The sequence below is a fragment of the Myotis nattereri genome (assembly GCF_964212035.1).
Source record: "Myotis nattereri genome assembly, chromosome: 9".
NCBI classification, from domain to species: domain Eukaryota; kingdom Metazoa; phylum Chordata; class Mammalia; order Chiroptera; family Vespertilionidae; genus Myotis; species Myotis nattereri.
The window spans coordinates 30659127-30947484 of record NC_138084.1 but is presented as its reverse complement, the minus strand read 5'-3'; the positions used below and the strand labels follow the sequence as shown (position 1 = coordinate 30947484).

Sequence of the window (288358 nt, the reverse complement as noted above, 5' to 3'; positions counted from 1 at the left end):
ACTGAGTTTTACAACCGTCCTCTGGCCCAAGCTGGGGCAAAATCTCAAGCCTACCTCCAACCAGCTTTCATCCAACTCACAATCCCCCACCCCCCCAAATCCAAGCCCCACCCACAGCCCTCCATTTAAGCGGGGCCCTTCCATTCCCTTTCAACAGGAGTCTGCCCGGAAATAGGCCAGCACACAAAGAGCGCACCTGTGACACTTGGAGTCTTAGAATCCACCTCCTCCCAGCCAGGGGGGAGGGAAACTGAAACCATCTGAGCAGGAGCTGCGCTCGGCCTTGACCTCGTCCTTCCTCTCTGCTCAGACGGCGGCCCTGGGAGAGACAGGCCCGGGGACCACCGGGCAGATTCTTCTGCCTCTGCCCACAGTCTCACAAACCGGTGCCTTGAAAACACACGCGAGGCCACTTGTTGCGCAGGTGCGGAGGTTTCCAGGCACCAGGGCTGGGACGAGGCAGCACTTCTCAGACCGCCTGGAGCTGGCTGAGGACCCAGGCCTCACACACCCAACCTGGAAACTTTATCAAAAAACTGCCCCGGGGCAGGGGAGGGAGCGTGAAGGGTGGTTTCGAAAAGCAAAGGAGGAAAGCTAGAAACTGGTTAAAAGTAGATGAAAACGAAAGGCCCGCGCTCCCTTTCTGCCCTCTGAGGGAGACAGGGCAGTCCCACAGATGGGGGAAGGGGACCCCTTCCTTGACCAGAGTGCGGGTCTTGGGGAGGAGGGGGGTGCCAACATCCTTCTGAGGAAACAGGCTGCAATACCATGGGCTTATTGATTGTCAACAGAGAGAGAGAGAGAGAAACCTGCAACCCACCAATCTCATTTCCAGATTCCCTCTCTCCAGCCTAGAGACATGAATAATTAACTTGCCTACCCGAGAGCTCGCCGGAGTGGCCATAAAAGATGAGTAATGGCACGGAAGCCCCGGCCCCACGCCCGCCGGCTTCTGGGCTTCTGGGCTGGGGCTGGGGCTAGGACCGGCGCCGGGAACAAAGCCTCCGCATTCCTCCGGGAAGGTGTGCCTGAAACCAAACCTGTCACCGGCGAGAAGCTGGCCCCTTACCTCCCCCATAGCCGGCTCCCCGGCTGCAAGGAGGGGAAGAGGAGGGGCCGACGCCCGGGCGCGCGGGGTGGACCCGATGGCTAGGTCGCCTCTGCCCACACCCCCACCCCGGACCGAGCGGTGCCCCCAACCACAGCCGCTTTCGGGAAGCCGCGCAGTCTGCCGGGCGATAATCCTGTTACCATGAACGCCGGCTGTACTTGGAGAGCCAATTCTCAAAGCAACAAGGCAGCTCCCTCGGCGCCCTTCCCGGTGAGTAACCAAAGCCGGCCGCCGGCTCAATGAACACACTCGCTGAAACTCCAGTGGCGCGTTGCGGCTCCCAAGCCGACTGTCCGCCGGGGACAAACCGGCTCCCGACACACCAGCGCACAGGCACAAAGGCACCCCCGAATGCAGCCCGTGCACCCTGCGCCCCACCGATCCCACAGCCACCCGAAAGTTACCGCACGCGGACATACCTGCAGGCCCCCCGCGGCGGCCCCTGCCTGCCCCCAAGGGCGGAGGGGCATGCGTCCCGGGTCGGGCAGCTCCTCCACTCCATGCGCCCGCTCTGCGAGCCCGGGGCCGCCACTGGTCAGCGGCGCTGGGCGACGGAGCGCGCTCGGGCCTCAGCTCGCCCGCGGCGCATCGCGCGCCCTCCCCGTCCTCGCCTGGGCCTTCCCTAGGAGCCCACACCCACTTGACATCAGCACGAATCAAAGCACGTGGCGCAGCGCCAGGCGGCGGCCCCCAGCGGTCCAGAGCGCCTCAGGTGCAGCCGCTGCTCCAGGACAGCGCGTCCGAGAGCAACATGCCTCTTCTTGCAGAGGATGCGCAAGCGGGACTGGGGAGCGGGGAGAGATGGGGGTGGAAAGACGGGCGGAGGGGACAGGACCTGCAGCCTACCAGCAGCGCTGCTCTGGCGCCCAGCCAGCCACCAGCAGATCTTACAGCCGGTGCCGCAAGCGCCCATGGACCATGCAGACCAGGCGGCAGGTGACCCGGGTTGCTGTCCTCTCCCTGCCATGGAGAGCCCTGACCTTGAATTCTCTTGCCCGGAATGACTCAAGGAGGCTCTTCGCTAAGCACCCCTACTAAAGGCAGGGGCTCATGTTGCCCAGCCAGGAATGAATGCTTGGCTGGATGTGGTTGCTAACCTCATCCCCCAGGAGACTGCTATGGGGCACCCAGGAAAGCAGACCATACCTTCTGGCTTGTTTCTATAGAAGCAGCATCAGTCAGCAGGATCTCCTTTCCCTCTCTCTTCTCTCAATGCCCTTGGCAATAAGGGACAACTCTCCTGGTTCTACAGGCAATCAAAAACAGCACCACCCAGCAGCCCCCACACACTTCTAACTCACTCATTAGCATCCATCCAAATAGTCCGATGTTCAAGCATTTATTAAGGCTTCGCATGAGCCAGGAGGAACAGAAGATAAACAACATTCCTACACTCATAGAGTGTTTAGTCAGGGAGAGGGAGATAGTAAATACAAAGCCAGGTAATTATAATTATGACAAGGGTATTAGAGGTAAGCAGTGCTGTAAGAATGCACACTGGGACCCTAAACTACTTGGCAGTCAGGAAAGGCTTCTCTGAGGAAGTGACACTTGAACTGCTGAGGCGTGAAGAGAAGTTATCCAGGTGGAGGGAAAGTTCAGACAAAGACCCTGTTATTAAAGTGTAAGCTCACTCCATTCACAGATGGAGATGATGAAGCAGAAGGGAACCGCCATGCTGGAGACACCTGGGCCTTTGTCCAGGAGGGGCCATGGGGAGGCTGCCCGGCCCTGGGAGAGAGTCTGGACGTCTGTCCAAAGAGGCCTTTACACCCTTTACCTCCTTTCCCCTAAACCAGCCGTGGGCAAACTACGGCCCGCGGGCCGGATTCGGCCCGTTTGAAATGAATAAAACTAAAAAAAAAAAAAAAAAGACCGTACCCTTTTATGTAATGATGTTTACTTTGAATTTATATTAGTTCACACAAACACTCCATCCATGCTTTTGTTCCGGCCCTCCGGTCCAGTTTAAGAACCCATTGTGGCCCTCGAGTCAAAAAGTTTGCCCACCCCTGCTCTCTCCGACCTCCATGGAAGAGCTCTGAACAGGGAGTGGGGAGACTTCACTTCTCGCTCCAAGTCCATCACCAGTTTGCTGTGTGGCTCTACAGAAATCCCTTCCCCTCTCTGGTTTCAGTTTCTCTACCTAAAACGAGGGGTTGGGTTACAACAGTGTTTCTCCACTTGTTTTTTAAAATCCATACTCCCTTTTGGATAAATATACAAATGTCAATCCTATCCTACAGCATCTATGGCAAGCCATCAAATCATTTTTCAAATCAAAAACTATAATATTGAACAAGCTTTTAAAACTACATATGCCTTGCCGGCCGGCATAGCTCAGTGGTTGAGTGTTGACCTGTGAACCAGGAGGTCACGGATGGTTCGATTCCAGGCCCAGGTTGTGGGCTCCATCCCAAGTAGGGGGCATGCAGGAGGCAGCCAATCAATGATTCTCTCTCATCATTGATACATCTATCTCTCTCTTCTCTCTGAAATCAATAAAAATATATTTTAAAAAATAAAACTACATATGCCCTCTAAATATTAAGCAATATTCTGTCTTTAGATGTCTGATGAAAATAACTTGGAGACAAGGGTAAAAAACAAAACAAAAAAAACAATATAAATTAAAAAAAGGTTTCCAAGCTCATCCTTTTCCTGTTATTGGTCACTCTCCCTCCCCCATGAACCCCTGGCCACCAGCACTTATCTCTAGCCTCCTTTCTTTTATTCTTTACAGGATAAATTGGCCAGACAATGAACAGAAACCCTGGGTCATCATCATAAAAAAAAAAAAAAAAAAAAGACATGCTGTGGAAGATTCCTTTGAATGATAATGTCCAGTGTTGCTGGGAAACAGACAATTCGAAGGAAGCATACACAGTTCCTGGGGACAATTTAGCAATATGAATTAAAAGCCTCAAAAATGTTCATCTCCTTTGAACCACTGATTCCACATGGAGGAATTTACCCTCAAACATAGGTACGGATGAACACAAAGATTTATCCACAAGGATGTTCACGTCACCATTTTTATAACAGCAAGTAACTGAAAATAACCTGTTTCTCTACCTAAAATGAGGAGATTGGTTACAGTGGAATATATGCAAATTTAAAAATGATATATAGGATATTTACTATATTGAATAAAACAAAAACCAAGGTTACAAAACAAGTGATTCCAATTGTGTGTGCATGAGTGTATATGTGGGGGGACTGTTTAAGCACCTATGATGGAGTTGCAGTGTTCCTTTTTCTTACTGGTTGACTCAGAGCCTACCCCCTAGAGCAGTGGTCGGCAAACTGCGGCTCACGAGCCACATGCGGCTCTTTGGGCCCTTGAGTGTGGCTCTTCCACAAAATACCATGTGCGGGCGCACACGTACAGTGCGATTGAAACTTTGTGGCCCATGAGCTGAAGTCGGTATTTTGTGGAAGAGCCACACTCAAGGGTCCAAAGAGCCGCATTTGGCTCGCGAGCCGCAGTTTGCCAACCACTGCCCTAGAGCAAAACATGATGCCACTGTAAAATGTCATCCTCACAAATAAATCTATTAACCCATATTAAAGTTATAGAAGCTCAATATTAAAACAGAATGAAATAAACCTTACAGGCAGGCAGAAAAAGAGTTCAATTCTTTACCATCTACTCACCATTAATCTTACAGGTGGATTGGTTTTCCCCCAAGACTTTTCATTTCATATAGATTTTTCTGTTGTTCTTTCCTTGAGTCTAGTTCAATGGTTTCCAAACTTTAGAGTGCATAAAAATGACTGTCCGTGGTGGTTTGGGATAATTTTGACTTAATGAGATCCCCCCCCCCCGCCCCCCACATTCTGAATTTAGAACCTAATCACTGTATGAAAAAGTAAAAAAAAAAAAAAAAGAAAGAAAGAAAGAAAAGATTACCAGATGGATAGTTACCAAAATGTTAACAATGTTGGATTTTTATTTCCTCCCTTGGGATTTTCAAGTTGTCTGACAATAAACATATATGAGCTTAGTCATGAGAAAATAAATGCTGCCTAAAAATAAGTGGGTTAGCCTGGCCAGCGTGGCTCAGTGGTTGAGTGTCGACCTATGATCTAGGAGGTCATGGTCTGATTCCTGATGAGGGTACATGCCTGGGTTGTGGACTCGATCCCCAGTAGGGGGCGTGCAGGAGGCAGCCAATCAATGCTTCTGACTTATCATTGATGTTTCTATCTTTCCCTCTCTCTCTCTGAAATCAATAAAGAAATATATTTAAATATATATTTTAAAATAAGTGGGTTAAAAAAATCTCCAAAAAAATAAGAAGAAACTGTCTTGACTTTAAAAGGGGTGACTCTGACCATGCCCTTCATATCACTACCTTCTGCAAGCTCTGATACTGTCCCAGTTGGTGCCCCAACATCCAAGGACAGGCTGTACATCGTCGCTAGGAAACCATGCAGGAAAACTGGCAAGAAAATTATTTTTACATTTACCTCCTGGGCTGTGCTTATAATAATGCTTAGCAGCTTAGACTAAAGGGTCTGAAATGAAGCAGCCATGACCATCAGCTAATGGATCTGTCCCCTACCTCTGAAACTCTCTACCAAATATTCTTAATAAGCTGAGAACATGTAAGGCATATACCCTTGGTCCTAAAGAGGTTGAAAAAAACTGTCCAACCTGCTTTTCAAGACCTGGTAGTGCGACCAAGCACATTGGCAAGGACCACAAGGGCCAGCAGAAAAAGAATAGGCCATAAATCAAACTGGGCTCAGCCAGTAACTAGTTGGACAATCTGTGCCTCCATTTCCCTCTGAGGAAAATAGCCTTATTAATAAAGGCTCTACTTTTCTTTTAAGGGGGTAGATACAAAAGCACTAATATAACAATGGGAAACTGTAACCTACCCCACTATTCTTTTGACACTGTTTCTGTAAATGCTGACTCTGACAAATATGTAGCTTATAGATAAACAGCATGTTTGTCTAAGAATCCTAGGAACTAGTTTCAGAAGATATAGACTCCAACCTTCAGTCACCCCAGTTCTGGGAGATTTGCTGACCTTCAACCATAGAACCAGAATGACGTAGAACCAGGATGACAAAGACCAGGATGATGCACACCAAACCATCACTTAACCAGTTTTGAGATTATTAGAATGGACTATGCTCGCCTATGCTAGCCTACATGTAGAGAACTTTTTAGTTTATTTTTTTGTTTGTTTTTTTAATCCGCATCAAGGATATTTTTTCCATTGCTTTTCAGAGAAAGTGGAAAGGAGAAGGAGGGGGAGGGGAGGGGGAAGGAGAGGAGGAGGAGGGGAGGGGAAGAGGGAGAGATCAATATGAGAGAGACACATCAATTGATTGCCTCCTGCATGCATCCCGACCAAGGCCAGGGATTGAACCTGCAACCCAGGTACGTGCTCTTGACCAGGAATTGAACCCACGACCCCTTGGTGCTTGGACAGACACTCTAATTGTTGACCCATACCAGCCAGGGTGTAGAGAACTTTTCAACCCCCTCTCCTTGGTTTCTTTGTTCTGCTTTCCTTCTCCCTTCTTATAAAAACCTCTACCTGCACTGAGATGTTGAGATGGGCTTTGTGACAAGAGTCCCCCATCTTCTCAGGTGGCTGACACGTGAATAAACCTCTTTCCTTTTTCACAAGCACCTGTCTCACTAGTTTGGCTTTTGTGGCAGCAGGCAGCCAAACCTTGGTTTCGCTTCATTAAGACAAAGTGAATAGCATCATTTCTGGGTAGGGTGTTATTTAATGAAAATATATGCTGGGATTTGGAGGGTGAGGGTGTACTGGTTAGTTGTGGGTCCTTTGGCACAAGGCTGGTAAACAGCAATTTGCCTCATATCTCAAGCTTTACAAGAACTTAGAGTGTTCACAAACCAGGTGAGCGAGCTGAGGTGACAAAAAGAACTGTGCTGACTTTCTCTAGGGGCATAACTCAGGAACTCCTAAGTCAAGGACAGAAGGCAGGTGGGATTAAAACTCCAAGCTGGGGCCCTAACCGGTTTGGCTCAGTGGATGGAGCGTCGACCTGAGGACTGAAAGGTCCCGGGTTCGATTCCGGTCAAGGGCATGTACCTTGGTTGCGAGCACATCCCCAGTAGAAGGTGTGCAGGAGGCGGCTGATCGATGTTTCTCTCTCATCGATGTTTCTAACTCTCTATCCCTCTCCCTTCCTCTCTGTAAAAAATCAACAAAATATATTTAAACAAACAAACAAACAAAAAACTCCAAGCTGGGGATCCAGGTTCTCAAAACACAATGGGCAAAACCCACCAGGGCAGGATCAAAGGAAGAGGGATGCGGCCACTCTAATTCAATAATCACGTAATCCCCTACCAGACATCGCAACTTCCCAAATTCTCCGCTCAAAATAAAACACATGACTTCCAGGCGAGCCAGAGCTGCCATTAGGTGACAATTTAAATCCACCTAGAGTCTAATAAAGCTAATTTTACTGTTACGGTGTCTATTAAAACATGGGGCCTTTGTTTAGAGTGAACAGAAGGGAGGAAAGCACAGACTTCAAGGGCTAGGAATTTTGATGAACCCAGAATTATTTCTGGGAAGGAAGTCGCAAGAACAAACATGATTTTTAAAAATAACAGGCCACATGCATCCGAAGGTCCACTCTTGTGCAACTACCCAGCCCCCCTGAGAGCAGGCCAGCCCTCCACAGCCAGGCAACAGCTTGGGGACAGATACGAGGTACCTGCTTCACATCAATGGGAAATACAAACACACTGACCAAGGAAACCAACTTGGGCCTGGGACTTGGAACTTCAGGATCAAGATGGGAAAAAAGCCTATTTGCTCCATAGTCGGAGACCAAAAGCCACCCAAATGAAAGCTTTGAGAAAATGAATAATAAGTAAATATACAGGGTAGGCAAAAGTAGGTCAATAATAATAAATAACACAATAATTAATAAATAATAACACAAGAATAAACTCTGTGTTTCATGTACTCACAACTGTAAATCTACTTTTTGCCCACCTCTGTATTGAGTTACAGAATTTTTTTTAAGAACAAAACACCCAATTAGCTAGAGCACACGTCTATGAACAGTGATCTTCAGACATCCTAAAATTTCTAATTAAAATATTAGAAAAACTTCAGATGATTGTTTAAAAAGCAGAGCCCAGGGGGCCATCCCCAGAGACTCTCACGACAGAAGCCTAGGGTGAGCCCAGGAACCTGCATTTAGCAAGCACCCAGGTGTTTCAGCGGCTTGTGTCTGGAGCCCACACTGTGAGATATTCAAAGCTACAGGGCCAGGAGGACCTAAAACTCCTGTCTTCCCTTACCTTCTAGCAGGCCTCACCCAAATAGGCTTAAATCATTTCATAATTGTAGCAGAGTGAATTCATTTGATACCTCCTGTGAAACCGCAACAAAATGAAATCTCAACAAAATTACAACAAAACCAGGGTGTAAAGAATGCCAGAAAAGGGAAAATACAAGTAAAGGCACCACTTAGCACACAGGAAGTCCTCTAAAACTAGAACCTTTTTTTTAAACCCTCACCTGAGAATATGTTTTTATTGACCTTAGAGAGAAAGGAAGGGAGAAAAAGAAAGAGAGACATTGATGGGGGCCTCCCATTAGCACTCTGACTGAGGATTGAACCCACAACCTACATATGTACCCCAACCACAACCTTTTGGTGTATGGGACAGCACTCCAACCGAGTCACCCAGCCAGGGCAAACTGGTCTCTTTTAAAAGGGTTAGAATGGTATACTTTTTTAAAATTATTTTTATTGATTTCAGAGAGGAAGGGAGAGGGAGAGAGATAGAAACTCAATGATGAGAGAGAATCATTGATTGGCTGCCTCTTGCATGCCTCCTACTGGGGATCAAGCCTGCAACCCAGGCATGTGCCCTTGACTGGAATCGAACCCAGGACCCTTCAGTCCGCAGGCTGATGCTCTATCCACTGAGCCAAACCAGCTAGGGCAAGAATGATATGCTTTTGATACCTGTCTAGTCTCGCCTTATACAGATATAAACTAAAAACTTCATGGACTCCACCAGACCTGGGCTTACCCACTTATCAGCTGGGTGGCCTTGGATACATTTTCTCTTCCCTGAGCCACTGCTTCCTCAATTCTAAAATGGGATTAAAAACATCTACCCACAGTATGATGAAGATGAAGTGTATGAGGCATCGCAGGTACTAAACAAATGGTGGCTCTCATTCATTCAATGAATCAACATTTATTAGGGCCTTCTACAAGTCAAGCATCGTAGGCATAAGACATACAGTAGAAGCAAAAGAGACATGGACAAAAATACAGACAGTAAACACACAATTTTAGCGATTGATGTGTGTTCTGAAGAAAATAAAGCAGGCATATAGCATGATATGGGGTTTCAGGGTATTTATAGAAGCCGCCTTAGATTTTAAACTAATGTATTTAAACTGAGACCTAGGGGAAGAACATATTAGGCACAAGAATAGGTAGGAACAAACAAAGTACACTCCTGCAAAGGAAGGACAGTGAGGCTGGAACTCAGTGGCCATTGGAGAGGACAGTAAAAGGTGAAGCCGGGGAGTGAGATAGCGAATATTAAGTAGAGCCGTGTAATACCTAGTGAGAATTTAGATTCCCTTCCAAATGCCATAGGAAGCCATGGAAGGTTTTAAAAGACTGCGATGGAAGAGCCATGATCTGATATGCTTTTAAAAAAGACTTCTGTGGCTACTCTAAGGGGGGGGGGGGGGGGGGGGCGAAGGGGGCTGAGGATTAGGGCCAAGAAATAAAAACCTAATATTTCTTTAGTGCCTAACTATGTGCTCTTAACTATCCTGAGAACTGGATATGTATGACTTCCTTTAACCGTCATGGAAACTTTTGATATGAGTACTATTACCATCCGATTTTAGAGATGCCAAAACCCAGGCATAGAAGTAACTTGCCCGTCACAGTAAGTGGAGGACCCAATATGCCAACCCAGATGGTCTGACTGCAAGGCCTTTAGAAAGAAGTGGGGAGATTAGGTAAAGAGACCGCTGCAGGAGAAGAGGCCAGAGAGGGTGGTGGCTGGCGAGGCGGCAACAGTGACGATGCTGATGGGGATTCAGCTGTGCAAAATGTCTTGACGGCGGAGCCAACAGGATTTCCTGATGGGATTTATTTATGACTGGGGTAAAGGGAAGAGAAAAAAAGCAAAGATGACTCCCAAGTTTTCGGTGTGAGCAACAGAGTGGGTGCCCGTGCAATTTCCTGAAATGATTAAGCCTGCGGAAAGAACAAATCAAGGGGAAGGGAGGCATTAAAATGAGCCAAGAACTCTGTTTTGGCCCTGGCTGGTGTGGTTCAGTTGGTTGAGCTTCATCCCATACACGGCAAGGTCACAGATTCGATTCAGGTCAGGGCACATGCATGGGTGGTGGGCCCAATCCCCAGTAGGGGGCGTGCAGAAGGCAGCTGATCAATGTTGATGCATCGATGTTTCTCCCTCTCCCTTCTACCCTTTCTTTAAAAATTCAATGAAAACATAGTTATTTTTTAAAAGAACTCTGTTTTAGACACCTTAGGTTTGAAGTGTCTATTAGACGTCCAATGGAGAGGTCCCGAAGGCAGTGAGCTGTGGCAGTCTCCACTCAGGGGAGAGGTCAGGGCTGGAGATGTAATCAGTGGTAGCTCACCATCGCGTGATCCTATGTAGTGATCCTTACTTAGTGTAGGTGTGGTAGGGGTTGGGAAAGAAGATGCCCTCTGGTTACCAGCTATAACCAGCAAGAACAGAACCGCATCTCAACACGGGATTACAACTTGCCCTGAGGCTAAGCACCCTGCCCAGCCCACCCTCTGTGGTCCAGAAAAGTCCGCGTCCCAGCCCATCCTCTAAGCCAGCTTCCTGGGAGCCCCTGGGAGCAGCGTTCTTTCAAGATGACCTCCAGCATGCCAGGTCTCCAGGAGGCAACGCAGAGGCTGGAGGGCCTGGAGGAGAGGCTCGAAATAGCAACCACAGAAGGGAGGTTATCGGACATCCTGCCGGCTTGTGAGAAGGGGACTTCTGCCCAGCTCTTCCACTCAACACTCCTTTTCTCAGTCCCCCTATCATCGGAACCTCTCTGGTGTGAGTCCCTGGAACCGCTCACAGAGCAATGATAATGAAAGGGTTTCCAAAATAAGCCTCCCACATTCAGGCTCCCCAAATGCTCGGCTGGCGTCCAGGCTGCAACCTTTCCCGAAAAATAGCAACCTCGCTGGATAAAATACTTTTGGTATTGACACCTCCTTGGCTCTGAGGAAAAGGGTGTGTGCTGGAGGTCAGGTAGAGGTTTGGGGGGGTTGGGGGGAGGGGAGAAGAGGCAATTTTTATTTAAAGTTTAGCTGAAATGTCAGGAACATGAAGCAGCCGTGTTTACACAAAGCTTTCCAAACCCGAGAACAGCTTCCAAGGGGCTTTAAAAAAATGGCTACATCAACTTGTCCAATGAAACGGCTTTTCAGCGTAACAGAAATAGTACCAGGCTGTTCTCATTCTCCTTGTCTCCTTAGGCTTCATCTCCTAACATAATGTATCCTCTTGCTGGTGCTGATTGTTTTATTTCTTTTTTTATTTTTTATCCCTATCCCATAAGCTACCTCGAATCCATTGTGGACTAGGATAAAACACAGTCTTGGCATTCCTGTATATGAAACTTCCAGATCCATCTAATCAATAAAGGTTTTTTATTATGGATATTAATTGGAAGAAATACCCTAAATAATAGTGTAAAACACTTTAAATTTTTGATCTCCTATATATTTTTTAAAAAAGAAAGAGTATAGTAATAACTAGCACCTTCATTTTTCATATTTTTCTGTCCCAAATTGCCTAAGTAATAATTTATAGGGAAAGTGGGTAAAAACTTATCTCCTACTGCGTGTGGATGATTTTGAGGTTCTTACTGTACAAACCAGGAACGACAGGATGCCAGTTCAATAACTGTGCTACTTCATCTTCCAAATCAGACTTGTCAAAGCCACGGAAGGAAATCGGAATATGACCCAATGGAAATCTATCCGCAAACAAAGCTGGGGTCTGCCAGCCCTTTCCTAGGGTGGGGAGGTCCAGGTGTGCCAGAGCCCACTGCTCTTCGCAGGTGTCCTTCGACATGCAGAGGCAAGCTTAGAATATGAAATGGCCAGCAGTTCGGGAATACAATTTTAGAGACATAAAATGACTAGGTTTTCTAAATCAATGACAGGAGCCAAAATCCTTACTGAGACTCGTGGGCCAAAGATAGAACCAAAGCCTTATCACATTTACAAATAGCCCCTTAAGTGCCTTCTTCCGGAACACTCTAACATAAACCTGAATGCAGCAATTATTCAGCTCCCCGTGTGTAGGCAGCAAATGCTTTTGAGAGGCTCATTCTCAAGGGAGCAAAGGAAAAGTGGTATTTCTGACTAGCATTTTCCATCACCAGAAGTCACTGGAACCAATATCTTGGCGCTCTGGAGCAAGCAGTGATGACAGATGCTTATGATGCTCACCCTGAGGACTTGCAACCTTCCGGAAGAACAGACAGATCAAATTATGCCTGGCTGCAGTTTGAAACGTGTTTCGTTGCCTTCTTATCCTTTGAAGACTGACACTCCAGGCAGTACCCGGTAGGTGGCAACACTGAGCCATGGGACTATCCCATTTGCCGGTCTTGCTGAATAGAGAAAGTTTAATATAATAATAAATCCCATTCTAAATATTAGGTCTCTATTAAAATAATGACAGCAGGCACAAAGTAATTAAAAATACATGCCTGACAAATTCGGAATCAAATGCACCATCAAAGTACTTCCTGGCATGTTGCCACGACTCCCCCCCCTACTCCCCCAGTCACTGGGCAAATCCAATTATTCCTGGAGACGACAGAATTGGGTCTCTTATCCCTTTCTCCCTAGTGACTTTTATGAAAATGATATTCAACTTTCATACGCCTGCACGTCAGGATACAGTGGGACAAGAGCAATAAACACATTCTCTGTGTGCAAAACACAGAGGAAATGAGTTCTGAGACTGCCTGGGCCAACCCCAGGTGTGGGCTTTCTTCCCTCGGAATGTAACAGCTGTCAGAAAGCAGCCACGGCCGGTGCCAGGAATACCCTTGCTGCGCGGCTCTAATTGCCAAGAGATAAGAAGTCATAATTCACACAGACACTTGTGGCTCAGGTTCAGACACCGCAGGCACCAAGGAAAGAGCATGCGCTCCGGAGTCAGGCAGACCTGCGTTCCGACTCTCACCAGCTACGTGACCTTGACCTTGAGCAAGCCGTTTCCCTCGCCCAGCCTCAGCTCCCTCATTCGGAAGGACCAGCAGCTACTCGTACCAAGGGCCGACTGCAGGATTGGACTTAGAGCAGGTGCACAGACACTGGAGTTGTTATGATTATTATTAACAACTTCTGAAGGGTACAGTGGAGTAAAATGAACTTGGAGATATCCCAAGAACCATGGGGTTCAAGGTGGACAAGACCCAGTTTTTACCCTTGAAGGACCTCATTGTCTGTGAGAGTGCTACAAGAATCACATAAAATCCCCGGCTGCTTCTACCTTATTTATTTGTTCAAATGACCCTGCCCTCCTGAGACTTATAATCTAGTGGAGAAGACGAGCTTTCAAAATGATCTCCTGAGTAGATGCACATGCACATCTGTGATAAGTCCTACAAAGGAGACATGCGTGGCCATCTGCAATATGCCACCTAAAATGAGGAAATTGGCCCAGTCTGAGGAGATGCAGGATGATGAGGGCTTCATAGGACAAAGAAAGCTGAAGAGGACTTTGTTCTCCACACCTACAGGGGGCGCTATATAAGAAATTTAATTTAAAGGACCAAACTGGAAAGCACTTTAGCTTCCTCTTAATGACTAGAACAGTGATGGTGAGCCTATGACACACGTGTCAGAGGTGACATGCGAACTCATTTTTTTGGTTGATTTTTCTTTGTTAAATGGCATTTAAATATATAAAATAAATATCAAAAATATAAGTCTTTGTTTTACTATGGTTGCAAATATCAAAAAATTTCTATATGTGACATGGCACCAGAGTTAAGTTAGGGTTTTTCAAAATGCTGACACGCCGAGCTCAAAAGGTTCGCCATCACTGGACTAGAATGTTTTTCTTCTCTAACAGTAAAATCCAGAAAACCTACTCTGTTCTCTTTTTGATTTTGCTGCCAGGAAGCTCCAAGTCAAATGGGAAGCTCAGCAATAGTGCATGTATATATCTACTAGAGGCCCAGTGCACAAATTTGTGCACAGATGGGGTCCCTCGGCCTGGCCGGTGATCAGGGCCAATCAGGGCCGTCTCCCCCAGTCTGGGGGGAGGGACTGTGGGAGGTTGGCCAGCCAGCGGGAGGGACCATTGGAGGTTGGCTGTGGGAATGCACTGACCACCAGGGGGCAGCTCCTGCACTGAGCATATGCCCCCTGGTGGTCAATGTGCATCATAGTGACTGGTCGTATGGTCACTTAGGCTTTTATATATAGAGATTCTCCCCATTCCCCTGGGTTTGTCTCCTTCCTCTTTTCCTTTCCCTAGTCCTGATTTCAATCCCTCGTTCTATCTTATCATTGCATCTAGGGTTCATGAAGCTTTGGTGGAAAGAAGCAGGATACAAATAGAGACTTATTAATACTCTTTCTAAGGCTAAGGGGCTGAGCTGGAAAGAATTAACAGAGTGCCCTGTGTGTCCCTGCCCAGTGTGCTACCCCAAAAGCAGAGAAAGACACATGGCTGCTCCAATTTTATCCAAGCAGAACATTCCATGTGATTTGTGTGATCTACAGTCCTGCTTTCCCACCAGAGCCACTTTATCATGTTATAGTTCTGCCCTAACAAGCAGTTCTCCTTTTGCTCATTTTTCTCTGAAACATTCACTGACCTATATTTATAGTGAACCTACATTCTGGATATTCCTGGACAGGTGTTCCCCCCACTTCCACCGCCTTTCCCCCCCAATTGTCTCTGTTTAGCAGGCAACTCATTAAATATATAACTGGCATTCTCCTTTTGTACCTCTGAAAGGGACAACACATACATACAAATCCTTCATCAGACCATACAACACAATTTCTGGATCAGAAAAGTTGCTCTCCTCTTATGATGAATTAAACGTCCACATGAAGGTTAAAGCAGAATAGAGATGAGGAGATGTGGGAGAGGCCATTGACTTTTCCCCCACTTCAATTTGCAATTTATCTGCACCTCATTTTATAAAAATGTTCTATGAGTAAAAAGTCCATATGTGGTAGAAAACTCCATCCCTCTTCCCAGGAAGATGAAATCTTCGTAAATAATTATTAGACATAATTCCAAGAACTGCAAATTGTGGCTCTTCTTTTTTAGCCCTGGCCCCCTTTATAGGATGAAAACTATCTCCCCAAGGAAAAAAAAAAACAAATACATAAACACAATACTGGACATTTTTAGGGGATTCGAGGACTTCCTGCAAGTCCATTCATGAACTTCACAGGCAGACCCTCCCTAAGAATGGAGCAGATACCTGAGGGTGCCCAAGATGGCAGTGTGGCAAGAACACTTGAAAAAGATAAATGCCATAAATAATAGTTATCTATAATGTAGATAAGAGCTATGCAGGTTAGTAAAAATGAATATAAAAATCTTTTTTTAAATCACCTTAGTGGGGTTTTTTTAAGTGAGTCAAGTTAAAGAAAAATACCACATGGCTCCTGAAAAAATGCAGAGGTGGAAGGAATGCCTAAAGTTTAGGGAACACTGCAGAGCATAGAAGAGTCACAAAATCTAGGTTGAAAACCCTGCAAAACCATCTAAAAGTCATTATATATGTGTCCAAATGGGGGAGGTTGTGTCTAAGTGGGGGTAGGTTATGTGGGAAATCTCCTCACCTTCTGCTCAGTTTTGATGTGGACTTAAAACTGCTCTAAAAAACTGGAATTTTTTTTTAAAGTCCCTCTCAGAAAGCAGCTCATTCAAGGCCACTGTTTACCCCTTTTTTCTTCCCTCCTGCTCCAGCTTGGCAACACCTAGGCCTTCACTCTTATCCCTCTGGGCCTGCCTTCCGTCACGAGCCAAAGGATTCCTGGTTTGCTGCGAAGATTATGAACGGGGAAAGGCTGCCCTGGCACAGAGACGTGTGTGGGGTGAAAGGGCTGGGGATTTCCCTGAGCTGCTGGGCAGAGATTCATCGACCAGGACAAGGTGACAAAGACCAGTTACATGTCCCTGACATCCAGGATCTGATGAGACCCAGACAGCCCACAGGAAGCGAGCCAGAAACCCAGGAGACCCGACAATGGTGCCGGGTTTGCCAAACCAAAGCCATGGCCACTGGGGGCTGGGCAAGAAGGGTCGGGAAGGACCACCATGCAGTCTGTGTGGGTCTGTCTCCCCTTCACAACCAATCAGGACCCTAAAGTCACTTACTCAGCATGCGTCTTCCCATCTGGGCTAAAGCTTCTAGGACAGCGGTTCTCAACCTGTGGGTCACGACCCCTTTGGTGGTCGAACAACCCTTTCACAGGGGTAGCCTAAGACCATCCTGCATATCAGGTATTTACATTACGATTCATAACAGTAGCAACATTACAGTGATGAAGTAGCAAGGAAAATAATTTTATGGTTGGGTCACAACATGAGGAACTGTATTTAAAGGGCCAAAAGGTTGAGAACCACTGTTCTAGGAGGAGAAGGACCACTGTGTCTTATTCTCAGCCCTGTATCTCCAGGCCCTCACACAGTGTCTGGCACATAGTAGGCACTTTAAGGGAATGGAAGAACTGAGCTATTCTGGGGAAAGGGTAAGCAACATCTCATCTCTTCTGCCCTCTGGTGGCCAGCAGGTGCTCCAGGCTAGTAAATGCTCAGGAAATAGTTCTTTTAAAAGCAACTAAATTCCCTGACAAAACCAGGATGTTGTTTGTTTTTCTTAAGATAATTATCATTTTTTTTAAAAAAAAGAGCAAATAAATCTAGCAAACACAGTGCCTTTGCTTTTTCACGTTCCGCAGGCAAGTCCAGGTGGCAAATGAAGCTGGAGGAGTGAGTGGGACCATAATTAATAGCTGGCCGTGGCTGCAGGCTCCTCCACCAGTCACCTCCCTCTGGAGTCATTTCAGTCCACTCCACCCCCGAGAAGGGGTGTAAGGATGAGTGTGGCACCAGCACCCAAGTGCCCTGACTCTGGATAAACAATGTGATGAAGGAGTGACATGCCTCTCTCTAACTCAAGCCTAGCGCCCGCCTCCAAGAAATAACTACACTGGGGAGAAGGAGCGTTTTAGAGGCAATGTCAAAGTGAGTGCCCCACCCACCCAGCAAGCCCCTGAGGTCACCAGCTGCGCTTTACACATGGGTGCCCCATGGTGGGGGGTTGTTAGGGTGCCATTCCCTAGGGTCTCCTTGCCCAGTTCAATCAAATGCTGATGACCAAACAGAGGCTCCAGAATCTCACAGCTAAAAGCAATCCTCACCACCACAAGCCCAGGCCCTTCCCTTTACAACACCTCTGCAGGCCACTTGGACACCCTCAATGCTGAGGGACGCACTACCTCGCAAGGAAAATGACTCCATCTCTGGGCAGCTCTATTGAAAGTCCGGCTCTCCGTTGTTTTTCTCTAAAAAAGAAGATGGTTTCCAAGGCACTCATCAACAGTCTAGCCCACGGAGAGGTGCACAACAGGAGAAATGATTCCGTTTCCCCTTCCACCAGGCTGGGGAGCTTTTAACTTAAAAGCACTGATGTAGAGAATCTGTACAACTGGAAGCGACGGCAGTAAAAGCTAACGTTTACAAAACACTTACTAGGAGTCAAGCATATCTAAGAGCTTTACAGACATTCTCTCATTTAACATAACGTTTATAGTCACACTCTCCTTTGAACGAGATATTATTTATGCACTTCTTTTTTTACCTGAGGAAATGAAGCTACGGAGAGTTAGTATCATTTGCCCAAAGTCACACGGTGAAGAGTCCGGTGGGCTAGGTTTTGTATTTGCTGTGTTTTGTTTAGCAGTAGAACCCTTTTCTAAAAATTAGAATCTCATCATCAAAACCCAATGGATAAAATAAAGCAGCACTGCGTAAAGACCCCTACGGTAGGGCACATACTCTGATGATTATCACTAACAAACACACCTTGAATTCCTCTATTAAAGGTGACTCTCTCCAAGGCAGTTTTGTTGCTTCGTTCACTGCTCTGCCAAGTGCTTAGAACAGCACCAGAAGGCAAGGAACAAATATTGCCGACTGAATAAATCCAACATTCACAAAGTTTTTACTATGTTCCAGGCACTGTTCTAAGGTATTCGAATGATTAACTTCACAACAGGTTCTATTCGAATGATTAACCTCTCACAACAGGTTCTATTAACCCCATTTAAAAGTCACTCTCATAAAGCAGCTCATTCAAGGCCACTGTTTATCCCTTTTTTCTTCCCTCTTGCTCCCCAGGCTAGCCAGCTTGGCAACACCTAGGCCTTCACTCTTATCCCTCTGGGCCTGCCTTCTATCACAAGCCAGAGGATAAGAAACTGAGGCACAGAGAGGTCAAATAGATTTCCCAAGATCACACAGCTAGTAAGTAGCAGAATTGGAATTCAAATTGGGGTCAGGCTCTGTGTCTTTTTTAACTATATAAAGACATTCCATTCCCTTAAATTATAACAGAAGAAAGATCTGAAGCCTCTACAAGGAGACTGCAACAGCAACAGTTAATGGTGGGGAACCTTGATCTTCAGCTGGGCTTTTACTATGGACTATTTCTGAACCGCTGACATCCATCCTGCCTTTTTGCTTCTCTTTATTTCTCATCCCACCATGAGGTAGACCTGAGACTTTGAGCACTGCCACTTTAGAGATGAAAAAACTGCTCTCGATTCCCAGGAATGCTGCCATTTTGGGAGAAATTCAGTGACCACGAGGCAGGCTAGTAAGCCAGGACAAGTGGAATAGGGTAAACCAATGATACTTAAGAGTAAATGGTTGCACTTCTCCTCCCCAACCAGAGGGTAAATAGCTTAAGTCATCCTACTCTGGGAGATAGATGGCAGAAATCCAACAATACCATTTGCCATCCACCCAAGAACAGATGAAGTTAAGATAATAAATCTCATTTTGGTATATCAGTGCAAAGCTGGTGAATTTTCTATTGAGATCCTTCCCTAAGACCTCCCCTAAATGCCCAGCCTTTAACATCCCTCAAAAGGAAAGTCCCAGCATGCTCTCCCTCCCAGGAGCACCCCCACACCTTCCCCCTTCCTCCTTCCCCCACAGGCATGCATCTCTCAAACACTATGGGACTCCATGAGGCTTGCAACCAGGGCAGCAATGGGCAGTGGTAGTTTGTCCCAGGCAAACCCCCTGAGCCTGACCCAAGGCCCCTTTTCCCTGACTTCAAAGAAGACCAGCCTGGGCTCATTTCCCCGGTCTTCCCTTGTTTCATTGTCCCCGGCTTTAATGAAGGCTTTAACCTTCACCTGGACCCATATTGTGAAATTTTTCCTACAAGAAGTCAGGAACCCATATACCACCAGCAGACCCCCTCAGAGCCAGGCCTCCTTTTCCATGAACAGCCAGTGCCCACTCCCACTTGCCTATTACTTGGGAGCTAAATCTGCCTTGCTCAACCTCGCCATGTGAGTGCCTGGCTGGACCTCACACACTGTAATCTCGAAACAACATCAGGGGAGAGAGAAGGCAGAGGGCGAAGGAGAGGCCAAAAATGATAAGGGGAAAAAAAATGTCAAGAAAAAAGGGTAAGCAGAGCTCTCATTACTATTTCATAGCAGTTTCATTTCCAGCCCACAGTTAGAAATGAATTGCAGTGTCCACTGTAAACTGGTGTCTTCTGGGCTTTGCAATAAAAATCCAATCGAAGCACAGCAATTTCTCCACTTAGGCTTTTTTCTTGCCCCTCCTAGAAGTGCTGGGAGACTCTCTTTTAAAACAGTAGATAAGCCCCAGATGCCCTTCAGAAAGAATTTCATGAAATTCCTGCTTTTAAAAAAAACACCATGATAATAAGCAGCACTGCAAACATTCAAGGTTGAGTTCAATGACGCAGAATAACTGTCCTGGATGTAAAACCCAGGCTTTGAATTTGCAAATGCAAAGTGTGCCCTTTTGCAAATGTAAAACCTACCCTTTGAATTTGCAAACAAGTAAACACTGTAAACTTTTGAACTGGCTTCCAAGACTGACTTAAAACCTAAAGCAGCACTGTGATGAAATATAACATAAGCCACATCTGCAATTGCACACTTTCCAGGAGTCACATGAAAAAGGGTAAAAGAAACCAGTGAAATTAATTTTAATAAGACACTTTAACTCGATATATCCAAAATATGATCATTTCAACATGGAATCAGTATAAAAGTTGCTATTGATACATTTTACATTCCGTTTTTAGTATTAAATCTTCTAAATCTGTTATTTCACATCTCAATCCAGACTAAGCGAATCCCAAGTGCTCAAAAGCCACACATGGCTAGTGACTACCACTTAGGGCAGCACAGACCTCAAGCTGTCAAACCGCAATCACACATGCCTGGCGCAGTCCCTGTCTCCACCCACGGCAGGAAAGTGTGTAGACAGACCACTGCTGGGAATCAAAGGCTTTTTAACAGCAAAGAATTTGCTGTCAGGCCAAAGCACAGGCTCTTGCTCCTTATTTTACAAAATTAAATCCTATCAGAATCAAACACACACACACACACACACACACACACCAGGCTTCAGAGATAAATGTTGGGAGGTGGTAACTCTGATTATATCACTGGGGGAAGGAGTGGGACTGGGAAGAAACGATTATTATGATGAAAAACTAGGGGGATAAATGGTGATGGAAGGAGACTGGACTCGGAGTGGTAAGCACACAACACAATATACAGATGATGTATTATAGAATTGTACACTTGAAACCTATATCATTTTATTAACCAATGTCACCCCAATAAATTCAATTTTTAAAAAAAGAAAGAAAAAATGGAAATGACCCATTTTTGGGTCATTTGGCTTCAGTCTTGGAAGCCAGTTCAAAAGTTTACAGTGTTTACTTGTTTGCAAATTCAAAGGGTAGGTTTTACATTTGCAAAACCTTACATCCACTTAGCACCCACACAAGTGCTCACACCCGTCACCTCCTCCAATAGCCATGCCTAATAACACTGGCACTCCGAGAGCCAAGTGACCAGGAGGCCACCCAGGTAGATGGAGGCAGCACCAGGAGAAACTAAGCCCAGGATTGGCCCCGCACCCTGAGCTCTGTCCTGGGTTCCCTAATTGAGCCACAAAGCAGAATTGCCTGGAAGTCCTTATTTCAACACAGACTTCCAGGCCTTGCTCAGATATACTGGAGCAGCTTGGGGGAGGGGAGAAAGGCAGAACCCCAGGATCTGCAAGTTTAAGACATTTCTCAGGTGATTCTGATGTTGCCTCTCTTTGGGAATGACCACACCAAACCACTTTGCAAGTAGTAAAATGCTTCTCCTTCAAAAGAAAAAAAAATCCAATGTGCAAAAACACACACTTGACAAGTCAGGGTGTAAGTCTCCATCCAGTCCATTTCTTCCGTTAAATTGAGCTGCTGGAGTTATTCCTTTCACGGAGGCCTGGTACAATAGACAGGTTTTTAAGGCTTGTCGAATTCACGCTGAGCAAATTGTTGAAAATGCTTTACTCTGCATCAGTGACTTCCATCCAAGGATCCTAGAGAAAATTCCTTGTCTGACTTTGATAATAATTACATAACCAATATTTACTGAACAGGTACTATGTTCCACAAATACACATCATGTCCTTTAATCCTTAACAAGAATCCTCTGAGGCCGGTGCTATTAGTATGCCTTACCCAATTTACAGATGAGGAAGGTGAGGCTCAGAAGAGTTAATATTTTTCATCAAACTTAATTTGAAGGTCTGTATAATGCAAACACTTCATTATTCTTCCTAAAACTAAAAATCACTACGTTTCTTTCCAGCACCTAGTGTGTTCTGACAAACACTGGGTGACCGTTCACGAACCTGGCCCACCTTTGCACAGGTGCTGCTCTGTCATCCCACAGCCCACCAGGCTTGCCCTGTCCTTGACTGTTGTCCGCCTTCCCCGACGGCCTGAGAGTATCTTGAAGATTGTACTTCTCTCTGCTGTATGTGTCTCTGTATCAGAAACTTCACAAAACCCTATGGTGCTTGGTAAGTGTTGGATGGATGAATGGACAGATGGATGGATGGACGGATGGGTTCAAACCTGATAGGAGGGGGGGGGGGAGATCTAGATCAGAGGAGTTTATCACCTAGATAAATGCAAGTTCCATAAGGTTTTTTAGCAGGGACAGAATAAAAACTTTGGGTCCAGGAGTACCTGGGACTGTTTGGGAGTGAGGGGCTGCAACGTGACATGGTGTGTGGGGGGGAGGAGGGGGGGAAGGGGTGTTAGAAGGCCCTACAGACAGCGAGCTGAAGGGAAGAAGGCGCAGCACCTGAGTGCAGCAAAGGCCAAATAAAAGAAGAAACAGAGATCTGGGCCGAGGGACAGGCTGGACTATGTGCCCAGCAGGCACCTGATCAGGAACAGAAGTCCTACAAAGTCTCCTGGTTTCAACTCTCTGGCCTCAGAGGCCATCACCCTTTGCTCTGCCATTAAGTCACTTGTGCTTTTGTTTTTGTTCTTAAAGGAAAAGAATATTCTCTCCCTCACAAACCCAGTCTGCTCATGACCAAGCCACAGACAGGAGCTCCCCAGACTCCCTCCACTGTGGCGTCATTTAGGGGAAGCCAGAGAGGCTGGCTCCATCCGGAAAGGTCCTGGCCTTCCCAAGTCCTCCTCACGGGGGCAGCAGAGACCGCCTGCGGCACCGCCCACACTTCCCCATCAGTCCTCCCAAGGACTGAAAAGTGGGCAGAGCCGGCTGGGGGAGTCAGTACCCCGAACCCTGTCAACCAGAGCTGAGGCCTCCGGGTTTCTCCCAACCACTTAGTTAGTCACTGGATAACCAGCACTAAAGAGGACTGGATACCCCCAGCTGCCAGAGCCCCCAACCCTCAGACACTCAGACACACACACACACACACACACACACACACACACACACACTGAAAGTGTGAACCCTCCTTCCTCATTCATATCACAAGGCAGGATTACATCAACTTTAAAGGGAGGGGAGTTGGAACTTTGAAATTGGATGTGAATATATTTAGGGCTTGGGAATCACTGAAATTTCTGTTTGTTGGTGTTGACTTCTTTTGATGTGTTCAAAGAATTTCACTTCAAGTGTCTCCCAAGAGGCTCGCAGATCAGGGATACACAGAGGGTGCCTCAAAGCTGCCCACAATGCCAACTTCAGTGCCTAATTAGAATAGCAAATCAGGGTATTTGAAGGCAAATCAGGTGTTGAAATGAAATTTCTGTAGCAAACAGCAAAGAGTATTCATTACTGACAGGCCCCAACTTGCTGTGGGTCTTAATGAGCATTCTGTTAGACTCGGCTGGCAACACTCACACACACCACAGAGGAGACCTGGGGGAACATTCCCTCAGCCTCCTCTCTGCTCTGTGAAGTATTTTCCTCTCTACTGATCAAAGAAGAGGAAGAAGGAGTCATTCTCAAGTTTAAATCCCTCAATCCAGCTGAGGAATTCCTGGGCCCCTAATCCCGCAGTGAAAGGGCAGAGTGATTGGGTCATCTGGGCTACCTTGGCATCTGCAAGCACACCCCCCCATCCTCCCCTCCCCCCTGCCCACCCTCCCCACCCCCCGCCCCAGCAGGGAAGCATTCCGTGCCTGGGCCCTGCAGCCTGTGAGCTGCAGCATCTGCAAGCCCCTGTGGCAACCACTGAAGAGGCTCCTCTTCTCAGCCTGGGGTTGTAAAAGCACATGGAAAGTATCAGAATGCCCTGCACTGCCTCACCCTCCATTTCCCTCACACCAGGAAGGTGACAATAGTCACAGCAACCAGAAAGGAAGGACAGGTAAGGCGGTACCTGCACAAATACGTATATTCACACACACACACACACACACACACACACACACACACACACCACACACATACATACAGATGACGGGGCGAGCTGTGAGGCAGGATGAAAGAGGGACGGACACACACACACACACACACACACACACACTGCACAGCAGCTGGAGAAGATTAGAGGAGGGTGGGGGGAAGCACAGGAACTTGAAAAGATACTTTCCCACATCAAATATGGATAAGAGTGTTTTAGGACTTAATCATGAGCTCCAGGATCCCCAACCCTCTCCACAAAGCCCTTCCCCTGCTCCCCAGGGACATCCTCACACACAGAGAGAACAGCAGACCCAGCAGGGACAGGGCCACACAGATGCCCAGCCTCCGGCCTCCTCAGCATCGTCCTCAGGGCAGGAAGCATGGCAGCCAAGCCCTGGTCACCGGAGTCTTTCTTCTGTTTCCCCGCATGCACTCCATCCAGATCCAGCCAACCCAGACCCGTGTCATCTCCTCACTCTGGCTTGTCGTGTCCTCATCTCCATGCCTTGCACATGTTGGTTCCTCTTCCCAGAAAGCCCCCCAACTCCCCCCCTCAGCCTCTCCCCATCTCTATTTAGCAAGCCTGTCTGTCCATCCATTTCCTGGTAACACCCCCACTTTGTGCTCTCTTCCCATTCACCATGGCACAAAAGCCACGCCTTCCCCCAAAGCCCCATCTTCCCTGCAAGAGGAGAGGGGTAGACAGGGGGCCTGCTCCCCGCCCAGGCCTCATCCAGAAGACTCTTGATGCTCAGCAGCGGAAATGCATTTACACGGAAGTGCATTTACACATTTACACGGTTGGCTCATTGTCCCTTAAACCAGGACTTCTCAGATTTTCATGTGAGTGAGATCACCCAGGTGGGGAGGAGAGCGCTTGCTAAAAATTCAGACTTCAGAGATTCTGGTTCAGCAGATCTGGATAGGGCCCTGACACACCTGCCTTGTTAATAAGCACCCCATCATATACACATCCATCCTATGAAGACAGTCTGTGGAAAACGCTGAGAAACATCACTAAGCAGATAACTTACCACAATCCCCAAATCCCAGATCATTCATTTATTCCAATGTCTGACTGACCACTGTATGCCTGTGCTAGGTAGTTGGGGGAATAAAGAGGAGAATTAAGAATCAGATCTTGCCTTGAGAGTCTAGCAAAGGAGTTAAAAAAGGATGAACAGAAATCACCAAAGTCAACCAAAGCACAAAAAGAAAGTAGCAAATGCCATCAGAGTACAGCAATCATGAGCCACAGGAATTCAGAGGAGGGAAAGAAACCAAACTGGAGATGGGAAGGTGAAGGGGAGGGGAAAGACCAGAACAGCAGCCAAGGTAAGTTTTTAAGAAAAAGACATTGGTTAATAAATGCTGCTCTCCAAGCAGGCGGCGGCGGCGGCGGGGTGTTCAGCTATGGCCAAAATTAAGGCTCGGGACCTTCGCGGCAAGAAGAAGGAGGAGCTGCTCAAACAGCTGGACGACTTGAAGGTGGAGCTATCCCAGCTGCACGTAGCCAAAGTGACAGGCGGCGCAGCTTCCAAGCTTTCTAAGATCCGAGTTGTTCGCAAGTCTATCGCCCGTGTTCTTACCGTCATTAACCAGACTCAGAAAGAGAACCTCAGGAAATTCTACAAGGGCAAGAAGTACAAGCCCCTGGATCTGCGGCCCAAGAAAACACGCGCCATGCGCCGCCGGCTCAACAAGCATGAAGAGAACCTGAAGACCAAGAAGCAGCAGCGGAAGGAGCGGCTATACCCCCTACGGAAGTATGCGGTCAAGGCCTGAGCATCGTAGCGTCAATAAAGCACAAACTGGCTGACTGTTAAAAAAAAAATAAAAAAAAAAAAATAAATAAATAAATGCTACAACTAAGGGCGGGAAAGGGGGAATCGGACCTGAATACCAAGTGAGGGAAAGATGTTGGGAAGAAGGTGTTCCATGCAGAGTAGCCCTGTGTGCATCGCCCTGGAAGTGTGAAAGGCTAGTTGAGGGACTGATCAGATGGTGTACGGCTAAGGATAGGGGTGTGTGAGGCTAAAACTGCCTGTGGGGCCACAACGGCAAATTCCCCTTGAGAATCTATAGCCCAAGGTTGGGGACCCACTGCCCTGAGCTACACAGGGAGGGTAGAGACAACTTCATAGAGGTTTGAGCCTGGAAGGCTAAGGATTAAGTTGTCAGACGCATAAGAGGGAACAAAGAAAGGGCACACTAGGCAGAGGGAATGGCAAATGTAGAGTCATGGATATGATATTACTAGATCCCATTGGATTATATGGTCTCACAGACCAGTTTTAGACTTTGGTTTTCTTCACAGAAATCAGCTAAATGCCTTGTATTGGTTGATTAAATGAATATAAGAATAAATGACTATGAAGAAACCAAAGGGAGATCGTACGTGAATGCCCAAGTGACTATAATCTACAAGAAGCCTTCAAATTCTTTTCTTTTATGAGAAGCCTTAAAGTTCTAAGGTTTTGTATTTTTTTTTTAAAAAAAGGACAAACAAGAACAATTATGTACACCACTTCAATCTAAAAATTAAATAAGCTACACCAAATGGAGAGGACCAGGGCTTTTCAGAATGGTAATAAACTAAGACCCTTGGTCACATGTTTGAAACACAAGATTTCCTTTTATACATGACATATTTTGTACTGAAACAGAAGAACCTACACTGACAAAGTTTACATGAAAACCCTTTATTTATTAACTTTTAATGTGTAACTAAATCATACTAGTAGTGTAATTTTTAGTATTTTTTTATTGATGTTAGAGAGAAGAGGAGAGAGGGAGAAAGAGATAGAAATATCAATAATGAGAGAGAATCTTGGATCAGCTGCCTCCTGCACCCCCCCCTACTGGGGATCAATCCCGCAACCCAGGCATGTGCACTGACTGGAATTGAACTGTGACCTCCTGGTTCATGGGTCAATGCTCAACCATTGAGCCACACCGGCCAGGTGATAGTATTGCATTTAAGGGCAGAACTTAACCTACCTACTAAAGGTAAATTTACCTGGTTGATTGGACAATGTTTTTCTAGTTTGTGTTTATTTTATTTTATTGTTCAAATAAATGAAAAGTCCACTATTTACTCTGCAGGAAAACACAAAGCGGACTTTGAGGGTGCTTATGTTTTTCTTTCCCTTCCCCCTCAAGAAACCCTGTACCAGGTTCATAAAAGAATAATTTGGCCTTTATCATGATTAGAAAGTTGACTCACCAAACAGAAACTTATATAAAGTTCAGAAATTAAGTCCTCAGACCCACAGGAACGAAACTGAATCAAGGAGTCAGAAAGGAAGTTCAGGGCATTATTAGCTAAGAAACAAACTTAAGATGAAGACGAGGAAACCCCACAAGTTTTAAGAGGGTATTGCAGGGCTTCTGGCTTTATATAATTTCTTAAACAATAAAAGAATCATGAAATAAAATAAAAACATCACCATAAATGTTCTCTTATCCAGCACTATCAGAGCACAGAATAAAACTAATAATATAGGATGCTGTAGTTATTTGAAAAGTCACAGAAATCATCCAAATACATTTCTTGAGAAGGGAACTAAATAAATACAGCTAATGAGAGTTAAATATTAACTACACACCTTACATTTGTTTCATGCTTTATTTTCATAAAAAGTTTCATTTGGAAGTCAGTTTCTACAAATGTCAGATGGATTTTTTTTTTAATCTACTCATATATTTCCCAAACAACTGTTGTATACAAAGCACTACGTTAGGCACCCTAGAGATTATAAAGCAGAAAATCTAAACTCCTAACAAACCATGGGGCCTAGACTACAGCAGGCTAAGAGGACAGATTTGCTGAATGAATGAATGAATGAATGAATGAATGAACTAATTTTCCCAGAATACTCTTCTGCTACCCATCCATATATCCATATGGCAACTTCCTACCCATCCTTTAAGACCCAGTTCAAATATTGCTTCCTATTGAGCTTATCCCATGGAATGGGTTGCCTCTCCTCCCCCAATCTGTGTTCCTATGGTATTCTAATCAACTTCAGTGTCCAGAAAAAAAGGGATTAGTTAGGTAAATTATGGTATACCCATAGAACACTTGTCACATTACAGTTGTTTATGTATTTAATTGTCCCCACTGGACTGGGACATCTTGAGGAACCATGATGGGCTCATCTTTGTTTCTCCTAGCATCTAGTATAGTGCCTGGCATGCAGAAGTTCATTTAGTGTTTTAATCAATTGAATGCGTCAGTTGCTTACAGAATAATAGAGGAGATAATATACACACTTAGGCTGAGGATCAATGAAGCTTAAAGAAATTTACTGATCTAGAGAGAGTTCTAAGGTTTTGTTTTCCTCCAGGCCAAGTCAAACATGAGCCAGCGGTCCATAATTTCCATAAAGAACAGTAAGGACTACCTCCAGAAAGCTGTAGAATGGGGGGGTGGGAGGGGGGTGGAGATGGGACTTTCAGGACCGATCCCAGTTATCAAAAATGAAGGCAGGCTTAGTGAGTCCACACAAGGGATCTAAAATGACTAGGGCATGGTTAGAGACCCAGTCGTCTAGAAAAAGGGAGATTTTAAAGACCATACACAGCCACTTAGAAAGCAGGGTGGGGGGAGGATCACACTCAGTGATCTAGCTTGAAAGAAAAGTGTTCTTTTTGGATACCTTCCATAGGGACCAAGCAAATGGGCAGATTCTATTGTCATAATAGAGCAGCTCATAGGAATATGTGTGGGTGTGCATGTGTGTGCCCACACATGTGCCTGTTGAACGCTCACTCTTGTCCCAGACACGTACTAGGTTTGGAGGGAAGAGTCATCAATGGTGCCCTAGCAAGTGCAGTTCTAAGGGAGGCACTAACCCTCAAGTACAGACAATCTGATTCCTGGAGGGAGAAGAGCCTTGCCCAAAGTCAAAGCAAAGATTAACTGCACTCCAGCGTTTCTGCCATCAGCCGGTCTGTGACAATCTCCACCTCTCCCAGAATCCGCTGACGATTTTAATGATCTCATGTACCATGCCCGCAGTAAGAGTCAAAGGTAGCTCATGTTTTAATAACCCCAAATCCAGATCTGTGACCGGGATAAAGAAATATCCTGCCAGCCTTGGATTTTGCAGGAAGCCTGTTCCTGGCTGTGCCCTAATCCACAATCTGTCTACACAGAGCAACTCACAGTCTTACCCTAGCACTTCCTGCACCTGTAGAGAGACAGGAAGCAGCAAATCACTCTACCTGGGGCCTCTGGCAGTTACAAGTTCCCAAAGCACCAGGGAGCCCTTTCAATTCCACCTAAAGCAGTTTACCAGCCTCTATAGAAGCTATGCTACCCTTGAAGAACAGAAAGATTAAGCAAAAATAGCCCAAATGATCCCAGCGGAAGTGGCAGGTTTAAGTGCTACCTTCTTAAATGCTAACTTGGTATAATGTGAGCTATTATCACCTTGAATGAGGCATTAGTCACCCTTGCTAAGGAAGTGCTTTTATGGGAAGAGATAAGGCTGTCAAAAAAGCCAGGAGGAGGCCAAAGGTTGAGGCAAGAGTGCCTCATTCAAAGAAAATAAGAGTGTTTACTTCACAACCACATTCAAACTAAATTAACAGGGATACATACAGATTGCCAACAAACATATGAAAGGATGCTCAATGTCAATAATCGTCAGAAAAACGCCAATAAAACCACAATAAGATATCACCTCACACCCTCACACCTGTCAGAATGGCTATCATCAATAAATCAATGTAGAGAAAAGGGAACCCACATGCACTGCTGGTGGGAATGCAGACTGGTGCAGCCACTGTGGAAAGCAGTACGGAGTTACCTCAAAAAATTAAAAATGGAACTGCCTTATGACCCAGCAGTTCCACTTCTGGGAATATATCCAAAGAAACCCAAAACAATCATTCAAAGAATATATGCACCCCTATGTTCACTGCAGTGTTATTTACAGTAGCCAAGATTTGGAAGCAGCCCAAGTGCCCATCAGTAGATGGGTGGATAAAAAAGCTGTGGTACATTTACACAATGGAATACTACTTGGCCATAAAAAAGGAAAATCTTACCTTTTGCAACAGCATGGATGGACATGGGGACAGTCAGAGGGACAAATACCATCTGATTTCACTTATATGTGGAATCTAGTGAACAAAATAAACTAACAAAATAGAAACAGACTCAGAGATACAAAGAACAGACTGACAGCTGTCAGAGTAGAGAGGGTTTGGGGTCTGGGTGAAAAAGGTGAAGAGATTAAGAAAAACAAAAAAAGAAAAAACTCATAGACACAGACAACAGTATGATGATTACTAGAGGGAAAGAAGGGTGGGAGGAGGTAGAAAAGGGTAAAGGGTGAATAAATGGTGACTGAAGGAGACTTGAATAGGGATAGCAAACACACAATACAAATGATATATTACAGAATTTTATAATATAAAATACTGAAACCTATATAATTTTATTAACCAATGTCACCCCAATAAACTCAATAAAAGAGAAAGAATACATGTCCTCACTAATCTGAAACACAAAAAATATGCACGAAGATGTGCAACACATTATTACTTATAAGGCATTAAAAAACTGGAAACAGCCCTGACCAGTTTGGCTCAGTGGCTAGAGCGTCAGCCTATGGACTGAAGAGTCCCAGGTTCAATTCCGGTCAAGGGCATGTACCTTGGTTGCAGGCACATCCCCAATAGGGGGCGTGCAGGAGGCAGCTGATTGATGTTTCTCTCTCATGGATGTTTCTAACTCTCTATCCCTCTCCCTTCCTCTCTGTAAAAAATCAATAAAATATTTTTAAAAAAACAACACCTGGAAACAACTTCAGTGTCCAGAAACAAGGGATTAGTTGGGTAAATTATGGTATACCCATATGACAGAATCCCAGCTCATTGATGGTGGGACCTTATGCTGAAGACCACCAGGGCCTGTTCTAATAGATCATCAAAGCATACCACACAGCTTTAAAAATATCTCATGTATGATTTCATTTACATGAAATATCCAGAATAGATAAATTCTGCCCCTATAAGACATAATGCAGATTGGTTGGTTGCCAGAGGCTGGGGAAAATGGGGGAAACTGCTTAATGGGTAAGGAGTTTAACTTTAAAAAAAATGTTCTTACTGATTTCAGAGAGGAAGGGAGAGTGAGAGGGAGAGAGATATAGAAACAAGGCAGGAGTTTAACTTGTGAGTGAGAAAATATTCTGGAACTAGACAGAGGTGCTGATTGCATAATATTATAAGTGTACTAAATGCCACAGAACTGTTCACTTCATTTATTTTTTTAATTGATTTCAAAGAGGAAGGGAGAGGGAGAGAGATAGAAACAGCAATGAGGAGAGAGAGTCATTGATCGGCTGCCTTCTGCATGCCCCATACTGGGGATCATGTGCCCTTACTGGGAATCGAACCATGACCTCCTGGTTCATAGGTCGATGCTCAACTACTGAGCCATGCCAGCGGGCCTAACTGTTCACTTTAAAATGGTAAATTTTATATTACTTAAGTTTCACGTAAATAAATTATTTTTTAAATCATGTCTCAAAAGAAAATTTTATGTTATGATACACATTTGTGGGATATTTTTAAGTAAAAAGTGGAAAGAAAGAATGCCTGCATATGCATGCTCCCAAATTGTGGTGAGAGATAATGCTATATGTTTGAGAAAAGAGAGATTGTCAGTGTGTACATACAAATAAACACTAAGAGTGGTTATCACCAAATGGAGAAACAATTGGTACTTTTCCTCTCTGTATTTTCCAAATTTTTGCAATATGCATTATATCTGTAATAAGAAAAAGAACTATTCAGCAAGCATCAATTATACAGTCTTAGAGAGTGTATAAGACCTCAATAATATTTTTTTAAATGCCTCCAAAAATCTAGAAGGAAATATGCTAAGATCTCAAGTATCTGTACCTTGGGGTGGTAGGATTATGGGTGACTTATTTTCTTCTTTGCTAATTCCTTAATTACATAGCAGAGGTAAGGACAGAAAAAAAAATATTGAAAAGACAAAGCATGAAGGCTCTCACCCAGAAGCACAAACAGTGCCATTGCAAGAATGGAAGTGTCAAGGTTGGGGGGCTCAAACCAAGAAGCACCCCATCTTTATACTTGATGACCGGCTGCCAGCCACAGGGCCCTAGCCTCGTTTCCTCCTGTCTTCCCAGTCACCACCGTCTGGTTTACTCCCAGTCTCTCTGCAAATGGTGGGAACTGACGGAATTATTAATAAACAGGACAAATGGAAAGGCCATGCTAAGCCCATCTTGTTTGTGCCGGATGACCTCAGGAAACTGAGAAAACACATTGGTAAATGTTTAATAAATTCACGGAGCCAAGAAACGTGTGTGCATGCGTGGGTTATCTTTTTCCAGGCTCAGCACCTACGAGGGTGATGCCTGAGGGAGATGCAGGCCAGTAGTGAAAGTGAGTTTGAAAAACTGGACCCAGGGGGACCATAAGTAATCACATCAGGGCTGAATACCCGGGTGGTAACAGAGCAACGTAATGAACCTGAATGGGCTCAGGGAAACCACAGTAGCATTGAGACTACCTTGATTAGAAAGGCTCCCGCAACAAAAGGCCCACTCCACTGAAATCTAATCTGTGTTAATTAACGCCCCCGAGAATGAAAACACTGCTCTATCAGTGCACAGCTCCTGGCTCCAGCTCTCCCATAAACGTGGCTCCTGGGTGGAGGGGACTGAGGGTTCCCCTCAGAAGCCATGGAGGCCCGCACCCCCATACCTGGCTCACCCCAAGCCAAACCCAGGAGGAGCCCAGGTGACAATGGTGAAACCTACTCTCCCCAAGGGACCCACTGATAACCAGAGGATGAGTAATGGCCAGGACTCCTAGGCACCCCACGACCCAGCCCTCCACTCTCCCACCCGGGCCGAGCGTGTGCACACCACCCTTCACACTCTCCCATGGCTCCACCAACCACAGCCTTTACGGTGAACTGACTTCTGGATCCACCGTGGGCCATGCCTCCTTTCAGTCCCTGTGGTCCCTTCACTCCTGGACCCTTTTGTCCCGAATGCACAGCCCCTGGCAGCCCCCTCCTCTCTCAGCCACAGAGCCCTGGAGAAGCAAGCACTGCCCCCAGGTGACTGGCACCCAGGCAGGAGGCCCGGGCATGCAGGGCCGGCGCTGGCCCAGGAAACAGGAATGAGACAAGAAGCCGCTAAAGACCTGGATTCCAAACCTCCCTGGATTGACTCAAATATGTCCCGAGGCCTGGGTGCCAGGGACAGTGAAGTGAGGATCAGGGGGGAGGGCAGGGGAGGGTGAGACAGGGGACATGCACACCAGCCCGGTAGAAACAAGCCCTGCAGGAGCCCACGCAAGGGGGGAGAGCTTCCCTAGGGGTCCCAGGAAGGCTCCCCATGTCTGTGACTGACCCAGGTGAAGTCCCTGGTGCAGCAGGTGCTAACTACAAACAGGCGATCGCAGGGCCCAGCAGAGAAAGGAACCCACACCCTAAGGTGACACTCCACCCCCAGCCCCTGCTCAGCCACAGGAGAAGCGCTTAAATAATACATAACAACAACTACTGTGTCACGGCTACACCCCGGGCCCAGACCTCCCAATGCCTCAGCAGGAACACCTGCCAAGAGGGACTTTCACCCCCAACCTACAGATGGGGGCACTGGCCCCGGGCAGGAAGGACCTCTCACTCCAGTTACCCATCAGCTCCTCAAACCTGTCCTCAAACTTCTGGCTTCCTCTCATCACCTCATCCCCACCCCTCGCCCGCGTCTCCAGTCTGTCCTTATGACCCAGCCAGCAGCACCCCCGTACCCCTCCAGAAAGCCCACTCATGGCGGTGCCCTTGGTCTCTGGCTGAAGCTTTTTCCTCCTCACTTTCTGGCTACAGCTTTTTCCAAACCTAGAACAAAAAGCCCTCAAGTTTTAGAAAAATCAGCTCATTCGGCAAGTTTCCTCAGTGAGGTTCCCAAGCCCCAGGCCAACTCCTCTGCCACTCACCAGGATGACCGAGGCGCCTGAAAGAGGTGGCAGAATCTCGGCTACTCAGCCAGGAAGGGCTGCGGTAAGTCCCCCAGCTCCCGGCGCTGATCCCAATGCCAGGCTCCACACAGCTCATCGAGGACAAGTCTCAGAGGGGAAAGAGCGCCTGCTTCTCACACCTGCCCTGGCCCCTCCAAGGCCTGACCCACCCCCGGCTTCCCTCGGCCAAGAGCTCCGGAGAGTTTACAGTTACGGGCGACAGGCAACCGGAGAAGTGGCCCAGAAAAGAGGCCCTCGGCCCTGCACCCGCCCCTGGCCACGCCCGAAGGGGCATCCTAGCTGTCAGTGTCCCCAGGGCAGGACTGAAGGACCCTCCTCACCCATCTCTGCCCCCAGCATCTTTCCCAGAAAGACACATGTTGTTTCAACCTTGGCCTTCACACCTACCCTGGCATCATCAAAGCTGAAGGTAGGGTTTTGGCAGAGCTAGGAGTAAAGAAGGTCATGGCTGCTCCACATACCCTTTTGGAAGAGGGTGGGTTTTTAAAAAAATATATTTTATTGATTTTTTACCGAGAGGAAGGGAGAGGGATAGAGAGTTGGAAACATCGATGAGAGAGAAACATCGATCAGCTGCCTCCTCCTGCACACCCCCCTCTGGGGATGTGCCCGCAACCAAGGTACATGCCCTTGACCGGAATCGAACCCGGGACCCTTCAGTCCGCAAGCCGATGCTCTATCCACTGAGCCAAACCAGTTAGGGCAAGGCCAAGGATTTTTGAGTCAGATGGTCCTAAGATCAAATTGAGGTTCTGCCACGAACTAGCTATTTAACTTGGCCATGTCGTTCACCTCTCTGAGCCTCCATTTTCTCACCCGTAAATTGGGAGCAGTGACACCCAACTCCTTGGCTGTTACGAGATCCTGGGAGTGAAGCACCAACTGAAGGGTTGCACAAAGTAGGTGCCTGATAAATACGTCCGTGGTGGACTTGACCGAAATGCACCGGACGGAAAACAGGAGCCTGTGTGCCAAAGTAGAGTGACACCGCCCGTGTCCAGAAGGAAAGTAAGTGGGGGGACAGTGGGGAAACCTTTATTCTGTCCTTTGTCCCAAAGCAGGAGGCAGGGGAAGGAGCAGCAGGGCCCTGAGTCCCGACACTGTGCCTCCGGTGAGCAGACAGCCACGTGGCCTTGGCAGAAATGGCTGCCTTGCATGGTCGCTAGCTGCACAGGCCCTGCACACAGACTTCTGGGCTCAAATCCCATTTTTGCCTCTTGCTGGCGGTGTGACCCTGGGCAAGGTACTTGCCCTAGGTTTTCTCACTCTAACAGGGCGTGACTACAATACCCACCCCACACTGTTGTTGTGAGACTGTCTGCATAAAAACCCTTGGAAACAGGCCCTGTGGTCTGATCGTCTCCAGGCAACACTTAGTCACTAAAACAACCGTCAGTCCCGTCTCCTGCAAGCTCAAGTTCGGCCACGGGAACAGGCACCTGGATGCGGCCCTTGGGCAGCCTCCCTTGAACCTGTGTTTCTGAGATTCTCTCTCATACACCCTGGTCTGCCCAGCACCCAGGAGCAACCAGAAAACCCACAGTGCCTGAGATACGGGGGTTGGCCACGGGAGCCTTGGGAACCAGGTAGCACTGAGCCGGATTCTGAGTTAAAGCCCCCTCCCCTGCAACATCAAGGTCTGAACAGACATTTAGGGAAACAGGGTGATGAGGAGCAGGGGCAGCCACTATGACCCCTCTTGGCTTCAGTCGCCACATCTGCAAAACAGGTGGCCTTCACTCCCCATCGCAGGGAGCGTGCATCATGAAAGACGGGCCTTTACACAGTCTCTGGGGGATGAGTGGCACCCGCCCAGTGCAGCTCCAGTACTGGGACAGGCGGTGGCGAAACAGGAAAGCAGAGAAGCAAACACGTGACCACGCAGCCATATTTGGTCTTTTCCAGATTTCAGCATCTTTTATTTTTAGAGGTACGTGTTCCAATTTGGTTGAAGTATCTTCGGGTTCTGTGTCCCTTGCTTTATTTTAGGACATTTTTCTTCTTTTTGGTGGTGGGGTAGGAGCTAGATACAGCTTCTCTTGTCCACCTCTGGATTCTAAGCCCTAAAAATAATTCCACAGAAACCTGCTTGCCCTACTTCATGACTCCAACTCTCAGAGAAAAACTATTCCCTGCTTCTGAAAACTAGAGAGTTCTGACAATGGAGCACCGGGAGGTGTGTCCTCGATCACAGGGGGCTGGGCTGCAGTACCAAAGCTGTCATCAGCTGACTGGGGAGAGGGGACAGGAAGGGGACAAATGGCCCTACTTCACGGCCTAAATCTTGATGACCATTCCCCTGGGGAGGCCTGGAGAGCTATTTGTACAGCCAGTCAGAATGGCCAGGGTGTGGCCACAGGTGCCCCATTCTAGCAGCCCTAATACCTGGCACAGGTGCCCAGGGATAGGGATAGTCTGGCATCTGATCGGCAACTGCACCACACTCAGACAAAAGAATTAACCTCCCTCCACCCCAGCCCCAGCCTCCTCCCCTTGTTTCCTCCTTTTTCTTAAAAAAAAAGGGGGGGGGAGGTCCTTTTTTTGTTGTATCCACAATGTTGTAATCTTCACCACTATCTATTTCTAAAACGTTTTCATTACCCCACAGAAACACTATGACCATTAGTTAGCAATGACTCTTCATTCCCTCCACCTCCCAGATCCTGGCAACTTCTACTCTTTCTGTTTCTTTATATGTGACTATTTCAGGTACCTAAAATAAGTGAAATCATACAATATTTGTCCTTTTCTGTCCGGCTTATTTCACTTAGTATAATGTCTTTGAGGTTCATCTATGTTGTAGCATGTATCAGAATCTCATTCTATTTCACAAGCGAACAATATCCCATTGTATGTACATGCCACATTTTACTTATCCATTCACCTGTTGATGGGCTCGTGAGTTAGTTCTACTCTTGAGTAATGCTGCAAGGACCATTGGTAGACAAGGATCTGCTCGAGTCCCTGCTCTCAAGTCCTTTGGCTCTACAGCTCGCACCTACTTCATAGGGCAGCTATGTGAGGCAATAGACACAACACGCTGGTGCAATGTCAGCCCGGCAAGGTCTTCTAATAAAACAGGGAGGAGCGAGGGCACACAAGAGGCCAGGGAAGGAGAACTCCAATGGAGCTGGGAGAGTGAGGACAGACTCAGGGGAAGGACCAGTGTGTGTGTGTGTGTGTGTGTGTGTGTGTGTGTGTGTGTGACCCCATATGCTCCACAACCATCCACTGAGCAACCACCAGTGTCAGGGACCTTGAGAGACATAGGTACAAGCCAGGCAGAGTCCACTCTCTGAGCTCATTTCCCGTTTCACTGCCACCAGGGCACCAGAGAGCTCGCGCCAGGCACGGGGACACCTGGAGTCACCAGCCAGAGTGTGAAAGTGAAATTGGGAGCCTCAGCTGCAGGAGGCCTGAGATCCAGGGCCTCTGACAAAAGGCCCCGATCTCCTGCAGTAACACACACCACTCGGAATCCAAGAGGAGCCTTTGTTTCGGTTTCCCTAAATTTTCCATTCAGAGATTTTTTTTTTTAAACCTCTCTTCTTTCCCAAAGCAAACTGCCAAAGGACTTTGTCATCTCAGATACTGAGGCAGAAGCCACACCCTGCTCTAATCCTGGGTCACCCACGCCCCTGATGGGCCATGTGGATTTTACAGCTGTCATGTGCCAGCAGCAGCTGCCTGTGTTCCCTTCTCTGCCTCGACCACTTTCACTGGGCCCTCCACGGTGGGAAGAGCAGCCCCGGCAATGTGGCTTCCGTGGCTTCCCAAAGCGGCTCATCTACAAATTGGCTGCTCAGTAACTACTTTTCAGGGACAGGGAGCCCAGCATCGGGGCCTCCTGGAAAGGACAGAATACAGGGCACCGAAGCCCCCCGTCAGCACAAAATCACTTATTCCAACAGGAACACTGAAATCATTTCAGGACACGCATGCTCCCAGTGTCCTATTTTTTAAATTCCGACCTTGTTTTTTAAACTGGCTGTTAAACTTCAGCTCAGCAACTCACCGGGTACATTATTAACTGGTGCACACTTCTATGGCTTTGCTAGTTAAACTTTAGAAAAGAACATTCCCATTAAAATATCATTTCTGCAGCAACCCCCAGAACAGCCCAGAGAGCATTTCATTAGGGCAAACCTCGACTAGCATTCCCCGCTCTCCTCCAGTCCCCACGTAAGGATTTTCCTACCCCGGACTCCATGCTCCTGGAGCAGAGATAGGGAAAACTGGGACAACTCACGTCCACGCCTGGCCTGTAGCTGAGGTCTGGGCAGAGCTGATCAAGGACGAGCACTCCAGGCGCACTCAACACAGGACTCCCCACCCGGCTGGGACGGGGGAGGGAGCTGCCCCTTACAAGCCACAGCATGGACACAAGTCCCCTCCTCTCAGGGAGTCCAGGACCCCACTGGACCCTGAATCCAGGAGAGAGCAGTCCGCCAGCTCTCTCACTCCTGCCTCACCACCTCCACTAGCTCCCCTTCTCCGAAGAGAAATGGTCTACAAACCCAGCTCCTCCGGTGTGAGAGGCCAGAAGCCCAGAACAGACCCAGCATTTGTCTTGTGCGCCCCAGTACTAGAGTGACTTGGGCACCCCCATTAGACACGCAGACTGGCCAGCTTGCTGCCTCAAACATCTGTCTCCTCAGCCGCCAACTGCAGCCTCGGAGTCTAGACCCTTCTTTGGACTACCGCCCCAAAAGAGGGGCTCATCCAAACATGAGAAAGTCACTCCCTGTCTAACCAAATACCTCCTTTCGGGTGGAATGGAGGCTCAGGGCATGCAGGAAAGGGGAAAGAAATGATGCAGACAAGGAAGGAGGGCGGGGGAGGGAGCAAGAGGACAAGCAGACAGAACTCCATTCTGCCCAAACCAAAACTGAAACTCCAACAGGGGCCTGTGCAGGCAGAGGGAACAGAGAGCTACCAGGCTCTACCGACAGGAAGTCGTCTGGATGTCAAAAGGGACAGGCTGTTGACATATTGAGCGCTTTGGCAAACCCACGTGGAGGTGAGGAGGCCCAGGCACACACCATGCTCATCAGCAGAGACCCACCTCCCTCTCTTCCCAGACAACCGCCAGGGAAACTGCAGCTGGACAGAAGACACACACACGGCACACACACAGCTTCATCAGACCCACGGGGCCGCAAGGAAAAGGCCACTCTCCAGCCTCCTTCCTGCCCAACTCACAGGCGAGCCAGTGCCTACACAGACCTCCCGCCATCGTCCGTGGACTCAGGGCCTTCCAGGGCAAGGCTCCCCCCACTGCCCTCTGTTCTCCAGGGGTCCTCCGGCTGCCGCTGTCCAACTCTGCCTCTGCCAGGCCATCTGGGGTGCTGTGCCCTGTGCTGCGTCAGATCAGTGCAACATACTGCCAGGACGGCTGCCCGCCCACCGGCCCCCTCTGAAGGGCTGCTTTGTGCTTCTTGCTTGCAAAGGAAGAAAACTGTTTTTGCAGCTGAACAACACAGTTTGGAGCCTTCAATCGCGCAATGGACGCCAAAAGCCACCAGCACTCGAATGCCACACCCCACTACCCAGAATGCCTGCCTGCAGAAGCTGGCAACACCGACCTGCCTCAACAAGGCTCACAGGGACGTTGGTCCCCTCTGGCCACCCTACACCACCACAGACTTCTCTGGGAGCTGCTGGTGCCTCACAGCCTCTGGAAATGGACCTACTGTTTTCTCTAGCATACCTTCCACACCCACACATGCCAAGAACTTCTTAGGGTCTAACCTGGATCCTTCCTGCTTCAACTTTGTCCAGCTGGGGCCTCCGTACACAAGCAGACTACTTGATGCCATTCCTGGTGGCCTCCGACATACCATGAACCCAGAAGGCTGGCTTCACAGGTCACGAAAAGAAAACTGTAGAGGTTTGGGGGGACAGGGGAGGTGGGAGAAGATTCAGACTTTTCTGATGCCGGTGATTACCTGGAGCTACCTCACTCCCTCTTCTCTCCCCGCATCACTAACTGTCAATCACATCTATCACCCGACTGCAGAGTGCACTGCTATGGGAAGGAGACAGATCAGAATGCCAGATGACAGAATGAGGGCTAAAGCATCTCAGGGCTGATTCTCTGGACTCAATACAGCCATACGAAATCTAACAGGAATAGGCTTAAGGACCTAAATTTGAGTCCAAAATCTCCCAGCAGAGGTAGCACAAGAGGGGAGAGAGGCTGAGCAGCAGCCTTTCATGTACTATGATAACCTGTTAATAAGGGACATATTTTGGTTGTAGGTTACATTAATAAAAGTATAATGTTGAGAAAAAGAGAAATGATGAGCTGTCTACACACCACCTGACACAGTGTCCAATGCTACACATCACAATACAATGGGCACACACAGTTGACACACATCCCTTCATTGAGAAAGCCATGCCTCCCCATAGGGTCATGTTGCAGCTGTCAGTGACCATGCCCCGCCCCCATGATCTGAGCAGGGCCAATCAGAATATTCTGTAAGAAATGATATGCAGATCCTGAGAGAATGAGCATCTCTCTTCCTGGCAAGAGGCTACTGGCCAAACGGGAAGAAGAGAGAGCAAAGCCCTCAAAATGCCTGGTGAGCACTGGGGCCCGACAGTACCAAGGCCTTGAAGTTCCCAGTGACTGGAGTCAACGTATTTCTTTCTCTGTTTAAGCTAGTTTCCATATCATTAGCTCACATTTAACAGCACCAGTTTATTTTAATTTTAAATACTTATGTTTTTATTGATTTCAGTAGGAGGAAAGGAGGGGTTCTCTGAACCATTTGGGATTCTGTAGGAATCAAAAGGCACCACACTGTGGTAGGCACGGCTCGGTGACTAAGGAAAACCCCAGTTCCTTGATGTGGGATTTGGATGGAACACTTTCGTTTTTGGTATTTGGATTTTTGGATATTGTTTGCTTTTCTTGTTGCCTTCATCTTGTAGGGTGTCTTAATAATTGTGTTCTTGATTTGAGATATTATTACTGGGAGACATGTGCATAGGAATCATAATGCTATATTGTTGCTTGCTTCTTCCTGTTTGTCTAGTTGTTATTTAGTGTTTAACCCTTGTACGGGACCTCAGCTTCAATACCCAGTGGCAACCCTCTGGGATTCATTCTGGCCAACTGGTCCACCTGTGTTATGAGTCAATGATCAAAAGATGCTATTTTATTGTAACATGGCTTGGCTGATACATATTTTGGGGTCAGAAGAGAGATGGCCCCTAGATGGCTCTTTGAACTACTATTCTATTTTGCAATTGAAGTTGTTTTGCCAAAGGTCTGGTAAAGGGGATAAGATCTCTTATGTGTAAGCTTTCATGTTGTAATCAAGGGCTAACTGCTATGATTAGAGCAAAACACAAGTGAGGCAGGGAGACTTTGAGAACCATGCTACTTTGTTTAGCACTTTACGTATAGCCCCACCGCGAGGCCTCTCTCACTGCCTGCCCCCCTGGACCTGGATGGCCCAGCCCTTGGGTTGGGGGTGGGAGAGCAGCGCTTAAGAAGGACCCCGATGCTGCCTGCTGCCACCGCCACACCAGGGGCTGTACGGCCAGAGCCCCGAGGCTCAAAGGAAAGCCTCTGGAATTTCTCAGGGTATTTGGCCTTCTGAAGTGAGTGACCTCTTGCTCCCTTCCACCTGGGCCTTCAGGAACAAGCCCTGGGAATGAGCTACTGAACCTCTGAACTTCTGATTTGGGGCCTCACTGGCCCACGGGGAAAGGGAGGATGCTCCTCTGTGGCTTGTCCTGTTGGAAAAGTTTTCCTTGTTCCATTTCTAATGTCCATCCTGTCCCCTGTTTCTCCTCCAGCCCTTTCTCTCACCCAAGAGCAGAAGTGAGGCTGGAAAGATTGGCTCAGAGAAGAGCCAGGTGTGGGGCAGGAGAGCTGAGAAGCGCAGAGACTTACAGGAATGTGCCTACAGCTCAAAGGAATTCCCCTAACCTCTGGGAGGCCCCATTGTTTAATTCTCCCCTTGTAAAGGGGGCTGCTAAAGCCCCACCCCACTAGGCAAGCTCTTCCCGGAGCTTCCACTATCAGATCCACCTCTGCAGGGAGAAGCAATGTTTTCATGCGAGTGGAAGAACCAGGTTATGGAGCAAATTGTTTTCGTAGAGAAGCTCAGCTGTTCTCCCTGTACCTCCCTCTCTTTTTTTCTCACATGGCATTTACTTTCAAAGCCAGTCCCAAGAAGGGGATCACGTCTGTTCTGCTCATGACCATATGCCTAGCTTAAGTGCCAAGGTAGATACTCAATAAATCATTGCTGATGAATGTACACATGCACACCCACCGTCAGTGTGTGGTCACACACCCAGAGCACACACAGCTATGGCTCTACTGTCAGAACCACCACACATCCATGTCAAAGACTGACATGTCCAGTCCACCTCAACCAGGGCACCCCTCCCTCTCCCCCCACCACTATTCTTGCAGATAGGTACACATTCTAGAGAAGGGAGGCATCTCCTCCTCTCCCTCCCAACCCCCATATATTACACCATGGCCAGAAGAAACACTCTAGAACTGTTCCCTATAAAAAAAAAAAAGAAGAAGAAGAAAAAAGAAAATGCACCCCTGCCATGTCAATTCTCTATTCAAAAGCTTTCAGGAACTCCCCATCACCTAGACAATTAGGTGCAACTCTTTGATCCAATGTACAGGGCCTCCCAACCCTGTACATTCCAACAAGCTCCCACTCCCTCCTCACTTCCAAAAAACCCCCCTTCATCCCAGACCCGCCATCTTTACACCATTGCTCACACCCCCCTTCTCTCCTCCCGCCTATCTCAGTCCCTCTGGCAGCCCCCTTTCTGACTTCCTCCACCTCCTATTTTCTGCGCCCCTATTTATCCCTCACAACCCCCTGCCTTCTCACTGCAGATAAGAAAGAATGGCTTCGACCAGATGGCAGACTCTACAGAAGAACAGTGCCATCCTAGCCTCTTCTCTGTGTCCCTCAGTGCCTGGCATTGTGCTGTATACACAGCACAGCACATCTATAATAATAAAAGCGTAATATGCAAATCAACTGAATGACCAAATAGCAGAACCACCATCTGAATGACATTCTGGTCCGCTATTACATGCACTGGCGCCAGGCCAGCCAAGGCAGGTGCGATGTGATTGGTCAGGGGGCGCCGCCATCGCCCCAAGATCGCCCTGCAGAGGGAGGCCCAGGCCACCCTCTGCAGGGTGATCGATGGGGGGGCTCCACAATTGATCGCCCGAAAGAGGGAGGCCCAGGCCAGCCAAGTGATCTCACCCCACGCCTGTCGCCTACAGAGGGAGGCACCCGGTGGCAGGGGAGCAGGGGGCAGCACCATACAGATAGCAAGCAGGGGCAGCAGCAGGGGCAAGGCCAGCTGCTGGTAGCTGGGGGTTGGGGGGGAAGGAAAGCCCCAATAGGCCTTGATCGCCGGCCAAGCCTAGGGAACCTACCTAAGGGGTCCCAGATTGCAGGCCGGGCTGAGGGACGCCCATCCCCCTGTGCACAAATTTCGTGCACCTGGCCTCTAGTGTGAAATAAATACCTGGCTGGTTAACACTCATCCCAACTCCATGTCCCACCCCTGACTCACTACCCAATGCCAAACCGACAAGGCAGCAACAGTGCCTACCTGCCCAGACCATGGCCCAGTCCCTGCTCTTGGATCATTGGTGGTTAAGGCAAAACACACGAGCTCAAGGACGGACAAACCTCTGGCCAAATCCTGGCTCTACCAATTCCTCACTGGGCAACCTAAGCCAGTTAGTCAACCTCTCTGAGCCTTGGTATCCTTGTCTGAAAAATGAGGTAGAATTTCCTTCGTCTTTAGGCTGCTGGGAGGAGGAAACAAGATAACATAAGATGCTAGCAGATGTAAGCCAAAGCTCCCCCCTTGCCAGCCCAATAAAAACACACTGGATCAGATGTGCATGAAAACCGGTCGGACAGCAGGCACACCTCATCGCCCCTCACCTCCAGTTGGCTCCCGAAGACAGAGGAAACAAAGCCTGAATTTACTCTCGCTCCCCTCAAGCAGGGAGGTCTCTGGAAGAGGTCTTTGTTAACACAACTTTCGTTTAAAAGCTTCTTTATGGGCCAGACACACTGTTTCTGTTTGTAAGAGGGAGGGAGAATCAGCCTACAGCTTAATATCACTGGGTGCTGATAACAAGGCCTTTTGTTCACGTCCCTCAATTAAGCTCTACAGTAATTAGTGGCCACCTACTCCTGTTGCTTAAGGGAAACAAGGGAGCAAGAACGAGGCTTGGTCCTTTTTCATACAGACCCAGACACCAAACTGTTGTCAGTAACCTAAGACAGGAAGTCACACACCAGGGGAAAAGAGCAAACCCAACCTTGGTGGGCTTTCAGATCACGGAAAATAAGGGCAAAGGAATGGCAGCTAAATGGTGCACATACGTTCTTCCCTTCTTCCATTGAATAGATGCAGCTCTCTCGTTGTGTGCAGACAAGTAGACGTGCAGCATCACTTAATGGTTGCATGCTCCATACTTCAGTTAACTGATTCCTAACTGATGGACAGTTAGGTTGTTTTCAGTTTCTTAGTATCATAAACAAGGCTGCAATGAACATCCCTGTAACCTGCCTACTTACCAACCTGGAAGGATGGAGTCGGCAACCGAACTGCTGGAGTCTGTACTTTTCAATTATCTCAATAAACAACGGAACTGTCCAACATGCATATAGAGAATTTTATCCTTTCCCAGAACAGGTACATAGGGATGTGCAGACACACGTACACACAATGTGCCTCGCGACTTTCTCCATGCCCACGTCCCTGCCTCAGTTCAGGCCTGAACTATATCTTACTTAGATTATCACAGGAGCCCTCTAGCAGTCATCCCTGTCATTGGTCAGGTCTCCCGACACACAGCCACCAGTGAGATTTGTAAAATACCAACCTGGTACAGAACCAGGATAAAGTCCCAGCTCTCCTGACTACTGAGCCCAATAATCAGTGAACCCACGTGTCATGAACCATACAGCACCACCGCTCCCTGAAATTAGGTCTTCCACTCTTTTTCCCTGACTCTAAGGGGAAAATGGCCTTTCACCTTTTTTTTTTTTTTAAATCCTCACCCAAGGATATGTCTCATTGATTTGAGAGAGAGGGAGAGGAAGGGGGTGGGGGGAGAAACATCCATCAGTTGATTCCCCGTACGCGCCCTGACCAGGAATTGAACCCACAACCTTTTTGGTGTATGGAACAATGCTCCAACCAACTGAGCCACCAAGCCGGGCTCACTGTTTTTGTTTTCAATGAGAAGCGTCCAGTACTTAGCACACAGTAGGGCTTCAACAAACAAAAGTTCCTCCCTCCTTATGCAGAGAGGTCACGGGGACTCTAAGGAGTGACAAGATAGAATCTGCATTTTATAAAGACTGTTGCTCTATTCCTCTTATAGTTTTAGATGAAGCCCTTCAAGGGTGAATGTAATACTGATGATGATCAGGACATAGTAAAATGATATAATATAATGATGAATGTTTTTAATGGATGTTTTCTGTATGTCCAGTATTATCTTAGCACTTTATATGTTAAGTTCATTTAGTTCTCACCACCAATCCTATGAGTTATGACACTATTCTTATCCCCATTTTGCAGATAAGGAAACTGAGGCCCAGAGAAGTTAAGATGGGACATGTTACCACTGAGATTCCAACCCAATTGGTCTGACTTCAGAGCCAACACTCTAAAGCCCAGGCGAGCTTCCTGAAGCACCCAGCCCCGCGATGACACTCCAGGCCAGGGACAGGTGCACTCCCAGCCACCCCCCACCCCCACACTCCTCTCCCTCACCTGTTGCCAAGTCAGTCAAATGCAAACTACACCCAGGCGTGAGACACCATCCCCGCCCCCACTCCCCCCTCACCCCCCCTCCCCCGCCCCCGCCCCCCCAGGCTGCTGGTATTAAAGGGAAAAGGGAGCTGCAATAACTTGGCTCTTGAGTTGCAAAGAGAACATGAAGGAATGAGGAGGAGTGGGCCACCAGAGCCCCACAGGTTTCAGGGTGGAAAGTGCGCAATTAAAATACATTTCTGCTGGGGTTCCGCAGCAGCATTTCAACAGAGCCACCATTGTCTCCGTCTACACTGCTGCTGCCCACAGCCCAGCAAGCGGCAACCAAACAGGCTGTCGTCATGGAACCGGAATGCGGGGTCCGGCCCTACCGACGCACCAGAAACGCCGCTCTGTTTACCCACACTGCCCCTATTTAAAAACAAAACAAAAAGCCCCACTCCACCCTCGGCCCTTCAGCATCCAAGACACCGGGGAAGGACAGACGGTGGTGGGAGGACACTCCACATGCCGGCCCGTGAAGCAGATCTGACAGAATACTCCCAATGAGCCAGGCAGGCCGGGAGAGACAGGCCTCCCCAGGATGCTGGGAAATACTTTGGGAATATATAAAAATCAGATACAGAGGGCGAGCATGTGGGGCATAAACGGAAAATGTCAGGCCCTGGAAGGGCCCCAAGCCCCTTTAGAAAACCTTTATACCCAAAGAATCTGGAATGTTTGGCCAAGGGCTCGGAGTCCAGGCGCTGGTCGTGCAGACTCCCTGCATAAATGAGAAACCCTGCAGGGCAGAGACAGGCCTGCATGTCCAGCCAACTCTGAGACAGAGGTGAGGCCGGCCTGTCAGCCATGGCTACCGTATCCCGGGCTCCAACCACAACCCAGGGAGGCTGCTCCCAGAGGCAGGGCCTAGAGCCGGACTCGCCCAGTGCACTGAGCTCAGAAACAGGAGGTCCAGGATGACTGGCGTGGTCCAGGTGCTGACTCGCCCCTGCTCCACTCCACAGAAGTCCCAAGGACAGGTTTAATTAGTAACCTCAGACCAGAGCACGAAGGAGAGTTAGATATGCTCAGAAACCCACTCATGAGTTCTAGGAGGATGTGAAACCCATGGTGCCTGGGTCCCCCACAAACCCATTTTAAGCCTCATTCTCCTAGGCAGCCCTCTGACCTCAGGCCCATGGGCCTCAGCAGGTCACAGGTGGCCCTTCATGTTCTGATTCAGCCTCTACCTCCCCTCCCTCTCAGGACTCACCACACACACACACACACACACACACACACACATACACACACACACACACACACACACACACGCTCCCTGTGACTGCAGTGACACTGAGCACCTAGCCCCGTGGTCAGCAAACTGTGGCTCATGAGCCATATGCGGCTCTTTGGCCCCTTGAGTGTGGCCCTTCCTAAGCCTTAGGCGTACCCTAATTAAGTGAATAACAATGTACCTACCTATATAGTTTAAGTTTAAAAAATTTGGCTCTCAAAAGAAATTTCAATCGTTGTGCTGTTGATATTTGGCTCTGTTGACTAATGAGTTTGCCGACCACTGACCTAGACTTCCTGGACTCTACATACCATTTGAAGACACTGCCTTACCTTGTGCCTCAAAGGCTTTTCTTCCCCTCCTGATCGGGTGAATTCCTCACCCTGAGGACCCCTTCCAGCATCATGTAGTCCACAAAGCTCTCCTTGACCTCCCCAACCCATCGGTCACTCTGAGTAACTGCAGAGCCTCTTGGGCCACTAGCAAGCTTTTCCCTTATTGGGGAGAAGACGGTTGGAGATAGAAGGGGGCCAGAGATTCCACAACTGACCCCCTTTCCCATATTCCAGAGCTAAAAGCAATGGAGGGGAGTCAGAGAAGAGATTTCTTTTTTTTTTTTTTTTTTTTTTTTTCAGAGAAGAGATTTCAACTCAACCTCAAATGGAACATCCTAACAAGGAGGATGCGATAATGCCAGGAGGGGCTGCCTCGCCAGGTAGTGAGCTCTTCCTGCTATGCAAAGGAATCAAGCAGGGGCAGTCTGACCAGCGCTGCTGCCACAGGTATCAGGGACCCAAGACCTTCCGATAAAGGCCTGGGATTCCGGGGGTGAGGGCAGGGAGGAGAGACGCTCCTGGTGAAATCCTGGGAGGAGGGGAGCAGTTCTGTGGATAAAGCCTCTCCTGGGAACCCCAGACAACCAGAGGAAGGGAGGAGCAGAGATGGAGAAGAGACACATTTCAGGGGGCAGCCAGTGTGGCGTACCCAGGAGGGGGCTCTGTGACCACCTGGCAGCTCCTGATCGCCAGGTCAGTTCTGGTTGGTGAAGGCTAAGACTTTCCTCCTGCACCACTGCCATCACCATGCCTCCCCATGACTACCACACAGAAGATGGAGCAAAGATTCTGACACCTTCTCCCTCCTCATCCCTAAGCCCAGGACCCATCACTGGGCTCCTCGGGGAGAAAGCATCCTGGGTGCCTCAGCTCCTGCAAGGGCAGAAGGTGGATGGGACGAGGGCCCAGGCCTGAGATCAGCAGGCATTCAGGTTAATCTTTAATAATATTGTCACCAAGGTCAGAACTACTATTGAATGAAGCCTTCCTCCGTGCCAGACGCTGTGCTAAGCGGGCCATACACATTGTCTCTGATCAGTCCTTTCTCTGCACAAAAACCAGAGTTATCCTTTTTCCAAATCAAAAGGCAGATCATGTCAACTCTGCTTAAAACCCTCCAAGTGAGAATTGCCACCTCCCTCCGGGTGAGAGCCAAAGTCCCTTCAAAGGCCTGCAAACCACGCTCCCCACGCAATCCCCCTGACCTCAGCTCCTCCTCCCTTAGCTCCAGCCACACTACCCGCCTTGCCATTCCTCCAACAACACACCCACACTCCAGCCTCAGGGCTTCTGCATTTGCTGTTCCCTCTTCACAAAATGTTCTTCCCCCAGATGTCTACACGCCTGATCAGATCTCTACTCAAATGTCCTCCACAGAGAGGCTTCCTCTGACCATTCACTCCCCAGCCCAACCCAGTCCTCCAGCTCTCCGAGCCTCTTTCCCGGCCTATTTCCCTCCATAGCACGTACAGCCCTCGGCACCACGTATTTTAGCCATTTTGCTTTCTGCCTTTCTCTTCCATTAAGATGTACGTCCCATGAGGACGGAGACCTTTGTCGATTTTGTTCACATCCCCAGCCTCTAGAACAGTGGTTCTCAACCTTGGCTGCACATTAGAATCACCTGGGAATCTTTTAAAAATCCTGATTTCTGGGCCTCATCCTGTGGAAATTCTGTTTCTTTGTTATGGGATGGGGACACAACATTAGTAATAAAGAAACAGGATTTCCGGAGGATGAGGCCCAGAAATCAGGATTTTAAAAAGATTCCCAGGTGGTTATAATGTGCAGCCAAGGTTGAGAACTGCTGCTCTAGAACAAAGTCTAGATCATTCAATCAATCAATCAATGAACAACAAGTTGTTCTTACTAGCTTCTTATCACAGATGTGAGAACTGAAGCTCAGAAAAGCTGTCTCAGTTCTCCAAGGTCACACAGCTAGCAAGGGACAGAGATGGGATTAAAATCCAGGCCTGTCTGATACCCTCCTTAACTCTGTGGTGCCATGTTCTTTAACCAAAAGTAAGGGTCTGGGCATCCTACACCACAAGTATCTTGGGTACCAGGGGACTGGGCCCCTCCTCACCCTGTCTGCGTGTTCCTCCACCCGGGCTCCTAGAGGCAGATGCCTCTGTCTCATTCATCTTAAAATGCCCAGCACCTGGCCCAGAGCTGACACACAACAGGTGCCCACCAGACATTCATGATGAAATCGACCCACCTCAAGGCACTCAGTCTGTCCTTATATACTTATTTATTTACACACACTTCACATACTGCTCTTCATTTTACTGAATATGAGGAAAGGCAGGAGTTCCAAGTGCACGGAACTGAACTAGAAGTAAACCCTGCCTTGCAGAAATTCACACCAGGTGAGAGAAAGAGAAGATATAGACACCAAAAGGTGTAATCCGAAGCAGGACAGTCATGTGAGCAGCACATACAGAGCCAGGAGTGCAACAGGGAAGACAGCTGCGTGGGGGCTGGAGGGGGGGGGAAGTGGGGGGGCGGGGGGGGGGGTCAGAGGGCATTCACACCATAGAGGTAGATTAGAATGGAGAGGAAGGTGGCCTGTTCATTCATTCAATCAGCATTAACTTTTAAGGTTTTCTTTGCCAGACACTGCGCTGAGTGCTGGGGATAAAAAGATGAATGAATAATGCATGAGGAGAACCCACAGGCTAACAGAGAGACAGAGAAACATGAGTATAAACTAAGGTAATATGTGGCAAAATAGGATGCTGGATGCAAGCTCCATGGGCACAGACGTTCCACTCACCGCTTACTCCCCAGCGCTTACAACACTGTCAGGCTGACAAAGGCTTCTCATTACAAATTTGTTGAATACACGAATAAAAGCGCCAATGAAGGGATGTCACAGGCCTCGGTGGAGGGTAGTGAGCGAAGGCTTCCTGAGATAATGTGAGTCCTAAGGATGCTAGGAGTTGTCTGGAAAGGGAGCATTCCTGCAAAAGCGAAGGCACAGGCAGCAGAGCGTGCTACGGGCAATCTGATGTTGCTGGGGTGTGTTCAGGACAAGGCGAACCGTGCGATCTGACAACACGGACCGCAAGCCCCCCGGTCAGGAACTTGTGGGGAGGCCGTGGTTAGGAAGCACATTAGATGGGGTCTTTGGGTCCCTGCGAGAGAACAGAACTTGAGGCAGGACAAGCAGCCAGGACCAGCTGCCCAGTCTAGGTGAGAGCTGGTGAGGGCAGGGCCTTGGCAGGCACCAGAGAAAGGCACTGTGCCAGAGCCCTTTATCAGTCACAGGTGCCAGCCCCCACTGAGAAGGGAGGCAGCCAAGATGAGCCCCGTCATGCCTGTGAGCCCGCAGGAGTGCAGCCCCACCAGAGCTCCCAGAGGAATGCTGCAGAACTGCCTGGGGAGGGGAGGCGGGAGAAGCATGTCACACCTGTACACCATCACCAGGGCAGGGACCCAGGGGACTGGCTGGGGGCAAGGAGGAAGCCAGGGGAGAAACCAGAAAAAGTGCTCACTATTTATTTCACTTTCACTTTGAGCAAGTTGGTCCTGGGGAGAAGACACCCTGGCCCAGGAGTGCAGCAAGCTGGCTGGAGTCCCAGCTATCACCCTTGGGCAGGTTACCTCACCACCACCACCACCCCCCCGGCCCGCCCCCAACAGCTTCCTCATCTATAAACGGGAGCTGCCACCAGGAGTCCCGCCCCATCTCACCCCTTCATCCTAGAAAGATGCCAATCAGATAAGTACCAGCTCTGCATGACTCCCTAAAAGCACCTACTGAGTGCTCTTCCCTGTATCAGAGGGGAGGCAGGAAAAGGACATGCCCAGCTCCGGCCCCCAGGGAAGGAGCCCAAGCAGGCAGTATGAGATTCCAGGAAGGGCATTCTCTCAGGCATATTCTTGGCCAGTCTGATTGCCCAGCCCAATCCAGGGACGGGAGAGGGAGTGGTGAGCCGTTTTACAATCCATCAAATTAATTGCCCCAAATGGGAAATTTACAGGCTTTCTACAGCCTCCTGTGTGTCCCATAATCTCCCAGGGTCCTAATCTCCTGAGAAAGAATGCGTGGGCTGTCCACTGTTCTCAGGGGCAATGCCTTGGATAAACCTCATTTCCTACCAGGGGTCACCCCAACCACAAGCCCCCCAGCTGGTGACCAGCCAGGGCCTGACTGTACCCACCCCCACCCACCAGGAGCCAGCCCAGCCACCCCTGGCCTAGACTCTGGCCTCAGAGAGACCTGTCCAACCAGCCCCTTTGGTAAATACAACTTTTGCTCTCACCTCCGTTTCCTCAAGAAGAACAGCCTGCCAGGAGGCAGAACCAGGAAAAATGGCTTCTGGGCAGAAGCTCATCCATGGGCACGGCAAAAACAGCTCCCAGCGAGGTGTCGGCACTGGTTCTACCCTCGGCTCACCCTTCGCCTGCTGGGAAACCCTATTCCCATCTGGGCCTCACCTTCATCTGAGAAATCAGGGGAATGTAAACAGCATCCTAGGACGCCTTGCCCGCCTCTTTCTGACCCAGGTTCCCCATAAACTGCAGTAAACCTAGATCCCATCGACATCAAGAGCTGCAAGCGCTGCGTCCCTCTGAGTCCAAAAGGGAAGAGGCTTCCAGCTGGAGGGCTACCCCCCACCCCCAGCAAGGAGACTCCCACCCACTCCAGCATCTGATTCTCTCGCTCCACGTCATTTGTTTCCCCACACACCCTGCCTCCTCCAGGCTTTTGCCCTTTCCCTGCATAAAGAAGTCTTTGTAGCCCTGGCTGGTCTGGCTCAGTGGATGGAGTGTCGGCTGCAGACTGAAGGGTCCCAGGTTCGAGTCCAGTTAAGGGCATGTATCTCAGTTTCAGGCTCGATCCCCAGCCCTGGTTAATCAGGGCCCATGTGGAGGCAACCAATAGATGTGTCTCTCTCACATCGATGTTTTTCTCTCTTTGTCACTTCTCCTCCCTTCCACTCTCTCTAAAAGTCAACAGAGCCCTAGCTGGTTTGGCTCAGTGAATAGAGCATCAGCCTGCAGACTGAAGGGTCCCAGGTTTGATTCCAGCCAAGGGCACATGCCCAGGTTGCAGGCTTGATCCCCAGTGGGGGGCGTGTGCAGGAGGCAGCCAATCAGTGATTCTCTCTCATCATTGATGTTTCTATCTCTCCCTTTCCCATCCTCTCTGAAATCAATAAAAATATATGTTTTTTAAAAATCAATGGAAAAATATCCTCGGGTAAGGATTAACAAAATAAATAAATACATACATAAAATAAAAACATCTTCTCCTTGCTCCCAGGTAATTAATAATAAGCAAAAGAAAAGCACACCGTTCATATTCAACAGGCCATCTCAGAACTATCTGAGCCTTCCCTGACAGAGCACTCCTGTCTCACCACAGTGCTTAATGCCACACTGGCCCTGTGACTCAAGTCCTAGGTCCTTCACAGCTTGGTTATGAGTTCCCCTCTACAGCCTTTCCCAGTTATTCCTAAGGCTTTGCAGTCCATCACTTCTGAACCTTCATTCCCCATCCCATCAAATGAGCACACAATGATAAGATGGTTAAGTGAGATAACTATATAAACATGGTGGCCATGTACTACCACAACAGATGTTCATTCAACCGTGGTTTCTTTCCTTCTGGTCGAGGACATCCCAGAGCCTGAATCACTGTTGTCCTGGGCGCAGCACAGCTCCAATTCTGCAGGGAGAACCTCAGGCACATGGCTGGCATCTACTCTGGCAAGAATTTGTATGACTTTGAGAACTAAATGGACATTCAGATGCTCCTGATGGTCAGCTGGTAAGCCAACCCATTTTAATCTGCTATGGCCATTCTGGATAGGTTTGGTAGAAAGTGTCTATTTTCAGATAATTCCCAAGAAGGGGTGACTGGAAGCCAACAGGGAGATAAATAAGGATGCTGTCTGATCTCCAGACTGGAGAGGAGTCTTTGGGGACACTGGAGCCAGAGTACCCAAAGCCAGGCCCTCCGTCGCTGGGACTCAGTCCACAGATCTCTCGGACACAGGGGCACCTCTCACTGGCTGGCTGGCTTCTGGGGCAGAGTCCCAAGAAGAGAATATCACAGAGTTCACCAAATCATAATTCATTCAATGATTATTTTTTCTCACCACCAAAAAAAAAAAAAAAGGCCCCCATGATGTAAGGTGATGGATGTTAATGATCTTGACTACGATGATCACTTCACAATGTATATGTGTATCAAAGCATCTCAGATACTTACAATTTGGATTTGTCACTCATACCTCAATCCCAGAATAAAATAAATTCTTTTCTGAGCACATACTTGTCCCAACTACGATTCTAGGCACTAAGAGTACAACCTTGAACAAAACAGGCACTGTTGCTTATCTTCATAAACATTATATTCTAGTAGACGAAACCAAAAAACAACAACAAGTTAAAACATAATATGTCTGGGTCAGGTTGAGAACTCTAAAGAACACAGGGTTAAGGGAATGGAGAGAGCTGGGGGAGAGGAGTCAAGAAAAGCCGTGCTGCCCTAGCCCATTTGGCTCAGTGGATTGAGCATCGGCCTGGGGACTGAAGGGTTCGATTCGGGTCAAGGGCATATGCCTGGGTTGTGGGCTTGATCCCCAGTAGGGGGCATGCAGGAGGCAGCAGATCAATGATTCTCTCTCATCACTGATGTTTCTATCTCTCTCTCCCTCTCCCTTCCTCTCTGAAATCAATTTAAAAAAAAAAAAATAAGAAAAGCCGTGCTGAATAGGTGACATCTGAGCAGAGACCTGAAGAAAGGAGGGAACAGTAGGCCATGGGCTTGTCTGAAGGGAAACATTCCAGACAGAGGGAACAGTCAGTGCAAAGGGCCTCAGCCTGGCTGTGCCTCACGTGTTGGAGGAACAGTAAGGAGGCCACGGTGGCTAGCGCGGAGCAGGGGGAGAGCAGGAAGAAATGAGGTTGGGCAGGTAATTGAGGATGGCGGGGTGGGGACAGGGGTGGGGCAGATGTCAGGGCCTCATGGGCCACTGTAAGGACTTTGAACTCTGCTGTGTGTGAGATGAGACCTTGGGTGGTTTAAGCTGAGGAGTGACATAATCCAACTCCCACTGTAGAACCACCTCTGGCTGCTGCACTGGGGGAGGGGTGAGAAGCTCAGGGACTAGTTAGGAGGGAACTGCAACAGTCCAGGCAGCAGACAGCAGGGTGGCAGCATGGTCTGATTTTGGATACATTTCAGAGTAGAACCTGTAGGATTTTTAAAGATCCCTGGAAATGTGCCTGATGCCAGGTAGTCCCGGACATCCCAGCTGCTCGTACTGGCTAGTCCGAAAGACAAACTGAATTTGGTCCCCTGAGCCCAGCCTGGCATACCAGCGCAGAAGCCACATCACTGCAGAGATGCAGGCAGGAAGCCATGTGAAGGCAGGTGGGGAAGCTCTCACCTGGAGGGCCCTCCTCCCCACAGCTCTGAAGAGCTGGGTGGCTCCTGTCACCAGGAAGCCCCGTGAGGCAGTTTGATGATCTGGACCCAAGCCCTGGCTCTACTATTTCCTGCTGTGAGTCTCTGGGTAAGTCATTGAGTATGGGTCTCCCTGATCTATAAAGTGGTGGGAATAACACCTTTTGGGCTATTGCGAGGATGAAAGCAAACGATCTGTGAAAAGTGTTGGTCACAGAAAATTACCTCGATGGCTGTGAAGGCCTCTGGGCCTCTAGGTGATGCTCAACCTGATCCTATTGCCTCCTCCACGCCATCACCTCTGCCTGCCAGCTCTGTCCACCTTCCCCACCTGCCCAGCCTGGGAGGGAACTAAGGCTCCAGGAAGACCCTTGGCTCACACCATTCCCTCCTCTCGGCTCCGAATCAGCGGGCCACTTCTGCAGGCCCAGCGCAAGTTCCTGGCAGTTTTAAAGGTGGCCCCAGGCGCCAGTCCACCAGACACAGCCAGCACCTGTGGGTCATCCGTGCAGACTGCTGCTCTCTGAGTTCCAGGGGCTCTCCCTGCTGGTGGCACTGACCTCACAGCCTGTGGAAAGAGCCAGTGAGCGCACAGTAGGTGCTGAATAAGCGGTGTTACAGGAACAAGCCCGGGGCACCCTCCCGAGGCTGGACTGCAGACCAGAAATACCACTAGCAGGTGCAATGCTGGTACCCAGCTCCACGTCACAGGCCTGCAAGCGTCCTTTTCAGTTTCTGTCAGACCCACAGCCTCAGTTAAAGTTTAAAAGCCCTGGCAAGGGCATTTAGCAGATTCCGCATATAAATGATTAGCCACAGAAGTAAGTCCCGAAGGCCTTGGAGAAATCAGGACAGACCGAAGGAGGAGACGGCAGTGGGCCTAAGAGAAAAGTCTAAGTCTTCTCCATTTTTCCTGTCTCCTACTATCTCTGGGTGGTATTTAAGGATACCACCTTAAGGAATAAGGAGTGTAAGAGTATTATACTATCTGTCAGATAATTAAATCTGTGAGGAATTATGATACACTGGGGGTGGGGGGGTGCTAAACATGGGAGTGTTTCCTCAGTATTCTTCTTCTTAAAAAAAAAATATATATATATAATATATATATATATTATATATATATATATATATATATATATATATATATATATATTGATTTCAGAGACAAAAGGAGAGGGAGAGAGAGAGAGAAACATCAGTGATGAGAGAGAATCATTTATCAGCTGCCTCCTGCACGCCCCTCACTGAGGATTGAGCCCGCAACCTGGGCATGTGCCCTTGACCAGAATCGAACCTGGGGCCCTTTAGTCCGCAGGCCGATGCTCTGCCCACTGAGCCACACCGGCTAGGGCTCCTCAGTCTTCTTCGGTTGGACTTACCAACACATAGGTTCCATCAACGTAAATCCAGCATCTTCCCCTTCTCTTCCCTTCCTTTCCCCACCCCCACCCTCCCCTAGAAGCACTGAGCACACAGGCCTGGGGACAGACTCGGGGTTGGGGGAAGGTCAGAGGCCACCAGCAACAGGACGTCTGCCCATCACCAGAGCTGAGGCAGGAGAGTGAGGCCGCCTCGGCAGTGGCCCCTTGGAAGGCCTGGTGTTCACACGAGGGAGAGGGTGGCTCTTGCCCTCACCTCCAAGGGGGTCAGGTTTTAAGTAGGTCACCCCTCGGACACCTACACCACCCCCTCTTTATCTCTGTCTCTTCTATTTTAAGGCAGGAGTGCTGCCAGGCGGTGGTGTGGGTTACCCAGCTTCTCCTCCTTCGGAAGCCAAACCCCTCACCTGCTGGGGGTCGGGGGGGGGGGGGGGCGGTCGGGGGAGCCTCTCCCAGGCTGGAGTCTGGGAGAACGACGGCTACCGCACACACACCCCCACCCCATACACCCCACTTTCCTCCCCCAACCATGGTGGGGCCCTAGTCACCCCTGCTCAAGCCCTCGGTCCACATCGCCCTCGGGACAAAGCCCCACCGTCTCCGCACAGCCCTTCTGCAGTCTCCTTCTTCTCTCCATGTCCTTGAACAGGTCACCCTCTCACACAGCTCTGTCCGCGCTGCTTCCTCTCTCTCTTTTTAAAAAAATATGTTTTTATTGATTTTTTTTTGAGAGAGAGAGAGGAAGGGAAAGGGATAAAGAGATAGAAATATTGCTACCAGAGAAACATCATCTCTATCGACTGCCTCCTGCACGCCCCCTACTGGGGAGTGAGCCCGAATCTCAGGCATGTGCCTTGACCTAGAATCAAACCCGTGACCTCTTGGTTCCTGGGTCAATCAGTGCTCAGCTGTTGAGCCCCACCTGCAGGGCTACTTCCTCTTTCTTGAACATCCAAACTCCTTCCTCCAGTAAGTCCCTGCTTAGTTTTCAAGGTCCAGCACGGGCTCCCCTCCTGCTCACCCAGAGCCTTCCCTGGGCACCCCTCCTCCGCACCTCTCCAGTCCCCGGCTTCTCTTATCAAATCATGTCCACAGTATCCTTGAGTTGTTGACATGTCTGTGTCCGCACCACACAGCACAGGATCTTTGAGGACACCAGTGACCCTTCGATTCATTAACTGAATGCCAACGATGTACCAGACACCTCTGGGAGCCAGCGATGCAGCAGTGAACACAACAGACAAGATGGAGCTAATATTCTAATGGTAATAATAGCCAACACACAACAGTACTTTCTATATTCAAGACTGTACTGAGTACTTTATATTAACTCATTTAGTTCCCACCACAATTATTATCATCCCCATTTTACAGATGAGGAAACTGAGACTTCAGATTACACAACTTGCTCAGGATCCACAAGCTAGTAGGTGGCAGGGCTGGGACAATCCTGGACTAGACCATGCCCCCAACCACTGGCCCATCCTGCCTTTTAAAGCTGTTTTCTCTACTCTGCTTTACTCATTTTGATATCCACAGTGCCCCAGCCAGTGCTTGGCACACACCGAGTGCCCAGTAAAAGTCTGTTAAGTGAAGGGACCCTTGAATTTGAATGCTGGTCCCCTGCCTGAGGCACCCACTCTTCCTCTTGCCCCACCCAATCCCGTCCAGCTCACAGATCCTCCAAGTCTTCCCCTGACTCACCCAGCCCCAGAACTGTCTCCTCCTGGACGTTCCTCTCCATGCTGCACCTTCACCACTTATCCCGACACCTACTCACACACCACCCGACCATCCTAGCGCCTGAGGTTGTGTGGACATCTTGCTTCGCCAGCTCCCTGATATCCCCCAGAGTATAACCAATATGGTGCCAAGTACACGGCAAAAATGGGTACAGAAATACTGAATTGGGTTCCCCTCTCCATTTTCCATTCTCACCGGAGCCACTTTTCCTCTTGCCCAGGGGAAGCCAGGGCTCAGGTGAGACATGACCTCTGCTGCAACTATATCCACGCTGCTGACACCTGTAAGCGGTACCAGCCAAGGTCATAATGCGGGGACAGCTGCAGTTAAACACAGCAAGCAGAGCTGGATGTTTTTGTTGTTGTTTTTTATATTTTATTGATTTTTTTCAGAGAGTAAGGGAGAGGGATAGAGAGTTAGAAACATCAGTGAGAGAGAAACATCGATCAGCTGCCTCCTGCACGCCCCCTACTGGGGATGTGCCCGCAACCAAGGTACACGCCCTTGACCGGAATCAAACCTGGGACCTTTCAGTCCGCAGGCCGACGCTCTATCCACTGAGCCAAACCGGTTTCGGCGAGCTGGATGTTTTTAACCCTTCCCGATGGTCAATGCCCTCCGTTAGAAAATGCCCGTAACAGAACCCAGCTGGCTGGATGTAGGACAAGGAATTTGCCACATATATTTGGACCAGCAGGGCCATTACAGAGAAAAGACTAAATACCTGGTACTAAGAAAAACACTTGTTAAAATTTATTGAACTATACTACATTCTGGGAACTGAGTATTTTACATGTTTTATTCTCATTTTAATCACCGCAAAGACCCATAAGGGCAGGTAACAGCACTTGCCCCATTTTATTCAGAGGTTAAATAACTCAGCGGGGTCCCCCAGCCACCAAGTCGGGCCGTGCTCAGTCTGGATCCCACAGCTGCCCTATCTAAAGCCTGGAGTGGGGCCCGGCCAGTGTGGCTCAGTGGTTGAGCATCGACCTATGAACAAGGAGGTCACAGTTCAATTCCTGGTCAGCGTACATGCCCGGGTTGCTGGCTCGATCCCCAGTGTGGGGCATGTAGGAGGCAGCCGATCAATGATTCTCCCTCATCATTGATGTTTCTGTCTCTCACTCCCTCTCCCTTCCTCTCTGAAATCAATAAAAGAAATAAATGAAGTCCTGTTGGGACCGGCTGAAGTGTGAGTGAGGCTGAGTCTAGGCAGAGGTGCTCAGCACAGAGTGGTGGTCCCTCCTCCCATCCCACTGATAACACACACCATCCCGCAGAGCTTTCCAGGAAGGTTTCCAGTGGGCAGGATGGGAGAGCCAGGGGGGTGTTATCAACCTGTAGGAAGTAAGTCAAGAACTTAAGGTCTTTCTAACCATAAGGTTGGTCACTGGTCATCAATGCATCCTTCAGGTTCATTTATGACCAAAAGGGGGAACTGTGGATGAAAAAGGGGCTCTATGGAAAGTAACCTCACAGTGATCTGATCATTCAGTTCTAACTGGGCAGGCCATGGTGGGTAGTCACACCCCAGGCATGTAACTTCTATAAATTTTTACAAAGAACTTATGGTCCTCAGCAAGGACAAAGTACCCTGGGCCACAGAATGCTTAGCGTAAGTTAAAAGCTCACCTCTGGGCTCTGTGCCAGTAGGTGCCAGGCCCCAGCTCCCAGGGCCTCCCCGGCCTCAGCAGGTGGTGGGTCTGTCAGGACCCACCGCCCAAGGCTCTGCTTCTGAGCCAAGGACATTGGTACTCCCTCCCAGGTGGCCATTGCTCCCACCACCACACCCCTCACAATACCCCAAGGCACCTTGGGGGACAGAAGGGACCAGCCACCTTCTCCTGCTTGATCTCACAGACTACCTCCCTGTCCTCCACCAGGAAGACAGGAACAAGGACACAGGGCAATAACCAGAGGCCGCAGGAAAGCATTAGAGCGAGGCTTCCCTGCTAACTCTCCTCAAAAGGCCAAATCTTCTCACTATGAAAAGTTATTTTCAAAATCTCCTTTCCACTTTGGGCGGGACTGCCTCAGTTGTCTCTGAGCTCAGGATGTGGCCGTCTGGGAGGAGGCTGGGAAAGCCACCTCCAGGCGCATCCATTCCACAACCTCCCCCGCCCAGCGCTAATCGGATGTGTGTGCCTTGAAGGCAGGGGGTGACAATTCCTGCCAACCAGCCAGGGCTCTGTCCAGGAGCTGACTCCACAGAAGGCCTCACTCACGGGGTTTGCTCCCAGTGAGTCCTAGGCCAACAGTCCAGGCTGTGCCCTTCCCTCCCTCTCTGTGGCCACAGTCCCTGAAGTGACGTGTAAACTGTGAGCATTTCCCTGAAACAAACCAGGGCCAGCCTTCGCAGCACAGCCCACCAGAGCGCAGGGTGGGGACAGGCCTAGCAGGGCACAAAGAGACTGTGGGGACCCCAACTAAGGACCCACTGGGGTTGATCCTGCCCGGCCACCTAAAACCTGTTCTGCAAGTTCCGTAACCTCTTCTTCCTTGTCTGTACAATGAGGATCACAGGGGGACCCACCTTACAGGGTTGATATTAGGATTAAACCAGCCCAGGCCTATTAAACGCTCCGGACGGTGCACTTGGTGAGCACCCCTCACACCCTTAGCAGCAAACAAATCAATAAGAACTCACAGAAGCAACTGGCCTCTCAGTACGACAGTCCCTCTGCGCAGACACTCAGCTTTCTGCGCCCCAACACCAAGCGAAATCCAACGCAGACTCAGAAATAAAAATTCTTAAGCCTTCCCACGGACTCGAGGAGGCGGTCAACACCAACAGGCCCTCCCTGTCAAAAGGCCCGGCAAGACCACTGCACACAGTTAACTACACCTTAACTCATTGCTCCTCAGACACACGGAGAGTTTGAAATAAAGAGTGTGTGCTTTGGAGTCTAATTTAAATATCTATCTATACACAGAACAGGAAGCCAATGACTTTCCTCTTCCCCAAAGAGTTAATACCCCTTCTGAGTTTTAAAAACCACCTGGTGCCAAACACCACAAACATGTCCACGCATTTGCAGGTGAGGAGGGCTGGGAAAAAGTCGAAGCAGAGGCCGGCTGAGCTCTCTCCAGCTCCCACCCACACACCAAGGCTAAAAGCACCACGTATTACGCCCAGGCCTTTCTTCGCTCTCAGGTGTGCATCTTTACTCTTCTCTCCTAAAATCTAAGGGTCCCCACGACACTTGCAACCAGGGGAGCAACAGGCAGGGGCAGCCTGTCCCAGGCTAACCCCCTGAAGCTGTCTCCAAGGCCCCTTTTCTCTGACTTCTCAGTGAGCTAACAGCAGCCCGGCCGTGGCTCACTTCTTTCCTCTAATGTTTCTAGGGAGACAGAGCAGCCCCGCCTCGGCTCTCTCCTGTTGTTTCTTCTGTCCTAGACCATTCAGGGAGCTGACAGCAGCCCCGCCTTGGCTCACTTCTGTCACTGTGACTCTCACTTGTCAGTGAGTCCACAGTCCAGCATGGCCCACTTCCTATAACGTTTCTAGAGAGCCAAGCCCCGCCTAGCTGTCTCCTGTTGCTTCCTCTACCCTAAACCCTTCCTTTGCTCACGTTTTAATAAACCCACTTTCAAAATCACCTGGAGTGGAGCTGTGAAATTTTTCCTGCTCAAAGTCACATGGCCCTGCTGACGTGGCTCAGTGGTTGAGCATCAACTATGAACCAGGAGGTCACGGTTCGATTCCTGGTCAGGGCACATGCCCGGGTTGTGGGTTCAATCCCCAGTAGGGGGTGTGCAGGGGGCAGCTGGTTGATGGTTCTCTCTCATCATTGATGTTTCTATCTCTCCCTCCCGCTTCCTCTCTCTGAAACCAATAATTTTTTTTTTTTAAAAAGCCCACACATGGCTGAGACAGACCAGCTCCCTTTCCAGTGACACAGAGAGCCCAGGCTTAGCCTGCAATGTGCACAGGAGCCAGTTGGGGTTCTTGTTAAAAAGACAGATCCATGCCGAAACCGGTTTGGCTCAGTGGATAGAGCGTCGGCCTGCGGACTGAAAGGTCCCGGGTTCGATTCCGGTCAAGGGCATGTACCTGGGTTGCGGGCACATCCCCAATAGGAGATGTGCAGGAGGCGGCTGATCGATGTTTCTCTCTCATCAATGTTTCTAACTCTCTCTATCTCCCTCCCTTCCTCTCTGTAAAAAATCAATAAAATATATTAAAAAAAAAAAAAAGACAGATCCAGCTCAGGCCTGGGGTGGGGTCTGAGAGTCAGCAGTTCTAATCAACTCCCAGATGACATGATGCTCATGATTCCCGGACCACTCTTTGAGAATACTGTTTCCAAATAAAAGTGTGATCCTGTCTGGCCTCCACTGAAAGCCCTCCACTGATTTCCCAGCACGCTCGGGGGAAAGACCTCACCCTGTCCTTTAGGCCCCGTGGGACCTAGTTCTCACCTCTTTTTCTAGCCCCTTTTCCTTCCACTCTCCTGCCCTCTCTTTTCTCCTTATTTATTATCAATTTATTTATAATATAATGAAATGAAATGAAACGGCCATCTCACCCAAGCACGGGGAGGAGGGAGACCTATTTTCAAAGCCTTGGTAAATGCATGTAATTTCAGTTAGTATCAATTCCATTTAGAAATGCATTAATGGGTACAGCGATTACAGATACTTAGCTTCACAGCATTCATCTGTCTGTTTCTTTGAATCCCCAGGTCAAAATGTGTTGAGAAAAAGAAAATCTTTCCAAACGCTTTCATGGGCAGGGAAGCATACCATTTTTCCTCCCTGGAACCCTGACCACTGACTTTGTACCTCATCATCCCTTTAGCTTACAAGCCCCAATTAACCCCTAACTCCAATCAACCCTCTCTTCTTGTATGCCTGCCAGTGCTGAGGGTCGTCCCAAATGTCAAATCAACTAACCTACATCGGTTTGGTTGAGCACGGATTCTGCACCTGACTCAGCACCTGACGTGGGTCCTGGCACTGAGTCCCAATCCTACCCCTGCCCCATCTCCCCCAGGACCAGCTCAGGGAGGACTGCAACGCCTGGCACCTCTGCAGCTTATCACCCCACTGTCTGCTGGGACACAGGTATTCCCGCACACAGAGGAAGAATTCCCATTTCTCAATTAACTGCAGCAGCTTACCTGCTCTGACCATCAATGTCAATCATTCAGAACCCACCCCCGCCCCAGCCTCTCCTCTGCCCTCAGGAGGACCTCGGAGTGGTCACAGGGTTCTGAGATGTGGAACAGCCGCCCACCCCCCAGGAAGGCACAGTCCCCAGTCAGTGGTCACCTACAAGACCAGCCCCACTACCAACCTGTGCAACTAACAGCAACATCTGGGCGGAAGAGAGGGCGGAGCATTCCCAAACTCTATGAAGGAAACCAGAGGCCCATCGGGGAGCCTGGCTCTCCGGGATCTGCCCTGGGTAATGGGGTGGGTGGGTATTAGACAGCTGTACCCTACGGACACTGTCTCCAGGCCTTCCCGCAGCCCCATCCGTCAAGTCTGACAAATGTCCTCCTGTAAATGGAAGGGCTCACAATGCCTGAGCACCTACTATGTGCCAAATGGCATGCCAGGAGCTGCAGCTGGGCCATCACATTTAATGCTCAAATAGTGCTGTCATTATTGCAGTTAGGGAAGCTGAAGCTCCGAGACGGTTTCACTTTCAGTGCCTGTGGTCACCCATGGCGTTTGTAATCATGATCATTCCCAGTCCTACCCTCTAGACCAGTGGTTCTCAACCTGTGGGTCACGACTCCTTTGGGGGTCGAACAACCCTTTCACAGGGGTCGCCTAAGACCATTGGAAAACACATATATAATTACATATTGTTTTTGTGATTAATCACTATGCTTTAATTATGTTCAATTTGTAACAATGAAATTGGGGGTCACCACAACATGAGGAGCTGTATTAAAGGGTCGCGGCATTAGGAAGGTTGAGAACCACTGGTCTAGAGGTTCCGACTGAGCATTCCAGAACACTGCTTCTACCTCAGGTCTACCCTCACCAGCTGCTCTAATACAGACACACTGAGTATTGCAAAAAAAAAAAAAAAAAAGAGCTAGGTTTCCTGCCAGGCAGTGCAAACCCTAATACCAATACCTAGAAACCCTCCCACTGGAGGAGGGGATGGGAGAGGGTCAGGGAGTGAATCAAAACTGCCCCTTGGAAAATAAGTCTATCATCCGCATGGGAAGCCTCTGCATTTCTCTCTGGTTGGGCACAGCCACACGGGGCTTTGCAGGTGAGGACTCATCGCTTTGATATCTAGCGCCAACCATGTCAAAGTGGCCGGCTTCCTTTTAAAGGCAAGTCTCAGCACGAAAGCCCAGTTCCCCCTCCGCCTGCCTGACCTCAGGTTTCCCCAGAGAAGCACACAGCTCCTCTGGGGGGGCGGGGGGTGCCTCACGTCACCACAGGAAGGGCTCTGGTTCTAGGAGGAGTCATGGTAATACTTCATGCTTACATGGCATGTATGGTACGGCAGGCACGCGACGGTCCAGTCATCGTCCCCGTTGTACAGATGAAGAAACATGCAAAGACCCGGTTTAAGTGACCTGCCCAAACCAGCACAGAGCCAAGAGTTCAACCCAGACACTTGGACTCCAGGATTCATGTTTCATAACCCCATGTGGCACCACCCCTCAGACACAGGAGTTGGAAAAACCCCTCGGGCAATATTCCCAACTATGCCACCTTCCTGAAGCCCAGCTATCCAGCACCAGACCCCTCCTCAGCTTAGCCTGAGCCTCCTCCAGGCACAGACGGGCACACACTCACTCTCCACGCACTCCCCTGGCCCCTCCTGCCTTGGGCTGGCCTTGGGCTGCCCACCCTCTGCTCCACCGCTGCCTGGCCTTCCTCACTCACCCTCAGAAGCTCCCTAGGGTTCCCTGCTCAGGCCCCCAGCCCCAGTCACCCATCTGACACTGTCCAGCGTCCCTCCCTTCTGGTCTGGGCACTGCTGGAGGGTGGAGACTTCTATTTCTCCACATCACCCAGTGTGGAGACTGGCATACAGTGTTAGATGCTTCATCAGAGTCTGGTGATTGAATGGATCAATCCTGAAACAAAGGCCTCTGAGTAAACTGTTCCTCCTCTAAAGGGCTCATCTCTCCTTAAGGTGATACACTGATGCCATCTGTGGACGTGCACTGACAACTGAGTTTGCAAGTGAAGATTACTGCAGAGGTTACTGCATTAATCTAATACACTCGTCCTGGCAAGGAGTGGTCTCATCTGCTCCTTGTGGGGGGAGGGGGTAATACAGGAGGCTGTGCAGCCAGGGGCTGGGTACCGGGATGAAATGGGCCCACTGCTGCCTCCCTCTCCCGAGCACACTGCCTGCCCTCCCTGCACTGCCCTGGTCCAGGGACGCACAGGAGGCTCCAGAAGAGCTGCACGCTAACTCCAAGCTCTCAGACCTCGAGAGGGTGAAGGCTCTGCCTCGGCAGGAAAGGCCCAAGGAGCCCTGAGAACGCTGGCCATGACGCTGGGAGCGCAGACGGGCACGCACTCACTCTCCACGCACTCACCGTGAAAGAGACAGTCTGGCTCTAAGAAGGCTTAAGAGGCTCATCAGCCCCTTAGCTGTGGTCAGCTGACATCCAGGGGCAGGATGGGGGTTCCACTTCCCCAGAGCTCCAGGACCCTACCCATTGGCCCCCTCGGGGGGGCCATCCACTCACCCATCACCCTTCTATCCTTGGGGGACTTTCTGAGGAAGGTGCTCCGGTGTCATCAGGAAAGATTCAGAAAACCAGGTTTGCAGAATACAGGCTATAAGAGGATTCAGGACAGAGGGGGTCCTGGCCATGGGAACCAGAGAATACCTCGTACCACATCACACAAACTCGTGTTCAAGTCACAGCTCCCTCGTGATGGTCTCTCTGGCCGTGGGGAGATCAACTGCTTGATCTGTAAAATGAGGACAATAAAAATACCTGCCTCTAGCCTGGCTGGCGTGGCTCAGTGGTTGAGTGGCGACCTAAAAACCTGGAGGTCACAGTTCGATTCCCAGTCAGGGCACATGCCCAGGTTGCGGGCTCGATCCCCAGTGCGGGGCGTGCAGGAGGCAGCCAATCAATGCTTCTCTCTCATCAATGATGTTTCTATCTCTCTCTCCCTCTCCCTTTCTCACTGAAATCAATAAAAATATATTTTAAAAAAGAAAAAAAAACCTGCCTCTAAAAGGAATATATGTGTTTTCAACTAGTCTACAGCGCCATGATGATTATCACTGCTGACATCTGTGGCCCAGGCAACACCAGACAGTAAGCCTGTCCTTCAGCGGTCAGAGCCGATAGCCAGGTGGCCACCCGGATTAAGGAGCGGACATCTGTGCAGCCCTCTAAATGCCCAGGAAAGAGGCAAACCGGGAGCCGCTTTCACACCTCACTACCCAGGGCTCTTTGTCCCCAGGTCCCTGCAGCACGGATAAGGTGCCCGCGGCCTCGGGACGGTATGTCCTTGACGGACAAGGGTAAATAGTGTTATTTTTAAATTAACTTTTTATTTGGAAATCATTTCAAATTTACAAAAAAGTTACAAGAACAGCTCAGAGAACTTCCATGCACCCTCTCATGCAGACGGACCCACTGGTAATGTTTTGCCCCATCTGCTCCCCTGTACACACGCACGCGCACACACACAGAGGTTTTTTTCCTCAACCACTTAAGAGCAAGTACTTCAAGGACAGCTTTTTAATAACCATAATAGTTATGCATTTTTATGGATCCAAACCAAACCCTGAGTAGTTCTACAGTGTGCATGCTCCCGGTTCAAGGGCACCAGACTCGCCCTGCAGCAGCTGAATGAGACAAGGGTCCGGAATTCACGTCTCCACCCCACCTCCTAGTTGTGTGCATGTATAAAAGAGCAGCTCCTGCCCTGACCAGTTTGGCTCAGTGGATAGAGCATCGGCCTGTGGACTCAAGGGTCCCGGGTTCGATTCCAGTCAAGGGCATGTACCTTAGTTGCAGGCACATCCCCAGTGGGGAGTGTGCAGGAGGCGGCTGATCGATGTTTCTCTCTCATCGATGTTTCTAACTCTCTATTCCTCTCCCTTCCTCTCTGTAAAAAAATCAATAAAATATATTTTTTTAAAAAAAGAGCAGCTCACATTTATTGGGCATTTACTATGTGCTAGGTACTTGCTAAGCCCTTTTTCATCAGTTAATTAATGGACTTCTCACATTTATCCCCATCTTACTGGCGAGGAAGTGAGGCTTAAAGGGAGTGGGTAACCCACCAAGGTCAGGGAGCAGTACGCAGTGGAGCTGGAATTAGAATCCAGGAATCCAGAGACCATGCGCCTACCTCTGCCTCCTTATGTGCGCTACCGCCACATACACAACCCTGTGCATTTTGGTGCATGATGAAGTGGCCTGGCTGTGCTTTCGGCTTCCAGAGAAACCAACCGTGCAGCCAGGCCGGCATCCGGGAGACTGAGTACGCTGCAGGCCAGAACGAGAGGTGGCCTGCACAACTCAGTCCAGGCCACGGGCGAGGTCAGCACTGCTGCAGATGTTGTCTCCTCTAGGCCTGTACATCGGCCTTTGGATGCGCAGGGCCCAGGGAGGCTGGAAAGCCAATGAGCAGCCTCCCCACACTTCCCTGTCACTTATAACGGAACAGGGCAGTCTGAGGTGGCTTGGCTCTGTGGTTAGAGCATCAGCCTACAGACTAAAGGGTCTTGGGTTCAATTCCTGTCAAGGGCACATACCTTAGCTGCAGGCTTTATCCTTGGCCCCAGTCAGGACGGTGAGGGAGGCAACCAATCGATTTGTCTCTCTTACATCAATGTTTCTCTCTCTGTCTCCCCTCCTCTCTTCCACTCTCTAAAAATCAATGGAAAATATCCTCAGGTAAGGATTAATAGCAACAACAACAAAAGACTGGAGAGCTCTCAGTCAGTTGGCCCGGGAGACGGTTCTGGAAGTGACATCGCCATGGCCGCCCAAGGAGAACCCCAAGTGCAGTTCAAGCTGGTGCTGGTCGGGGACGGCGGCACCGGGAAGACCACCTTCATGAAGCGCCACCTGACGGGCGAGTTCGAGAAGTACGTGGCCACCCGGGGCGTGGAGGGGCACCCCCTCGTGTTCCACACCAACCGCGGGCCCATCAAGTTCAAAGTGTGGGACACGGCCGGCCAGGAGAAGTTCGGGGGGCTGTGCGACGGCTACTACATCCAAGCCCAGTGTGCCATTATAATGTTTGCTGTAACTTCGAGAGGTACTTACAAGAACGTGCCTAACTGGCATCGAGATCTGGTGCGCGTGTGTGAGAACATCCCCATCGTCTTGTGTGGCAACAAAGTGGACATCAAGGACAGGAAAGTGAAGGCGAAATCCATTGTCTTCCACCGAAAGAAGAACCTTCAGTACTACATTTCTGCCAAAAGTAACTACAACTTTGAAAAGCCCTTCCTCTGGCTTGCTAGAAAACTCATCGGAGACCCTAACTTGGAGTTCGTCGCCTGCTCTCGCCCCTCCAGAGGTGGTCATGGACCCCGCGCTGGCAGCACAGCATGAGCACGATCCAGAGGTTGCTCAGACCACCGCGCTCCCAGGCGAGGATGACGACCTGTGAGAGGGAAGCTGGAGCCCAGCGTCAGAAGTCTAGTTTTATAGGCAACTGTCCTGTGATGTCAGTGGTGCCGCGTGTTTGCCACTTTATTATATAGCTAAGCAAAGAGAACCTGTGCTTGATCCTGGGATGCTGAAAGATGAATGGGCTTCGAGTGAATGTGGCAGTTAAAATAGCTTCACTTTTTGGACCTGCATATTTAGCTGTTTTGGAATGCAGTTGTTTCCTTATTGAGTTTCCTATAAGAAAGCTGCAGTCGCATCACAATACTCAGTGGTGAAACCTTGTTTGTTACTGTCATTCCCATTCCTTTTCGTTTAGAATCAGAATAAAGTTGTATTTCAAATATCTAAAAAAAAAAAGAAAAAGACTGGATAGGACAACTGGTGCCCCTAAGGGCACATGTTTCTGTTTAGGAAAACACAAGGCCATACAACAAACATGATACATCCCTGCCCAAGGACTGATCTTACTGGGCATGTGGAAGGGAGTTTGTAAGTTAAATTGAGGATAGCGCTCACATGAATTTTGGGGCATTTTGAGGATGTTTTCCACCATCCAGTTTGCCAGGTGAGTGGAGCTTCACCCTCTTCTGTCATTAGGGCTGTGGCCAAACAGTCTGAGAAGCTCTGATCTGAGACACCACACGCCCACCCCTTCTCTGAAGCCTAAAAAAGCTGAGCGAATGTGGCCTGGGCTTTAGGAAGTCACTTCATCACTCTGAGCCCACATGTCTGCACTAACTGTCAGCCTCCAACCAGATAATGTTCATGAAGCACGCTGTAAACAATAAAACATTCATCCAAAACACTTCTTGTTCCAAAAAACCTAAATAAAAATGTTTTGACAGCCATTGAAAAACAACAGGCAAATAAAACCATATTCCTCCATGCTTTTCCCTCTGCCAATATTTACTTAGGACACCATGCCAGTCTACTGAGACGCTGCTGCCTCATGCTGAACAAAAAGATGCAAACCAGGCTCTCTTCTGAAGAGGCAGAAAACTGGAGCAGGCTCCTCATTAAATCTCCAAACAGTCCACACAATGAGGTGCTTTCTCAATAAGCTCCTTTCTTTGTGGTGCATAACAAAGTGGAATAATACTCGGCCATAAAAAGGATGAAATCTTACCATTTGCAACAACATGCTAAGTGAAATAAATCAGACAGAGAAAGACGCATACCATATGCTTTCACTTATATGTGGAAGCTAATAAACAAAATGAACAAATAAAACAGAAACAAACTCATAGGTATAGAGAATAAGCTGATGGTGGCCAGATGGGAGGGAGGTTGGGGGACTGGGTGAAAAAGGTGAAGGGATTAAGAAGCACAATTGGCCCGGACAGCATGGCTCAGTGGTTGAACATCAACCTATGAACCAGGAGGTCACGGTTCGATTCCTGGTCAGGGCACATGCCCTGGTTGCCGGTTTGATCCCCAGTGTGGGGTGTGCAGGAGGCAGCCGATCAATGATTCTCTCCCATCATTGATGTTTCTATTTCTCCCTCTCCCTTTCTCTCTGAAATGAATAAAAATATATGTAAAAAAGAAGAAGAAGAAGAAGAAGAAGAAGAAGAAGAAGAAGAAGAAGCACAATTGGCAGTTACATAACAGTCATGGGGATATAAATTACAGAATAGAAAATATAGTCAACAATATTGTAATAGCTATGTATGGTGTTAGGTCGGTGCAAGCCTTACCAGGAGGATCACTTTGTAAATCATATAAATGTCTAACCACTATGCAGTATACCTGAAATGAATACAATATCTTTTTTTTCAAAATGTATAAGTAGTTAATTTGTTATAGAGATTGTAAATTGTTTTTCCAAAAAGTTTGCATAAATTCACATCCTAATCAATAGTGTACAAATTGCTCATTTCCCAATATCTTCATCAACACTAGATTTCATCCAACATTTAATTTTTGCCGTCCTGATATGAAACTAATACAATCTTGAATGTCAACAGTAATTGAAATAAACTCCTTTTTCCAAAATCTTTCATTTAAGAAGCCTAAAATTCTCTGTAAGTAAGAGAATGGAAAGATGGCCATCAGTGCACAAGAAACCTACAGCCACCCTCTTCACACACACACAGCACTGCGAACAGGAGCTGACACCTCTTCCCCCAACCCACCTCCTGTCTGGCTCTGAAAAAAGAAAAAAGAAAAAAAAGGACCTTCAAAAGCAACTGGCAACCCGTTTCTTAAAGAGGTTTCCCAGATCTTTTCCAGGAGGGTTTTAAGACCTGGTACAAATCATGGCCCTTAATCCTTCCTCTGGCTTTCTGCACAACGCCGCTCTTGTTCCTTCCGCACAGAACCTAACTAACATTTCAAGCCATGAGTCAGTTTTCACCCTTGATAAAACAACCAGGAAACGAAAGGCAAAGTGGGATTCCGCCAAAACTTGCCAAGCTGGGAGAACCTTCTGAACTTGCAACAAGAGGGTTCGGAATTTCCCTTTTAAATGCATGTAAGCTGCGAGCTCCCCAGAAATTCTTTGTGGAATGGTTGCTCTCTGGTTTGAAATAGAGCTTCTGGGACTGCTGTTCCCAGAAGCACTTCAGTGAGAAACATGACAACTAAATGAACCAACAGGTTGGCACTCTGCAAGACAAATTTCACTAACATAAAGTTCAACGTTTGCCTGGGGAGGAAAATGTGGCAGTCAGGACGGACTTCTTCCTGGGGTGGCCCGAGAGACCGTCCCTTGGCTGACTGCACAATTAAACCTAAAGCGCTGGCTTCCCAGGCCGCCCAGTGTTCACAGGCTTTCCTGAAGGCCTTCTACGCTTACGTGGTGTCTACACCAGGTGGGGTCCCGACCTGGACATTCTACACCCCTGGCTCAACCTTCACTCCCCAACTCTTCCTCCCTCCCTCTAAGGTCAGACTCAGAAATGGGTTTGCAGAATGCAAAAACACACTCTTGATATTTAGCATTATCTCTGGAAGGGTAACCCTTCTGAAGGAGGCGTGACGCCTTGGCTCACGCCAGTCCCCACTCCCTGCCTCCCTGGGACAGGTTCTTAACTGCCCACTCCCAGCCTCCTGGAGCCCCACGGCCCACCCGGCCTCCCCGCTCCTCACTCTCGTCTCAGGGGCCTGAGCACCGTACTCTTGCCCTGTGGGGGCTCAGAGTGGTGCCTGGCATTTTTGGTGGTGATTCAGCCTATGAAGGCAATGCCCTGATAGTTGGTTTAAAATTTTATAGTCCACAATACAGAGATGAATCACAAGATTTATGCTAATAATTAAAAACCGCTTTTTACTCTGAAAGACATTAAATAGCAAATAAAAACACCATGACAAGCAGAGGGAAAGACTGAAGGAGAAAGGGAACGCTTTCTATTTTAATGCCCTTATTTTTCTGGCTTTTTGAACAAGTGGCCCTGCACTTTCATTTTGCACTGGGCCATGCAAATTCTGGAGCCAGTCCTGCCCTCAGGACCTGCTGTAGGGAAAAGGGCTGGGGAGGGAGTGGGAAAGCGGCCTTACTCCAGCCCTCAGAAATGCCTTCTTAAGTGCCTCACTGGCCTCATTTGGGGATGTGCACCCACAGGGGACCGACACCTACAATGGTGGCCCCGCAGGCTCCAAAGCTGAAACTAAGGAATATGAAGCCAAGTCACAGAGGACCAAGACCTGGCAACCAGGGAGGGAGGGCAGCCAGGTCCAGTGGCCAAAAGACGCCCCAGATACAGAGCATGAGTCGTGAGGTTATGAAGCCAGAGGCCAGGTTCCTGCTTTGTGTGCTGTTCTTGACAGCCAGAAACTGCATACAAGAAGCCTGGGCTCCAGGCACCAGCCTTGACAGGCGCGTTCCTGGCTGCTTTGCTTCTTTGACCTTGCCTGGTCTCCCCACCACCACCACCCCCATCCTGATCTCCTCCCTACCCCCAATAAGTTTTCCAAGACCTGGAATACCTGCTGAACTCCCTGGGTCCCTTAAACACTGCTGCTTCAATAAATACCAATTGCCTACTTAGTGCCCGGTGCTGGGATGGATGCCAATCTCAGAGGTGGAGAACTGGGTTCTGCCTTCAAGAAGCAACCTTGGCACAGGCAGGATAGCAAAACCCCCTCCTCTCTGCCATTCCTTCTCCTTTTTGATGCAGGATCTATTCAAAACTGCTGTAGGGAGAACCCAACCCATGGGGTTCCACGAAACCCCCGAAGCCAGTCCAGCATAGCACTCTAGTTCCTGGGGCCTCTTTAAGAATTTCTCCCTCGGGGGTCTCCTGTTGAAAAGGCTGTGTCTGCCAGACTGTCTTTACTAGGTAATAATTAATGTCTTCCATTTTTTACTTATCAGAGACATGCACCATCACCAATCACCAGAGGAGACCAAGGGCCCTGCCTTCCCAGGGCACCTCAGTCCCCAGCAGAAACAAAGCTGGGGAGTGGCCCCTGAGCCTCAGGCAGCCTGAGTCGGAGCAGCAGTACATGGCAAGGAGCTCCTTCAGGTATCGACGCTGGCTCTCACCTGTGACCTGGGGTAGAAGCACCATGACTACCATGGTTACCATCCCAGAGACTGAAGACCACGGTTCTGGTCCCAGCTCTGACATTTTGGGAAAATCACTGATCCTTCATGGACCTGAATTTCATCATCTGAAGAACAGGACAAACCCCAGCTCTGCAGCTTCTAGGGGCTGTTATAAGGATCGAGTAGGACAAGGTACCAGAAAAAGCCAACTGCCTTTGCTGTTGGAATGACTGGGGTTATTACAGGTTTCCACATAGGAAAAAATGGAACTAGTTAACAGTTCCTACTTCATCAAGCTGTTGCAAGAATTAAATCAGGTAACAGTTAAAAACAGCTCCTGGCATTTTTCAAGGACTCCAAAATGTGATGCTATTACATAATCGCTACCACAATTATTGCTGCTGCTGTTAATGGCACAATTGCTATCATATCCTGCTCCTTGGCTAAGGGGCTCATGGGAAAGTAGAGAAGTCTTGACGTACAAGTCAGCATCACCGAGTCTAGAACTGGGAGAACCAGGAGTAGATTCCTAATAACATTTTGTCCCTAATTAATCCACAGTTGAATGCAAAGTGCAGAAACAAAAACTAAAATCCACCTGCCTTAGCTCCGGTGTTCTCCTTCAAGAAATGGATTCTGGAGAGTATTCCAATATCTGTTAACTATCAGGAGCTACTGATGCATCCCGAACCCCTCGCACAACTTCCAGGCAAGGATCCACCGGCGAAAATAAAATCAGGGGTGCGGACGCTTTGTCCCTCTCACTGAGCCATATTAGAGAACTCCCCACACCAAAAAAATAAAAAATTTAGAAATGCTCATGGTAAATCCAAGAAAGCACCCTTGAAGCAAAATATTTTTATGGGGGGGGGGGAGAATAATTACTCCCCAAATCTTTAAGTCTTCAAGAACTCGCCACAGAATGAGGCAAAAAACAAGTCAGCTGCCATGGGTCCCAGGGGCACCGTCACACTGCTTTCGCCTTTGCTTGGAAGGGCCTGGCCAAGGCCCTGTAGGTAGAGGCAGGGCTTGCCGAAGGATAACTATGAGGGACTCCACAGAGTCGCCACGGAAGAGACAACAAAAGGGATGAAGGGCAAGCGGCCGTGAAACTGACCTTGGGTCCTACACACCCCTCCGATCCCTCAGCTCAAGATTTTGCCTAGAACTTCATGGAAGAGTCAGAAACAGTGACTAGGAAAGGTGGGCCCAGGCGGCGTGGCTCGGTGGTTGAGCCTCACACCATTTACTCCCTCCTGTCTGTAAGGGCTTCCCCTGCCTCCGTCGCCCTCGTTCACCACCTTCCAGCCACACTGGCCTTTCTGCGCCTTGAATTTGAAGCTCTTTGTTGCCTTAAAGCCCTTGCACTGGCTGTTCCCTCCTCAACATAACAATGGGTCTTTTTGTTATTCATTTTACCTTAAAAGTCATCTACTCAGAAACACCACACCTAACCTCCCATCCAACCCAGTCACTTTATATCACCTTATTTTAACTTTCTGCATAGTTACTGCTCACTATCTGGTATTGTTTGTTTATTTACTTACTAGAGGCCTGATAAACAAAATTCACACACTGGAGGGGGGAGGGGAGGTTGAAGGGGGATCCTTAGCTCAGCCTGGGCCCTCTCGCAGTCTGGGAGTCCTTGGGAGATGTCCGACTGCCCTGGAGCGGGGAGAGGCTCCCCCACCGCTGCTGTTGCTGCTGCTGCTGCTGCTGCTGCCAGCCTTGAACCCGGCTCAGGGCTTCTGGCTGAGTGATGCTCCCCCTGTGGGAGCACACTGACCACCAGGGGGCAGCTCCTGCATTAAGCATCTGCCCCCTGGTGGTCAGTGCCTGTCATAACAACTGGTCATCCGATGTTCGGTGGATTTGCATATTAGCCTTTTTTTTTTAAAATATATTTCTTTATTGATTTCAGAGAGAAAGGGAGAAGAAGAGAGAGATAGAAACATCAATGATGAGAGAGAATCATTGATCGGCTGTCTCCTGCACACCCCCCACTGGGGATCGAGCCCGCAACCCAGGCATGTGCCCTTGGCTGGAATCAAACCTGGGACCCTTCGGTCCGCAGGCTGACGCTCTATCCACTGAGCCAAGCTGGCCAGGGCTATTAGCCTTTTATTAAATAGGATTTTCTACTCCCTCCTTTCCCCAGTACATTGTAAGCTCCATGTCTGCATCATTCACTTCCTTTTTTATTAAATTTTTTAAAATCCTCACCTTAGGATGTGTGTTTGGTTTTTCTAAATTGATTTTAGAGAGTGAGGAAGGGAGAGGGAGAGAGAAGCATGGATGTGATGAAGTATGGTAGCAACCATCTCAGGTAGAAATTATAGTTTAACTTTAACCCTGCTGTTCGGCTTATGTACCTATTTGTTTTGTTTAAGAATGGACAGGTTATTTTGATTTTCTGAATTATATAAATCATCCCATTCGATTAAATGCCTTATTGATTGTAATGTAAATATACCATGGGTTGTGGTCATACTGGTCTTAGAAAGCACATTTTCCTTTACCTGGGAAGGACGCACAGTTATCCCAAGGTCAGAGGGCTCTAGACCCCAAACTGTAATTTAGATAACATGCCTAAGTTTAATCCAGGTTACCCAAGGGCCCTAGATAACATGCTGTTTCTGTTTCTGTAAACTGCTTTTCTGCAAACCAGATTCCTCATTCCAAACCCTAGGATGTAATCAATGCCTTGTGATTTTTTGCCTATATAACCCTGGAGCTGCGACCATCTTGTTACTATGAGATTTGGGAAAGCAAAATGGCCCCTCATAGTCCCGGATTGCAATAAATGTGACTCTTTAATTCGACTTCTTGAGGCGTCCTTCTGTGATTCGCGGGGTACATTACAACAGTGAGAGAAAAAGAAATATCAATGGGCTGTCTCCTGCATGTACCCTGAGCATGCACCCTGAGCAGTGATCAAACTCACAACCCGGGCATGTGCCCTAACAGGACATTGAACCTGAGACCCTTTGGGTGCACAGTGTCGACAACGCTCCAACCAACTAAGCCACACCAGCCAGGGCTGCCTCATTCATTTCTGTAGTTCCAATGCCTAGAACAATATGTGGTACACAGGAGATAGCTAATAAATCCCAGCAGATGCAGTTATGAGCCAGAGAGGACCACTAATAAAAGGTCCTAATGATCCCAACCAGCTCCCCAACACACACACACTCTCTCTCTCTCTTACACACACACACACACACACACACACACACACACACACGACATCCAACCATATCCACAGTCCTAGTGCTCACTTCTATTCATCTCATTCATCAGGATTTCAACCTTCCCGCAGGAGCCCAAGCAAGCCCAGAGGGAGAGGGGCCCCAGGACTTTATGGGACCATCTGAGCTTCCAAAATGCTGGCCCGCTGCCGACTAGCAGTTTTCAAGTCGGTGAAAGAAAGGATTTCCGACTCACAGTCCCCAAAACTACACTAAATATTAGTCAGACCACCGTCCGTCCAGACAGACCTGAAGCTAGCTCACTCATTCGGTGAACAAACATCTACCGAGCGCCTACTCCGTACCAGGCACTGGGGCAAAGGATCAAAAGCGGTGTCTGACCTCGTGGGGCGCGGTGGCGAGCCGGCAGGGGCAGATGCGCTGCAACACGGGGATAGCCCGCGGCGGGAAAGTAAAAACTCTACCGGTGTTAGCGTCTGAACGGCGCCTCGGTTTCATCTCTACAGACCCAGGTCGGGCATAACTTGGCTTGTGCGGCAAGGCTCTGGGTTTTTGAGGAAAAGCTACTGCTTAACGAAGCGGAGGCCGTAGGACGGTCCTCTTTTGAGATGCGGCTCAGGAGACGCACAGCGTTCGAGTAACATCATTGGCTCATCGGCTCCCCTCCCCGCCCCCATCTCTGCCCCGCGGGTCGGCGCAGGAGGGTCGGGGTGGGATGCGGCTGCAACTCTCCACTACCATCGCCGAGAACGGGGCTGCAGAGAAAGCCCACGCACCCCAAACAGAGTCCCTTCGTCTCTGTCCCCCCCGCCCCCTCCTCACCGCCCACTCCATCCCCGGCTCCCGGAGCCCGGACGGGACCCTTGTTCCACTCCTCACCCCTGCTCATCCCCGACCCAGCCCGGTGCCACGGGAGACCCCCAAAGGGAGGCGTATCCGACCCCTCCCGCCAGTGCCCGAAGCCAACCCAAATGCCAGGTCCAGGGCGCAGTTTGCAGGCCGGGCCCCCGTCGCGGGCCGGATCCCGGACCCCCGCCCCGGAGCCCTCGCGGAGGTGGGTACCGCACCCGCCTCCCTCCAGCCGCCGCCTCACCACCCGGGCAAACAAAACCCCACGCGTCGGCGGCTGCGGCGCTGTGCGCGCCAACTCGCCCGGGGCCCGCGCGGGAGGAGGGGGCGCGGCCGCGCGGCGGGAACGCACGGGACCCCCCGGCCCGGGGGCGAGCGCGGCGGAGGCGCGGTCACTCACTCGATGAAGTAGCTGGCGCCCTCCTCCGTGAAGCCCTCCTCCCAGCCGCGGGGCAGGTCTGCGGAGACGCGAGAAAAGTTCAGGTCAAACTTGGCCGCCCAGGCGCGCGCCCCCCCACCCCCCGGGCGCCCCATCCCGCCGGCCCCGCGCCCACCTGAGCGGATCATGTGGCCGGAGTTGACGGGCTCCCCGGTGCGCGGGTGCAGCCAGGTCGTGCGGCGGAGCTGGTCACTGCGGGAGAGGTGCACCTGTTAGCGCGCTGCCCCCCGGGGGGCGCCCGCCCGGCCCCGCGCCCCGCCCGCCCCGCGCCCCCGCGTGCCCGCGCCGCACTTGATGAAGAAGACGCGGCCGTCCCGGCACACGCCGTAGGACCAGTGCTCAGGTAGAGTGTCCCGCCCGACCGCCGCCGCCGCCGCCATGTTCGCCGAGCTCGGAGCCGCCGCGGGGCGGGCGGGAGGGAGCGGGGGCGGGGGAGGGGGCGGTGCGGGCGGCGGGCCGGCGGGCTCGGCCGGCGCGGGCTCGGGCGGCCCCCCGGGGCGCTCCATCGCCGTGCGGACTCCCCCGGCGCGGGCGCGTGGCCAGGTCCCGGCGTCCGCAGGTCCCGACGGCCGCAGCAGTTCGCCGCCGCCCGGCCCGCCCGACGCGGTGGCCGCGGCCTTTGTCCCCGGACTTCCCCGCCCCCAGCCCGCCGTGCGCCCCTTGGCCCCAGAGACTCGGGCGGGGCGGGGGCCGCTGTCGGGGCCCCAGGGGCAAACTCCGGAAACGGGGTGCACCCCGAATGTTCCTGCAAACCCCACCCTCTCTGGGACCTGTACTTCTGTCTGTACCATGGAAACCTAGACAGGTTCCTTCCATATTCCGAGCCTGGGTTTCTTCCTCTGTAAAATAAAGTTAATAATAAATACTACACGGGATTGGAGTGCAGATTAAATGAAGTAACAGTGGTGTAAAGTGCTTAACTGGACCCTGGCAAGTAGAAGGTCCTCTATTAATGCCAGGTCAAGCATGGTTTCATTTACCCAAGTTTGCAGCTGGAATATGAAAAGGGGGTGCAGGCCCTCTCCCCACACGCCACATGCACAGCCCTAAAGTGGCAGGGATCACAGGCTCTGCCTGCAAGTTTCATCAAGTGGCTGAGGGCTGGGCTGTATCTCCTCCGTCTGAAGCAGATCCTCCAGGCGGGACCTCTAGTGGGGGCTCTGGAAGGTTCTTTCCAGGGCTGGAGCCTTCTCATAGTCAGTCTGTGCTCTCATCTCAGCTCCTGGGGATCCCTCTCCTGACCCCTCTGTCCAGAGGAGACTTCCCCTCCGCCCTTCGCTATCAGTTCCATTACTGTGTACACTGAATTGGTGTTCTTACTTGTGTTTCTGTATTGCCTTGCTTGTTGTTATTAACCCCCCGCCCTCACTAAAATGTCAGCTGGAGGAGAGGAGGGGCCTCGGTCTGTCATGCAGCGCCATATCCATGGCGCCTGGAACAGTGCCTGATGCATGCATGTAGTCAAAAGCTGAATGAGTGCCTCAAACGCTCCACACTGACACCCCTGCACACTGAGCAGGGGCAGAGGCAGCTGCACTCGGGGAGATATCAGGCCCAGACTTTGGGGGACAGAGGCTGTGGTTGATGAGATGAGACCCATATAGAAGTGAGACTAGGCAGTGTGTGGGCATTAGTTATTCAGAAAGCCATCCCAAACAGGTGGAATTCGGCTCACCTGAAGGACTGGTCACATTTGACTGGGAAGGGGAGGAGGGGAGAGCAAACACGGGGTTGTGGGAGGGTTATGGGATGTTAAGGAGGCCATACCCACGCCCTTCCTTGAGAACAGACAGGTTCTGAGAGGGTCTCCTGCCTTTGAGGAGATACTTGAGCAAATGACAATGGGAAAATAATGCTTTTATTGTTAAACACTAATTTGAAACAATACATTAAGTGGGCAAAGGTCAGGAACACACAGTTCACAAAAAAAAAGCAATACAAGTGGCTTTTAAACAAATGGAAAGACACTCAACCACCTCATAATAGGAGAAAGGCAGATTAAAATTAAAGTGAGGTACATTTTTTAGGTATCAAATTGCCAAAAGTGGGCATTGCAGAGAAAGACGTTCTTGTTTATTGTTGGTGGGACTAGAAAATGGTTGTCTCTTTGAGGATAGTTTGTTCAAAGTTATTAGAGTTTAAATGCATATGCCTTTTGACCTAGCAATTCCACTACTAGAAATTTATCCTACATTAATACTCACACGGGCACCAAGGCCTGAGTACTAGAGTATTCACTGCAGCATTGTCAATAGTTATGAAAGACTGGAAACAATCTAAATGTCTATCAAAAAAGAACAGGTTTGTATGGTGATGAATGTTAACTAGACTTATTGTGGTGACATTTCATAATATATGCTAGTACAAATATCTAATCATTATATATTTGAAACTAATACAATGTTATATGTCAATTATACCTCAATTTTTTTAAAAATATATTTTATTGATTTTTTACAGAGAGGAAGAGAGAGAGATAGAGAGTCAGAAACATCGATGAGAGAGAAACATCGACCAGCCGCCTCCTGCACATCCCCCACTGGGGATGTGCCCGCAACCCAGGTACATGCCCTTGACCAGAATCGAACCTGGGACCTTTCAGTCCGCAGGCCGACGCTCTACCCACTGAGCCAAACCGGTTTCGGCAATTATACCTCAATTTTAAAAAACAGGTAAATTAAATTATGACATATTCCTACAATAGGATGCAGCTGTTACAAAAAATGAGCTAGATCTCTAGGTACTGCTATAGAATGGTCTCTAAGATATTAAGTGAAATGCAAGATGCAGAAGTATGATATGGTATGCTACTATTATATATAGGGAGCATCATGATTAAGATTTCCCTTGTTTGTGTCTCCTCCTCAACAATAAAATTTGGGATCCATCCACGGACAAAAGTATTATGTGGGAGCTGTGGGGACCAGTACCATATGCCAAGAAACTCAGGAAAAGTTTTACCCACATATGCATCGGGCAGTAGGCACACAGACCTTGATCCTGGCTGTGGACACTGCTGTGGCCCATGAACTGACTCTAGTCCAGGGGTGGGCAAACTTTTTGACTCGAGGGCCACAGTGGGTTCTTAAACTGGACCGGAGGGCCGGAACAAAAGCATGGATGGAGTGTTTGTGTGAACTAATATAAATTCAAAGTAAACATCATTACATAAAAGGGTAGGGTCCTTTTTTTCAATAGTTTTATTCATTTCAAACGGGCTGGATCCGGCCCGCGGGCCGTAGTTTGCCCACGGCTGCTCTAGTCCCTCTCAGCTGCAGTCAAGGAGTCCCTGAAAATCATTGTCCTAGACCAGAGGTGGGCAACCCCTGGCACGCGTGCCAAACATGGCATGCCAGTAACTTTTGCTGGCACGCGAAACCCTCTCTTATAATCTTTCATTTACAATTGTGAATCTTTGTTCTTAGTGATGAATTTTGTTAAGTCTCGTAATAGGAGTAGCCTGACGGATGAAAGTAGTAGCTCGTGCATATCTCTGATGGTCACGAAATATAAACCTGATGTAAAATCTCTGTCATCAGTGATGCAGCAGCAGAAGTCCCACTGATAACATCAAACGGAGTCATAAAGTTTTCTGTCGGACTATCAGTGTACATGTATACATTAAAAAATAAATGTATTTTTCATCATAATATACTGTGTTTTTGTCACTCGAATGAATTTTATTATTTCTTCAAGGTTCTTCACATACATATACCTTAAGAGATATCAAGTAGGCATAACATGTTCTCAAAAAATTAGGGTTGGAACGCAGAAGAATTTTGAGTCAGGTTTTGCTGGTTTTGGCACGCACTCACAAAAAGGTTGCCCACCCCTGTCCTAGACAATCCCCCAGAGGTGAGGGGGTCTTTGTGGAAGTCCAAGTTTCCAGTGGAGAAGTTCCAGCATACCACTAGAGCAAAAAATACAAGTTTGGGTGCATTGAAGAGGGTAGTTAGTAAAGACTAGAGGAGGTAACTGCTCTTTCCAATGTGAACACAGCAACACAAAGGAACATGAAAAATCAACAAAACATGACACCACCAATGGATCACAATAATCTTCTAGTAAGCCATCCTAAAGGCATGGAGATCTGCAATTTACCTGATAAATAATTCAAAATAACTATTTTAGGTAAACTTAATGAGCTACAAGAAAATACAGAAAGACAATTCACTGAAATCAGGAAAACAATACATGAACGAAATGAGAACTTTAAGAAAGAGATAACAGCCCAGTCAGTTGGCTCTGGTTGAGCATCGACCTATAAACCAGGTCACAGTTTGATTCCCATTCAGGGCACATGCCAGGGTTGTGGGCTTGATCCCCAATAGGGGGTGTGTAGGAGGCAGCCAATCAATGATTCTCTCTCAATGATGTTTCTCTCCCTCTCCCTTCTTCTCTGAAATCAATAAAAATATATATTTTTAAAAGAACACCCATTTTAAAAAAGGAAAGAAAGAGATAGCAATCATAAAAAAAAGCCAAACAAATTCTGAAGCTGAAAAATACAATGAATTAAATGAAAAATGCAATGGAAAACATCAATGAATTAAGCAAAAGAAAAAATCTGTGAGTTAGAAGACAAGAACTTTGAAATTACCTAGTCAGAGGAGAACAAAGAATGAAAAAGAGTAAAGAAAGCCTACATGAACTATGGGGTATCATCAAAAGAAATAACTTATGAGTTATTGGAGTTCCAGAGGGAAAGGGGGGCAGAAAGTTTATTTAAAGAAAATGATGGCTGAGAACTTCCCAAATCTGGGGAAAGATTTAGATATCCAAGTACATAAAACTCATAAGTCACCAAATAAACTCAAAGAGGTCCTCTCCAGGACTGTCGAAAAGAATAAGACTGCCAAAAATCAAAGACAAAGAGGGAATCTTAAAAGCAGGGAGAGCCGAAACCGGTTTGGCTCAGTGGATAGAGCGTCGGCCTGCGGACTGAAGGGTCCCGGGTTCGATTCCGGTCAAGGGCATGTACCTGGGTTGCGGGCACATCCCCAGTGGGAGATGTGCAGGAGGCAGCTGATCGATGTTTCTCCCTCATCGATGTTTCTAACTCTCTATTTCTCTCCCTTCCTCTCTGTAAAAAAATCAATAAAATATATTTAAAAAAAAAAAAAGCAGGGAGAGAAATGAAGCATGTAACTTATTAGGAACTTCTAAAGTTGTCAGCAGATTTCTCAGCAAAACCCTTACAGGCTAGGAGAGAATGGGATGATGTATTAAAAATGGTCAAAGAAAAAAAATGCCAAACAGGAATGCTCTGTCTGGCAAAATTATCCTTTAGAAATGAAGGTAAGATAAGGAATTCCCCAGAAAAACAAAAGCTAAGGGGATTCATCACCACTAGACCTGCCTTACAAGAAATGCTGACAGTTCTTCAAGTTGAAATGGAAAGATGCTAATTAGTAACATGAAAGCATACAATATGCTGGTAAAGGTAAGTATATATACAAATTCAGCATACTCTAATAATGTAATATGATGGTGTGTAAACCACTTTAATATAAAGGATAAAGGACAAGAGTATTAAAAATAACTAACTATAATAATTTATTAATACACAGTATAAAAAGAGGTTAATTGTGACATCAAAAACAAAAAAGATAAAAAGGTAGAGTTTTTATATGTGACCAAAGTTAAATTATTATCAGGATAAAACATGCTATTATATCTGTAAGATGTTATATGTAAGCCTCATGGTAACCATAAAGCAAAAACCTATAGTAGATTCACAAAAGATAAAGAGAAGGAAATCAAAGCATAATAGAAAATCATCGATTTACAAAGAAAGGCAGCAAGAGAGGAAGAAAGGAACAAATGAACTCTAAAGTAGCCAAAAACAATAAGATGCATTAGTGAGTACTTACCTATCAATAATTACTCTAAATGCAAATGGCTAAATTCTCCAATCAAAAGCCATAGAATAGCTTGATAAATAAAAAAATAAGACCCAACTATATGCCTCCTACAAGATTCATTTCAGCTGTAAGGACACACATAGGCTCAAAGTGAAGGAATGGAGAAAGATACTCCATGCAAGTGGAAACAAAAGAGAACAGGGATAGCTATACTTATATCAGACAAATAGACTTTAATCCTAAAATGCTAACAAGAGACAAAGACGGTCATTGTGTAATGATAAAAGGCCCATTCATCAAGAAGATAAAACAGTCATAAATATACATGCACCCGACATCAGAACATCTAACTATATTAAGCAAATACGAACAAATCTGAAGGGAGAAATAGACTACGATCATATTAAAGGACTTCAATACCTCACTTTCAACAATAGATAGATTCTCCAGACAGAAAATAAATAAGGAAATAATAAACTTGAATGCCACATTAGACCAAATGAACCTAACAGACATTTCTAGAAATTCAATAGCAGTTCCATACACATTCTTCTCAAGCACATATGGAACATTCTCCAAGATAGATGATTATGGTATGTGACAAAACAAATCTTACCAAATTTAAGAAGATTGAAATCATACTAAGTATCTCTTCCAACCACAATGGTTTGAGACAAAAAAATCAATAACAGGAGGAAAGCTGGAAAATTCGCAAGTATGTGGAAGTTAAATAACATGCTTCTGAACAACTAATGGGTCAAAGACTAAATCAACTGGGAAATTTAAAAATATATTGAAGTCCTAGACAGTTTGGCTCAATGGCTAGAGTGTCGGCCTGTGGACTGAAGGGTCCTAGGTTCAATTCTGGTCAAGGGCACATGTCCGGGTTTCGGGCTCGATCCCCAGTAGGGGTCGTGCAGGGGGCAGCCGATCAATGATTCTCATCATTGATATTTCTCTCTCTCTGTTTCTCCTCCTTCCTCTCTGAAATCAATAAAAATATATTATATATATATTCAAAACAAAAACCCAATATACCAAAACCTATGGGGTGCAGCAAAAGCAATTGTAAGGAAAGTGTATAGAGATAATACACCTACATTAAGAAAAAGAAAGAGCTCATATAACCGAAACTTACCTGAAGGAACTAGTAAAAAAAAAAAAAAATTAAGTCCAGAGTTAGCAGGAGGAAGGAAATAACAAAGATCACTGCAGAAATAAATGAAATAGAGAACAGAAAAACAAAAGAAACGATCAATGAAACTAAGAGCTGGTATTGTGAAGATAACCAAAACTCACGAACCCTTAGCTAGACTAAGAAAAAAAGAGAAATACCTCAAATAAATAAATTCAGGAATGAAAGAGGAGACAGGACAACTATACCACAGAAATACAAAGTATCATAAGAAACTACTGTGAACAATCACATACTAAAAAATGGGTAACCTAGAAGAAATTGATAAATTCCTAAAAGCATACAACCCCCTAAGACTTAATCATGAAGAAATAGAAAATCTGAACAGACCAATAATGAATACTGAGACTGAATCAGTAATCAAGAATTCCCAACAAAGAAAAGCCCAGGATCCAGATGAATTCACCAGGATCCCTGGTGAATTCCACCAAACACTTAAAGAAGAATTAACAGCCCTAGCTGGTTTGGCTCGGTGGATAGACCGTCAGCCTCTGGACTGAAGGGTCCCAAGTTCAATTCCGGTCAAGGGCATGTACCTTGGTTGCGGGCACATCCCCAGTGGCGGGTGTGCAGGAGGCAGCTGATAGATGTTTCGCTCTCATCAATATTTCTAACTCTCTATCTCTCTCCCTTCCTCTCTGTAAAAAATCAGTAAAAGATATATTTTTTAAAAAAGAAGAAGAATTAACACCAATCCTTAAAATGTAACAGGAGGGAACACTTCTGAACTTAATTAATAAGGCCAGTCCTACCTGATACCAAAGCCAGATAAGGACACTACATGAAAAGAAAATGAGTGCTCTCTTCAGCAGCACATATACTAAAATTGGAACAATAAAGAGATTAGCAAGGCCCTGCACAAGCATGACACAGATTCATGAAGCATTCCACACACAAAAAAAGGAAAAGAAAAGAAAACTACAGGTCAGTATCCTGTATGCAGCAGGGAGCAGCAGGTGACCCTCAAGGGATATACATATGAAATTTCTAAAAAGATATGCAAAAAACTTTATTAGCCTCTGAGAAGGAGCTTGAGGGTCTGTTATGACAGTGAGACTTATTTTTAGATTTTTGCTTTGTTTCTTATTTTTAACCTTAAAACTAAAAAAACTAACTTGAAAACATCATCATGAATTTAAAGGGTTTATTAGCATATTAGAGGCCCAGTGCACGAATTCTTGTGTGGGTGGGGTCCCTCGGCCTGGCCAGCGATCAAGGCAGATCAGGGGGTGGGGGCTGCAGCTGGCTGGGGGGAGGGACCATGGGAGGTTGGCTGCGGGAGCACACTGACCATCAGGGGGCAGCTCCTGCATTGACCATGTGCCCCCTGCTGGTCAGTGCGCATCATAGCAACCTGTTGACTGGTCAACCAGTCGTTTGGTCGCTTAGGTTTTTATATATATAGATTGCCCCACAAATAGTAGGCTCAATAAGTAAAAATTCCTTTCTTTTTTTGTCTTCCACTAAAACATTTGCCACCCCTTTTCTTCCTTCCCTCCCCCCCCACCTAACAGGTTCTCCATTTGTGCATTTGATCAATAAAAGTTAATTTCATGCACATTGTGTGCTAGGCACTGCTCTAATAGTATAGCTGCTTGCATAAAACAGACACAGTCCCTCCCTGCCTGTCTGGAGCTTCTAGTTCCATTGGCACCTCTGGCAATTTTAATTTCTTAATTCTTGCCTTGCCAGCTTTATACAGGCATCCTCCCACACAAACCTAAAGTAGTTTTCCCATTTCCCTCCAGAACCTGACCTGAATTCTCCTTAGAGCCTCCCGACCCCCAGGCATATTCTGGGTGTTCCCAGCAGAGGGACTCAGGAGCCTTGGGCTAGCTTCCTGCGGCCCCTGCTGGGGCTCCCTCAGGATGGACGTCCCTTTCTCTAGGGCCTGCCTCTCCCCAGGTAGCATTTACTCCCCTTGGGTGGGCAGGTCCACCCAGTAAATTCAGCATCAAATAAATGCTAATAAAAACAAAACACCTTTGCAGAAACCGGCAGCCTGCAGACTGAGGGGTCCTGGGTTTGATTCCGGTCAAGGGCATGTACCTGGGCTGCAGGCACATCCCCAGTAGGAGGTGTGCAGGAAGCAGCTGATCGATGTTTCTCTCTCATCGATGTTTCTAGCTCTCTCTCTCTCTCTCTCTTCCTCTCTAAAAAATCAATAAAAAATATTAAAAGAAATAAAAACAAAAAAACAAAACAAAACAAAACACCTTTATCCCTGTTGCTCTAAACAAAAGTTACATTAAAAGGCCTACAAAGTCCTGTGGCTCTGGCCCCTGCCTCCCTTCCTCCTCCTCAGCCCACTCTCCTTCCCCAACACTCACCTCACTCCCTTCTGCCACAAGCCTATGTACAGGCTATTTGCTGTTCCTGGAATGCCCACACACACACACACACACACACACTTCATTTCCCCTCACTTCAAATAACAATTCAAGAGTCACTTCCTCCGGGCAGCCTTCTCTGCCCCCCATGGTGAGATTCCCCCACCCAGTCAGGGTTCGCTCTTGTAGCACCAGGTACATCTCCTTTGTCCTACGTCTCCAAGAGAGCAGAGACTATGTCTGGTTTTGTTTACTGTTGTATCCCAAAGCCTAAAACAGCACCTGACAAATATTCAATAAATACTTATTGACTGGATGGGTGGGTGGGAGGGAAGAGGGGAGCCAGGGCCATTGTAAGGGTTAGAGAAGTGGTTCTCAACCTTGGCTGCACATTAGAATCACCTGGGAATCTTTTTAAAATCCTGATTTTTGGGCCTAACAAAGAAACAGAATTTCTGGAGGATGAGGCCCAGAAATCAGGATTTTAAAAAGATTCCCAGGTGATTCTAATGTGCAGCCAAGGTTGAGAACCACTGGTTTAGAGAATGTTGCTGAAAGAAGAAATGAGCAGGTTGGGCCCAGCCCAGATGCCTCACATGTACACCTGATTTCCAATCTTTGAGCAGGACAAGGCCAGAAAGGAGTCTGTATGTAGGAAAAGTGACTCAAGCCAGGATTCTAAACACCCACCCTGCCTGCCCCAGGGTCCCTCTTCTGAAGGTGTTGGAGATTAGAATAGCTTCACCTTTTTTTTTTTTTTAATGAGAGAGGAAGGGAGCGGTACAGAGAGACAGAAACATTGATGAGAGAGAAACATCAATTGGCTGCCTCCTGCACGTGCCTCACTAGGGATGGAGCCAGCAATCTCGGGAATTGAACCTCTTGGTTCATGGGTGGACATTCAACCAACACTGGCCGGGCGCTTCACCTGCTTTCAGACTTAGCGTGGCAGGCCCAACAGGGGCTTGGAGCCTACTTGGCCCAACTCCTCCTCTTCTAGATAAGCACCCGCCAGGCAGTGAGACTAGTCAAGTTCACACAGCACCCCTGGGGGAAGTGCAGGATGGAGAAAACAGGGCAGAGGCACTGGCAGACCTGGGCTCTTCCCCCAGGTGAGGGACCTGAGTCTCATCACCTGAATAGCTAACTGAACACGCCCCCAATCCCAGTTCACCTTTCTCAGTGGCACTCCTGCCACGCATTCCAGGCCTCATCAAACACACACTCAGGCTGACCCGTCCTTCCTTTCCAGCCCCCACCCATTCATTCTTCATCTTGCTTTCAAAGGTCAGAGAACAGTCCTTCAGCGGGGTTGAGAGTGTCCCGCTCCAGGCTGCTTTGAGAAATTGGGAGGAAATAACACCCTTCTGTTTCTAAAATCTAGTGTCCAGCCACCGGTGGCCTTGCATTGGCCATTTGACCTTCGGCAAGGGACTTGACATCCATTTTTATAAGAGGAAACAGACAAAGAGGAGTTTAATAATTTCTGCATTCCAGCGTTGCTCCAATGTGGTTGTAGAGGCAAAGGAGTTTGTAACCCATAACCCCTATCCTGAGTTAGAGGCGGTTAGAGCTCAGGGGTGATTTGCATAAATAATAACACTTTAGTTAGCCTAGGGCTTTACGAGTTACAAAAACCAGTAATGATCTTTGAATCTTTGTGAATTTGTTCATAAGTAAGTATATTGGTGTAGGCCAGGGGTCCTCAAACTACGGCCCGCGGGCCACATGCGGCCTGCCGAAAACATTTATCCGGCCCGCTGGGTGTTTTTGCCGCCGCTGCCTGTCCTGCTTAGCAGCCGACTCGTCCCGGGCCCGCAGTGCGCATGTGTGGAATGTCTGAGGGCCAGTGAACTGGCCCCTGTTTAAAAAGTTTGAGGACCTCTGGTGTCGGCTCTCAAATCATGTGCTAGACCCTCTGATGATGGCATCTCCAGCACTGCAACCTGTTAGCTGGAGAAATACAGGAGGGGCTCTGTCCAAAGATCCTCAAAGACACCTCGTCAGTCTTCCTGGAGGACCAGCCTTGCCCCAATCTTTGAGCCCTGTTGGTGGGGCTTAGGGCCAATGCGGGGGGCCCATGCTGAGACCCCAGATCAGCCAAAGTGCCTTCCCCTGGACTAGAATAGATGCTAGGAGAGCAGGACCCCAGGGTGACGCAGGACCTTCCCACACCTCCAGCACGAATGGTCTCCCTGGCCCAAGCTCCCCACGAGGTAGGTGTTCCAGGCCCAGCACCATGGCCACCCCATATTAGCACAGAGGCAAACCAGGAGCTCCAACCTGCAGCCTGTTGGTCAAGGCCTGAGTGGAGAAGGGCACAGCCCAAAGCAGCCTTCCTCACAGGGACCCCAAGCCGGGCTCACCCTCAGGCACACTGACTGTCAGAACCAGAGGACAGGCCCCAGGCAGACAGCACACTTTATATTTTTCTGACTTATTTCTCTCCTGTCTCACCCCTCACCAAGGGCTCCAGTAGACCCATGAGGAACTAGTCCCCAGCAGAAAAAAAAAAAATTCCTGCCCTAACCGGTTTGGCTCAGTGGATAGAGCGTCAGTCTGTGGACTGAACGGTCCCAGGTTCGATTCCGGTCAAGGGCATGTACCTTGGTTGCGGGCACATCCCCTGTAGGGAGTGTGCAGGAGGCAGCTGAATCGATGTTTCTCTCTCATCGATGTTTCTAACTCTCTATCCCTCTCCCTTCCCCACTGTAAAAAATCAATAAAATATATTTTTTTAAAAATTAAAAAAAACACCAAACTCCTTCTCAGTGGTGACCCTCCCATCCCTGGAGAAGTTTAAGCAGAAACTGAAGAGCCACTTGCGCGTGGTGATTCCCACCCAAACCCTAACAGCTGGCAGGCCCTGTGGACTGCACCCCTGCTCCGTCTCTCCAGAGACCCAGGTCCTGCTTGTGCCCACCCAGGTTCTAGGAAGCAACCTGCCATTCCCCGCCCCACCGGCCCTCGCTAACAGCACACGGTTCTGGTCATGCGGCTGGAGCAGCTTGGCCTGGACTGAGCCCTCTGGGAGCTGACCTAACTCCTTTCCCAGACTTCTCTCACTACCCCCAAGTTCAGCAGCCAAACTAAATTACTCACTGGTCCTGCACACTGCACATTCTCCCACCGTCATACCTTGCTCACGCACAGGAAGCTCTGTTCTTGGGGTGCTCCCTCTCCCCGCTTGCCCAAAGCATCCTTCCAGATCCAGCGTCACTGCATCTCCTTGGGAAGCCTTCCCAAAACTTCCATGATTTTTTCTTAGCACTTTATCTGCACCTCTCTTCTGAGGCTAATTTCTACATTGTGGTTTGTACACTTAATGAATAATGCAATATGCCTGTTGATGTAAGAAATGTCCAAACCTGCAGAGAATTTTTATGAGTTTATCTGAGCCAAAACTGACAACATATGCCAGGGAGCAAGATCTCAAATGCTCAGAGAATAACAGTTTTGCAATTTCTTCTATGCATTTGAAATTAAGGAGGGGATGTGGGAAGATTACACAGAAGTGGGAGAAAGCAAGATGAGGATTGAATTACAAGCTAGTTAAGATGATGTGCACTCGCACTTTAGGAGGGGTCTGCAAGGGTGGTCATGCACTAGAGGGGTCTGAAAGAGGGCATTTCAAAAGTGTGTTAACCTAGATCAGGGGTGGGCAAACTTTTTGACTCGAGGGCCACAATGGGTTCTTAAACTGGACCGGAGGGCCGGAACAAAAGCATGGATGGAGTGTTTGTGTGAACTGATATAAATGCAAAGTAAACATCATTACATAAAAGGGTACGGTCTCTTTTGTTTTTAGTTTTATTCATTTCAAACGGGCGGATCCGGCCCGCGGGCCGTAGTTTGCCCACGGCTGACCTAGATGCACAGAGACGATGGACAGGGCTTGCTTAAGGCAAAGATAAGCTTTAGTAAAGAAGTTATGCCCTAGCTGGTTTGGCTCAGTGGATAGAGCATTGGCCTGCGGACTGAAGGGTCCTGGGTTCGATTCCGGTCAAGGGCACATGCCTGGGTAACGGGCTCAATCCCCAGTAGGGGGCAACCAATCAATGATTCTCTCTCATCATTGATGTTTCTATCTCTCCCTCTCCCTTCCTCTCTGAAATCAATAAAAATATATTTAAAAAAAAAAAAAAGAAGTTATATGCCTGGGGTGTGACTACCCACCATGACCTGCCTAGTTAGGAATTTATGATCAACCTTGAAGTTACTTTCCATAGAGCCACATTTCTTCGCCCACATGCCCCCATGTCTTTTAAGGTGCAGGATCAGGTATGAGTCATCTTATTAGCATCTGGCCTAGCACCTTGCCCATAAGAAGCAATTAGTGAGTGTGTTTTGAATTAATTAGCAATGAATAGATTGCTGTTCACCGCTGTATAGAATACATGTTACAAAAGTGCCATAAATAATTGCTGAGTGAACTGCTTTTTTACTATTCTAGACCTCATATTTTAAAAGAATGTTGGGCATACAAAAATACAGAATATAGCAAAAATTCCCCTGTACATATCACCTACCTTATGGGGGAAAAATACATTACAAACACAGTAGAAACTCTCTCTGTAGCCCAATCCTGCTCATCTTCCCTCTGGAGAGGACCACTCTCTTGATTTGGTGGTTGTCATTCCCAGGATCCTGCTGTATGTGTCACTGTGTTTGTAGCCACAGCAACAGGTGATAGTGTAAGCAGCAGTGTGGCTGCAGGTGAGGTTGGGATGCCATGAACAGCTTGTTACTGAAAGGCAACTCTAATCCTTAGCTTAAAAGAAATCTAATTTTTACTTATAGATAAGAAAATTAAAGAGAAACAATATAAAAGAGAACTTATACACAATATAAAACAATATAAACTTAGGCACTCCTAAGTTTACTGAGATTTTAAAATTTGATTCCTGTAATGGATATTTTCATACATTAGGGATTAGCCAAAATGTTTGTGTTAATTTTTACTTTTATTTTGAGTCCTAAGGAAGGACTTAGGGTAGTAGAAGCAACAGCAGGGATCCTGAGCGGGGCTGCTTTGACTCCCTAGAAATGTTACAGAAAAGAAGTGAGCCACGGCGGGACTGCTGTTAGCTCACCGAAAAGCCAGAGAACAGGGGGACTTGGAGACAGGGTCCGGGGGTTAGCCCAGGAGGAGCTGCCACTGCCCGCTGTTCCCCTGGTTGCTAGTTTAGTGGGGACCCTTAGAGTTTAGGAAAGAGAGAGCAAAAGTACATGCCCCAGAAAAGGAAGGGCACGGACATGCTCCAAGGAGAGCAAGGTATGTTTCTGTTAATTTTTAAGTTGACTTGTCTAGAAAAACATGGGTCATTATTATTTTCACTTTTCTTTAAAAAAAAAAAAAAAAAAAAAAGAGGCCTGGCTGGTGTGGCTCAGTTGGCTGGAGCATCTGGAAAGTCGGGGATTTGATTCCCAGTCAGGGCACACACCTAGGTTTTGGGTTCGATCCCCAGTTGGGTTGGGTATGGGAGGCAAATGATTGATGTATCTCTCTCACATCAATATTTCTCTCTCCTTTCCTCCCTCTCTAAAAGCAAAACAAAAATGACAGAAAAAAGCTCATAAGCAGCATTGAGATACAGTGATAGGAACACTAGGCATCCTAGTGACCTCAGTTTGAGTCTCAGAGATTACCTCTTTTGAGCTTCAATTTTCCCATCTTTAAAATGGAGGTAATTTTTTAAAAAATGAACTTATGCTGCCTGGCCAGTGTTGCTCAGTGGTTAAGGTCCAACCTATGAACCAGGAGGTCATGGTTCAATTCCTGGTCAGTGCAAATGCTTGGGTTGCAGGCTTGATCCCAATGAGGGGTGTGCAGGAGGCAGCAGATCGATGATTCTCTCTCATCGATGTTTCTGTCTCTTTCTCCCTCTTCCTTCCTCTCTGAAATTAATGTTTAAAAATATGTATTTTTTAGCAGAACCGGTTTGGCTCAGTGGATAAAGCGTCGGCCTGCGGACTGAAGGGTCCCAGGTTCGATTCCGGTCAAGGGCATGTACCTTGGTTGCGGGCACATCCCCAGTGGGGGGCATGCAGGAGGCAGCTGATCGATCTCTCTCATAGATGTTTCTGGCTCTCTGTGCCTCTCCCTTCTCTGTAAAAAAAATCAATGAAATATTTTAAAAAAATGTACTTTTTAAAATGAACTTATGCCAAGCCTCCTTCCAAAGAAATCTGGAGTTGGTTTTTTGAGAAGTTGTAAAAATCAAAGAAATATAAATAGGGAGGGGGAGGGAGGATGGAGGTTAATTGGGGGGGGAATGAGGACACATTTGTAATTCCTTAACTAATAAAGAATTTAAAGATTAAAAAAAAGAAATATAAATGTGAGAGTACTTTTAAATTAAAAGCTGCAGGTATATAATAGTGTTAACATTACCCGCAACAATAATATACGTCACCTAGTGGTGAAAAAGAGTAACTGCATCCAGATACAATTCAAATACTGTATGCACTTTATGGTGGGCATCACAATTCAGAACCTTACAAGGATTACTGGGCATTTGAGGAAAGACTAACATAAAAGACAAACAAAGCCCTAACCGGTTTGGCTCAGTGGACAGAGCGTCGGCCTGCGGACTCAAAGGTCCCAGGTTCGATTCTGGTCAAGGGCATGTACCTTGGTTGTGGGCACAACCCCAGTAGGGAGTGTGCAGAAAGCAGCTGATCGATGTTTCTAACTCTCTATCCCTCTCCCTTCCTCTCTGTAAAAAAAATCAATAAAATATATTAAAAAAAAAAAAAAAAAAGAGAATCATTGATCGGCTGACTTCTGCACGCCCCCTACCAGGGATCCAGCCTGCAACCTGGGCATGTGCCCTTGACCAGAATCAAACCTGGGACCCTTCAGTCCTCAGGCTGACGCTCTATCCACTGAGACAAACCAGCCAGGGCTACACCATTTTTCTATTATCCAAGGTCTTAAAGTCATTTACATTTATTGTTCCTGTATAGAGGAAATACCATATAATGGTCTACTACCAAGCATCTCTCCCAACTCCATTGTGACATCCTATTGGTAGCTTGAAATCTGCCATAGTGGGATTTTTTTTAATAAATATATTTTATTGATTTTGGAGAGGGAGAGGGGAAGGGAGGAGAGAGAGACAGAGAAACATCCATCGGCTGCCTCCTGCATGCCCCTCATGGGCATGTGCCCTCTCCGGGACCTGAACCAGCGACCTCTTGGTGCATGTGACAATGATCAACCTACTGAGCCACACCAGCCAGGGCTATAGTGAGAGTTTTTACATCGCAAAAATAAACATTGCAAATCAAAGTTGTCTTCTCCCCACCCCCACCGGAGACTTAAACATTTACCAACATACCAACATACATTTAACAACATAATAACACATAAGCATATATATATATGTGTGTGTGTATATATATATATATATATATATACACACACACACACACACACACATATACATTTACCAAAATGCCACTGGCTCTGGGAAATTAAGTATATGAAGGCAGAAATGAAAAAACTTAGTAAGACTGGAAGATAAAGTTGAAACCTCTCAGAAAGTAGGAAAAGAGATGGACAATGGTTGTTCAAAGATGAGAAAACATTAGAGGATCAGCCTAGAAAGTCTAAAGTGCAAATAATGAGCTCCAGAAAGAGAATACAGAAAATAGAGTGGAAGAAATATTAAAGGAATAGTTCAAGACAATTTCCAGAACTGCAAGACAATTCTGAAACTGAAATAGCTTAAGTACCTTGCAGAACAAATGAAAAAGATAAAACCAAAGTATTATTGCAACTCTCAAAACACCAAACAATAGACGACCCTAAAAACTTCATGTTAGGGGAAAAATCAGGTTAAAAACAAAAGGAGTGGAAATCAGAATGACATCTCACTTCTCAATAGTAGGTTGGTGTGTTTTTTTACGCTAGATACAATAAGCAGTGGTAACATTTTTAGGAAAAACTAGAGGCTTGGTGCATGGATTAGTGCACCGGTGGGGTCCCTCAGCCTGGCTTGCAGGGATCGGGCCAAAACCGGCTCCCTGACATCCCCCAAGGGGTCCGGATTGCGAGAGGGCAGTCCTTGGGTGACACACCCCAGAATCGGGCTCCCTCCTCTCTTCTCCCAATGTTATGTCACTTTCTCTCTGTATCTGTCTCGCTTCTTTCATCTCACTTTACCCTAAGTTTGGCGGTAACTGATGACTTACGGGCATTTAGCTGCAAAATGCAATCATTTAGCAAACAGGATTTACTTGGCCTGGAACCTAGTCGGCCTAGGGCAGGACCCTGCTCAATGTCAGGCTCCCGCCCAGGCCCTTCTGGCCAGGTGGAGTCCTGTGGCAGCAGGAACCTCCTTCTTCCCACCTGAGCTGCTCCTTCGCCTCCTTCCCTCCCTGAAGGTTGCCTGCTGGCGCTACTGTCCACCCTGTCCACCCGGAAGGAGGGAAGCCAAGGCTGATTTCCCAGCCAAGAGTCGTAGGGGGAAAATTCGCTGCCTCCACTGGAAATCAGTATGTATTAAGTGGATGGGCCGGTGCGGGTGCCAGATGTTGGGGCAACAGGCAGTAGGTCCTGCATGTCTCATTTAGCTAATCAAGTCGAAAAGTTTCTGTAAGGGCCAGACCCATGACCTCTGCAATGGGCTAGAGCAGTGGTCAGCAAACTCATTAGTCAACAGAGCCAAATATCAACAGTACAATGATTGAAATTTCTTTTGAGAGCCAAATTTTTTAAACTTAAACTACATAGGTAGGTACATTGCTATTAACTTAATTAGGGTACTCCTAAGGCTTAGGAAGAGCCACACTCAAGGGCCCAAAGAGCCGCATGTGGCTCTCGAGCCACGGTTTGCCGATCACTGGGTTAGAGGCCCAGTGGGGAGCCACACTCGAAGTGGGGAGCCAATGGGTTAGAGGCCTGGTGCACAGATTCATGCACCAGTGGGGTCCTTTGGCCTGGCCTGCAAGGATTGGGCCAAAACTGGCTCTCTGACATCTCCCGAGGGGTCCTGGATTGCGAGAGGGAAGTTCTTGGGTGATGCACCCTGGAATTGGGCTCCCTCCTCTCTGGTTCTAGGTGCGTCACCTGAGAAACGCAGCTGCCAAGTCACTGCTGCTCAGCAGCTCCTGCATTGAGCATCTGCCCCCTGGTGGTCAGTGTGCATCATAGCTACCAGTCAGATGGTCACTTAGGCATACACACACACACACACACACACACACACACACACACACACGGCCCAATGCACGTAATTCATGCACGGGGGAGAGGGGACTCTCAGCCCCACCTGTACCCTCTCCAATCTGGGACCCCTCAGGGACATCCCTCTCACAATCCGGGACTCCTGGCTCCTAACCGCTTGTCTGCCTGCCAGCCCGATTGATGCCTAACTGCTCCCCTGCCAGCCTGATCGCCCCCTAACTGCTCCCCTGCCAGCCTGATTGTCCCCAACTGCCCTCCTCTGCTGGCCTGATGGCCCCCAACTGTCCTCATCTGCCGGCCTTGTCACTGCCAACTGCCCTCCCCTGACGCGACCCGCCTCCTCCACTGGGTCCTGCCCCCTCTGTGCAAGGCCGCAGAGACGCTAGGACCAGCCTCCACTGTGCACGTGACGGCCATCTTGTGACATCACATGCGAGGGTCACTTAGGCTTTTATTTAGTATAGATTATTTCCAGCCTAGAAACTATTCCCAGTCCAATTCTCTTTCAACAGGGACAGTTGAAAAAAAACTTCCAAAATCTCAAATTTTCATCTTTTATATGCATTAATTTAACCACCTACTATGTGTCACACATTCTAAATATTAGGGATATAGTAGTGAACAAGATCCCTGTTCTAATGGGGTTTACTCATACCTTGAAAATATCGATATAATTTAGGTAGTACTCAGTACTCTGAAGAACGGCCGGATTGGAGAGATGGAGTGCTGGGTGGGAGGGTGCTTTTTAAAGGGCCTTTCTGGTGAGGTTAGAGACCTAAATGTAGGAGCAAACTTTATGGACATCTGGTGGAAGAGCCTCCCAGGCAGAGAAATTAACAAGGGTAATGGCCCTGGGAAGAGTGTGAAGCCAGGCTCACGTGACTGGCAAAGGTAGCTGGAGGTCAGATCACAGGGGCCCTTCAGACCCACTCTCCATTCTGCTCTGTTGCCTGGGAAGCTGATGTTATGGAACACTCATACCTTTTAGAATTCCTTTAAGACACTCCAAATCCCTCAATTTAAGTGTGATGTACATCTGTTTCCTGTAGGATCCGGACTGACCCTGCTTGGAGGGCAAAATGATTTTAGATTTTATTCTGAATGACATGGGAGCCACTGGAGGTGTTTGAGCATATGGAATACCACGTGACTTGCACTTTGAAAAATCATCTTAGATGCTGGATGTGGAAAAGACCTGGAGGGGATCACAGGTGGCAGAGAGGCTTTTACAGTAGTAATGGTAAGTGGTGACTCAGAATAGGGTGGTTGTAGTAGAGGTGATAAGGTAGAGCCAAGAGAATTTGGTGATCAAAAATCAAGAGTTCAGTTTGCAATAAATCCCAGGTGCTTATTAGATATCCAGGTAGGGATATTGAATAGGACGCATACCTAAGGCTAGAGTTCAGGGACGGTCTATGCTGAGGTATGAATTTTAGTGCAATAACCTCAAAAATATCTTTTAAAGCCACAAGACTAGATGGAATTACCTAGGAATTGGCATAAACAGAAAAAATGAGGTCCAAGGATTGAGCCTTTTCTTTGGAAGCTACTAGATTAAAAACCAAGAAATCATAGTACAAGGATATTATTTAGAGCAATTCTACTAAATATATATCCAAAATTGAAAACAGGGGCTCAAAACAAGTACATGTACATGAATGTTCATAGCACTGTTCAAGAGCAAAAAATTAGAAACAGCCAAATATCCAATTAACACATTATGGTATGTACCTACAGAATATTATTCAATCATAAAAATAAAGTACTGATACATGCTGCAACATGAACACCAAAAACATCATGCTAAGTGAAAGCCTGACATAAAAAGGCCACATATTATATGATTCCATTTACATGAAATATCCTATAGGTAAGCCCACAGGAACTAAGCAGGTGGGTGGTTTGCCAGGACCTGGGGGAGGGAAGAACAAGTAACTGCTTTATGACTATGGAGTTTTATTTTGGGGTGATGAAAATAATTTGCAACTAAATAGGAGTGATGGTTGTAGTATATTATAAATATACTGCCTTTGAATTATTCACTTTGAAAGGGTGAATTTTATGTGAATTTCACTTGTTCTTGGAAAACAAACAAACCCACAAAACGTTATTCAGAAATAAGGCATATATGTCAGAGAAATAGCTGAATTGTCATCACCCTAGACTTCAGGTTGCAAAAGGGAAGGGACTGTTTTCAATTAAGTCTTGTAAACTGTTATGACTTTTAAAGCCACATATATATGCATAGCTTCAATTTAAAATTCAATTTAACACCTGCCACTTGATTTTTAAATGGAGAGAACAGTTCTTAAAGGAAACCTTCAAATCCTATGTGCTCACATATACGTAATTTGAACAAATAAGAGCCATATCCTAGCCCTGACCAGTGTACTCGGAGTTTTGTCCTATACACCAACGGTGGTGGGTTTGATTCCCAGTCAGGGCATGTATGAGAATCAACGGATACAGATAGCTCTCTGTGTAACCACACAATTCTAATTCTGCTAAAATACTCCCATATCAAAAGATCAACATGTATGATCTCACTGGCACACAATTTTTTAAGGGAAAGAAATACAAATCACAATTCTAATTAAACAATGATTTTATTGCTCGAGTACAAAGATATTTTATGCAACCAGTGCAGAGGCTGTGGATGACTCGCTGAAAAGGAAAAAAGGGGGAAAGGAAAAGACCGGGTTAATACAGGCCCTCCATATTCATTCCTACAGTCTCCCAGCTAATGGAGTTATTTCCAAACAGCCTAAATAATCCCAAATGTATAAAAAAGTGCACCAAACTGCCGAGTTCTTGAGTCAGTTTATTGTGGCTCAAGCATAATGAATTAAAGATGCTCACTCAGACATCCAAGGAAGAGCTGGCCAACATAAGGTAAAGCCTTTCTGGTGGAAACTGCGAATGTTTGGAAATCAATCATCATAGTGAGCAACTGATGCAAAAATAAAGGCAACATAAACACCTGGGATCAGTGGCACGAACTGAAACTTTATCAACTGCTGGTGTGGCTCAGAAACCAAGAGGTTGCCGGCTCGATCCCAGATGGGGGCCCTATAGGGACGCAGCCGATTGATGATGTTTCTCTCATCGATATGTCTATCTCTCTATCCCTTTCCCTTCCTCTCTCTCAGGGGTTCAAACTCTGGCCCTTTGCTTGTCTTTGCAAATAAAGTTTCAATGGAAAACAGCCACATCCACTTGTTTATGTATCACCTATGGCTGTATTCCTGTTACAATGGCAGAGTTGAAAAAGCAGTTGAACATATAGCCATGAGCTAAAACATTACTACTCTGAGTCCTTTTAGTATATTTACAATCTGGCCAACTCTGGTTCTTGGAACAAATAAGACTGATACTTACTATTTCCAATTGGGGGGCAGGACTCGTTTGGTCTTATAATATCGAGCCAATCGGTGAATACGGCTCTCAATCAGAATCAGACGGAATTTAGCATCCTTATCCTAAAAATAAAAATGGACAGAATTCAAGAAAACCACTCAAAACATTTTAACATTAATTGAGAACATGCTTGTGTTCGTGTGGTACATTAAGTCCTTAAGGGAATTTAAGGCTTCCTTCCACAAGACTAAGCAGGAATGATTTGTAAAACTCAACGAACAGCTCAACATTTTCAACCAACTGAATATACTGTAACTAGGAGAGCCAAACCTCCTCCACCAGTCTCTTCTGGTAGAATTTTAATTCTAAACCACCTTATCTAATCCGAATCAGATGCATTACATTTTACCGAAGTACGTTAGCACAAGCAGTTCTATTCTCTTACCTTTCTGTTCCTCTCAAGATGCTTTCGAACTGCAACAGCTTTCTTAATTAAATGGTAGAGATCCTCAGGAAGGTCAGGAGCAAGCCCTTTAGACTTAAGAATTCTCAGGATCTTATTGCCCGTCACAAAACGTACTTGTGCAACGCCATGCGAGTCTCTCAGGATCACACCTGTAAAGGGAACAATCCTATACAATAAGCGTTTAATAGGCTGATTAGACCGGACCTCCTTCTGGACCTTACTGACAAAGCCCAGGCTGCGAGTGAAGCCCAGGTCCTGGGTGCTGGTGCCAGCAGCCAGGGGAAGGAAGGCCTACGCCTGCACGATTTCCGTGCATCAGGCCGCTAGTGTATCATAAATTCCCACACCAAACACACATCCTGGAGCATGTGATATCCGGGTCCTGAGCTCAAGTAGCTTTTCAAGCTTCCTGTCTGTAAAATGGGACTGACTTTTATATTTATAAATATTTCTCACAGAAACCAATGTGAGAATTCACACAAAGCTCACTCAGACATCCAAGGAAGGTTTACCCAACACTAAGGAAAACCCTTCTGGTGGAAACTGCGAATGTTGGAAGACCATCATCATAGTGAGCTTGCCAGATTAAAGGACATTAAAGCCATTAATAAGATTCCAACTATGTATGTATATTTGCTCAATTAAAACCAGCTAATAATGTTTATTAAGAACATCAGCTATTCTTCTAAAAATGTAATGTACCTTATTTTTTTTTAAAAAATCTCAAAATAGCAGTCTGACCACTCGAACAGTCTGCTCTGTATTTCCTATCGTGTGATGCCTCCACTATACTACCAGCTCCAGGAGGGCAATTACTGTGCCCCCTTTCTGACTCCTGCATGTACTCCCGGGGTCCAGGACCACACAGCAGACAAACATTGCTGCATGAAGCCACTTGCAAAGTCACACACGGCTGAGGGCCGAGCCACACCTAACTGAGAAAGTGTGACAAGCACTGGAGTAGCCAATAGCTGTGCGATTTGAGGCCAGTTACACAGCCACACTGTGCCTCCGTTTCCTCAGCTGTAAGATGGGGAAGGCTGCTCGTGTTTACCCCAAAGCGCTGCTGTCAGAAGTCACAGGTCAGGATATGTAACGTGCTCAGAACCATGCACTCTGCAGAGTAGCCCACCGTAAATACTCATTAAAATCTGGAGGGCGTTTTAATAACTTTACCGTCTACAGAGAACTTCAACAAGTGAAGATTAGGTCTGGGTCATCAAGAGTAAAGCCAGGAAAAAGGACACAGGTTTTCAGGCGCGTTTGGGACCCATTTACCACCACCACCACCACCCCTCCTTCCGGCAAGTTAACACGAGGGCAGGCGGAAGGGGCCACCTTCGGCAAAAACACGCACCGATTTGTGAGGGAGTCAGGCCCTTCTTGGCCAGTTTGTAGATCTGCTCCTTCACGTCGTCAGACGTCAATTTCAGCCACTGTTTGCAGAAAAGAAAGCGGCCTTAGGATGGCAAACCTGGGACGGTACCGAAGCAGGGCGGTCCCGCCACCCTGGAAGTCGCGCTCCTCGCGCACAGACGGCCCCCACCCCGCGCCACTTCCCCGGAGCGACGAAGGTGCACCCCTCCCCGGCCTCCCGGGTCCCTGCAAGCTACTCACGGTGGGGACGCTGCGGCGGTAGGGCAGAGCCGACTGGGACAGGCCCTTCCTGGGGAGAGAAGCAGTCTGGGGATGAAAGGGCGCTCTGTGCCACAGCAGCCAAGGCCATCATCCCCTCGACCCGCTGCCCACACTCGCTTCTTCCCACCCCCATCCCCGCGGCCGCGCCCTGCACCCGCTGGGAAACCCGAGCTCACCCGGGAGCGTGCATGCGACCCATGATGGCGGCGGACTGGCGGTGGAAAAGAGCGTGAATTGGAAACGCTGCAGGAAGCCACCCAGCACGCAGGAAGTGACCTCACACGTCCCCGCTTCCTCGCACGCGGGAGGCGGAGCCACACTGCGTAACCCTCGGCGTCCGCCTAACAACTACATATCCCGAAATGCACTTCAACGCGGTAGTGGAGTCCTGATCAACAGGACTACACATCCCGGCATGCATCCGTCTTTGAGGAGGCTCGAGGTCGGAGCCGGAAATTAAGTCCTCCTGCAGCCGAGACTGCGCTTCTGAAGGTGCTGCCGGCGTCAAGAGCATGCAGGTTCGAATCCCGGAGTGGGAGTGGGGTCTGGAGACTGCTGCAGTGGTTGGTGGACTTACCCTACACTAGGGAAGGCCTTTTTCCGCGCCCCCACGCCCAGCGAATTTGGGTCAGGTCGATTACGTACTTAATTACACGAGTTTCTTAAGTATTACTTGGAATGACGTGCCTGCCCTCAGCCCCTGACATCCCAGTTATGTCTCCTAGTGGAAATACTGAGGGATGTCTATGATGTAACCAGCCCCAGTGCTGGATTGTTTTGAGAATACCACTCTGCTTAAAAAAGAATACCACTCCGGTACAACTTTTCTAATAAGGATATAGGAATGTTGACTAAACTATTTATGGGGTAGAAACTGTAACAGGTATTTCAAGATTTCTTTTTTGTCATGTTTAAGCCCTCCACTAGTTTTTCACTGTGTCTGGCCATGTCTGTATCAATAATATCAAAGCAAAATACAGTAGGCCCTCGGGTTACGTGTAGATCCGTTCCTATGGCAGGACATACGCGTTTTCTCCCTAAGTCAGAACCCACCTATGTAAGCACCTACGCCACTCACATGGAGCACATACACAGCAGTAATGAAGTGAAACAGTAAAAAAATTAAAAGATAACAATTCCTGATCTTTACTTGTGGTAAAGAAGTAATAAAAAACATAAAGCACATATGTACATACGTTGAAATGATGGAACATTTTTTAATATAAATAAATGGGAGATGGCGACATAACCACGAAACGACGTTCGTGGAGTCCGACGTAACCCGAGGACTGCCTGTATGTAGCTAAATGTGTTGAACTTTAATCAAATGGCGTTTACCTTATAGTCATATCCCTATTGCCTTTACATGTGGCATGCTTCTTTTGAGAACTTCCATAAATTGGAACCTGTTTTTTTTTAAAGACAAAAGGGTAAAATTACTTTCTAAAAAATTGTCACTGTTAGCACAATTACTTATTAAAGATGCCATAATCAAATGGTTTTTAAAAATGGATCGTATAGCCTTTTTTAAAGTGAGTTAAAACTCACATACTATAAAATTTGCTATTTTAAAGTATATAATTCAGTGTCTTTTAGTACATTCACGAGTAATATTCCATTTTATGGATATATCACTTTATCTGTGCATTGGTTGATGGCAAGTTGGCTTATTTGTATTTTTTGGTCATTATGAATAATGCTGTGAACATGTGTGTGCAAGTATTTGAATACCCGTTTTCAATTCTCTTGGGATTTTATATGTATCTATGCATAGTATATAAATTGCTGGGTCATAGAGTAACTATGTTTCACTTTTTGAGAACTGCCAAACTGTTTTCCACAGCAGCTGCACTGTTTTGCAATCCCACCAGGAACACATGAGGCCTCCAACACCCTCAAACTTTTTAAAAAATATATTTTTATTGATTTCAGAGAGGAAGGGAGAGAGAGAGAACATCAATGATGAATCATTCACCGGCTGCCTCCTGCACACCCACTACCGGGGATCGAGCCCACAACCCGGGCATGTACCCTTGACCGGAATTGAACCCGGGACCGTTCAGTCCGCAGGCCGACGCTCTATCCACTGAGCCAAACCAGCTAGGGCCACCCTCAAACTTTTTTTTTTTTTTTTAATATATTTTATTGAATTTTTACAGAGAGAAAGGGGAAGGGATAGAGAGTTAGAAACATCGATGAGAGAGAAACATCGATCATCTGCCTCCTGCACACTCCCCACTGGGGATGGGCCCGCAACCAAGGTACATGCCCTTGACCGGAATCGAACCTGGGACCCTTGAGTCCGCAGGCCGACGCTCTATCCGCTGAGCCAAACCGGTTAGGGCACACCCTCAAACTTTTTATTCTAGCTATCCCAGTGGGTGTGAATTAGTAACCCACTATAATTTGTATTTCCCCAATGACTAATGAAGTTGAGCACCTTTTTTAAAAAATATATATATATTTTTACATATTTCAGAGAGAAGGGAGAGGGAGATAGAAACATCAATGATGAGAATCACTGATCAGCTGCCTCCTGCACACCCCATACTGGGGATCAAGCTCGCAACCCGGGCATGTGCCCTTGATCCGAGTTGAACCTGGCACCCTTCAGTCCACATGCTGATGCTCTATCCACTAAGCCAAACCGGCTAGCAGTGGTCAGCAAACTGCGGCTCGCGAGCCACATGCGGCTCTTTGGCCCCTTGAGTGGCTCTTCCACAAAATACTGGCTCTTCCACAAAATACCGACTTCTGCGCATGGGCCACGAAGTTTCAATCGCACTGTATGTGCGCACCCGCACGTGGTATTTTGTGGAAGAGCCACACTCAAGGGGCCAAAGAGCCGCATATGGCTCGCGAGCCGCGGTTTGCCGACCACGGGGCTAGGGTGTGTTGAGCATCTTTTCATGTGATTGATCGTTTTGGAGGAATGTGTATTCAGTCATTTGCCCATTTGTGTCATATCAGACATATGATTTGTGACTATTCTCTCCCATCCTGTGAGCTGTCTTTTCACTTTATTAATAGTGTCCTTTGATGCACAAAATATTAAAATTTTGATGCAGCCCAGTTTATCTGGTTTTCTTTTGTTGCTTCTGCCTTTTTTTTAGAGAGAGGGAGAGAAGAGAAACATTGATCAGTTGTGCCCTGACGAGGGATTGAACTTGCAACCTGGGCATGTACCCCAACCAGGAATTGAACCCACCACCCCTTGGTGTGTAGATAACGCTCCAACCAAGCCACACCGGCCAAGGCCCTTGTGCTTTTCGTGTCATGCTTAAGAAACCCTTGTCTAACCCAGTGTTACAAAGATGCACACTTGTTTTCTCCCAAGTTTTATAATTTTAGTTATGTTTAGGTCTTTGATCCATTTTGAACTAATTTTTGTATATGTTGTAAGAGTTCTACTTTATTCTTTTGCATGTGGTTATCTAATTGTCCTTTGTTGAAAAGATAATTCTTCCCCCATTGATCTTGTCAGTATTGTGAGTGTCTTTACTGGGTCATGATTCAAATAAAAAAAATATAACCAAGTAGTTATTCTAAAAATGAAAAATACAACAACCAATATTTAAAACTCAGTGGATGGGTTAAACAGTTGAATAGAATAGCTAATTGAAGAATCATACTAAATTATTCAGAACTCAAGTTACTGATCCATATATTTAAGAATTCTAAAATGGAAAAAAAAGATATCTACATCTAGGCACATCCTAGTTAATACATATCAAATAAGATTAGACCTAAGGTAGTAACTGTTGTAGGAATATGATGGAATCATTCATGGAATTCATTCTACTGTTGTCTAAGTTTGTATGTCTAAAATTTGTATGATAAAGTGTTTTCAAAGAGTAGGGGTGAAATACAATAGGTTTTCTTTTTTGACAGAAACTGAGTTATCACCCCCCCTACCCCCCCCCCCCCCGCCAAAAAAAAAAACCCAACCACTGGCTCTAATTGTTTAAGTTATTGCTTTTCCTGGTTTCTGGGTATTAGAAGAATCAACATTTTCCTGTTGTGTAGATATGTCTATAACATGGCTGTTACTACACTATTTAATATTTAAATAAACTACCAAAGGCTAGGGACCATACCCACAGAAGCATTTCAATTTGTGAAATGGTGATGGGGCTCTAGGCAAGTGGCAATCCAGACCTTCAAAGAACCACACTTAGAAATCAGACACACTATATTTGGACATCTTTAGGGGCAACTGAAAGGTCAGTTCTGAAATTCAGGATTATTTGAACCTAATAAACTCCTGGGTAAAATGCAAAGAACAGCAACAGTGAGCTCAAAGTTTGGAACCAAAAACAGTAATATGGTGACGAGGAAAGAAATGATAGCAGAGTTCTTTTATTCCAGAAATATTTTAATAAAATTATAGTACAGTTATGAAGTCACAACCAATCCACTGAATATATTCAAGGTATTAATAAAAAAATTATACATCTTTATTCACTACCTTAACATAATTAAAGTATTTGGTTCTTATAGATCAGACTAACTACCATATTCATTCATATTTGCACTGCTATTCAAACAGCATGTAAGTTAATCTATAAATTATAGTAGTGTGGCTTCAGTCCTTTTTGATCTGCAGTCTAAGTATCAAAATTGAATGTTTTCTTTTTTATATGCCATAGTAATGGAGTCCTAGAAAAGACCGATTAACCAATTTAAGGCAAGATATTGAAACTTTTATTCAACATTAATTTGAAAAGATAAAATACTTTACCAAAGACCATACATGCCTTAACATTTAGATACCAATTGATTCTTTTAACGGCAGTAATAAAAACATCAGTGCAAGTTCTACATTGGGTTCCTCAGTAGAGAAAACAGTAGGTTCTGGGAGTAAACCATTATTTTCAAATCCCAAAACACTCCAAGAGGAAAGAATTCTTCCGGTGCAGGACTTACGTATAGTGTAATTATTTTTACTTAATAAAGGTAGATATAAAATGTGATTATACATACAAATTAGTGTCTTGGCTAGCTTGTTTAAACTTTTGTTTGATTTACTTGAATGTAAGCTTTAAAAAATGATTAAAAAACCAACTGATTTAAAAATCTATTGATAGTAGTAGTGCAAAGAGGTGCCCCAGTCCCTTTTTTGGTAAGGGCTGCAGATGAGCATTTCACAAAGAAATAACTTATATTAGAATATATATAAAGTATGTGTGTGGTGTTTTAATGACCAAAGAAGGCACAGAATGAGTTAAATTAAGAGAAAACATCACCACTTGTTCTGAACTCTGGTTAACTGTACAATATTAATCATAATATACACTTTTAGATAAGAATCCAGATTTCTTGTAATTGAAAAGTGACATTTTCTAGGTCTATTATTTATACTAAGAGGCACTGCAGTAACAGACTGCAAATAGGCAGTATACATTGAGTCCAATTAACAATGACCTTTTACCAAAACAGTACTTTTACAGTGGCTAATGACAACTTGTGGAATGGAATTAGGTATCAAAAACTTAAGTGAAAATATCTACTACTTCTTTACATTTGCAAAGCTACTTACACATGCTATCTGGAAAAAGAAAATAAACAGTGATGCTTTGATGTGCATTTGATTATTGTATTAAATAGACGACACATTTTAACATTTAAAAAAAGACATTCATATACCATACTCATGGGGTTTCCTACAAATGGACCATTAGTGTTAGGCACCAAAAATTTCAAGTTTTTCTCTTTTTTTTTAGCCTGTCCCACTGATGCATCCTCGACTCATCTATTTCTGCTCTGCAGGTATCACCATGTACATTAAATATTTGCACAGTTCATAAAAATTCTGTTCTGGACAACTGAATTGCAGATGGTCCTTTCTGTGTTGGATTCTACATTGCATGTTTTGTCAGTTATCTTACAGCACCCAGATTGTTACAATCTATTATCATTTAAAAAGTGACTTTCTGTTTTAGCCATGAGGATATTATATATACATATTTACCCAAACTAAACACAAAACTGTGTGTGAAGTTGAACAACTAATAAAAATGAATCTTATTCTTAATGGTTACTGTAAATGATTTCAATCATGTCCCTTATGATTCTAAGTCACATTATATTAAGGAAAATAATTTTTTAATGTACAATGTTTACAAATGTGAGTAAGACACTTACAAAACCAACTCTACCATAAAAGTCTACATTTTAATTCCGTATGGACCCTAGAATTTTTGCCCTGGGCCCATTGTGAAGAGTCTGCCCTACTCATTGGAGTTCTTCTACCAAACAGGAATGGGTACATGGGTAAACAATTTTCACTTGTTTAATGAGGGAGTGGAGTATAGATACATGAAAGTGAAACTACCAAACTCACACTCCTGGGAATAAATGTAGGACTACTAGTATAATGGAATGATGGAATTTAGTTTACAGCTACACTGATGAATCTCATTCAATAACACAAACCTAAATTAAATGGCTGACTTTAACTAAGTCACATATCAGAAGTAGAGAAAGTGATCTTTCTGTGGGAAAAACACTAATAAGTGTAAATAACTTCTTGTCTTGAGTAAGCTGAAAGTGAGAGGAAACTACTTACTACTTATCAAGTCAGGAAAAATAATCAGAATGAAGTGCCAGGCAAGCATGAAGTTAAGGCACCATTATTTACAACTTCAATAACTTCACTTCATTCTGAAAAAGGCTTTAAAGACATGAAAAATAGAAAGCAATGTTATTTCCCCCTATGTCTATAAACTACTTAGTAGTTCTTAACATAACTATAATTTGTGCTTTGCTTTTCGGCCCTGTGAGTAGCAGCTGCATTTGACTGTAACATCTGCACCTTTCCTTTCCTTTGGTGTTTGCAAACATGCGCAGTGGTAAAGGCTATAGAAGGTGCAGAACAGCAAAAAAAACATACTGTGTCTATGTAAGAAACAATGAAAAAAAGACCAAACTAAAGCTATTACTCTGAATTACTCAAGAGGGGATTAAATTGTTCACTAAGTCTTTTGCAGACTTATTATATATTAAGTTTAGGGTTTACAGCATTCTACATAATGACTTTAAAACGGCAATGGCTTCAATAAACTCATGAAAGTTAGTTATGTGACTGTTGGTCCAACACGTGTGTTGAAATGCAGCAAGTACATTTACTTTATAATTTCTATCCAAATATAAAAATACTATATAAAGTTCTCAAGTGTGTGTGTGTGTGTGTGTGTGTGTGTGTGCGTGCTCGCGCACGCGCGTACGTACATGTTTATAACTGTTCTACTTCCAAAGCTCAGAAATTCACTAGCTTAGAAATAGGTTGCTGCAGTCAGCTGATACCACTTAACCGTCTCTTTGCTCAAGTTGAAATCTTTCAAAGGCAGGGTTATTCCACCCAAGAAAAAATTCTCCCGCAGAGATTCTGCACTGAGTACACTTAGTTGAAGTTCTCTCTGTCTTAGGGTTTCTTTGCTATATCCACTGTACACAAGCTACAGCAAAGGCAAAAAGAAAACAAAGTTACAAATTATTTCTTTGAATTCTTGGATTATTTTAAGTAAAAACGTAAGTGAGATCATTAGTCAAAGTGACTATAATTAATGACACTGATTATGACACATATGGTGGAATTTGTCTCACGCTTTAGATACACATTTTATATTTCAGGAGTCCTGAATTGTATTCTCAGTCCTCTGAGAGTCTGACATAGAAATGCACAAAGTAGAAAATTATTATGGCTTAAAACTAAAAACATGGTTTTTCTAAGATGGAGTTTGAGGAAAGGCAGCATGCACTAAGATTATCTAATGAGAATAGAAGGAAGCAAGTTGAGATAGCATAATTATAAGTATTTTACAAAAAACGAGGGATTAAAATTTTCTTTTGTTGTCTTTTTTCTGTTGGATTTTATATACCACAAAATGATAATTCCTAATTATCCATAATCCAATGCAAACTCATCAACTACAAATGTAATTCACAGAAAATCTGGAGTGTTGAAAAGCTACTCTCTTTCAAATAATACATTTAACACTTAGAATCTTTTTTATTTTTCCAAGAAAGCCTCACCATAACTTCTGAGAAACATTTCCCTAGTCTAGTCCTCACTGACTGTAAGTACTAAAAAACGGATGACATTTCATTTTCTTTAAAGCACAACACTAACTAGAAAAAAAGCCAATACTGCCTTTTGAGAATGATATGAATTGGTCTTCACCAAACATTTTATATGCTTTTAATGGGCTGAAAGGATAGTCTAAAGTTTTAATAAATTCATAAACTTGATGAAAATTCAGAACTATTTGCTTTCAAATCTCTATATAGATATTTTTGTGTAGATGTAATGTTAATGTGCACAAATAAAATGGTGTTTATCTAAAGAAGCAGTTAACTAAGAGTTAGTGGTTTTAACAGATAAGGAATTTTACAAGTTGACCATGAGTAGCTGAGCAGTCACAGTTCTGCTCCATACTGTTTAGCTGATGCCTGCTACAGCTTAAAGCACTCTATTTCAAGAGGGTTGCTGAAACTAGTTAGAAGGAAGATGATTTTTGAAACTACATCCTACCAAGCAAAGGTAAAGGCACTGAAGATATTTTAAAAGAATAAACTGAAAGGGCATTTAAACTTCAATTACATGAAGGGCTGCCATGTAGGAGGAAAAGAATAGTTCTGTGTGGTTCCAAGAGGTACAACTGAAACCCACAGGTGCAAACTCTAGGGAGGGAAGATTTCAGCTCAGTATAAAAAATAATCTGGGAGTTGGAGCTGTCCAAAACAAACTGGATGGCCCGGAAGTACTTCAGCACAGATTGAACATCCCCCCTTTTTGAAAATGTTGTAGAAGGGGTTCGAGCTGGAAGGTAGTTGAATAATGGCCCCTAAGATCTTCTTAAAAACCTAAGGTCTATGATTGAGGGTTCAGTTCTGCATCACTTTGTGTGGTTGTGTGTGTGTGTGTGTGTGTGTGTGTGTGTTTAAAATATATTTTTATTGATTTCAGAGAGGAAGAGGGAGGGAGAGAGAGATAGAAACATCAATGATGAGAGAGAATCATTGATTGCCTGCCTCCTGCACACCCCCTACTGGGGATCGAGTTGCAACCCAGGCATGTGCCCTTGATCGGAATCGAAACAGGGACCCTTCAGTCTGTAGGCCGAGTCTCTATCCACTGAGCCAAATCCTCTAGAGCTGCATCACTTTGTTAAATACCATTGAACTGCTACTGATTTACTTTACTAGTACAACAACCAATACCTAAAAATTTTAAATTTAAAATCTCAAAACAACAAATCAAGGACATTTTTAGAAATGATTTTAACTTACCATTTCATTGAATGTTGGGTTCCTAGTTTTTCGTGAAATTTTGGTTTTGCGTTTGGATGTTTTGTGGGGATCTGGAAGTAGGTATGTTTTGACATATGGATTTGGGTCAGCCCCATCTTCAGTAACCTACAAAGAAAAGCATTCCCTTAACAGTAATGCTTCCTACCAAGGAATGGGTTTCCTCTACAACCACCAGTATTTGTAATCACTCACAAGATCTTTGATGTGCATCACCATGATGAAAAGAGTACTATTTCGGTAAGAGACAGATAATTTCACGGATCCTCCTATTTGGCCTGGAGTAGGACTGAAGGGCCCTGCATCTGAAAATATAAACATGTTAATCTTAATTTTATCTTGCTTGCAGTGGTTCAAGCCACAACAAAAAACTTTTGCTTTAACTCCAGGACCATGTGAATGTGCAGTAACAAAGGGTAAAGACACTGGTAGGCCACAGGATATATATTTTTTAGTAATTACATTCTATTAGGAAAATTGTGTTTATCTAGAAATAGACTAGCTTAGAAAGAATACCTCCTCTCATCACACTGGACCACAGCTTGCAACCCCACTGTGATTCCACCACATCCACTGATTAGTTACAGACTTGAGGGCCATAGGGAAGCCATGACCCATCAATAAAGAGAAAAAAATATTCTCACCTGCAGACTTAGCTATTCCTTCAGCTTTCTCATCACGAAGAAGAGGGTGAAAAAAGGTACAAACAAGATCACACTAAGAAAGAAGAGGAAAAAGATCCATTAGTTTAAATATTACGTAGCACAAATATAGTATGTTATTTTTCAATTAGGACCATCACCTCTGCTACATCCGTTGAAGCACTCATCAAACTCTGTAAATAGCTGTTTAACTCAATTTTTCTTTTGGCTGCTACATCTTTTATGTGGGTTCTTCCTAGAACCATCCTATTAGGAAAGCTACAAAAGAAAAACAGTAACAAGAGGGATTTAAATTATTTCATCTGGAAGTATTTATAGAATCAAGTCTAATATTTACTTAGAAATACACTTTTTTATATACTTAAATACAAACTGGATTCTTAATCCACTATAAAGTAAATTTTGCAATTTCTCTTCAAAGTATTGGAGATGAAATAGTTCAAGTATCCATTATCCTTTTATGAACCCTGGTACAAAAGGTGTGTTGTTTTTCTAATTTGCTATATTTTAAAATTATTTTGCTATATTTTCTACTTATTTCTTCTCAGGATTAATCATTCAGAGATATTTTATGTAGATCTTAACCTCCAAAATAATCATTAACCAGCCATAGCAATTGTAGAGACCAGTAAAATTCACAAATGGCAGAAGCCCCAAATCAAGATAATCTTAACTGTGCTTATTTTGGTGGCAGTGGAAAAATGTCTGAATCTAGTATTGCACATGGAAATAAACTCAGCTAAATTAAAACTGAGGGTCTCCAAAAGGTATCGGATACAAAACTAAACACCAAGATTCTGACTAACAATCTCAATGCCTCAGCTCTTTTTCATCCACATGAGCTCAGTATGATCATAATAGATTATTTCTGCAGTTATTTAAAATCTGTTTTTTTAAAACCAAGATTCCAAATTATTATCTTGTGTTGCTTACTATGGTAGAGACAGCAAATTTAAAGCTTCCGCTATAATTAGCGAAAGCTGGAAAATCCCCAAATTTAAGATTTTTTTAAAAATATGTTTTTATTGATTTTTTTTAGAGAGAAAAAGGAAGAGGGAGAGAGAGAAACATCAATTGGCTGCCTCCTGCAGGGGATCCCACAACCTGAGCATGTGCCCTGATCAGAAATCGAACTGGCAACCTTTTGGTGCACAAGACAATGCCCAACCAATTGCCACACTGGCCAGGGCAATTTCAGATTTTAATCATTTATTAACTCATTAATCAAAAACTTACAGTTTCTTGTTTGAATCTAGTACTATATTAGGCCCTTGTGATATAAAAGAAAATAAGTCACATATGGTTCATAGTTATCTTACTAAGTATTAACACAAAACTTTTGACTTACACTTAATAATAAGTTATTTTCTATAAAAAAGGATTAATGTACATGAATGGAAACATACCCTGGTAACTTCCAAAGTGGAAAAATAATACTGAGCTTGTTGTGCAGTTCCTGAAATTCGTCAAATGTCCGGAACACAAATGATGGCTCAAGCTGTCCTTCCCTCAAAATTCGGACTACATAAATCTGAAGAAATCACACCCAAACACATTAGATTCATAATAAAACCTTTCCTGACACAAAGAAAATTTAGAGTTTGATCATTATATATAATCCAAGTGCTTTTAGCTTATAAATATATATGTCCCCAACAGAAAACAGCAAATATAAAACTCATTTATAGCACATCTACCAACATTCTAAGAATGATCTTACAGAAAAATGAACTGGAAAATGAAGTCATTTTATTTCCAGGATTAAATAAAATAAATTTATTTTCCAAATTTATAAATATAGTACATTTTCAATAAAAATATTAATAAGTTCATTTGAGAGTAAATAAGAAAAAAAGAGCAAATTTATGACAGCTGGGGTATGAGGGAAAACTTAACTTACTGGCTATTTAAACTATTATAATATCAGAGTACTTTAGAGAGCAAAATACTGGTGCAGAGCCAGATACAACTACAGAAGAAATTCAGAAATATGTATAAACTTAGTGAATTTAAAGGTGGCATAATAAATCATTGGGGGGCGGGGCGGGGAAAGGGAGGGTGGAAGGACTGCTCAATAAATGGTGTTAGGGTAAAATGACCGGTAAACATACAAAAATTTACTAATAAATAAAATAGGTGAAAATTAAAATAGTAAAGTTGCTTTCTAAAATTTATCAATATGTCAAATATTTAAAGACCGACAGTGCTACAAAGTATTATCCAACAAAAATATTAGCACAAGGGTGAACAAGACAGCAAAAATGATGATAATGCTATACTATTAGGGAGGAAGCACACTGAAGATCCTGTCTTTAAAAAACAAACTGTGTTTGTGTGTGTGTGTGTGTGTGTGATAACATTTCAGCATTCCTGAAGAGTAGGATAAGACCTTAGCCTTTTACTTTACATGCTTCTGTATTGGTTGAATTTGTTACAATGAGCAAGCTTTACCTTTGAAATTATAAACGAATTGTAGATAAGGAAGGAGAAAAAGCACTACCCTTTTAGTCTTGTCTCTGAAAAGAAGAATATCATTTGTCCCTCATGGTTTTGGAGCAAATCTACCAAGAAATAAATACCAAAAAACAATTAGGGAAGCTCCAAGTACATTTATTTATTTTTGGACCATCCGTGGAAGAAAGAAGTATGAAAAGAACAAATGCTTGAAACTTCAGCAGAGTCAATGAAAGAAGTGGGAAAGGACAATAATAATGCAGGCACCAGTCTCTACAAATCAAACCAAACTTACGTAATGTTTATCTGGGTTGTATTTCTTATGATAAGTGAAAACAGAGACTTCCTTGATTCGACCATCTTGTCTAAAGGAGTATGTTTTGGGTGAAAATGAAAGGATGGGTTCATCATTGGAAGGAAGACCAGAAAAACGCAGCTGAGCAAGGTTGTGAATGAAGAAGTTAAACTTTGTGGCAATGCTTCCCAAGCTGGATTCAATCAGCCTACAAAATAAGCAGAAAATGTGTTAATAGTAAATGTTCATGAGAACACATGCTCAATTCTTTTAACATAAGATGAAAAATATTTCCATTCCTTTTAAAATATTAAGCAGACTCTCACTCTGTCAAAGATCCCCTTTGTTCTATAAGCCAAAAACCCATTAAAATACATCTCACCCCAACAAAAATGTTAGCACAAGAGTCTCTATTCCATTCAATCCCATTGTCTCCAAGAAATGATGCTTTTATTTCTTGAGCTCTCGGGGGTCCAATACTAATGAAAAGCTTTTAGCGATAGAAGATGACTGGCATAATGCCAAAAGATGGTTTTATTATTTTAGTCCCTTGTAATAAATCAGGACAGTGACGACTTCCCTCAATTGGGAAAGGAAGTTTCGACAGAATGGGGAGTTTGGTGAGAATCAATTAGGAAGGCAGGCCTGGATAAAACACTGTAGGCAAGCAAAGGAAAAAGCAGTTTCAGAACCAGGATAAAGGAATCCAGAAAGAGAAAAAGGATTCAATAGGGAAGTGAAAAAACCTCACACAAAGATGTTTGCCTTGCTATGGACTAAACATTTGTGTCTCCCAAAATTCATGTGTTCAAGCCCCAATGGGTATGGCCTTTATGGAGTTAGAAATTAAGGTTAAAGGTAGAGCCCTGAAACAATAGGATTATTCTTCTCATAAAAGATAAGAAAGCACAGGCTTTCTTATCTTGCTCTATCTCCCTCTTCCATGAGAAAACAGTGATGATATAGTAGTTTGCAAGCTAGAGCCCTCACCATGAAGCAAATCAGCTGACACCTGGATCTTGGACTTCCTAGCCTCCAGAACTATGAGAAAATAAATTTCTGTTGTTTAAGCTACCTCACCTATGGTATTTTGCCATAGCAGATCAAGCAGACTAATATATGCCTGCTTTACAGCCTTACCCAGAGGAGCCTACGAATCTCTTTAAAAAACAAAACTCATCAATACCTAAATTACCAGGATTAGTTTGGAAGGCTATACAAAAGTCAGCTTCCTTCAATTCAATTCAGCCCAGACTCTTGAGACTAAGGAAGTCTAGTACAGTGTTTTCAACCTCTTCTTCAATGAGAGGAAGAAGGCAAGAGAACAAGGAGAGAAATGACCAACCTGGTCACCAGACATTTAGAACATATTTGTCTTTATAGCAATAATGACAAGTTCAAATGCAATCATTAGTATATATGTTTCAAGTGCTACATCATATCATAACAATTTACTACTGCAGTGTTGCAGAGGATGCTGTTTTAAGCACTTATGATATCCATAAAAATTGTTACGGCAGAATCCTCAAAAATAGATTAGAAAAAACACCTTGTATTTGGCATTGTAGAAAATATGCTTCACAGAAATAGTTCATAAATAGGATTTTTATAATTGAAATCATATACTAAATGAAACTTGAGATCATGCCTTGAGAGAAATAAGTTTATTTTTTAATGTTGCAAATCCTTTATGCTTATTCAGTAAATGAACTTGACAACCTACTATTTGCTAATACTGTGAATCAATTTTTCCTCTGTAAATCAGAATTTTGATATATAGCACTTGTTTATACTAAGGAAAACAAATCAAAGCTAAACTGTGTGCCTTCTCTAATATACTTAAGCATGAATTACCTAGTAAAGAAAATTGTAGCTTCTGCATCTGTAGTTTGGGGCTGAAGTGCATCTCTAACATATTTCAAATCTTGAATACTTGTAAGTTCTGGTAACCCTGAGGGAATCATCTATAGAAAGGGGAAAAAAAAGTCTGTGAGTTAATTTTTTTAAAAGTCTGTTCCCCATTCTTCCCTAAAAGCTATCCAGGTAATCAGAACTAAAGTAAACAAAAATGATCACAGTTTTGGGAGTTTATGTTTTAAAACTGAAGCGAGTCTCTTATTAATGAAAAAAATTGAGGAAAATGAAGTTAATTGTTGGAATTCACAAAGTCAGTTTATGGAGTATAAATTGTAAAATCCACACAATTTTATATAGTACTCTTTTTATATTAATTTCAGTCACAATAATCATAGTGGTATTTTTGGTTTGTTTTTACTTAACATATTTCCAGAAAAGTACAGAAACCTTAAATGTACATCTTAATGAATGTTCACAATCTGAACACCCCCAGATTAAGACACAATACATCTACCGGCATCCCAGATGACCTCACGGTCCCTTTCAGTTACTATTACTCCTCACTCGCAGGGTAACCTGTGACTTTTTAAAACATATTTTCTAAAAAATGGTGTCTGGCATATTTCACACTGTAGCAATTTTTGAATATGCTGGTAATAATATATCTGACATTTGAGACTATAGTAAATTTTACTCCAAAATCACAATATCCTTTTTGTAGTTACTGAAATACAGAAGCATTAATATAAAAGTAGTTAAATGCTTATAAAGAACAATTACCAGTGACAGGAGGTTAAGAAAGAGGTTTGTCTGCTTTCTTATCAAATTGTAGGCCTGACAGCAGAGGTCCACAAATAACTGGAAACGAATGGTGGGCTTTTCACCTCCATTAATGACATATGCCATATCAGAGGTCAGCACAAAAGGAGCCCGATCCCTATTTAAAAGGAAAGTACATACAAAGTGTTATTTACAGAAGATAGTCAAGTAGTGTTATTGCTATTACATGGTTACTGAACTAAGCTATCGGAGCCATAGCAATTTCCTACCTTGGTATAAGACCGTTTTGAATTTCCTTAATTCTTAAAAATTCTCATTTTCAGGAAAGTAAAAATCTAATCTCATCACTTAGATAGAAATTATATATGAAATCTTTCCCAAGGTGATATTTATAAATCCACACACTTAGAAATCAAACATAGTTATAGTTACAAAACATACAGAGAGAAAAACTGTACTCATTGACATGATACAAATGGGAACATTTCCAATTAGGTACCACTAGCTAGTCAAAATTAAATATACCTAATTCATTTCAGCAAAGGTTATACACTCACTCTTATGTCATCTCCTAGGGCTTTTTCAACCCCTGTTTTGCTCAAAAACAGCTACAAGACAAAGAATAGCAAAAAAAAGGGAAGGCTTGGGACATTAATTTGTGAAATTGGAAGTGCCTTTCTTTTTCTCAGCAATAACAATTACAGTATTAGTACCTTTTGAAGCTACCAAACATCTGTGCATGGCCCAAAAACTTCCCAAAATCAATGTGAAACATGTGTCCTGTGCTTCGAAGCATTATATTGTCATTGTGTCGATCACAGATTCCTAAAACATAGGTGGCTACACAGCATCCAGCACAAGAATAGATAAAATTCTCAGAAGCCTATAATAAAGATATAAAATTATTTTAGGAAAAAATTATTTTTAAAGGAAGCAAGGTTACAAAGATTAAAGATTAATGTAATTCATCCCTCTCTGAAATCACTGTTGTAATCCACATTCTAAACAGCCGATAAGTTGAATTATGGTTAAAAAAAAAAAAAAGGCCAATCTTTTCAAAATTCAAAAACAGAAACACCCTTCTAAAGGTGATTATTGCCCCTGCTCTCAAGCTCTGCCCTTTCACAAGCAGAGATGTCACCAGGACCTGAGGGATATGCACTGCCTTTGAACATCTTTTAAGCATCGTGTTTGTGGAACCCTGCTCCTCACAGGCTCTGCTGCTTTCCACAGGTGGCAACACTGAGACAAGGTTAATTCGAACAGAAGAATATGTTTCTGTTTTGATTTTCTTGAGGGGGGTGTTTCTAGGGAGGGCATGTGTAAAGAGAGTTAGCTTTTATCTTTAAACATCCAACAATATAATTAATGTATTTGGTTGCCCAGTTGGTGACTTTTAATGTGTCATCTGTTATATTCTTAAAGCTGGACACTAGTCCTGCCTGTTCTGGGTTTAAATTACTAACATAATATCATACAGGATACAGCAAGATGCATACAATGAATATTTTAATCTAAAGCATGTGCATTTAGTTTATTCTCACTCAACATTTCTGAATGAAGCAGTCATTTGGTTCTACATGTCCATGTGGCTAATTTTTTGTTGTTGTTAATCCTCACCCGAGGATATTTTTTCCACTGATTTTTAGAGGGGGAAGGGGGTGAAGGAAAGGAGGGAGGGAGGGAGGGAGGGAGGGAGGGAGGGAGAGACATTGATTGGTTGCCTCTCGCACATGCCCCAACCAGTGCTAGGGATCAAACCTGCAACCCAGGTACATGCCCTTGACCAGGAATTGAGCCAGAGACCCTCCAGTGCACAGGCCAGCACTCTAACCATTGAGCAATACAGGCCAGGGCCATGTGGTTAATTTTATTCCATAAACCCCCAGAAATCATTACTAATGGTGATGATAATAGCAAATGTTTACATAGCACTTATCACAAACCAGGTACTGCACTACTCTCTTTCTCCCCCCCACCACACTAACAGTATATGTGTGCGTATGTGTATGTATAGATGGATGGATGTGAACAGCAACTCATTTAAAACCTCATAACAAGCCAATAATGTAGGTACTTTTTTTAAAAAATATATATATATATTATTGATTTTTTTACAGAGAGGAAGGGAGAGGGATAGACAATTAGAAACATTGATCAGCTGCCTCCTGCACACTCCCTACTGAGGATGTGCCCAAAACCAAGGTACATGCCCTTGACTGGAATCAAACCTGGGATCCTTCAGTCCGCAGGCCGATGCTCTATCCACTGAGCCAAACCAGTTAGGGCCTATTATTGCCTTTTTACATATAAAACTGAAACACAGAGACGTTATTTACTCAAGGTCATATAATTGTTAAGTGGCAGAGCCAAGATTCAAACCCAGGCAATGTGACTCCACTATATTATATTCCCCAAATAAAAGAGCCAAATGCATAAAAGGCACTCAATATATGTTACTTGACCATTATTTTGTGTCAAACAACTTACCCAGAATCACACAAAAAACCAGCACTACTATAAACAAGTATTGGCATCTGCTGCACTGCTTTCCCCAAACCATAAAGAAAAGGAAGTGTTTTTAGACATTTTAAAAGACCAACCAAATTCCTCTACTTTATTTTCTTAGTCAACAGATAACATTTGTACATATCTATCTGCAAATGTGATATAGTAATTATTTGACATAAACTAGGCAGGCAAATGACATTAATTGGGATCTTCTTACACCACCATTGAAAGTATTATTGAGTCTTCCTTCAGCCAATTTAGGATCATTACAGGCCTTATGTCCTAAGAGATTTCCCTTTCCTCTTACATAAAACAAATGCATACTAAAAAAATTGATGCCTCCAATAATAGCTATATAGAATGTAGTCTATTAACACTTTATATATCTCAATTTATTTAGTTATCATAATAACCTATACTATTTTATTACAGCCACAATATATACTATAATACCATGAAAATATAATACTGTATCATACTGTAACATTGTATAGCTGATGTCACTGAGGCACAAACAGGTTAAATAATTTGCCCGAGGCTATATAGCTGGTGAGTGACATGGGACCTGAATTCAAGCCAGAAAGTCTGACCCATAATCTTGTTCTTAATGACCACATGATGCAGCCACTCTACTCATTTCCATAACTTTTCCCAAGACCTCTGTGAAATATAACATTTTGGATTATAAAAATAGCTGTTTTACTGCCCTCTAAGTACATGTTTGGAAAGTTTTTTGGGTAGTTTAGCATTGGTTTCACTCAGATTCCTGCCATTAAATGCATTCTGTTTTTATTTTCTTCTATTTACTTGGAGAAATATACTGTTTTCATAACTTAGACTAAATGGCTGACACCAGAGCTGAAAAAGAAAAGCATTGAAGACCCATGTAATACATTCTTAACAAAACTATTTAGAGTAAGGAGACAAGCTAATCACCTTTTCATATTCCTCTTCAGAGGGATTGTATTTCCTCAGCCACTCTGCAAGCGGTTTATCTTTAAAGGATCCAGTCACACCATATTCCACTTGGATTTTCCTGAGGGTATCTGAAGCAGGAACCAGCTCCACCATGCCTTAAACAACAAAACATTAAGCTATGTGAAAATATCTTCCAAAAGTAAGTCTTTAAAATATTTATAGTTTTCAGCTCTGGCTGGTGTGGCTCAGTTGGTTGGGCATCGTCCCATGCAGCGAAAGGTTGTCAGTTTGATTCCCAGTGAGGGCACATGCCCAGGTTGAAGGCTCAATCCCTGGGCATGCAGGAGACAGCTGACTGGTGATCCTCTTTCACGTCGATGCTCTTCTCTCTATCCCTCCCCACCTCCCTTCTCCCCTCTGTTTAAAATGAACACATGTATGTGTACACACACACACACACACACACACACACACACACACACCACACCACACATATATTTAAAAAGCTTAGCACAGAGCAGGACACAAAGTAAGCACTCAATCATTAGTTAGAAACAACATAAAAAATAAGAACAATCTGATTGTCTCCAAAGTTACATGGAATTCCATAAAAAGAAAGAGGTTCAACTACATGCAATAAGTGTGTGACAGAAAAACTAATAAGATGGTAGGCTATTGTTGAGGAATCTTACTTGATAAAACTTCTGTCTTACAAGGCATAGGAAAAACAAACAGCAAGAATTCTTAAATTGACTGGATTTCCTTTTTGACAAGATAAAATTTGTACATCCTAACCTGAAGGGGGAAAGTTACAAGGCTCTCATGTGGCCCTCATGGATAAAATGGCGAAATGTGGAGTGGTTGATACTACAATGAAATCGATGAGTAACCAAATAAAATATAATACCCACAGATTGAGCAATCACTTGAAGGGAGATCTCTAGTGACTCTGCCACAGGGTTGGTGCTTGGCCCTTTCTTGGTAAACATGTTTTTGAATGACTTAGCAAAAGCAACAAAGTATCTGTTCTTCAAATCCATTCATAACACAAGCTAAGAGGTTCAATGACAGATAACAAAACTCAGATTTTAAAAAGAACCAACAGGCTAAAAAGTAATAGATAAAATATAATAAAAAAGTTAATAGTGACTGTCCCATACTTGGGTCTAAGAATCAAAATGTACAAGTACAGAATAGCTAAGACATGGTTTAGCAGGAGCTGGCAGAATGGTTTTAATTAATAAGCTCCATTTATATGACAATTTGCCCTCCATTCAGCATTCTATAAAATCCAGGTGACATTCTTAGAGACTATAATTCAATCACTTGAGCCCTTTACAAAGAAAACAAGGTGATAAAGTACTTTAAAGTCACATATGACAAATCGCTGAAGAACTCGAAACTCAGGATCACAACAGGTCATCACCAAGGATCTGACATTACATGATAGCCAATGAATAGAACCAGGACTCAGTTCCTATTCTTCTGAATACAAGAAAGAACTTTACAGCTATGAGAGCTATCCACGACATAATGGACTAACTTGAAATACAGTGAATTCCCTTCACTATAGGCATTTAAGCATAAATTGAATGGCCAATATTAGAAAGATGATTAAATAAGATAATTGTTCAAGTGACTTCCTAGTGGCTATGATTAGAATCTGTAAAGCATTTTTCATTTCCACTAACCACAGGTGATCTTTCTCTCCTTTAAAACCCACAGCATTGCCTTTGTAATTATTCTTAGAGCTTTTAGCTTACTAAAGCATTTTCTAATTACTTGCATATGTCTTCAATTTCTTCCCTCTAAAATATAAGCACTACCTGCCATTAGCATTCTGCAGATGGTAGATCCACAACAAACATTTGTTGAATAAGAATAATGATAATAGCTGTGATTTATTGAGCATCTAATATGCATCAGATACTAGGGTATTTTACATTCATTATCTCACTCAATTATCACAATGTTTCTATGAGTGTAGTACAATTATTATTCACACTTAATATATGTGGAAAGGAAAAAAGTATTCAATAAATAATAAGATGAAGTTTGTTCTTAGTAGAAAAATACTTTGTAACCATTATTTCATTTTGCAGTAATGAAATCAAAGTTGGCTTATCTTAGAGATGGCCTTAATTATAGGTCAAAGCTAAAGACCATAAAGTTCTTGTTGGGTCAATGAATAAACATCTCTGGTTACTGCATAGCATTTATTAGGGCTACTCACTGAATTATTTAATCATGAGCAAATGAGTCAATAAAACAACACTGAATTAAAGTAAGAAATACTGAGATCATAGTGCACCAGCATCAGAATCCTTAGGGCAGGTACACTGAGCTAAGTTCAAGAAGAAAAAAAGAGAAAAAAACACAACACCAGGACATAGCTAACAAGTTTACCTCGATCTCTGCCTGTTGAGAGACATTTGAAAATCACCATCCTCAGATCTAGTCCTTCTTTAAGCCAGATTTTGTCCATAATCTTTATCATCTGTAAAGCTAACATATCCTGCCGAAGATCTTCACCAACCTTAAAAATCAAGAAAACAAAATGAAACTTGTACCTTTCCAAAAAACTCACATACTATAGAGGAGGAGAGGAGAATAGTGAAAAGAGAGAAGAATGAGATTAACATCAACCAAAAACCTTGTATGCATATATGCATAACCCATGGACACAGATGATAGGGTGGTGAAGGCCTGAGGTGAAGGTGGGGGAGGGTTCCAGGGCGGGGCTGGAGGGTATCAATGCGGGGGGGTGGGGGGTGGGGGACGGGGATGTGGGGACGGGGGGGGGGGGGGGTTTTGTGGGGTGGGGGGAGGGGACATACATAACACTTTCAATAATAAAGAATTATTTTTTTAAAAAGAATGAGATTAACATAACTGCCTTTTAATTTTTCTGTAGCATTCTAGAGACAGTTACTTAACTTCTTCATGTCTAAGTTTCCTAACTGTACACTTCAAAGGTTGGGTTTTATGGTTTGTGAATTATATTCAATTTTTAAAAAGAATAATATGGCCCTAGCTGGTTTGGCTCAGTGGATAGAGTGTCGGCCTATGGACTGAGGGGTCCCAGGTTCAATTCTGGCGAGGGGCACATGCCCGGCTGCTCATGGTGCTGCAGTTTCGCACTACACAACTTTAGGGGGTACCATTCACATAGTCTGTGTGAAAGGCACTGCCGGGAATTATGATGGGCTCAACCAGCATGGCAGCAGCTCTAGCCCACAGTTGCATTTATTCCCAAATCTGTTTGGGAACAGATTATGTCAGTGACAACCTTACACATACTTATTCAATTTAATTAAATAAACAAAATTACTTTTATAATTCTGGAAAAGGAATTAGATAAAAGAATTTTTAAATTACCATCTAAAAATAAAGGAATCTTATTTTGCTCACCTTAAACATGACATTAATTTCTTCCCCCATTGGATCAGTATTCACCATTGTGACCTTTAAGGGCACAGCATTAGAGCTGAAGAAGGAACACGACTACAAATACAACACATTATGTATTAGAAATATTAACACTGGAATAAAAATGGGTATAAGATTTATTTTTGCCCTAGGCATTTCTCCTTTCACGTGCTTCTCTGAATTATGGCAAATGAAGTAACACAGGAGACTTGCTTTTTAGATAATCTGGCAGATAAGAGGCATAAAAAATACTTTCTGAAACTTAAACATAGCATATATGAGTAAAAGATCATCTACTACTTTTTGGGCAGAGAAGCAAAATCTTAAAAACTTGAGACAGCCCTTGGCATGGAATCGGTTGGAACATCATCCCATATACCAAAAGGTTATAAGATCAATACCCAGCCAGGACACATACCTAGGTTGTGGGCCCGGGGTGCGTGTAGGAGGCAACCAATCCATGTTTCTCTCTCATCTCTCTCTCTCTCTCTCTCTCTCTCTCAACATATCCTCAGGTGAGGATTAAAAATAATAACTTAAGACAAAAACTTAAACTTATTAAAAGTTTGAGCTTTAAAAGTTTGAGGATTCTCTCTCATCATTGATGTTTCTATCTCTCTCTCCCTCTCCCTCTCTGAAATCAATCCTATATAATAAAAGCCTAATATGCTAAGTGTCAGACCATTCGTTTGACCGGTAGACCAGTTGCTATGATGCACACTGACCACCTGAGGGCAGACGCTCCAACCAGTAGGTTAGCTTGCTGCTTGAGTCCGGCCAATTGGGACTGGGTGAGATGGGCCAGACATCCCCTGGAGCCTTCCCATGGCCCCTCCCTGGCCGGCCAACCTCCCGTGGTCCCTCCCTAGCCCCAGTCATGCACCGGTGTGGTCCCCTGGTCAGGCTTGTGCTCTCTCGCAATCCGGGACCCCTTGAGGGACGTCGGAAAGCCAGTTTTGGCTATATCCCTGCAGGCCAGGCTGAGGAATCCCACCGGTGCACAAATCTGTGCACCTGGCCTCTAGTAAAAATATATCTTCTAAAAAAAAGACAGTGAGACTAACTTAAAGGTAAACAATAAAACAAAACCAAAGGGGAAAATATAATCATTCTGTCTCCAAATAACATAATATACAAGTCAGGCATCCACTGTTAAATTTCAATGAAGAGTAGCCATGTCAACTAAAACAAAAAAATTCAAATCTGAAACTTCATTAAGGATAGCTATACCCTGGCCTTTCAAAACCACAAACTCTAATGAATGAATTAATTGGTTGCTTTTGCTGAAGTCATGATAGAGAAAAACCCACTATTTGTATTACTATTAGCCCCATTCAAAATACAATTACTCAATTTTGACGACCACTGAACTTTACTTAATTTTTTTTAAAAAAATGTTATTCTTGATTTTAGAGAGAGGGAGAGAGAGAAACATCAATGGGCTGCCTTCTGAAGGCCCTCTACTGGGGATCGAACCTGCAACCTGGGCATGGGCCCTGACCAGGAATTGAATTGGCTACCTTTGGTACACGGAAGATGCTCAACCACCAACTGAACCACACTGACCTGGGCTTACTGAACTATTTTTTGATGGCTCTAAAAAGTGCTATAAAGCCCTTGCCTGTGTGGCTCAGTTGGTTGAGCACTATCTTGTGTACCGAGAGGTCTCTGGTTCGATTCCTGGTCAGGGCACATGCTTGGATTGCAGGCTTGATTCCTAGTAGGGGGCATGCAGGAGGCAACCCATTGATGTTTCTCTCTTTCCTCTCCCTCTCCCTCCCCGTCCCCACCCCCCCACCCCCGCTAAACATCAATAAAAACATACTTTAAAAAAATAAAATGGGTTTTTAAAATAATAAAGAGTGCTATAAATCCAGGAAGAGTTTATCTGGCTACTCACAAGGAAAGGAAAAAATTGCCTATCTGTGAGTGGGTAGTTTTATCATTGGAATTACAACATATGCCTCTCATGTAGCTATTATACAACTGTAAAAAAATAATGTAATTTGAGGTAGTAAATAATTTTACACTAATTTCTTTCAGGAATGATTAGTAAAAATGTACTGATATAAATATGGATCGTATATCACAGAAATCCACAAATACTTATAACGCAATCTATGCAGGTTTTATACTCATTTGCTTTAAGCATACCTGCCCATTTCTCTTCTTTCTATATAGTATTTTGAAATGTAATATGAACTTATAAGTATTTTATTTGTTACCTTAATATTTAATTCTTTTGCCACAAGACTTGGATTGAGAGGGAGACGACATTTATTTCTTAGAAAAAAGGACTGTACTCGTTCCATACTCCTGTGGAGGACAACCTAGGAAAAGAGATTGATACTGTAAGTACATAATGAAAATGAAGTCCTATTTTTAAGACAACAAAATTAAGAAGCAGACCTAATTTTTAAAATGCCCATTTGTCAAACATTGCTAAAGAGGGTTAATTTTTACTATAAAAATAAAATTAGAATGGGCAAAGGCTATAAACATAGGAGGGAAAGTGCATATGTTCATATTTAATATATTAGCTAAAACTCACTAATAGCCAAATGAACAGAAATTAAACAAAAGGGAGATATAATTTTCATAAGACAAAAATTTTAAGATAATATCCAGTGCTGGCAACAGGGTGGGAAACAGATACTTTCATAATATCATGGTGGGGGGGGGAGGTGTATACCAGCATATATATTTATATAAATTTTTGGTACAATAATCTAATAGGAATTATTATAACTTAAAATATACAAAGCTCTTAACTATAGTTATTTTACCTGTAGGAATATCCTATAAAGAAATACTAGCAAAGGGCAAAAACTTACACACTAAAGTGCATTGCAGGACTGTTTAAAAAAATAAAATATATAAACAATCTACAAAGAGGAATTAATGGTTCATAATTTATGCTACAGTTACCTTGTAATATGTACCCATTAAGAAACATGAAAAGTAACTATTTACGTACTGACATGAACTCTTAAACATAAAGTAAAAAAAGCAATTCACAAAAAAAGTATAATTGCTGAAAAAAATTAAAGATCTAAATAAATGGAAAGACATCCCATATTCATGAACTGAAATTAAGATTGCAGTATTTCCCAAATCAATCTACAGATTCAACACAATCTTTATCAAAATTCTGCTTTTTTGCGGAAATAGACAAATTGATCCTAAAGAATTGCTACAGACTTCCAAAGAGCTAAAACAATCGTGAAAAAGAACAAAGTTGGAGAACTCATATTTTCTGATTTCAAAACATATGACAAAGCTATAGTAATGAAAACAGTATGGCATAAGGACAGCCATATAGATCAATGGATCAAAATTGAGTTCAGAATTAAACCCATTTACCTACGGTCAGCTGATTTTCAAAAGTATGCTGAGCTCATTCAATGGAAAAAGAATAGTCTTTTTAACAAATGGTGCTAGGACAACTGGATAACCACATGTAAAAGAATGAAGTAGGACCCTTATCTCATGCCATATGAGGAATGAGTGGTCAGTGGGTACATGAAAATGTCCTGGAACCAGATTGTGTTGGTGATCGTACAACACTGAGAATGTACTAAAAGTCAATGAATCACACTTTAAAATGGTTAAATAGTGAATTTTATGTTATGCAAAATTCACCTCAACAACATATACACATATTTTTGTAAAAATGTTTTTAAACCCCCCCCAAATTTTATATATACTTAAGTGTATATATGTGTAAATAAAAAAAAAATGATCAAGAAGGAAACACAGCAAACTGAAAAATAGATAACTACAAGGAGAGAATAAATCTGAAAAAGTCTTAATTTTTTTATTCTATAAACTTCTTCATTATTTGGATTTTTTAAACATTGGCACCCAGTCATAGTTTCATTATTTTTACAGTTACAAAAGTTAAAAAGCAAAATAATTGGAAAAACTCAAGAGAACAATTTTAACCAGAAAGGAATTAATAACCATGGGAATTAAAAAGCACTGATTTTCTTATTTAGGTTGTGAAATCTTTTCCTAAAGATTTTAAACAACCTTTAAACTCATCTGCCCCGAAGAGTGTAGGTGAAGTTAAGAGTTCTACTGGATGTTTACTGACAAAGAATGACAACTTCACTTATCAGCATGGAAAGATCCTTTAATATCAGAATATTTATGTTCCCTCTTATGGGTACATACCTGTCTGGCTGATCCACTAGCCTGCTTTACTTTTTCTGCTACTCCTCCTAAAAGCTGTACAAGTTTTGTCTGCTTCAAGAGTTCTTCTCTGAGTCCTTTTCCTCCTACTGAGAGGAGAGCACCCAAAACATGTTCATATCGGGCGCCAAACTGTGCATCATGCAGGGCATCCTTGAGGAGCCTAACAGAGCAAACATTTGTCAGCCACTTCTGAAAACTGGATGAACATCTCTCAAAAATCAATTCAACAGGTTCAATTTTAGTTATCTAGAAATTTATTTTAAGCCATATAAGTAAAAATTCATTCATTATCATAGAGCTCTTACATGCCAAATATCTTTATAATAGAGAGTTTGGTTTTTGTTGTTTTATTTCTAAGAACATAAACATTTAGCTTATTTATAATAAGGCCTTTATAAAACATCTAGTATCCATAGTAAGTGATCTGGCCATACTATTTAGACCGGGGGTGGGCAAACTTTTTGACTCGAGGGCCACAATGGGTTCTTAAACTGGACCGGAGGGCCAGAACAAAAGCATGGATGGAGTGTTTGTGTGAACTAATATAAATTCAAAGTAAACATCATTACATAAAAGGGTACGGTCCTTTTTTTTTTTTTTAGTTTTATTCATTTCAAACGGGCCGGATCCGGCCCGCGGTCCGTAGTTTACCCACGGCTGATTTAGACTATCAGAGTATAAATACTAGGAGTGGAAATAAAGTACTAAAGAAAACGTAAATCTTACCAGTATAAATTATGTGCAATCTGTATATTTCCCAATGCTCTGGACAGAAGGAAGCGTACTAATGAACTGTTCAAATAAATTTCATATTTCAAAGCCTACACATAAAAAAAATAAGAATTACTAGTGGTCAAACCCATACTACACTGTTAGGATAAAATTATCAAAAAAGAAATTATATAAAGTTTATTCTTGTTGATGAAAGATGATACTGATAAAAATGAAACATAAATTAACTTAGGCTAAATTAATAAAGTCAAGCAGAAAAGTATAGACCTGGGAATTACTTTCATTAGCTATATTTAAATGGCCAGGAAAGAAAAAGAAAAGTTTAAGTCTAATTTGTTCTGAGAATCTAAAAAGTCAAACAATTAAAAATCCAGGTACAGCCAGGCCAGTGTGGTTCAGTGGACTGAAAACCATCTTATGCACGGGTTCAATTCCTGGTCAGGGAGCATGACCAGGTTGCAGGCTTGATTCCCAGTAGGGGGCATGCAGGAGGCAGCCAGTTGATGTTTCTTTCTCTCTTCCTTTCCTTAAAAATCAAAAACTTATTAAAAAAAATTTATATATATATATATATATATATATATATATATATATATATATATATATTTTTTTTTTTTTCCCTAGTGGGGCAGCTGACAATAGTAGAAACAAAATTCACACTAAATCCAAATGTAATGCACCTCAACATTCCCACTACAGAAGTACTTTTTATCCAAACAAAAAGGGGAATCCCTTAGCAAGCTCCCTACTCATAAAAACTGGGGGAAGAGTAGGGAGAGTAGGAAACGGAGTAAAAAACACACCTGTACAAACTGTGGAAGAAGATCTGTCAGCTCATCATCACTAATAGCCTCCATCCAGGTCACAGCTTGGGACCTCACTTCCTGATCAGCAAATCTATAAAAGTATCACTAAAATCAAAATTTGACCGTAACTTCTTTCTAATGAAGCTATATTTCCTGAAAACACAATCTCAATCTATTGACAATGAATGCTCCAACAGCTCTTTATTCAAAAGCAATGTGTTTCTTCTGTTTTTAGGAAGAAAATCTTACCATGCTATACAAATTTTATTAAGGGACTGGTTTAGAAACTTTAAGCTTATGAAAATTAACTTTGGCCCACATCATAAAAATGTAACGAATTATTCTAAATTTACCTTATTCTCAATTTACCTTATTCTCTCTTTAGGTTAGTTTTAAATATGACATGCCTTTTTAATAACCTCAATGAAAAGGTATGTTAGTAGAAATACACATTTACACATTTATATTATATTGAATTGCTTTCATGTTAAAACAAAGGGAAGTATTCCTGCAACATAATACTTTACTGAAAAAATTAACAATAAAAGAAAGCAAATAAATTCATTCATAGTTGACTTACTTCAAATCAAGAAGCTCCAATGCAGTCAGTGGGTCTAATGGAGGCCACTGCTGAAGCAATGAGTAAATTTTGGCAAGATTAACCCATTTCCAGGTTGGGGCACTTGCTAGTATTTTAGGAAGACAATTTGGATGTTTGAGGCAATAATAACGTTTCTCCCACAAAAAAGCTTTGTCTTCTTTAGAAAGTCTGCATACACAACAGAACTAAATTACTCCTCAATGATATCATAATAATAGTTATAGCTTCAATGATTTAAAATGCAAAGAAGAAATTTATTCATTTTAGGGCAGCCACTTCTTGGTGGAATCATTAATACTAATTTGGGACAGAAAAACACAATGTACAATAAACACCACTAATTTACCCTAATTTGGGGAATAGAAAGAAATCATTTTGACTTAATAAAAGAGTCTCAGTTACAAAACTAAAGGATAATTCAGTACAGTAAGTATTTATTAAGCTCTAATCAGATGCCATGCACTAGAAATCAGTTGATAAGCAAAATCCACCTTATGAGCAAGGATTTTATCCATTTTATACAAGTAAAATGAAATGCCATGTAACACACAAATGCTATTATAAAATTTTAGAAGTTGATTATATAGCTCAATTGAGGAATATTTAAAAAGAGAGAGATTTGTTTTGGAGATTCTAATTTAACCTTAATAACAAATGTTTATGTGAATGAATGATTTCACTATTTTACTACCCATCCATCTCCGCTTGTATATATAATACATGCACTGAAATGTATTCATCTCATGTGGAATACTGAAAAAATTTCAAATATTTCAAAAGTACACAGTAGGTCTCCCTTCTTCTAATTCCCCTACCAGTAGCAACTGCCTATGCTTGTATATTCTTCCAGAGTCAATTTGTATAGAAGCATATACATAGGTGTATGTAGATCTTTTTTCTTCAATGGTAACATACTATATACACTATTCTGTTCCTTGCTTTCTTCATTTAACATATCTGACACATTAGTACATAGCTATAACTTCATTTTTAATAGTTACATGGTACTCTGTTGGATAAATGTACCATAATTTGACCCCCATTGATGGACATTCCCTATCAGTTTTACAATAATTCAAATGCATACTGCAATGAGCATCCTTGTCTCCATAAGTAAATACAAAAAGGTTTCTTTCCTCTAAGATATATAACTAACTGGAAATGGAATTGGTAGGTCACAGACTATACACATTGTGACCTTAATACCGTGGTCGGCAAACTGCGGCTTGCAAGCCACATGCGGCTCTTTGGCCCCTTGAGTGTGGCTCTTCCACAAAATACCACAAAATACCACGTGCGGGCGGGCGCGCATGTACAGTGCGATTGAAACTTCGTGGCCCATGGGCAGAAGTCGGTATTTTGTGGAAGAGCCACACTCAAGGGGCCAAAGAGCCGCATGTGGGTCGCGAGCCACAGTTTGCCAAACCGCAGTTTGCTGACCACTGCTAGATTTTGCCAAATTGCTCCAAAAGCTTTTGAGAATTCTGCCAACAATATAATCCCTTTTCTGTATCTTCATCAACACTTTCTATGATAGGACATTTTAATTTTCAACAATTTGATGTATATGAAATGGTATCTTGTATTAATTTACATTTCCTTGATTAAATTTAAATTTACACCTCTCCACATACTGAGAGGTTGACATCTTTTTAGATGTTTAAAAAGACATTGTATTTCTTTTCTAAAGAATTACCTATTAATATTCTTTGTCTAATTTACTACTGAGTTGTTTGTTTTCTACTGGTATGAAAAGATTCTTTATACATTACGAAAATTAATCTAGCCCTGGCCAGTGTGGTTCAGTTGGTTGGGCATAGTTCTGCGCACCAAAAGATTGCCAGTTCGATTCCTGGTCAAGGGCACATGCCCAGGTTGTGGAGGCAGCGGATGGTTGTTACTCTCTCACATCGATGTTTCTCTCTCTAAAAAAACAATAAACTATTCTTTTACAAAAAAAGAAAATTAATCTATTGCTATTTACTGTAAAAAAAAGAAAATTAATCTATTGCTATTTACTGTAAATATAGGTCCCTATCTGTTGTTTATCTTTTGATCATGTAAAAAGTTTGACCTGTACAAATTTCTGAAGTTTGATGTAGTCATGTAATCTTTTTATATAATTAAAAACAGATATAGAAAACTTTCCACACCAAAAATATTGCTAAATCATGAACTAAATCGGAGCACTTTATAAACCATTAACTTGAGCTTTACATTGTAAGAGATAACCAGGCAAAACAGGATCAAAGGAGCATACCCAAGTGATGAGTCTTTGTGAAGAATATCAAGAAGTTTCCCTTTTGTATCATTTCCTAATGTTTCTAAGTTGTGTTCCTGTATAACATTTCGGTTGACTTGAGGAGTGGTATAAATGATATCAAATGTTGGAGAAGGAAAATCAACCTTAAAAATTTAATAGAAGTTGATCAAATTACAGCTGAATAGAACACATATTTACCACATTAACTTACATGTCTTTGAAAAAATTGTTTTTTCTTAGCCATCAGGGTGAATTTTAGATTGTATATTAAGTCAATGTCCTTTTGCTGAAAGTGATTACCATTGTTGGTAATCCTCAATAGCACATATATTGCTTGGGATGGGTACAAGGGTATATTTTACTATTTCTCAGAAATAAGAAGTGATTTATTGACACTTAAAGATAGATTAGGCTTCTCTAATAACAACCCGAACGATGGTATACATACACTTTTTATAAAGAAATTTAAATGTAAACCTCTCCACATATCAAGAAGTAGCATTATCCTCTCAAGTCAACAAACATACCTTCTGGTGAGGATTTAAAAAAAAAAAAGTACCATTACCTGTAACACTATTCTTTCCATCACATATCCTTTTTTGGGGATTGTTCCAGGAATAGGAGTTATATGTGATGAAGTCCAAAGATATAGAAGCTTAGTTCCACATGTTAAAAACCTACACAATGTAAATAGAAGAATACTGTGGTTTTCATTTTAAAAATTAATTCAAAACTCACAACACATAGCAATGAATTTGAAATGTTAGTATTCAAACATTTTTGAATCATCTTCTGTATAAAAACAATGTCCACTTTAAAAACATATCAGGAGGAATCACTTTCCATAGTGTACTAATCTTTAGGTAAATCAGTTAAAGTGCAGGGAATTAGAATCAAGGAAAAGAGAATGAACATATCTAAGGAGGAATTGAGGATAAAACAGAACACTGTCCCCAAAACAATTCTATAAATAGGAGGGTGAAGGACAGTCTTTGAAGATCATCTACAAAGGAAATTTGCATTACAGAGCTGCTCCCTGACTTTTATCATAAAGAACAAAAACATATGCCAAAAAACCAGTACCTACTTGTGACAGCACCAATCATTTGAGAAGTTTTATCGGTGCCCTGGACCAGGGGTCAGCAAACTTTACCTCTAAAGAGCCAGACAGTAAATACTCTGAGCTTTCTGGGCAATCTTTGTTGCAGAGATTCAACTCTGCAATTATAGTGCAAGGTAGCCATGAACGACATATAAATAAATATGTGCACTGTATTCTAACAATACTGTATTTATAAAAAGCAGGCAGGAGGCTGTAGTATGCTGACATTTGCCTGAGACAACCAGTTTATGGCAATGAAGATATTGATGTGTCTTTACACAGAAGAAATATCTGAAAGCTAACATGAGATATATATAAAAGCAGAAAACTACAAACTTCATTAAACTTTGTTCATTTTATTAAAATAGCAAATATCCTTTCCAAAGCTAGACTCTAGTCCTAATGTTTTCTCTTACAGGTTAACCTTTAAATCTTCAACACATTATATTCTGTCTCTTTTAGAACCACTCTCATCCCCAAGTAGGTTACTTTAAGGTAAATTGCTATCACATTATTTCATCTGTAGATACTTTTATATATATCTCAAAATGATAAACAGTTTTTTAAAAAAATAAGTATAATCTTTGGCTGGTGGGCACATGGTGCAATATACAGATCTTATAACATAGAAACTCACACCTGAAACCTGTATGTTCATGTTGACCAATGTCACCCCAATAAATTTATAAAATAAGTACAATACCATTACCATTCCTATAATAATTAACAATAACTACTTAAAATAATCAGCTATCTAGTATTGAAATTTCCCAATTGTCTCAAAGTTCTTTTTATAGTTGGTTTGTTCGAATAAGAATCCAAGCAAGGTCCAACACTTGCATGTGGTTGATATGTCTTTTTAAGTATCTTTTAATTCAAGGGTCAACAAAACTTCAGCCTATCACCTGGTTTCATGAATAAACTTCTATACTAATAAAAGGGTAATATGCTAATTAGACCAGACATCTTCCAGACATCCTTCTGGACAAAGCCATAGTGGCAGGGGCCGAGGCAGAGGTGGTTAGGGGCGATCAGGCCAGCAGGGGGGAGCAGTTAGGGGATGATCAGGCCGGCAGGGGGGAGCAGTTAGGGGGCAATCAGGCCGGCAGGGGGGAGCAGTTAGGGGGCAATCAGGCCGGCAGGGGGGAGCAGTTAGGGGGTGATCCGATCAGCAGGGGAGGGTAGTTAGGGGGCGATCAGACCAGCAGGGGAGGGCAGTTAGGGGTGATCAGGCTGGTAGGGGAGGGCAGTTAGGGGCAATCAGGCCAGCAGGGGAGGGCAGTTAGGGGCAATCAGGCCAGCAGGCAGAGGCTGTTAGGGGTGATCAGGTCGGCAGGCAGAGGTGGTTAGGGGCAATCAAGCAGGCAGGCAGGCGAGCAGTTAGGAGCCAGTAGTCCCAGATTGCGAGAGGGATGTCCGACTGGACATCCAACCGAGGGTTCCTGGATTGGAGAAGGTGCAGGCTGGGCTGAGGGAACCCCCTCCTCGCCCCGTGCACAAATTTCATGCACTGGGCTTCTAATTTATAACAAAGACACACATTCACTTACATACTGTCTATCACTGCTTTTGCCTTTGTGACAGAGACCACATGACCTGCAAAGCCTAAATTACTTCTATCTAGTCCCCTTTACATAAAGTTTGCCAATTCTTGTTTTAATCTATACATTCTTTCTATCTTTTCCCCTCCTGCTGTTTGTTAAAGAAACTAGGTCTTCTGTTCTGAGAATTTTCCTTATCCTGGATTTTACTAATTGCATTACTCTGGTCATTTACCATGTTCCTTTATTTCCTATATTTTCTGTAGTGAAGTAGTAGCCCTGGCCTTAGCTCAGTGGTTAGAGCACTGGCTCACAGACCAAAGGGTTGAGGGTTTGATTCTCGGCCTGGTTGGGGTGCGAGCAGGAGGCAACCAATCGAAGTGTCTCTCTCACATTCATGTTAGTAGTAGTTAGATCTAGAGAGGCGTGACCTGATTCATGTGTAGTTATCTGGCAAGAATACTTAATACTCTAGATGGTATTGTATACTACTTCCTATTGCCTCAAATATAGAGGCACACATGCTTGATTTATTTTTCTTTCTGTGGAGTTAATATAATCAGTTTATTTAGATGCTTTCAATCTAAATCATCCATTATAAAGTTCCAGAAAAGGTAATCACTTAATGGTTTTAAGCAGGCATTCATAATCACTACTTAAATCAATGGTTCTCAACCAAGAGTGATTTTTGTCCCCAGTATACATTTGGCAATGTCTGAAGACATTTTCAGTTGGCAAATGGGGTGCTACTGGCATCTAGTGGGCAGAAGCCAAGGATGCTGCCAAACATCCTACATACACAGGACAATCTCCCACAACAACAATGATCTGGCCCAAAATATCAATAATGCCGACACTGACCTAAATCTAACCCTGACCTAAATTATTTCAGTAAGAGTTGCAAAATTGTGATATTCTACCATTCCCTCTGCAATGATTAGCTGAAATGTTTCTATAAAGCATATTCTCACATCAATTATCTTATAACCCTGAGATATAACTGTAAAGAAAAGGCAAGTTAAATGTTTGATTCTGTTTATTTAAAATAGGAGTTAGGAACTCATTTGTTATTGAGGCTGACTGAAATGCCTCAAAGTCACTTGGCTTCCATGACTTCATCAGGTTGTATGCAAGTTGCACCTTAATATAAATTATTTAAAAATAATTTCAAGACCAGGATTTTTGATTACCATACTATAGCACATTAACTGAACTAAATAACTGACATTTTGTTTCGGTGTATGCATTAATGTAAAATCATCTTTCCTCTTAATTTCTGAGTCTTTTTTTAACATTAAGCACTAACATTACCCAGACTGATTACACTACTTGGCAAAGTCTCAAACTTAATGCCATCTGCTTACTGCTTTAATATGCTAACATGCATTATCGCTCTCCAAAATTTTACCATGTATTGTATGAAACATATCTCAAACTTCATTTAATTGATTTTTTTCATTTCGGAAGACTCTTGATGATCTCATGAAACATATTGTTACTTAAAACATAATTAAAATTGTCAGCTGAAAAGTCAGGTCGATTACACTATTCCTACTGACTGTTGGTAGACATAAAGCTTTAAAGGAATTCCTCTCCTCTAAGTTTTTGTACCCATGTAGAACCTTTAGTGATTAAAGGCCAGGGGCCCATAGCAGTAAGGATAGATCAGTCAGGCGGACAGGGAAAGAGATGGGAATAATGTTCAGTTGTAAACTCCCTGAAATTTGACAAGTATGGGATCGGGATGAGAAGAGGAAAGTGGAATTGTTTTAGTAATATCAAGGATATCTAAAAGACCATAAATATTATGTTAATATTAATAGTACAGTGTTTGCACAAAATGACAGTGAACTGACTGCTGATTTTCTCCTAAACAATGAGTGACAAACATTCCTTTGAATACCCATATAGATATGATCAAACCATAGAAGAATAACTTTGGTTTCCTCTGATCTGACATCCTTTTATCACATTGAAAAATTTGAGGCAGCTCATTATCTCATGTTTGTCATAATCCCCCACCCTGTTCTCTAGTCAATTTTGAAACTGCAGATGTGTCCACATAACTCACCATCACAACTCAGTAACACTTACCGTTTAAAATCAAAAAGTGGTAAAGAAACTTTGCCCAAAACTTCTGGCCCCTTTCTCTGCTTATTAGAATCAGGGGAACTTCCACTGCTCTGATTTAAAATTCCAAAAAGAGTAAGGTGAAGAAGTGATTCTAATGGCAATTGTGATATCTGGATGGGAAAAATAATTCTATGGGGAGGAAAAAAGTATTAATAGAAAAAACAAATTAGGTCAAACATGAAGATTAACTCTTTAATGAAAATGATAATTTTAGTTATTTTATTTGATGTATCAAATAATCTTTAATCCTGAGTCTCCTTTACTTAAGTAGCAAGCTTGGCTAACACGTACTATTAAAAAGCTTAAACAAATTTTATTAAAATTTCAAATATATAGCATTTATTTCTTCAAAAATTTGTTAGCACCTTTACTCAAGACTTGCAATGCTAATTTCTAGGCAAAATAATAGTCATTTTTATTTCCTTTAGGAAAAAGCAGATAAATATTTATGAGTATTTCTGATTCAGGATATATGTGTGCACCTATGTACACAAACAGACATATGTATATGTTTACCAATATTTTTGGTGTTTTTTTGTTTTGTTTTGTTTTGTTTTGTTTTGTTTTTGTCTAAAAGGACACATAAGGTCGGTTGTAGTCACCCTGAGGAGCCATGAGATGGTGAAGTGTTGAAAAGAAAGTGACACTTTTCACCTATATGCATTTTGTTTTATAGGATTAGTTTCACAGACATGTATTATTTTTATAATTAAAAAAATAAGAGAATAGGAAAACATTTAATAAATGCAGAATAAAAAATAAAAAGCTCTGCAATGGCCTATCTGCCTAAGTAATGAAAAGCATTTCCTTAAACAATATTTAAAAAATATTAACAATGCAAATATCATCTTGTACATGGACTCAAGATAATTTCATTTTATCTGTTAATCAAAAACAAGGCTTCATATACAGCGTTATAGAATAAATACCAAACTAAACAATGTTATAACATACCACCTTTCTAGAATTACTCATAAATTTATAGTACTTTTAACTTGACAAAGTCTAGGAAGAATGGCGTATTTCTGCAATTTAACGCCATGTAGATTTAAGAGTATTGCAGATTTTTTAAATCAGAATTTCAGTCTGTTCTATAGAATCACATCTAGAAGAGACTTTAAGATGTCAGTAAGCATTTTATAGATTTTAATGAAAATTGAAATAAAATAAAAACTAGGATGCATACATGGAAAAAAGTAAACAGGTTATACTAAAAAAAACATAAAAAGCCAGAAATTTCACTTACAGTTCATCCCATTTAATAAGATAGAAGAAATTCTTATAAGTGCCAACCTTCTTTGATTGAATAGGTTTAAAAAGGTCTTTTCCATTGTGAGACAGGGAACATACCAAGTAGTATTTTTCATAACTGAGGGGGAAAAAAAAGAGTTTAATTTCACTGTATTTGATAATACAGATTAGTTAACTAATACAAATATATATCATTAGCCATCCTTCCTAAAAATGACTATTGTCTAAAATAATTTGGTCATCATTCATTTGAACTTATAAAAAAATCTGAAATGTAACTACTACAAATTCTGTTAAATAGAGAGAGGCATAGCAAAGGGTATACAGAAGGGAACATGTATTCCTAGCTGCCAGTCTAAGGGGGCAAAATGATACCAGCTGGAGAATTTATCTAAATTTTGTGCTCAGTTATAAGCTTTAGATTTTAGTTGAATGACACTGAGCAATTCTTCATTTCTAGAATCTAGGAAGACAGAGTACAAACATGATCATCCCTAGGTGCCATTTTCCTTTGCTAAGGCACTGAAATAGAGTCAGTTAAGCATATGAATAGTGCATTGGCCTGATTTGCATTGAGTCAGTCTTTATTAGGAGGCTTCCATCAACGGGACAGATGCTGTTATATTCTCAAATTACATAGCAACAATTTAGCTCCTAATTGCCACAAGTAGCTGATTACATACAATCAGGCAATCTTGTGGAACAGAAGTCTTAGGCTCAATAAAACTACTGCACTAATATTCTAATTTACTGGTAGGCTTACACATTAACCATTTTGTTAATATACATAATATATTATAAATATAACATTTTAAAGATATGGTTTTATTGATTTTATAGAGAGAGGAAGAGAGAAACATCGATGAGAGAGAAACATTGATTGGCTACTTTCTGCATGTCCCCTACTGGGGATCGAGCTCACAACCCAGGCATGTGCCCTGACCAGGAATTCAACCAGTGACCTCTTGGTGCATGGGACAATGCTCAGTCAACTGAGCCAGACTGGTCAGGGCTATAAATATTTTTTTAAATTTAATCTCATTGGTTCACAAAACACCACTAGCTAATGATTTGATTGCTTTTTTAACCTCATACCACTTGTCCCTCTTTATTTCAGCATTTTATTAACTTTATTTCTATCTTAACTATCATTGTAGTTTTCTGTATTGTTTCTATTAATAGTGTCCCTAAATTTATTTGTGTGTGTATGGAAGCTATGGAGGGTATTATCCCTGTAACTAGTTAAAAGAATGAAATACCTTCAGACAGCAATAGTATCCATTTATTTATTTTTTAAGTATTTATTTTATTGATTGATTTTGATAGAGAGAGAAACATTGATTTACTGTTTCATTTATTTATGCATTCATTGGTTAATTCTTGTATATGCCCTGACTGGGGATCAAACCCGAAACCTTGGCATATAGGGACGATGCTCTAACCAACTGAGCTACCCAGCCATGCCAGTACCCGTTTAAATGCAAGTTCCAGGAGGGCAGATTTTTCCTGCCTTTTTACTGCTGCATCTCTAGTAGCATGAAGAACATTGCCCACAGATGGCGCTCAGTAAATATTTCTTTCTTTTTTTTTTAAATATATTTTATTGATTTTTTACAGAGAGGAAGGGAGAGAGAGAGTTAGAAACATCGATGAGAGAGAAACATCGATCAGCTGCCTCCTGCACATCTCCTACTGGGGATGTGCCCGCAACCCAGGTACATGCCCTTGACCGGAATCGAACCCAGGACCTTTCAGTCCGCAGGCCGACGCTCTATCCACTGAGCCAAACCGGTTCCGGCAATATTTCTTGAATGAATTAATATACCACATTCAACTTATTATGTTATTTTTTTACATTTCATTTTTAAATTTTATATAAAGCTCAATTTAAGCAGAATTTATGTTTGGTATCTCTTTACTAGGTTTTACCTTATTTTATAGCATTAAGCTATTATGAAACAATTTCATTTTAAATATTCAGTTCAGACTTTTCAGTTTATATTGGTCATTTGCAAATAAATTGAAGTTGGCAAACTTGATGGCATTGACAAAAAATCAGAAAGGGAAAACCTAAATTAAAAATTATAGAAGAGCCCTGGCCAGTGTGGCTCAATTAACTGGAGTATCATCCCACACACTGAAAGGTCTGGAGTCCCATTCCCGGTGAGGGCACACACCTAGGTTGCAGGCTCGATCTGCAGTTGGGGCATGTATGGGAGGCAACCCATTGATGTTTCTCTCTCACATCGATGTAGCCCCCCTCCCTCTCCCCTTTCCCTTCCTTCTAAAAATCAATGAGTATGTCCTCAAGTAAGATAAAAATAAAAAATTTGAAGAAATCTGCTCTTGCAGACATCAAAGTCTAGCAATCAATAAACTACTAAAAAGAATAAAAAGGGATAAAGTCTAGTCCCATTATACTGTTCCAAATTACCCTGGTTAAAGGCAAAAGAATACCAGTCATAAATTAGACCAATTTATTACTCAACATTTGCTCTAGTAAGTTTAAACATTTTCTTGCCTTTTTTGCATGAAGCGGGAGTGATATTTTTTTACTGGAACAGCTTCAAAAATTCCTGTAATTTTTATAAAATCCACAAAGGTATCTGGTGGTTCTTTTTTCATCCATGTAAATACCAAGATGACAGTGGATACTGACATTTTACGACTAGAATAATTTCTGGGTCTTTGTACATATATTCTTTTAAACAGTTACTTACTTTGATACCCAGTTACTTGAAATTCCATGTGCAGCAAAAATGGTAAACTGGAGCTGTTCTGTTGCGGTACATGCTTCCTTGATGTTCCTGTTACTTTGAGCACAGTCCAAAGAACTCCTACCAGAATTCCCATGTAGTCTCAGAAGATCATAAATTGCTGCAGTTAATTGATCCATGCTTACTTGAACAGGATTTTCAGGATTTAGTGAGCCTACATGTAAAGAAATTATTAATATAATTCTCTGAAAAAGCAACAATTATTGCTAAAATTTAAAGAACTTAAAGACATTCATACCCCTAGTTGAACTCTTGTTAGGGTCTCCCTTTCCAGAAGTCACCTGCATACACATAAAAAATTAGTAAAACAATTGCCTATGACATAACATAAAATGTTTACTTTTCACTTCAATACATTAATTACATGCTATATCAAAGAAACCTTTCCTAGGGGAAACCTCCCAAAAATGTCTGCAGAATTAATAAATCAAAAAAATAAAATCTCCCAACCAAATAACAGATAATTTTTGGTATCAAGAAAATCATAGTATAATTTTATTAACCAATGTCACCCCAATAAATTCAATAAAAAAGAAATTCCTAGAGTAACTGAAAATTACTGCAAAATATATAAACTCAACAGAATCTGCCTCATTAAACTAAATTAAGATTTGAAACCCAAAGTGATAAATATTCTAATACAGTATTTTATTTTCCATTAGTTGCTCTATTATTAGCATGATAAGAATAGCCTTAAAGAAACTAGAACTTGCTTGGCCAGCGTGGCTCAGTGGTTGAGCATCCAACCGATGAACAAGGAGGTCACAGTTTGATTCCCAGTCAGGGCACATGCCCAGGTTTCGGGCTCGATCCCCAGTGGGGGGCATGCAGGAGGCTGACAATCAGTGATTCTCTCTTATCATTGATGTTTCTATCTCTCTCCCTCTCCCTTCCTCTCTGAAATGAATAAAAGTATATATTTTAAAAATATAAAAAAGAAAAAAAAAGAAACTAGAACTCTATTACAATTTTGTGTCTCAAAATAGCTCTTATAATTATTTAAATTGAGCTCTCCTCATATTCTTTGCTCCTTTATTCATTAATAAACAGAAACCTCAAACATTAGGACCATGGTAGTTGATCACCTCCAAGTGATTTCATGTATATTTAAAAAAACTTTAAAACAAGCACAAATTTCTGAATACCATATGGACAGGCTCTCTGAGAATAAATGGATTGAGCTATCTCCCAGATATCTGTTAAGGGGCATACTATCAACATAACTTTTAACTATCAACATAACTTATTGTGTCTTGCAATCCACTTTCTCTCATCCTTCCAGTAAAAGCTATGAACATCCCTATGAACAAAAAGAGCCTGGGGAGAGCTTTTACTAAAAGCAAAGGTATCCTATCAAAAGAGGGCTCCTAACCTGGTTTCCACTGAGGCAGTAAGTCACTATTACTAAGGCATTTGGGTCTTCTCAACTCCAAAATAGGACTTCCCCTATTGGCAGTCATAAACACTCCATCCAAAGGGAGAAATGGTACCTACTATCATCTCAGTCCTTCATGCCAACCAAATCATTTATGCCAGAGTTCCTGCTCTACATAAAAAAGGTTCACAGTTTGGCATCCACCTATTCAATGTCAACTCTCACAAAACTTCCAAGGCAGCCCATCTCCTCTTAGGAATTCCCTACCTTACCAGGTAAGTCACCCACTCAACTCAAGTTTAAAGCAAAGCCCTGGCCAGTGTGCTCAGTGGTTAGAGTGTCGGCCTGTGCACCAAAGAGTCTCGGGTTCAAGTCCCAGTCAAGGACACATACCTGGGTTACGGGTTTGATCTCTGGCCACTGGCAGGGCGTGTGTGGGAGGCAACTGATCCGATGTGTCTCTCATATTTCTCTCTCTCTCTCTCTAAAAATAAATTCAATGGAAAAAATGAGGATTAACAACAAAAAACAAAACAAAACAAAAAACCCACAAAAAAGAGTAAAGCCAAAATTAAAATAACATTTTGTTCAGGAGAAGCAAAAAGCTGCCAGTATAAGCAATAGATGGTCACTTAAGTACTACATATCTGCATGCAATAAAATGCTAATTACTAAAAAATACTCACATCAGCACTTTTACTCCTTGGAAGATTAACTGCTCTCTTTAGCTTCTTTACTGATTCTGTAATGGCAGGAGTCTCTACACCATCTAAAGCACTACAGATTTTTCTTACGGCTCTAATTACTTGATCTACTGCTCGGTGCTGGTTCTTAAAAAAAAAAAAAGTAAAATAAACATAAGTATGTGGAATTTAAAGGATCAATTTCAGACATGAAGTCAGAAACTAGACATTTCTGATGTACCTAAGAACAGATATTCTTTACTCTTTTGTGGTGAAAAAGAAAAAAACACAGCATTTCAATATAGTTATGCTGTTTCACTATAGTTATTTCAATATAAGTTATAGTTCACTTTAAAGTAGAAAATACCAGGCTTGGTTAATTTTCACTTTGCCTAACAATTATTTATATGCAAATACCATTAGTTTCATATTAGAATCAGAAATAATAGCAATAAATTACTAACAAATTACTAAATCTCTAAAAATAAACAGTTATCTTTTTTAATTTTCATTGGGAATAATTTCAACATTAAAAAAAAATTAACCCTTCTCTCCATCTTACAAAAATTTGGTATAAAAAAAAACAAGTTCTTTACAGGTTAGTTACATATTAATAACATTGGACAACAGTTACTAGAAATTCGCCATTTTTTAAGCATCATTTGCATTTATACAACCATCATTTTAAAAATTCTGTTAGAAGAAAAAACTTCCTTGAGGACAATCCCTATGAACTATTCAAGTATAGTTTATTCACCATGATTCAAAAGTATATGTACAAATATGTAATAAAATCATTTACCTGATGTTAATGATTTAAAAATATGTCTCCATTCCATCATTGTTTTAAAGTACATTATCTCATTAAAAACATTCTTATGTAAGGTATTAATTCATCAAACATTTATGCCACACTTCCATGCCAAGTACTGTTAGAATGGGCTGAAACTCAGTACTGTACAATCCGTTAAAAATTTAAAATTTTCCACTCTTGAAGCTGGCTACCATAAACTGAATGTTCCCTTCACCTTCATGCTTAAATGAAGCCACCTCATTTTCTCAAATATTCAATTACCTGGCAGTCCGCAGGGGCTGAAGGTCTATTATCTAGCTCCCTATTTTTACTTACTTATATTTCTGCTGGCTTTTACTCCACCTTCATGCAAAACCTTTTCAGTTTTGAGGCTCATGCCATTTTCCTATACTATCCTTCATCATTTTTTATGTGCCAATGATCAAATTGTTATGTATCAGTTTCAAATCCATTCTTCTACGGTCTACTTTGTATAACTGGAGCTAGACCCTATATAAACATTTCTTTTGCCAACTGGAACAATGTTAGGATTTGTCAATAGAGGGCACCAAAAGGACACTCGAAGGCTAGCAGCATGAAGGTAACTCTCATCAGGGTTCCAGTCCTTTTTAAATTCAGGGTGGTAGCCTAGTGATCCTCAAAGACCAGGCACCCTCAGGCCATGCTCTCCCAATCTGACAACTCTGGCAAGTTTCTTTGCCATAGGCAACCTGTGTGTTCCTGTGACAGCCATAATTATAAGGTGGGGGAGAGGCTCTATCTTAAGTTCTTGGAGTTCTTTCACTACCCACTGTTCCTCAATCTAGAGGTAATAGCTGCTCTTTTTGCACCTATTACTTCTGGATCCCTTCAAGCAGGGTTCGCAAACATTTTTCTAAGGCCAGATAGTAAATGTTTTAGGCTTAGTGGACGACACAGTCTCTGTCACAATTCAATTCTGCTATTAGGCATTACAGTTGACATGGATAATTCATAAATGAATGAGAATGAATATTTTCCAATAAAACTTTATAAAAACATGTGACAGGCTAGATCTGGCATGCCAATGATATGCAAACTCCTGCCTTAAAGTCCTCTTTAACCCCCTGTAGTAATTAACTACCTTTTACTAAATTTCCCTGTTCAAATAATTATATAATTTCTGTCTCCTGACTTGGCCCCTGAGTGATCTGCCTTGCCACTGACATGTGGTCACTTCCCCCACTGCATGCCACATGTTTGCTCTAAATATTTATCTGACTTTCTATTCCACCCTATATCCTATAACCGTGGTCGGCAAACTGCGGCTCGCGAGCCACATGCAGCCCTTTGGCCCCTTGAGTGTGGCTCTTCCTAAGCCTTAGGAGTACCCTAATTAAGTTAATAACAATGTACCTACCTATATAGTTTAAGTTTAAAAAATTTGGCTCTCAAAAGAAATTTCAATCGTTGTACTGTTGATATTTGGCTCTGTTGACTAATGAGTTTGCAGACCACTGTCCTATAATAACCGTCAGTTACATAAATGTCTGTGTGGAAAACTCACAATATCTTCAACCCCAAAACTGCACCCTATCAAAATCTCACCTACAATGTCATACTCTGATCACAATCTCCTTTGCTTCTAGCCCTTGCACCCTCATTCTGACAAAGCATGTTATTTGAGCTCTGAAACTTCTCTGCTTCTTTTACCAGACAGCTTCTAAGAAAATCTCACCACTATACAGATTCAAGAGTCTCCAATTTTTGCCTGGCTGGTGTGACTCAGTGGTTGAGCGTCAACCTATGAACCAGGAGGTCACAGTTCGATTCCCAGTTAGGGCACATGCCTGGGTTGCAGGCTTGATCCCTAGGGTGGGGCATGCAGGAGGCAGCTGATCAATGATTCTTTCTCATCGTTGATGTTTCTATTTCTCTCTCCCTCTCCCTTCCTCTGGAAATCATTAAAAAAGATTTAAAAATTAGAATAAAAAAAGAAACAAACTATAGATACATCCTACAACTTTTATACTACAACATGGGTAGAGCTTAAAAATAGTATGGTATGAGAAATAAATCAGATATAAAAGATTACATAGTGTATGATTCCATTTACATGAAATCTCCATTAAAGGCAAATATATTGAAACAGAAACTAGAACAGTAGTTGTTTGGGGAAGGGAATGGGGAAGACTGCAAAGTAGCACATGGAAACCTTTTGGGAGTAATGAAAATGTTCTAAAACTGGATTGTGGTAATAATTATACAACTCTTTTCATTTACTAAAACAATCACTGAATTATACACATCCAATGGGTAAATTTTATGGTATATAAATTCTATCTCAATAAAGCTATAAAAAATATGGGAAGTAGCCCTGGCCAATGTTGCTCAATGATTAGCACATTGGCTTGCACACAGAAGGGTCTTGGGTTCGATTCCCATAAAGGGCACATACCCATAAAGGGTTGCAGGTTCAATCCCCCAGCCCTGGTTGGGGCATGTGTGGGAGGCAACCAATCCATGTACCTCTCTCACATCAATGTTCCTCTCTCTGCCCCCCTCCCTTATTCCCTTCCACACTCTCTAAAAATTAATGGGAAAATATCCTCAGGTGAGGATTAACCAAAAAAAAAAAGGGGGGGGGGGATAAGCACAAGGGGCCCAGTTGGGGAGAACACCTGCAGATCAACCAAAACAAAGGAGGAAAGGGGTAGGAGGCCAGATCAGAGAGGTAGTGGGTCAGAATGCATAGAAGCCACAATTAGGGCTTTGAATTCTACTGAGATAGCAAACAAATTTTTCAGCAAAAGAGTGGCACAATTTAACATTTTTAAAAGGTTTGTACATTGTATTAACCTTTTCAAATAACCATCTGTTAGCTTTTATTTTCTTTTATTTTACATTTGTTTCCTGTGCTTATTTTTAATTTTTAAAATAAATTTTTTTTAATATATTTTATTGATTTTTTACAGAGAGGAAGGGAGAGAGATAGAGAGTTAGAAACATCGATGAGAGAGAAACATCGATCAGCTGCCTCCTGCACAATCTCCTATTGGGGATGTGCCCGCAACCCAGGTACATGCCCTTGACCGGAATCGAACCTGGGACCTCTCAGTCTGCAGGCCGACGCTCTATCCACTGAGCCAAACCGGTTTCGGCATAAATTTTTAATTTTATAATAATTTTATATTTATAGAAAAGCTGCAAAAATTGTATAGCATTAAAGGAAGCTAGTTTAACATTTTATATATCCATGTTACATTTGTCAAAATTAAGACATTAACACTGGTTACATTATTATTAACTAAACTATAGACTTTATACAGATTTCGCCAGTTTTTTCACTGATTTCCTTTTCCTCTTCCAGGATACAATCCAAGATACCACACTGATCTAGTAACCTATATGTATTTATTTGTTTGTTTGTTTATTTATTGCTGTGACTGGGCATCAAATCCATGTCCTTCTGGTGCCCAGGACGATACTCCAACCAACTGAGCCACACCAGCCAGGGCATGACTTATTTTTTAAACTATCATTTTGGTTGCCTGTGGAAGACAGGCTATACAAAGGTAGAAGCTAAGAGAACAGTAAAGAAACTATTATAACTATCATAATTGACAAGGACTGTAGTTTTGATAGTGATAAAAAGTGGTTATTCTTAATATTTTCAAGGTAGAAAAGACAGGAATTAGATGCATGTGGGATGTGAAAGATCCTTTTCTTGAGAAATCAAATATGATTCCAAGATTTTGGTGTGAGCAAATAACAGGACAGAGTTGCCATTTATTAAGAAGGGGGATTGTGATAAATAAATATGAAGGATAACATAAAAAATTCAGTTTTCTAAATCTTAAATTTGAGATGTCAAGTAATAGATACTTGAATTTGGAGTTGAGGGAAGAGGTTAAGTCTGGAGATATAAATTTGAACCGTGAGCATGGAGGATATTTAAAGACATGAGATTAAGTGAGATCACCCAGGATGTGATACTGAGAGAAGAGAGGAGGAGCTAGACGAGCTCTGAGGCATTCTAATGTTTAGAGGTCAGGAAGATAAGGAGATCAGGAGGAAGCCACAGGTATGAGGCATTCTAATGTTTAGAGGTCAGGAAGATAAGGAGATCAGGAGGAAGCCACAGGTAAGAGTGCGAACAGAGCAGACATTGGAAGTAGGAGACCAAGAAAGTGATATCACAGAGGCCATGTGAGTATTTTAAGGAAGAAACAATAAACTCCATCAAACACTATAGAAAATTTGAGAAAAATAAAGACTAATAAGTGCAGTTTTGGGGAAGTGCTGAGATTGAAAGCTTCACTGGAGAGGGTTCATAAGAGAATGGGAAGAGAGGAAGTGAAAGCAGCAAAACAGACTAACTTTCAAGAGTGCTGTTATGAGGAGAATAGAGAAGTGGGGTGGCTGCTGCAGGGAAATGTGGACTTTTTATTCAAGATGGGAGAGGTATCCAGGACTCAGTCCTATATCTTTTTTTTAATTTATTTTTTCCCTCTACCTGCAATGATCATCTCATCCAGTCTTGTGGCTGAAAAAGACCACTTATAATCTGATGATTCCCAAGTTATCATCATCTCCAGCCTGGATCTCCTCCATTAAATTCCAGATTTATATCCTACTGTCTATTCAACATCAATATTTAGATGAATAATAGTCATATCAAACATAATGTCCAAAACTGAGTACCAGATCTTTTGCCCAAACCTGCTCTTCTTACAATTGTCAACATCTCACTAAAAGGCAATTCCAAAGTTCCAAATGCTCGCTCGTGAGTGCGCTCTCTCTTCTTTCAACCTCCCTTCCTTCCCCTCTTCCTCTCTCTCTTATGTTCGTCATCCAACTTATGGGTAAACCATCCTAGCATAAACTTCAAAATATATCACAGAATTCAACCCCTTCTTACCACTTCTACTATAATCACCCTGGTCCAAGCAATCATCATCTCTCCTGAGGCTAGCAAAACATTTTCTTAATTGATTTGTTTCCACTCTTGCCTTCCTCTCTCATTCTATTCCAGCTATAAAGACCTGATGGACCTTAAATATACCAAAAACACTCCTCTCCCAGATAACCAGTAATTTCTTTCTCCATTCTTTAAGATCTTTACTCAGATCATCTTCTCAATGAGGCCTTCTCTGATTACCGTATTTGAAATTGCAACATTACTCTCCTCCTTTATTTTTCTCTGTATCACTTACCACCTGATATCACATATACTTTGTTAGTATATTTTATTGTCTGTCTCCTCCAACTAGAATTAAAGGGCAGGGATTACAGTTTCTTTTGTTCACTCCCATATCCTTAGCACCTACAACAGTGCTTCGCAATGAGGAGATACTCAATAAACATTAATTGAATAAATGAAGATGTGTATCTATAATAATAAAAGCGTAATATGCTAATTAGACTGAATGTCCTTCCAGACGACCTTCCAGACAAAGCCAGGGCTGCAAGGGAAGCCCGGGTCCAGGTTGCCAGAGGGAAGCCAGTGCCGGCAGCCAGGGAAAGGAAGGCCTACTCTTGCATAAATTTCGTGCATCAGGCCTCTAATATACTAATAAGAATGTACCACTAGCTAGAAATATGGAAGTTAACCAACACTATTTCTTCTTCTTACATCTCATTACCTGTCAAAACCTTACCGCCCTAGCTGGTTTTTCTCAGTGGATAGAGCGTTGGCCTGCATACTGAAGGGTCTCAGATTCCATTCTGGTCAAGGTCACATGCCCAGGTTGCAGGCTCGAACCCCAGTGGGGGGCATGCAGGAGGCAGCTGATCAATGATTCTCTCTCATCATTGATATTTCTATCTCTCCCTCTCCCTTTAAATCAATAAAAATATATTTTTAAAAAAAGCTTACCAATTTTATCTCCTAAGTATTATGAATTAGTTCCCTCCTTTTCAACCTTCACCATAGTCATTATCTTTCATTTGGACTACAGGCAATCCTCGGGTTATGTTGGACTCAACGTACGTCGTTTCGTGGTTACATCGCCATCTCCCATTTATTTATTAAAAAAAAAAGTTCCATCATTTCAACATATGTCCATATGTGTTTTATGTTTTTTATTATTTATTTACCACAAGTAAAGGTCAGGAATTGTTACCTTTCTTTTAAATTTTTTTTACTGTTTCACTTCATTACTGCTGTGTATGTGCTCCATGTGAGTGATGTAGGTGCTTATATAGGTGGGTTCAAAAATCGCGTTACATCGCACCGCAGGAACGGATCTCCCGTAACCCGAGGACCTACTGTACTATACAAACAAAACCTTCCTAAGTAGCATTCCCATACTACTATACCAAGTTTGCCAACCCTAAATCTAATCTCCACAGTATGCATAGCCCAAGTGATTTCAGAGCTCAGGACTAACCATGTCACACACCACATCCCACCCCACCCCACTTCCTATTCTTAGCTAAAAATACCATAAATAGCTAGAGCAGGGATTAGCAAACTTTTTCTGTAAAATGGCAAAGTAGACAGTTTAGGCTTTGCAAGACATATAGACTCTGTCCTAACTACTCAACTCTAGTATTCAAGCACAGGTGAAAGCACAGAAAATTGTATAAACAAATGGCTATGGCTGTGTTCCAAAAAAAATTTTATTTACAAGAAGAGTAAGTGGACGAGATATGGCCCCCTGATCTAGAGGATAAAATAAAACTCTTTAGCATGCATTATAAGGTGGTAACTTATGTCTAGCTTTCTCCAATGTCAACTCTCAACCTTCACTTCACACTTACCCTTAAGTAGAGAGATGTGTCCTTCTCGGATCTCCCAAAGAACCCCAATGCATACCTCTATTTTACATTTAATATTACAATTTTGTTTACATCCCCCATCACTAGTTTCAAATCCCTGGTAGATGGGGACTAGGTCTTTCATTTTCCTAACTCCAATAATTAGCATATAGTAAGCACTCAATAAATGATTTGAATTGAACTGAAGGTTCCTCCTAGTAATAAAGCTGAAGTGAGAATAGACATGTTGACTCAACATTATTAACAACTTTCGTTAATAATATGGGTCAGAAAACAAGTCATCAAACATCAACATCAAGAGTATAGTTTAAGTAGCCCTTTATAAACATTTTATCCAAAGCCAACACTAGTATTTAAAAGAGGACAGAGACAAGAATCTTTAAGTCACCATGCCAAACTGTGAATTAAGACATACTTCAATTCGAAGAGCCAGCTCCACTTGATTGTGATAAGAATCTAAAAGTTCTTCAATAGGGTGTCTGAAATAAAGAACAGCTAGTTATTGCGGCTGAAGGAAACTATATACAAAAATGACTGTGTCATTTACCAAAAATCAATGTATTCACATCCAAAAGCAAAGTTTGAAAACCTGCAATTAATGCTTTAGATGCCACACCTTGTCATGACTTCTTTATAAGGTTTTTCTATTTGATGCAGATGTTTGTTTAAATCCACAGGTGTTTCATCATCTTCTGCCTAAACAAACATATATACACAAATGTTTACCAAAAAATCAAATCCATTCTTTGGTCTTTCTATTGCCAAATTAAGTATGGTTGAATGTACTGTTCTTGAAACTAAAGTGATTTTTCAGAACTGAGGCTAAAATATTATTTATAATTGACTCCAAAATAGTGAATCAATATCCTAAAACATTTTTTAAATGGATAAACATAAATTCTTTTAAGTCTACTGATTATCAAGTTTCCCTCCACCTTACCCCCAATAAATGAAATACTAGTCTCTCCTACCATAAATCCTTACTATGCAAATTTACTCAAGAATATCATCCTTAAGAAACTGAAAAGAAAAGTTACTAATGATTGCTAAAATGTACTGAATTTTGTGAAATAGTTTCCACCCAATTAATAAATTCTACCTAAAACAACAGTAGAATTTAAGAAAATAAAGAAGATAAAGTAGAAATGATTGATATTTTCCCACCCCAAATTCTACCAAATGAATAATTCTCCTTAGACATTAAAATTCATCAAGAGTATATACAGTAATAAAATGGCCTCATTTTCTGCATGCTATTTTGCTTAAAGCTCCAAAGAAGGTACTGTATTTTAAAACACAAAATTAGTTTTTATTTGGTGAAAAATAATGTATTTTTCTCAGTTTGCTGCAAAGGTCAATATGGATCTCTTTTTCCCCTCAAACCATATTTAGTATTCAAAATCTTTCCCTCTTCCTCATTTCTCCTTGGCTGGACCCTAATGTTTTCATTCTTGTGTAAAACAATTACAAATCAAATGTTTAATCTCTCTACTTTGATTTTCATATAGGTCCCCAGCTCTGAGTAGTATGCTACTACACCTCCATGATTAAAAATCTCACACATCTGCTGAAAAGACTATTGTTGAGATACAGAGTTCATCCTTTCCAGACAAACCCATAAATCTTGGAAAATATGCAAACTGCAAACTGGCTCATTAGCAGAATTATTAAGATTTAACTAAATGCAATGCAGTTATAAGGTAAACACTTACTGTTCGGGCCAGATTTTGGCACATTGCGCTTAAAGTCAAAAGTTGCAGTTTAATCTCTGTGTCCCATTTTCGACAGTTTTGAATATGTTCATGACTTCCAAGGCAATGATTACTGTTAAAATATATTAATGACTCATCAATGTTATTTTCTTAAAACTATAAATTATAGAGGTGAGAGTAAAATATAAAATTGTATCTGCATCAGAAACTAAAGAGAATGGTAAAATACAGAGAGAGCTTTTTAACCAGTGGGAGCATTTAAGTAGAGGAGTATTTCTACATGAGAAGAATCAAAGCAAAGAAGAAAGAAGATGAAGAAAATAAGAAAAATAGGGACAGGACATTTTTATTAGCTTAAGAGAATGAAATCTGTAATATAACTAACTAGACCAAATTCCAGAGGTAATAATTACCTGGTTCGTATGATTACTTCAGTAATAATAATCATATTAGTATTATTACCCAGCCAGTGTGGCTTAGTGATTGAGCGCTGACCTATGAACCAGGAGGTCACAGTTCAATTCCTGGTCAGGACACATGTCCAGGTTGCGAACTCCATCCCTAATGGGGGGCGTGCAGGAGGCAGCCTATTGATGATTCTCTCTCATCATTGATATTTCTATCTTTCTCTCCCTCTCCCTTCATCTCTGAAATCAATAAAAATGTATTTTAAACAAAGAAATCACAGCTGACTACTGTGTATAAGCAGTACATGTACAAAAGGAAAATGGAGTCTATAATGATGTGACCCTTTGCAGAAAAAAAACATTAAATTCACTTATCAATCAAATGCCCACCACTCTTCCCTTCTGAGACTATAAATGCTTTAAAAAATTTTTTTTTAACTTATTGATTATAGAGAGGGCGAGGAGAGAAACATAGATTTATTGTTTCATTTATTTATGCATTCACTGATTGACTCTTGTATGTGCCCTGACAGGGGACTGAACCCACAACCTTGGTATATTGGGATGACGTTCTAACCAACTGAGCTACCCAGCCAGAGCTGAGATATACACTTTTTAAGGGAAATACCATGTCTTAATTATCTCTGAAATCCCTCCACTGTCTTAGACATGATTTCTTAGACAAAATAAATCTCAATACAAGTTTATTGATACAATTAATCAATTTAGTAGGATCCAACGTATTATTGATTTACAAACTGAACTTGAAATTTTTCTAATTTAAGCTGTTAAAAATGAATTCCCAATGATGTTGCTCAGTAGTTAAATGAACAAACTTACTTCTGCAGTACTTCTTCTTGACCACAAACTTTCAGAACATAGCTGCCAACATCTACTTCATTCAAGTCATCATGCACCCAGCAAAGGGCTTGCATAATAATAATTTCTACAGTAGAACTCACTGTAAAAGAGTTAGTCATCATTTTCATTTTGCTTATTTAACTCTAAATATACATTTATTCAGATTGTATTTCTTATTACCTAAGACAGCACTATGTAATAAAATATAATGCAGGTTACATCTATAATTTAATATTTTCTAGTAGCTACAATGAAAAAGGTAAAAAGAAATAGGTGAAGCTAAGTATAATGTTTTACTTAATCTATCAAGATTTTTAAATTTCTGATTATCTTATATTCTCTTAAAATCCAGTGTGCATTTTACACTTACAGCACATCTCAAACTAAATTAATCATATTTCAAGTGCTCAATAACCACATGTGGCTACTGATTACTATCTTAGGGCTAAGCAAGTTACCTCCCTATTACAGACACTTCCAAAAAGGATGGCATTTAGCAGTATCTAGCAAACAATAATTTAAACCACCATTAAGAAAAAGAATCACCATTTTAAATGTTTGACATTTGCCTGGTAAATCTTCTGATAAAGAATAAAAATCTAACAAGTAAAGAATTGTTCAATTATCATTCTGGGAAACAGCTAGATACTAAGATCACAGCACATTAAAAACTAAGGTAACCTTTAAAGTAACCTATTTTTATACTTCAAGCTCCAATGCTAGATTTAGAAGACACTGATTACATTAAAACTTCATGAAAATTATCAACTTGGCAGAAAAGGACATAAAACCTCTATTTAATATAATGGCTATATTTCTGAATAGTTAAATATGTGTTAACATATATCATTTGAACATACAAACCATTTGTACCATAATATGGCTACATTTCTTAGCAGAAATGTACATTATAAATCTGCACATTTATGAAGAACCAAACATTAGGCACTTGAAATTTTTTTAAGCAATCAGATCTTGATATAGCAAACCAAAATGTGATACAAATTAAAACATTTATTATCAATGTGTAAGCATTGATACTCATGCTTATTTCAATCAAGGGACCTATTGTCTTTTTTTTCTTCAATTTTAGTATTAACTCTTACTGCATAGAGGTAAATGTTTCTTCAAACCAAAATGTGAGATATATTTAAAAAGAATAATTCTTCCTTTAGAAACTAAAACATGACTGTTTATGTTTGGCTAACATTTTTGTTTCAGATTTTTTTCAAAGGGCCTTTAAAAGTACAAAGCTACAGAGTATCCAATATTAGACATATTCTTAGTCATAACCATTAAAGAAAAAAAATGGCATAATTTTTAGGCCAAAGTGCTATAGAAATATAGTATCTTATTCTACTGTTGGAATCCCATTAAAATAATATACATTGTGAAAAGCAATAAACTATAAAAGAAAATAAAAGCAGTTTTTAAAACTATAACAAAAAATTTCCTATATCAAATTTTGAAGGAAGGCTTAGAACTAAAGGAGAAATATCTTCTCCTTGGAGCAGCAATTTTCAACTGGTGTGCTGTAAGAATTTTTAAAACATGCCATACCTGACTATTTAGTTGGAGGCACTGACCTCTTTTCCCTCAAATTGTCATTTTAAAAAATGACGCCCCAGCCAGTTTGGCTCAGTGGCTAGAACATCGGCCTGTGGACTGAGGGTTCCTGGGTTTGATTCCAGTCCAGGGCACATGTCCGGGTTGCAGGCTCGATCCCCAGTGGGGGCGTACAGGAGGCAGCCCATCAATGATTCTCTCTCATCATTGATGTTTTTATCTCTCTCTCCCTCTCCCTTCCTCTATGAAATCAATAAAAATGTTTAAGAAAAAATAAAAACCAACACAATAGCCATCTGGAGTGAATGAATCAAAATTGTACTTTTTTTGGCAAACTGGCAAAAAATACATTTTTATGTATGCCATGAGATGAAAAAAGGTTGAAAATCACAGCCTTAAAAGAGAGGAGCTTAGCAAGATAATTGGAATTTCAATTTCACTGACAGCTTTTTATAAACAAGCATTCTTCTTGCCATAAAACAAAAAAATAAAAAATTTGATTTTTTATTTAATTAGCTATCTATTGGCCTTTTTATGTAATGTTTTTGGGCCTTGGCCAAGAGCCACTGACTAACCAAAGTTACTCAGTATTTTTCAGAGAAATATGTACAGTAGTTACAAAGGTAAACTGTTTTCCCACTGGTCCTAACTAGGAAAGTATCCAAATGAAATGCCAACTTTTTGAAAAGGATAACTAATGAATGTTAAGTATTTTACCATATTCACACACACACATTTTTAAAAACAGAGTTGTTTTCTTAAGAGAATGAAAATTATTAACATTTTAAACATTTTCTCTCTAATCAGAGCAAAACAGGATGGTTGGGAACTACAAACTTACCATCACATGTAAAAGTAACTGGTAGTTGAAATCCTTCAATTTCAATGGAGACCTTCACGCTAGCATTCTCTCCACATATGTTTCTTTGCACTGTGACTGGACTTAACAAATAGCCTGGATTTGTGCAGTGATTGGTATATGGAAAGTTAGTCTTTAATCTGTTCACAAGAAAGAAGAAATTAAATTCTTTTTTAAAGCTGCATTTATTTGAGCCCTGAACAAGGCTTTGCATGCTTACAGCTATTCAATTCTGTGCCTTTGTTCAATTCTAGAGCAGTTCATGAGAACTGCAATGAATGGACCCCTGTCAAAACTCCAAATACCAGAATTTGCCTTTTAAATCAAAGGAATTCAAGGAAAGAGATTAAGTACTGCCAGGATATCTTTTGTAGCATTATCAACATTAACCGAGCACACACTGGACACATAACATTAAATGAGGTGCTCTGTTTCAGATTCTTTTGCTACACAATATAATTACACAAAATGGTACATTTTTAACAAATACTGATAATATAGGTGATGCAGCCCTAAATTGTAACTGCCAGAGGAATAAAAGGTTTGTTGTCTTTTAAAACATCTTTTTTCTAAGGTTCTTTTTCCTATACATTGTTTCTGGTTGTTAGACAATGATTTAAAAGTACAGACACACAACATAGAAAATGGATTTTACAGTGCTATGAGGACTTTATTTCTTCAAAGTAATTTCTAAAACACAGGGAATTTCCTATAAATGTACTCGTAACATTCATAGATATTCAGAGGAGCAATATAGTTTAAATTTAAATATACGAGCACGGTGTATAGCTCATCTCCAGACAGTACTTCTGTTATCAGAAGACAAAAGAGGATTTGATGCCTTCTTTAAACTAAGGAGCTTCTTTTTAACTTTTTTTCTGGATGTTAGAAGATGAGTTCCAATCTTCCCATCTACTTTTTTCACAGAGCTATAAAATGAAATGAATACTGGAAGTGCTGCCTATTTGCTTCTGTAGAGATTAAAACAATTAAGTCACAAGGGAAAAAAGAGCCATTCATTTCTTCAAGGGACATCTCCTCCTGACTTCAATCTCCAAGGTCACAGGAGAACAAGAGAAGTTCCTAGAACAGGGTTTCAAAAGCACCTCTATTTCAGTGCTCACTTCAGCAGCACATGTACTAAAACTGGAATGATACATAGAGGATTAGCATGGCCCTTGTGCAAGGATGACACACACATTTTTGAAGCCTAAAAACACACAAAAAAACCCACTTCTGCTTTCTACTGCTCTGAAATATTTGTTGTAATCATTCTCTACTAAAGAAAATAAAAATAAAATTACAAGAAGAACTCATTCTTTCTTTAGTTCATTTTTGGGTTTCATATTACACAAGCCAGGGTGTGTGTGTGTGTATAAATAAAAAATAATCATTTTAATAGAGCGTGGGCCTGCGGACCAAAGGGTCCTGGGTTCCATTCCGGTCAAGGGCACATACCTTGGTTGCAGGCTCTTCCCCAGGCCGGGAGCATGCAGGAGGCAACCTATCAATGTGTCTCTCTCACATCAATGTTTCTCTCTGTCTTTCCCTCTCTCTTCCACTCTCTCTAAAAATCAATGGAAAAATATCCTTTGGTGAGGATTAAAAATAAACAAACCAATGTTTGACCAAAAAAAAAAAATCATTGTAGATTACTGGCAGTCTTTGTAAATAACTCAAAGATTCAAGTAGTGAGAAAAGGCAGATCATAGAGAGCCTAATTTCTTAAATTAAATGCAATAGTCATTCAACAGTTTCATAGAAAACACACAGGACTTCTGGAGAAAATTAAAGGGATTAGATCAGCGGTTCTCAACCCGTGGGGCGCAACCTCTTTGGGGGTCGAATGACCCTTTCACAGGGGTCGCCTAAGATCATCAGAAAACACATATATAATTACATATTGTTTTTGTGGTTAATCACTATTCTTTAATTATGTTCAATTTGTAACAATGAAATTGGGGGTCACCACAACATGAGGAACTGTATTAAAGGGTCGTGGCATTAGGAAGGTTGAGAACCACTGGACTAGATGAACACATAACAGATTATTTCCAAATCACTAAAGTAAAAGATTATTCCCAAATTGTTAACCACACAAACATAATGATATAATGGCATAGCTAATTTCTAATAAATGCAATTTGTGTAATAAGTCATCCAAACTGTCTCTTATTTTAAATGCATAGTGAAAAATATGAGTTTTAAAAATCCAGTTAAGGAGGAACCAAGATGGCAGCGTAAGGTACAGACCTGTGCGTGCTGCCTCCCACAACAACATTGAAACTACCAACTATAAGACAAACAGCTATCATTCAGAGCCACGGGAAAGCTGGCCCAGTGGAAACGCTACAACTGGAAGGAAATAAAGAAGAGCATTGAGACTGAGTAGGATGTACAGAGGCGCCAAGAACAGAGGTACGGAGTTGTGCGCCAGGCGGGCTGCAACTGGATGCACGTTTTTTTTCAATCGGAAGGGGTTACAAACTCTCGAATCCACTGAGCTTGTTTGTGGCAGGATTCTGAGGTCCCAGACCCCTACAGGGAGAGGCGGGATGGCCTTGCAGCGGGTTGGAGAGCGAGGGTGGCTCTGTCATGGAGCTGCTCACCGGCACTCGGGGACGCGGAGACGTGGAGTCGCGGAGAGGCGAGGAGTCGCAGAGACGCCATTGCTCTTTGCTTCGCCCTCGTTATTCCCGGAGCCCCCTCCCTACTCAATTTACATCCCCGACCAAGCTGTGCCAGTGGCACAAAAGGAACCACCTGTGCTTTTGCAGCCTAACCCAACAAACTGTAGATTTCAACTCCTCGCATACATAAGGGACACACTCAAGAGGCAGAACCAGGTTCAGAGGATGCACCGGCGACATGGAACCGCTGTACCAGCAAACGCACAAGCAGGTCCACCAGATCCAGTCTCACATGGGACGCTGGGAGATGGCAGACAAGCCGTCTGTGCACTTAGTAGAAAATGAAATCCAAGCAAGCATACCAGATATTCAGCCACCAGGAACACCTGGAGATTTTGTCCAGCAAGGAGCCGCCCAACGAAAGACAGAATGCCAAACTTTGTGTTACCAGTTAAAGTACGATGTCCAGCACCTGCACACTGCTCTCAGAAACTTCCAGCATTATCGATAGGCAAGGGAGCAGCAGGAGAGACAGCGAAAGGAGCTTCTGAATCGCACTTTTACCCCCAACGTGGGATGCGACGGCCCCTGCGAGGCTGAGACAACCCCAGTGAGGCTGAGATGGCCCCTGTGAGGCTGAGACGGCCCCTGTGAGGCTGAGACGGCCCCTGAGAGGTTGAGACGGCCCCTGTGAGGCTGAGACGGCCCCTGTGAGGCTGAGACGGCCCCTGTGAGGCTGTGACGGCCCCTGTGAGGCTGAGACAGTCCCTGTGAGGCTGAGATGGCCCCTGTAAGGCTGAGACGGCCCCTGGGAAGCTGAGAAAAACACCACATGATCTCACTCATTTATGGATAATAAAGACCATTATAAACTGATGAAGAAAAATAGATAGAGGCAGAGCAGCATTGAACAGACTGTCAAACTACAATGGGAAGCCTGGGGAGGGTTGGGGGGGGGGGCGGTAAGAAATCAACCGAAGGACTTGTATGCATGCATATAAGAATAACCAATGGACACAAGACACTGGGGGGTAGTGGAGGCCAGGGGAATGTCAAGGGCGGGGGGAGGGGGGGGGGAGGAGACGTGTAATACTCTTTGTAATACTTTCAGAAATAAATCAAAATTAAATTTAAAAAAAAATCCAGTTAAGAGTCATCTTTGCAGGGAAGAAAAAGTGGCTCTACTGATATTTTTCTTCTTTTTCCCCCCTAGGGTATTCTGCAGAAAAGAAATTCTGGTTAAAAGGTAACATAAAGAAAGACAGTTTTAATGAAATATTACCAAGAGTCTAGAAAATCTAGTTGAATAGAAAGTCCATCAAATAACATTAAAATAATGTACCTACTCAAAAATTATCTGCAAGTCCCAAACTCTGCTTTGCTTAAAGCAAATCACACTAGGGAAAATATGGAATTAAGAATAAATTCCCATGGTGGTGATCTACTTTCCCTTCTTTTGATAACATATCTCATCCCCCTTAGCCACTTCCACTTTTTCCTTTCAGAGTTTTTTTCTATCTGGTGTGAACTGAGAGGACTCCATTTCGTCTTTGCTAGCAAGACCATTAGATTATGAAATCTAACCTATCAGTGGTTGTATCTCCTGCCTTCAAAACCTCATCTGCAGTGGAAGAAAAGGAAGACAGAAGGATAGAAAATTAGAAAACAGAATACAAAGGGAGGAGGGATCCTTACAGTGTATGAATTCCTGGATCTGGCTGTCACTTAGCTCTGTCCTATATCAGCTTGTAAACTGATACTAGTACATAATCTTTCTTGATTTAAACTAGTTTGAGGTGGGTCCAGCTAATACGGTGATATAATGGAAAGAAAACACACTGAACCAGAGGCAAAAGAAACCTGGAGGAATAGTTCAGTAAGCTTGGTAGGTAACTTCTCTGAGTCTCAATTTCCTCATCTATAAATATTAGACAGATTTAAGATTAAAAGAACATTTTAGAAATGCATTTTTTTAACCTTCAGAAAATATACTTGCTCCTCTAATGGTGCCTGTTATCTCTTACAGAAGTATGACAGTATTTTGAATGCTAGAAAAGTATGTAGCAAAACAAAGTGTCCCTAAGACAAAAAAAAGCATTATCTAAGTGTACTGAAACTTGAATGTTTAAGCCATAGTTTCACTGGTTAATAGATTATCAGATGTCTACTGCATGACCTCAATCTTTCTTCTAAATACTTAAAAACCTAACAGATAAAAATATACGTTCAACTGTAGTTTATGTGCCAATTGAAATTTTAAGCCACAGGGAGAAAATTATTAAAAACTTGAAGAATTTAGAATTATTAGTGCTAAGTTAATTTTCAATAAATATTTAAGCAAGCATTTAATAAAAAATAATCTTTAATTTATAAAAAAATGTCCTTACTTTGTAATGGACTGACAAAAAGCTGCTACTTCCTCGTTCTGCACTTCAATTTCTTGTAGAAGAGAACTTCCAGTTGGCAAACTACTGGTCCCATTTGGGTCTTTCTGTAATCAAAAAAGTATTTTTATTTTAAAAGTAAAAGATACCCAAAATGCTAAATAGCAGCATAGTACAAACACATTTTTACAAAGATATGGAGGTAAAATAAATGACATTAGTAACAGTTTTAAATTATGGACTTTTCTATCCATAAAAGTAATGCCAACTAAACTTTATTTTAAAATTCATTGGTTTTATTTGCTCGAAAAGTAGAAAGATGCTGTTCTTTGTGTTGGTTAGTAAAAATGTAATGCTAGCCTGGCCGATGTTGCTCAGTGGTTGAGTGTTGACCCATGAATCAAGAGGTCCCAGGTTCAATTGGGCAAATGCCTGGGTTGCTCGATTCCCAGTAGGAGGCAGCTGATCAATGTTTCTCTTTCATCGATGTTTCCATCTCTCTCTCCCTCTCTTTGAAGTCAATAAAAATATATTTTTTAAAAAAAGAATGGAATGCTGAAAACATTTTCATTCAAATACTTCCTGAAATAAACACAAAGTTAACAGCTGAATGAAATTAAAGGACTAGCCCTTATTTTACAAAAATGAAGAGAGAAGCCTATTTGGGACTTCCCTAATAAATCAGCAATTCTATATACAGGGTGGGGCAAAAGCCGGTTTACAGTTGTGAGTACACAAAACAGAGTTTACTCTTGTATATTATTTATTAATTATTGTATTATTTTCCATACAAACAACAGTAAACCTACTTTTGCCCCACCCTGTATTTAACTTAGGCCTTCAATTCCAACAAAGCAGCTGGTTCCTTACACAAGACAATGAGATCTAGGAGTTAGTGGACATTTTCTATGATAATAAACTTATACAAACAACCCAATAGTCCTTCAAAAGTTAAGTTTATGTCTGATCGAAATTCGTGTGCAACCTTTAGGAGATAAATTCGCCACCCAAGCAAAGGCAAATTGCAGAGTTCATAAGTAGAGGCATTTTGGTTACTACATAAAAATACTTAATTTGGCACAAATTTCAAATGTAAACTTCCATTAAAATTAGAATTAGAATGTTAAACAATTAAAAATTAAGTGAATCAGTCCTAGCCCGTTTGGCTCAGTGGATAGAGCAACGACCTGCAGACTGAAGGGTCCCAGGTTCGGTTTCAGTCAAGGGCACATGCCCAGGTTGTGGGCTTGATCCCCAGTTGGGGGCCTGCAGGAGGCAGCTAATCAATGATTCTCTCTCATCATTGATGTTTCTATGTCTTGCTCCCTCTCCCTTCCTCTCTGAAATTAATAAAAAGATATGTTTTTTAAAAAGTAAGTGAATCAGAGCACTGTGTATAAACATCAAGAGTTGTAATGGATTTCAATGAACATTTTGTCAGAAAATTAAACTGGAAACTTAGGGCAATAATTCCTTTATGAATTTTCTTCTTTTAAAACGTGGCAGAGACCTTTCTGCTAGAATGTGATATGCACATTTGGGGAAGAAAAACAAACAAGTCTTGAGTTCCAGAAAATCGCAACTAAAAATAACAAAGCTTATAAGAAAAAGAGGTAAGGCTGATTACTCAAAATCATTGTAACTTCATAACCAAAGCCCCAACTAACACAATAAAAAGATCTTATAAAAATACTAGCAAAATGAAGTCTCCACTTGAATTTGTACCTAGCATTATCCTGGAGCTCCTGCCTCCTCATTTATGATATGGATTCTTGAGGGCATTTATTAAAAATATCATCTAGACTATAGATTTCTTCAATAAACAAAGTTCTTAATGCAAAGAAAATGTCTTCACAACAGTTAATGTATTCACTGCTTCACCAGAGAGCTTAACACTGTGGAATATGAAACCATTCTTAAAGCTACTTATCCAACTACCATTTTTACTAATACACTTCTGCAAGATTTTCAGTGTTTTCCTTAATATTTTCTTATATTACTAATACTTTCTCTTCAATTGTCAGAAAGTCTGTTGATTGTTTTAAAATGTTAATATGCTGGTAAAGATTATGTGTGAACTGATGCTACTTCCCCATTATACTGACATCAATCTCATATTTAACAATTACATCCATTAATTTGTGTTACAGAAAAAAAGCACTGGAGTAAACAGACCATACTGCCCTAAAATACTGAGATTTGTTGTTCCTAACAAATCCTTTGGTCTGACATTCCAACCTTGTCATAATCTAATCCAATCATATTTCTGAGAACTTCCTAAATGATCTCTATGTTCCAGTTAGCTTGAATCATATCCTGTTCCTAATAAAACACAAATGAGCTTTCCTGCCCTCTGAAACTTTGTCTTCAATGCTTTCCTCGTAAATTTCCCTCAGAAGTAAAAAAAAACCACAAACTATTAATTTTAAGGTCCAACAGAATGCCACTTCATTTATGCCTTTTTTATGTTACTCAGTATGAAGCAATTCTTCCCTCCTAGCTCTTTTAAGTACTTACTTAGCCTGAACCAAACACTGCATCATTATATCCTATTTAATATTTTTCCTAATGTGAAAGCTCCTTAAAGATAAAAATCAAATTTTACTTAATTTTATATATTTTTTAGAACTTCATATGTAGTTCAGAAGGCACTCAACCATTGGTTCAATTTGTTGAATGTTTTGTTCCCTCTAAAAAAAAAAGTTAAAAGTCATTTAATACTTCACACCCATTAGAATAGCCCGGCTGGTGTGGCTCAGTAGTTGAGCGTCAATCCGCGAACCAAGAGATCCCTGCTTTGATTCCTGGTCGGGGCACATGCCCAGGTTGTGAGGTTGTGGGCTCTATCCTCAGTGGGGGGTGTGCAGGAGGCAACTGATCGAAGTCTCTCTTTTATCAATGTTTCTATCCTTCTCCCTTCCTCTCTCTCTCTCTAAAATCAATTTTTTAAAAAGACACTTTCTTAAAAACAACAACACAGGAAACAAATGATGGTGAGAATGTGAAGACAATGGAATCCTTATGCACTATTAGTAGTAATGTAAAATTGTACAGTCTCTGTGGAAAAACAGTATGGTGGTTTCCAAAACAACTAAAAATAAAACTACCATATAACCCAGCATTTTCATTTCGGAGTACATACTCAGAAAACTTGAGAGTAGTTCTTGAAGAGATATTAGTATACCCATGTTCATAGTGGCATTATTTACAACTAGAGGCCCGGTGCACGAAATTCATGGGGGGGGTGAGTGTCCCCTCAACCTGGCCTGTGCCCTCTTGCAGCCCAGAAGCCCCATGATGGATTGCCCCGCAGAGGGAGGCACCGCCCACCAGGGCCTCCCTCTGCAGGGTGATAATGGGGCAATGGTAGGGCCCCCAAACAATCACGCTGCACCTGCCTTGGCTGGCGTGGCACCAGTGGGTGTCATAGCGTGGTCATCTGGACAGTCATTCCGCTGTTTGGCCGTTAGGTTCATTTGCATATTCCACTTTTATCATTATAGACTAGAGGCCCGGTGCACAAAAATTTGTGCGCTCGGGGGGAGGGCGGGGTCCCTCCGCCCGGTCTGTGCCCTCTCGCAGTCTGGGACCCCTCGGGAGATAACGACCTGCTGGCTTAGGCCTGCTCCCGGGTGGCAGAGGGCAGGCCCAATCCCTAGGTGCAGCCCCTGGTCGGGCTCAGAGCAGGGCCGATTGGGGGGTTGGGGCACCGCCCCCTGTCACGCACAGAGCAGGGCCAATCAGGGGGTCGGGGCGCTGCCCCGTCATGCACAGAGCAGGGCCCATCAGGGGGTTGAGGAGCCCCCCTCTGTCACTCACAGAGTAGGGCCGATAGGGGAGTTGGGGCACCGCTCCCTGTCACACACAGAGCAGGGCGGATCAGGGGGTTGGGGCGCCGCCACTCTCACACTCAGGGCAGGGCCAATGGGGAGGTTATGGCTCTACCCCGTCACACAGAGCAGGGCCGATCAGGGGGTTGGGGCGCCGCACCCTGTCACACACAGAGCCGCAGGGCGATCAGGGATTGGGGAGCTCCCCGCTATCAGGCACAGAGCAGGCCTGATCAGGAGGTTGGGGCGCCTTCCCCTGTCACGAACAGAGCAGGGCAGATAGGGAGGTTGTGGCCCCGCCCCCTGTCACACACAGAGCTGCAGGGCGATCAGGGGGTTTGGACGCTGCCCCGTCACACTGATCCCGGTGCCGGGAGGCCTCGCGGCTCTGCTGATCCTGGTGCTAGGAGGCATATTACCCTTTTACTATATAGGATAGAGGCCTGGTGCACGGGTGGGGCCGGCTGGTTTGCTCTGAAGGGTGTCCTGGATCAGGGTGGGGGTCCCCACTGGGGTGCCTAGCCAGCTTGGATGAGGGGATGATGGCTGTTTGCAGCTGGTCACACACCCTTCAGGGTGGGGGTTCCCAGTGGGGTGCCTGGCCAGTCTGGGTGAGGGGCTGAGGGCTGTTTTCAGGTTGGCGGGTGACTGAAGCTCCCAACCGCTTCATTTTTTCTTGTTTTTTTTTATCCTGGGCCAGCTTTAGCTCTGAGGCTTGGCTCCAGCTCTAAAGCCTCCGCTGCTGAAAGCAGGTATCTGGTTTGTTTGGGTTCTATAATCGAAACACTGTTTCAACTCCAGCTCTGAGATCCCGGCTGGCTGAAAGCAGGTTTCTGGAGTTTGTTTAGCTTCTATATTTGTAACAATGTTTCAAACTGCAAGCTCAGAGGCTGGCAAGGCAGGCGGGGAACGTTGGAGTCCTCCATCACTGAAACAAGGAAGGCTCATGTTCGCTTCAAGCTGCCTGGCTGCTGGCCGCCATCTTGGCTGGCAGTTAATTTGCATATCGCCCTGATTAGCCAATGGGAAGGGTAGCGGAGGTACGGCTAATTACCATGTTTCTCTTTTATTAGATAGGATAGCTAAAATGTAGAAGCAACCAAGTGGCCATCAACAGATGAACAGATAAACAAAAAGATATATACCTACAACAGAGTATTATTTAGCCTTAAAAAATAAATTCTGCAATATGCTACAACATGGATGGACCTTGAGGACATTTTGCTAAATTAAATAAGCTGGTCATAAAAAACAAATACTGTATGGCTCCACTTACACAAGGCACTTAAGAGTATTCAAAGATCAAAAAGACAAAATGGCCCTAGCCGATTTGGCTCAGTGGATAGAGCACTGGCCTGTGGACCAAAGGGGTCCCAGGTTTGATTCCAGTCAAGGGCTCGTACCTTGGTTGCAGGCTCCTCTCCAGCCCAGGCCCTGATCTGGGTTCATGCAGGAGGCAACCAATCGATGTGTTTCTCTCACATCACTGTTTCTCTCTGTCTTTCCCCTCTCTCTTCCACTCTCCCTAAAAATCAATGGAAAAATATACTCGAGTGAGGATTAACAACAAAAATGAAAAAGACAAAATATATAATGGTGGTTGCCAGGAGTTTGGGGGAAGAAAAATGAGAAGTTGTTTAATTAGAGTATAGAATTTCAGTTTTACAAGGTAAGAAGAGTTATAAGGATAAATGGTGGTAATGGCTGCACAACAATATAAATATATTTAATACCACTGAACTGTAATCTTAAAAGAGGCCAAGAGGGTAAATTTTGTTACTTGTATTTTAGCACAATCGAAAAAATATTTAGCAATTACTGAGCATTTATTACATGTCTGGCTTTGCTGTAAGCAATGTACTGGTAGATATGTATGCATTATTTATTTCTAACCAAGTCCTAGTACAGGGGTGGGCAACCACTGGCACACGTGCCAAACATGGCATGCCAGTAACTAACTTTTGCTGGCACTTGAAACCCTCTCTTATAATCTTCCATTTACAATTTCTTTTCTTAATATCGACTTTTTAATTTTTCAGATAAATTCAGTGTAGGTGCATCTTAGATAAATAAATAATTTTATATAACAAGTTATATTAAAAACCATAGACATGGATTGACAAGAGAGGGGAAGAGCAATTTCTATGTCTCTGCCTTAACTCTCCCTGCCTTCCTAGATCCGACCAGTGTTTTGGTTTCATCCACATACGCTTGTGAATCTTTGTTCTCAGTGATGAATTTTGTTAAGCCTCGTAATAGGAGTAGCCTGACGGATGAAAGTAGTAGCTCGTGCATATCTCTGAAGGTCACGAAATATAAACCTGATGTAAAATCTCTGTCATCACTGATGCAGCAGCAAAAGTCCCACTGATAATATCAAATGGAGTCATAAAGTTTTCTGTCGGACTATCAGTGTACATGTATACATTAAAAAATAAATGTATTTTTCATCATCATATACTGTGATTTTTGTCGCTCGAATGAATTTTATTATTTCTTCAAGGTTCTTCACATACGTACACCTTAAGAGATATCAAGTAGGCGTAACATGTTCTCAAAAAATTAGGGTTGGCATGCAGAAGAAATTTGAGTCAGAGATTCTGCTGGTTTTGGCATGCACTCACAAAAAGGCTAGTGGGTGGGTACTATTATCCCCATTTTTCAGATTTAAAAAAAATGAGGTACAGAGAAATGAATTAACTTATATAAGGTCACACAAGTAATATATTCAGAGATAGGATTTCAACCCAGGTAGCCTAGCTTCAGAATCACATACTTAATTACCATACCAATCTACCTCTCAAGTCTCTTAAAAAAAATAATGCAATGGGAAAAACAACATATGACCTTTGCAGGAGCAATGTTATAGAAAACCTCTATTTTTGCTTGACCCAATAATCATCTTTCCTTCTTTAACTGTTTTGCATGTTTTACTTAACAGATTTTGAATCTCCTTAATAACATTTCTAGATTTTTCAAAAATCAAATGTTGCATTTTTTACAGTGCCATTCATGAATTAGGTCTTTCCTTTCAAGCAGGTTATAAGTTTCAATGGACAGTGACAAAAATAGATTATAATAACTAACTCTCTAGTCATACATTAAGGTAATAATAGGCTCTGGAAAGTTAAATAGCTGGGCTGCCAATTATTTTGTCTCAGACATTAGCATTTCTTTTTGTTTTTCTTCACTCTTTTTTAAAAAAAATATATTTTTACTGATTTCAGAGAGAAAGGGAGAGGGAGAGAGAGATAGAAACAACAATTATGAGAGAGAATCATTGATCAGCTGCCTCCTGCATGCCCTCTATTGCAACTCAGGCATGTGTTCTGACCGAGAATTGAACCATGACCTCCTGGTTCGTAGGTTGATGCTCAACTACCAAGTCACACCAGGTGGGCTCTCCACTCTTTTAAAAAAAATTTTTTTTAATTTTACACCTAGTCTCTAAGCTCTTGCCCCCAGTCCTTCTCCACTCAAACAAACTAAGCATCAAAGTATCTCTTTTCTCCATTGATCTTGCACACTTTTATGTGGCACTCAAGGTTTTGTATTTTGTACTGCAATTTATGTGCATACACAGCCTGTCTCCCTCTTCTTACTCAAATTCTTTAAGGATGAGGTTTGCAAATGATTAATATTTGTAAACCTCACAATGTATAGCCTCAAATATTTTTCAATGAATGAGACAAATGATAATCAATAAGAAAATAACTGCTAATGCTATTATCCAATATATGGAACAAAGAAAAGTCTGCTGTGGAAGATACTGAGTTCTCTAGTAAATATATTAGGCTTGGAAATTTTTAATCATAATCTAGAAATATTTTATTCCAGAAATTCTATTCCAGAGCTAAAGATCTAGATTTGAGGATCATTCATCCAATTTCTGCAATTTCCTATAGAGAAAATTTATGTCTGCTAACCGCTGTCAGCCTACATCAGGATCACTGAGAGGGCAATATCCCAGCCAAAGGGGTTTTGGGTCCAAGTTCCATCAACAGGAGACAGTCTCTTTACGAGGCTGAGGATTGCACTCATTGAAAATGAAGCTGGAACACCTCTCTCTCTCTTTCTCTCTCTTACACATTCACACGCATACACATACACACACACACACACACACACACAGATTGGTTGATTTATTATATGAAATTAAATCATGTAATTATAGAGAGTGACAAAACTCGAGAACCACAGTTGGCAAGCTGGATACCCAAGAGAGTCAAAGGTATAGCTCTAGTCTGAATCTGTCAGGCTCAAGACTCAGTAAGAGCCGATGTTTCAGTTTGAGTCTGAAGGCAGGAAAAAATCCATGTTAGAGCTCAAAGGTAGTCAGACTGGAGGAGTTCCTCATGGGCAGGAGGGTCAGCCTTTTTGTTTAAGGCTTTCAACTGATTGGACGAGTCCCACTGATATTAGGAAAGGCAATATGCCTTTATTCAATCTACTGATTCAAATATTAATCTCATCCAGAAACATCCTGACAGACACACTCAGAAGGTCTGACCAAATGCCTAAGCACTCCGTGGCACAGTCAAGTAGACACATAAACTTAACCATCACAGCCTCTCAACCATAAAGACCCACGGAGTTATATCACTATAAAAGTCTAAACCAGTAGTTTTTAAATTCTGTATCTTGGAGCCTAAAGATACAGAATTGGAACAAGAGAAAACAGGTAACAAATATTAAAGACAACCAAGAACAAAACTTCAGGCAAATGCCTATGTTTAGAAGCTAGACAAAGGAAAAGGAGTCAAAGATCATAGAATGAAAAATAGGAAGTATGATTAACTAGGGCAACAGAAGAGAAGTTTTAAAAAAAGGATGTAGTCAATTGTTGCAAGCAAAACAAAAGGGATGGACAGTGAATGTGGTCACTAGATTGACAATTAGTAGTCATATGACCAGAAATAAACTTCTGCAATATGATGGGAACAATAGAGGACAGAGAAGACTGGAAAGGAAGTAAGTACAAATTCCCTTATAAAAAATAATGGTAGAAAATACTTTGGGGAGACAGGAATAGGAAAAGAGATGAAAGAATTAAATTTTGGAAAAGGGAAGGAATATCTCTTTCCTCAATCCAGAAAGAAGGGCATATCTGAGGTGGGCAAGTACATACAAAGAATAGCCTTCACCTCAACATTAAAAAAAAAAAAAAAAAGGTAATAAGGTCATCTACTAGAAGAGAGGTGGAAAGAGTTCATTAGGGGATTAAGGAAAGCAGTGAAGATTTGAAATGATTCACAAAAACTTACCAGTATATACTTTGTAAAGCAGTTATAAGAATATGGGAAAGGTTTATGCCTACAAAAGTCCAAGGTTCATGCCACATTACCCCAAAATTAGATGGAACACAATACTAAGTTTTAAATAAATATACCATAAGCATTAAATATATATAAGTAACTATTCAGAACTTGGTTACTTCCTTGTTGAATTTTTTTTTAAGAATCCTTTTATTATCCTTTATTTATTTTTAGATATATTTTTGTTTATTTCAGAGAGGAAAGGAGAGGAAGAGAGACAGAAACATCAATGATAAAGAGAATCATTAACTGGCCACCCCCATTGGGGATCGAGCCCTGCCGGGGAATCAAACTGTGACCCCCTGGTTCATTCGTCCACACTCAACCACTGAGCCACACCAGCTGGGCTTCTTTACTGAAATTTTTTTTAAAAATTTACAGAAAAGACTTCAGTAACCTATCAAAATAGAGTATTACAATCAGCTAGATAATAAAAATCATGTTTTGTTCAGGTTTCCCTCACCTTTAAAATTAATAATAGACAATGGGAATATAAGTTTATAACATTAATATAATTAACTTTTAGAAAGAGTAAATATCCACAGAACTTTGCAGAACCACTTCTATGAAAATAATTTAATTCATTACTCAAATATATAAATGTGCTCAATGTAGCTAAATATATAGCTATTAACTCAAAGTCTGATTTAAATTTAAATTGCCATAAGATAGTTTTAAGTAGTATTCCTTTTCTTGGTTTTATTCACAAAACATCTGAACTAAAGTATTTAGACTACTATTAACAAAACAAGACATTAAAAGGAAATAGGAAGTAAGCTTGCTGAGTAAGAAAAACACCCTTCTGAGTTTTCACCACAAAGCATAAAATTCTAACAGCTTTGAAAAGAATAATTAAGTATATAAAGTAACTAAAGAAAACAGACTTCACAATCTTATTTCCCAACAAAATATATAAACCTTAAGGGAAAGCTGTTAATTAGAGATGAATAGTGTATGAAAAATTAAAAGCTCCATCTAATATTTGTGCCACAAACTTCCAACATTACTAGTGTTCTGTTTGCCTCTCCCTTTTTGGCCTAAATGAAACCAAACTTTATCTTCTTGTACACAAAGAAAATGATAAAATCTTGTGTTAATAAAAGGGCTTAGAACTTTTTTTTAAATATAGAAAACCTTTTACAGCATTTTTAACAGGTGCACACCAAACTTCTGATTGAAGACCTTCAGTAATTGTACATTAACAACCTATTGGCTACTTTCATAAATAACTTTGTTGACATTTACCTATTATACCTGCCCCCCTGAATTTTCTTTCCTTGTTTTACTTTTGGGTACAATAAATTTTAAAATTAAGTTACTAAATTGAATTTCTCAATTCACAGAGAAATATATAAACAAATAAGATTTGCTTAATTTTTTAAAATATATTTTATTGATTTTTTACAGAGAGGAAGGGAGAGGGATAGAGAGTTAGAAACATTGATGAGAGAGAAACATCGATCAGCTGCCTCCTGCACACCCCCGACTGGGGATGTGCCCACAACCAAGGCACATGCCCTTGACTGGAATTGAACCTGGGACCCTTCAGTCCGCAGGTCAACGCTCCATCCACTGAGCCAAACCGGTTAGGGCGATATGCTTAATTTTTAAGTTTTCTATAAAATATTTAACTTTCAGTACCTGCTATCACTTGTCTCTATTAAAATGTAACACAATGCTTGCTACTTAATGTAGCACAAAGTAACATGCTTAACGTATTAACATATTGAAAATTTTAGTATATCACTATTTCATCTTTATTAGAATACTGTGGGCCCTGGCTGGGTAACTCAGTTGGTTAGAGCATAGTCCTATACACCAGAGGGTGGTGGGTTTGATTCCTGGTCAGGGGACATACCCAGGCTGCAGGTTTGATTCCAGGTTGGGGCACATGCAGGAGGCAACCAAACAATGTTTCTCTCTCACATTGATGTTTTTCTCTTTCTCTTTCTCTCTCTCTCTCTCTCTCTCTCTCTCTCTCTCTCTCTCTCTCCCTTCCTCTCTGTAAAATTTTTTTAAAAAATTGTAATTATAAAAGCAAAATACAAGTCTGCAATTAAGTATACTACATTTGGAAAGGAAAAGTCTAAACCCTGCTGCCTCTCTTCTGAGGGAAGACATCCTGCCCAGCCACCCTTAACTAATTTTTCCAAATAGTTAAGACTATATGAACTTGACAACTACACCATATAATCAACAATCAATAATAATAAAAGGGTAATCTGCTAATTAACCAGACGTCCTTCTGGATGTCCTTCCTTCTGGACCAAGCCGCAGCGGGTGGGGGCCGAGGCAGAGGTGAACAAATTTTGTGCATCGGGCCTCTAGTCCTATATAATAAAAGGCTAATATGCAAATCGACCGAACGGCAGAACGACTGGTCGCTATGACACACACTTACCACCAGGGAGCAGATGCTCAATGCAGGAGCTGCCCCCTGGTGATCAGTGCGCTCCCACAGGGGGAGCACCACTCAGCCAGAAGCCGGACTTATGGCTGGCGAATGGAAGGGCGTTGGTGGGAGCCTCTCCCGCCTCCAAGGCAGCACTAAGGACCCTTTGGGTGCAGGCATCTGCCCCCCAAGGGCACAAGCCAGGCTGAGGGACCCCTCACTCCCTGCCCCGTGCACGAAGTCGTGCACCGGTCCTCTAGTAGACTATATTTCCATTCCCCACTTTTATCCATATAGGTGATTAAAGAGAGTCCTTTAAATGGTTTTTCTCCTGTCTCTCTGGGGTTATCCTCCTTCCCTCCCTTCCTGTCATTCATTCATGGTTAAAAACAATAAAACAATATAATGAGGAACAATATAACAATATAAAAAATGAGAATTTCTATAATGGAGTTAAAACCACAATTCCTTGTTTACCTTGAAAAATAAGAGATAAGAAAAAGTAGGCCCACATATAAGGAGACATGGAGAAACAGATAAAAATTATTTTAAATGCCTATCAGTGATAGCCAGATTCTTGATTGGAAGTTCTTTCAATTTATAATCCTTAAAAAGATAACAGTAACAGCAAGCAATTTTTCAATTGACCGAAACACATTTAATCCTTTATCATACAATGTAAGAGTCACAGCACACTTGAGAACAAGAAAATAAGATTCAAAAGGAAAAATATTTTTACCTAATAAATTATGCACACAAATATGAATTTTGTATTACTACTAAGTTTGAGAAGTTAATTAAAAAACAAAACTGTACCTGAGATATTTGGCCCTGAGTTGTTCGAATATTTAAAGATTGGCTTCTTGTTACCATTGCCCCAGAAAGAGATTTTCCATTCACCTTTCTTTCAAGGTGACAACTTGCTAGGGATCTCTCTTCAAGAAGAACAGCATCCCAAGGATCCTCTGCTAGCAAACCTGGAACATTTTTCTCTTCTTCATAGTCTAATACCTCCACACTGTCCACTTTAGGCTTACTTAGAGGATCTAAGTCTAACCAGTCAAATTTACTGATATCTTCAGACTTTGGAGATACCTGTAGATTGCTGATTGTAGCTTTTGAATTTGTTATTTCCAAATCAGTCCTTGCTTTTCCATTTTTTAAAAATGCTGATGTACTAGCTATTTTGTCAAACAGCTTTGCCATGTCAGGACTGACTACTGGACGACAGATAGGTAAGCTTCCTTGTGGATGAAACTGTGTGGCCGATGTCAAAGGATAGGAAAAATATGGGGACTGTCCTGGAAGACTTAAATATATAGGTTCTGTGGATGGAAAAGTAGGCATTCTTGGATTAAAGCCGTTTTGGAATGCAGTCTGTTTACTACTATAAGTTGACTGATAAATAGAAGGTAAAGTATAAGTGGAAGGCCCAGATAAACCAGTTGGCCACTGTCCTCTCTGAATAGTAGGTCTAAGATACAGCTGTGCTGAAAACGAAGGGCTCAGAATAGGAGTAACTGGCATTGCAGGTGTTTTCCTTGTCTCAAAACTGTCATCTAGCAATAGTTTCTCCAGTTCAGCTTGGGTTAGCTTTTCTACATCAATATCAACTGCTCTTTTTTGGGTATCTGATTCAGGAAACACCATGAGGTCATAATCCTGTTTGTTATAAACTTGTGCTCTTTGTCTGGTGCTGCTTGACAACTCAAAGCCTCGCTGATTATCAGTTACTTGTCTACCTTTCTGCAGTTTTGCTAAAGCCTCTGCTTCCATCTGTAACGCTTCTTCTTTGTCCACATCTTTTGTTCTTGTTGGGTCCAGATGTGAAGATGAACATTGCTTAAATCCATTGCTGCTGGATATCTGAGCCATGTCCACTTAACAGACCAACCTTCCTCTAATCTTTTTTTTCTTGTAGCTCCCAATAGCAAGACCTATACACAAAAATAAACATAATACTCAATTAAATTTTTTAAACACAAATTTTATTTTTAACCTATAATTTAGTTAGCTTTTAAAGCCACTTACAAACACACTACCAAATAAAATAAAATAAAATAAAATGAAGTTAGGGGTGAAAGAACACTTAAAATTTTTTATACACTCACTGTTAGGTTAAGGAAGATATTTAGACATAAATATCTTGACTGCCCCATTCCCAGGAAAGCTACAACAGTAAACGAACTCAACAAGCTTTCACTTCAGCTGTCACAATAGCTACCATAAACCAGTGGCAGTTCTGCCAGAATTCTTGACATGAAATGGCTTAAATGCTAGTCACTAATTTGCAAGAGTTCCAACAGGATTTACTGTTATGCAAATAGCAAATCAAAAAGAGTTTCAATCTTTTGCTATTTGTTAAACTACTCAAAAGCCAATTAGCAATAAAAGTACTCAATACTTAGTCAATAAAATTAAGAAACTAAAAGTCTATCAAATATCATATAAAAAACTATTCAGTTTATCACATAGTTTTGATCACACTTCTATTCTGATTATATTTAATTAAAGTCAGTAGTTATAATACTAATTTTTTTTCTAATTGCTAAAATATTCAGAAGACAGCTTATTAAACTTTCTCATAGATCAGTTTTATTTTTACTTTATACTTCTCTGTTTAAGAGAAACACTTAATTCAAATCAAGATTACCCTGTGAAGTAATAGGACCAATTAAAGGGTTAGTTATCTACTGTGTAACAGAGGGCACATTTCCTGCTTCTAATCAGTATAATACAGGTATTAAGTGTGGGTTCTGGAGTCAGACCACCTTGATTTATGAGGCTGTAGGACCTTCGGGAAATGAAAACTTTTTCATGCCTTAGTTTCCTAATTTCTAAAATGAAAAAAGTACCTATTTCTTAAATTATAAGGATTAAATGAAACAATGCAACTCAAAGTGTTTAACCATTGGCCTTGAGTATAAGCACTAAATAAATGGCACCTATTATTGATCTAATCTAGTATGAGATACACCTAGTTTGTATTATTGATCTAATCTAGTATGTGATACACCTAGTTTGAAGACTTAGAAAGCAAGAGAGCTCCTGTTTACGTCCTTTTTCTAGCATAGTGCTTGTCTACAGTATACACTTACTAAATATTTAATGAAAGGACATAGGAAAACACCCATAGCAAACTCAAATTAATATAACACAAGTGAAAATCCTAAGTGTTGAGGTAATACTAAATTTAAAAAAAAAGTGTTAGTGATGAGGACATGAAGAAAGAGGTATCCAAGGAAGACAACCTTTGCAATTCTTTTATACAATTACTAGAGGCCCTGTGGGGTTCCTCGACCTGGCCTGTGGGGATCTGGCCAAAACCAGCTCTCCAACATCCCCTGAGGGTGCAGGCCAGGCAGAGGGATCCCACTGGTGTATGATCGGGGCTGGGGAGGGACCGATCGTGGGAGACCTCCAGGGCGTGTCTGACCCATCTCCTGTCTCGCCCAGTCCTGACCCGACAGACCCCAGCAGCAAGCTAACCTACCAATCAGAGCGTCTGTCCCCTGATGGTCAGTGCGTGTCATAGTGACTGGTCTAACAGTCGGACACAGCCTATAGGCTTTTATTATATAGGATAGCTGAATTTGAGGCATTTCACTGAAAAGCTATTCCAAATTTTTCCCTTCTGTGGTAGACCACAAACTAGGCACAATGTACACTTAAAATTTATACACTTCATTGTATGTAAATGTTTTATCAAAAGACGAAACTGGCCCTCGTTGGTCTGGCTTACTGGATAGAGCGTCCGCCTGCAGACTGAAGGGTCCCAGGTTCAATTCCAGGCAGGGGCACATGCCTGGGCTGTGGACTTTATCCCCAGTAGGGGGCATGCAGGAGGCAGCCAATCAATGATTCTCTCTTATCATTGATGTTTCTATCTCTCCCTCTCCCTTCCTCTCTGAAATCAATAAAAATGTTTTTTTAAAAAGAAAAAACTGGACACAAATATTGACTCTTGCTAAATATGCACAGAGTAATTAGAGGAAAGTACTAATATCTACAATTTACTTTAAAATGCATCAAAAAATAAGATGAATTGATTAATGGAGGGATAATAGATGAATTTGTGATAAGGGAAGTAAGGAAAAATGTTAGCAGTAAAGTCTAGGTCAGTGATGGCGAACCTATGACACGTGTGTCAGAGGTGACACGCGAACTCATTTTTTTGGTTGATTTTTCTTTGTTAAATGGCATTGAAATATATAAAATAAATGCCTTTGTTTTACTATGGTTGCAAATATCAAAGAATTTCTATATGTAACATGGCACCAGAGCTAAGTTAGGGTTTTTCAAAATGCTGACACGCCGAGCTCAAAAGGTTCGCCATCACTGGTCTAGGTGGTAGGTATACAAGTAGTCACTTTGAAATTGTTTCAACTTGGCTAGATTACTGAATATTTTCAAAATAAAATGCTGAGTGCAGGGGGAAGAGGCACAAATTCCTCCCATTCCAGTATACAGTGCCCTTTGCAATGTGACTTTACTGCTCCTCCCATAAGGAGGTGGGGTCTACTTCTTTACTTCATCTAAGCTGGTTTTGTGATTTTCTTTGACCAAGATAATATGAAAGAAGTGACACTGTGGGAGTTCTCAGTCAGGGTCATAAAAGGCCAGTGCTTCAGCTCTTCCTTTTTTGAGTGCAGCCACTGTCATGTGAATACTTATAAAGAATGAGAGCCAGGGAAGAGAGGCCCAGGCAATAACTAGCACCAACCACCAAACATGTGAGTGAAGTCACCCTCTTAAACCATTCATCCATAGTCCAAACGACCACACCCACATGAGTGACCCAAGGCATGACCAGCAAAAGAAACCACCCAGCATCATAAGTTCAAGCCAAATTGCTAACCCACAATATCATTTTGCAATGGTTTGTTACACAGTAATAGAAACTGTGTAACAAACTGATAAACCTTTTATTTTTACTTTTAGAACACAAAACTTTACTTACCTATTTAATAACAATAAATTTCTGTTTTAACCTGGACCGTCACCAACACTACCTTCCCTTTATAATTCAGAGAATGAACAGTTCCCCTTTCCTTTCTAAAGCTGCTCCCTTTGCTTATATCCTTAATCCCACTAAATTCCCCTACTTCTTTATAATGATTGCCTCCTTTGCATTATTAATTTCTCCTTCACTTGCTTTTCTGCTCCTTTGCCATAAAAATGTTCAAGTTTTCTCCATACTGAGGGGAAATCTTCTCAACATTCTCCTTTAGACTCCAGTAGCTTCCATCTCCATTTTCTCCTTTCAGGGCCAAACTTCTCAAATGGGTCCTTTCTTTACTCATTCTGTCTTGGAAAAAATCTACTTGTCCTTCAGGGCCCAGTTCAAATACAGCTTTTTGCCTGAAGCTTTTCTTAATGCAGCTCCTATCAGAATTCATCTTTTTAACTCAACTAATAATTCTTATCTTTATTTTGTAGACTTTATGCTGCTTTTGCTTGCTCGGCATCCTTTCTTCTGGTAGTGGTATCTATAATTTCCTTTTTGGAAACTACTTATCTCCCTTTTATTCCATCTAGTTTGAATAGGGCTGGACCGTATTTTCACCCCATCCCATCTTCCCCAACCACTCCAGAGGACCCAAGACTAGCCAATCAGAGTGAACCCCAGGACTTCTGAAACTTTGTACAGGAAGCTCATCGTTGAGGTTGCTAAGCTGATAGGGTGTAAGCCTGACACTGCTGTATTGACTATCTTTGCCTCCACTTGAGGAGATGCTATCTGAGAATGTGTATCCAAGCCAGAAGAGAGCAAAGATAAATGAGACAGATTCTGGATACTACATTAAGCATCTGGATCTAACCCATATTATATTCAAGGTCAGTCTTGTCTTTTATGTGAAGCAATAAAACCCACTCTTTGCTTTAAGCCATTTTAAAATTACTTTCTGCCATGATAACCAAAAATATATTTATTAACACAGAATCTGTAACATGCATGTCCACCTAACTGACTAAAATATGTTTCTTAAGTGCAGAGGCCTACTTTGCTATTTTTCTTCCCTACAACATTTAAAACCACCTTGCTTAATAAATATGGAACTAAATTTAATGAACATGTGTGTTAACAGGAGGGAATAAGGACTAATGAACAGTCCTGAAAAAAGGATTTCAGATCTCACAAGAGTATGGAGGTTTTATTGGAGAAATGAGTTAAGTGTAAATTGCCTGTTACTGAACACAACACATTGCCTATTTACCACCCCCCCCAAAATCAGATGGAAAGAACAAAATAACAATTTACAAAGATATAAAGATTCATCTTCCACAAACATAATGACACTGTTATTTAAGTATTCTCCTGGCTCCCATATTTGATAATAATATGACATTGTTCTGAAAGGGGATCTGGATTTTTTTTAAGTGAGTTTGAGATACAGTTTATTCGATGGAGAACATACTTATTCCAAGTATTTCAAATTAATGTTATTGTTCATTTACTAACAAAGGTATAAAATTAATAGCCTGAAATACATTTTAATAATGAATGTGGTGTTTCACATTATCAATTAATTTGCTTGCTCAATTCCTGGTACCAACCCAAAATAGTATGCTAAAGTATACAAAATAGTATGCTAAAGTTAGTATATGCTAAAGCAAATTCAACTCAGTGATAGTGATCTATTAGCAGCTAAATTACCATACTTTAATTTTCCATGTGAATACTCAAATGGTAAAAAGGACTTTAAAAATTGTCCAAAAGTAACCCTGTGCTTCAGCTATTTTCCTGGGGCTGCTGTACTGACATGCTCCATTAATTTTTAAAAATGAAACTTCATCTGATGACAAACATTTAGCAGGAAATAATTCCCTGCATGCTAATTCAAAATGAAAACTTCAATGCTAATGTTCTCCTAATTCAAACTGGGAAAGACAATATAAGTAGTGTTTGAATGATGACTGTATACCATCTGCCAAAAATTTTCCAACATAAAGTAACCCAGTAATGAACTCAAGGCCGAAGCTGCTTTAAATTCTTCAAAAGAGGCAATTAAGCTATTCAGTTAAACTTTTGGATACCATTTACAGACCCAAAAGAATTAGTTTAAAAGCTCTTGGCTTCTTCTGCGATAGACATTCATTTAGAATTTAAATTTAAATCTCAGGAAAAAAATAAAGCAAGCCAGCCCTGCTACTCATCTAAATGCTCTCCCATCTTAAAATTAAAAAAAATAAACTAAGAAAATGGAGAAACAATGATTTAAGTTCAACAATACAAATATATCTCATCTACAATGAAAGAAAAAATAAATCATGGTACCTCCTTGGAATTGAGTATTATGCCACCATTAAAACTAAATTTATGAAGACTATAATAACTATGGAAAATATGTTAAAATTGTAGCACCCTAGCCAATTTGGCTCAAGTGGATAGAGCGACGGTGTATGGACCAAGGGTCCCAGGTTTGATTTCGGTCAAGGGCACATACCTTGGTTGCAGGCTCCTCCCAGGCCCAGTCCCTGGTCAGGGCTTGTGCAGGAGGCAACCAAGCGATGTTTCTCTCACATCAATATTTCTCTCTTTCTTTCCCTCTCCCACTTTCTTTAAAAAAAAAAATCAATGGAAAAATATCCTCGGGTGAGGAGTTAAAAAAAAACCTGTAGTACATATACCTTAGGCCAAACATTGTTTTAAGCATTATATTAACTAATTTAATCCTCACAAATTCTACTAAGTAGCTACTATTATTATCCCAAGTATACAAATGAAACGTAAGCACAAGTTATATTATCTGCCAAAGTTCACAGCAGCTAGTGGTGAAATCAGGACTCAAATTTAGGCAGTTCTAATTCACTATGATATATTTTAATGTTAACAGTTATCTAGAATCATTAAGTGTCTAAACATACCTCATTCATTATAAATATCAAGTTTCTTCCTTAATCCTGGGGTTATTTCTATATGCACTAATAAATTTTATTGTTTCTTTTAATTCTACCATTAAGTAGTTAATACTGCTAGTTAGTTATAACATGTATCAATTTATTGGTTAATTTTTTTTATCACCAGATGACCAGCAAATTTATAATTTCATTGACGGCATGAATTCTTATTTTATTCATCCTCTACTTTCAAACCTACTATAGTTCTTTTTTTTTTTTTTTTTAATATATTTTATTGATTTTTTACAGAGAGGAAGGGAGAGAGATAGAGAATTAGAAACATCGATCAGCTGCCTCCTGCACATCTCCCACTGGGGATGTGCCCGCAACCCAGGTACATGCCCTTGACCGGAATCGAACCTGGGACCCTTCAGCCCGCAGGCCGACGCTCTATCCACTGAGCCAAACCGGTTTTGGCCCTACTATAGTTCTTGAATGAATGCACCAACGACTCGAGAGCTTAAGACATCAATCCTTTAACAAAGAAGTTCTAATTCTGAAACAAAAGAACATACTCAGCCTTGGCCAGTGTTGCTCAGTGGTTGAGTGTCAAAGATCACTGGTTGAATTCCCAGTCAGGACACATGCTCAGATTGTGAGCTCCATCCCCAGTAGGGGGCATGCAGGAGGCAGCCAATCAGTGATGTTTCTCTCTCATTGATGTTTCTATTTCTCTCCCTTCCTCTTTCTCTCTTTAAAACCAATAAAATATTTTTTAAAAAAGAACATACTTAAAGAGCTCATTTATTATTAATTCAACTAAATTTGAAAAATCATGTGGTTGAGTTTAGTATAAACAAGTGGTAACAGAAAATATTAACTTGTAAACTAGAAGGGAGATGGCAACAGAAAACTAAAAATAGAAGAGAAGTACTCTATCTGTGCTAAAAGGAAAAACTCCAATAGACAAGATAATATTCTCCTATCTCTACTGATTCATGGAGGGAAAAAACTCATCTGACAAAAGAAACCAAGTACTTTGGAGGTAGGCACTATACCAATTTGTCAAAAAGACAAAATGGAAGACTGTCCAGGTGTTGGGTGACATTAGGTTAAAGCAGCACTATTCAAAAGAAACAGAAAGCAAGGCATGTTTGAAATTTAAAAATTTTAATATTTATATTAATGAACAAAACAGATAAAATTAATTTCAATATATTTTACTTAATCCAACATATCCAAATTATTATTTAAATAAGTAACCCATATAAAAAATATGAAAGGGTTGTTTTACATTATTTTTTAAAATATATTTTTATTGATTTCAGAGAGGAAAGAGAAGAAGAGAAAAACATGAATGATGAGAGAGAATCATTGATCGACTGCCTCCTGTACACCCCCTACTAGGAATCAAGCCCACAACCTGGGTATGTGCCCTGACTGGAATTGAACTGTGACTTCCTGGTTCATAGGTCAATGCTCAATCACTGAGCCACACCAGCCAGGCTACATTCTTTTTTTTATACTTAAGTCTTCAAAATCTGGTATATATTTACACTTACCACATTTCAACTTAGACTAGCTACATTTCAAGTGTTCAGCAGTCAAAGGTGGCTAGTGGACAACACAAGATTAGAATTTATGAAGAAAGGAACTAAAAGCATGATAAATAAGCTTCATTATGGTAAGGAAAATTTGTCTTTATGGTAAATTTCTTTATGGTAAGGAAAATTTATCTTCACAAAAGTTACCCCTTCCCTCAGGTCAATAAAGTATTCCAAATATCTAATAGTTATTTTTCAGAAGGAAATTTTATATTTTTAAGTCCCACAAATGTCACATAGCCTTTTAACTAAAGCCTATCTTATCATCTTTGAAAACTTTTTAAAGTATATAATTTCCAATTAATCTTTTCTACAATTAGAAAAATTTTAACATTTTATAGAGAAATATGTTGACAATGCCACTGAGCCACATTGGCCGAATTGGATAAGTTACAAAAAGATTAAATATTTAAATGTAATAAAAGGTAATAAAATCAAAAGAAAACAGAATGCTATGTAACCTCAGGATGAAAGGAAGCTACCCTAATCTGGCAAACAAGCACCAACGAATTTATTAATTTCTTCAATAAATATTTATTGGGTGTATACTATAAGCCAGGCACTGTTCTAGGTGCTGAAAAGTAAAATAAAATAACCAATAAAAATGTCAATGAAAAGACAATAAACTAGAAAAAAAATATTTGCTACTTATGTCACAGAGAAAGAGGTAACTTTTCTAATACATAACAAGGAGTTAATAAAGGAAAACAACCATATGGGAAAGGGGCTGAAGAGTGTGAAAAAGCAGTTCACAATAAAGATGTTTACTCTTGGGGCAATAGCAATTTAAAAGTTACACTAAAGCTAATATAAACCAAATTGATAACAAACTTACAGAGGAAGTGAAAAATATTCAAACTAAACTTTATTAGATACATAAAACAGTAAAGAAAATTTTATAGTAATTTTTAATGATGTCACGTAAGTGGAAAGGTTGAAAAATTAATGAACTAAGCATCCATCTTATGAAAGAGAAATAAGAGCAAAAGAGCCCTGACAGGTTTGACTTAGTGGTTAGAGTGTCAGCCTGTGCACCAAAGGGTTGTGGGTTCAATTCCTTGTCAAGGGCACGTGCCTGAGTTGCAGGTTCAATTCCCATGCACATGCAGGAGGCAAACAATTGATGTGTCTCTCTCATATCAATGTTTCTCTCTCTCTCTCTTCCCTACTCCCTCCCTCCCTTCCAGCCCTCTAATCAAATCTTGGTCTTTCTGGTGACCAGTCCCCATCCTGAAGCTATCTAGGGGTCCCCAACACTAGAAATCTCATTAGCATACAAAAGACTCTTCTTATCACTCTGGTGATTTCCATGGCTTTAAATTATTTAAAATATGTTTTGGTTGATACTTTAGAGACAAAAGGAGAAGAATAGAGAGATAGAAACATTGATTAGAGAGAAACATCAACATCAATCGGCTGCCTCCTGCATGTGCCCTACTGGGGATCAAGCCCGAAACCTCAGCATGTGCCCTAACCCAAAATTGAACCGGGGACCTCTTGGTTCATGAGTCAACTCTCAACCCTGAGCCACACTGACTGGGCAATTCCCAAGGTTTTAGAAGTTGCATTGCAGGAACTGGGGACAAAGACCAATTTGTTGTTGTTGTTAATTCTCACCTGAGGATATTTTTCCCATTGATTTTTACAGAGTGGAAGAGAGGGGGAAAAAGAGAGAAAGAAATATCAATGTGAGAGAGACATATCCATTGGTGGCCTCCTGCAACCAGGCCAGGGATCAAGCCTGCAACCAAGCTATATGCCCCTGACTGAAATTGAGTTTGAGGGCTTACGTTCTAACCTCTGAGCAAAACCAGCTAGAGCAAAGACAAATTTTTTTATTATTGTTACTAGGGGCCCGGTGCACGAAATTCGTGCACTGGGTGTGTGTGGGGGGGGAGTGTCCCTCAGCCCAGCCTGCCCCCTCTCACATACTGGGAGCACTCAGGCGTTGACCCCCATCACCCTCCAATCGCAGGATCGGCCCCTTGCCCAGGCCTTGGGCAGGGGACCGTCATTTCCCCCCATCACTGGTTCTGCCCCCAGCTCAGGCCTGATGCCTCTGGCTCAGGCATCAGGCCTGGGCAGGGGACCCCCAGACCCCTCCAATTGCTGGCTATGCCCCTTGCCCAGGCCTGATGCCTTGGCCAGAGGCGTAGACCCCCATCACCCTCCGATCACCTGATCGGCCCCTTGCCCAGGCCTGACGCCTCCGCCAGAGGTGTCAGGCTTGGACAGGGGACCCCCATTTCCCCCCGATCACTGGCTCTGGCCCCCGCCCAGGCCTGAGGCCTCTGGCCCAGGAATCATGCCTGGGCAGGGGACCCCCATCTCCCTCTGATCGCTTGCTCCACCCCCCCCCCCCAAGCCTGACTCCTCTGACCCAGGCTTCAGGCCTGGGCAAGGGGACCATCATATCCCCCCAATCCCCGGCTCCGCCCCCCACCCAGGCCTGATGCCTCTGGCCCAGGCATCAGGCCTGGGCAGGGGACCCCCAGGCCCCCGCCCAGGCCTGATGCCTCGGCCAGAGGAGTTGACCCTCATCACCCTCCGATCACCAATCACTGGATCGGCCTCTTGACCAGGCCTGAGGCTCCGGCAGAGGTGTCAGGCCTGGGCAGGGGACCCCCAGCTCCCCGCGGTTGCAGGCTCCGCCCCTGCCCAGGCCTAACGCCTCTGGCCTACGCGTCCGGCCTGGGCAGCGGGGACCCGCAGCTGCAGAGGCCCCGCGATCGTGGGCTTCGCTTTAGGCCCAGGCAAGGGACCCCTAGCTCCTGGGACTGCCAGCTTCGACCGTGCCCAGCTCCCATCGCTGGCTCCACCCCTACTTCCTGCTATCACTGGCCAGGGCGGAAAAGGCACCTGATTCTCCGATCATGGCTGGGGGGCAGGGCAAAGGTGGCCCCAGGGCCGCCTTTGCCCTGCCCCCCAGCTCTTAGCTCCCCCCTGGGTTTCCGATCACTGTCAGTGGCAGGGGGCTTCTTCCTGCTTTCCCTTTTGCCTCCCTGCATTGTGCCTACATATGCAAATTAACCGCCATCTTGTTGGCAGTTAACTGCCAATCTTAGTTGGCAGTTAATTTGCATATAGTCCTGATTAGCCAATGAAAAGGGTAGCGCCGTACACCAATTACCATTTTTCTCTTTTATTAGTGTAGATATCACAGTTCATTTAATGAAATTATATATAGCAATGCCAATGAGCAAATTAAAAAATTTTAATAGACTAAACTTAGAGACAATGTTAATGGAGAGACAAATATACATATGATTCCATTCATATAAAGTTCAAAAACATAAAAAAACTAAATTATATTAAGACTATATATATATATATATATATATATATATATATATGCCTAAGCAACCATTTGACTGTTCGACCGGTAGCTATGACACACAATGACCACCAGGGGGGGCAGACACTCAACACACAGCATGGAAACATGGAACAGACTGATGAATCTCAGAGGGAAAGGGGAAGGGAGTAGGTCGGGAAGAGATCAACGAAAGATCTTACATGTATACTGGAGGCCCAGTGCACAGATTCGTGCACTGGTGTGGTCTCTCGGCCTGGTCTGTGAGGATTGGGCTGAAACCAGCCTGGCCTGCAGGAATCGGGCAGAAACCAGCAGTCCCACATCCCCCGAGGGATCCCAGATTGCGAGAGGGCACAGGCCAGGCCGAGAGACCCCACCAGTCTATGAATCCGTGCACCAGGCCTCTTGTGCTTATATAAGGGTAAAACTGTGAAGGAAAAGAAAGGATTATCAAAGTTAACATAGTGATTACTCATAGAGAGAGGGAGATTGATGATCAGGAAGAAGTGCCCTGGGGACTTCTGGAATATCAGCAACGTTCTAGTTCCTAACCTATCTACTGATCATATAAGTGTTTACTTTAGAAGTATGTGTTCAATAATCATATATGCTTTATGCACTTTTCTGTGTGTTATCTACACTAATAAAAGACAAACATGCAAATTGACCATACCTTTGCTATGCCTTAAGCCATGCCCACCAGCTAATCAGAGCGACTATATGCAAATTAACCCAACCAAGATGGCGGCCGGCAGCCACGGAGCTGGAGCAAGCAGGAGGCTTGGTTGCCCCAGTGATGGAGGAAGCCAAGCTTCCCGCCTGCCGTGACAGGCTCTGAGTTCCACTCAAAGCAACAAAGTTTCAATTATAGAAGATAAATAAACCCGATACCTGCTTTCAGCTGGCTGTGGCCACGGAGCTGGAGTGAGCAGGAGGCTTGGGTTGCCCCTGGCAACGGAGGAAGCCAAGCTTCCCGCCCGCCCAGGCCAGCTCTGAGCTCCATTCAAGGCTACAAAGTTTCAATTATAGAAGGTAAATAAATCCCAGAATAAAAAAGAAAAAAAGAGGCTGGGAGCTTCCATCGCTGGGGGGCTTGGCCAGCCTGAAAATGGCCCTCAGCCCCTCACCCAGACTGGCCAGACACCCCAGTTGGGACCCCCCCCACACCCTCAAGGGGTTGTGGCCAGCCTGCAAACAGCCCTCAGCCCCTCACCCAGGTTACCAAACCTCCATGGGGTGAGGGTCCCCCCTGGGAGGGCTTGACCAGCATGCAAACAGCCCTCAGCCCCTCACCCAGGTGACCAAACCTCCATGGGGTGAGGGTCCCCCCTGGGAGGGCTTGACCAGCCTGCAAACACCCATTAGCCCCTCACTCAGGCTGGCCAGGCAGTCAGACATCCCTCTGGCAGCCCAGCAGCCCTCGGGGGATGTCCACTTACCAGCAGGAGCAGACCTAAGCTGCAGTCGGACATCCTTAGTGCTGCTGAGGAGGCGGGAAAGGCTCCCGCCACCACCGCTGTGCTGGCAGCCATGCAGCCATCATCCCCTCACCCAGCACCCCTCACCCCTGGACCCCCACCCTGATCCGGGACACCCTTCAGGGCAAACCAGCCGGCCCCCACCTGTGCACCAGGCCTCTATCCTATATAATAAAAGGGTAATATGTAAATTGACCCTAACAGCATAACGACTGGGAATGACTGGTCACTATGACACACACTGACCACCAAGGGGCTGACGCTCAATGCAGAAGCTGTCCCCTGGTGGTCAGTGCGCTCCCACAGGGGGAGCTCTGCTCAGCCACAAGCCAGGCTGATGGCTGCCAGCACAACGGTGGTGGCGGGAGCCTCTCCCGCCTCCTCAGCAGCACTAAGGATGTCCGACTGCAGCTTAGGTCTGCTCCTGCTGGTAAGTGGACATCCCCCGAGGGCTGCTGGACTGCCAGAGGGATGTCTGACTGCCAGCTTGGGCCCAATCCCTCAGTGAGTGGACCTAAGCCAGCAGGTGGTCATCCTCTGAGGGGTCCCAGACTGCAAGAGGGCATAGGCCGGGCTGAGGGATGCCCCTAGTGCACAAATTTTTGTGCACCGGGTATCTAGTCTAATCAAATAAAAGAGAAACATGTTAATTAGCATACGACCACTACCCTTCCATTGGCTAATCAGGGAGATATGCAAATTAACTGTCAGCCAAGATGGCAGCTGGAAACTAACATGAGGCTTGCTTGCTTCAGTGACGGAGGATTCCAACGTTCCCCGCCTGCCTTGCCGGCCTCTGAGCCTGCAGTTTGAAACATTTTAACAAATATAGAAGCTAAAAAAAAACCCCAGAAACCAGCTTTCAGCGAGCTGGGATCTCAGAACTGGAGTTATACATTGTTTCGATTACCTACTTTCAGCAGCGGAGGCCTAAGAGCTGGAGCCTCAGAGCTAAAGCTGGCCCAGAATTAAAAAAGAAAAGAAGAAAAGGAGCGGTTGGGAGCTTCCATCACCCGCCAGCCTGAAAACAGCCCTCAGCCCCTCACCCAGGCTGGCCAGGCACCCCAATGGGGACCGCAACCCTGAAGGGTGTGTGACCAGCTGCAAACAGCGCTCAGCCCCTCACCCCGGCTGGCAAGGCACCCCAGTGGGGACCCCCACCGTGAAGGGTGTGTGACCAGCTGCAAAAAGCCATCATCACCTCACCCAGGCTGGCCAGGTACCCCAGTGGGGACCCCCACCCTGAAGGGTGTGTGACCAGCTGCAAACAGCCATCATCCCCTCACCCAGGCTGGCCAAGCACCCCAGTGGGGACCCCCACCCTGAATGGTGTGTGACCAGCTGCAAACAGCCATCATCCCCTCACCCAGGCTGGCCAGGCACCCCAGTGGGGACCCCCACCCTGATCCAGAACACCCTTCAGGGCAAACCAGCCAGCCCCACCCATGCACCAGGCCTCTATCCTATATAGTAAAAGGGTAATATGCCTCCCAGCACCGGGATCAGCAGAGCCGAGAGGCCTCCTGGCACCGGGATCAGCGTGACAGGGGGCAGCGCCCAAACCCCCTGATCGCCCTGCGGCTCTGTGTGTGACAGGGGGTGGGGCCACAACCTCCCTATCCGCCCTGCTCTGTTCGTGACAGGGGAAGGTGCCCCAACCTCCTGATCAGCCCTGCTCTGTGCCTGATAGCGGGGAGCTCCCCAACCTCTGATTGCCCTGCGGCTCTGTGTGTGACAGGGTGCGGCGCCCCAACCCCCTGATCGGCCCTGCTTTGTGGGTGATAGAGGGCGGCGCCACAACCCCCACCCCTACCACGGGCCCTGCTCTGTGTGTGATGGGATAGAGCCATAACCTCCCCATCAGCCCTGCCCTGAGTGTGAGAGTGGTGGCATCCCAACCCCCTGATCGGCCCTGCTCTGTGGGTGATAGAGGGCAGCGCCCCAACCCCCTGACCCGCCCTGCTCAGTGTGTGACAGGGGGTGGTGCCCCAACTCCCCTATCGGCCCTACTCTCTGAGTGACACGGGGGAGCTCCTCAAGCCCCTGATGGGCCCTGCTCTGTGCGTGACAGGGGGCCGCACCCCAACCCCCGGATTGGCCCTGCTCTGTGCATGACAGGGGGTGGCGCCGCAACCTCCCCATCGACCCTGCCTTGAGTGTGACAGGGGGTGGTGCCCCAACCCCCTAATCGGCCCTACCCTGAGTGTGACTGGGGGTGGCATCGCAACCTCCCGATCCGCCCTGCTCTGTGCATGACAGGGGGCGGCGCCCCAACTCCCCAATCAGCCCTGCTCTGAGCCCGACCAGGGGCTGCACCTAGGGATTGGGCCTGCCCTCTGCCACCCGGGAGCAGGCCTAAGCCAGCAGGGCGTTATCTCCCGAGGGGTCCCAGACTGCGAGAGGGCACAGGCCAGGCTGAGGGGCCCCGCTTCCCCCCGAGTGCACAAATTTTTGTGCACCGGGCCTCTAGTTTATAATAAAAGCCTAATATGCTAAGTGTCTGGTCGTCTGGTCGGCCGTTCAACCAATCAAAGTGTAATATGCTAATGATATGCTAAGGCTACTCAACTGCTCGCTATGACATGTACTGACCACCAGGGGGCAGGCGCTCCGAACAACAGGTTAACTTGCTGCTGGGTCCAGCCAATTGGGACTGAGCAAGACAGGTTGGAAACGCCCTGGAGCCCTCCTGCAGTCCCTCCACAGCTGGCCAACCTCCTTCGTTCCTCTCCAGCCCCTATCATGCATCGGTGGGGTCCGTTGGCCTGGACTGTGCCCTTTCGCAATCCAGGACCCCTCAGGGGATGTTGGAGAGCTGGTTTCTGCCTGACAGCAGAATGACCAGTCGCTATGATGTGCACTGACCCCCAGGGGGCAGGTGCTCAATGCAGGAGCTGCCCCCTGGGGGTCAGTGCACTTCCACGGGGGGGGGGGGGGGGGGGAACACCACTCAGCCAGAAGTCAGGCTCACAGCTGGTGAGCGCAGTGGCAGTGGTGGGAGCCTTTCCCGCCTCCAAGGCAGCAATAAGAACGTCCGACTGGCAGTTTAGGCCCGCTCCCCCAAGGCCGGACTGAGGGACCCCCGCCCCGCGAGTAGACAAATTTCACGCACCGGGTCTCTAGTTTCACAATAAAACCACTCCCACATATTTTAAATACCACATTTTCATATCTATATTATGAAATGTGAAAAATAACAAAGAACACCTATATTATAAGTAGAACATGGGTATTTTTTTTAATTAAATATTTTATTGATTTTTTTACAGAGAGGAAGGGAGAGGGATAGAGAGTTAGAAACATCGATGAGAGGGAAACATCAATCAGCTGCCTCCTGCACACTCCCTACTAGGGATGTGCCCGCAACCAAGGTACATGCCCTTGACTGGAAACGAACCTGGGACCCTTCAGTCCGCAGGCCGACGCTCTATCCACTGAGCCAAACAGGTTGGGGCTAACATGGGTATTTTTTACCTACATGTGGCAAATTATGTAAACACAAGTTCAACTTCTTAGTGATACCATATAAAAATACAATTAAGAGCTTTACTGTCCCTTTTCATTCGCCAATCTATAGGCTAAATTAAGGACACTACCCTTACTCATTAAGAGATGGAGAAAAGGATAAGTAAGAATGTAAAAGAAAACAAGCTATAAAATACCGTTTCTCAAATTTTCACCATGTGTGAATTACTTAATGGGCATTGCACATAATATTATCAATTTATGTAAAAATATTCATTGCATTTTAAAACACAAGTAGAACATTTAAAAATGAATAGTAAGATATTCCTATCAGTAAGAGATGATAGTACACTCTCACCATCCTATGTATATCCAGTAAATCTATCTTACTTCTTACTTGAATTAAATTAGAAAATACAAATTCAATTACAGTTTGTTAGGAAGGCAGCAATGTTTGGTGGTGGCTCTATCAGACAGTGATGGATATGTTCATAAAATCTTAGAGGCTCCTTTTTCCCCGCCATCTGGGAGCCTGGGGAGGCCTGCCGGGAACAGACTTCTACAACGACAAATAGGTCTAGAAGACTGTGGTCCAAGGCCATTTTTGCTGGCTATAAGTGTGGTCTCTGGAACCTGAGGGAGCACACAGCTCTTCTTAAAACTGAAAGTACTTATGTTTGAAATGAAACTGAATTCTATCTAGGCAAGAGATGTGTTTATGTGTACAAAGCAAAGAACAACACGGTGACTCCTCGTGACAAACCAAACAAAACCAGAGTAATCTGGGGAAGATAACTCATGCTCATGGAAACAGTGGCATGGTTCATGCTGCATTCTGAAGAACCTTCCTGCTCAGGCCACTGGACACAGAATCTGTGTAATGCTGTACTCCTCAAGGATTTAAACTTAATAAAAAGTAAATTTTTAAAAAAATGTTCTCATGTTTGTTTTAAAAAATATAGGCTCTACCTTGAAATATTTCTAAATCTGAGCATTCCTTCATTATATTCCAGTTACCTTCTTAAACCAACCATGATCTGTTGCCTGGATTATTGAAATAGCCTCATAGTCCGTCTCTGCCATCCCTCTATCTTCCACTTGTAGACTATTCTCAACACAGTAACCAGAGTAATTCTGAAACACCTAGATCTTTTTATGCAGCCCTTTGCTCAGAACTTTTAACAGCTCCTATCTTTGCTCAGAGAAAAGGTAAAATCTTGACAATCCATCAGACACTCTAATATCTGGCCCACCTATTACTTCTCTCTTGTTAACTCTCCTCTCTGCTATTGCTCCATCAGCCTCCTTGTTCCTCATTATGCATCTCATTTAGAGCTTCTGCTCTTCTATTCCCTCTGACTTATCTTCCCCTGGATAGCTGAATGGATCACTCTCTAACTTTCTTCAAGTTTTCGTTGAGAAGGTGACTTCTGAGTCAAGTCCTCACTAACAACCTAGTTAAAACCCTAACTTTCTCTAACTTCACTGCCTATGCACTTTACTTATATTCTCCTTAGATTTAGTACCATCCAGTATACTATATATTTTACTTATTTATAAGAGTCCCAGTGCACGAAATTTGTGCATGGGGGGGGGGGGGAGTCCCTCATCCTGGCCTGCACCCTCTCCAATCTGGGACCCCGCGGGGGATGTCCAACTGCCTCTCGCAATCTGGGACCACTGGTTCCTAACCGTTTGCCTGCCTGCCAGCCCCTAACCCAAGGGTGGGCAAACTTTTTGACTCGAGGGCCACAATGGGTTTTTAAACTGGACCGGAGGGCCGGAACAAAAGCATGAATGGAGTGTTTGTGTGAACTAATATAAATTCAAAGTAAACATCATTACATAAAAGGGTACAGTCTTTTTTTTTTTTTAGTTTTATTCATTTCAAACGGGCCAGATCCGGCCCGCGGGCCGTAGTTTGCCCACGGCTGCCCTAACCCCTCTGCCTGCCTGCCTGATTGCCCCTAATCACCTCTACCTGCCCGGCTGGTCGCCCCTAACTGCTCCCCTACCGGCCTGATCACCCCTAACAGCTCCCCTGCTGGCCTGATCGCCCCTAATCACCTCTGCCTCGCCACAAACCCGGGGCCCAGGATTTCCTCCTCCGGCTGGTTGCAGGCACCCGGGACCCAGGCTTCCCTCCGTCTGGCTGGCAGCAGGCACCCAGGACCCAGACCAGCTTCGCCCAGGCCAGCTGCAGCCGCAGGGGACCGTGGGTGGGTGGCTTGTCCCTCTCCCGGGCTGCAGCCTGGCTGGTTCCCATTCCTCTATCACGAGCTCATTTGTGCCTGGCTGGTCCCCATTCCTCTCTCCCCAGTGTTGAGTATCTGAGCAGTTACAGCGTGATGGCATGAGGGCATGATGACTATTTACTTATTAGCTCTTTATTATATAAGATTTTATTGTCTAGCTTTCCCCTCTAGACTGTAAATTTCATGAAGCTGGGATTTATCTGTTGGGTTCACTCCTATAACTCAAGCACCTAGAACAGTCCTGAAATAAGCAAGCTTTCATTCAGATGTTTATTAAATCAATAAATGAAATTAACTCTAATATAGACCAGATTAGGAAGCAACTATTCACTGTAGAGTATCTTTGATAATCTGTAAGATACTTAAAGCATACAAAAATATCATACTTAGAGTATTTTAACCTATAATATTTTTAATCTACTCTTGTTGCATTCGTTTTCATTTAAAGTATTTGGGAGTCATCTTACCTATGTCAAATAATAAACCATTAATTTCTTTCTTTGAGAGAAGAAAATCATTGTGAATATTCTCAGAATTGGTTTTCAGAGATACATCGTCCTTTTTAGTCAGACCAAAACACTATTTTGAAATACCTGTGGGAAATACAGTTCAAGTCTGCTGCTTGACAAGAAATACTGGGCCTTGGGCTCAACAGAGCAATTTGACTATGACGACATGAAAGTAGTTGAGACTACCTTGGGAGAATGTGTAGAATGAAGGGAGAGAAAGAGATAAGGAAGAAATCATGAGGAAACTAAAGATCAGAGAACAATAACTGATAGGTATGAAGACTGGTATCAGAGAAATGAGGGAACAGAGCATCCTAAGAAGAAAGCAATCAGTATTGTCAGAAACTACAGGGAGGTGACATAAGATGAGGACTGAAAAATATTTAGATCTAAGTGCACATTTGTGATTATTTAGTTTTATTGGGATATAATTCACTTATATAATTCACTCATTTAAAGTATGCAATTCAGTTGTTTTTAGTATATTCAGAGTTGTGAATCATCACCATAACCACATTTCAAAACATTTCTATCATCTCCGAAGAAATTTATTAGCAGTCACTCTTCATTCCCCACGCCCCCAACAATCATTAGTGATTTTCAAAGAGAGCAGTTTATACAAGTGTGGAAAAGTGAAAAATAGTAAGGAATTACAAATAATAAGGGCATATTATCCTTAAGAGGACTAGGAGAGACAGGTAGAGTGGAAGAGGTGTCAGGAATGGCTATTTAAAGTGGGAAGTGCCTGGCTGGTGTGGCTCAGTGGTTGAGTGTCCACCTATGAACCAGGAGGTCATGGTTCAATTCCCAGTCAGGGCACATACCCAGGTTACAGGCTTGATCCCCAACAGGGGGTGTGCAGGAGGCTGCTGATCAATGACTCTCTCTTATCATTGATGCTTCTATATCTCTCTCCCTCTCCCTTCCACTCTGAAATCAATAAAAAGATCCTATCTAATAATAGACAAACATGGTAACTGACCATACCTTCACTATGCCTCCCATTGGCTAATCAGCGCAATATGCAAATTAACCGCCATCTTTGTTGGCAGTTAATTTGCATACATAGGCTCCAAGTGGTGGAGGGAAGACTGAAGGCGAGCTGGAGCCGCGAAGATGTAAGACTGAAGGCGGCTCCAGCCGAAGCGAAGGCCTGGGTCCTGGGTGCCAGAGGAAAACCTGTGCCGGCAGCCAGGAGAAGGGAAGGCCTATTGCACGAATCTCTTCGTGCAACAGGCCTCTAGTTTTAAATAAATAAATAAAGTGGGAAAGGACTTCAACATATGGTAGGTTGAAGAGAAGGATTCAGGGAACAAAGACTAAAAGGTACAAGAGCTAGAAGATAAATACTAGTTCAGATTCTGGGTTTGGTGAATAACATAATCAGAAGCACAGATGAAAGCACCTGCAAAGGAAGAGATACCTTAGGAGACTGAAATGATAAAGGTAAGAAAACAATGGATGACTGGCAGTGGGGAAAAGCCAATGGTGGAAAGTATATTTACTTCTCATTATCTAAACTTTAATAGACTTTCAAATATTTCATCACTGGCAAGCTTTACTATTTTAAAACAAAAGTGACAAGTATGCAATAGCAGGATTTTCTCTATTAGGCAAAAAATGAAATTGGAGCCATAAGCTGGACATAAGAAGAGGCTCCCCAGTTTCTTCACAAGAAAAATGGATGAGCTTAGCCTGGCTCCTGCATTCTTTAATCTCAATACCACACATAAGATTATGCTTTGCCCAAGTACTACAAACAATTAATAAAGGGCTTGATTCTCCCATTTGACAAAAATCAATAGCTACACTGTTGTCGAATTAGCATTGATAGTCATTATACTTACTACCTTCAACCCTTAGAAGCAACATTCCACACATAAAAGATTCATAACCAGGGCATTCATCCAGAATAACTTTCTATATCTACACATGTGTACAACTGTATATGTTTGGGAGGGAGATACTGTCACAGCAAGAGGTTCCTACTGAAAGACTTTTTACTGACAAAGTAGTTTTCATTCTAACTCAGCATCCCAACAGTAGTACTGCTTTGTGGAGATAATTGCTGAACTTTGGACTACTTTATTGTTCATTCATTTAACATGAATAATTAAATACACTCTAACATCACCCAATTCCAACATGACAAGTAACAGAAACCTTTTGTGCTAAGTCCTATGGTATGTGCTTCCATTCCAACTTGAATTAAGATAGGAAAAAATAAAACTGAGTAGCAAATGAGAACCCCCAAATAGAGAATAATAATAATAATGAAAAACTGATATGAACACTGGAATTTTGCCCCCAAACTCCATTAATTTCTATGGCTAACAAAATCTTGATTTCACATGACACCAATTGCTAGTTTCGTAGAACAGTGATAAGAGGAGAAAATGATGGACCCAAGCTCAAATATCACACCTCCCTCTGTGTAATCTTATGCAAGCTACTTTATCTGCCTTTGTCTTAGTTTTCACAGCTGTAAACACAGATCACATGTCATAGTGTTGTGTGGTTAAATAAAATTATATATATAATGCCCAGTACATAACAGAATTAAAAAATACATCTGTCAAGCCCTGGCCGGTATTTCTCAGTGGATAGAGTGTTGGCCCAAGCACTGAAGGGTCTGAAGGGTGGCAGGTTCGATCCCAGACCCTGGTCGAGACTGGCTGGGGTGTGCGCAGGCAGGATGCAACAAATTGATATCTCTCTCTCTCTCTCTCTCTCTCTCTCTCTCTCTCTTTCTCCTCCCCCACCCCCAGCCTCCCACCCTGCTTCCCTCCCTTCTACTCTCTCTAAAAAGTCAATGGAAAAAATATCCTTAGGTAAAAGGATTAACAAAAATAGTAATAATTATAACATCAGTCCAATTATTGGTCCTATCGTTATAAACAGAAGCTTACTGCCAATAACCCTATGAAAAGATGCTCAACATCATTATTCATTAGTAAAATGCAAATCAAAACCACCAGGTAGCACTTCACACCTTATAGAATGGCTATAATTTAAAATACAAAGACGAAAGAAAATAACAAGTGTTGACAAGGATGTAGAGAAATTTGAACATCATACTTTGCTGATGGGAATGTAAAATGGTACAGTCATTCTGGAAAACACTTTTACGTTTCCTCAAAAAATTAAACAGAATTACCATATGACCGCTCCTAAATATACACCCAAAAGAATTAAAAAACAGGGACTTATAGAGAGTATTTCAGATCTTGCTCCCCAGCATATGTCATCAATTTAACTCAAATAAACTCATAAAAAAATCAAAAACAGCAAAAAAACAGGTATTATATACCTGTACACAAATGAACAACAGCATTATTCACAATAGCTAAAAGGTGCCTACAACCCAAGTATCCATCAAGAAAAGTATATACAAAATGTGGTATATTACATACAATGGAATATTTATTTGACCATTAAAAGAAATAAAGTTCTGCCCTGGCCAGGTGGCTCAGTTGGTTGGAGCATCATCCCATACACCAAAAGGTTGCAGGTTCAATTCCTGGTCAGGGCTCATACCTAGGTTACAAGATTGATCCCCAGTTGGGGCGCATATGAGAGGTAACTGATCAATGCTTCTCTCTCACATGAATGTTTTTTCTCTCTCTCTTTGAAAGTCAATTTAAAAAAAGCCAAGTGAGGATTTAAAAAAAAAAAAGAGAATAACATTTTGAAACATGTACAACATGTACAAAAACATTATACAAAGTTAAATAAGCCAGACACAAAAGGACAAACATTTCATGATTCTACCTATATGAAATACCTAGAACGGGTAAATTCATAGAGACAGTACATTAGCAGTTACTAAGAGCTGGAAAAAGGGGGAATGGGTAGTTACAGCTAAATGGTTACAGAGTTTCTGTGTGCGGTGAAAATTTTTTGGAAATAGACAGTGGTGAAAGTTGCATAAATATAATTAATGTCACTGAATAGTACACTTAAAAATGGTTAAAACCTGACCAGAGAGGTCAGTTGGTTAGAGCGTTGTCCCAACATGCCAAGGTTGTGGGTTTGATCCCTGGTTAGGGTATATACAAGAATCAACCAATGAATGCATAAAAAAATGGAACAAAAACTGACGTTTTTCTGTCTCCCTTCCTCTCTTTCTCTCAAATCAATACCTTTAAAAAAAATGGTTAAAATAACAAATTTTATGTTACAGAATTTAAAAAAGTCATCTTGACAGAAACCTTCACACAATTTTCCATCTTCAAAAAACTTAATTCTAGAATCATATCTTTGACAATTAGCAAACATCAATAGTTTACAAACATAAAAAAAATAGGGGAAACCAGATCGCTGTACTATTTTAATTTTTCTGTTATCTAAAACTGTTCTAAAAATTTATTTAATTTTTTAAGACAGCTATTGAATCTCAAAATTATTATGCTAAGTGAAGGAAGCCAGACTCAAAAGGCTGTATGTATACTGTATGATGCCAATTTATATGACATTGCGGAAAAGCAAAATTATAGGAATAACAAGAACAAAAATTAGTTGTTGCCAGAGACCGGAGGGTGAGTAGAAGGGACTGATAACAAAGAGTCATAAGGACACTTTTTGGAGTAATGGAAATATCCAATATCTTAATTGTGGTGGTAGTAGTTACACAATGTTGCTATTTATCACAATGTATAGAGTTGTACACCTAGAATGGATGAATTTTATTATAAGTAAATTATATCTCAATAAATGATTTTTTAAAAATGTAAACAGTTATGTTGTCATGTCATGCATTGCAATACAGGCAGAATTCCAGTTTGATAAGTGTCATCATGAGGTTTAGTCAAATAAAAACAGGCTATGAAACCCGGAGCCAAAGAGCACCTTTTCCCAACTCAGCACTGTGATCTAAAACAAAAATACACACACTAAACTAAAAAGAGGAGTCAGAACAGTTATAAATTACATTAGAAACACATATAAAGTAACTTAATAGATCAATGTGGCTATGGCAACTCATAGCAATATGGTTTTGTTGGTAGAATTAGATCTCCTTTAGTGCTTATCTTGGGGGGAAAATACAGGCTTCACATAATTACCAAAGATTCAAATAGAACATTTTAAAAAGTATTTTACTATCCCCTAATTAGACAGGTATTTTCCTAAGTCTACCTATCTCTCCCATCAACATCCATGTTTTCCCCCCCCACCTCACCAGAAGGTAAGTACCTGCACTGATTTCTATTGTTTCCTCTCATCTTCTGCACCGTTTTATCTTGAAAGGATTTTTGTCTTTGCTTTTTCCTCTCATTCCACAGCAGAACTATAACAATACTTAATCTCTTCCTGCTTCTTCTGTTATTTTCTGAAGGCAAACTGCCAATTTCTGTTTTTATAGGAAAACACATTTTTTTAAAGAGCCTGCTTCAGTACTGCAAAATATAAACCAATTTTCTTAACTCTGCTATTCCTTTCTTATAATCAAATTCCTTATCAAATCCCTACTCGTTTCACAATAGGAACAAGCATTACTCTGCTGCTCATTTATAGTCACTGACCTCTCCTTCAGTCCTCTTAACCATGTCTTCCATACTACTCAAGCCACGAGTTCATAGCCTGTGCTAAGATTTCCCTAATCATCCAGATAATATAAAATTTTGCCATTGGCCTCTAAATTCTTTATAGCAGATGTCTATTTATTCTCATCTCTTACCTCACCTATGTCCTGTCCTTATCTTTTCAAATAAAGCTTGCAAACCTTTCCTTATTTATTTTCTCTTATCTAAATTTCCCCCAAAATTGTTCTCTGTGCACTGAAATAACTCTGTCCTTGACACCTCATCACCTTTTCCTACACCAACCCTGTAGGACCTAAATTCTTGCCAGAGCAAGCATGGCTCAGTGGTTGAGCCACGACCTAAAAATCAGGGGGTCACAGTTCCATTCCTGGTCAGGGCACATGCCTGGATTGCAGGCTCAAGGCAGCTAATCAATGATTTTCTTCCATCATTTATGCTTTTCTTAAAAACATATTTTATTGATTTTTTTACAGATAGGAAGGGAGAGGGATAGTTAGAAACATCAATGAGAGAGAAACATTGATCAGTTGCCTCCTGCACACCCCCCACTGGGGACATGCCCACAACCAAGGTACACGCCCTTGACCGGAATCAAACCTAGGACCCTTCAGTCCGCAGGCCGATGCTCTATTCACTGAGCCAAACTGGTTAGGGCTCATCATTGATGTTTTTATCCCTCTCCCTTCCTCTCTGAAATCAATAAAAATATATTTTTAAAAAAGATCTAAGTTCTTTATTCAAAAATCTTGCCTCGTTAACTCTCATCTTTTTAAAAAGTACCTATACTATCTCTTTACAGCTTTTATTTCCCATTAACAAGTTTTTATAACTACTTGTAGTTGGTCTTTTCCTAAGTGGAATATAAACTCTCAAAAGGTAGGAAGTACCCATTATTTTATAGTAGTACATATTCCAAAATCTGGTAAGTGCTATGCATCTAAACAATGAAGTACTATATGAAGAGATGCATTGAAAAAATACTAGGCTTAGCATTGTAAGACAATGTTCAAACAGTGCCTCTAATGTATTATGCTAAACAGTCACAACCTCACTGGGCCTCATTTTCCTCTTTAAGAAAATGAGAAAAAAGCCCAGCCGGTGTAGCTCAGAGGTTGAGTGTCGACCTATGAACCAGGAGGTCATGGTTCAACTCCTGGTCAGGGCACTGCCCAGGTTGCAGGCTCGATCCCCAACAGGGGGTGTGCAGGAGACAGCCAATTATGATTCTCTCTCATTACCGACGTTTCTATCTTCCTCTCCCTCTCTTTTCCTCTCTGAAATCAATAAAAATGAAAAATAATTGTAAAAAAAGATTTGCCTTGTTTACTCACAGAAAATAAAGTCTGTGAAGGTGAAAAGCATCAGCTAAGTTATAATCAGCAATCAATACAAATATAAAGGTATTATTTACTTTATCACTGTTAGTCATAGGCACTTGTTTAACACAAGGCTCTGGTGTTTTGTGGTTTTTTTTTAAACCAAACTCAATGATTAGCAAATTATGTATATCAACAGTGTACATTATTCACATAAATTTGAACTGTTGTACTATAATACTAACAAAGACATATACTTAAGAGTAAGGATGCTAATTATATAGTATCTTATGTAAATGCATTCTCAAGGTTAAAAGATAAATACTTGTTGCTAAACCTTCAAATCAATTAAAATCAAGAATGTTTAAAAATCCCACTCCCTTTTATAAACAAATAGCTGAACTTAAAATTTTAAGACATATAGAAGGTAGTTTGTTTTTTTTAAAAATATGTGGGTGTTTTTTAATTGAGATTAGAGAGAGATGAAGGGAGAGGGATAGAGAGATAGAAACATCCATGAGAGAGAAACATCTATTAGCTGTCTCCTTTAAGCCCCCTACTGGGGATGGAGCCTGCAATCTAGGAATGGGCCTTGATTGGGAATCAAACCCAGTGACCTCCTTCCTGGTTCATGGCTCAACCACTGCGACACAGTAGCTGGGCTAAAAGGTCATTTTAAATTACATAAATCTGCTTAACTGCCTAAAATGTCCATGTGTACTCTCCCATTGTGCTTTGGATCCATCACATGTTGTAAAGAATAGATACAAAATATAAAGGCACAAAATAAAGACATCAAAACTGTGACTCCACCACAGAGATAAGGTCCACAGTCTCTTCTAGTTCCAACCATAACCCTGTGAACAACCTGAAAGACACTCCACGGCTACATCATTTCCAAACATGACCATAATTCCAATAAAAAGAGCATCATGGATGAATACTATAAAAACGATTAGAAATTAGAAATGACTTTCACATTTTCCTTTTCAAGCAGAAATCTAAGATAGAAAAGCAGAATTTTTATACTTTAGATCTGCACTGTCCAATATGGTAGCTACTAACCATGTGCACCTATTGAGTGTTTGAAATGTGGGTAGTCTGAAGTGAAATGTGTTGTATGTGTAAAATGTACACTTACAAAGAATGCACTCATTCCCTCTCCATCTCCCAGTCAGGTGATCACATCCTTTTCAGTACTACTTGGATCTACTACTGTCCTTAAAACCAAAGTGTTATAATTTGTGTGTTAGTCTCCCCCAGATAAACTAGAGAACTTTAGAACAAGCACTGTCTCATTCATTTTTCTATCCCTGGAACCACTGGAGTGCCAGGCACCCTTACTGGGCCCGTGAAAACAATAAGATCTTTCAGAGGGTAAAGTTTTAGCCCTACTGAGGTGCAACTAACAAATCAAATCATGTACTATATAAATGCACGGCACTAACACATTCACCTTTATCATTTTCCTGCCTTAAATTCTTTTTAGAATATGGCAAATGAAAAGTTTGGTATGATGCTCTGATAAGAAGTCTGAGCTCTTGGGAAATCCAACACCCTCATTAGGGATAAGTTCGCTTACTGAATGAGCTTACTAAGTAAGAATATTGTGCAAGATGAAAGAAAGATTCCTAGATATGGGAACTGATGCAGCCATCTTCACTTAATTTAAAATTTTGGAACCATTCATGGCTGAAGGAGAAACAATCACATGTTAATATACAGCTAATTACATAATAGTTTCTAAAATTCCTAAATGCAAGCATGCCAACTTCCGTATTCTATAAAACAGGAAAAAAAAAACCCACACAAACTGTGAAACTTACGGGTGAAAACATTAAAATATATTGCTTGCCAAGAAAAGTGGCTAGCCACATGCAAACAAATAGCAACAGAGATTTTCATCAGAAAAAAAGAAAATTGCTTTAGAATCTGTTAATCTAGGCAAAAATAACTTGTGGAAGCTCTGTATGCGGCTTTGCACCGACATAAAAAAATCACTTCTGAATGAAGTTTGAGCTAACTCATAAAATTTCTATTTTCATTCAGTCCTCATGCCTTTCGGTCGGTACTCGATGACCTCAACTAAGGCGCTTCGGTCTGATCTGCCACCGGGAACAGGGGCGCCCACCCCAACCGCGGCAGCGCTGCTGAGGCTCCTCGGGAGGCTCGGCCACCAGCCAAGGAGGCAAAGGTACAAAGTCTGTCCTGGAACCGGTGTCCCCGGGCCTCCTGGCGTGCGGTCTTCCCCCCTTTCAACGGCCTTCGCCGCTCTCCTAATAGCTTTCTTTTGTCTGAATCTCTTCTCACCTATGGCTTCGATGCGCCCAATAAGTTAAAAAAAAAAAAAAAAAAAAATCTTCCCAACTGCCTGCCACCACCTGGGAAGATTTCAGGCTATCTCTTTAATAGGTAATCGTGTTCAAAGAGAAAGGAGGCCTCTTTCCTTACACCCACGGTTAAAAATAAAAATATAATTACAACCTCAACTTCTATCAGGAGACGTACAGGGAAAGAACTACTACAGAGGCTTCCCCGTCCTTTATCGCCAGACTCCCCTCCTCACTTCGCGTTTCTCCTTCCTCGTTTCCCCTCTCAAACTCTGCTCCCCGCTCCCGAAAAGAATTCCGCAGCTCGAGAAACTCATCCTTGGAGCCAGACCACTTTAAAATGAGGAAAATAAGTATGGGCTGCTTTTCTCTTCAATTATTTATTGTTCCTCCGCCACTCAGGAAGTTCATCTGACCGCCCTCCCAGAAAGATGATGCGCTCGATACACACTGAAATAAACAGTCTGCCCCCAAGCAAGTGGATTCGCGGCAAAAAAAAAAAAAAAAAAAAGGCAACCGCGGGGAAGTGGGATGAAAAAAAGGATCATTAGCCCCCAAAGCCCGAGGTGGGAGGGACAACAAGGTGAAAAGGGGGTGAGGGAAGGGAACGTAAAGCGAGAAGGGGAATACACACTCGCCAGACCCAACCACTTCACGTTTCGTCAAGAAAACCACCGGCCAGAGAGACGCCAGCCCGGTCCCCAGGGACAAGGGGGTGGCCTTTTCTCCCCCTTCGGGGCTGAACGAACTCCCAGCCCCCCGCCCCAGTTCCCGGTCAGAGGGCCTGGTAGGGGCGCAGGCCCCCCGCACCTCCGGTGGGACAGTCGGCAATGGCCTGGGTGGAAGCCAGGCCCGGAGGGAGGTGAGTCGGGCTGGGGCAGCGCCAAGAGGACGGGATGGAGGGTCAGAGGCGGGCACCCGCGGGATTGGCGGCCGCGGCAGGGACCCTTCCATCCCGGAATCCCCGGGGCCCTTCGCCGCCCTTGCGGAGCTGGGTTCCTGGGACCAGCCTCCGCCGCACCCGCCGCTCCTCACCTCACGCTGCCTGAGCCTCCGTTTCCACCACAACCCGAGCCGCAGCCGCCGCCACTGTCCGAGCCATTTTCCGCTCAGCTGCCTCAGCGGCCGCGGAAAGCTTCGGCGGACTCCGCGGCCAGCCAAGCATAAACGTCACTTCCGGTCTTGGAAGCACCGCCTTCCGCGCCCAGGGTGCTTGCGGATTGGCTGGTCGGACGGCCTACCTGAGGCAGCGGGGCGGGGCCTGGGCGCGTCCTGCGAGGGCCCAGCTGGGATGGTGGGTGCCAGGGTCTGGCTTTCCACCCGGGAATGTCGAGCGAGCGCTGGGCGCCTCGCACCTCCGCCCCAGACGAGGGGAGTGGGGCCTCCGTGGATTCCGGCCGGGCCTCCAAAGCCCGCCAACCGCTGACGTGCTCCGTCGTTTCCGTGGCCTCTCGGGGACTCCGCGCTCGCCCCCGTCCGGGCTGCGGCTCCCAGATTCGCGGTCTCCGCCCCAGGCCGCGCCGAGATTCGTTTGTGATTGGAAGACTGGAAGGAACAGAGGAGATACAAAAACCCTTCACTCCGGCCAGCATTTACCGATTCCTCCCGGCGAGCGGTGCTGTGGGGTGTGAGGTTAGGGACCCATCAGGTGGCTGTAGAAAGCGCCTCCAGAAGCGCTCATTTTACCTTCCCGGTAAAAAGCCCAGGAAGTCCCAGCCAGTTGTTTCTTTTCTACGACACAAACTATCTTCACATACAATCTCCATACTACCTTTCTCATGGTCGCTGAATGAGAGCATGTGTCTAAAGCGGTTTGTCCTCAAATGTTAGGTTAAAAAAAAATTACATAACCATGTCAAGCAGGTAGGAAAATTATCCACATTTACAGATGATGAGGCTGGGAACACGATTCAAATTGGGTACTAACTCCAATCCGTAGCATTTTACAAGAGATTTCCCTTAAACAGCAAGAGAAGGGGTTGGCTCCTTCCAGGTACTCACAATCGAATGTGGTACAGTGATTTGAGCTGCAATTCTGATTAAAAATACTTCCCCCCCCCCCCCCTGAATTTGTGAGAAGTCTGTAAGTAGAAGCGTATCTCCAACACATAATGGGAGAGAAATCTAATATTTTTTTCTTTTTTGAGGGGGGCTCGGGGCAGGGGGGGGGGGGTGTCCGGAGGATTTGAGGATTTGAAGTGGATGAAGTTGTCTAATTGCTGTAATAAATGTGCCTACACCTCCCAGGAGATGAGACTGGATAGAGTTGTTATTCTGTGAAAAGTTTAGAAGCAACTGGCCACCAACTCTAGTCCAACCACCCTTCCTATTCCTAACTTTCCAACCCCCTCCAGTCACACATACTTCCAATCAGGCTTTACACACCCTAGAAGAATGTCCCTTAGGAATTCCCTTAGTTTCACAGCATTGTTCTACTTTATCTTCTCATCAAAGGAGGAATTTTGAGAATTGGCAGCTCTTCATAAGATTAAAAGGAGAGGGGAAACCCCATTTATCTTGGGGCTGGTATCCTAGCTCTGCTCCAGAACAGAGTGTACCTTCAGAAAAGAAGGAAGAGGCTTTGAGAGAACACTGTATCTTGGGGGAAGATTAACTTTGACTTACTTGTATTTTTCTTAAATTTTTCTTAGGAGAAATATTTTCCCTGAGTTCCAACAGCAGAGGACTCTTGCTTGAATGAGTTCCTTGTTGCAGTTCCACCTTCATTCTTTTCTTTTTCTTTTTCTTTTTTTAAATATATTTTATTGATTTTTTACAGAGAGGAAGGGAGAGAGATAGAGAGCTAGAAACATCGATGAGAGAGAAACATCGATCAGCTGCCTCCTGCACATCTCCCACTGGGGATATGCCCGCAACCAAGGTACATGCCCTTGACTGGAATCGAACCTGGGACCCTTCAGTCCGCAGGCCGACGCTCTATCCACTGAGCCAAACCAGTTTTGGCCATTATTTTCTTACTACAGGCCCAGTGCACGAAATTCGTGCAGGGCGGGGGGGGGGGGGGGCTCAGCCCAGCCTGCACCCTCTCCAATCCAATCCTTTGGGGGATGTCCGACTGCCTGGTCTCCTCTAACTGTCCCCCTTCCAGCCTGGTAGCCCCTCACTGCCCCCCTGCTGACCTGGTTGCCCACAACTGCCTCCCTGCTGACCTGGTCACCCACAACTGCCCTCCACCCCCGGCCAGCCTGGTCGCCCCTCATTACCCCCCCCCCCCCCGTGCCATCCTGGTTGCCCTTCACTGCCCCCCCTGCCGGCCTGGTTGCCCCAGGCAGCCTGCTGTTCGGTGGTTGCGTGAAGGCATCCTGACCAATTTGCATATTCCTCTATTATTAGTATAGACTAGAGGCCTGATGCACGAAGTTCATGCAAGAGCAGGCCTTCCTTCCCCTGGCTGATGGCACTGGCTTCCCTCTGGCACCTGGGACCCAGGCTTCCCTCCTAGCCCTGGTTTCGTCCAGAAGGTCGTCCGGAAGGACATCTGGTCTAATTAACATATTGCACTTTTATTATTATAGATGGTTCTTGAATGGTCAGTGCTTAGTAGGCTCTGATCGATCAGAAGAGTCCCAATAAGAAGAGGAAGACCTTCTACCATGTGAGGATACAAGGCTATGTCCCAGTATAACCAGAAACCAAGGGGTCTGAGCTGCCTGTCACTGCTTGAGCCAATTAAGTAGAGATGGGTTGAATCATATATAAGCATTTATTCCAATAATGCCGACAGTGTGGGAGAGCAGCAGGTCATCCACAAAAATCTGTTCTGCCCCTCCCTATAAGCCAGCTGCTTTTATGGGTAGAAAAGCAAAGATTACATGGGAAAGTAAGAATTACAGGCATGGGAAAATGGGCAAGGTATAATGGTTACAGGTTACAGGCAATGCAGTGTATGGGGTGGGGTCGCAGAGGGTGGGTGCCTCTAGGATTAGATTGTTTCAGCCAAATACCCAACACCACAAGATCCATTCCAATGGAGTGTCTTTTTGGAGTGAGTCACCAGCACCCATCCTTGAACAATTTAAGCATATTATAGGCAAAGTTACACCAGGCAAAAAAAACACCCTAATGTACAATATTTACAAGTGCACACAACAGACACACAACCATTTGTGGCTTACCATGCACAGCCAGACAGTGTTGTCTCAACTCTAAGCAGATCAGGCTCAGGTGTGGGGCCAAGGCAAGGACCTTGAGAGGCTGCTTGCAACCAGGAGCTGATCAGGCTCACCAGACTGGGGGTGGAGTGGGGTGGAGGGTGGTAACTGACAACTGACTTCCCCCTTTACAGAGTTACAGAACTCTCAACTTAGGTTTTAGGTGAGATGACAGAGATTGCTGAAGCTGTGGCTGGGACTTAAAACAGGAAAATTCCTGGCAGTGGTTAAAGAGTCCATGCCTCAGCTCCGGGGAACCCCAGTCCAGGCAGCAAGAGGACTCCCCACTTGTGTCCCATCAGAGTCGCCAGATGATGTAATCAGACAACCAAGGGGTCTGGGCTGCCTGTCACTGCTTGAGCCAATTAAGCAGAGACAGGATTGAATCATATATGAGCATTTATTCCAATAATGCTGGCAGTATGGGAGAGCCACAGGTCATCCACAAAAATCTGCTCTGTCCCTCCCCATAAGCCAGTTGCTTATATTGGATAGAAGGACAAAGATTACTTGGGAAAGTAAGAATTACAGGCATGGGAAAGTAGGCACGGTATAATCTTCATAGGTTACAGGCAATGCAGGCTGGGAGGGTTGCAGAGGGCGGGCACCTCTGCTCTACCCCCACCCCCACCCCACCAGATTATAGGCCATAGGGGCTGGGGGTTGCAAAGGACATGCTGGGGGTGCCTCTGGGACTAGATTGTTTCAGCTACGAGGTTGTAAATCTTTCCATAATGGTAGGCAGTTTCGGGAAAGGAGATTGGACTGCATTCCAATGTTAGCTCCCATGTCCCAGGGCATACAACTCTCGGCCAGGTTAGAATGTGCTTTTTCTAATCAGAACAGAAAAATCACGGTTAACAGAGCATGGTTCATATTTCTTATAATTGTAGCTATTCTATTCTGCCTCTAGCACTAGATCTGTAAGAGGACCCTCGCCCAACCATGCTGGCACTCATCAGATTTCCTGCCTCTAGGAATGTGAAAAATAAATGTTTATTGTTTATAAGCAAAAAGAAGAAGGAGGAGGAGGAGAAGGAGGAGGAGGAGGAGGAGGAGGAGGAGGAGGAGGAGGAGGAGGAGGAGGAGGAGGAGGAGAAGAAGAAGAAAGACGGTTTGATGTTTCTTCAGATTCCGAAAAAGCAGCTTTTAAACTGCCAGGTATCAAGAATCTGAACTCTCTTAGCATATCTTATCTGTCTGGCAATGGGCATATGAGGATGCATGTATAAACAAGAGAAACAGACTCCCAGGAGAAAGTGCATGCTGGTGCTGCTATCATTTGAAACCAAATAGAACATAGCTGGCAGCTATTTCTCCTTTTCCTTCTCCCACTGGCATTTGTCACATAAGAATGTCCAAATCTGTAGAGAATTTTATAAAAATTTACTTGAGCAAAACAGGATATACCTGAAGGCAAGATCTCAACAGACTGAGAAAAATGCTTCTCAGAACAACACTTTGCAGTTTCTTATGCATTTGGAATTAAGGAGTGAACAAAGGAAGATTACATGAAGGTGGGATAAAGCAAGGTAGGGATTGGATTAGCAGCAGTTCTCAACCTGTGGGTCGAGACCCCTTTGGGGATCGAACGATCCTTTCACAGGGGTCACCTAAGGCCATCGGAAAACACATATATAATTACATATTGTTTTTGTGATTAATCACTATGCTTTAATTATGTTCAATTTGTAACAATGAAATTGGGGGTCACCACAACATGAGGAACTGTATTAAAGGGTTGCAGCATTAGGAAGGTGGAGAACCACTGGATTAGAGCATTGCCCCGAACACTGAAGAGTCTGGGGTTCAATTCCCAGTCAAGGGCACCGTACCTGGGTCGCAGGTTCCATCCCCACCTGGGTTGGGGTGCCTGTGGGAGGCAATCAATCAATGTCTCTCTCACATCTCTCTCTCTCTCTCTCTCTCTCTCTCTCCTCCAGTCCCCGTTCCTCCCTTCCACTCTCTCTAAAAAAGTCAATGGAAAAAATATCCTCTAGTGAGGATTAACAACAACAACAACAAAAATAAAAAGATTTTAAAAAGAAAAAGGCTGGTTTCCTTTGTCATTCAGATCTGTTTACTTGTCACCTTCTGAGAGAGAATCATCTAATCTAAAATAATCACCTGGTTCTTATGTATAGAACATCAATTTATTTTAATGGTCTATGAAGTATCAATTACTGCTGATACTTTTTAGTTCACAGTTTCTCTTCCACACTAGAATGTAAGCTCAATGACAGCAAGGACTTTGTCACCACGAATTCATCTACATTTAGAGCAGGGCCTGTCACAGAGCAGGAACTTAATAATTGTTCAATGAATGAATAAATTTACTTCCATTTATATTTAATATCCTCTCCTCAGTTAAAAAGACATAGCCAAGCCTCACCTCTTAAAGATTTTAGAAATGAGCATAAATTATGAAAAACAAATGTTATTTAAATGGAATCCCTGCTTTGTAAACCAAGGGTGGGGAGCCTTTGTACTGCCACTGAAGTATCCTAAAAGATTTAGTGGAGAGTTACTACATAAAACATAAAATTAAGTTGCAAACTTTTCAAAGAAGAATTAGCAAGTGTTTCCTTCCTGTGCTTCCCCCTGTCCTCCTCCCGCAGCCTAGGTCTACCACCCCCTTTTGGATGATTCTTCTTCATGTGCTTTAAAAAAGGATATACATTGTGTGCATCATAAAAGGAATATGTGTAGGATATGAATCGGGAAATAGCCAATCTAGGGGGGTAGGGAGGTGAGTGGAGGTGCAGGAGGGTAGAGGAGGGATAAATGGTGATAGAAAAAAATATAAAATAAAATAAAGAAAAGAAAGACAGATGCCTTCTCCCCTAAAAACAGGACCACTTCTATTAAAAAAAAGAAATAGCCTACTCTTTTCTCTTCTCCTCTCCCTCCCTGTAAATACTATGAAGAAAAACAAAATAGCTGTGACAGGCACTTGAAAAAGCAGCTAACATCTTCTGAGAGCTTAATAGGTGCCAAACTCTAAGAGATTTAATGGACTAACTCATTTATGCTTCACAATCACCCTATGGGGAAGGAACAATTGTACTTCTCATTTTATAGATATACAACACAGAGTGGTTAAGTAACTTGCCTGGGTCACACAGCTAATAAGTGATGGAGCAGGGCAACCTGATTCCAGTGCCCAAATTATTAATCATCTACTAGTATCATGCTGACTTAGAGGATGGCATGTCAATGAGTCTGAATGCTTGTCACCACTGTAGTCCTCATTGAGGAGGGTGAGTAAGGAAAAATACATGGGGTGTGGAGGTATATGTCAAAACCACAGGTATTCTTTTTTTGTACCATGGATCCTTTTGGCAGTCAGGTGAAGTTTATAAAGTACTTGTTCAGAATGTTTTTACATACAAAGCTAACATACAATGGAAGTCAGTTACATTGAAATATAGTTCTCAAAATATGAAATTAGCATTTGCTATAATAATAGACATGCTACTTTTTGAAAATATTGATTGATTGATTTGAAAGAGAGAGAGGAAGGGGGAGAAAGAGAGAGAGAGAGACAGAGACAGAAACATCTATTTGTTGTTCCACTTATGCATTCATTGGTTGATTCTTCTATGTGCAGTGACTGGGGTGCAACCTTGGCATATCAGGACGACACTCCAACAAACTGAGCTTCCAGGCCAGGGCACAAAATGTGCTTTTGAATGGACTTAAAACCACTCTTATGTGAACATAGTGCATGACAATTTTAAAAAATATATATTTTTATTGATTTCAGAGAGGAAGGGAGAGGGAGAAAGAGAGAAACATTAATGATGAGAAAGAATCATGGATCAGTTGCCTCCTGCACGCTCCACACTGGGGATCGAGCCCACAACCTGGGCATGTGCCCTGACTGGGAATCAAACCCTGACCTCGTGGTTCATAGGTCGATGCTCAACCCCTGAGCCACGCTGGCTGGGCAATAATTTTTTTTAAAGAAGGGAAAGATGATTATTTGTCTCTCTGCTGAGAATATGGTGTTATTACCTCTCAACAGGGTCTGCATTTTTCTGTATAATTATTGTCAGAAAGCATGGCTGGAGATCAGCTCTTCTTACATTCAGATATTGTTTGTGGTAGGTGTCTTCCAACATTTAACTGATTTACTGAAAAAAGACTTATACAGCACATAAACTATAAAGTTATCTGGAAAGTAATTTTTAAAAACTAATGTATTAATTTCTAAAGCTCAAAGGAAAGAAGTACTATTCATGGAGGATTACTTGAAGGATACATAATACATCCATTTCTCTAGACATTCTAAGTGTTATTTCTGATTTACAGCTGCTAGAATAAACTCTGTAGCTGGATTGCCTCTGGACCCTTGTAGAATTGCTTTTATTGAGTTTCACTTTGGATTTATGCATTAAAGTTAGTTTAAGAGATGGCCCCAGGAATCTTGCTGCTGTAATTATTGTAGGGATATTGCTGAGGACTTTTACCATTATGTCATAGAGTGACTTAATAAAGGAACATTTCTCCAGATCTTATACCAGGAAGCTACATTTCTCTTAAAAACTACTTTGTTTTGATCGCAGGGACATGAAATTTCATAATTGTTTATGTTTTCCTATTGTTTCCTTCCTGGAAGTTCAGAATCAAATATGCAGCCCAGATATAGTTATTGTTTAAAACTGTATTAAAGTGTATAGTGTGCACTTTGATAAGCCAATACGAATAGTTGACTTTATTTTCCTCCTCCTGTTTGCTTTCACTTCTGACCTCCCCACAATCACTTCACCCATTTATTTCCTGTATATTTCTAGAAGTTGCTTCAAATCCTTTTGAGAACACATACACTTCACATATTTGAGAACATATTTGCATATATATGTTTAGAGCGATGCTCAAGTATTTGGAATAACAGGATTTTGAGCTAGAAGTTTGCTTGAATACTATTTTGAGTATTTTTCATAAAAGCAAATCTTGCATTGGAATTTGTTTGTTTTTTCCTTATACTCCATTGCTTCTGATATCTCTCCAACCCACGTGCAAACTCCTCTCCACCCCTGCTTTTTCTTATGCTCTTCCCCACCCCTTCTGCTCCTCATTGCCAAATCTTCCTCCAAGGACTGCAGACCTTGATGTTCTTTCAGCCTGGAATGTTCTTCCTGACTGGCAGCTTCTCAATGGCTCCTCAGAGAGGCTTCCAGACCCCAACTCTCTCTAAAGCTGACCTTTGTCTCCTACCCACCCCACCTCATTGCTCTCCCTCAAGGCGTCCTGCTTTTTTTCTTCATAGCACCACCTTCTGTCTTGTTTTATTATTTCACTCACTATCTGTCTCCTCCTTTAGAGGCTGAACTCTGAGGGGAAGGAAGGACTGTGCTTCATCTAGGTCTTAAGATGAATGAATAAATTGTTCAGCCCAAGAACTGCAAAAAAATCTCTTTCATACGTAAGGATAGGTACCTTTTCTGAACTCCTGAATTTACTCCTGACTACAATCCCTCACCACATTTAAAGGCTTCGAATCCTCTTTGTTTCATGTTTTATGATGGATTTCCTCAGCCACATGGTGAGTTTTTAATTATTTGGCTAATGCTTAGAAGAACACTGAAGGTACAGCTAGTAGTGTCTGGATTTCAGCAAGGACTTTAACTGGTCTCTTGTGATGTTCATGAGGGCAATGATGACAGAAGGGCAAGAGAAGGAGGCAGAAAGGAAGCTTATATGTATTGAAAACTGCTGAGATTAGGCAAGACAGGAACCAGTGAATGCAAGTGATAGGAGGTGGAATTGGCTCACTTCTCAAACAATGAGGGTAACCCCAAAATAGAATGTTTCCTTGGAAGGGTTATTGAGGACATTTCATTTTCCAGATATAGTTCTGGGCACTAGGAATAGAGCACAAACAAGATCTGGTCCTTGTTCTCATTGACAGGCTAATGAAGGCTGGAAGGAATCCATTTCAGAAATGTTCTATTAGTCCTGGAATTGTGGATTCCAGCCCTGGGCAGAAACCAGATTCAGAGGGGGAATGGCAAAGCATATGAACATTTGTTGAGAGCTTACTATATACCATGCACCATTAGGAGGGCTGTACACAGCCTCCGCATTTCCTTAAGACCCAAAGGAACTTGAGGGCAGGAGCATTGTAGTGTTCTTGGGTCCCCCAGGGTGCTGAGTGTGACTGTGCACATAAGAGACACTTGGTATTCAATTGATTAGCAATCAAGTGCTTCAATGGTAATGAGAAGCTAGTAGCATTCTTATGCCCTTAATGCAGAAGGTAAGATAAAAATTAATACCCCTGACTGTGAAGCATCCATCTTATATAAAAACTGCTGTTTGAAATTTTAACCTTGCTGTTTTGGCTTCTGTAAATGCTTGCTTGCTTAAATAATAAGGAAAATAAGACTACTCCCATTTCAGAGAGGCCATAAACCTTCCCCAGATGAAGTTATCAGTGCTGGCGTCAGGCCAAGCCTTTGGTCGAGGTCTCAAAGCCCCAGCACATAGGGCACTTTAAGAACTTGCAAAGGGGACCGGAAAAACCCCATATTTGGGAGATAAGGAAGGTAAAAAGATATAAATAGGGAAAATTCCTCCATGTTGGGGCCCAGAATTTGAAATACAGTTTTCTCTCGGCCCGTGTGTAATAATAATAATAATAATAATAATAATAATAATAAAGTGTAACTCCATCTCTCTAAGCGTTGCTTGGTTCTTCTCCAGTGTTCTGTAACAACTGGGTAGTTCAGTTGGTTAGAGCATCATCCAGATATGCCAAAGTTTTGGGTTTAATCTCTAGTCTGGGCACGTATAAAAAGCAACCAATGAATGCATAAATAAGTGGAACAACAAATTGATCTCTCTCTCTCTCTTTCCCAAATAAAAAAATAAAAATATTTTTAAAATTAATAACACAAAAACAAACTAAATTATTTGCCAGGGGCCCCTTTTTGCAGTTGTCATCAAAGCTGGATTTATTCTCAGGACTTTCTGGCCTGTAGTCCTTAATGTGGATTTCATACCTCTCCCTCCATGTATATGAGGTAACTGCAATTGTTATGTAGCCAGTCATTGTAGGAATTCTGGAATATCATAGCTACAACTATGCCATCTATAATAAGAAGTTTGATGAAAGGCTCTAGATCAGCGGTTCTCAACCTGTGGGTCGCGACCCCTTTGGGGGTCAAACGACCCTTTCACAGGGGTCGCCTAAGACCATCGGAAAACACATATATAATTACATATTGTTTTTGTGATTAATCACTATGCTTCAATTTGTAACAATGAAATTGGGGGTCACCACAACATGAGGAACTGTATTAAAGGGTTGCGGCATTAGGAAGATTAAGAACCACTACTCTAGATACTATTTTACTTTATTTATTTTTTAAAATATATTTTTATTGATTTCAGAGAGGAAGGGAGAGGGAGAGAGAGATAGAAACATTAATGATGAGAGAGAATCATTGATCAGCTGCCTCCTGCACGCCCCCTACTGGGGATCGAGCCTGCAACCCGGGCATGTGCCCTTGGCTGGAGTGGAACCTAGGATCCTTCAGTTCACAGGCTGACGCTCTATCCACTGAGCCAAACCAGCTAGGGCTAGATACTAATTTAAATATGCTACAAGTTTTGCTTCCTCTGCCTTTCCATAAATGGATTCCATTTACCCATTTATCCAGACAAATTTGAATTCTTACTTTGCCTGCTGGTCTGGGGGAAGCGGGGACACAGGCAGAGTAGGAAAGGGTTAGACTAGCTGTCAGTGATGGGGAAGCTAACAGGAGAGAGCAGGCCCCCTGGGGGAGGAACAGGTCTTTGAACTGGATCTTGAAAGTCAGTTAGCATTCCTCAATCAGTTGGAACTGGCATTCAAGATTGTGGGAATAATATGAGCAAATAATAGGTGCAGTGTGTTTGTAGATTTATAGATAGGAGAGGAGCATGGTTGAGGGTAGGTAAGGTAATTCTAGAAAGTGTGATTTATTTCAACAATGTTGGATAATAGCTAACCATAATAATTAATATTTGTGTTAAACAAATAAATATCTAAAATTCAACAAACACTGATATAGCATTTAATATGTTCCAAAGCAGTTTTAAGCACTTTACAAGCATTAACTAACTTAATCTTCACACAATCTGATTATTATCCCCATTTCCAAATGAAGAAACTGAGGAAAACTGAGTTTGAGTAACTTGCCCAAGGTCATGCAACTTGAGAGAGGCGGAGCCAGCATTTGAACCCTGACAGTCTGGCTCTAGAGCAGCAGTTCTCAACCTGTGGGTCGAGACCCCTTTGGGGGTCGAACGACCCTTTCACAGGGGTCGCCTAAGATCATCGGAAAACACATATATAATTACATATTGTTTTGTGATTAATCACTATGCTTTAATTACGTTCAATTTGTAACAATGAAAATACATCCTGCATATCAGATATTTACATTACAATTCATAACAGTAGCAACATTACAGTTATGAAGTAGCAACGAAAATAATTTTATGGTTGGGGTCACCACAACATGAGGAACTGTATTAAAGGGTCGCGGCATTAGGAAGGTGGAGAACCGCTGCTCTAGAGTCTCTGTTACTGATCTAAATATTTGATTTTCCTTATCTCCCTTGATTCTCACAACTCTGAAGTTGATGATACCATTATACCCATTTTATAGATGAGGAAAGGAACAAGGTTAAGTAATTTGCCCAAGCTCACACAACCAGTAAGCAATGATGAAAGGATTACACCCAAGCAGTCTGACATCAGAGTTTTTGTGATTGGTTTGTTTGCTAGTTATCTTTTCTTATTTTTTTTTAAAGTTGATATGCATTCAAAATGGTTCAAAATTCAGAAGGTCTAAAACAGTATACAATGAAAACTTTTTTCATATCTGTTACCAGCTACCCAGTTTTCTCTCTGAAACCAATGCTGGTTGGGCCTCACCAGTGCACTGAAAGGTTGCCGGTTTGATTCCTGGTCAGGGCACATGCCCAGTAGGGGACCTGCAGGAGGCAGCTGATTGGATGTTCCTCTCTTCCCACTCCTTATAAAAATCAATTTAAAAAGTATATGTTATTTCCTCTGTACTATCATACAAACTGTATACTACACACACTGTTTTGCATTTGCTTTTGAAACATAATGAGATATCTTCTGAATGGCTGCATAGTATTTCTGGGTATGGATGTACTATATTTTGTTTAACCAGGCCCTTATTGTCAGGTGGTTTTCAGTCTTTTGTGATTATAAAAAATAAACGGCAATGAATAAAAACTCTTGTGTACATGTTATTCCCCACCTGTGTGAGTCTACCTACAGGATAAATTCCTAGAATATATTTGCTGGTCAAAGATATCTGTCTCTTGATAGAAGTTGTCAAATTGCTCTCTGTAGAGGCAGTACTGATGTATACCCCCTCATATAAGAGAGCATCTGTTTCTCCATTCCTTCACCATCACAGCGTGTCAAGTGAAAAAGTGTTATCTTAGTGCAGGTTTAATTTGCATTTCTCTCACTATGAGTGAGACTGAACATCATTTCATGTGTTTAAGAATTTAAGAATCAAAAAAAGAATTTAAGAATCATTCAACTTTTGTGTGTGTGTGTGTGTGTGGACCATTTGATCACAACCTTTGTCCATTTTTCTATTGGGGTTGTTGATTGTGTGTGTGTATGTATTTGTGAATATATGTATTTGTGTGTGCGTGTGTGTGTGTGTGTGTGTGTGTGTGTGTGTGTGAGCTCCTGGCCCAAAGTCTACCTGTGATTTTTCAGGCCAAACTGTGGGCAGTTTATGAAGGCTTTACTTGGCAGGCCTCACCGGGCAAAGCTGTTCCCACTAGACTTAATGCACACTGTAGTCTCTGAAGGGAGCTTTGGTCAAGGACTCAGGCCCCTTGTAAGCAGGCTATGGTCTTAAGCATATCTGCATTTCTAGACCAGGAGCCTTACTTGGAGGTCTCTTTATTTAGGACTTTACTCAGGGGCCTCTACTGGAGCCTCCTTATTGGTGGGGGAGAAAGGAGGGAGAAATCTTGAAGACACTTTTGAGCTGTCATTTAAACATCCACCCCACTGAACCCCCATATCTGTGCTGATCCACCTGACTTGTGATATGCCATGAGTGTCAGAAACTTTGTTGTTTGAGATTATATCAGTAAAAAGGAAATACCTTACTTTTGCCAAGAGGTTTTAAGTCACTTTGATACAGAGAGTCTGCCTTGATTTCCGCTGTAGGTGAGGAGTTTCAGATAATTTCTGTCTATAACATTCCGTAGATTAACTTTTGTAATATTCCAGGAAGCAGGCCCCTTGGTCCATTAGCAGTCCAAATTTGATGGAAACCTATGACAGATAGCTCTGCTTCACTGTGAGCTCATCAAAACACTGCTTCCCTCAATTACACCTAAAAGTGTGCCTTTTGCTCAAATCCTTTAATGAGTCTATAGTTTCCTCTGTTTGGTGAGATGCCCCATAGCTTCTATAGTGTGCAGTCTCCCTCATAGTAAGAGGTCAGAGCCTTTTGTCTTGTCCCTGGTGGTCTTGGGCTGACTGGGCTAGGAGAGATTCGAATCCAGGTTTACCTATAGCAGAGTTTAGTGTTGAAATGCCAAGCTAAACCAAAAATTATCTAACTTTTATGTCACATACACTCTCAATGACCTTCAGCCAAAGACCTAGGAATATTCCTGTATTTGAACAAGTTTGGTTTATAACTCATTGCAGTGGGAGAGAACATATACCATGGGGAACCTCGGGGCATCTTAGGAAGAAGGTGTTAGAAAGGACTCACTTAGGACTTGAGCTTTGGTTGGGTGATATTGAGGAAGGTACAAAGAAGAGGGGGGTACACTCTGGATTGGGTGCTGTTAGAAAGTGGGGACAATTTTATCAATAAATCCTATCTGTAGGAAGGAAAGACTAGAGTGAGGCTAAAGCTATAATTGGCAAAGTGGCATCAGTCACATTAGCCAGGATAGCAAGATGTGTGGAATTTTATGGCTTGAAAAATGTTCACATTTTGTCTGTATTCAGACATGATTATGGAGTGGTCTTGTTTTTGTCTAGATCCATTATGGTCACAGAGTGGCCTTGCTTGATGTTGATGTGCTGTGAAATAGTTCATATGAAATAGAACATCAACACTGAGCTGTGAGTGCCAGGCCAGCTCAAAGCAACTCCAAGGCCCAGCAGCTGGTAGTGCCAGGTCAGCAACTGGATGTCAGGAGCTGCTTTTGTTTTTCTCAATATCTACCTATATGTACTGTGCACACGTGTGCGTATGCACATCTCTTAAATTTGTAACTCTAAAATTCTAACAAAAGCAAGCCAATATTTGCCATGCTTTCCATTTAATTAGGAGTGCATATATATTTATGGCTTGGGCATGGGCTATATTTTGTTTTGGTTATGTATTTATTTATTTCTTTTATTGAATATGAAATACATTCACATGGTTTAAATTTTTTTTAAGTGTACAGAGAAAAGTCTCCTTTCTGTCCCTCATCTGCTCAATTCCCACATTCTCTGATAGGTAACTGCTATTATTAGTTTCTTGTGTATCTTTCCAGAGGTACTCTTTATATAGGTAATACATAGGAATGTGAACATATTCTCCTTCTTGTGTTTCTTTTATAAACAGATAAACATGGAGTTTTGCATATATCAAGTATGCATTTTATAGCAAAGTCACTCAATCATTCTCCTATTATTTATATAAAGACTACCTCTGGAAAGATACACAAGAAACTAATAATAGCTTCTGGCTGAGCGGCACTCCCCATGTGGGAGTGCACTGACCACCAGGGGGCAGCTCCTGCGTTGAGTGAGATTGGGCCAAAACCAGCTCTCTGACATCCCCAGAGGGGTCCTGGACTGTGAGAGGGTGCAGGCCAGGACAAGGGACCCCACCAGTGCACAATCAGGGCTGGGGAAGGACCTCAGGAGGGTTCCAGGGCATGTCTGGCCCATCTCGCTCAGTCCTGATCAGCCCGACCCCAGCAACAATCTAACCTACCAGTCAGAGTGTCTGCCTCCTGGTGGTCAGAGCACATCATAGCAAGTGGTTGAGCAGCCTTAGCATATGATTAGCATATTATGCTTTGATTGGTTGAACGGATGCCTGGACGACTGGAAACTTAGCATATTAGGCTTTTATTATATAGGACTAGAGGCCCAGTGCATGAAAATTCATGCACTGGAAGGGGAATTCCTCACCCCGGCCTGCCTCCTCTCACAGCCCAGGAGCTCTCAGGGGTGGGAGGCGACCCGGTGATCAGGGGAAGGTGATGACCCCATCACATCTCTGCTGCTGCCACTGCCGGCAGCGCAAGCCTCGGCCAGCCCTGGTTACCTGAGCCTTGGGTGGCCCTGGGCTGCTGGGCAGCCAACACCTGAGGCTTGCCTGTACCTTGGGAGTCAGCTGGGCAGCCACCATTCGAGCCTTGCCTGCACTTCGTGCGGGCCCTGGGTGGCTGGGGGACTGAGGGGATTGGGGGTCTCCATAGACAGGCACGCAAAGCGGCCGGGCCCGCCTGGGGGTAGGCCTGGCCTTGCCGTGCACCTGTCACCCTGGCGGAGCTGAGGGGACTGGGCACCGCCATCTTGTGCCTGTGGGCCCGCCTTTTGAGGGCGGGGCAGTCAATTAGCATATTCCCTCCTTATTGGCTGTGGGCACCGCCATCTTTGCAACAGCATTAGGATCAATTAGCATATTCCCTCTTTATTAGATAGGATGTTTCTATCTCTTTCTCCCTCTGCCTTTCTCTGTCTGAAAGTCAATAAAAACATATTAAAACTAGACAACAACAAAAAATTCTCAAGGAATTCTGTCAAGCTGGGGGGTGGGGTGGGGTGGGGTGGGGTGGGAAGGTGTGCCAGAGACATACAGAGAGAAACTGGGTTGTGTGGCTTCAGGAAGAGGGCTGGAGGGATGCCCCCACTGTCCCTGTGTTGAGCCCTCTCCCCACATGGCCAAATCAGAGCCTGCATTATCCTAGTGAACTCCACTAGCTCCACCCTGATGACTCCCTGAGACCCACTCTCCAGTCAAAATGGTCTGGGCAGGTGGTGGCTGGACTCTGTGTACCCTGAGACTTTTGCTGAATCTGTATTATCCTGGTGAACACCATTTACCCCAACCTGGTGATTCCCTGAGACCCTGAAATATTCTCCCTTGTCTTACCTAGGCCAGGTAGGTGGCTTCAGGGGATTCACAAGCTTCTTGAAATGAAATGCAAAATTCTGTGTATGTGTATGTGTGCTTTCTCTGAGGGAGAAAGTTCAGAGATTTAATCAACTTCTCAAAGGGATGTGGGATGCTGAAATTCCAAGTCCAAAAGGATTTTTTTAACCCCTTAAAGCCTTACTGATCTTTCCCCTTTGGGTAATAGAAGGTGTCCCAAAAAATGTATACACACACTTTGAAAAATTTTAAAGGCAGTGTTCATTAAAATACATTTCATTTTCAAAATTGAGCTAGCTAACAGCTGTTAAAGTGCACGGGATCACTATGGGCAGTGACAGGATCCAATTTAAACATTCTTCACAGGGAGGGGGACCAGATGGGTAAAATGGAGAGAGGAAGAGATAAGTCATTGGACTCAGGACAAGTGAGAAGCATCTCGTGAGGCCCTTGTCTCACATCTCCAGAATCTCACTTGCCAGTGCCCCTTGTGCAGGAAGTCACAGGGGATGCCCAGCATCTAGATAAGCCTCTCTTGGTCATCAGGTTCCACTCCTGCTCCTACAGACACCTCCTATCCAGGGGTAGGAGAGCATTCTCTGGTGCTTGGCACTCCCTGGAAAGCTCCTCTTTTTCTACTCACCACCTTCAACTAGAAGATGGTGCTCAGGTAAGAGTCGGCTCAGAACTACCTTCTCTCAAAGGCAGTTTTGTTTTCTCCCTCTTAGTCCACATGGTCACGACTGCATCTTGGGGTGGAGTGTGCAAGGAACCATGGACTCCCATGAAGGAGAGTCCAGAGACATGAAGCTCCGTCAGGGAAGCTGTGGGTGCTGGTAGCTTAGGCTGTGAGGGACACAGGTTCTTTCAGCTTCACAGACATTGTTTTCAAACCTGAATTGTTGTTAATAACTCAGCTTGCACACATTAGCTTCTGTTCCATGGATTTTATTGTTTGTTTGTTATATGTTTGTATCTTTCTTGTTCCAGCAAAAACACAGAGCACAAACTAATGAGTAATTGAAGAGAGTTTAATATAGGGACTATGTACAAAGGGGTGAGCAGGAGTAAGGGAAATTGATGAAGATGGAGAGGTCCCTAAAGATAAGTCATAATAGGGAGCTACTGCTGAAGGGTAAAGGGAAAGATAAGTGACCAGAATACAGCGAGGGATATGGCTCTAGCGGTGGTTGTCATTTTGACCATAAGAAAGGCAACCATTCAGGGGCTATCTATTTCCTTAGGTAGAGTAACACCACCGTGGCCAACTCACAGCCTGACATCAGAGAGCCAGGGAATTCAAACCTGCCCTCCTCCTGCCCTCCAACCAACTGCCAGTGTCTCTCCTTCCTGAGAGCAACCAGGACACTGCGGAAAAGGGGTCCAGTGGTGAGGGAAAGAGGCATGTCTCCCAGGATGCAGAGGAGGGTAGAGAATCTGGAAATGAGATTTGATGTCAAATGAAGAAAACCCATCTCTTCTTATCATCTCCCAATAGTTGGTTTACCTGGTCTCTCTCTCTCTCTCTCTCTCTCTCTCTCTCTCTCTCTCTCTCTTTCTCTCTCTCTCTCTCTGACTCTTTGCACCTCTCTATTGGGTGTCACTTTTTGGAATAATATCTCACTATCATCAAAAATGCCTTGATAATAAAATATAGTTTGTTTGGTGTGTGTTTTTTAAAGTGGGAGTACACTGTTAACCATAAGTATTTTATATTTATTATTTTGGCTGCTTTAGGAAGAAATCCATTATAAGAGTGAATTAAACTGTGTCCCACTAGACACACCACTGTTGAGGGAAAAGTACCTCCTGTCCTCATAGGGATGACACACTCAGCCATTTCCAACACAAGAGGACAGATCATACTCATACCCCTCATAGCAAGAGATTGTGTTCCATTTATAACCCAAAATCACGATCTTCTTTCTGTAGGATGGACATTCTCAGTCACTGAGAAAACCCAGAGGTCATGGCTGGGACTTTCAACTTTGAGCCCTTGAAAGGAAATCTCAGCCGCAGGGCAGAAGCAATGGTGAGCTCCGAGTCCTGCTGTCATCCCACATTACCTGTCGAGACAATGCTCCTCCTGCCTCTGGAAGACATGACATGGTCTCCGACTATGAGTGGAGGTATTTGGACTACAGAATATTCCCATGTCAGAAGAAGGTCCATGTTGCGTAGAGAGATCCCCGAATCTGGAGTCAGAGAGAACTGGGTTTGAATCCAGGTTCCAGGACTCCAAGGCGGTGATGCCTTTGGTATCGTAATCTCTGTAACACAGACAGTAATTCCCAGGTAGCGGGGTGGCCATGAGACTCACTGATCATGCACCAGGTGCTCAAGTCTTGTTTCTGTTCCAGTGGCACCAGTGGAGGGTTCCTGAGCATGAATCCATCTGTCACAGCCTGGAGCAGCGAACTCACATCAATAAGTGGAAGAGAACAAGCTTTAAACACAGAGTTCCTAATCCTGGAATTACTGACAGCCATCGTGGCCCTGCTGGGGCAGGCAGGGAACCTCTGGCTCCTGGGCTTCCCCATGCGCAGGAACGCCTTTTCAATCTATATCCTCAACCTGACGGGAGCCGACTCCCTCTTCCTCTGCTGCCAGATTATACATTCCCTATGTTCAATTTTGTCCCCATTGAAATATGCAGATTTGTCATCGCTGTGTCCGTGTTTGCCTACATCTCAGGCCTGAGCTTTCTCAGCGCCATCAGCACGGAGCGCTGCCTGTCTGTCCTGTGGCCCATCTGGTACCGCTGCTGCCGCCCCAGACCCCTGTCAGCCGTCACATGTGCCCTGCTGTGGTCCCTGTCCCTACTGCTGAGCATCCTGGATAAAAAATTCTGTATCATTCCGATGAATTTTTTAAGCCTTTCCATGTATCGGGTATTTTATTTCATCACTGTGTCATGGCTGATTTTGTTATTTGTGCTTCTCTCTGGGTCCAGCCTGGCCCTGATGACCAGACTGCTGTGTGGCTCCAACCGGGTGCCGCCCACCAGGCTCTATGTGACCATCGTGCTCACGGTGCTGGTCTTCCTCCTCTGCGGCCTGCCCTTCGGCATCCACCGGTTCCTCTTATTCTGGCTTGAAAAATATTTTGATGCCTTCCTTCATCTTTACAAATTTGTAGTACCCATGTCCTGTGTCAACAGCTGTGCCAACCCCATCATTTACTACTTCGTTGGCTCCTTCAGGCAGCGATGGTGGAAGCGGAGACACACCCTGAGGCTGGTTCTCCAGAGGGCGCTGCAGGACACTCCTGAGGTGGATGAACCTGGAGAAAGCCTTCCTGGGGAAACCCTGGCCATGTCGGGAAGCAGTCTGGGGCAGGGATGAAAGCCTCTGTCCTGATCAGTCGGAAGTAACTTCCAGACTCAATATTGCCCTGCCAGGCTTGGAAAGTATCTAGTCTTCTCTCAGACTCAGCCTCAGAATGTGTCAGTGATTCCCCAAGCTATTCAAATAGGTTCTTTTTTAACCTGGCTGTTCTAGTTTTTCTCAGAGAAAGCATTCGTCTGAAAGTTATACCTCTCCATCGTCCTTGGCATTATCAATAAATTTCTTATGTGATCTGAATTTCTTTTTGAATGTTTTTTCTTTACAATCTTCATTGCAACAGAAAGAATCTCTGTCTGAATCAGACAAATCCAAGTCTGAAGTCCTGGATCTGCCGCTCTTCTCTCCAAGCCTCAGTTAATTCCTCTGCAAAATGTGGTTGAAATCATCTGCTTGTAGGATCATAGTGGGGAATAAATAAGAAAATGGATGAAAAGGACTCAGCCAGGTGCCAAATATGACTAAATATTTCATAAACATCAGCTGTTAATATTCATGAAGCCTCTAATATATTATTGGCTTGGAGGCAATATATAGTAAGTTAAAAAAAAAAAAAAAAAAAGGAAAGAAGAATCCTTGTCCAAATCCATAAACTGATGTTCTGAAATTTTTCTACTGGATTGGGTAGAAAAAGAAGATTCCTTATTTTTCTCTCAGACTATATGCCCTTTAAATTCATGTTTAGTGCTGTGATTGGAGGCATTCTATATGTAAAAAGCTAGAATAAATGAGTCGGCCTACTTCTAATCTCATTGGGTTCTTTGGGTTTAGGGAAAATATTCTTAGAGTCTCTACTGCATAAGTGCAGTCCAGGAAATTGGGCTTGTGAAAGTCCTCCAGTGGCATTTGTCTACAGCATGGTGACAAGTTGCTTTGGGTTGTAGTAAAGAAAACCATGGCCTTTACCTTTGAGAAATGATGAGTGGTTATAGCTCTCACCTTGACCAGGGTAGAGTGTAGCACTGTATCCCACCAATTCCAATGTGGTCATTGTAACCTCAGGGTCAATTTTAAAATAGAAATTATCTTGGAAAACAATTATTAGTAGCATGCAGATAGTAGTTTTGGAATAGTCTGTACGCTTCGAGATTTTGTACAGATTATTGTGGATGTGAATTGTAGTCAGTTTCATGGCCAGTCCTCATGAGTTGATAACATCTGATCCTGCCCTACTCATGTCATTGTATTGGTAGAAACTTAGGTTCCTTCTAGAATTCTGGACTATTCTCTGACACTGGTTACTCATTCCTCAGAGAACTCAGGCAGACGTGGAGGGTTTGCTACAACAATGTGACAACAGTCAGGGCTGTCTGTTCACACACAGTGAGGCTGCCCCCTATATTTACACTCAGAGAGAGGAATTCACAAATGAATGCTGAGTGCTCCAGAGACACTACAGGTAGCTGTGAAAATGATACTAACTACAGTTTTCCATTTTTCGAACCAAATATATCCATCAGAACTAGGTTTCCCAACGTTTGATCCAATGTTCTTTCCAGTTCATCACTTTCTGATTCTGTGTCCTACAAGCGCCCCCTTCATTTCCAGATGCTGTACTAGGCTTGGCTATAGGTAAGGGGTCCCTCAGCTGGATGACAGGGTGGTGGAAGAAGGTAGGAAGATAGTGCATGTAGTCTATGCACCAGACTGAGTGCTTTGAAGTGATGCCACCAACTTACACTGAGAGTGCTTAAGAGATTCAGCCCTGTGAGTCTTATGATCCTTTCAAATGTACAGCTTTGAGGAACCCTGTAGGAAAATTTCATCTCATTTTTTTGAGCCAAAGACTGTTCGGTTTCACCTGGGCAACTGGTTATTTTTATGTCAGTGGCATTCCTCTTCGTGTTGGCTGCAAGAAAACTTAGAGCTTCTGGATGCTCAAGCCCAGCCATTGCAGCCACAATGAACACATGTGGCCCCAACCTTCCTCTATAGATCACTTATAACATTGTCCCAGAGTGTCTGGTTTGTATGTCTCCCTCTTCCACCACACTGTGAGGTCTTGAGGAACAGATAGCATGCCTTTGAAAGCCCAGTGATGGTCTTGGCCTGCAATTTAGAAGACATTAAGCAACAATTTTTCTCAAGCAGCTCCTGCCTGATAATCATGATGTTTTCCTGAAAAGACTGCCTGAAGAAAAAAAAAGGAAAAAGAAGAGACTGACTCTGTCACGGTCTCACTGAAGCTCCTGCAGGCATCTCCCACTCAAGGTAACAGAACGTGTTCTCTGGAATCGGTCAATAGGAGGAAGGCGCTTACCTTTCTTCGCAGTTCTCATTGCTGCTTCCAGGGAGAAGCATGGAGGGGAGGAAAGAGTCTGCTCATGTGTGTTCACTACCCCAGTCAAGTCTCCTTCCATTGCCATTTATGCCCCCTATGTCATCTTCTACCTACACCCACCCCCCTCTCAGTGGAGCTCAATTACCCTTTGCCATCATCTGTAAGTTTTAACATTATTTTTTCATGTCTAAGAAGCAAAGATTATCTAGGAACTGAGTTGGTCAATTCTTATTTGTTGTTAGGGTTCTTTCTAGGTAATGGGCAGAAGATATAGAAATATATTATTTATACATAATATGTAAAAATTTATTTTATATATTTTAGTTTTGTGTCCAAATATGCATTGTATTTATATTTTCAGTTTCTTGTTTGATTTGCTGATGGCCTTATTCATAAAAAATTTACTTTTTAATCGTTTTCTAATCAATATATTCATCTATGACCTTGGCGTTTTGCTCATGGTTTGGAAAACGTTCTCCAAACAAGGTTACAAAAGAAATTGCCCCATTCCTTTCTAATTCCATATTATTTCTTTATACATATGTAAATGTACAAACCTCTTAAATGTAACAGGGTATAAGACACGGAATTTCATATGGATTTACATTTGATTCCCTGAGACTTGCCATCTATCTCTCTACCTGTTTGTATATTAACACAACATTGCTGTTTACACTGATGGTATAGAATAGCCTCTAATATCTGTTAAGGCTGATCAGTCTTCATTGATTCCTGTTTTCTCTAGAAGTGGCCAGGTTTAATTTAGAGTATTGTGTCATACTATCTAGTAATAGACAAACATGGTAATTAACCATACCTCCAACACGCTTCCCATTGGCTAATCAGGGTGATATGCAAATTAACTGCCAACCAAGATGGCGGCCAGCAGCCAGGTAGCTGAAGCGAACAGGAGGCTTGCTTGCTCCAGTGAAGGAGGAAACCAAGGTTCCCCACCTGCCGCTGCCGGCCTCTGAGCTGCAGTTTCAGAAACATTGTTGCAATTATAGACACTAAACAATCCCCAGAAACACGCTTTCAGCCTTCAGAGCTGAAGCGAGCAGGACTGAAACAATGTTTCAATTATAGAACCCAAACAAACCCAGATCCCTGCTTTCAGCAGCTGAGGTCTCAGAGCTGGAGCTGAGCCTCAGAGCTAAAGCCAGCTCTCAGCTCCAGTGACAGCCATAGAAGGTAAATAAATCCCAGAATAAAAAGAAAAAGGAAAAAAGGAGAGGTTGGGAGCTTCAGTTGCCCGCCAGCGTGAAAACAGCCCTCAGCCCTTCACCCAGGCTGGCCAGGCACCCCAGTGGGGACCCCCACCCTGAAGCAACAAGATGGTGGCTAATTTGCATACTGAAGGCGGGCGGCAGCAGGCAAGGCTGTCTGCAGTCCAGGACCTGGATCTGTGACCCTGCCAGGCAGGGGGCAGTGCTTGAGGCTGTCCGCTGTCCCGGGACCTGGATCTGTGACCCTGCTGGGCGGGGGGCAGTGCTTGAGTCTGTCCACTGTCCCGGGACCCGGATCTGTGACCCTGCCGGGCGGGGGGCAGTGCTTGAGGTTGTCCGCTGTCCCGGGACCTGGATCTGTGACCCTGCCAGGCGGGGGGCAGTGCTTGAGTCTGTCCACTGTCTGGGACCCGGATCTGTGACCTGGCGGGTGGGGGGCACCACAGGAGGCTGTCCACAGGACCAAGACACAGATCTGTGACCCTGCCGGGCGGGGGGCAGTGCTTGAGGCTGTCCACGGTCCAGATCTGTGACCCTGGTGGGTGGGGGGCACCGTGGGAGGCTGTCCACGGGACCAAGACATGGATCTGTGACCCTGCCGGGCAGGGGGCAGTGCTTGAGGCTGTCCGCAGTCCCGGGACCCGGATCTGTGACCCTTCCCGGTGGGGTGGCAGCTCGCACAGGGGCAGATCAGCCGGGGTTGGGCAGGGCAGGATGCCTGGCTTCTGCCCAGCCCCAGTCACCTGGAAAGGTGAGCAGCGCAGAGAGCCTCTGGACAGGGGAAGCAGGCCAGTGGAGGGCGGCCTGTCCTCCCCACATGGCGGTGGTGACAGCTGTGAGCGAGGTTTCCTGTCTGGGGGTTCCAAATCTGCTGTTGGTTTCTTTCACCGCTGACTAGAGATATACAGGGTGTCCCCCCAAAATGTATACAGACTTTGAACACCTACTAACTCCAATGGTTTTAAGCATAAGAAAGAAACAACAATGGAGCTGTTATCTGTTAAAAGTGTGGGCACAAACAGGTAGTTGGACATTCCCTGAGGGGTCTCAGATTGGAGAGGGTGAAGGCCAGACTGAGGGGCCCCTTCCCCCCCCCCCCCCAGTGCATGAATTTCATGCACCGGGCTACTAGTGTATATATATATTGAGTGGCCAGATTATTATGACCACCCCATCAGTACTTCGTTGGGCCACCTTTTGCCTTCAATACTGCGGCGATTCTTCTTGGCATTGATTCCACTAGATGTCGAAAGGTGATGTGAGGAATCTGACACCATGCCTGATGAGTAGCACTGTAAGTTCTGTGAGATTTGATGGTTGTGGAACAAGCTGACTGATGGCTCTTTTAACTTCGTTCCACAAATGCTCAATTGGATTGAGATCTGGTGATTGTGGGGACCACCTAAGCAAGGTAAAGTCTCCCTCATGTTCTTGAAACCACTCCTGCACAATATGAGCACCGTGGCCTGGTGCATAGTCTTGTTGGAAGAAGCCATCTCCATTGGGATACACCATCAACATGATAGGATGAAGTTGACCAGCAGTGATACTTAGGTATGTTGTGCTATTCAGATGTTGTTCCACACAAAGAAAAGGGCCTAAATCATGCCAGGAAAACATGCCCCAAACCATAACACTGCCCCCATCAGCTTGAAGGGTTGTACTCATGCATGTGGGTTGCATGCTTTCATGCTGTTTCCGCCAAATTCTCACTCTGCCATCTGCATGATGCAACTGGAAACATGATTCATCAGACCACATGACTTTGTTCCAATGCTCGACTGTCCAATCCTTGTGTTCCTGTATGAACTGGAGACATTTTATCTCGGTAACTGGACAGCAAAGGTGTTCAAACAGGCCTTTGGCTTCCATATCCCATACGATGCAGTGTACAGCTAATTTGCCTACAAACGTCAGGTGGTCATAATAATCTGGCCACTCAGTGTATATTCTGTCTAATAATAGACAAACATGGTAATTAACCATAACTTCGCTACCCTTCCCATTGGCTAATCAGGGCGATATGCAAATTAACTGCCAACCAAGATGGCGGCCGGCAGCCAGGCAGCTGAAGCAAACAGGAGGCTTGCTTGCTCCAGTGATGGAGGAAACCAAGGTTCCCCACCTGCCGCCGCCCAGCTCTGAGCTGCACTCTAAGAAACAATGTTGCAATTATAGAAGCTAAACAAGCTCCAGATACCTGTTTTCAGCCAGCTTCGGCCCCAGAGCTTAGAGCGGCAGTGATGGCAACAATGTTTCAATTAGCCACAGCCTCAGAGCTGGAGCCAGGCCTCAGAGCTGGAGCCGGCTCTCAGCTCCAGTGACAGCTATAGAAGGTAAGTAAATCCCAAAATAAAAAAATAATAAAAAATAAAAAAATTAAAAAACAGAAAAAAAGGAGTGGCTGGGAGCTTCAGTTGCCCGCCAGCCTGAAAATGGCCCTCAGCCCCTCACCCAGACTGGCCAGGCACCCCAGTGGGGACCCCCACCCTGAAGGGGGTGTGACCAGCTGCAAACAGCCATCAGCCCCTCACCCAGGCTGGCCAGGCACCCAAGCGGGACTCCCACCCTAATCCGGGACACCATTCAGGGCAAACCAGCCAGCCTCCACCGGTGCACTCGGCCTCTATCCTATATAGTAAAAGGGTAATATGCAAACTGACCCTAACAGCAGAACGACTGGGAATGACTGGTCACTATGACACACACTGACCACCAGGGGGCAGATGCTCAATGCAGGAGCTGCCCTCTGGTGGTCAGGGCGCTCTCACATGGGAGGAGCTCTGCTCAGACACAAGCCAGGCTGATGGCTGCCAGTACAGTGGTGGTGGTGGGAGCATCTCCTGCCTCCTCAGCAGCGCTAAGGATGTCCGACTGCAGTTTAGGCCTGCTCCCCGCTGGCAAGTGGACATCCCCCGAGGGCTACCGGGCTGCCAGAGGGATGTCTGATTGCCATCTTAGGCCCAATCCCCCAGGGAGTGGGCCTAAGCCAGCAGGTGGTCATCCCCTGAGGGGTCCCAGATTGCTAGAGGGCACAGGCCGGGCTGAGAGACCCCCCCCCCCACTTAGTGCACAAATTTTTGTGCACTGGGCCTCTAGTATAATCCTATCTAATAAAAGAGAAAGATGGTAATTGGCATACGACCGCTACCCTTCCCATTGGCTAATCAGGGCGATATGCAAATTAACTGTCAGCCAAGATGGCGGCCGGCAGCCAGGCAGCTTGAAACTAACATGAAGCTTGCTTGCTTCAGTGACGGAGGACTCCAACGTTCCCCGCCTGACTTGCCGGCCTCTCAGCTGCAACTCTAAGCAACTATGTTGCAAATATAGAAGCTAAAAAACCCCCAGAAACCTGCTTTACTCAGCCGGGCTTCAGCCAGCCGGACCGCAACATTGTATCAAATACAGATTGTAAACAAAGGCCAGAAATCTGTTTTCAGCAGCCGAGGCCTCAGAGCTAAAACTGGCCCAGAATAAAAAATAAAAAAAGGAGCCGTTGGGAGCTTCAGTCACCCCCAGCCTGAAAACGGTCCTCAGCCCCTCAGCCAGACTGGCCAGGCACCCCAGTGGGGACTCCCACCCAGATCCAGGACACCCTTCAGGGCAAACCAGCCAGCCCCACCCATGCACCAGGCCTCTATTCTATATAGTAAAAGGGTAATATGCCTCCCGGGACCGAGATCAGTGGAGCCGCGAGGCCTCCCGGCACCGGGATCAGCGTGACAGGGGGCAGCGCCCAAACCCCCTGATCGGCCCTGCTCTGTGTGTGACAGGGTGCAGCGCCCCAACCCCCTGATCAGCCCTGCTCTGTGGGTGATAGAAGGCGGCACCTCAACCCCCCCTTCCTCCCCCCCCCCACGGGCCCTGCTCTGTGTGTGGCGGGGTAGAGCCATAACCTCCCCATCGGCCCTGCTCTGTGGGTGATAGAGGGCGGCACCCCAACACCCTGATCCACCTGCTCTGTGTGTGACAGGGGGCGGTGCCCCAACTCCCCTATTGGCCCTACTCTGTGCGTGACAGCGGGGAGCTACTCAACCCCCTGATCGGCCCTGCTCTGTGCGTGACAGGGGGAGCTCCCCAACCCCCTGATCAACCCTGCTCTGTGTGTGACAGGGGGTGGCGCCGCAACTTCCCTATCGACCCTGCCTTGAGTGTGACAGGGGGCGGTGCCCCAACCCCCCAATCGGCCCTACCCTGAGCGTGACTAGGGTTGGCATCGCAACCTTCAGATCTGCCCTACTCTGTGTATGACAGGGGGCGGCGCCCCAACTCCCCAATCGGCCCTGCTTTGAGCCCGACCAGGGGCTGCACCTAGGGATTGGGCCTGCCCTCTGCCACGTGGGAGCAGGCCTAAGCCAGCAGGTTGTTATCTCCCAAGGGGTCCCAGACTGCTAGAGGGCACAGGCCGGGCTGAGGGACCCCCTCTCCCCCCTGAGTGCACAAATTTTTGTGCACCGGGCCTCTAGTATAATATAATATAATAAATATAATAAATATAATAAATATAATATAATATAATATAATATAATATAATATAATATAATAATATAATACATATATATCCATGGTCTAGCTTTGTACCAATACTCCGTAATTCCTCATTTCTAAAATGGGAATAATAATACATAACTCATGTAACTGTTGTGATAATTAAAGGAGATAATGTTTTGAATGTCATCTGATATGCAATAACTGCTTAAAAATGGTTGCTATTATTCCAGACTAAAGCATATATATATTTTTAAATTTAAATTCTGTATTGTTTAAAGTATTACATAGGTCTCCTTTTTCCCCCCATTGACCTCTCCCCAGCTGCTCTGACCTTCACTTACATTTTTTAATATTCAAAAATATGCATTAACTTTCTCCCATTCTTTTAATTTAAAAATTTCAAACATATACAAAAGTAGAGAGAAGTTATTCCTGGGTACCCATTGTCCAACTTCAACAATCAACACATGGCCAATGTTATTTCAACTATATACCCACCCACTTTCTCCCTATACTTGGATCATTTTGAAGCAAATTCTAGCCATCATATCATTTCTTTCAGTATGTATTTAGAAAAATAAGATCTCTCTTAAGAGTTTATGAACATTTTTTAAAAAGGTAGGTTAACTAAAGCTCAGTGAAGTTAAGTAACATTCATGAAGTGACCCAGCTGGTAAGTGTATTAACTAAAATTCAAATATAGGACTGGCTTCCTCTACATTGTCATTTACTGACTGATATAAATATCCATGATCAGAAAGTTAGGCATCAAAATTCTAAATTTCAACAATAAATTTTAGCATTTTGAGATCTGAAAAAAAACCACAAAAAAAACAGACTAGAATAAAAGCACAGCATTCAACACTGCGCAGTAATAGACCACAGATTAAGTTCCTTTGGATTTATTGTTTCTCTGGTTGAAAGGATTTATCTTGATCTTTGTAGTCATTAAGCATGAAGTAGGAAAGCAGGGCATACATTGTTCTAATGTTGTGTATGGTGAATAACTGAAGCTCGTGTTTTTTCTCCAGCTTCCAGCACTAAAACAAATAACATCAGCACCTGCTTGTGGTTTGTCAGACTTTCAAAAGGAAACACTATATTCTTAGCAAAGTGATTATTTAAAAAGGAAGAGTATGCGGGGAGAAACTGCATGTAGGGAATTAAAATTGTAGTGTCCAGCACCATGAAAGCTTTTAACAAATGTTAATTGATGGTGATGAAAATGACAGTAATCACAATGATGAGGTTGACACGTGACACATGAACCACATGAAGGAGCCGGAAAATGAGTCAGTTATTCATCTGGAAAATGCAACTTGCAGAGCAGCTTCCCAGGTTGCCTGAGGATAAGGCCAAACAGGTGGCATGTATATTGCAGGCTTGGGAACCAGCCAGAATTCTGATCCCCTACTACTAAATATGTGACCTTGAACACTTACTTATCATCTCAGTTTCTGCCTTTAAAAAAAAAAAAAAATTCTCACATGCCTAAAGAGAGGAAGGGAGAGAAACAAAACAAAACAAAACAAAAAATCGATGTGAGAAAGAAACATTGACTGGTTGGTTGCCTCCAGCATGATCAGGGTATGTACCCTGGACTTGAATTGAATTTGGGACCCTTCAGTCCTCCGGCTGACACTCTCTCCACTGAGCCAAACTGGCCAGAGCCCAAGTTTGAGAAAATGAGAAAAATAAGATTGCTTTTCAGAAGCAAAGAAGAAGACTGAAGAGTTCGTGGGCTGTCATTCATGTACCCAGAGAAAGACTGGTCATTTAGGAGAGAGTAAACATTCCCAGTTCACCTGGCAACCTGAGGAGGACTTAGCCTCCTGGCTTAAGTTTGCCAACAGGAAGAAATGAGTTGGCATTCAGCCTTCAAATATGCGAGTCCTGTGGCAGTGATGTCTCTCCTGATGGCTAGATTAGCATTTGGCTTCTCTGCATTTTGGGTAGTCCAAGTCCGTCTCTCAGGCCCTGGTCACTCTGAGGCCTTTCATAAGAAAGAACAGATAAATCCAGACTTACCCTTAGACAGCATGCACACAAATTACCTAGCGGCCTTATTTAAAGGCCGATTTAGATCCTCCGGCCTGGGGTGGGGCCCGAGATGCTCCCAGGTGATGTTGACTCTCCTAGTCCCTAGACCACACTTTGAGTAACAAAGCTGCGGACAACGCACCACCACTTCCAGTAATACCTCTATTTTTAACAAGGATTCATCAATAATATATTTATCATCCTCTTTTCTTTTTGGGGTTATAAGTTTCCAATCCAGAACCTAATACTTGCTGCCCAAGCACTCCATATCTAGGGACTAGAGCAGCCGTGGGCAAACTACGGCCCACGGGCCGGATCCGGTCCGTTTGAAATGAATAAAACTATTGAAAAAAAAAGACTGTACCCTTTTATGTAATGATGTTTACTTTGAATTTATATTAGTTCACACAAACACTCCATCCATGCTTTTGTTCCGGCCCTCTGGTCCAGTTTAAGAACCCATTGTGGCCCTCGAGTAAAAAAGTTTGCCCACCCCTGGACTAGAGCAAGCCTTTGTTTTGTTCCCGTATACCCAGACAGAGGTCAGGATGGGGTAAAAATGGGGGTCTAAATCCCCTCCCCCACTAGTCCAGAGCAGGTCCAGCCACGGCACTGGCTAAACTGCTGCTTTAGCTAGGTATCCTGTCGGAGGGAGACTGAAGCTGAGAGAAAAAGGTGGTTGAACACAAGCAGCCCAAAAGCAAAGCAGGGGGACTGACGGGAAATTGGCTGGGAGGGTGGGAAGAGAACCCATGGTGATGAAGAGATGGTGGTAGGTGATTTCTCTGGGGTTAGGACAGTGGTCGGCAAACTCATTAGTCAACAGAGCCAAATATCAACAGTACAATGATTGAAATTCATTTTGAGAGCCAAATTTTTTAAACTTAAACTATATAGGTAGGTAAGTTGTTATTAACTTAAGGGGCCAAAGAGCCGCATGTGGCTCGCGAGCCGCAGTTTGCCGACCACGGAGTTAGAAGATCTCACCGTATCTGGTAGACTCAGAACTGGTGGCTAGCATGATGGCATCACCATTCCTGTTACAGGCAAGGCTAGATTTGAATCTGAGGACACTTAGAAGTCTTATTCAGACTTGAATTTGCTGAAATAAGGGGCAGGCAGAGCTTGTGAAAGAATCTTATTTTTGAAAATTTTGATTTGCTCATCTGAAAAACAGAGAAAAATTAAAATAAATGGATTATTTGAAACTTAATTGTAGACAAGATTAAAACTTATCAATAATCTTTAGATGAGTGGTGTTACACAAGAATGATGTGCAACATGTCAGAAGAAAATTAAGTACCACTGTTTTAATGGTTAAAAAAACCTTGAAGTCTTGAAAACTTGTCCCTATTGTTTTCTCTTTCAAGGAAATCCTGTTATAATTCTTAAGTACTAAACGCACTTGAATATCCCCCTTTTTTTTCCTGTGTGCTAAGTGTCTTTTGAATTATAAAATTAAAACATTTTCATTTTTCAGAAAGTTTTACTTTTTCTGTATCCCACGAATAATATTTAAAGCTGTTCAAAGTTTAAATCATTACAATCAACAAGATAAAAGCTTATAATCTCTCAAAGTAAATTACTTCAAGAAAGAAAATTCTATTAAGCTAAGCCTATTATCGTTTGCTGCTACATAGTAACCAATAGGCACACAATGGCTTGGGGTCTAGCATACAACAAAGTACAGTTCTTCATCACATAGTCTGTGTGTGTGTGTGTGTGTGTGTGTGTGTGTGTGTTAGTCCTCACTCAAAGATATTTTTCCATTGACTTTTAGGGAGAGTGGGAGAGAGAGGGAAAGACAAAGAAAAACACTGATGTGAGAATAACACATCCATTGGTTGCCTCCTGCATAAGTCCTGACCAGGGCCCGTGCCAGGGAGGAACCTGCAATCAAGGTACATGCCCTTGACCAGAATTGAACCCGGGGCCCTTTGGTCCATAGGCCGAGGCTCTATCTACTGAGCCAAACTGGCTAGGGCCATCACATAGTCTTGACTTTGATCTCAGCTAGATGTCTGACTTTGGTAAGCCACTTCATCACCATTAGCCTCATTTTGTTCTCTGCAAAATGAGGGATTAGACTAGTTTGTATCCAGTCCCAATGCTCACTTGACTCAGTAGGAGAGTATACTTTTGATTCTGAGAGCATCAAAAAGTATTTGCCATTTCCCATACCACTGAATGTTCTCAAAGAAGAAAAGCAACTCACCCCCTCTGTCATAGGCCAGAGCTAGGATTAAACTCCCAAGATGCTTGACTTCTAGCTAAGGATACTTTCTACAACATCATGCAACCTAAATTCTATCTAAATGAATCTTCACCAGAATAAACCTAAATGAAAATGCACCCAAATAAGCCATAGAAGATGTTGGTATAACATAATTTCCTCTAAGGAAATTACTAGTATTATTTTTCTGGGTGGCTTGACACAAGTCATAACTGACTGATTATGGTCAGAGGTATGGTTTTAAATTATGCTACAGAACCACAAGAGAGCAGGACAAGTTTTCATATGTAGCCAAAATAGCTGGTTTCAAAATTACCCAGTACTCATCCTCTTGGTCTGTGAGTGATTTGAGGGCAGAGGTCATGCTTAGTAGAACTGAGTTGTTGTTAGCAAGCCAGGCATTGGGCAGCTGGGAAATCCTCCCACTAGTGCAGGGCTGTGAAGGCAGGGAGGGAGCAAAGGAGCAGATCTGCAGCATTAGGAGAGGCGGGCACTCTCAGGAGCACAAAGCAGGCTATGGAGAGAGATTTTACAATGGAACCTGAACAAGTGTCCATCCTCTGCGCAGGCAACGTGAGTAAGGATGTCAGGTGTCCTCAACAGAAGTTCCATACAACTAGGGAATGTGGAAGGCAGTGGTGGTGAAAAACTATAGCACTCATCCTTTTTTAAAAAAATAAATACTATACCATGTCCCTCCCCACTCTACTTCCTTTGCGAAACTCATAACATTATTATATACTTAGCATTAGTGTTTCTGAACATACTACTTGAAAATGGATACGCTAGATAGCGAGATTATTCACATATCTTCAAAAAAATTAATTTGAGAGAGAGAGGGATAGAGAGATAGAAACATCCATGAGCAAGAACCATCGATTGGCTACCTCCTGTACGCCCCCTACTGGGGATTGAGCCTGCAATCCCGGGCATGTGCCCTGACTGAGAATAGATCTGGTGACCTTTGGTTCATGGGTTTATGCTCAACCACTAAGCAACACCAGCCAGGCTATTCACATATTTTTATATAACACTTAACACGTGCCAGATACTGTTAGAAGTACTTTCCAAATAAATATTGTCATTTAATCTGCATCATAACTCTATGAGGTATGTGTTATGGTAGGAAACTGAGGCACAGAGAGGCTATATAACTTGTCCAAGATTGTAGAGGTAGTACGTGGCAGAGCCCAGGTCATCTTCTCCCTAGTCCACGCTTTCCCTTCTCCTTAAAGGACCACAAAGCGGAGGCAGACTCTGGTCTCCGGCTCCGAGGTCCCGGCGGCCGGGCGGGGCCTCTCGGTAAGAAGAGGAGCGGAGGGCGGCTCTTCCCGCCTCCTCCTGGGCGAGCAGCGGAGGGGCGCGGAGCCTCCACAGGCCCGCCCCGCGACCTCCGACCTCCGGGGGCCGGTTCTTCGAGGAGCTGTGGTCCGCGCGGGGGGCGCCGGGAGGAGGACCGCCAACGCCCACGCCAACGCCCACGCCCACGCCCACGCCGACCCCGGCCTTCGCGGCGCAGCCCCGGCTCCCTCAGGTGCAGGAAGCACCTGGGTGGAGGCCTCCTTCGGGAGAGCCAGAGATGGCATCCGTGGACTTCAAGACCCACGTGGATCAAGCCTGCAGGGCCGCTGAGGAGTTCGTCAAGGTCTACTACACCACCATGGACAAGCGGAGGCGCCTGCTGTCCCGCCTCTACACGGGCACAGCCACCCTGGTGTGGAATGGAAACGCAGTCTCAGGACAGGAGTCCTTGAGTGAGTTTTTTGAAATGTTGCCTTCCAGTGAGTTCCAAATCAATGCGGTTGACTGCCAGCCTGTCCATGATGAAGCCACCCCCAGCCAGACCACCGTCCTCGTGGTGACCTGTGGAACAGTGAAGTTTGAAGGCAACAAACAACGGGACTTCAACCAGAACTTCCTCCTGACTGCCCAGGCCTCCCCCAGCCACACAGTGTGGAAGATAGCAAGCGACTGCTTCCGGTTCCAGGACTGGGCCAGCTAGTAGAGCTCTGGAGAGCAACACATCTCAAAATGTGGGGACACCAGTTCCTTTCTGTTGTTGTGGGCTGCGCTGCCCCGGGTGAACTCTGCATTTGCTCGAGTCCACGGAGCCCCTTTACGAGTATACTTATTTGTCATAGTTGCCTTTTCGTAGTACAGTTTTCTATTTTTCTACTTGTCCAGTAGAGACCCTGGTTCTGGGAATTCCGACAAAGTTTAAAAAAACAAAAAACAAAACAAACAAAAAAATCCCCACAAAGCAAATGGTAAGAGTGGACAGTTGTATTTTTGACTGCTTAGCTTTTGGACCCACTTCTTGTGTTCGGGGAACCTTGGTGAGACTTGAGAGAGGCAGAGTCGCTTCCTGCTCTAAAAACTGTGAGTGGAAGATACTCATTTTCCAGCACATCTGCAGGCTCAGCCTTTCAGATGCACTGACTAGTTTGAATGTTCAGCTAATGATAAACGAAGGAGAAGCTATAGAAAATCCTTTCAGCTGTAGTGGGCACACACCATGCGGAGATTACAGTGTTAGTGGTAGGGGACCTTTAGAACCCGACTACCGGGCTTTGAATCCTGGCACTAACCCTTGAGCAAGATGCCTAACTTCTTTGTGCTGCAAATTTCTCATGTATAAAATGAAAATAATAATAGTATTATCTTTTGGATTGTTGTAAGAATTACGACAGTGGAGGTAAAACATAGTACCTGGAAGAGAGTAATTTCTCAATAAAGGCCTGCAATTGTCATTTACTTAAGTGCCCTATTTTACAGATGAGAAAATTGAGGCCCAGAGAGGAAAACTTGTACAAAAACATGCTGCTATAAAGCGAGGAAGTTTAAGTAGATACAATTCAGTTCACTACGACAACCATCTAATGAATGCTTATCATGTCAGGAATTTAGTGTTTTGACTTTAGCAAGCCAGCAAAAACAGTCTTTCATGGTCTAGTTGAGCAAATGAGGGTTCATACTGGTTGAGTTGGTCTGATCTCTGAGTGTCACATTATAGGAAACAAATATAGCTCAGCAGGTGTAGCTTAGTAGTTGAGTGTTGACCTATGAACCAGGAGGTCACAGCTCGATTCCCAGTCAGGGCACATGCCTGGGTTGTGGGCTCAATCTCCAGTGTGGAGAAGGCAGCCAATCAATTATTTTTGTTTGTTTGTTTGTTTTTATTTTAATTTTTTCCCTTTATTGAATAAGATATTACAAATGTGTCCTTATCCCCCCAATGTCCCCTCATCCCAATTATTTTCATCATTGATGTTTCTCTCTCTGAAATCAATAAAAATATATTAAAAACAAGCAAATATGTAAATCAAAATATAATTAGAAGTGGAAAGAATACAGAAAAAATATCTATTTATGTTTTAAATTAAGTTTTAGAGAGAGAGGGAGGGAGAGGGAGAGAAACATGGATGTGAGAGTGTAACATAGATTGGCTGCATGCGCCCCACTGGGGGTCGATCCTAAAACCCAGGCAAGTGTCCTAATTGGGAATTGAACTGGTAACCTTCGGTGAAGGACGACACCCAGCCAACTGAGCCACACCCATCAGGGCAAAGAGAAAAAGATCTTTAAACTTCCCTCTCCCTATCTCTGTCCCCTGTAGTAGTACCCTTATGGCAGTTGCTCCCTGACTTTTCCCCTCACCCTCAACTTTGAACATAAAACAACCCAAACCTAGTTTTTGTAGCTGGAGACTCCTCTGCCCCTAGACTTTCCTTTAGTTTCTCTTCAATATTCTCTCCAGAAAGGAAATATCAGTCTTTGATTTTCAAAGAATATGTTTTTTGTTGATTTTAGGGAGAGAGCGAGAAACATGGATCGGCTGCCCCGGTACATCTTCCCACTAGGGATCAAGCCTGAAACCCAGACATGTGGCCTGACCAGGAATGGAACTAGGGACCACTCCATGCATGGGACAGTGCCAACCAACTGAGCCACACTGGCCAGGGTAGAAATTCTCAGATTTTTGGCCTTCAGGTTACTTTACATTTATACTTTCATATTGGAAATTGAACCAAGAAAACTTTAAAGACATTTTTAGAAAGACATTTTGATTTATTTAAAGTTAGCAATGATGAATCCATTGCATGTTAACATAAATCTTAGTATTATAAAATACCTTTGATTTCATTTATGTGAGAGAGAACCACTGCCATTAACATTAGTAAGGTGTTAGTTTGTTCCAAAATATTAAAGAGCATAATACAGGATAAAAACATAAAAGTTAATCTTATTTGACTTGTATTTTCTTAGTCCATTTGGGCTGCTATATCAAAATAACACAGACTCGGTAGCTTATAAACAACAGAAATCTATTGCTTACAGTTCTGGAGTCTGGAGAGTCTAAGATCAAGGTGCCAGCATGGGATTAGCTCTTTTATCCTTGAATTTTGATCACAGTCTGTGGTTTGACCTAGCTCATGATTTCAATTAAAGGTTAATTTCATAGCCAAGGAAAATGCCAAACCAATTCATAGCCTGGAACCCATATCTAAGATTAGACCTGTTGACCAGTCCAATCATATCAGTTCAGAAACCAGCTCACAGTCCAGGCAGAATCCCAGCCAATACCATCTCAATACAATGTGTTACCCAAAGTTGTATTGACACAGGTAGACAACATTGTTGTCAGCAACTGAGAGAACTGTGGTAGATGTTAATGCTTATCTGGACAAGAGACTAGTATGACTCTAGTGGCCTAGATGGTGTCACTCTAGGGTCCAGCTCCTCTTCCTGTTGTAGCCAACACTTTCAGACTAGTGGCATTAGGTAAATTTTCATAGATTTTTCTCATGACAACATATTTTGCTCCATCCCCTTATGACAACTTTTTATTGCATAACAGTATGTCCCATCATGGCCCTACTCCATAACCTTTTGACCTAGCCAATTTCTATGCCTGCTTATGACGATTCATGCACAGATATTTATTAAATGTCTTTAGATGCCAGGCCCTTAATACACAAAAATTCTGCCTTTTAGTAACTCAACTTCTTTAATTCTACCAAAGGAGGTCAACAAATTAAAAAAGAAAACCTACTGCAGTTTTGTAATAAAGGTATGGGTATGAGTTCTTTACTAAATATATCTTTAAAATTCTATGAGAGCCCAAGGGAGGAGTTGTTTCCTTTTAAAAAATATATTTTTATTTCAGAGAGGAAGGGAAAGGGAGAGAGAGATTGAAACATCAATGAAGTGAGAGAATCACTGATCGGCTGCCTCCTGCACACCTCACACCGGGGAACAAGCTCGCAACCTGGGCATGCGCCCTGACTGTGAATCGAACCGTGACTTCCAAGGTTCATAGGTCTTGTTATGGACCAATGTTTGCGAGAGTAAGACCACCAACTCCAATTAGGTCTTAAGCAGCAAGTGAGGATTTATTGAAAGCTGGTCAGCGACTGCCGTAGGCGTGTTCTCCTATGGCAGCGTTGACCCTGGTTCCAGACCAGCCTTTTATTCCCAAAAACCATACAACGGTTGGCTAAACACACACAAAGTTACCTGGGATACATTAATCAACAGTGCCCCATTACCAAGGTATTCATTAATCAACTTGCCCAGTTGCTCTAGCTACTAATATCAACTTGCCCCGTTTCCCTAGCTACTAATATCAACTTGCCCCGTTTCTCTAGCTACTAATATCAACTTGCCCTGTTTCCCCAACTACTAATATTAACTTGCCCCATACCCTAACTACCCTCGACCACAGTTGGTTCCATTTCCCCAGTACAAGAGGGGCTTAACTGTAACAGTCTAAGCTCAACCATTGAGCAATACCGCCCAGCAGGAGTTGTTTCTTAAAGATAGGAGAGTGTGGTTAGGGGGAGTGATTTCTCCACTTGTTCTTGTAAGAATGACTAGGAATTTAGTGAGAGAGAAAGACATTTTAAGAAAAGAAGCTGCCTGAGCTAGGGCATACAGGCTGTAAGGAGAATAAGATGCTCCAAGGACAAATAGCTGGTTGATGTTATGGAATATCTTATCTTTCGGAGAAATAATGGTTTATACCATTTAGGGGATAATGAAATTTGTTTTAAACTTGACCAGGGATGTTTGATACCAAGGATATTTGATAATAAACATATAATAAGAATTAGGCCAATATTAGTGAATTTTTTGGAAAGTATCTTATGAATTAATTCCTTGATAAATGCATAGACTGCAAAGTTCTCAAATACAAAATAGGGACAAAATGTTCTAAGTTCAGAGTGACAGGATCAGCAAGAATGTTCTTGGGATAAAAATGGCAGGATATAAAATCCTGCTCTTCTATCCTTATCACAATGAGTTTCCAAGGTCTGCATACCTTCTGGTGTCACAGATTGCCTTCCCCTCCCACAACATATTTTCTCCACACTGACTCACCTCTTTGTTATATGAAATTCCAAAAACAGTGTCACAAACTTAGATGCCTGCAAGTGCTAGGTGGATAATATGAGTAAAGCTGATTGAGTGAGGACAGGTAAACTAAGAGTATCTGCCCTGTCCAAAGACGGAAGCTGTTCCTTTGCTCCAGGCAGTCACTGCCAGCTAGGAATGTAGGTCAAGGGTTCTCAGAACTCCAACATTTTCAAGAGAAGCCAGAAATTCTGGTTATTATGGAAACTCTCAATTTGATAACTAATTGGAGAAAAAACCCAACCCAACCTAAGACTGGCCAACAAAACATGTTTATGGGCTGAGTCTACCCCTAGGCATCATTTGTGACCTTTGTCCTAAAACTTTTCCAGTTTTATGTGATGTAATACTTGAAGGAATGAAGGATGTTCCATCCCCTCTGACATTACTGATTTCCCAGATATAGGCTCTACCTCCTTCCTCTTGTGAAGTACTATTTTTCCCCAACCTCTAGTGATTTCAGAGTTTGCCCATTCCTTTAAGCATCAAGTTTTACCCCTCTGGTTGTTATATCTTGAACTATACCAACCATCTTCCCTTTCTCTTCTGAAGGCTACCTGGCCACACCCTTTATGACACCATGCATTGCCCTACCATCTTGGAGAAACAACTCATTCCTCCTTTGCATATTTCTTTGTATAATCCCCTCGTGACATCACATGTTAATCTCATCCTAGGACTGCAACCTGGAATGGGCAGTGAGAAGATAGAATATGTATGGCATCACAAAAGAATGAGTTTGTTTGGGAAAGTTCATGATTTCATAAGAAAATGTCTGCATAACAGATTTTAAAATGAATCATTAAAGTTAGAAACGGAGATTTAAATACATAATTTAGATCTCTGTAGAGTGAGTCAGAGGTATAGACTCAGTTTTCCAGGTATTTAAGGCCAACTTTTATCATAGTAAAATTTTATGAGATCTCTGAAGAGACTCTGCTCTCTGGATGTACTATTTCTTTCTTTTTTTTTAAAAAAAAAATATATTTTATTGATTTTTTACAGAGAGGAAGGGAGAGGGATAGAGAGTTAGAAACATAGATGAGAGAGAAACATTGATCAGCTGCCTCCCGCAAACGCCCCACTGGGGATGTGCCCGCAACCAAGGTACATGCCTTTGACCGGAATCGAACCAGGGACCCTTGAGTCCGCAGGCCGATGCTCTATCCACTGAGCCAAACCGGTTAGGGCTGGATGCACTATTTCTTAGGGAGAGTGAGAAGTTAGCTTCTTTTAACTTCATTAAATGAAAGTCCAGAGATTAGAAATAAGATTTATATAACCTCAGTCATAGCACATTTTAAGGGTTTTGCTGGAAGGAAATAAAAATTATTAGTATAGCACCCAATATTTATTTGATAATGTTCCTTACTTCAGGACAACTGAACTTTATTCTCACTAAATTCTTATAATCATGAAATATATAGTTCAGGATTCTTCCTACTACTTTGTTTCTAGTTTATTCTGTTTTTAAAATTAAAATTTCTGAGTGGGAGTAGTAGTATTATTCTTAGAACATTATAAAACTTTTTTGGTAGGGATAGTCTAATTTTAAAGTAAGGGATTCTTGCAATTATGGTCATTGTAACATGGACCTAGATGTTATAATTTACTGTTCTTTTTAAAAAGTTTATTGATTGATTTTAGAGAGAGAGAGAAAAATTGATTTGTTGCTCGACTTATTTATGTAGTCATTTGTTGATTCTTGCATGTATCTTGACTTGGGATCGAACCTGCAACCTTGGCATATCGTGATGACCAATTGAGTTACCTGGCCAGGGCCATGATTTACTGTTATTAATAGTTATCTTATATGTACTAGTTACTATAATATCAGCAAACAGAGGATACAATTTCCATTCTCTTTCTAAAGAAAAAAGATAAAAACAAAAATCAAATCCCTTGCCAAAACATTGAGGGAAAAAAAATCCTCAACAACCTGAGAATCTAAGAATTATCTAATTATAGGTGATTTTCCTTTTATTCTTATTCATTCATTCAACAAATATGTATTGATTACCCATTATACGCATCAGACACTGTGCTATGCTAGGTTCTGATTAAATAGTGATAAACAACCCAAATATGGTTTATACTCTCATGGATCTTATGGTCCAGTGAGAGAGATAGACAAAAAAAAAAAATTAAGAAAAAAGTGCATATATATATGAATACATATAGAGATAGACAAAAAATTAAGAAAAAAGTGCATATATATGTATACATATATATGGAAGTGAATTTCATATACATACATATATACACACACATACTATACTATTCATTAGGGAGAATAATGGGAGAGAATTAAGTTCTAATGAATGAGAAAGATCCAGCCATGTAAAATGTAGGGGAAATAGGGGTCTACTGAAGTCAGAACAGCTTGGGCAAAGGCCTTAGCTGGGAATGATTTCTAAGGACAAAATATCCAGTATGGCTAGGATATTGTGATTGAGAAGGAGGGCAGTGAGAAGTGAGGTTAAACAGAAAGAAGACATCATGAAGAACCTTGATGATGGTTTAGATCAGCGGTTCTCAACCTGTGGGTCGCGACCCCTTTGGTGGTCGAATGACCCTTTCACAGGGGTCGCCTAAGACCATCCGGCATATCAGATATTTACATTACGATTCATAACAATAGCAACATTACAGTTATGAAGTAGTAACAAAAATAATTTTATGGTTGGGTCACAACATGAGGAATTGTATTTAAAGGGCTAGAAGGTTGAGAAACACTGGTTTAGATGAAGGAAAACTAAGAATCAGGGATGTATGTATGAAGGAAAACTAAGAATCAGGGATATATATATATAAAAAAACTAAGAATGAGGGATGATTCACAGGGTTTTGGCTTGAGCAGCTGTGTGCATACCATTTACTGAAATTAGAAAGATAGAGTACTGAGTAGGTTCTCTAGGAAGAAGATGCTAAGACAGAGTTAGGTGTATATGTTTTTCAGGGAATCTATATATATAAAAGCCTAAACGACCATTATGATGGAACGACCAGTCGCTATGATGCGCACTGACCACCAGGGTTGTCAGTGTGCTCCAACAGCGGGAACACTGCTCATCCAGAAGCCAGGCTCACAGCTGGTGAACACAGCAGTGGTGGTGGGAGTCTCTGCTGCCTCTGTGGCAGCGCAAAGGAGCGGTGAGCTGAGGGGTAAGGAGTGAGTAGGCAGGCAGGCAAGCAGTTAGGGGTAAGCAGGCAGGCAGGCAAGCAGTTAGGGATGAGAAGGCAGACGAGCAGTTAGGAGCGAGCGGTCCTGGATTGTGAGAGAGATGTTTTACTGCCAGGTGTCTGACTGCAGGGATTGGGCATAAACCAGGCTGGGCTGAGGGACCCCCCTTCTCGTGCACGAATTTCATGCACTGGGCCTCTAGTCCTATATAATAGAGAGCTAATATGCTAATTAGACTGGATGGCGGAATGACCTTCCAGAATGACCTTCCAGAATGACCTTCCAGAATGACCAGTGGGCAGGGCCGTGGGGCCGTGTGGCAGCTTGGCCACAAAGCATCCGGGCTGCAAGGGCTGAGGCAGCCAGGGCTGTGAGGGCCAAGCCCCTTGCATGAATTTTGTGCATCGGGCCTCTAGTAGTGCTTATAAAAGGAAAAGAGGTATAAGCTGAATTGTGTAAAGGGAGGTTGCAGACAGTGATACAAACCTGACAAAGTCTTTGCCAGCCTAATGGGGAGCTCCAGAGCAAAGACTGACAGTTAGTGGAGTTCTGGGTTAGAATAGGCCCTTGATTACTAGTTCACTGGCTGGGACTCTCCCCAAGAAGAGTGTAACTTGGGCTCTAGAGCTGAGTGGACCCTGAAGCAGGTAACAGGAGCATGCTGTCAGCTAACCACATTCCTCACAGCTGGGCAGCCAGTTCCTTCCTGAAGGAGGATGTGAGCAGCACAACATCTTGCAGCTAAGAGAATGGCCATTTAACCTATTTCTACTCAATGGAACTTAAAGGTTATTGAGTGAAAGCTTTTCCTTTGCTGATAAAAGGAGAAGGAACTTTTCACATAAAAGGTCCCTTTGCTGCTTTCCTCCTCCCTGTTTTTCTACTTTTGAATGTGACTGATTCATGATGTCAGGAATTATGACAGCCATCTTTCAACTTTGGATAAGCTTGAACATAAAAAGCCAGAGCTGAGGAAAGGAAAGAGGTGGTGATGATATTGCTTAGCAGCTGAATTAATGTCAACAACTACCTACCTCCAGACATAGAAAAATAAATTCCAGTTCATTGAAGCCTCTGTAGTTAGGTTTCATGTCACTTTAGCTTATACAGATACAGAATATGGGGAAAGTATGGTGGCTATTCCTTTTGTTGTTGTTGTTTCATCTTGTTTTCTGTTGAACACTTCTTCCCAGCTTGATTCTAGTTATAGACTCTGTTCCCTGGCAACAGGAGTGAATGCCTCACCTAAACAGGACTTAGATTCTTCCTACTGAGAAATTGAAACTTAATTAGGAATACCCAAAGACAGAGGGAGATAGCCTAATCATCACTTCGAGAAAAGAGGCTCAAGATCTCCTGACTCTGGGATTTTTTCTCTAGTCTATGAGTTACTCCTCTATCCTCTCAATAAATCCCCCTTTTCATTATGTTAGCCGGAATTGATTTCTGCTGTTTTAAATCAATGGTTCTCAACTAGGGGAGGTTTTACTCTTCAATGGATATCTGGCAATGTCCAGAGATATTTTTGGTTGACACAGTCTGGAGTTGGTGTTACTGGCACCTAGAATCTAGAGTATAGATACCAGGGATACTGCTAACATTCTATAATGCTCAAAACAATTCCCCACAACAGCCTGGCTGTGTAGCTCAGTGGTTGAGCATTGACCTATGAACAGGAGGTCACAGGTTCAATTCTAGGTCAGGGCATATGTCTCGGTTGCAGGCTCGATCCCCAATAGGGAGTGTGCAGGAGGTAGCCGATCAATGATTCTCTCTCATCATTGATGTTTCTATCTCTCGCCCTCTCACTTCCTCTCTGAAATCAATAAAAATATATTTTTAAAAACCCCAAAACCAAAAATAATTCCCCACAACAAAACTTTGGCCCAAAGTTTCAATAGTGTTGCTGTCAAGGAACCCTGCTTTAAAAGAGAGAGTTATTTAACTTGTACAAGGAGGTTCTCAACAAGGAGGTTTTCAACAAAGCTGACTCGGGTCAGCTGCTAATGAGTGGAAGGAGAAACAGGGCATCTGAGGTGCAAGGAGAAGTGTGGAATGGCCTTTGAGAGCGTGGAAGAGAAAGCATGCTGAAGAAACACTGGAGGATTGTTAGGCAGCGATTAGATTCTGTCTGAAGTTGATGACCATGACTTTAGAGACATGGAACTAATGATGTTTCTTCTGCAGAGCTATAGTGGTACAGACAAGGATAAGGCATAATTTGGGTTCAACCAGGGCTGGGTTTTTGTCAGGTGAGAGAAAGAGAAGAAAAGAAAGGCAAGGGAGTTGACTTTTGTATGGAACTTATTTTACTAATGAACCAGAGGGAAGGAATAAGAAAAAAATTGATAATAAAAAATGATGACCCTGTGGTAGATAACAGGTAATAAAAAAGTAGAAGATAGTTCCTGCCTTTAATGTATTCACAACTCAGTCTTTTCCACAGTGTTGGGATGTGGTATTACCTTCTGATCTTACACCAGTGGTTGGCAAACTCATTAGTCAACAGAGCCAAATATCAACAGTACAACGATTGAAATTTCTTTGGAGAGCCAAATTTTTTAAACTTAAACTATATAAGTAGATACATTGTTATTAACTTAATTAGGTTACTCCTAAGCTGGCCTTTGCTAAAAACGTCCTCAATCTGATTGAGGTGTGTTCGCTGAGGTCGACCCCTTCCAACTCTTCCATCCACACTCGTCTTGTATACTTGTTTCAGATAGACGAGTGTGGATGGGAGAGTTGGAAGGGGTCGACCTCAGTGAAAGTACCTCAAAACAATGTACCTCCCCTGCGCTGTGTATCCCGCGGCCCACCTGTACCGCGTTGCCCCACCGACTGACACCCCCCACTTCTCCTAAAGCCACTTCTTCAAAATAGACTCGCCCAGGCTGAAAACCGACTTCTGCGCATGGGCCACGAAGTTTCAATAGCACTGTACGTGCGCGCCCGCACATGGTATTTTGTGGAAGAGCCACACTCAAGGGGCCAAAGAGCTGTATGTGGCTCGTGAGCCGTGGTTTGCCGACCACTGTCTTACACTAACACTAGAGGCCCGGTGCACAAATTCATGCACATTGAAAGGAAATTAATTAAAAGAAATATTTAATATCGCTATTCGCCCTTTCTCTGTAATAGAAGTGTCAACCAAATTCACAATCGACAATGACAGATGGAAACACACACGTGCAACTGGCACCAGCAAGAGCTTTATATATATAGATAAACTTGCTTAATTAGACCTGCTTTCTGATTTAGCTAAACTTTTTTCCAGCCCAGTGAAGCACTCTAACATCTCTTTCAGGTAATTGTCAGCAACACAGCAGTAAATATCAACACGAAGCAGATTATTATTGTAGATCATGCAGGGAGAACAAAGGGTGAAATATTTAACTGTAGCAGTGTTTGACTATATTTTGTGCAGTGAGAAAACCTGAAGTCATTTTCAAGTTCCACTATTTCTTACTTCTTTTCAGTCAGGTCAAGGTTCTAAACTGTCTTAATCTCTGTTTTCCAGCTAATGAAAATAGGATTCTACCATGTCTCCTATCTACCTACTCCACAACTTCTGTGAGGATCAAATGAGATGAGGCATGTGAAAACGCTTTACAGACATTTGGTTAAAGTGTAAAATGTTCGTACCTGGCTATAAAGCAAGTTGTGTTTCTGGGCTGAAGAAACTCCAAGGAGGCTAGTTGCTAGGGAAAGGAAGCCAGGCATCGCTACATGACATCATTACCCGGCACCCACAGCCACCGTTTCTGGGCTGGGCTGGGCTGTGAGCCGCATTTTGCACCATGGTGTCTGGGCAGCATTGGCTGCGATTTGGTGGGCTGTCGCTCTGGGGTGGTGGTGGGGCCTGTGTCCCACTTGGGGGAAGCCGAGTATTGCTTTGTTGGCGCCAGATCTGCGATGCCATTTCTTTGTAAATGGCCAGTGCCTGCCACAGTAGCTCCTGTGTTGAACGTCTGACCCCTGATGGTCAGTGCGCATCATAGCGACCGGTCAGACAGCCAGAGGGACACATAGCATATTAACCTTTTATATATATAGATTGGTTACTAATGATACATAACCAATACTAAAATATTTCTCATGCATTTCGAATTGAAATGTAGTGTTCCTACACCATAACCTTTTGAACATCCTTTCTTTCTCTAGTCTTTACTCTTCAATCTATCCATGAGAACTGAAGATGATTTTTTTTCTTATGTTTGCCTCTACTATCATCACATTATCATGAGTCAGGACTTAGGGAGACAGTTTGAGATTTTGATTTATAGAAAATGGGTAAGTGTTTTCTCCTGAGCCTTAAATAGGAGCTTAACTATGAGGCATTGTTCTAAGTATGTAGATAAGTATATAAGAGCAAAGATTGTTAATCTTGGAAACCAGACCTGAATTATAGGCCTAGCTCAGCCACTAATGTGAAAATGGCTAACATTTACAGAGCACTAACTATGTGCCAATCACTTTTCTATTAACTTGTTATGCTCTAAGGAGGAGGGTGGTATTTTAATCCCCATTTTAGAGACAAGAAAACCGAGGTACAGAGCATTTAAGTAACTTACCCTGTCATGGAGATGGTTTGCGGTGAGTCTGGTTTTGCAACACAGGCAGTCTGGCTCCAAATTGGTGCATTTAGCTACTACTTTCTATTATTTCCTGATTTTTTAAAAGAGCTATTATTTCTAGCATATGCAACAGGTCTGTATTGGTTTTCTGGAATATTATCTCATGTAATCTTCACTAACAACTGTGAAATAGATGCTGCCATTTTCACAAAGGAGAAAACTACGGCTCAGAGACTTTCAAGCTTTGAAACAAGTCTTGGTGTTCCAAGAGCTTCTCTAACCCTCGAGCCACGTATATCTTTGAGCTTCAGCTTCCCCATCTTTAAAATGATGGTTGGAGTAGATGCCTCAGTTCTATGAGGGCGATGGACATAGAGATAAGAGTTAAGTGCGCAGATGGGTGAGAGAAGGTGGAGTAAAAAGCAGTCAAGCCTCAGGGGCCCAGGGCCCAGCATAAGGGAGGTGGGTGGGGAGGAGGCTCGGGGGTGTGAGACCCCAACGAGGCCCGAGGGAGGAAATGGGCCTGACAGCCCGTCGCTAACTGGTTTGGGCACTGCCAGTAACTAAGGGGCGGCCGCTCCCGGGACAGCAGCTCACCCGCCCAAATCTTGCTCTACAGGCTTCCCCTTGAAAGCAAACGAAGGAAGGGGCGCGGCTTCCCCGCCCGCGTAGCCGAGCGCCACGTCCCTCTTGGCTTAACTTCCCCCAGGCTTCAGGGTGGACGCGCTACCCGCTGCGAGGAATCGTCTCCACACCAGCCAATCAGCGCCTTCGCGATCCCAGTCGGACCAATCGCCGCTGCCTGGGGGCGGGGGCTGTTGCCAAGGCAGCGAGGAGGCGGGCGCGCACTGTGGGCAGAGGTACAGAGCTAAGCTGCAAACTGGAAGCTGGCAAGACGCGACAGGTCTGTGCGGGGCAGGCATTCAGCTGGCGGAGATTCGGGGGTCGAGACTGGGACTAGGTGAGGCCCGTGATCTCGAGGTGGGTGCGGATCGTACCGCGGGAGGCTGGGGCGGGTCCTGAGATACGGCTAAGGTCTGCCTTGCCGAGGTACTGAGGATGGGTTGGGGCCGCACTGTGGGAAGGCATGGGTGGGAGGGGGCTTCCAGCTCGAACTTGCGGCGGGTGTGTGTGTGTGTGGGGCGGGGGGGGGGGGGGGGAGTCCTTGCCTCCTCTCCATTCGCTGCAGGGCACCCAGGCTTTCTTTGGGGTCGATGAGGGTGACAGGCACTTGGCGAGGAGCTGGCGGGGGGTTGGGAGAGTGGGGGTGGGTGCTGGACCGAGACCCAGGCGTGGTTCCAGCCTGGCTTTGGCAGGTTGATGGGTGACGGAGGTGCCAACTGTTGAGGTGGGCGTACCCACAAATTCCCGGCTAATGCTCACCGCCTTCTCCCCCCAACTCCCCCGCGCTGCCGAGCCAAGCTAGGCCGGTGAATCCTGCTCTTCTGCCCGTTCTGTTAAGGCAGTGACCCCTGACACTTAGGAGAGGAGAAAGTCCGTGTCATTTGTGTTATTGTTTTCCCTTAAGTGACAAATTGTTGGGTGTGTGGTGAGCTCTTTCAGTTTCAGAATATGAGAAAATGATATTTCCTTGTTGCACCTGCTATGTACTAACTCAGCGAGGAAATGTGGTTATTGCGGTGATGCTCTCCACTAAACTCCTAAATTGGATAATGTACATTTTACACAATTGAGTTAAGTGCTGTCTGCCATCGCTGCCTTTTATTGAGGCTCTTAAATCCATGGATGAATATGAACAACAAATGATATATTATCTTGTTTAAAAAAAACGTGGAGGGAGAGTGAGGTTAAATGCAAATATTTCTGATAGTTGTTTGAAGGAGATTGTGGATTTAGCATTGATGAGACAGTTGCTTTAAGGAATTCTTAAAGTAACACGACTAGATCAGATTTAGATCAGAATATCTATAGCTTCTTGTACAACCTATATAAATTATTTGTTTCTTAAGGTCTTCCCTGGTAAATTCTGATGAATAATTAGAGTCAAGCAATATCCAGATTCTAGCATCTTACCCCTCATAGAAATTGTCTCAGAATTTATCCTGATTTAATCCAAGTGTGAGTTCTTGTTTTACAAAACTAACAAGTTAAACAAAAAAAAAGTGTCAACAAACATTCCTCAATTAGTAGGGTCGAGAATTTAAAAAAAAAAGAAGCTAATGTGGACATTAAGAATTAGAAATGAAATCTCAAATAATATCACTCTTGTTATTAGGGTGAACATGAAACTTCTAGTTCTCATTTTGGTCTTTAAACTCTCCATGATCTGGTCCAACTTTGCAGTATGAGTGAAAAATGTATTTCTGTCTCCTTGTGGTTACTCATTCTGTTCTACAGCACCTATCCTAATTTTACGCATCTGGCAAGGGTCAGGTCCATGTTGTATTTACTTTTCTCTGATCTCCCGAGAGAGTTATTATTCACATCACACATTTTGTATATACCCACTCAGCATGCTTTTTGGCAAGCTGGTTTATGGACTGTAAAGCCCAGTTAAAATGTAATGCACAATGAAGGCAATAAGGATAACTTTCAAAGGACTAGTTATTGAGTCCTTGTCAGTGTGGCTTAGTTGGTTGGAGTGTTGTCCCCTGCACTGAAAGGCACATGCCCAGGTCCGGTGTGGGGGTGGGGCATGTGGGAGGTGGCTGATGGGTTTTTTTCTCTCTCTCTCTCCCTTTCTCTCTTTGAAAGATCAATTAAAAACAAACAAACCAACAAAAAACAAAACAAAAACACTAGTTATTGATATAGTTTAGAGACTCTGAACTTTAAAGTATCAGTAACACCAGTGTCTTTTTGTTTTCAGATTTGTTGTGTATATCTCTATACTAAACCAATTTTGTGTTATTTAGAATAATATTTAAATTGCTTTCCACTTTCTAAAGACTTTTTGGATGACTTAGATGTGCAAAATAGTCTTGTAAATATTGGGTAGCTGGAGGAATCATAGGATTTTTAAATATTTAAAATAATCCTTAAAGTAGATAATCTTTTAAGTATTGTGAGTAATTGAGTTAACTATATTTGGCATGATACATGATGAACTCTTTCTTAATAATTGAAGGTCTAGAAAGGGGAAATTTGGTATTTTTATGTTCAATATATGCAACTAGCTTATAGACGTTAGAAAGCAGGCTCCTAACAATTTCAAATAATGGATTAGGAAAAGGAAAAACTGTAATCACTTTAATGATTTTCAATCTAAAATATAAAAGAAAACCCCACCATGATATGGTAAAAAATATGCTTAATTAGAATTTTTTAAAATATTCTTAAAAAATTTTTTTTATTGATTTCAGAGAGGAAGGGAGAGGGAGAGAGAGATAGAAACATCAACGATGAGAGAGAATAATTGGTTGGCTGCCTCCTGCACACCCCCTACTGGTGATTGAGCCTGCAACCTGGGCATGTGCCCTTGACCAGAATCGAACCGGGACCCTTTAGTCCACAGGCCAATGCTCTATCCACTGAGCAAAACTGGCTAGGGCCTTAATTAGAATTTGAAAGGCAGATTCCAATCCTGGCTCTACCAAATGACCTTGGCCAAATCAGTTACCCTTCCTGTGTTTTACAAACTTTTATAAAAGTAAGGTCTGAACCAAACCATCTCTAAGATAATTTTTGGTCCCAGAATTCTCTATTATCAAGGATACTGTAACTAATTGTTACTTGGGAAAAAAGGCCATGTAATGGATTCCTGGATTGATGTCCTTTTTTGCTGATATGAGCATGAGAAACACTAACATCTATACCGATGTCTTGGTACAAGGAAGGGTTGAAGTTCAACCCAGCTAGTATTTTATTTTGAACCTCACTTTCCCATTGACTCCCATTTTCAAAGGGAAAAATGGAGTTGAGCATCAAGGTACCAGTTGTGCTCATTACTGCTGCCATGGAGAAACTCGGAAGCCGTGTTTTCTCTACCCCACTCCTTTTCACTGTTAGCATTCTGACATTGACAGTAGCAAGCAGCAACCCAGGTTTCTTGGCTCAGGGCAGTGCCTTGGAGAAAGACACCTGGGCCTCTTGCAAAATCTGGTTTAATGTCAGAGAGGAAGAGATTGTATTCCTCCTCCTTGGCTGTGTTCTTTTCATTGGCCTATAGCCGCATCCGGGCCCGGGTTATGGCAATGCTCAGCGAGTGCTAACATGCCCCTTCAAAAAATGACATTTAAAGGTTGTATGTCAAACTGCTGTATTGCTTTTTAACAGAACCGATTTTCATTCTTTCAATATATAGCGATTTCATTTTTAAGGCAGGAAGGGTATTAATATTTATTGAGCATTTACTACTGCCATGTATTATCTACTCACACTGTATTCATTCTTCTTTTCATCCAATCAAAAACTTACAAAGAAGTATTAGTTTAATTTTATAGGTAGAAAAATTGACTCAGAGGGACAGGTAATGTTCTAGTACATAGGAGTGGTTAGGTTTCCATCTGTTGTTTAATTTTGACCATGGTGTGTTAATAAAAGTCATATGCCTTTCCCACATATGACATGCATATGGTTACTCTTCTGCTTAAGATTTTTTTTTTAATTAAACCTTTATTGTTCAGATTATTACATTTGTTCCTCTTTTTCCCCCCCCATAACTCCCCTCATCCCAGTTCCCGCCCCACCCTCCGCCCTCACTCCCCACCCACTGTCCTCATCCATAGGTGCACGATTTTTGTCCAGTCTCTTCCCGCATCTCCCACACCCCTTTCCCCCCCAAGAATAGTCAGTCCATTCCCTTTCTATGTCCCTGATTCTATTATAATCACCAGTTCATTCTGTTCATCGGATTATTTATTCACTTGATTCTTAGATTCACTTGTTGATAGATGCATATTTGTTGTTCATAATTTGTATCTTTACCTTTTTCTTCCTCTTCCTCTTCTTAAAGGATACCTTTCAGCATTTCATATAATCCTGGTTTGGTGGTGATGAACTCCTTTAGCTATTCCTTATCTGTGAAGCTCTTTATCTGACCTTCAATTCTGAATGATAGCTTTGCTGGATAAAGTAATCTTGGTTGTAGGTTCTTGGTATTCATCACTTTGAATATTTCTTGCCACTCCCTTCTGGCCTGCAAAGTTTCTGTTGAGAAATCAGCTGACAGTCGTATGGGTATTCCCTTGTAGGTAACTGAGTTTCTTTCTGTTGCTGTTTTTAAGATTCTCTCTTTATCTTTTGCTCTTGGCATTTTAATTATGATGTGTCTTGGTGTGGTCCTCTTTGGATTCCTTTTGTTTGGGGTTCTCCGTGCTTCTTGGACCTGTAAGTCCATTTCTTTCACCAGGTGAGGGAAGTTTTCTGTCATTATTTTTTCAAATAGGTTTTCAATATCTTGCTCTCTCTCATCTTCTGGCACCCCTATAATTCTGATGTTGGTACGCCTGAAGCTGTCCCAGAGGCTCCTTACACTATCCTCGCATTTTTGGATTCTTTTTTCATTTTGCTTTTCCGGTTGGGTGTTTTTTGCTTCCTCGCATTTCAAATCATTGACTTGATTCTTGCGCTCCTCTGTTCTGCTGTCGGGAGTCTGTATAATATTCTTTATTTCAGTCAGTGTATGCTTAATTTCTAGTTGGTTCCCCAATATAACATCGAGGGTCTCATTAGTTTTCTTGTAGATCTCATTAAGTTTATCGGCGGCTTCTAAACAGTTCTTGAGAGACCTTAAAAGTGTGGTTCTGAACTCTAGATCTTCCATTGACAATTTTGTCCTGTTTCTTTGTCTCCGCATTTTGTTATGCTTCCTTGGTGCACCCCCTAGTGGTCTTTGTTCGTGGTTTTATAGTTAAATCTTGATTGTTGTAGCTAATTCCAGGGAGGGTTTGACCTCCAGGCCAAATGGCTATGAGAATCAGCTGTGTCAGCAGTGAGAGAACTTCTGTCCTCTAGGGAGGTGCTAATCTGGCGTTTGCCTGAGGCTATCTGGCAAATGCCTGTGTGCAGGGCTTGGGCGGGGCGGGTCGCACAGGATCAACAGGGTGGGCCGGAGAGAGCAGTTATGGCGGCTCTCAGTCCTGTCCCCAGGGGCTCTGCCTCTCTGAGTCCCAGCACCCGCTGCAAAGCTCGGAGAGAAAGCTGCACTCGCTCTGACCGAAACCAGGCAGTCCCGCTTCTCCCATTTGAGTCTGGGTCCCTAAAGACTCGCCCGGATCTGGAGCTCAGAGTCTGCGACTCCCTCCCGATTGAAAACGCCAACCGCGCCCTCCGCCGCCAGCCCGCTCCGCGCACTCCGCACCTCAGAATTTGACTTCAGCGCTGCGCCTCCTCTGAGTGTCCGTATGCGTTTCTCTTTCCTCCTAGTTGTAGGACTTCCACTCAGCCAGCGTTCCAGTGGTTTTGGGTGATGTCCCTCCGTCTTTTAGTTTCACTTTTGAAGTAGTTGTTCAAAGCAGCAAACTCCGGCGTTAACCTATGCCGCCATCTTGGTTCTCCTGCTTAAGATTTTTATGTTAAATATGCCATAAGAGTAAAGAAATATATCTGTTCTTAAAATTTGAACACATCTTATTTTCTTATTTTCGTACAGACTGCTTAGAAATAATTAATTACGTTCACTAATGAGTTTGCACATGAGCGAACTGCTTTGAATTTTATAGTTAGGTAGTGGGGTTTCAAAAAAGAATTTGAGATATTTTGGTTTATTACTGATCTCTGTGACAGACTAGGGCCAAAGTTAATTTTTAAAAGTAGTGGTAAAGGTGAAGAAAGATTCCAGTTAAGGATTTAATGGGAAAACTTACCCTATATCTTGAAGTCTTATTGCTGAGAAAAATAAACTTTTAGTTGGAGTTCTTCTTATTTATTTAAAAAGGGAGCAATACAGTAAAACCTGGGCACCACAATCACTATCTCTGTCTATTCCATTTTTTATTCTGTTTATTTAATATAGCTATCTCCCCCTCACTACTGGAATATGATAGAATTTAGTCTTCTTCCACATCATAACCACTTAGTACTTTTTTTTAGAGGATGTACAAATGCATACACTGTCATGCCATTACCACTGTAATATGCCTACATTTATGTTTATGTTTAATGTTTTTATTTTTTTACATTTAGATCCTGTTAAGAGTCCATTTTTAGTGAAAAAGCATTGAGCTTGGAGCCAGGACCAACTCCTTATTAATTTGATATTGTGCAAGTCATCTGGAGAGAGATCTCAGTTGCCTCATCTGTGAAAAGGAGATAAAAATTCTTAATTTATCTGAAGGTAAGTGATCAGTTAAGAAGGCAAAAAAAGAGAAAAACAGACTTAATGATGACTTAAACACATAGTATTTATTTTTTCATGTGCAATAATTCTTGAAGCAGGCAGTCTAGGTTGGGTGTGGTAGCTTCACGAAGGCATCAAGGACCTAAGCTTTTTCTCATTCTTTGATCTGCTATCTGTAGGGTATGGCCCTGGGCCTCATAGTCTGAGAGAGCTGCTAGAGCTCTAACCATCACAGCCAAGTTCCAGGCATCGAGGCAAAAGCAAAGAAGGATGTATGCTCTCCTTTTGGCGAGACATCCTGAACCTCAGGCTACCAGGGAAGCAGGAAAATGCAGCTGCCCTGAATAAAACTGGGCTTTTGTTGTTGAGGAGGAAGGGAAGATGTAGCTATTGGCAGCAAATAGAATTACCTTCCAGAGGATGGATCTTTTTCTCTTTTATCTCTGAGAACTGGGAAGCCATGATAACCACTCATAGACGCTTTGGTAATTTTCCATGGTATAACTTCTAAGTCTGACCATGTCTACAGAAGAAAATAAATAATAAATTGTTTTTTGTTTTTTTTACTTTTATCCCATGATTCATTATAGAAGCCTTTCTGTCTCTATTGGGATTTATTCTGGTTATTTTTAAAATTACTCATAAATGCTAATAGATTTTTGTGTGTGCAATTTATAGATGTGTTAAAATAGAGCTATCTTTTTTTTTTTTGGAGCGGGGGGGGGGCACTTGCTTTATGTAAGGCACTAAAAAGACAGAGAGATAAGTTATCTCAAGGGTATCACATAATCATTGGAAGTAAAAAAAATTTCAGTTGTCAATAATCGTGCCTTGGATAAACCTCATAGGCTACAATACTGCCACTGTGCAAAGCTAGGAAGTAAATGTGTTGTTTTTTTAATTCTCACTTCCTCATTTGAGGATATGTTTAGAGAGAGAGAGAGGAGAGAGAGAGAGAGAGAGAGAGAGAGAGAGAGAGAGAGAGAGACGAGAGTTGGGAGATAAACATGGATCAATCAGTTGCCTCTTGTACCTTCTTGTACCTGCCCCCTGGGGATCAAGCCTGCAAGCTGAGTATGTGTCCTCACTGAGAATCGAACTTGAAACTTTTTGGTGTACAGTACAACACTCCAACTAACTGAGCCACCCGGCCAGGGTTATGAAGTAAATTTTTGATAAAAAGTATAATCCATCTCAATATACATTTAAGCTCAGTATGATCACATGAGGGACACTTTTGCCTTCCTTGTTAGTCAGAAGTTATGGTTTTCATTTTTTAGCCATTTGACTGCTATCTATCTTGAAATTTCTTCTTACTATACTAGGGGTTTTTTTTTTTTTAATTTTACTAGTTCTTGCTTAATTTACTTAGGTATACCAGTATTTTATTTTATTCCAGACTTTCATTTGAAATACTATATGAATATACTCTATACTTGTCATGTGAAATGGTTTAGTTGCTATTATATCTGTGGAGAAAGTAACTTGAAATAGTTTTGAGAAAAGGAAACTGAAATTCAGGGAATGTAAATTGGAGAGGGGAAGGATCTAAAGAGTCAATCAATCTTTTGGGATTATTAGAAGGAAGATAAGAAACAAATTATGATTTTATTCTACTAATTATATGTTTTCCAAGATTTTGAATTTTTTGTTGTATCACTTAGGGACAAAGTATAGTAACTCTTTTGCTACTAGTGCTTTTTTTAAAATTGTTGACAATATTACAACTGTCCCCCTCCCCCTGCTCCTTAACCCTTCTTCACCCAGCCCCCACCCCACCCCAGGGATTCTGCACACTATTGTCTGTGTCCATGAGCAATGCATATATGCATATATGTTCTTTGGTTAATCTCTTCCCATCTCCCCCATACCCCCTGAGATCTGTCATTCTGTCCCATGCATCCATGGCTTTGGACCTATTTTGTTTCTCAGCTTATTTATTTATTTTTTAATATATGTTTTATTGATTTCAGTGATGAAGGGAGAGAGAGGGAGAGTTAGAAACATCAATGATGAGAGGGAATCATTGATTGACTGTCTCCTGCACATGCCACACTGGGGATCAAGCCTGAAACTGGGCATGTGCTCTGGCTGGGAATAGAACCATGACCTCCTGATTCATAGGTCTACATTCAACCACTGAGCTATGCTGACTGGGCATCATTTTATTTTATTACTAGAGGCCTGGTGCATGAACTCTGTGCACGAGGGCAGGGTCCCTCAGCCTGGCTTGCACCTTCTCCAATCTGGGACCCCTTGGGGGATGTCCAACTGCTGGTTTAGGCCCAGCAGTTGGACATCCCTCTTGCAATCTGGAACTCCTGGCTCCTAACTGCTCACCTGCCTGCTGGCCTGATTCCCCTAACTGCTCTCCCCTGCCAGCCTGATTGCCCCTAACCACCTCTGCCTGGGCTCTGCCACCATGGCTTTGTCCAGAAGGACATCTGGAAGGTCGTCCAGAAGATGTTTGGTCTAATTAGCATATTACCCTTTTACTAGTATAGATTACTTTTAAAAAATATTTTTATTGATTTCAGAGAGAAAGGGAGAGGGAGAGAGAGATAGAAACATCAATGACTACAATCATTGATGGGCTGCCTCCTGTATGCCACCTACTGGGGACAGAACCTGAAATTCAGGCATGTGCCCTTGACTGGAATCGAACTCGGGACCCTTTAGTCCGAAGGCTGATGCTCTATCCACTGAACCAAATCAGCTAGGGTTGGGCATCATTTTAATTCTTGTAATAGACCCTCTGGAGCTACTGAGATCCTCTGGAATGGAAGCCAAATAAGGAAAATTTGAATCATATTGTGGGACCAGCAATAGTTGTTCCTTGTTTGTCTCAATCCTGTTACATCCTGCTAGATATTTTATTGATCTATTTATTTGAAAAATTATTGACTAGAAATAATTTTAGCAAATGACTATTGGCTATGGTAATGGTTAGTAAGGGTAAGAGAATATTTGTAACTAGTTATTTGTTTCTTTTAATCAACTTGTGCCCATAGAACACCCTTTTTACAAAATTAAGTTGAAGCTAATTAAATATTATATCCAGAAGTAATTTTGGCTCTCTAATATCTTAATTGAGGGAAAAAAATGAATTTTTTTCTCTTATTCTCTCTTTCTAAAAGATGGGCCATTTATTTTTTTAAATTTTGAGTCCTTCATTGCCATCTTTATTTAAAGCTTTTATAATTAACGAATTGTTTTCTTATACTATATAAACTGTTAAAATTTTATTTCCTTGTCTTTTTAATTTTAGTGAAAAGCGTTTCTCCCTTGATTTTCTTTAGTGCTATATTTTAAGCATTATTTTTATGTTATAATCTATTTTAATCCTTTGTTGTATTAAACTTCTTGAAATTTAATATATTATTAATGTGGTTTTGGGAATTCATGTATATACAGTTTGAAAACATCTTTTCAGGACCTTTCTATAATTACACCTTTATTTCAGATGAGGTGGAGTACCATCCTACAGCAATGTTATTTTCTCTCGGTTACATGTCTACTTACTGCTCTTGAAGCTGTGCCTATAGACATAGACAAGACAAAAGTAAAAGGTGCTCAGCCTGTGGACAGTGCAAAGATAGAACCACCAGTAAGTCAAATGACAAATATAATTTTATGGAAGGAATTTTAACTGAAATATTGCTAATATTTATTAGTTATAAAATTGGACATTTAGAAACTATTTTTGAAATAGCACTGAAAAGAGTATAGGACAAGCATATATTATTTAATATTAAACAATGTTTTTTAATGCAGTTAATATATATATATATATTTAAATATATTTTTATTGATTTCAGAGAAGAAGGGAGAAGGTGAGAGAGATAGAACATCAACGATGAGAGAGAATCACTGATAAGACTGGGGATTAAGCCTGCAACCTGGGCATATGGCCTGACTGGGAATTGAACCATGACCTTCTAGCCCTAGGTCAGTGCTCAACCACTGAGCCATGCTGGCCAGGCCTAAATGTAGTTAGTATATTAAGTAATGTATAGAAGAATTAATCACAATACATTTCTAATGTAGAGCTAACCAGCCAAAAAAACGTATTATATTCAAAGGAGAGATAGATGGCAATGAGGAGAAACAGGTACCAATGGGGTAAAACCAATTAATATTTTTTTTGAAATCTTTACTGACTAAGCCATATAGAAAACCTACCTTTATGTAACAGTAAAACACAATTTTGGTGTGATCCCTGAAACATGGTTTCTGCAACTCTTCATTTGAGATTTTTAACTTTGACTGCCCAAACTATCAAAGTAGTTCAATGCTATTTTGCTAGACTTCTTTGTTGTTGTTGTTGTTGTTGTTGTTGTTAAATTGAGATCTTTAGATGCAGGGAAGGAAAATCTTTCAGAAGCTTACTGTTTGTTTCTTAATTTGAAGGATACTGGACTATATTATGATGAATATCTCAAGCAAGTGATTGATGTGCTGGAAACAGATAATCATTTCAGAGAAAAGCTCCAGAAAGCAGACATAGAGGAAATAAAGGTAAAAGTAATTAAATAATTATTTTAAAAATATGTGAACATGCCGACACCAATCTAAGTGCTGGAGATATAAAGAGAAGACTCACTCCCGGCCCTTATAGAACCCTCAAGGGAGACTAACATCCAGAAGATTATTAAGATGAGTAGATAGTATATTTTGGATATACAGAGGATGGATTCATACTTCAGTAAGAAGCAATGGGGAAAGGCGGGAAGTCATTCTTTTTGGTGGAGATTATGTCAGTGCTAATGATGTGACTAAGAAAAGGAAAGAGACTGGGAGGCATCTAAATAAGAGATATACAGGGAACTGGAAATAGAAACTGTTGCTGGAACCTAGACTAAAAAGTGGAGGCCATGACTGGCTAAAAGATGAGGTTGGACAGAGTCATGGGTTAGATGATAGAGGGCCTTGTGCATCATATTAAAGGGCTTGGATCATGATGTGAGAACAGAAGGAAGCTAATCAAAGATATAAAATAGGTTAAGTTCTGGAGTCTTAATCAGGTCCAGATTAATAGAAGAGGTAATGGGCCACATCTTAAGTCAACCGGGGCTATTTAGCCCTAGCCAGTTAGATTCAGTGGATAGAGTGTCAGCCTGCAGAGTGAAAGGTCCTGGGTTTGATTCTAGTCAAGGGTGTGTACCTCAGTTGTGGGCTCCTCCCTGACCCAGGCCCTGGTAGGGGCTCGTGCAGCAGGCAACCAATCAATGTGTTTCTCTCACATTGATATTTCTGTCTTTCCCCTTTTCTTCCTCTCTCTCTAAAAAAATCAATGGGAACATGTCCTCGGGTGTGGATTAAAAAAAAAAAAATAGGGGAGATTTAACTATTTGCCTCTGTCTTAAGAATACTATTAGACATAATTATAGCCCCAAACATCTCCTTAGTATTCATAATAAAGAAAGGGAGTTGTACAAGACTTACCAGCGAGATTCTTTTAAAGCTCATCCTTGAAGGGTGATGAATCAGTTTAGTTGGGTTTATCTTAGAATCAGCAGTAAGAAAACTTCCAGTGATTTAATATTAAATTTTCAGTTATACCTCTCAAGATAATATTGTTTGCTTATGCTATTTTTGTTTATTTTTAAAAACTTTTCTAAAAAAAAATACCTCATCCATTTCTAGAATCAGAATTAGAGACCTTTGTTAGAAGGACCCCTTCTGGGTCATCCTTCTTATTTTAGTCTCTGTCCCACCTGTGCATGAATTCATGCACCGGGCCTCTAGTAGGTTATAAAGTGTTCCCTCCAAAAATTCCAGTGCCCACCTGGCCCCATACATAGTTATTACAATATTTTTAACTATATTTCCTATGCTTTATCTTACATCCCCATGCCTATTTTGTAACTATCAATTAGTACTTCTTAATCCCATCACCTTTTTTCACCCCTCAGCACTCCTCCCCTCTGGCATTCATCAGTCTGTTGTCTGTATCTATGTCCTTTTTATGCTACTATCTCTTTGTTTAAGTTCTCACTGAGTTCATCTATTCTTACCCTAAGTTCCTTGAACTTTCTTATAACCATTGTTTTGCACTCTGTATCTGGTAGATTTCATTTTTTTTAGCTCTTTTTCTAGGGATTTCTCATGTTCTTTCATTTGGAACATGTTTCTCTGTCTCCTCATTTTGGTAGCCTCTCTGTATTTGTTTCTGTGTATTTGGTAGATCTTCCATATTTCCCAGTCATGGTAGGTTGCCCTTATATAGAAGGTGTCCTGTGGGACTCAGCAGTGCAGTTTCCCTGACTACCTGAGTTAGGTGCTCCAAGAATGTCCCTTGTGTGGGTTATGTGAACCCTCCTGTTGTAGTTGAGTCTTGATTGCTGTTGGCCCATTTGAGTTGGTGACTATGGGAATTGACCCTGGCCATAGTGTATGAACTGCTCTGTGGGCGCTGATACCATTAAGTGGAATTCATCCAAGTAGGGTCTGGTGCCTGCCAAGATCTCCCTTTGGGTGTGCTGCTTGTGGAGCTAATTGATGTGGTCTGAAGCCAGTCACTGGGTGTGTTGGTTCCGGAGCCTCTTGTGAGGGACTCTGGTGCAGGTCAATGTCAGATGCTACCTGTGGCTGGCCCTGGGACACCTGTTTGGAGTTGCAGAGTGATCCACTGTTTGTGGCTGCCTCTGCTGGATCTGCGTGTGCCTGGGAGGGGACAAGCTGCATACTAAGTCTTGCTTCCACCAGTACAGAGCCCAGGGGCAGGTCAGCCAAAGTCCCCAGTTAACCTGAGATCTGCCTCCACCTGCTGGCTGCTTGTTAAGCTCAGTCACTGACCATAGGCAAGTTGTGCGAGATCTCAGTGAGTCACCAGGTTGATACAGATTCAAACTCAGTGCCAATGCTGGGCCTGAGGCCATTCAGCAAAAGTCTCAGGGTACACCAAGGCCAGCTGACACCTGCCTGGGGCCTTTGTGCCTTTATGGTGGGGCGGGGTCTCAGGGCTTTGCTAGGGTAATGCCATCAGAGTTCATCAGGCTAAATCAGATCAAGATTTGGCTTTGTGGAGGGATGGCTCTGCACAGGAACAGTGGTGCTGGCCTTGTGTGTGAGAGAAAAATGGCCCTTGCCCTAGAACCATACAACTCAGTCTCTCCCTTTGTGTCTGCCACCCCCTGAGTCTCTCCAGATCTTCTCCACAGCCCTCTAAGAAAGTCTGCACCATGGGCCCAGGTTGGAGACTGTGACAGATTGGCAAGGCAGGGCTTGCAGGAGTTGGCAGGGAGGCGCTAGTGCCACTCCAGGCTGATGTCATGAGAGGTAGGGGCAAGCCTAACCCTAGAACGTTGGTGCCACTCAGGTGCTCAGGAAAAAAATGGCCTTTGCTTGACAGCGACACAACTCAATCTCATTCTGCATGACTCTGGTACTCCTCGAGTTTGCCTGAGCTTCCTCAAGAGCTCGTCAATAAATTCTGCACAAGGGGTCCAGGCTGGAGTGCACGATAGACCTCTCTACCAGAAGCGATCCTGGCAGGGCAGCACTTCCAGGGGTCGACAAATAGGGGCTATTGCCACTCCCAGGCTGATGCCTTATGGAGGGGAATGCTTGGCCTAGGAATGATGGCGTCTGTGGATGGTGTGGGAGAGGGACCTAGCACAGGGACATTTGCTGCTGTCTCTCCAGCCCTCTGCTCACAGTCATACCATTCATTCTCTTCCAGTACGACTTCTGTCCCCTCCAAAATGCTGATCCTCCACTAGAGCTCAGAGTGAATGCTGCGAGTGAGGTTTTGTGCACTGGCTTTTTAAAAGACCAGTCTCCCTTCTCACCAGGGTGGGTGGAAGCCCCACTGGTTGTCACAGCCAGATACTGTGTGGGCTCAGATTCTTGGCTCTGGTGCTATGGGTTAGGGAGCCTGGTGTGGGGCTGAGGCCCCTTGCTCTTCCAGGGGACCTCTTCAGCCGAGATATCCCTCTGGACTCTTTTTAAAAATATATAATATGTTTTTATTGGTTTCAGAGAGGAAGAGAGAGGGGGGAGAGAGAGAAATATTAATGATGAGAGAGAATCATTGATCAGCTGCCTCCTGCACACCCCCACTAGTGATTGAGCCCCCAACCCAGGCATGTTCCCTTGACCAGAATTGAACCCAGGACCCTTCAGTTTGCAGGCTGATGCTCTATTCACTGACCCAACCTGGCTAGGGCGACCCTCTGGATTCTTACTCCCCTCCCCTCCCCTCATGTGGGTGTGGAACCAGCCCTTTTCACATCTCTGATCTTCCTACCAGTCTCCATGTGGGTTCCTCTGTATATCCTTAGTATAAGACTTCTGTTCACAAAGGAAGGGAAAGAATAAAGAAAATAAAAACCTTGGGAATATTAAAAAAAAAAGGCTCTGTTCAGTTAGTCTTTAGATGGTTATTCAGGTTGATTGTTCCAACTTTAGTTGCAACTCTGATATTGATATGGTCTAGGGAGGAGGTCAGTGTAACTTCCATCTACTTCACTGCCATCTTGCTCTGAACTCTGACTTCTTTCTTTCTTTTTTTTAGGTTTCATCTGAAGACACATTTATTAGATAAATATTAGAGGTTATCACATCATTTAACTACATACAGCTTTGCATCAGTGACTTCTTAATTGTTAAATCTAGTGAACACTTTTTATTCCTCTTCTTACTGAGCTCTTTTCCTTTATCTCAGTGGTTGTCAGATTTCAGGGCTGGTTCAAACACAGAGTTAGGGCCCCACCTCCAGACTTCCCGATTCAGTAAGTCTAGGGCCTGTATTTCTAAAGTTCCCGGGTGGTGCAGATGCTTCCACTTGGGGCCACGCTTTGAGAACTATTGTTTTATCTAGTAATAATGACCATTCTCTCCTTGAAATATACTGCTATTTTTGCTTCTACAACAGTATATTTTCCTAGCTCTCCTTCTTCCTCTGTGAACATTCTTTCTTGGTCTCCCTTGTGGGGTTTCTTTTCCTTACCCTCTTCAGCAGGTCCCATTGACTCAGTCCTAAAGGGTTTGCCTGACTGCCAGTTAGACTTGCAGTTTGTGACTGCAAGTGCACTTATAAATAAGAGAAAGTAAACCACTAGCTATTTTGTTTCTTAAATCTTGGAACATGTATGTGGTTACTTATCTATGAAAAAAGTAGTCAAAGGAGTCAGCCTAAAAAACATGAATTTTGAAGGTATTTATATATGGGATGACTATAGCTGAAGTAGGCTGAGTTACTTAAAAAAACCTTTACTAAATATAATTCACATACCATAAAATTGCCCTTTAAAGCTTAATATTCAGGTTTTTTTAGTATATCAACCAAGTCATGTAATCATTACCACTAATTTTAGGACAATTTCATTTGCCCCCAAAAGAAACCCTGTACCCATTAAGCAATCTCTCCCCATTTCCTTCTCTCCTTAGCCCCTGGCAACCATTAATTTACTTTCTATCTCTATGGATTTGCCTATTTGAGACATTTCATATGAATACAATTATGCAATATATGGCCTTTCGTGTCTGGCTTCTTTGACTTAGCATAATGAATGAAAACACATGTTCTCAAGGTTCATCTCAAAGTAGCATGTATTAGTACATTGATTCCTTTTTATGGATGAGTAATATCCCATTGTATAGATATTCCATTTATTGGTTGTCAGTTCACCAGTTGATGGACATTTGAGTTATTTCTACCATTTTGGCTAGTATGAATAATGCTACTGTGAGCATTCATGTACAAGTTTCTAGGTAAACATAGGTTTCAATTCTTTAGGTATATACTGGTACCTAGAAATAGAATTGCTGGGTCATATGGTAACTCTTTTTAACTTTTTTTTTTATAAGAGAAAGTTTATTTAATTTGTATTTATTGATTTTTAGAGAAAGAGAGGAAAGGATGGAGGGAGAAAAACATCAATTTGTTGTTCCACTTATTTATGCATTTATTGGTTGATTCATATATGTGCTCTGACCAGGGGTTGAACCCACAACCTTGGCATATCGGGACGATGCTCTAACCAAATGAGCTATGCTACTTGGCTGGGGCAAGCAAAAGTTATTTAGAAAGTTACAGAGGCAGAAGAAGTAAGGTGCAGAAGAAATTGGCTCAGAAAACAAATTATAGAAGCAAAAGCTCTCCTTGGAGCTTAGGAGAAAGAGAGGCAAGGAAAATGCCCCTGTGGGGAGGGGGTGGGGAAAGGTGCAGGCATGTTTCTTAGAGAGAGCTGCTGTGTTTAAATTTTTGAGGAACTGCCAATTCTTTCCCCAAAATGGCTGCACTATTTTATAACTCAAGTGACTTTTTGAGTTTCTCCTTTGTGTTTTAATTATGCCTTTATAAACTTTCTGCTTTTAGATATCTTGATTTCAGACTTACAAACTGAATATTTTCTGAAAGAAAATGCTTTTGTAATATCAGATATACCAAAATTAGTCAAAAGTATCTATCTCTACTTTATTATAACCCTATTTTTAATATATGGTATCTGTTCTAAAATATAGTGTAATAAATAAAACTAACTTATTATTATGTCAACAGAGTGGGAGGCTAAGCAAAGAGCTGGATTTAGTAAGTCACCATGTGAGGACAAAACTTGATGAACTGAAAAGGCAAGAAGTGGGAAGGTTAAGAATGCTAATTAAAGCTAAACTGGATTCCCTTCACGGTAAGAGCTACATAAAAGGCAGAAAAATGTCAATATCTGGTTGTTGAGGTCAAATTACATTAATTAGCATATGTCATGTTTTCTAGTAAAAATTTAATGTTAGGTTTATTTGGTTTTTCTTAATTTTTAAAATTTAATTATTTGAATAGTTAATACATTCACATCATTAAAAAAAATGATTGGCTTAAAATAATTATATCAATAAAAAGGGAGAATGAAAAGTAATGAATTAAGCCACTGATTTAAATGAGGAAAAATAACATCAAAGTAAACCAAAAGAAAAGAGAGAGAGAAAATCTAGCTGGAACAATTTTCATAGATGAAATAGAAAAATTGTCAGAGAGCTAGCTTCACAAAAAACACCAGCCCGGCCGGTGTCAACAGGAATTTTATCAAACCATTGAAGGGCAGATCATGAATGTTCTTTAAACTGTTCTAGAACATAGAAAAAGAAGGAACGTGTCCACACTCTTATTATGTATGATATCAAAACCAAAAGTATTGTTGTCAATAGGATTCTAGCCCTAGCTGGTTTGGCTTAGTGAATAGAGCGTCGGCATGTGGACTGAAGGGTCCCAGGTTTGATTCTGGTCAAGGGCATATGCCCAGGTTGCAGGCTCAATCCCCAGTAGGGGGCATGCAGGAGGCAGCCAATCAATGATTCTCTCTCATCACTGTTGTTTCTATCTCTCCCTCTCCCTTCCTCTTTGAAATCAATAAAAATATATTAAAAAATATATATATCCTCCAGTAAGGATTAACAAACAAACAAAAGATTTATCAAATGCCCTTTCTGTATATATGTCAAATGCAATACAGGCATCTGACAAAATTTAACATCTCTTCTTAATTTGATAGTAATCAATAGCTACTTCTGTAACATGATCAGATATATTCAACTCAGCTACATCATACTTAATGGAGAAACACAAGTATGTATCATAACTAAAATCAGGAACAAGACAATTGATGCTCACTCTTACCACTATTAATTGTAAAATTTTATTGGAGGTACTAGCCAAAACAATTATACAAATGAAAAAAAATTGAGGTGAATTAATTGGAAAGGAGGTGATAAAACCATCTCTATTTGTAGATGACATGTTTGGAAAACCCAAAGTAATTGGCTGAAAACTTAGTATAAACAACAGGAAAACTCATCAAGGTAAACTTATATAGAAATTAGTATATTTCACATGTACAAATAATAGCCAGTTAGAAAATACAATGGAAGACAAGACTCCATTTGCATTACCACAAAAATAAAATACCAGGAATAATCCAATTAAGAAATATACAAAATGTAAAGACAAAAATTTAAAATACTCCTAAAAAACACAAAAAAAGATTTGAAAAAAGTCAGAAGACATAACATCTTTTTGATACAAAAACTCAACATGATAAACATGTCAATTCTCCATAGGTTAATTTATAAATTTAACATAATCCAAATAAAAATATGTACTTTTCCCCTCTGGTACTAGCCAAGTTAATTTAAAAGTTCATATGAAAAAGGAAGCAAGCAAGGAAAGCCACATACCTCTGAAAAAGAAGAATGAGGAGGATTAGATATATTAGATGTTAAAATATATCACTATGCCTCAGTCATTAGAACTGTATGTTGGGTTTTTTTTTGTTGTTTGTTTGTTAATCCTCATCTGAGGATATTTTTCCATTGATTTTTAGGGAGAATGGAAGAGAGAGGGAAAGATCAATGTGAGATTTCAATTGGTTGCCTCCTGCATGAGCCCTGACCAGGGCCTGGGCCAGGAAGGACCCTGCAACCCAGGTAAATGCCCTTGACCGGAATCGAACTTGGGACCCTTTGGTCCACAGGCCAAAGCTCTATCGACTGAACCAAACCAGCTTAAAACTGTATGTTTTTGACATATAAGTAGGCTGATCAGTGGGATCAGACTAGAAATTCCAGAAGTAAAATTAAATACACATAGAACTTAGTTTGAATTAAAGGTGATATCTAATTTTTAGTGGGATAAAGCTAGATTTAAAAAAAAAATAAAGTGTCAGGACAATTGGGTATCCATTTGGAAAAAGGTACAGGTCTGTATCTTGTCTGTAAGTTCAAATAAAGATGTAAGTGTAGAAAATAAAATAATAAAAGCATTAGGTGACAACATGGGTGGATTCCTTTATTATTTTAGAATAGCCTTTCTAATAATGAATGAAAATCAAGGGGCCAGACTTGGCAGGTGGGAGACCCTTCAAGCTGGCTCCTGTGTCGTTGTGACTTGCCCCCTAGGTTGGTTATTTGGGTGATGCATTGTCATTAATAGAATCTGAACATTTACTCTTTGTGGAATAATAGTTTTTAATCTTCAGATAGCACAAGAACCACCTGGGGGGCTAGTTAAAAGTGCAGATAACTGGATCTCAACTCCAGATATTCAGATTTTAGAGATGAGTAATCTGCATTTTAAACATGCACCTCTGGTCAATGGATTATATTGGAGAAGTGTTCTTGTAGGGCATTAAACTCCATGCTGGTGAATAGACTTAGAAAACAAGTACCAAATACTCATTATCCTGAAATTAAGGATATCAATGAGAGGTAAACTGAGCTCATACCGTACTCTTTCAGGTCACCAGGCACACAAGGTAATTTCATCCTTGAAACCAGCCTAAGGTGTTTTGAGATTTCTTTCTCCTTAGACAACCTCTATTTCCTCAATCTTGGCAATATTTTCTTTATTTCAAGATAGGGACTGAATTCTGTTATCTAAAAAGAAAACAACAATAAGCTTAGAAAACTTATGAATATTTTGTCATTGATTCAGAATTTATGAATTGAAATTTCTGATAATTTGAAGAAGGGTTTCAAGGATCTTAATTTGGGGGATCTTAATTTTTAAAGTAGGTAATGCATTCACATGGTTTAAACCCAGAAAGACTAGGAAGGTATAGCAAAAAGCTCCCTGATATTTTTGTAAGCTGCCAGTTCCCACTTCCCCTAACATAATCCTTCCCAAGTTTCTTTATTCTTATATAAGCAAACGTAAAAAAAAGTTCTTATTTTTCCTCTCTTTGTATATATATGCTAGCATACAATACATATTTCTTTTTGCCTTGTGTTTTTCCTTTAACAGTATATTTTGGAGGTCTTCCTGTATTAATACATAGAGACCATTTTCATTTTTTAAAAACAGCTGCATAGATTTCCATTACATGGAGAAACCATAATTTATTTAGCCAGGCCCCTGTGATAGACATTTTTTTTCCTAGTGAACACTCTTGTACATATATTGCTATGTACCTGTGTAAGATTACTTGTAGGATAAGTTCCCCACAGTGAAATCGTTAAACCGAAAGACATATGTATTTGTAATTTGGATAGATATTGCCTCCTCCACAAAAGTTGTATTAGTACACATTCCCACCAGCAATAATTTCTCACAGCTTTGCTAATAGTATGCATCTTCAAACTTTAGGAGTTTTGCCATTCTGTTACATGGTATTTTAGTGAAGTTTTAATATGTATTTCTCTTATTTTGAATGAGATTAAGTGTCTTTTCATAGATCTCACTGGTCATATCCTTTAGGACTAAATTTTGTAACACATCTTTTCTTTATAAGCAAAACACCTAGAACAGTGCCATACTAATAATTCAGTAAAAGTTTGGTTGAACTAAATTTAGCAGTTTCTTCCTTTCTTGCATGACATACTATCCGAGGCTTATCTTGTATTTACCCTGTGCAGCCCAGGAATCAGGCATTTTTGTGAGCATTTCTGTTTGTTTTTTAGTGTAAAATTATATTACAAACCAAGGGCTGACACTAGCTGTGCTCATTACTTCTGGAATATATATTCTTCTTGGCACTTTTATCAGATAGAGTTAGGAAATACATGCATGTCTATACACATATACATATATGCACATTTGTAAACATATACATATATACACACATGCACATATATATATGAAAAATACATGTACATGTACATACTTTAGAAATGATAAGTTCACACTGATAGTACTAATTACCATCCATTTCCACAGGTTTCTTGCCTTCCATCACTCCATATTTGTATATTCCTTTTTCCTAAGTGGAAACCCTGACTTTTAACACAGTTACCTATTTTGTTCAATTCTACAGCCCAGAATCACTTCACACATTCAACTACAATATACTACTGTAGATTACTTTAAAAAAATTGTTTACAAAGAAAGACAATTGATGTTTCTTTAAAAATATCAGTCATAATTGAAATTAATTTACCTGAATTAGACTGTATTTAAAAGATTCATTGGAGAAGCATACAAAGAATCTTTCATATAAATTTTAGAGCAGTTCTTTTTAGAAATTCTAGTTAGACTTTGATGAGGGTAGTGTATTAGAATTTATCTAATGAAAAGTAGAAAACTTCACAGTTTTATGGTAATAAAAAGTTTTTGCTATTGATTACACTGATGGTCAACTAGTCTTTCTAGAAATAACATTAAAATGTACACATTAAGTCTGTTCCATTCTAGATTCAACGAATTATCTTTGCCCAGAATAATAAATTATGCAATATTTTAAAAGAAAATATGAACCCTTAATCTAAAACTTTGAATTTTGTTAAAAAAAATCCACCAGGAATAAATATGAGTGCTTATTCTTATATATTACTTAATGTTTTTAGCTTCTAGTAATTTATCACTTACAGTTTTCTCATTTTTTTTCAGATACAGGCATAGACTACCACGCTCTTCTAAAACAATTTGATCACCTAAACCACATGAATCCTGACAAGTTTGAATCTACAGATTTAGATATGCTAATCAAAGCAGTAAGAATAATTCCAAAAAATAATGTCTTTATTGTGCCTTTCAGGTTTTGTAAGTAAATGTATATAATGGTTATATATATGTAATTTGGCAAGTAAATTCAATGAAGTGATAATATAATTTTTATATATTACTCTCTAGAATATCTTTAAAGGGAAATGGCTTAACCTTATTAGTGTCTATATATAAAAAAGCCTGAGCAACCATTACAACTGGTTGACCGAACCACCTGTCAACCAGTTGCTATGACGCGCACTGACCACCAGGGGCCAGATGCTCAATGTAGGAGCTGCCCCCTGGTGGTCAGTGTGCTCCCACAGCCAACTTCCCGTGGTCCCTCCCCAGGGCTGGCTGGCTCTGATCAGCCCCGATCAGCCCCGGCCTGGTCAGCCCCAATCACAGGTGAGGCCAAGGAACCCCACCTGTGCATGAATTTATGCACCAGGCCTCTAGTAGATGATAATTTGTACATACAGGTCTGTAATCCCTTACCGAAAATTGCAGAATCAAACAAAACAAAACAAAACACCTGTAAAAACTGAAACCTGACTTGAATTATAGTAAGGCTATTTATATTTTTTTATTTAGTCTACTTAGTGCGAGTACTCATAGATTTTGCTAAAGAAGTACTATTCTGTTTGATTATAGACTCTGCAGGGATGGTCCAGAATGTGGCATATGTGCCATATTCCATTTCTAAAAAATCTAGAAAATTCTTAAATTTTTTTCTTCCAATTATTGAGATATTATTGACATATAACACTGTTTAAGTATACAGTATAATGACTTGACATTGTAAAATGATTACCAAAATAAGTTTAGTTAACATCCATCACCTCGCCCTGGCCAGTTTGACTCAATGGATAGAGTGTCGGCCTGCAGACTCAAGGGTCCCAGGTTCGATTCCGGTCAAGGTCATGTACCTTGGTTGCAGTCACATCCCCAGTTAGGGGGTGTGCAGGAGGCAGCTGATTGATGTTTCTCTCTTGTCGATGTTTCTAACTGTCTATCCCTCTCCCTTCCTCTCTGTAAAAAAATCAATAAACTAAAAAAAAACACACCCAAAACATCCATCACCTCATATAGTTATAAAAACTGTTTTTTTTTTCTTGTGATGAGAGCTTTTAGGATTTACTCTCTTAGCAACTTTCAGATATACCATACAACACTGTTAACTATTGTCATCATATTGTACATTATGTCCCAGGACTTATTCATCTTATAACTAGAAGTTTGTACCATTTGACCACATTCACCCCATTCCCCTACCCCTTGCCTCCGTTAACCATAAATCTGATTTCTTTTTCTATGAAATTAGTTTAAGATTCCACATATAAGAGAGGTCATACAATATTTGTCTTCGTCTGACTTATTTCAGTTATCATAAGGCCCTCAAGGTCCATCCATGTTGTCACAAATGGCAGGATTTCCTTCTTTTTTATGGCCAAAATGGTAGTTAGGCTGCTTCCGTCTCTTGGTTATTGTAAATAATGCTGCAGTGAACATGAAGGTGCAGATATCTGTTTGCCATAGTGATTTTGTTTCCTTTGGATATACACCCAGAAGTGGAACTGTTGGATTATATGGTAGTCCTATTTTTAATTTTTGGGGGAATCCCCTTACTGTTTTCCATAGTGACTACACCAATTCACAATCCTACCAACAGGGCATGAGGGTTCCCTTTTCTCCACATCCTTGCTAGCATTTATCTCTTTTTAATGATAGCCATTCTGAAAGACATGAGGTACTATCTCATTGTGGTTTTGATTTGCATTTCCCTAATGATTAGTGATGTTGAATACCTTTTAGTGTACCTGTTGGCCATTTGAATATCTTCTTTGGAAAAATGACTATTCAGGTCCTTTGCCTATTTTTAAATTGGATTATTTGTGTGTGTGTTTTTTTTTGCTATTGAGTTTAAGAATTCTTTATGTATTTTGTATATTAACCCCTGGTCAGATACATGATTTGTAAATATCTTCTCCCATTCCATACGTTGTCTTTTCATTTTGTTGACTGTTACCTTTGCTGTGCAGAAGCTTTTTAGTTTGATGTCTTCCCTCTTGTTTTCTATTTTGTTGCTTGTGCTTTAGGTGTCATATTTAAGAAATCATTACCAAGACCCATGTCAAGAAGCTTTTCTCTGTTTTCTTCTAGGAGTTTTATAATTTCAGGTCTTACATTTAAGTCTGTAACCCACTTAGAGTTCATTTTTGTGAGTGTTGTAAGGGATTTAGTTTCATTCTCTTGCATGTGAATATCCAATTTTCCCAGCACAGTTTATTGAAGAGACAGTCATTTTTCCATTGAGTATTCTTGACTCCCTTGTCAAATATCCCATGTGCTCACTACCTGAGTGTTTTTTTAAAAATTGATTCACAGTTGATAGAATATTCTGGAACTCATCTGGCCTCAAGGATTTTAGATAAGAATTTGCATTCCTCTCAGATTGTACTTACCAAGTTACCAAACTAAATGTTCTTGCCTGGATGTTATGAGATTGAGTTAAGTGTTTAGAAATGAATCTAGTTTTCTACTGTACAGATTTGATCCAGTCCCTTTTATTCTTCTTTTTCAAATCAATTTATGTATTATTTACTTATGAGGAACTTCCTAAACTTTTAGTTTCTTTGAATGCCTGCATTTCTGTTAAAAAAAAAAAAAAAGTGGACTGAAATAATGGTAGAGTTTAAGAAGAGGAGTTTTGTATTTTTTTGGCCCTTATATACTGTCTTCTATTAGAAAATATGTTATATGCAAGAATGGCTTTATTTATACTTTTCAAACACATCTTTTTATTTAAATATTACATTATAGGCTACAAGTGATCTGGAAAACTATGATAAGACTCGACATGAAGAATTTAAAAAGTATGAAATGATGAAGGAACATGAAAGGAGAGAATATTTAAAAACACTGAATGAAGAAAAGAGAAAAGAAGAAGAATCTAAATTTGAAGAAATGAAGAAAAAACATGAAAATCATCCCAAAGTTAATCATCCAGTAAGGATTATGACTTTATGAAACCATAATTAGATGAAAATACTTCCTTGAACCAGATAGATTTTTATCATGTTATTGGTACTTAAATATTAATTCTTAATTCTGCAAAGTTCCTCATATTTATATATTTTTTGCATATATACACATAGATTAGATTTTGTTTTGAGTGTTTTTTTAAAAAGTTTATTGGGGCGACATTGGTCAACATGAACATATAAGTTTCAGGTGTGGGTTTCTATGTTACAAAATCTGTATATTGTACCATGTGCTCACCACCCGAGTGTTTTTTTTAATTGATTCACAGGGAAGCAAAGACCAACTAAAAGAGGTATGGGAAGAGGCTGATGGATTGGATCCCAATGACTTTGACCCCAAGACATTTTTCAAATTGCACGGTAACATATTTGATACAAATATTAATATTTATATCTGCTGTTTGAAAAATTATAGTTGCTTTACTCTTAATATTTCTGCCAAGGTCTACGATTGAATTCTTTTGAGAGTAAATGTTTAGAGTATTTCTCTAGTGTAATATAATAGTCTTTATTGCTGATATGCAATATAAAATATTTTGAGCCAGTAGCTGTGTCTTTATATCTGCTTTTACTGGTAAATCACTATATGACCTATTACAAGATTCTTTGTAAAATGAAGGTATTTCTGCGACTAGGTATGTTATATCTAACAAGTTTTATGCGATCATATTAAAATTTACTTTCACTCATAGCATATTGCTTTATATTTTATTTATTTTCTAAGATATTAAAATCAATTTTTTGCATTGGGAACTTTAGATGTCAATAATGATGGCTTCCTTGATGAACAAGAATTAGAAGCCCTATTTACTAAAGAGGTAAATGAGTTCATTAAGTATTTGGTTATTTTGCTCTTTCTTTTTTTCCTTTTATTATCTTTCTTTTATGTTGGTTTTAAATTTTTCTTTTTAGTTGGAGAAAGTATATGACCCCAAAAATGAAGAGGATGATATGGTAGAAATGGAGGAAGAAAGGCTTAGGATGAGGGAACATGTAATGAATGAGGTATGTTTTAAAAGTTTAAGATATGTTACAGTACTTCTATGGATTATTCAAGTTGTTGCAATAAATCTTATCACAAAATGGAAGACAAATACACAGAATAGGTATTTAATTGGACTTTGTTGGTGTGTGTTTTTTTTGGCGGGGGGGATATGACCTTTATTGAGCTTATCCACCGGAGTGGAAATAATATCTGTACAAAACCAAATGTTTGTTACTATAACTTCTACATCACAATTAAAATCCAAACAGTTTTTTAAAAACAGTCAACTCAATCAATACCCACTACTTCAGAATCAATAGCTTCTTTGAAGCCACAGTAACACTTAAATAGGGTTACGACTCGAATGCAGAAATTTGGTTGGTAGGAAAACTAATTAAACTTCCAACTTGCTCAAATAGAATTACAAAAAGGCAAAATTGTGTTTTTCACAGAGATACAGTCCACTGGAATCACCAACACTGGGCAGCTGTTAGAGTATCTAGAGTCCTGAGATAATAAGAAATCCAGGCATCCTTTAGACAGTCATCTGTTGTCCTTTCTTCCCAATCAGAGATTGGTGGATGTGTGGAATAACACCACCACCAGCAATGGTAGCCTTGATGAGAGAATCCAATTCTTCATCTCCACGAATAGCAAGTTGCAAATGACGAGGGGTAATAACGCTTTACCTTTAAGTCTTTTGATGCATTGCCTGCCAATTCAAGTACCTCTGCGGTGAGGTACTCCAGAATGGCTGCGCTGTACACAGCAGCAGTCGCGCCTACACATCCATGGCTAGTCCTCCTAGATTTCAGGTGTCGATGAATACGGCCCACTGGAAACTGCAAGCCGGCTCTCTGCGAGCGGAAAATCGCCTTTGTGTTGGCCTTACCGCCAGCCATGTCGATTTCTGCTGAAGCTCAAGCGAGCAGGACAGAGAAAGGAGGAGCCAGACACCCTGCAAGATCCCAGCACCGACTCCCTCGCACCCGGATTCAAGCTGCTGGACTTTGATGTTTGATCCAGTATATTCAATAGATTCCCTTACTGTGAATAAAATTATTTTATAACTCATTTAAAATGTTTTAAAAGATTAAGATGCCGCTGCATATCAGCTATAAAACATCTTTTTGGAAGTAAAAAAAATAATCTAGTCCAATATTTGGTATTTTAAATGGCTATTTTAGTTTTTGCTAAGAAAATCCAAAAACCCAATACCCAAGTGGTTGATAACAGCACATATTTATTTCTTGTTCACATTACTAAGCTGAAAACTCTAATAGAGACTTCATAAGCAGGGTAACTAAAGCCCATTGTTTTGCTTCAGTGATGATTTTCACCTGATATTGATGAACTGGGATTTCTGTTGACTGCTTGGCATCCCAGGTATCAAATAAATTTCTTTGGTTATTGCTTTTGTAACTGAATTTGCCATAGTTTACAAGAGCCATTGGAAGATTTGGAGGTTGTAAATTTTTGTTTTGATGTACTAGGTTGTTTGTTTTTAAAAATAATTGTTGAGAGCATTTTAACCTAAACTCCGTTACTCTTGGCTAAACAATTCTCTTACTGGAAAGGTTATTTTTCTTGCCTAAATACTTGCTTTCGAGGGATTATACATAGTGTGGTGAGCCTAACCAGTTAGATCAGCAACTTAAACTAGGTGATTTTGGGGGTATCAGGGATATAGATATTTCACTGCATTTCCAAATTTGAATAATATAGAAGAGAAAAATATCTATTTTCTGATTTTGATATGATGTTTAGTGTTCTGTTTTGTTTTTTTCCCTCTCAGAGTTTATGGATGTTAGGCTAGCTCTAACTGCTGTATGTTTATGTAGTAGCGTTTATTGGAAGACACTTTCTAGTGTCTAAGTAATATGAGAAAGAGTTATTTGATTTTACTACATTTTCCTTTAATCAGGTTGATTCTAACAAAGACCGATTGGTGACTCTAGAAGAGTTTTTGAAAGCTACAGAAAAAAAGGAATTCTTGGAGCCTGATAGCTGGGAGGTAATAGACCCTATTTGAAATGGGATGTATGATTCAAGAAATTCCACATCCATCTATTCTACTTTTAACTTTTATTCCCCATTATGTTTGCATGTACAGTCTTACCATTTTGGCTTTTCATATAAAATATCACTTTTATATAATGAACTTGATTTCTTAGAAAGCTTATGGTAATCTCTTGTTTGTAATCACATTGCATATTATAATTAGAAGTCTTTTAAAAAGTATAAAATAATGATCATTCTTGAAAATGAGAAATATAAATACATTTAAAGGATAAATTAGAAGTTACCTATAATTCTACCACCTAGAGGTAGACACTAAACTTATGTATTGTGTTATGCCAATTTAGAAATAGTTTATATATTTAGTATATGCATCTATATCATAGAGTGTATAGTGTATAATCCCATTTTTAATTTATATATGCACATAAATTCATAGCTCTCTCTCTATATATACTTAAAATGGCTTTACACTGTATAGATGACTGTGAGTTTGTGAAATTCTGTTTTTTTAAAATTATCAATATTTCTTGAACATGTTCCAACATTATTGCTCAAACACATGATTTAAGAAATGACTCCTTAGCATGCAGTTGGGTGGTTGTAGCATCATTTATATAACCATTCCTCCAGATTTAGACATTCTGGATGCATCCTGCTTTTTTTTTTTTTTTTTTTTTACTATAATAAATAACACTATTATAACTATCCATTTGTTCATACATTTGTGGCATCTGTGATTTCCCTGAGATTAATTCCTAGGAATAGAACTATTCTCAAAGTTTATGAACATTTTTTTTTTAGTTTCTAAATATACCTGTCAAACTGCTCCAGAAAGGTATTCCAATTTATATCAAAGTTGCCTGTGTATAATGAGTGCATACTTTATAAGAGTGCTTGAAAAACACCAACCAAACTAGGTTGAAGAAATAACATTATCTTTTTCTTTATAGAACAGAAAAGAAAAAGATTACCATTTTCATTAGATTTTTAATTGTCCAGAAAATAATTTGAGATAGGGTGACCAACTGTGCTGGCTTACCTGGGACTGAAGAGTTTCCCAGGATGTGTTCTCAGGATATGGAACTTTTTAGTGCTAAAACCAGGACAATCCCAGGCAAGTTGGGACAGTTGGTCATCTTAGTTTGAGATTAAAGAAATCAGTTGCTTTTTTTTTTTAAGTTTTATTGATTTTTACAGAGGAAGAGAGAGGGATAGAGAGAAAGAAACATCAATGATGAGAAACACCCATTTGCTGCCTCCTGTACGCCTTCTACTGGGGATTGGGCCCTCAACAAGGGCATGTGCCCTGACCAGGAATTGAACCAGGGACCTCCTGAGCCACATGGGTGGGGTTGGCAGCTTTTTGTTATAAGTTTTGTCTAACCTTTGAAATATTTCTGGACTTTGGTGAAGAAAAATTCTAAAATTATTTGAACATGCAATCCCTTTAATGTTTCTGGTGAACCAGATCAACAGATCATTATGTACTTTTTTCATTTTGACAGTTTCAGATTTACAAAAAAGTACAAGAATAGACTAAGAATTCCTGAATTCCCTTTGCCAAGATTTCCTATTTTACATTTACTTCTCTCCCTCACTTTTCCCCTCTATTTTAAATCTGTGTATATGTGTTTCTATATATAACATATAATTGTTTTTGAGAGTAAGTTGCACATGATACTGCTTTAACCTTAATACTCAAATGTGTATTTCTTGCAAAAAAGGATTTATATTATATAATCAAGTAAAATTATCAACCTTCCCCCCCCCCCTCCACCCACAATACTCTAATCCGGGGAGGTGGTGGCGGGGGGGGGGGACATCTGGATACAGCCCAGAGATCATTTGGTCTGGCCCTGCCAAGGCATTAGTGGCAAGTTATTAAATGTTTGATCAAAGATAGCAGGCTAATTTTTTAAAATAATTTTTATTTCTTGAAGTATTACAAAGAGTATTACATATGTCTCCTTCCCCCCCCCCCCCCTTGACATTCCCCCGGCCCCTACCCCCCAGTGTCCTGTGTCCACTGGTTATTCCTACATGCATGCATATAAGTCCTTCAGTTGATCTCTTAACCCTCACCCCCCCGCCCCAAACCCTCCCCAGGCTTCCCACTGCAGTTTGACAGTCTGCTCAATGTTAGCAGGCTAATTTTCAAGTTAATAATTTGTATGGCCTGAGAATGATGTTATAAATATCCAAATGGCCCTTGGCAGCAAAAAGGTTCCCTTCCCCTCTAATCAGGTAGACTTGATTGAGATTTTTGTCAATTTTCCCAATATTGTCTTTTATAGCAAAAGAATACCCAAGAAAATGCAGTGAATGTAGTTGTAATGTCTTTCTAGTCTCTGTTAATCTGAAATAGTTCCTGAGTCATTGTGTCTCATGGCATTGATATTTTAAAAGAGTATAGACCAGCTATTCTGTAGACCATCCATCAGTTTGAGGGGCTGTTTCCTTATGATTCCTAATTTTGATAGGAATATAGCTGAAGTGATGCTAACTAAGGACATCGTATCAGGAGGCATTATTACTCCTGATTATTCCCTTAACTGGCAATATTAACTTAGATTATTCGGTGAAGGTGAAGTCTACCAGGTGTTTTCACTGTAAAGTTACAACTTTACCTTTTGTAATCGAAAAAATTTCTTGTAAAACCCATGATATTGCCAGAATCTTAAGTCAGCTTTAAAAAAACACATCATTTTACATCATAAGTCTTTCCAAATACAATTTGTAAGCATTATTTTCATATCTATGGGTGCTTAATTATTTTCTCAGGATTAGACATTCAGGTTATCTTCAGTCTTTTATTGTTATTTTAAAAAGTGCTGCTTTCAACACATTTTCATATACAGCTTTTAATGTGTTTAGGGCTATTTTATAAAGTAGATTGTCAGTGTAGCATTATCAGGGTCAAGAGAATATTTTTAAAACTATTGATATACTTTGTAAAGAATATTGAAAGAATTGCACCAATTTACATTTCCACTAATAAAAAATGAGTGATCTGTTTTTTGTTTTTAAAAATGTATTTTTAAGGATATACTTTGAGACTTATCTACAAGTTGCATCCTCTGATGATTCTGGTCAGCATCAGTTGTTACTTGACTGTTGACAAATGGTGATTTTCTCATCATCATTCCTTCTACATTTATTTGTTGCCTTTGTATTGTAAGGAAAAGCTACCCTTTCCTCTTCTCTACCTGTTCACTGTAGACTCATGGATTCCTGTTTTATTCAGTAAGCCTGCACCCTTCCTATGACAGTAGGTCCTCAGGTTACGTCTGAGATCCATCCTTATGGCGCGATGTAATGTGACTTTCACCATAAGTCAGAACCCACCTACATAAGCACCTACGTCACTACATGGAGCACATACACAGCAGTAATGAAGTGAAACAGTAAAAAAAAATTAAAAGAAAGATAACAATTCCTGACCTTTACTTGTGGTAAATAAATAATAAGAAACATAAAGCACATATGTACATACGTCGAAATGACGGAACTTTTTTTTTCTTTATAAATGAATGGGAGATGGCGATGTAACCATCAAACAACATAGGTCGAGTCCGACGTAAGCCGAGGACTGCCTGTATTTATTTCCATTCTTGGCTAGTGGGAGTTTCCTCAAACAGGTTTTTGTGGCCTTCTGGTATGTTCCCATCATTCTTTGAGGACTTCCTTACTTTTTAGCATAAGATATTCAAGGTTCATCTTGTTCCTTCTCTGTCCCACCTCTGAAATGAGCCATTTTTTCTGAGGAATACTGTTGTTTGTTTTTCAGTGGAGATTGATAGTACAGAACAGGAGCTGGGCACTGAATTGACTACTTATTACGGAATTGTCCTTGCTTTTAAAGCAGGTCCTAGTTGGATAATAGAGCTGGGAATTTTTTAAAAATTTTAAATAGATTTTCATTTATTTATATTATGAATACATACATATATACATACTTGGACACACATACATAGACACACTTGCACACACATACATAGACACACTACACACATTTATATTTATTTTGTATATTTCACTGTCAATATATATTACAATTCATGAGTTCACACAATCCTCTTAAACTTTAATACCACACCTTCAATTCCAATACATTTTATCTTTTTCTTTTTCTGTATTTCATACAAAACCTGGCTCCCATTTTCCACAACAATTTTCCACTTATTTGCTCAGTCCTAGCATACTGAAAGCATTTTAGAATTGCTAATCCCTGCCTCTGCACAACAAGACTAAGCCTTGTTTAGATTTTTGGTTGTTTTTAACTTGAGTGCATGTAGTTCAGATACTATGTTCAGAAGTTTCTGGGGTTAGTTATTTTTCTGTCAGTTATTTTATTCAGTTAAAATAAAAGTATTATTTATTTGTTTCTGTTTCTATACAGTTTGGGGGATTTTTCTTTCCTTGTGGATTTTAGTTATTTGTGGTGTTTTTTTTGAGTGTGTAACACATTGAATGTTTCAGAAAAGCAATTCTGTACAAAATGTGTCTTCAGAGGAGTATGATTTCCTTGCCTTCACTCCCTTTGTCCTTTCCACTCAGTTTCTCCCTCATTCTGTAGGTAAGCAATCTCATTATTCTTTAGGTGTTCCTTTTATTCAGAGTACATAAATATACTTTTTCTTAATTCCTTTTCTTTTTTTACCCCAAAGGTATAATACTATATTCTATTGTACTTTGCTAATAATACAATTTGACAGCTGAATCAGACCTTTTGGGTTGCAGTTCTAAGATTATTCTTTCTTTCTTTTTTTTTTTTTTTTAGACATTAGATCAGCAACAGTTTTTCACAGAGGAAGAACTGAAAGAATATGAAAATCTTATCTCCTTACAAGAAAATGAACTTAAGAAAAAAGCAGGTGAACTTCAGAAACAAAAAGAAGAACTACAGCGTCAGCATGACCAACTCGAGGCTCAGAAGCTGGAATATCATCAGGTGGTATTCTGTGAAAGGATTGCGGCATTAAAGAGGATTTTAGGCGCTTTGCTAAAAGCCTGTGTTATAGTAATGTTTCAATGCACTATTAGCTATAGTATTTTATAAGTACCGCGCGCTAACCGATTGCGCCACTGGAGCTCCAAGCTACAGTATTTTAAATGTTGGTGTTTTAAAAACTGCTTTGCTGAATATTAATCTAAATTTTAGAATTTGACTATTTCATTTTGGAAAATAATTTTCAATTGTGATTAGTTAAAGGTCACACATATCAGAGAAAATCAAGTACTACTTCCTTTTAAAACATTATTTTTCATTCCCCAGGTCATACAGCAGATGGAACAAAAAAAATTACAACAAGAACTTTCTCCATCAGTGCCTGGTGGAGAATCGAAGTTCAAGCCACGTATGTAATTTTGTTTGCTTATTTGTTTGATTAAGGAAATAAATTGCAATCCACATTTATTGCAAGTATGATTTCAAATTATTAATATCTTTGCTATTTTCTCTATATTTGTGTAACTACAGCACCTTACATTTCAGAAGGCCTATAAAGTTTTTATGTTTCTGTATATTTCAAAAGCTATATAATTTGATAGGCATATTTATGGTGAAGTGATTTATTTGAACATTATTTATCTTATTTCCTAATCATTTATTGATATTATCAGAGAACATGTTTTTAATTTTAATTTTTTTCTTAACTGTAGCCTCCATTCTGACAGTTTTGGTTTTACAACATTTGGTAGGGTAAGCATTGCCCAGCCAGAGTATCCATGCCCATAAGACATTCAGGTAAAGGAGACACAAGTTATTTGCATAAGCCTGTCTAAACATTCCAAGGCCCATCATCCCATCAGTCCTTCCCTTGGGAGAACAACCTTCATGTTCTCTCAATCTAATTGTTGTTCACACCAGTGCTTTGTCAGTGGATTTTGGTACCACAGTTTGTGGACCTCCCAGGTCAATGAGTCCAGAAATTTCTCTTCTCTACCTCCTGACTGTTTTACCCACTCTGGTGTAAAGACTTTGAATCCCCAATGAGTGGTTGAGTCAAGGGACCCTGGTCCTTTTGTCAGCTTTCATCTTTTTAAAAAAATATTTTTATTATTGATAGTATTACAGATATCTCCCATTTCCCGCCTTCCCCTCTTCCTCCCAGCCCCTGCCCACCCCTTGAGGTCTTCACTACCCTATTGCTGTGTCCATGGACTATGTCAGCCTTCATCTTGATTATTCTCCTTAACCATTGCTCGAAGCAAATGCAAGTCAGATTTCTCATTATAATCTTTGAATCTTGGCTTTCAAAATGTTCCAAACCAGGGTAATTAAAGCAGATTTGTGTGGGGCTCTTTAATCCTGGGGAGTCAGTAGGGAGTTCTTTGGCATGCACCACCTTGGGTAGCACTGTATTAAACGTTTGTTCAATCCCCATCATTGTCCATTTTATTTACATCTAACCGTCGAGGGTGTGGGTGTTCATATGCTGGGCCAGGACCACTGTGGTTGGTGTCCCAGCATTGGCTCCTTTCTTTGGGGGGCTGAGTAGCATGGATTCTGGGCAGCTCCATCAGATGACATTAGCATAGGCAACGACTGAGGGAATCCTTAGTGGCAAAGCTTTAGGTGTTGGGTTTCGCTCAGTGGATACAGCTTTGGTCTGTGTACTGAAAGGTCCCGGGTTCGATGCTGGTCAAGGGCACATGCCGGGGTTGCGGGCTCATCTCTGGTGCGGCCTGTGCAGGAGGCAGCCGGTCAATGATTCTCTCTCATCGTTGATGTTTTTATTTTATCTCTCTCTCCCTTTCCCTTCCTCTCTGGAATCAATATATATATATTTTTTAAAATAGCTTTAGGTGTCCCTGACAGCCACGAGGGCTGCTTGGGGCCTTGGTGATAAAAGCTGATGGGGTGTTCTCCTTTTCCTCCAAAGGGGAGAGGTCACAGCTGAGGGCATCCCATCCCTTTTGGCAGCAAGCTCTGCGGGACTGGGGGATAGGTTGACAAAGGCCAACCTATGCTGCTGTGCTTTTCTATGTGGCCATCTTTGATTTCTGTGCTCCACTGGGCTGCTGTAGCTCCTGCATGTACTCCAGAGCTCTCTCAGAGCTATTTTCATCAGTAAGCAGCAGTTAATCGTTGTTTTTCTGCAGACAGAAAAACAGAGGCACAAGCCCCTCCATTGTTCTCGATACCAGAAGTCTTAGGTGGTTCCTGGTCACAGGCATTCACAGTGCTGGTACTCATGGTGTCTGTGAAGTAATGGGTATGTTGGTTTCTGCCTCCTTCGCTGAAATTATTTGGTTCTGTGCTTCTAGTGCCAGACTTGGCAAGTTTGTAGCTACTGTTTCTTCCGTTTGCTGTGCTGGTTCTTTTGTTGTTGTTTTTTTAAATATTGATTTTAGAGAGGAAGGGAGAGGGAGAGAGAGAGAAACATCAATGATGGGAGAGAATCATTGATAGGCTGCCTCCTGCTCACCCTGCACTGGAGATGAGCCTGCAATCTGGGCATGTGCCTTTGACTAGGGTTGAACCTGGGACCCTTAAGTCTGCAGTCCAATTCTCTATTTTCTGAGCCAAACCAGCTAGGGTTGCTGTGCCGGTTCTTGAACCAAGTTTTTATTATTGATCCAACAAGTAGAGTAGCTGAAGTAAGTTCTACTATGGTAACCCAATGTGGGTATGTGGTCTTTTCAAATGTATCGTTCAGTTTTCTAAGCTGTGCTGAACTAAAGGTTGTGCAGTATTGATGCGCAGACCTTGGCTTGTCTGATCCATCTTAAATGGAAGATTTCTGTAGCAGGCCCTAATTCTTTATACAAACACACACCCCAAAAAGCCAGCATGCTGCCTCATTGCCCAAAATGTGAAGACAAGAGGTCAAACACCCAGATTTCACTTAGGTTTTCAGCATCAGCCATAGTATCTTTTCGAAGTATAATAAATGATCCACTGTGTGTGTTTCTGAGATCCTGAATTTCATCTGTGTCAAACATATGCTTTTAATTGTAATCTATGATTATATAAGTGTATTTAAAAAATAAATATTACGTATGAAAGGAGATTCCTTTAAAATGAGAGTATATATTTTTTTCTTTAAACAGTCATTTGAAGTCTGAAGTCCACCAGAACTTGGAAGAAAACTTTAAAATCAACATCTGTGTCATCTTTTTACTTCCCTTCCTTTTTCTCTACTCAAATATTTTAAGACATAAATGGAATAAAGAAAGATACTTTTTAAATAAGAATACTTTTTTTTTTTTTGACACCGATATTTAAAGATGGAAGTCCACCAGAACTAGGAATAAAACCTCAATATCTGCTCTCACTTTCATACCTCCCCTCTTTTTCCTTTGTTCTCCTTTACTGATTTAATCAAGTAGCCTTAGGCCATAATTTAATGAAAACCTCAGTAACCATATAAGTGAGAAAGCTCTGTTCGTTACTTTTAAAATAAATTGCCCTCACTTACTCATGAAGATAGATATTCTTCTATGGGTGCTTATCATCCCCTCACAATAAAAGTCTCTTTGATACTCACAGTTCTCTTTAGAAGACCATATATTCCCAGTTTCTTGGTAACTTCTTCCTACTTTCGGCACCCTTAACTGCTAGAAATTGTTCTGCTGAATAGTTTTTGCTACTACTTGAGGTCATTTTTCATTCATACTTTTGCTTTATACTCTATCATTTAAGATCAGATTTGCTACATATAACCAAAAACCAAAGATAACAGTGGTTTAAACTAAACAGGAGTTTTTCCTTTTTGTATAAATCTGTAGGCAGGTGGTATCCAGGTTCCTATCTTTCTGCTCTACTATCCTCAGTACATTGCTTTTATCCTCAAGCTGCTTCATCCTTACTATCCAAGATTGCTTCTGGAAGCAGGTGGGAAGGGCAAGAAAAGATCTTTTGCCACTTGAGGAACTTTCTCAGCTTCCTTGAAGCAGTTTTCCTGGAGAACCACACAACATTTGAACTTACATTGAGTTACCTGGCCATCTAGCTGCTAGGGAAACTGAGACATCTTTGTGGCAATGTGACCAGCTAAATGTTAGGATACTTGTCCTAGCTGGTTTGGCTCAGTGGATAGAGTGTCAGCCTGTAGACCAAAGGGTCCCGGGTTCAATTCCAGTCAAGGGCAGGTACCTCGGTTGCAGGATCCTCCATGGCCTGGGCCCTGGTCAGGGCTCCTGCAAGAGGCAACCAATTGATGTGTTTCTCTCACATCGATGTTTCCATCTGTCTTTCCCTCTCTCCCTAAAATCAATGGAAAACTATCCTTGGGTGATGATTACGAAAACAAATAAATGTTTAATTAGGAAGGTGGGAAGAGGTAACGTTTCTTAGGCAACTTTTAAAAAATATATATATTTTTATTGATTTCAGAGAAGAAGGGAGAGGTAGAGAGATAGAAACATCAATGATGAAAGTGAATCATTGATTGCCTCTTGCACGTCCTGATTGCCTCTTGCACGTCCACCACTGGGATTGAGCCCGCAACCCGGGCATGTGCCCCACAGGGAATGGAACATTGACCTCCTGGTTCATAGGTCGATGCTTAACTACTGAGCCATGCTGGCCGGGCTGGTAAGTAACTTTTAATTTTAATCCAGACAGCCTTGCTGGCTACCTAAATATCTATGTACACTCTTCTAAACATAGAAAACACCCACCTCAAAAGGAAACCATTAGAATCCCACCCATTACTGCATATTGCTCAAAGACCATGATATCTCTGGCCACCCAGAAACTAAAAGTCAAGGTGTCTGCCCCATGGGTACCATATACATAAAGGTGGGATAGGTACGGGATAACTACATAAAATCAATCTTTTTGAAACAGGGGTAAATAGGAAACTAGCAGTGGCTGATCATCATAGCAAGGTCTCTCTGCTCTGTCCATAAATATATTCCTTGGTTTTCCCATCAGGCAACTGCTGATTCACATTTCTGGGAGTAACTCCCTTGTCTAATGTCCTCAGGGGCTC

At 42.6% G+C, this 288358-nt stretch overlaps 5 protein-coding genes and 4 pseudogenes across 10 annotated transcripts; 6 read left to right on the top strand and 3 right to left on the bottom strand.

Annotated features, from left to right (window-relative positions):
* Positions 1 to 25504: 25504 nt before the first annotated feature.
* Positions 25505 to 25903, top strand: LOC308525634 (large ribosomal subunit protein uL29-like). Its single transcript, XM_081100399.1, has one exon. The coding sequence runs from the start codon at positions 25517 to 25519 to the stop codon at positions 25886 to 25888; it is 372 nt and encodes a 123-aa protein (XP_080956525.1). The 5' UTR covers positions 25505 to 25516; the 3' UTR covers positions 25889 to 25903.
* Positions 25904 to 68061: 42158 nt separating this feature from the next.
* LOC308524877 (GTP-binding nuclear protein Ran-like) lies at positions 68062 to 68701 on the top strand (annotated as a pseudogene). The gene has a single exon. The product of its transcript is annotated as a GTP-binding nuclear protein Ran-like (transcript).
* Positions 68702 to 98858: 30157 nt separating this feature from the next.
* RPS13 (ribosomal protein S13) lies at positions 98859 to 102880 on the bottom strand. Its single transcript, XM_081100214.1, has 6 exons — positions 101909 to 102880; positions 101712 to 101760; positions 101452 to 101530; positions 100074 to 100243; positions 99650 to 99750; positions 98859 to 98935 (listed from the first exon to the last, which is right to left on the bottom strand). Exons 1-6 carry the CDS (start codon positions 101929 to 101931, stop codon positions 98902 to 98904), a joined length of 456 nt encoding a protein of 151 aa, XP_080956340.1. The 5' UTR covers positions 101932 to 102880; the 3' UTR covers positions 98859 to 98901.
* Positions 102881 to 107453: 4573 nt separating this feature from the next.
* Positions 107454 to 203728, bottom strand: PIK3C2A (phosphatidylinositol-4-phosphate 3-kinase catalytic subunit type 2 alpha). The gene is made up of 33 exons (XM_081099610.1): positions 203613 to 203728; positions 173736 to 174856; positions 161386 to 161489; positions 156351 to 156508; positions 153923 to 154043; positions 152676 to 152787; positions 151580 to 151659; positions 151379 to 151442; positions 143412 to 143555; positions 141589 to 141631; positions 141294 to 141504; positions 138569 to 138691; positions 137284 to 137451; positions 133112 to 133223; positions 132544 to 132689; positions 130263 to 130451; positions 129680 to 129773; positions 128871 to 128965; positions 128124 to 128304; positions 126173 to 126277; positions 123930 to 124022; positions 122925 to 123054; positions 120537 to 120673; positions 117803 to 117972; positions 117090 to 117246; positions 116307 to 116416; positions 114453 to 114660; positions 113110 to 113234; positions 111844 to 111961; positions 111686 to 111758; positions 111237 to 111346; positions 111024 to 111149; positions 107454 to 109189 (listed from the first exon to the last, which is right to left on the bottom strand). Exons 2-33 carry the CDS (start codon positions 174792 to 174794, stop codon positions 109007 to 109009), a joined length of 5049 nt encoding a protein of 1682 aa, XP_080955736.1. The 5' UTR covers positions 174795 to 174856; positions 203613 to 203728; the 3' UTR covers positions 107454 to 109006.
* LOC308525406 (large ribosomal subunit protein eL33-like) lies at positions 190619 to 191528 on the top strand (annotated as a pseudogene). Its single transcript has 2 exons — positions 190619 to 190622; positions 191130 to 191528. The product of its transcript is annotated as a large ribosomal subunit protein eL33-like (transcript).
* Positions 203729 to 222243: 18515 nt separating the features above from the next.
* LOC308525405 (mas-related G-protein coupled receptor member X1-like) lies at positions 222244 to 223262 on the top strand (annotated as a pseudogene). The gene has a single exon. The product of its transcript is annotated as a mas-related G-protein coupled receptor member X1-like (transcript).
* Positions 223263 to 237060: 13798 nt separating this feature from the next.
* Positions 237061 to 237538, top strand: LOC308525111 (NTF2-related export protein 1-like; the record flags this gene model as incomplete). The annotated part of the gene is made up of 1 exon (XM_081099876.1): positions 237061 to 237538. The coding sequence occupies exon 1, from the start codon at positions 237116 to 237118 to the stop codon at positions 237536 to 237538; it is 423 nt and encodes a 140-aa protein (XP_080956002.1). The 5' UTR covers positions 237061 to 237115.
* Positions 237539 to 250531: 12993 nt separating this feature from the next.
* Positions 250532 to 287086, top strand: NUCB2 (nucleobindin 2). Of its 2 annotated transcripts, XM_081098174.1 has the most exons (14): positions 250532 to 250672; positions 256798 to 256948; positions 260415 to 260558; positions 261362 to 261469; positions 267459 to 267585; positions 272271 to 272374; positions 275190 to 275375; positions 275680 to 275770; positions 276170 to 276228; positions 276323 to 276415; positions 278320 to 278409; positions 283198 to 283368; positions 283693 to 283774; positions 286473 to 287086. In XM_081098174.1, the coding sequence occupies exons 3-14, from the start codon at positions 260415 to 260417 to the stop codon at positions 286478 to 286480; spliced, it is 1263 nt and encodes a 420-aa protein (XP_080954300.1). In that variant the 5' UTR covers positions 250532 to 250672; positions 256798 to 256948; the 3' UTR covers positions 286481 to 287086. The 2 variants fall into 2 exon arrangements, with proteins under 2 accessions (XP_080954300.1, XP_080954301.1); XM_081098175.1 differs by lacking the exon at positions 256798 to 256948 and having other exon boundaries at positions 250559 to 250672.
* Positions 276931 to 277297, bottom strand: LOC308524679 (histone H2A.Z-like; annotated as a pseudogene). The gene has a single exon. The product of its transcript is annotated as a histone H2A.Z-like (transcript).
* Positions 287087 to 288358: the final 1272 nt, after the last annotated feature.

What these genes read in the sequence shown, in the direction of transcription:
- NUCB2 (XM_081098174.1), top strand. Translation starts at nt 260,415, where the DNA reads ATGAGGTGGAGTACCATCCTACAGCAATGTTATTTTCTCTCGGTTACA. An exon ending in ATCCCAAAGTTAATCATCCA is followed by an intron (nt 275,376 to 275,679) that starts GTAAGGATTATG and finishes ATTGATTCACAG; the next exon opens with GGAAGCAAAGACCAACTAAA. An exon ending in AGAAGCTGGAATATCATCAG is followed by an intron (nt 283,369 to 283,692) that starts GTGGTATTCTGT and finishes TTCATTCCCCAG; the next exon opens with GTCATACAGCAGATGGAACA.
- PIK3C2A (XM_081099610.1), bottom strand. Translation starts at nt 174,794, where the DNA reads ATGGCTCAGATATCCAGCAGCAATGGATTTAAGCAATGTTCATCTTCA. An exon ending in CTCAACAGGCAGAGATCGAG is followed by an intron (nt 120,674 to 122,924) that starts GTAAACTTGTTA and finishes TTGTTGTTTAAG; the next exon opens with GCATGGTGGAGCTGGTTCCT. An exon ending in TGATGCACATCAAAGATCTT is followed by an intron (nt 111,150 to 111,236) that starts GTGAGTGATTAC and finishes TTTTCTTTGTAG; the next exon opens with GTTACTGAAGATGGGGCTGA.
- RPS13 (XM_081100214.1), bottom strand. Translation starts at nt 101,931, where the DNA reads ATGGGTCGCATGCACGCTCCCGG. An exon ending in GGTCGCATGCACGCTCCCGG is followed by an intron (nt 101,761 to 101,908) that starts GTGAGCTCGGGT and finishes TTCTCTCCCCAG; the next exon opens with GAAGGGCCTGTCCCAGTCGG. An exon ending in CTGCCCCCCAATTGGAAATA is followed by an intron (nt 98,936 to 99,649) that starts GTAAGTATCAGT and finishes TTTCCTTTTCAG; the next exon opens with CGAGTCATCCACAGCCTCTG.
- LOC308525634 (XM_081100399.1), top strand. Translation starts at nt 25,517, where the DNA reads ATGGCCAAAATTAAGGCTCGGGACCTTCGCGGCAAGAAGAAGGAGGAG.